This window comes from Erithacus rubecula (assembly GCF_903797595.1).
Source record: "Erithacus rubecula genome assembly, chromosome: 8".
NCBI classification, from domain to species: Eukaryota; Metazoa; Chordata; class Aves; order Passeriformes; family Muscicapidae; genus Erithacus; species Erithacus rubecula.
The window spans coordinates 35,070,295-35,317,227 of NC_136659.1; the positions used below are offsets into that span (position 1 = coordinate 35,070,295).

General features: G+C 42.3%; 4 protein-coding genes and 1 long non-coding RNA gene across 8 annotated transcripts; 3 read left to right on the forward strand and 2 right to left on the reverse strand.

Moving 5' to 3' along the window:
* Positions 1–24,689: 24,689 nt before the first annotated feature.
* Positions 24,690–72,045, forward strand: ACVR2A (activin A receptor type 2A). The gene is made up of 11 exons (XM_079310863.1): positions 24,690–26,418; positions 54,711–54,918; positions 56,681–56,790; positions 58,257–58,411; positions 66,715–66,858; positions 67,504–67,647; positions 68,405–68,550; positions 69,332–69,446; positions 69,656–69,794; positions 70,607–70,737; positions 71,183–72,045. Exons 1-11 carry the CDS (start codon positions 26,364–26,366, stop codon positions 71,375–71,377), a joined length of 1,542 nt encoding a protein of 513 aa, XP_079166989.1. The 5' UTR covers positions 24,690–26,363; the 3' UTR covers positions 71,378–72,045.
* A 2,137-nt stretch (positions 72,046–74,182) lies between these two features.
* On the reverse strand, positions 74,183–86,553 carry ORC4 (origin recognition complex subunit 4). Of its 2 annotated transcripts, none has more exons than XM_079311846.1 (14): positions 86,367–86,553; positions 85,185–85,256; positions 84,419–84,495; positions 83,062–83,152; positions 81,710–81,785; positions 81,297–81,382; positions 80,190–80,238; positions 79,560–79,711; positions 78,140–78,313; positions 77,716–77,802; positions 76,552–76,660; positions 76,119–76,214; positions 75,973–76,040; positions 74,183–74,899 (listed from the first exon to the last, which is right to left on the reverse strand). In XM_079311846.1, the coding sequence occupies exons 1-14, from the start codon at positions 86,433–86,435 to the stop codon at positions 74,711–74,713; spliced, it is 1,395 nt and encodes a 464-aa protein (XP_079167972.1). In that variant the 5' UTR covers positions 86,436–86,553; the 3' UTR covers positions 74,183–74,710. The 2 variants fall into 2 exon arrangements, with proteins under 2 accessions (XP_079167972.1, XP_079167971.1); XM_079311845.1 differs by having other exon boundaries at positions 86,358–86,519.
* A 217-nt stretch (positions 86,554–86,770) lies between these two features.
* MBD5 (methyl-CpG binding domain protein 5) lies at positions 86,771–188,783 on the forward strand. 3 transcript variants are annotated; one of them, XM_079310859.1, is made up of 15 exons: positions 86,771–87,206; positions 125,617–125,715; positions 144,774–144,911; positions 151,439–151,496; positions 158,365–158,619; positions 158,915–159,049; positions 162,577–162,679; positions 163,027–163,207; positions 165,347–167,455; positions 174,822–175,742; positions 176,903–177,144; positions 178,905–180,155; positions 184,168–184,241; positions 186,028–186,103; positions 188,188–188,783. In XM_079310859.1, the coding sequence occupies exons 6-15, from the start codon at positions 158,937–158,939 to the stop codon at positions 188,257–188,259; spliced, it is 5,142 nt and encodes a 1,713-aa protein (XP_079166985.1). In that variant the 5' UTR covers positions 86,771–87,206; positions 125,617–125,715; positions 144,774–144,911; positions 151,439–151,496; positions 158,365–158,619; positions 158,915–158,936; the 3' UTR covers positions 188,260–188,783. The 3 variants fall into 3 exon arrangements, with proteins under 3 accessions (XP_079166985.1, XP_079166986.1, XP_079166984.1); XM_079310860.1 differs by having other exon boundaries at positions 158,365–158,482; XM_079310858.1 differs by lacking the exons at positions 86,771–87,206; positions 125,617–125,715; positions 144,774–144,911 and adding an exon at positions 147,952–148,124 and having other exon boundaries at positions 158,365–159,049.
* Positions 188,784–192,224: 3,441 nt separating this feature from the next.
* On the reverse strand, positions 192,225–207,385 carry LOC306804757. The gene is made up of 2 exons (XR_013774994.1): positions 207,176–207,385; positions 192,225–192,444 (listed from the first exon to the last, which is right to left on the reverse strand). It is a non-coding gene; the product is annotated as an uncharacterized lncRNA (long non-coding RNA).
* Positions 207,386–208,850: 1,465 nt separating this feature from the next.
* EPC2 (enhancer of polycomb homolog 2) lies at positions 208,851–241,601 on the forward strand. The gene is made up of 14 exons (XM_079310862.1): positions 208,851–209,042; positions 220,661–220,820; positions 226,215–226,360; positions 228,504–228,710; positions 229,217–229,365; positions 229,573–229,705; positions 230,602–230,790; positions 231,024–231,113; positions 231,576–231,721; positions 231,824–232,167; positions 235,861–235,997; positions 237,517–237,676; positions 239,233–239,566; positions 240,589–241,601. Exons 1-14 carry the CDS (start codon positions 208,890–208,892, stop codon positions 240,659–240,661), a joined length of 2,421 nt encoding a protein of 806 aa, XP_079166988.1. The 5' UTR covers positions 208,851–208,889; the 3' UTR covers positions 240,662–241,601.
* Positions 241,602–246,933: the final 5,332 nt, after the last annotated feature.

The window sequence follows — 246,933 nt, forward strand, 5'->3', positions numbered from 1 at the left end:
CTATTTCTACTTGAGGCTCAGCTGGTTAGATCCTGACCTGGTGCAAAATAAAATAATTCACAGGATTTCTTTCCTGTGAACTTAGACAATTAAAAATATAACAAATTGTGCAGGCATTAATTCCATTGTTGATGATTAATTAATAAATGTTTTCTGCCACTCTTCATTCTTAGTCCAGCACTGGATTCTTCCCTAGAATGTCAGCAAGTCCCTGCTGCACCTTCTGATCCCCCAGAAAGCTAAAACTGTCGTGCAGGGTTTTCAGGATGCCTGCAGGGATCCTGGGCACACCAGCAGTGACTCCATAAGGACAGCCCAGCTTTAAAAAGAGCCTAAAGGAAATAGGAAACTGCAGCAAACCCCAAAAGGCTGCAATGATCTCACCCTGCATTTCAGGAGGCTCTGTAGTAGCAGGAAAGAGAATATTGGGACTATTTTGGCCCCAGCCATGCCTGGGGGTTGGTTTGCTGTCTGCAGGGAAATCTGGGCTGTGGGAATGGCTCTGGAGTGACCCAGTGCCACAAGAGCAGCTCCAGCCCTCAGTGGGCTCAGAGAGATGAGACAGGAGCAGGGGCAGCTCCCAAAACCTGACCTGGAGATCACTCAATGGGTGAGAGATCTCAGGAACAACTCCCAAAATGTCACCTGGAGATCACTCAATGGTTCAGAGATCTCACAGGAACAACTCCCAAAATGTCACCTGGAGATCACTGCAATGGTTCAGAGATCTCACAGGAACAACTCCCAAAATGTCACCTGGAGATCACTGCAATGGCTCAGAAACTTCACAGGAACAACTCCCAAAATGTCACCTGGAGATCACTGCAATGGCTCAGAAACTTCACAGGAACAACTCCCAAAATGTCACCTGGAGATTACTCAATGGTTCAGAGACTTCCCAGAAACAACTCCCAAAATGTCACCTGGAGATCACTGCAATGGTTCAGAGATCTCACAGGAACAACTCCCAAAATGGCACCTGGAGATCACTGCAATGGGTCAGAGACTTCACAGGAACAAGTCCCAAAATGTCACCTGGAGATCACTGCAATGGCTCAGAAACTTCACAGGAACAACTCCCAAAATGTCACCTGGAGATCACTGCAATGGCTCAGAAACTTCACAGGAACAACTCCCAAAATGTCACCTAGAAATCAGTGCAGTGGTTCAGAGATCTCACAGGAACAACTCCCAAAATGTCACCTGGAAATCACTGCAATGGCTCAGAGACTTCACAGGAACAACTCCCAAAATGTCACCTAGAAATCAGTGCAGTGGTTCAGAGATCTCACAGGAACAACTCCCAAAATGTCACCTGGAAATCACTGCAATGGCTCAGAGACTTCACAGGAACAACTCCCAAAATGTCACCTAGAAATCAGTGCAGTGGTTCAGAGATCTCACAGGAACAACTCCCAAAATGTCACCTGGAGATCACTGCAATGGTTCAGAGATTTCACAGGAGCAGCTCCCAAAATGTCACCTGGAGATCACTGCAATGGCTCAGAGATCTCACAGGAACAACTCCCAAAATGTCACCTGGAGATCACTCAATGGTTCAGAGATCTCACAGGAACAACTCCCAAAATGTCACCTGGAGATCACTCAATGGTTCAGAGATCTCACAGGAACAGCTCCCAAAATGTCACCTGGAGATCACTGCAATGGCTCAGAGATCTCACAGGAACAACTCCCAAAATGTCACCTGGAGATCACTCAATGGTTCAGAGATCTCACAGGAACAACTCCCAAAATGTCACCTGGAGATCACTGCAATGGCTCAGAGATCTCACAGGAACAACTCCCAAAATGTCACCTGGAGATCACTGCAATGGTTCAGAGATCTCACAGGAACAACTCCCAAAATGGCACCTGGAGATTACTGCAATGGTTCAGAGATCTCACAGGAACAACTCCCAAATGTCACCTGGAGATCATTGCAATGGGTGAGAGATCTCACAGGAACAACTCCCAAAATGTCACCTGGAGATCACTGCAATGGTTCAGAGATCTCACAGGAACAACTCCCAAAATGTCACCTGGAGATCACTGCAATGGTTCAGAGATCTCACAGGAACAACTCCCAAAATATGACCTGGAGATCACTGCAATGGTTCAGAGATCTCACAGGAACAACTCCCAAAATATGACCTGGAGATCACTCAATGGGTGAGAGATCTCACAGGAACAACTCCCAAAATGTCACCTGGAGATCACTGCAATGGTTCAGAGATCTCACAGGAACAACTCCCAAAATGTCACCTGGAGATTACTGCAATGGTTCAGAGATCTCACAGGAACAACTCCCAAAATGTCACCTGGAGATCACTCAATGGGTGAGAGATCTCACAGGAACAACTCCCAAAATGTCACCTGGAGATCACTCAATGGTTCAGAGATCTCACAGGAACAACTCCCAAAATGTCACCTGGAGATCACTGCAATGGCTCAGAGACTTCACAAGAACAACTCCCAACAATCTGACCTGGAAATCATTGCAATGGTTCAGAGATCTCACAGGAGCACCTCCAACAATCTGACCTGGTGATCACAGCCATGAAAGCACTGAAAGGTTAAAATCTGCAAGAAAGCAGCTCTGGCTGCAGTCCAGTCTGACTGCAGTTCCCATACACACCCATTTGTCATTTCAATACATCACCAGATAACATTTTTCACTGAATTCCTGCATTCTCCAGCCACATTTCAGTACAAAACCTGTGAAATGTTTAATTTGTAGCTGTGCTGGGAACTATTTAAGTGAGATTGGTGGAGCTGAATGGGGTGGAGACAGAAAAGAAACACCTCCATTGCTCTGTCAAGGTGAACCCCACTGGAATTCTGACTCAGGGGGGTCTAAACAGGAATCATGGAATGGTGAAGGTTGGGAAACACCTGGGAGATCAATCCAACCAGCACAGGGTCCATCACAATCCATGTCCTCAAGTGCCACATGCACATATTTTCTGAAAACTTCCAGGGATGGGGACTCCAGCACTTCCCTGAGCTGTTCCAATGTTTTACAACCCTTTCATTGAAGGAATTTTTTCCTAATATCAAATTTAAACCTTCCCTGATACAACTTGAGGCCATTTCCTCAATTGTTACCTTTGGAAAAATTTACTTTGGAAAAAAAATTGCTTTGGAAACACAAAACTGATGTTGTGGACTTAGATTTTCTTATATCCAAAGACAGCTCTTGACTTCATATTCTATTCTTCATATTGTATTCTTAACCCTTGTTTAATAATCCAGAATATTTATATTATTAAATAATAATTTGTAACAATCATGCTTACTTTCAGTGGTTCAAGGACATTTTTCTACTTAACTATTTGCATTCTGTATCTAATAATTATCAATGTTAGTGATCCTAAATACTTCACTAAAAAAATCTGGACAGAAATTGCATGGAAGAATTCATACTGAAGAGGCTGATTTTGGGCCCCAAAGCCCTTGCTCAGGAGAAAAAGTGCCACAGAGATTTTTATACTGCTACAAGTGTGTTTTTCTGATTTATAGTATTTAAGATGAGATATTGAAGTGTAAATTTTGATAATTCACTTGTCAGGTATGACAATATCTGCTGAAAAGTGATAAAAAGGGAGGGCAAAACTCTGATTTGTAAAGTACTACAGGGAGCAAACCTCCAAGGAGTGAACACTGCCAGCAGATGTAAAAGTTCCTGTGCTAAAATGTTTGGAAGTAACAAAAAACATGGACAGGCAGGAAAACTGAAATTCAGAACTTCCACTTCTGAATTTAAAATTGTATCAATAGACCTGGATAGATTATTCAGACACAGAAATCAAAAATCACTTAGCAGGGAATAGAATCTGCTACAACATTCCTGCAGTAGCCTTTGGAATTTTTTTCTCCATGGATCAAAAAACTTCTCATTTAAAGAGCTTCTGAGAAAGACAGTGGTCCACTTTTCTATTTATTTAAGTTTTAGAATAATGAGACTTAATTTCTTGCCTAGAAGCAAAGAAAGGGCATTTTTATGGCAAATCATTTGATGTAATTCTGTATGAAAAAGGCAGGTTTTTCACTGAATTGGGATTGGCAGCAAAAGCTGCAGTGTAAGCCCAGGGATATATCAAAACCTCTCCTCATAAGCAGGGATTTTAATCCTGATTTATAGGATTTCTTGAGTCACCAAACATTGATAATTTTTTTTTAACATCCCAAAACATAGAGAAGTCTTTTGAAATACGTGTGATAGAGTTTGTGGAAACAGCAAACACCAGTTCAGCCACCACCCTTAACCTACAAAACTCAAACACAAGAAAGAAATTAAGATATGAAGCAAATGTTTCTGTCAATCCATCCCCAGGATGGATCCTGAAGGATGTTAGTGTCAGCAACAGAAGTGCATAAGCCAACAGAAAAACATTAAATTTCCCACCAATTTTAAAGAAATGCTGGAAATGTTTATGTAATTATTAATAATCAGGGGTTGTAGAGAGCTCATGGATTGCTAAACTCTCACCAGCCAAGCAATGGCAGATTTCAGCATTAATGGATGGAGAGAATGGATTCCCCAGTAATTTCTAAGCAGAACCTCAGCTTGAGCTGTTTCCCAAATCTGCTCTCAGTGCCAAAAGGGGTGAACTTCAGCATCCCCAGAGGGAGTCAGAGTTTGATAATCAGGAAAACTCTTGGGATGAAAAGGACTGGACAAGTCATTCCCAGCACTAGGAGTGTTCCAGGGCAGGAATTGCATGGAAAAATCCCCCCTTAGTGAAAAAACAAAGGATGCCTGTGGAACATTTGGCTCCACATCCCAGCTCTCCCTCCACCTGTTATCTCTGTTATTTTTGGTAGCAGTGCTGGGGGAGTCCAGTTGAAGTGTGGATTTCACTGCTCAACCTGTTGGCAAATTCCATCAAGGGGGGTTTCTCCATGCCTGGTGTCAAGTGCAAGAAAATAAGAAAATCAGAGGTGTGAGACCCTGCCTTGGCATTCCCTCCCAGGACAATGTGGAACTGTGAGAAGGAAGGCTCAGGATGAATTCTGCAGTGTGTTTGTCTCTGATCTCTCCCAGTTCTGCTGCTGCTTTGGGGTCATTTCCCTTTAAAGTAGGCAAAGAATGGCTTAAAATGAAAATAAAACCCCTGAGCTGAAGACCAAGGTAGATTTTTTTGCACTGTGGACTGGCATCAACAAAATTGAATTTTTAACTGGTTCTAATGATGCCAGCAAAGGGAAACCATGAAGTGAATATGGCCTTGACAAAATCCCTGAGTGGGGCTGAATAATGTTCATCACCTCATTCTCCCAGCTCAGGGTGTCACCAGGGCCTGTAACACCTCCAGCTCCTGCAATCAGCCCTTTAGGATCTTCCTGAGCAGGAGTCTGTACCCTGAGCAGGGGTTTTGTGTGTGTTTTTAGGGTTTTTGTTTCACTTCAATAGCCACTGATGGTGATTTCCAAATCTATTCATGCTTTTGGCCTCAGCAATCTCCTGCAGCAGCGCATTCCCAAATTTCATTCCCTGCTATTTAAGAACACTCCACGTTTGCATACTGCCTGTTTCTTGTAGATGAAAAAGGATGAAAAATGATGTTCTGTGCACCTTTCTCACACTATTCATGAATTCAGAGGCTCCCTCCATAACTCTGCATTTCGTGTTCTCATCTCAGAGTGGAAAAATCCTAAAGAATTCAATCTCTCCTCACAGAGCAGTTGCTCCATAATTTTGATCACTGTGTGTGCTCACTGTGACATCTCAAGTTACTGTCTAAGCTTTGCAAGACCACAAGGCTGGTTTAAATAAATCACAGCTTTGCTGAAAATCAGAATCACAGTTAAAAAGAAAATTATAATCACAGCTAAGAACCTGATTAAAAGTTGTCTCTTTTATAAACACAGGGAAAAAGCAACCCTTACAATGACTAACAGCACTGTCATGATCTGTTGGTCCAAAGGTCTCTCTGTCATAGAAAAGTCTGTTATAAAAAGAATTTTTATGGTATAGAAAGTTATAAAAATATTCTCTCTCCCATGTGAGGAGGATGCTGCCCTTATCTGTAACTAGGGAAAAGCAGCAGCTGCAGACAGGTAAACTCTGAGCAGTGGGAGGGTACAAATTCCCAGTGGAGAAATAGCACAGGGAGCACATGGGGCAGTAAATCAACCCCTGGGCCTAAGGAGATCTCAGACAGGCAAAAAGCAGCAAGCTGGAACAGCTGTGCCCCAGGAAAAGCAGAACTAATGGATTTGCCACCTCCTGACTCCAGGGATCCCAGTACCTCTGGAGAGAACAGCAGGGCCAAGCAGGGAAATGGGGAATTGGCAATTGATTTGCTAAACAAGATACAAACATCCAAAATGCTGCTTCATTTCAGTGCTAAATGTGTTTTGCTCAGCAAGGAGAGTAGAGATGACTGAAATTAAGAGAACTCTGAACTGGGCTGTGTTTCACACAGGTTTCCCAGATCTGGCACTGACCATTCCCAGCAAAACCCACTGGATCTGCCTTTCCTCAACTTTTATTTACCCCAAGCCACAGAGTGCAGCTCAGAGAAATGGGATTGATCCCAGCTTGGACTTGATGCTCTGGGAGGTCTTTTCCAAGCTGGATGATTCTGTCAGGGCTGGAGAGGGCTGGAGTGTGGATCTGGCAGCCCAGCAGTGCCTGCCATGAGACATCCTCTGTTCCCAGGGGTGTCTGCAAAATAAAAATAGGATATATAGGGTATTCAGCATGGAGTTGGAAGGGCAGAGGTGCTGAGCAGAACAATCCCTACAGGAATGAGGAGATGAGCAGAACAATTCCTGCAGGAATGAGGAGATGAGCAGAACAATTCCTGCAGGAATGAGGAGATGAGCAGAACAATCCCTACAGGAATGAGGAGATGAGCAGAACAATCCCTACAGGAATGAGGAGATGAGCAGAACAATCCCTACAGGAATGAGGAGATGAGCAGAACAATTCCTGCAGGAATGAGGAGATGACCATGGCCAGTGCACGTCCTGCAGCACTCAGGGTAAATTCCACTGGAACTGTGCTGGGAGCAGATAAGGCTGAGAATTCAGATTGCACAAATACAGCCCATAATAAGATAAATTTGAGGTTCAGCTGACTTAAAAGATCACTGCTGGCTGGAGGTGTCTGCATTGCCACCTTTATTTTCCCTAAAGCCTGTCACAAACTCTCTGTCACACAACTCCCCTGGTAAATGGTGTCTGATCCATCCCTGTCACAAAGATCCAAGTTCTCTTATAATCAATAACTGCCAATATGTCAATAATTCAGTTTAACCTCAGCCATTTGACAGAACTGCATTAAAAAACTCTTATGTGAAGCTTTGTCATGAGTTTTTCAGTTGTTAATGTCTCCTTCTGTATAACTCAAGGCCAAAACTGCCTTTTTTTGTTGTTTTTGTTAAATTAGAATTTCTTTTCATTCCAAAGAAGATTTTTCTTGAAAAGCTGTTTGAGAAAGAAAAGCTTCCTCACAGTTAGAAAAAAAAAAATAAAATGGTGTTTTTAAATCAAGAGATGAAAGACTCAAAAATCCCTGAACAGTTCAAATTCACAAACTGAAGTAAACTTTGAAAATGCACAGAGGGATTTATTCCAGATTGCCACATATGTTAGAGGAAATTAAGATTTATTTATGATAATGAAATTAGTAAAAGAAATAATCAAGAAAAAAAAAAGGAACTAAACTAAATTTGCTGACATTTGACTAAGATCTATTTAAAGTGTTCTCACAGAAACCATCAAGTTTCAATCAATTTTATTGCAACTGTTCTCATGAAGGATGTTTGATGAGTGTAAATCCATTTAGACACCAGCATTATTTATTTTCATGTTGATCAAAACCAATATTCAGGATTTAACAAGTCTCCAAGATAGTAGAACCACTTAGGTAATAAAATTGATCATGAAAGTTTATTAATTTGCAGTTGTGATCAGGAAATGGGATTCAAATGAACCAGCTTAAATTAATTTCAAAATCTTCTCTTGCCCAACCATTAAATAAATTTTTAATGTGTCTAAAAGACTGTAAGTATTAAGATATGGTAAAAAAATTCAAGCTGAGCATTTCTGTCTACCAGCAGTACATATTTCAGAATTGAAATTTTCCTTTCCTCTTCTATTCACCCTTTTCAAGCAGAAATCACAGCTGAAAACAGCTGAGTCAAATATATTTTATTTGGTCTGTAATGAGCATTTTTAAATGCTTCCCTGACTGTTCCCAATAAATTACTTTGTAATTAGACCATTGAATTTGGAGTTGATTTGCCAATATCTGTGTGGATCACGGGACATGATGGTTTTTATCAGAATTGCCTGAGATCAGGAGCACAGCAGGTTTCTGTTGCTGTGGCTTCTGAATTCAGGTGGGGTGGAATCCTTAAATGTTATCAAAGCACTCCCAGTTTGCTTTGAAATCTAAGCAACCTAAAAATAGGCTGAAAGAGTTTCTGGAAGAAGGAAAGTGTGGAGTAAACCTATTTCAAAACAGAGTTTTCCCAGCAGAACAAATAATCTCCAAGGTAGGAGATGAGGGATGTGAGAAGGGGACATGTCATTTTAAAAAATCTTTATTTTATACTAAACAAGGTGTATTGCAAGAGTATATCTTTTATAAAAGACACAGGGATTAAAAATAATCAGTTCTGCCAATGTTAACCTATTTTTAAATTCTATTTACTTGCTGTGTGTGCTATCATTTTTTACTGGAAGTGGCTTAGAAAGATACATAACAAAAAATAGCATTATAATATTAAATTAGTAATTGATCAGCAGATACATGGGATTTTCTTCTCAGATTACCACAGATGCAGTTGTTCTACTGGATTTATTACAGGAAAGGTTGTGGGAACCCTGAGGTTCCAAAAGGCTCCCAGTGTGGGAAGTTCTGTGTCCCCATGTCCCAGAAGCTGCTGGCTGCAGCAGTTTTGTGCTTCCAAAGGATCCATTCTCAGTGGACATTGAGATGGCCCCATCCCATTAACTCCACTTGTTCTTCCTCATTTTTTGGGGTCAGGATGATCACTGTGCTTCCCAGGCAGTGCAATAGTCCCTTCCTAAATAATCCCACAGAGGCAGACAAGGAGAAGAGAAGCAGCATTAATGAGAAGGAGGTGAAATGAGTGGAATTAGCACAAAATAGTCCAAAATAGAAAAGCTCTAGACCACAAGATGAGACTTGTTTCATTAGCTATAAGTAGCACCATGTGTAGGAGCATATAAAGTGTGGCTACATTTCAAATATAAAAATATTACCATGAGGCTTCTCCCTCCCACTCTATTATACTCTCCAAGAGAAAAGAGAGTAGGTAGACAATGAAATTCTTAGTTCACTGCCAAGAATTCCAGTGCAAACAAATTATCAGGAGAATCAGGTAAGAATAATGATGTGATATTGATAGAGAAAGCAGGAGCTCTGTATAAATTAAAGTTTAAAATAAACTGCAGGAGTGACAGGAGGAAAAGGTAAAAAGGCAGCAGAGGAAAATCTCAGTGCTTTGACAGAGGGAAGGGATGGACACAGTGCAGGCTCTCTCCTCCTTGGATAACAGCAGCAGCAACACAAGCCTCTCCTCATGGAAAAAAAATCAAGGATTTCAGCAGAAAGTAGTTCCTGATTGCCAAAATTAGCCACTTGGAAAATAGACTCTATATTCTGTTCTCTGAGCAGAGAGGGTGACTGTGCTGTTTCAAAGTTTGGGATTGGAGCAGCTCAGTCCATTTCCCGTGGCTCCTGAGCTGAACACACCAGCAGAGGTATTTTTACCCTGCCTGGCTTACTTTCTTTCCCAAGGTTATCCAGTGTGAAGTGATCAGGGCTGAAATCCCAATTCTCCTCCTTGAGCAGTCTCAGGGATCGTTTCCACTGACCTACTTTTCCTCCTCCTGGATACTCCTGTGCTTCTCAGTGCCTTCCTCAGCTGGATGGGATTGAAATCTGCAGGGAATTCCCAGGAAATGCAGCCCCTCTCACCCACCAACATCTACTCATTCTGCTGGAAATATACCTAGGAAGAAACTTGATGCTTCCCACAAAGAGATAAAGGAATAGTCCAGGGAAATCTGCCAAATTATAAATTATGTGGTGATTTGTTTGGTCATAAATTCAAATTTCAGCAGTTCTCTGAATTTGTTAAAGCATTGGACAGAATCACATTGAATCCATTTAGTGCCAATTGGATCAAGAGACCCAAGGAAATCCAAAGAATCCTTGTTAAAAGTGAAAATAATTGCAAGAAAATAAAAAAAAATAAGTAAGAATGTGTTTATCAACACACTGAATGTGCTTCCACTTAAAGATGCTCCAAGATGAAAAGTCAAGCACTTGAATAAAAAACTTCACTCAAACTCCTGAAGATGTGAACAGAACTGATGTAAATGTTTTATATTATTTTCCCACTCAAAAAAAAAAAAAAAAAAAAAAAAAAAATCTGCCTGTAGAAATGCACTGGTTTTCAGCTCTACAGATGGTTTTTCATACAGAGAAAAGTAAAATTGGATTTAGCACTGGCCTTCATTCTTATCAAAAGGAATTATTGGAAGTGGAGCTGTACCATTAATGTGAATAATTCTTAAAGGAAAAAGGGGAAAATAAAAAAAAATTACTTTGTGTATATGTAATGTACAGATCTATATGTACATGAAATGAATCACATGCAAATTAAAGAAAAAATATACATTATAACCAGAGGAAAAAAATGTTCTAAAATTCTGATGACTTCAACACTTTACATACCTTAACATGACTATGTAGAAATTGGTAGCTCCAAAAACTAAAATTTCTGCTATTCAAAGAAGATCTGAACTATATTTCATAAAATCAGGAGGGTTTTTGTTAAGATTTCTTCCCTCTTTTATTTTGTATATGTTATTTTATTGTATATTGGGGCAGCATAACTGTTTCTCAAATAAAATAAACCAACAATGATTAAAATGCCTTAATCCCTTGTGTCAGCAGCCAAAGATATCAGTAATTTTGTTACAAATATCTTAGAACTCATGGAAATTAATGCTATAAAGAGTCTTCCTAAGCAGAGGCTGCAGAATAATAAAGTTACATAGATTTGTCAAAATGGATTCTTGAGCATTTACACTATAATTACCCTTTTCCAAATAAAAATGTACCATATTATTAATGGTTTACACCTCTGGCCTCCCATGCAATTAGCCAGCACTACAAGACTCCACAAGATTTATTTCACAGCCTCAGAAATTGGTTTTTGGGAGTGTCCTCACCCCACCCAGGGATGTTCAGGTGAAGTTTTCTCCCCCTCTGTGTCCGTGCCATGCTTTGTTTTGGAGGAGTTACACTTTTTGTGATTCTTTAAGCTCTTTACAGCTCCCTCATCTCATTTGCACTGCTGGAGATCTTTAAACCCACTCTCTTCATAGTTAAAAACAATGTAACAGGATTAGGCTGGGAGCCAAGGAAATCAACCCTGTGCCAACCAGGCTTGGAATTCTAATTAGTGCATCATTTGTATTAATTTGCCATTTTCCACCATAAGGACAATATTATCACTTCTGTGATTGTATCAGGGCTGGAATTATTGATCCCAGCAATGGATTGCAAGAGAGAAACCATAAAATGTAATTCTAACAGCACAGCTTGGGGGAGGTTATTCAGATAAAAATATATATTAATCTTAAAGTGCTTCATGGAAAAGTAAAAAGAAGAGATCCTTTGGCTTTTCTTGCCTTTAGCCAGAAGAATTTGATAAACACGAGTATGCACAAGGGTATTTATGTCCTAACCCAGTAAAAAGTTTTTTAGTGGGCTTGGAATTTGGCATTTGGTTTAATTTTCAAGTTTAAATTTCATACCATCATGAGAGACATAACAGTGAGACATTAAGCAAAGGAATTTTGAGGAAGAAGGAATTTTAGTAGAAGGATGTTATTTGGTGAGTGGTCTCACCAAAATCTAACAAGATATCAGCCAGAACAAGAAAAGAATAAATTTTAAACCCCAAACATATATTTTAATTGGAATTTGAATACCCTAATGAACTTACAAGATAATTCTGTGATTTAAATCACAGGTACTGAATCACTCTCTTGTATTGGAGAGTTTGAAAAGTATGCACTGAAAAAAGTACTAAAAATACACTTACAGCACTAATTCAACCAACTACAACCAGTGAAATTTAAATAACTTTCATATTTCAAAACATCAGTATTATCAATGCCTGGGTACCCTCACTGAAACTTTTTTTATTGTTTGCAAAATAAACTTAATATAAACACAGCAAAAGTAAATATGTTTATCCCATTCTATTTACCAGAGCAGGATCATATATGAACATGGATGTGAAAACACTTTTGGTGTATGTTCTAGCAGTTGTTTTGCTATGGAGATGATATTTTTATTTCCATATAAAGACAAACACAAAACTGAAATTATAAAATCCTTTGAAGTCCACTATCCTAGGAAAAAAAAAAAAAAAGCTAAACTTGAAAACTTCCATGAGATTATTAATTGTGCTTTGAGTGAGTGGGTGTAGAGTTCAAACCATATTTCTATGTGACAAAAAGTGGCTGAAAAAACAATTCAGTTTTTCATAGGATATCACAAAATTATTTCTCACCTGTGAGAATTTAAGAACTTTTCTTCTCTGTGACAGAGCAGGTTAAAAAAATTCATGCTAGGAAGATTTCCTATAAATTTCCTAATTTCCTAAAATTTCCTATAAAAATCAGCCATGAAAACATCATTGAATATTTGAAGAACTCATTTCTGGCCTATGTGCCCCACCATAGGATTTGGAGCATCCTTGTCTATGGAAAGTGTCCTTACCCCTGGTAGGGATTGGGATTGGGATTAGGATTAGTATTGGGATTGGGATTGGGATTAGGATTAGGATTCGGATTAGGATTAGGATTAGGATTAGGATTAGGATTAGGATTAGGATTAGGATTAGGATTGGGATTGGGATTGGGATTGGGATTGGGATTGGGATTGGGATTGGGATTGGGATTGGGATTGGGATTGGGACTGAGATTGGGACTGGGACTGGGACTGGGACTGGGACTGGGACTGGGACTGGGACTGGGACTGGGACTGGGACTGGGAGGGACTGGGACTGGAACTGGGACTGGGATTGGGTGGGATTGGGACTGGGACTGGGACTGGGACTGGGACTGGGACTGGGATTGGGTGGGATTGGGACTGGGACTGGGACTGGGACTGGGACTGGGACTGGGACTGGGTGGGATTGGGACTGGGACTGGGACTGGGATTGGGTGGGATTGGGTGGGACTGGAACTGGGACTGGGACTGGGTGGGATTGGGACTGGGACTGGGACTGGAACTGGGACTGGGACTGGGACTGGGACTGGGACTGGGACGGGATGAGCTTTGAGGTCTTTTTCTTTCCAGATTCCTGTGCAGAATTTCCCATGGTGGCAGCCAACTGGGAAATGCAGATGGGAACTTGTTGCTTTAGGTTTAAATCAAACTCAGCTGTAACAAAACCTTTTTCAAATATTTTTCAAGCCTTTCAGAATTGATAAAGCTCTGGTTGGTGTTTTGCAAGGCTCAGTTTCATTTAAGAAGTTAATTTCTATTTTGGAATACTCTGGAAGAAAACCATCTGAGAGGAACTTGATTCTCCCCAGAAGTTTCTTGCCTCTGCAGTTCTTGTGAACACTGAGCAGAGCAATCTTACATTTTAATGCCTTCAGAACTAGGAAAGTTCCTTCCCCAGGAAAATATGATTGATTGTTACAATGACAGTAATTGCATTTTAGTAAAAGTAACCATTATGGTAATTTTCCTCCAGAAAGAGACATTTAACTAACTTAAGTAACTTGTTACTTTTCAACACATTAACTTTGACAAATTTAACATTACAAACGTACAGAGTTCACAGCCACAACAACGTGCATCACTTAGGGAGTGTGCACACTTTTTATTTCTATATATCAAGCAGTGTTTCCAAATAGGAGATGCTAAAAAAACTCTGCATACATAACACAGCATTAATTAAACTGTTAAGAGCAGCTCTAGCACATCCAGTGCCAAGTCTCCTGTGGAAAAATTTTGCCTTCCAAGTAGCAAACTTCTACCAGAATTTCATTTCAGGGATGCTTCCCAAGCACCTCTTGAATCCCAGCCTCACCCCCAGAACTCTGCACTCCTGCATTTTCTCCAACCTGGCATTTGTAAATATTTCATGGCACTCAGATTGTAGCAACTAATTCAAAGTGTGGTTTCTGAGAATTGAGAAATCCATCAAAAAATAATTGAAGCACCCAGAGTTTGTTTCATACAACTTCACGAGTTAAAATAAAATAAAAAAATAAAAATGCTCTGCCTTTGCTTTAAAGATAATAATCATTACTTGTGCTTTAAAAGGATTCTAAACTGGAACTCAGTGAATTTCCATACTACTGAGCTTTTCTACACTAGAAAAGAACTGAAATTAATCTGGATTCAAATTTCATTTTCAAGAAATTTCCTTTAAATGGAAATATCAAAAATTTGAATTTCAAACCAATAGATTTAAAATTTTCAGTTCACTTTTCTAACTTCTTTGAAGGAACAGATTAAGTATTTAGCTGGGACAGTCAATGGGTTTACCTCCCTCTCATTTAAAGATCCCAGTAACATTTTTAAGGAAAATAACACAGATGCTACAAGATGGAGGAGAGACCAGAGAAAATTACAGTGTGTTAAGAAATAAAGAGAATATTAATCTGTATTATCTCAAAGTCTGCTGAACTGCTTTTTCAGCAGCAGCCTTCCAGATAATTTTAGAAAAACTCTCAATTTTTTTTTATTATTATTTTTTAACTTTCTTTGTTAACTTCTAAGAACTTAAACATATAAATTGGTCACTGAGTTTCTTGGCTCTTATAACCAAAAGCAATTCTTAGGTTGCAAGCTCCTCCTGAAAGAAAAGCCAGAACTCCTGAATAATCAGAATGGATTGGAAATTCACACAGTTCAAGGAATTTTAATTCCAGTGTTTTCAGGGTGTGGTGGAGTCCCCATCCCTGCAGGGAGTTAAGAGCTGTGTGGATGTGGCACTTGGGGACATGGGGCAGTGGTGGGCTCCATGACCTTGGAGAGTTATTCCAGCTTAAACAATTCTATGATTTTATAAGATTAAAGTCTTTCCACTCCTGTTGATCATCAGAATATTTGAGAAAACCTCAAAATTCTTTAGGTTGTTCCCAGCTGAAATGAAATCAGGGATAAGTCAGTGACTGCCACACGAGCAGCCAGAACCCAGGACACTCATTAGGAGCTGACTACCATCCCACCATGGAATTTTGTCAGATTATTTTTGTAACACAGTGTCCTAGTTACTGTTGAGAAGAGGAGGAAACTTCCAGTTTAGACAGAATTGGCAGTCGACCTCTATAATTAGTCCTTTATCTTTCCCATGTCTCCTAAATGACACGAGGCAAACTCCACACCTGAATTTTGCTTGGCAGGGTGCAGAGTTAATTCTGTAATATTAGCTAGGAAATGGAGGTGTCCTTGCAGGTGCACAGGTGATGCTTTACTCAGTACAACTCTGAATAATGTCTCTATCTTTGACCTAATGGTTAAAAAACCCCACAAACAAACCCATCAGCCAGGGCTGTAGAGTCACTTTTCCTGCCCATGCCCACAAACTGCCTGTTCCTTGCAAATAAAGTTTTGTTCTTCTGTGTCTAACAGCAAAATAAATGTAATTTGGGATGAGAAAACCTTTGTAAATCCTTGTAATCCAAGCATAAACCACTTGTGAAACTCAGAGATTATTTTAGCAGAGTTATAGAGAAAATGAGCTGCTTCAAGTGTCAGATTTTAACACTGACAAATCACCCAAGTCCTGTATTTTCCTTCCATTGTTTTGTTGCATAAATACTGACTGGAACTACCTAATATACAAAATATCTGCTGTGAGAGGATAGAAAAGTATTTCAGAGGGTGTGGGAACATGTTTTGCTCAGAGACAGTTTGGATCACAGAAGATACAACTTGATGTTTTTAAGAGAAAATTGGTTAAAGGCAGGCAGGTGATGGAAACAAAATTAGTCCAGGGTCACACCCTGGGTTGTTTCCAAGGTGTGCCTTGGGAGTCAGGGCATAAAAATATGAGCATTAATCCTCTTGTAGAATATCTGGCTGTTTAACAAGGAGCCACAATTTAAACTGCAATTCCTCAAGCCTTTTAAAAACCAGCTCTTGCAACAAAAAAGCAGCTGCTGGTTTTCTTCACACACTTGTTGTGGTCTCAGCCCCAGGAAGGTGCAGACCTTCAGGCCAGCATAAATATTGGAGAGGCTGGGGAGGAGGTGAACTCAGAAAGGAGTTTGGAGCTGATGGTTTTGGCTTCTTGGCTGGGCTGGTTTTAACCCAAATCAGCTCCCCAATCAATTAAATGTGCAGCTGCAAGAACATTTGTGCAGGGCAGGGCAGCATCTCTGGCTTATGCTGGCTTAAAGTGTTTGTGGAAGTGCAGCAGGAGTGTAACTGAAGAGCTGCTATAGTCTAACATTGCCAATAATCCACAAATGCCATTCCACAACACAGGAATAGTTAAAGCATATAAATGGCCTGGCCATGTGCTTGGCAGTGGGGCCTAACAGAGGAGAGCTTAGAAATTGCTGTAACAGCTTGAAAAGTGTCTGAGTTTTGAGGTAACTGCTTGTTCCAAGAGCAAGGACACAGCTCTGCTTCCCAGGCTGGTTCCTCACAGGCTGCTGGAGGAGAAATGTGCTGGGCAGAATGCACAGAGCAGCTCCTGGGAGGGAGCTGGGGCTGTCCTGGGCCATGTCCCATGTCCCATGTCCCATGTCTCCACCTCCCTCAGCCCATCCTCACTCTGCCTCTTGCCTTCTCTTCATCAGCCACTTGGAATCCTTTCTGCTTCAAATCCACATAAAGCCCCCAAAGCAGCAGAGAATCCAACTGAGGGAGCAGCAGAAGCAGAATCCATTTGGAAATGACACTCCCATTTTTCATTACTACTTTATTATAATATCAACACAAGCCATGGACACTCTGACTGCTGTTTTTGTATAATTTCACAAAAAACTGGACTGGACATGTGCAGATCCATATTTATTTTCTTAACCTGGAAGCTCAAGCTCAGTGCCTCAGTATATCCAATATTTTCTACTCTGTTTGGACACTTTCTCTTCATTTCTATATTGACATAGAAATCCTACCATAACTATTATTCCAAATGTTGAAGCTATTTATAATGGAAAATAATGTAATTACATTCTAGATAAATTTTTAAAAAACACATTCTCAAGTAGAATCTAATAATAATCAAGTAGTAATTAATAATAATCTGAACCAATAATATAGAGGAAAAATCACCTGTTAACCTATGACAGAGATTATATTATGTATTGTTCTCATCCCACTGAGTTTTTCCTCAGATAACAGCTTTTATAGATAACAGCATGCTAAGATTTTAAAATATTAGATTTTTAAAGGCAATTTCAATATTTAGAAGCTTGTTTGTTAAACATTTGGCAATAAATATTTAATGCAGACAGGATTATTCCAGATAATGCCAGGTAGTATGGATGGAACATCCAGCCACATCTTAGTGCTCCCTTCCAGCAGCACAAAACACACATGGCTCAGGCAACTCATATTTTAATGATAATATAGAAACCAATATAGATTGTTACCATAGATTGTAACAGGTCATTAAATAGAAATATTGATCAAAAAGGGAAAACCTACCTGTTCCCATTAAACTTGGCAAGGGATGTTGTCTGAACTTTCCCAAATCTGAAAACTCAGGAGGACCTGAGCAGTCAAACCTGGAGCATCCTTAGGGAAAAAAAAAAAAAAAAAAGGTCAAACTAAGCAGTGCCATGCACAATTCCAAAAGAAAACCTGATCTTTCAACCCAAATTGCAGCCAAGCAACTGTTCCAGAGGAATAAGCCTCCAAACCCATGGGAATGTCTCTCCTGGGAGCTGTTTAAGCTTCCTTAATGCTCTTAATCCACCTTGATATTGAACTGCCAGACACTCTGGCACCCACCTTCCCACTTCCAAATAGCTGCTCAAGTGCTGGAGCCTTTTTTTTCTCCTTCAGTGTAGATCCTGACAACTCTAGGACACAAATTAACCAAGTTTTCCCCAACTGTGCTCGTGGCCTTCCAGCTCTCTGCAAGTGAAAACTTCTGTGATCTTTGAGAAGAAACAAACCATGGTTTGATGCAGGTTAAAAACTCCAGTGTGTGTGTGTCCTTCAGTTTCCCTGTCTCTCCACATGAAACAAAAATACTTTTCCCCTTGCAGTTTCATGAAAGTTAATTAGTTGATATTACTAAAACTGGGTGCATGCACTGTGTATCACTACAAAATTAGAAGTACATTTTCATTGCTTAAAGAATTTCAAGGCAAAAAAAAAAAAAAAAAAAGGAGAAATGAAAATCAGAAGGTTGTTGCTGCGTACAAAAGTTTCTAAGCAAATGAAAAAAATAAAAAAAAAGTTAAATTTTGTTCATTTTAAAGCAGCCTGAACTGAAAAAAATTCTCACTCTAGGGAGGAAACAGAATTTTGCCATCTCGGATATTAACATTGTCCGTTGAATTGGAATTATTATAAAATAATCTGCAGATGAATTAACTCCAAAACTATTCAGCAGAAGAAGCTGGAGCAGGATTTAGCTCCCCAGTGGCCTGAACAATGGGTATTGTTCAGCAGGCTGGGATGCTCTGCTGGTTGCAGAAGAAAGATTCTGGGTTTGAATTTACAGGATTTAAAACCTCTGGAATGGCTCAGCCCATCCATCTTGTCAGAACACAATCACCAGAGAGAAATGTTCCAGCTGGATTGTCCTCATGAAAAAAAAAAAAAAAAAAAAAAAATAAAAAAAAAAAGGAGTGGGCAGCTATTAGGGGTTGCCTGAGAGATTTCCAAGCCTAGAAACTTGTCCTTGTGAAAATCTGAAATAGGTCAGATTTGGGAACCTTCCATATTATTTCCTCTGAAATCTGTAAAGTGCCAGATTTTCAGGAATTACAGCACTTGGGGAGAGGTATTATTTCTGTCACAGTGAACAGGAACAAAGGGGTGCCTGAGCTGCTGTTGGCAGGATTATTTTAATGCTACTTAAATTCTGTGCAGAAATTATGAAATCCCTAAAATCAGGGATTATGGGCTGCCACCAAAACACACTGACTTGGACCAATTCCCACCCATTGTCCCAGAGTCACACCTGTGACTTCATCAGGATTCCTGCTCCATTCCCACAGAACTGCCTCTAACAAAGGCTTCAGATAACAGCAGGAGCAGCAGCAGCTACATTTCTTTAAAGGGAATGGGCTTCAAATCATATTTTAATCATTTTCCTTTGCAGAAAGGCTTTATTAGCATAAAAGTGGAAGCAGGACAACTTTTTGGGCCATGCCATGTGTTTGCAAGGGTTAATTCTGCACTATAAATTATAAAATCCTTATCAGCTTGTCCATTACCATGAATCTTCACCTTCCATTTATAAAATTCCAAATGGTAAATTTTCTAATGGAATACTCATGGATTATTTGATATATACTTGGCTCCCTGTTACCATCCCTTTCTGAAACAGGTTAGTCACATTCTGAAACCTCAACTTGTGGGCATTTTGGCAAAACCAGTGACTAATATCTGAGTCCCAGTATCCTCTCATCCATCAGAACCATCCAGAATTCCACTTCCCATTATCATTTTATAACAACACTGCAGGAAACTTTATTATTATCTGTTGGACCAAAACCTGGCATTCTTCATTTGTCTTCCCCAGCTCTCATCTTCTCTGTGACTTCAAGCTGAACCAAAAAGTATTTCCAGGAGTATTCTCCTTACTGAGGTTTTAAATTATCAAAGTATCAGCCAGCTCTTCTGATCCCACCTTTCAGAAAGCTTCTAGGATATTTTGAATGACACCAAAAGTAATTAAAGCAATTCATGTATTTGTATTTCAAACCAACCGGAAGTCATATTGACACAATAATTCTAAAGAGCACACAACTGAATACTCTGAAGATCTGACAATCTCTCCACACTTGGCTACTTCACACTCCTACTTCTTATGACTATTTAATTACAAATTATTGGTCTAAAAGATTTAAATCTTCATCAACAAATATATGTATAAAGCCTTTCAAAGGCAGTGCAAAAGATCCTTAAAATCTGCTATCACTGTCAGGACGCTGTAGCAAAGAAACAACAAACACTTGTCACATATTTTAAGAATCCTTCAAAAATAACGTTGAAAACATGGCAATGTTGCAGAACTTTTGCATTCTGTGATGAACACAGAGTCACTTTATAACTGAGTATATAAATTATGGTGTATTCTGAGAAGGAAAATCTCAACATAGACCTGGAAAGCCTCATTTTCATAGCACAGACTTGGATTTTAGGAATTCAGCTTGGACTCTTCACAGCACTCACCAAAAAAAAAAAAAAAAAAAAAAAAAAAAAAAAAAAAAAAAAGGTTTTACAATACAAATGAGAACTAGAGAAAAATATCCAGGAAATGCCATTTTGCTGGGAAATATGGATGAAATCATAGCTGATAAATGACACAACAAGGTGGCCCTAAGAGACAAGGGAGTGTCTGAAAGGAACCAGAAGCTCCAGTGGGATGGGCTCTTCTGACAAGGTTCTGCAAATCCTAAAAAGAAACATCCCTGCCTCCTCCAGGAAAATAGGTCAGGTAGTTTGGAATCCCTGTTTTGAGGAAACAAAAGCCTGGATAATAGGTTAAAAAGTAAAAGCAAACATTGGTTTAATTGTAGCCTTTATGGAAACAACTTGAAGTTTGTATCAAAGTTAATTTCTGTAATATTTTGTATCTTTCTTTTTAAAATTGAGGTGGGGAAAAATCCCTACTGGTGTGGGGTCTACAGGCTCCAGGTGTGGGAATTTGTTACACAATCTCACTACAAAAACAACTTTACAGATCACATCCAGGCCAAATCACTGTCACTGCTCATGTCAATAAAATGATCCCACTTTAGCCCAGCACCAAAACAGGGCTGTGATTTCAGCCTGCATTTGAATTTGTGGGTTCAACAACTACATCTAAAATGTATAAGTTTGATTTAAAAGATTAAAGGAGAATATTTTGATGGTCACCTATATTGCCCCAACCCAAAAACATTGTAGAGGCAAGCTGTGGATTTCATTTCAATTCATCAGCAGCATTTTAAATGCTTATTAATTTCACATTCTCTCATGTTTTCAAGTTGTGCTACTCATATAACTGTAATAGTTTTGGACCAAAGCAAAAAGTGCAAAATAATTAATTATTTTGTAGGAATTTTATTATCTGTCCACAGAAAGAAAACTGAAAATTTGTATTAAAACTCTTTAGGAATATGATGAGTTTCACATAATTCATATATGAAAGTAAAAACACTTTAAGGCAGTTATTTACCTTTTCTAAAATGAAATAATTTAGGCTGTATTCCAGCACTTTTTTCCCAAAGGAAAGTGAGGCTGGCTGATAAAGAGGGCAACCCTAGGAGAGATTAATTTCTTACCATTTTGGTCCTTTTTTTTTTTATTTTTTCATTTTGTTATGTAAGGACAGTGTCTGAATGGGGTCTTCTCTTCCTCCAGAGTTTCAAAGGGGGAATGACTTAGACCACAAAGAAAGATGAAAGAGATAATGACAAGGATTCTCTCTGTTGGTGCCACTCCTGATATTATCAACCCTGTGGTTCTCATTTTGCATTCAGAAATGCTTCTCTAGGTGTTCTGAATGAGTTCTGCACAAAAACTCCTTTCCTACCACGTTGGGTTTTGTGTTGATTCACTGCTAAGAGTGGGAATAGCAAAGGCACAGCTGAAATCCTCAATTCTTAGCAGTGCTCCAGAGAGAAAAATGAGACATTGCTGGGTTTTAACTCTCCTCATTACTCCCTAGAAGGAAAAGTTATATTTGTGCTGCCTCTAGGCAATGCCCCATCCCACATGAACAAAAGACTGAAGCTAAGATCACATCCATTTCATCTCCTCCTGCTCTCCACAGATGCTTAAGTCCCTGACACTGTGTCTTCAGTGCTCATATGTCACAGTAAATGATTCATTAAAAATGCAGAGACAGATTGATCTTGGAAGGAGGGAAAAAAAAAAAAAAAAAAAAAAAAGAAGATCTGGAGTTTAAGGTGAAAGGGAAATAAAAATGAGGAGCCAAAAGGTGAAAAAGGGAAACACCCCCAAAATTCACATGAGAAAGACATTTAAAAATAAAGAGGAGACAGCAACTGTGATGACATTTAATGTGTCTGCTTGGGATAAAACTCATCCTTTTACTAGCAATAAAACAACAGCCTAGCCCAAAGCCCTTGAAGCATTTTGCATCAAGTACCTCATAAAAACAGTTGGCAATTTCTCCTAAGGTCTGTACAATATCTACACCAAACCACCTTTTTTTTTTTTTTGTAGTGTAATTAAATGGGAGCAAATCCCCAATATAGGGAGGGAGAACTCTCTGATCACCATCACCATCCCAATTCCCTGGCCATGCTCAAAAGTGGGAAGGGGAAGGCAGGAATGACTCTACTTGTGACTCCCATGGTGCTGATAAACAGGTGATTGACAAGAGTAACCCCAGAGAACGAGTGTGTTTGGAATATTTCCTGGATGGCCAGAAGGATTTGCTCTGCCAGAGGAATCCTGCAAGCAAAAACCAACCCCAGCCTGAGGATAATAAGCTCCTTGAGTAAGAGACATGACATCCATGCAAATTTCCTTATACAGGTGGCACATTTCTTCTATTTTTATAAAAAAAAAAACAATTGGTAAAATAGAAACATAGGACCGTAATTTACATTCTTTCAGCAAAAAAATAAACCAAACAATTTAATCAAATCCCTGCAATGGGAAGTACATATATAAATATATATATATTCACACACACACCTGCAATATTTTTAGCTATGATTTCCTACTCATGTGGCAACATGACCAGTGCTCTGAAGAAGCTGAGCCAAGTGAAAACACAACCTGCAGAACAGGTCACGTTTAAATATTCTGCTATTGAAGAATATTAAAAACTACAGATTAAGTAGGAGTGTTGTAACACTTAACATTAATTAATGCTTGTAAATCATTCTGAAATACTTGGATAAAAGATGGCATAAAAGGTGTTGCCACATGTCTTGATGCTTCTAGATGTGCACAAGCCCTGACATCTTATTTTGTGTTTGGGATGTTCCAAATCATAAAAAAATAAATGGTCACTGGATGGATTTAATGCTGGGAAGTGTTGGGACATGACAGAGAAACACAAAGGATGTCTGATTAAGGACTCAAGCAGACATTTCAATGTAAAAAAACTGAAATATATCAATTTCTTGGATCCTGGTGGGTCACCAGGTCTGGTTACTGATCTGTGAGTTAGAGCTTGGCAATGTTACTAAGCCTGTATATTTACAAAGGTGAAATATAGATAATTTTCCTTTCAGTCTAGTACCACCAACTATTCACATCCCCAAAAAAACCCCTTAGTCCATCCCACCAAACAGTTTGCAAAGGAATGTGGAATCACTTAATATCTATCTGGGGTTGGTTAACAGCATAACCAGTCCTCAGAGAACTTGATACTTGTTGCTTGTGCAATTAGAGGTGTTTCTAGAATACAGAAATTAAAGTCCAGCACTAAGGTGCTGTCCCACAAGGATCTCCAGATCTAAGAGCCATGTTGTCCTTTTTATTGAGAGACAAGAGATATATTTTATGGCATCCATTATTAAAAAAAAAAAAAAAAAAAAAGTGTAAGGAGCAAAGCCAATTAATTACCTGGACAGGACATGCTGGAGAGGTACAGGCAGATGTTAATGGTGCATCTCACCTGGAGCTGAGGCCATAAACACACTCCAGGTGCCTTCCAGCACCTCAGGGGAGCCCACCAGAAACACAGAGAGAGCATGGAGTGACAGGGCAATGGGAGAGGATTCAAGCTTAAAAGAGGGCAGGATTCAATTATATGGGAAACTGGGGAGGAATTGTTCCCTGTGAGGGTGGGGAGGCCCTGGCACAGGTGTCCAAGGAAGCTGTGGCTGTCCCCAGATCCATGGAAATATCCCAAGCCAGGCTGGATGGGGTTTGGAGCAGCCTGGGGCAGTGGAAGGTGTCCCTAACAAATGAGTTTTCATGTTCCATCCAACCGAAAGCAGTCTGTGACTCTGATTCTGTGCTGTAGCAGCAGCGAGGCTGCTGAGCACCGTGCCCACAGCAGAGATCACCACAGTAGCTCTCAGCTGCACTACCTGTAGGACATTTTCAGGGACGTTTTCAGGCTGGGCCGGGGATGAGGTGGAATACCAGGCCAACATTTGCCTCCCCAGCCTCACAGCACGGTGTTCACGTTACTGTGACCCCTCCCGGGCAGGTCCCACCGCGTGGCTGCCGGCAGTGCTTTGCCTCCATCAGCCGAGCCCGGGAGCACAGCACAGGCCCCCCAACACCTCGAAGGAGCCCCGCGAAGGTGAATGAGCGCCGCTGGGGGGGCCGGGGCGGAGCGGGGCGAGGGCGCCGGAGGGGCCGCGCCCTGAGGGGCGGGAAGGGCGGGCGGGAGCGCGCCCGTGAGGCGGCGCGCGCGGGCCGCGGGGGGCGGGGCCAGCGCGGGGGCGCGCGCTCCGCCCCGCCGCCGATAGGAGGGGCGAGCGGAGATGGGCGGGGCGAAGCGGTAAACTCCGCGTGGTGATTGGGTGGCGCGGCTGTCAATCCAGGGCGGCCGCCGCGGCCGTGGGGAAGGAGGGGGAGGCGGAGAGGAAACAAAAACAATCGCCCGGGCGCCGCCATCTTGGGCCGGTTCTCTACACGCCACACGGGTGAATGGGTAGATATGAGATTACCACGGGGGAGCAGCGGCAGCAGGGCACCGAGGGTTGTTCCGCGCTGCCAGCGACACTCGGCGGGCTCTAGGCACGGCCGCCGCCGCCCGGAGAGAATCCCCCGGCTCGGCCTTTTCGTCTCGCCAGCTCCTAAGCTGCACTGCTGGAGGGACAAAGTTGGGCTGAGCCGCGCTGCCTCCGCCGCCCGGGAGACCGGAGAGTTGAGCCGGGGTCAGAGTTAGGGGAGAGGGTGAGGAGGGGATCGCTCCCCGCTCCGCCGTGTGGGAGGCGCGGGGAGAAGGCTCTGCCTCCCCGCCCCTGCCGTCTCCTGCTGCTCGCTCCTAGGAGGAAAAGAAAAAGGAGGAGAAAAAAAAAAAAAAAAAAAAAAGAAAAGGCAAGAACTGGATTGAGCTCGGAGGGGTGGATTTTGTGGAGTCTCGGTGTGAGCAGCGGCGGGGCGGCCAGGAGGAGATGTGTCCGTGAGGATCCGTGAGGAGCCGGGCTCCATCCAGCCTCAGCGCCGCCGCCTCCCTTCCAAAGAAACCCAGCTCTCCTGGAAGCACGAGCAAGGATCTGCCACAAAGAATATACCACCCTCCTCCCCAGCGCCTGGATACTGCATTTTATTTTATTTTTTTTTTTAATTTTTTTTTTTTGTACCCCCTCCCCAGCCACTCTTGTGTGCTTGAATACCAAATATAGCCTCTTGCGGGGGGAGGGGATGGAAATCTCCTAGAAGAATTGGAAATCTTGCCGGGATTCGGGAGTGCTGGTGCTGGAGAAGGGCGGCGAAGAGGGGGGGATGCACTGCTCTCGCTGCCTGCCCAAGGACTAGAGATTTGCCTCTTCCCGGGGAGCCCGAAGGTTTGTTTGTTCCCAGACTGTTGTTTCCCTTTCCTGGGCTACGCTAAATCCCTCAGCATTTATTAAAGAAAACCCACGTGTAGCTGGTGGCTGGTTTTTAAGGTAGTTTTTCATCGACAAACTGACAAAAACTTCTCTTCGCCCCGAGCTTTGGAACTGGAATGGAGCTGCTTTTCTCCCAAACACTACACGGGGTGTGAAGGGGGGAGGCAGCACAAAAACATCGCCTTGGACTGATCCCGATCCGACCCCCCGAGCCTCGCACCCACGAGGGATGATCCTTCACGGCGCCTGATGTGGAAAACACTTGGAGACTCAGAGACTTCGTCGTGCTCAGCAGCTTAATCGTTGACTTATTTTGGTTTTGGTTTTTTTTTTGTTGTTTTGTTTTTTTTTAAAGTGGATTCGTAGCATTACTTTTATGAATTGAATTTTGCCACCGTTTGTACAGAAGCCAAATGACACGTGTGTTTTGAAACACGGTTCCAAATATATTTATCCCTCCCTCAACCCGGATTCTCTCCAGAAAGAGCCGCGGGGAGGTCATCAGTGTCTAAACAAACCTGATTTTTAGTGTTTTACGAACACTACTTGCTGCAGAAATGTTGCTATAAATTGCTTTATAAAGGTTCAGCAAGAAGGGAGATTTTTCCGGCTTGCAGGACCCAGAAAACTGGATACTTAAAGTCACTTAAATGTTTTAATAGCATTGGAAAATGGGAGCTGCTACTAAGTTGGCGTTCGCTGTTTTTCTTATCTCTTGTTCATCAGGTAAGTGAATGTTCCTGGATTTGCCACTTGAAACGGAGGGCTTTGGGGTCAGCACTTGAAAACTTGGGCTGGCTCTGTTTGAATGAGAAGAATTTTTTTTTTTTTTTTTTTTTTTTTTTTTTTTTTAGGTTGCAAATATTTGTGAATGGCAGCGACTGTAAAGGCAGGAGCTGCTTTCGTGTTTATTCTTAAAAATATATATAATGTGAGCACTTCAAACGCTCACAGCGCTTGGATTTCAGATCAATTGTGCGGAATAAATGTGGAGACATAACCACCTAGTGTCACATAAGTATCTTGGCAGCGCAGTTATGGGTGCTGGATGCTGGTTTTAAATAAGAATTACCCAGCTGAAATGCTCTTTCCTTCAGTTTGATCTCTCTTACCCCCTCACTATTCACTGGTGAATAGCGACCTTCGTTAATGCTTCATTAAATTAGAATAGGTGCCGCTCTGAGAGGCTGAGCTCGTTCTTTGGTGATAGCGAGGGGCGTGTGCGTGCAGAGATGTACCAACAGAATTGGGGTGAAAAGCCAGGCTTTCGGTTTCTAAAGAATAATTTGTAACCTTTCGTCTTTTGCTATTCACTACGTCGCTGCCTTGTAGTGCAGAAAAAAATAAATCGTCTGATTTTCTCTTTAAAACAGCAGAATTTGAGGTTCGAACGCCAGCTCTGAGTCCTGGGAAGCGAGCGGGGTGTCAGGACTTCCCCACGCTTCTCCAGGAGGAAAATTATGGCAGCAACCAGTGGTTGGGCAACTGTTGGTCCATTTGTGCTCGGAGCTCCATCAGTGTCACAAAAAAACCCCTCTCACGAGCTGTGTGAGGCTGTAACACGAGTTCCAAGCCAGCCTGGCACTCCGTGCCCGCTTTTGGAACGTGTCTTTAGTGCTCTGTGCAGGTTTTGAGCATCCTTGCAGGATGTGCAAAGCTACGCTTGTTTATCGGGCTAAAAGCTCCCAGACAAGTGCTCAACCTCCCCGTGTGACCGGGAGAAGGGAGTAATGAGATCCCTGTGAGGATGCCTTTGAAATTTCCAGCGTTAGGAGCGGGAGGATTTTGCTGAAGAGGCCGTTTTGCTGCGGTTAGTAAATGGCTAAGTCTCGTCTTGTGTCTGTAGTGCTATCGATCCGCGCTGTGTGCGCTAAATGTGCTGTGAAATGGCGAGCGCTGCCAGGGAGAAACCCAAAAACCCTGCCTGTGCTAACCGGGGAAACGGCACAGCGGCTTAAGGGCAGCCAGAAGCTTCTTCAGGAGGTTTAATTTTTATTCTTCTTCCGAAACAAAACACGATTTCTGACAGGTTTTGCCTTGCAGTAAAGATGTGTGTGTCGTCTTTTCCTAATGTCTGATTTTTCAGCTCGGCAGCGTTCCTCTTAATTCAGCAATATGTTTTGTAGGGAAACTTTTTTCCCCCCTCTCACTAACAGTTTCTGAAAGTCTTGTTGCCATCTGCTCTCCATGTCTGTCTCTCTTCCCCGTCCACCTCTAAGATCCTTTTGCCTAGAGCACAGAATAGTGGTTTTTATTGACATTACCTATCACACTTAATAGAAGAACAGCTTAACAATAAAGAACGTCTTTTCTTTAACATTTCTCGCCCGGGTTGTCCTTGGTAAGGTGAAAAGAATGTTTCTCTTGCCTGTGAAGAATTAATCTTGGCTAAATGAGCAGGAAACTGCCTGCAATCCGGGCTGCTTCTCATGTTAATGACATTGTTTTGGTGGTTATGCCAGTATTACACATTAAGTGTTCCGGTACTTAACAATTATTATACTATTTTCTACTCACATCAGGACTGCAGACGCTCTAAAATTTCAGGCAAGTCTAAAAATAAATAAGTTCAACATTAAACTGTTGGCTTTATGATCAGAACTACAAGATTATATAAGATTTTAAGCTTGAAGTGCAGGCGTTTTTATGAGTGGTGTTTCTTAACTGACTTATATCAGTGTAAAACCCTACCTGATGAATTGGTTCTAACATCATCATCACCACCAGAACTTTATTTTCCAATCTTTAGTGTGAAAATCAGTCTGCTCAGGTTCTGTATTTCAGAATATTGGCAATGGTTGAGAAAATCCTGGAGTTCAGGTGTGGAGATGCCTCTCTCTGGTGTGCAGCTCCAGCCCCTCACAGGCTGTTGCAGCGATTGGGGGTTTGGTTTGCTGTATTTGTTCATTTATTTTTAAATACAGCTATTTTCTGCAGATGTTTACATGGCCAATTAATACCGGGGTTCTTTTAATAGGTGAAAATGCTGTGGTTTTATTCTGCGTGGTGGGTGTGGAAGTGCTCTTTAGGTTCAAAGCGATTTATTTTATTATCTGTAAACTGCTCTATGAAATCCTGTAAATGTACTGCGAATGGACAGGAATTTCCAGTGAGTTTAATCATCTTTGTTAAGAGAGTGAAAATATTTCCCCATCTGACTAAGATATTTGAAAAAGAGCATCTGTGTTGTTATTAGGCTTTAAAATATTTGTAGATGCTTGGATAAAAGTGGGTGTAGGTTTGTACCCATCTGTAGGAACTCCAGAGGCTGAGATGAATTGATATTAACTAAACAAGAAAACAAAGTGCCCGGGTCAAGGTTCTCCATGTGCCCTCTAATATACTCCTTAGATAAACCTGTGTGCATGTTTGATTTCAGAAGGAGCAGAAGATCCTGAAGTAACAATAAAACACTTCAGAAGAAGCTTCCTGTGCCTCTGCTGTAGGTGAGGCAAGATTGTAGGAGAGCTTCACAAGCTAACTTGTGACTGAAACAGCTTGTTCATCAAAGAAGGCTCTTTTCAGATATTATCTGTGTGCTCCCCTCCCCCAGGGAAGTGTGCTTGTGTTCTGGTGTTTGTGTGATTGCTGAGCTACACTTCACAACATTTCAGCGACAGAGAATGGGCACTTTCATAATTTTCTGGGATTTTTGAAACATAGACCCCATGCAGCTGAAAGTGTGGGAGATGCTGAAGTAGTGGATTTTCTTCACCCATAATCTTAGTTTAAAATCTCATTGTTCTTTTTATTACTCATAAATTCCTCATTTCCCAACTCATCATCTCTTCTGAGATACCTGCTCTGCCTTTGGTACCTGGGTGGTCCCTCATCAAAGTAATTCTGCAGTCTCCTACAGGGAACAGGACCTGGGTTTTTTAGAACTGGAGCTAAAATCAAGCTAAAAATCACTTAAGCAAAAGGAATAGTATCAGAAAATTGCTGGTTCTCTCTATTCCTCCACATCATTCCCAAGCCACTCAGAAGGTCTTGAGTAATTTAGGTGAAGGTATTGGCATGTCAGAGATACCTTTGTAATTGAATTTTTACTGCATGGGGGATGTTTTATTCTCTGATTTTTAATTTATTATTCACTTGTCTCACAGCGATTATTATCAGAGAAATTATTTTTTAATTGTATCTTTGTCCCCCCCCCAAAAAAAAATCTATCAAGAACTGTAAAATCTGCTTTCCATGCTGTGACTTTAGAAGCTGGATGATTGGGTGTCCTGAAGGAATTGAGGGGTGACTTTTTCTTTGATTTTATTTGTATAATGTCTTTTTTTTTTTTCTTATCTTTTCATTATTAACTTAGTAACCCTTGAAAATCCTGTCACAGGTTTGGGAACGTTTGTGAAATTGTTTCTGCTGGTGTGTTCCCTGTAAATTGTCCATGACTGTGGTTGGACTCTAATCACTTTATTCACTTTATTGCAGGGCAATAAACCACTTCAGGATTAGTACTGCTTTTAAAGTAAAGATCCCTTTATTTTATCAGAGGGCAGAAGTTTTTATATTAAATGTATTACCACTGGGCACTCCTAATGTTGCTGTTGAGAGCAGGACTTGTTTCATTAAATTAACCTATTTAATAATTTTTTCAAACATAGTCTGAGTTATGGAGAGGCTGATGTTGTAAATTATTACAGCTCAAAAATCTGTTAACTATTTCTAAGTTAATCTGTTAATATTTAACAGTTACAAACCCTAAATCTTCAGGGCTCTGAGAAGAGCTGTAATTGTGCTAATGCAACATCAGAACATGTGAGAATCCTTGTGGTGGAATTCTGCTTTCCAAACATTTCCAGAGAGATGCTGCTCTCATGAGTTTATTTGTATCTCTACCCTTCACACACCAGGCTTTGCTGAAGGACAATCTTTTTTTTTTTTTTTTTTCTTTTTTTTTTTTAATACCATTCATTCTAGGGAAGGGGAAAAAATAACAGCACCTCAAACATTAACATTCCTTTTCTTCCAACCTTCTCCACGTGTAGTTTTTCCAGGCTGTAAAAAGAGAGAGGTTGACAAGGAATCTGATTGTGGAAGAGATTTTTTTGGTGTAGGAGAGATGCATTTCCACCACTTAATTAGCTGAAAGCAGCTTAATGCAAATACCTTCTTGAGCTGGTTGGTAGCATCCATGAGCTGTTAGCTCTCTGATGTTCCTGAAAATGAAAACTCTGTAAAAAGATCAAGAAAATTGCAGATTTTACAGCCAAGTTCTTGTGTGATGAAATCTTAATGTGTTTTTGTTGCCTTGGTGCTTAAAATTGGGCACATCTTATTTCCTGTTATTTCCATATGGGATTGAAGTGATATTGGATGCCAGTGACTTTATGTGGCATCTCTTGTCTTCTCTCCCTGCACTGTCTGTGTGGTGGTGGAGGGTTTTTTTTTTTTTTCTTAGAAACAGTTTGTGACTACTGTGCCAAACAGCAGAACATATTTAGGCTTAATCCCCCAGAAAATGAATATTTACTGCCATGTTGTTTACATTGCATATCTCTGGCCAGGAATCCCAAATGTACATTGGATACATCAAATCCTTCAGTTGTTGGTGCAAAGAGAGCAGGGAAGGGTTTTTCCATTGCATAATTATCATCATGGTTTCACAATAATTTAATTCTTGATGGGGGAAAGTCAACATTTATGGTTTTCTTCAGAATTTCCTACTTCAAGCTGTAACTGGAAAACAAGAAAAGCAGAAAAATCACTTACTAACTGGAGCCATAAATCTTTGGTGATGTGGTGAATGGTACTAGAAAAACCCTTGGAAAGGAGGGAAGCTTTTGTGGGAGCACTGCTTGTTCCTGCAGCTGGAGGAGGTGTTGGGATGGCATCAGCTCAGGCTGGGAGGTGGTGACAGCACCTCACCACAGCTGGCTGCAGAAAATTGGGCTTTTTCTCAAGTAGTTCAGTGGAAGAATGTGCCTCTCTTTCCCAGTTCCTGTTCCAGCTCTCCCAGATAAATTAATCCCATTTCCAGGCATTCAGTCAAAGGAGGATGAGTGAGATGGGAGCCTTTACCTCGGTGCTCTTGGACTTTGTGAGGTTTTCCTAATGAACTGTGCTGGGATTCCTTCATGGACAGAGTGAGCAAGGGACACACTTGCATTGTGCTGGTGCCAGCAGAGGTCTGAGCAGTGGCTGCATCACCCCAAATCCTGGTGCCAGCAGAGGTCTGAGCAGTGCCTGTCACCCCAAATCCTGGTGCCAGCAGAGGTTTGAGCAGTGGCTGTGTCACCCCAAATCCTGGTGCCAGCAGAGGTTTGAGCAGTGGCTGTGTCACCCCAAATCCTGGTGCCAGCAGAGGTTTGAGCAGTGGCTGTGTCACCCCAAATCCTGGTGCCAGCAGAGGTCTGAGCAGTGCCTGTCACCCCAAATCCTGGTGCCAGCAGAGGTTTGAGCAGTGCCTGTCACCCCAAATCCTGGTGCCAGCAGAGGTTTGAGCAGTGCCTGTCACCCCAAATCCTGGTGCCAGCAGAGGTCTGAGCAGTGCCTGTCACCCCAAATCCTGGTGCCAGCAGAGGTTTGAGCAGTGCCTGTCACCCCAAATCCTGGTGCCAGCAGAGGTCTGAGCAGTGGCTGTGTCACCCCAAATCCTGGTGCCAGCAGAGGTTTGAGCAGTGCCTGTCACCCCAAATCCTGGTGCCAGCAGAGGTTTGAGCAGTGGCTGTGTCACCCCAAATCCTGGTGCCAGCAGAGGTCTGAGCAGTGGCTGTGTCACCCCAAATCCTGGTGCCAGCAGAGGTTTGAGCAGTGCCTGTCACCCCAAATCCTGGTGCCAGCAGAGGTCTGAGCAGTGGCTGTGTCACCCCAAATCCTGGTGCCAGCAGAGGTTTGAGCAGTGCCTGTCACCCCAAATCCTGGTGCCAGCAGAGGTTTGAGCAGTGGCTGTGTCACCCCAAATCCTGGTGGCTTCACAGCAGCAACAGCAAGGCTTGTGGAGTTGCCAGCTCCGTGTTTTGTTGGGTTTAGAAGGGAAATTAAGTGTTTCCAAACTCTAAAAACACCTTGTGAAAGGCTCGGTAATTTTGTGTTCTGCTGGTGTTTCTGGTTGAAGTGGTGCAGGATAATGTGTTTCACTCAGGATGCAGGCAGTGCAACACTGTCATTAATTTCGGTGTTATTCTGGAGTTACTCACCACAGTGGCTGGTTGGGAACTATTAAACTGCACTGTTTGCCCTGATGGGATGTTGGGGACTGTTAGTTGGCAAGAAGGCTACAAGTTCTACAATTAATTTAAATATCACCTTTGGAGATTCCTGACTTTGTTAAAGCATAACTTCTTTTTTTTTTTAAGGATTTATATGGATATGTAATTAGGTGGTAATTTGATACAAAATATTGAAATGATAATTTAATTAAGAGCAAACCCCTATGTACTCTTAACTGTGATGGGCATGTAAGAAATGCCAAGATGCATTTCTCTGCTTTTATAACTCTTTAATTACATGAGGGTAACATTGTCTATAGTTAGTGAATAGATAATGAAGAAGAATGCTCTATCTTGGCCAAAAAGAATATTTCTCAGATTCTTTTGCTTTCTGAACTTTGAGATATTTATCTGCCTCATTAAAACTAAGAGAATTAAGATTGTATTTTGCACTTACAGCAAAATTGTGGATTGTAATTACAATACAATTTAGGCATTGCTGTCTGATCTGGTTTTTGCCTGAACGAGGCTGTTGTCACACTTGGGGGAGATTTCCACTTTCTCTAATGATGGCAGCAAACGAGTTAAGTTTTGCTGGTTTAATTCTGAACATTGACACCATTAAAGCTGATACCTGAGAAGTGACTAAAGGAGTTTAATCTGAAGGTTCTGTTAGAAAGTGTCTATAATTATTTTGAAAATGCTAAGAATCTGTATAGCTCAGAATTATGTTACTTTTTAAATAGCTTTAACTCTTTGTGTGTCTTTTATCTCTAAATGGGATGCATACAAGATAAAACATTTAATTTTTCTAACTACATCCATTCTTTTTGGAAATGCAGGAGGGAGACAGTACTCAAAAACATTTAGGATGTGATTTGTCTATTTTCTGAAAGATACCAAACTTTTTATGAGGGCAAAATGTGCAGCTTTTGTTTTGGTTCGGGATTTTAGTGTTTGTTTGCTTTGGGACTTTCTTGTTTGTTTGTTTGTTTTCTGGGAAAAAATAATGGAAACTGTTAAGGCAACCCAGTGATTGTTTTAAAATTCCTTTTGTATGTTTGACTGTAGATGTGAAGAATGTTTTCCAGGCGATCCTGGCTGGTCTCCTCTGCCTGTTTCTGGAATCCCCAGGGCAGTGAGGCTGCAGAGGGAACACAAACCCAGCTCAGCTCCCAGTGCTCCCAGTGTTGTAGCTGGTGCCAAGTGGTGTCTAATGAGATGACACAAAGCACGGTCTGAGGGCCAGTGCCAGGAGGCAGCACAGGCAGGGCTGAACCAGAATTCCTGCAGCTTCAGCACTTCAGCGTTCCCTCCTCTGCTGCCTGAGAGTGGAGTGTGTGCCATTAGTGTGCTGTGAAAACATTGGCATCATTTCCTGCCTTCAGCTCAGGCCCGTGTGAGACTGGGAGCTGTCCCACTTAGAGAACAGCCAAGCACAGCCCCCAGCAGCTGCTCTGGGAGCAGGGCAGCCTCTGTGCTCAGCCTGCCACCAGTGGCCCGAGGGCCAGGCAACAGTCCTTGGGCCAGCTGTGCTCTGAAGTGGAGATGGATCATTTTCTTCCTTCAGATTATCTGTTCCATATTTAAAGGTGATTCTTACTCAGATGAGCATTGGCAGTTTGGAGGCAGGCCCTGTGCAGTTGATTTCTGTAATCTGCTGCCTGCCTGGTTTTAATGTCACTTTTTAAATGTCACTTCATCACAACAGTTTTGTGTAGAAATGGCCATTTCCTCTTTGAAATGACTTTGGAGTGTGGTGCCCACCAAACCTGCAGGTTGTTCCCAGCAGAGCTGGCACCCATTCTAGCAGTCCCCACTTGTACTGGTGCACAGGGTGTGTCCCCAGGCTCAGGCAGCACCTTTGTCCTTGTGGAATTCCATGAAATTCCACGTGCCCATCCCTGGAGGCTGCTGGAGTGCCATCCCTGCCCCTGGCACTGTCTGCTGCCCTTGAGGGACCCTTGGTGCTCCTCATCCTCAGAGTGTTCCCTGCAGGAGCAGCTCTGTCCCATCCCAGGCTGCCTGTGCCTCCAGATCCCTTTGCTTGCTCACTCAGCTGATTTTAGTGGCTTCCAGCAGCTTGTGATTTACAGCTGGGTTTTATTTCTAACTGAAGCCTGACCTTATTTTTTCAGGTTGAGAGCTCTTATCTCACCTAGATAACACTAATCTCCATTCCTTAAATGTTGCCTAAAGATTGGAGTGGTCTTCATTCTCTCAGCTGGATTTTGAATATTTGGATTTCAGTATCAGCACATAAGTTGAAATTTGATCTGTTTTTAAAAGCTATTTTTAAATATGACCAATCATTTTATCAAGCCTTCTAGCATGAAAAACTGTTTCCTTCTAGGAATTTCCACATAAACAGGGAAGTGGTTTAATTTTGTTGTTGAGTTACAGTGTTGAGTGTACAAGACAAAATTAAACTTTGCAGTAACTGTTAAATTTAGAAATTTTTGCTGGTGTTTGTCAGTAGAGGGTACAGATAGTTCTCTTTAGCTCACAGCAATTACATGATGGAAGAGTTTTCTTTAAATATTTCTGTGTTTCAGGGTTGAAAAACATTTAGGCTGTGAAAGTTGCAAAATGTCACATACTTTTTATAAAGAATTAGGTTATTTATTTTTCATTTATTCATAAAGCTGCTTTACAAGTAGCATAGAAAAGACCACTGGTTAAATATTTTCATTTTAACTCTCTGACTTTAAATTTTGGAAAAGGGTTTTTTTCTGAGTTGTCCCTGGGGATAATTGAATTTTATTAAATTTAACACAAAGCCCGTCAAAAAAAAAAATCTGTAACAGCTTTGAAATTTTGTAACAGTTTGGTTACATTTTATTTAACTTCACTTTGTATCCTGGGACAGACCCCAACAAATTCAGGTTTATCTGACCTCACCCATTGGGGATGATAGAGATCAGAACTGAGCTCTTGATGAGTTTCTATGCACTAAAACCAAGCTGTGAAAGGTGATTCATTTGGGAGAAGGTGATTTCAAACCACAGGATGGTTTTGCTTCCATTCCTACCCCAAACTCTTTCTCTGAGAAACCACCCATAAAAACAGCATTTTCTGGTGAAAGTTTTGTTTTCCTGTTCAGCTGAAAAAGTTCTGAATCACATCCTTTGGGTCAGAGGCTTCCAGGGAAGGCAGGAGAGCACAGATCCCACTTTTTATTCCACTGAAAATGGAATGGATCCCTCCTGAAAAATCCTAATGCTCCAGTGTGCAGCTGGACTTTTCCAGGGACTTACAAGTATTCAGATGGATGGCAAATCAAGAAAAAATAATTTCTTAGAACCTTGTTTGCAAAAATATTTATCTGAATAATCCCAGAATTTTTCCTCTGAAAAAATTGGTGTTGGAAGCTCTTTCATTCAAAGTGAAGATGGGAGAGAGGAGGTAAATGATGAGTTCCAGGTTCTTCATGTGTAAGAGTAAAAAAAATGTGTGTTGTAATTTGGTTTTGATGAATTTGGGTTATTTACATGCTGACAAAGTGTGTTCTGGGGGAGCTTCTGTTGTCCAGCTGAACTCTTCTCCCCCCTCCATTCTGTCACAGAAATTCAGTAATGCAAAAATTTTAGAAGTAATCCCATAACATCCACGATTTTTAGTTGTTCCTCCAGCAGTTCAGCCAGCTTCACAAACCTGTGAATCACCTGCTTGTCCAAAAAGGCTGTTTTAGTTGCAGAGTATTTAAGAAAAATTGATGGGAGAAGAGTGAGAGTTCCTCTTTGTATCTGATCCTCACCCACATCCCCATTTTGTGCTGAAGTCACTCCTCACTCTGGGCTCAGCCTTTGTGGCTCTTGGGTTTGGGCTGGGCTGATCCAATCTGCTAAAGCAGCAGAAATGACTGGAAAAAACAGCACAGAGCTTTGTGCACTCAGGATCAAAGCAGGAGTTGGGTGGAAGATGAAGGAGCAAGGAAAGGGGTGGATGGAATAGGGGCTGGCAGGGAGGCTGCATTTCCTGGGAGGTGAATTACCCAGGGAAATAGCACAATTCATTATCCTATTTAATAACCTCCATCTTCTGAAAGAATTTGCTTCTCTTTTTCAGCTTTCTTCTGAGGATCTCAGTGCAGGGCTGTTGTCACAGGGTTTTTTTTTTTTCCTCTTCCCTTGCTTTTTAAATATCTTCATATCCTATTTTTCTCTAGGGGGCCTAGACTAGAACAGCAGAGGGGCCTGGCACAGGCTCCCAGAGAAGCTGTGGCTGCCCTTGGATCCCTGGAATTTTCCAAGGAAGGTTGGAACAACCTGGAATAGTGGAAGGTGTTCTGCCCATGGCAGGGGCATGGAATGAGCTTTAAATCCCTTCCAATTCAAACTGTTCTGTGATTCTGTCATTCCAAGGAATAGGTGATAAAATTCACTCTTATCTCACAGGTTCTTTGGTAACAATGAGGTGGGAACTAAATAAAAGATTCAGACTGACACAATCACACAATGGTTGATACAGTGGTCAGTGAAATCCATTTACATCCCAGGTTTAAGAAAACTGTTTGGAAAAACTATTTGCAACATAATCTTAGCAGCATCTAATTACTTGAATTTTAGCTGCAGATGTCCTTAGAAATTCGTTCTGAGCAGGTGGGCATAAAACTTTGTGCTAAAATCTGATCCAAGAAGAGAACAGACAGCACTAACAGGTCTGGAGATGATGAGGGGAGAATGTAAGGAATGTTCTTTATGTATAAAACCCTAACTGATAATGCCTGAATGTACTGAATCACAACACTTAACACAGCATCAGGAATCCCATTTACAAACAAGGGCTGATCTGGTGAATTTTGCATATCAGATAAACAGCCCTGGAGGAGATCCTGTCCAGGATCTGCTCTGAGATCTCAATCCCAGGAGAACCTTCCAGTTGCCAGGGGAATGTGTAAGAATCAGGGAACCTGTCAGGAGCTTGTCAGTCATGAATTGACAAAAGCCATAACTCAGGAATATCTTCCAGTCAGCAGGGCACGTTTCTGGGAGGAAAAGCTCTGGATGAGCTGGTGGTGCTGAGATTTCAGCTCTGAACCAAGTCTTTGGGCAGCACCTAAAGCCATCAGCCTTTTGTTCAGTGTGAATTCAGCCTCGGGCTTTGTTCAGGATTCCTGCTACAGTTAATTTTCCCTGAAATTCTACACGAGGGCAACTTCTGTGCTGAAATCCAAGCATGGGCACTGAAGTTTAGATCAATTGACCTCTGGTAGCAGTGTTCTGAAATGCTGCATAGAGCATGACTGGAAGTTAAATCAGTTTAAAAAACAGAGGAATCTTACCTGAGGTATTATCCCAACCATGGTCTCTCCCAGCTCAGCCTCCCTTGTAGGGAAGAGAGAAGCCAATGTTCCAAGGCCCAGGCTGCTATTTCCATCATCCTCTTCCTTTTTCAGTTAACTGTGGTATTCAAGTTGCTTTTTACTTAAAGCAAAATTTTTAAGCCCTTTTTTGAGGTGGTGGCTTCTGCTGAGGGACAGTGACAGTGACCTGCCACCTAAATATCCATTGGTTTCTTTTGTGCCCACCTTCCCTCCAGCAAGGCTGATCACTCTCAGGATCCACATCCTGGGAGTATAATGTTAAAGCTTTTCTATGGAATTCCAGTAGGTGCCTTTTGCTGGAGAGCACCTGTGTGGATTCCTTAAAAAAGTTACTGGTAATTGAAGCAGGTGGCCTCAGTCCTGGGAAGGGGTGACTGGATGGAGTCATCGAGTCTGGAAATGTCATGGCTGGGGACAGGAATTTGTGTGTGTGCTCTGTGTTCCCTTCTGAGGTGCTCAGGGCAACTCCACACTCTGCTCAGGAGTCCTGGATTTCTCCTGTGACTGTACAGGGAAGTGGGATACCAGAGTTCAGGGCATTCCTCACCTCGGTATCTCTGCATAAATAATGCTGTGGTTAAATAAACATCAGAAGAGGGGAAACTGAGGCAGCTGGCATGTTCCTCCACCTGAGCTGTGGGACACACTGCTGGCTAGATCCAGGGTGAAGTGTCAGGCTCTGGCTAGGTTGGGTTTTAGGGAAGGGAGCTCAGAAAATCCTGGGATTCCTCCTAACACCAGCCTGGTTCCTGATAGGACAGAACAAACCACTCCTAAGGGTGCTCCACCGAAAGTTGAGTCATTGTTGCTGTTTGGCCAGTGATTTACTAAATATCTCTTGCTGCGTTGGCTGTCTGGAGGTAATCATTGTCCTGGGGAAAAAACCAAACAACAAAAGCCAGCCAAGCAAACAACAAAAAAAAATCCTAATGAAAAAACCAGACAATTTTTCTTCTCCTTTGCAAAGGCAAATTCTCCTTATTGATCTTACTGATAGAACTGTTTGTGTTCACGTTCAAACACTCATTGACTACCTCAGGATAAACACCTGGAGCAGGCAAGACATGAGAATTCTCCCATACTTTTTTTTTTTCTTGTATTTGTGAAGCTTTGGTGTTCTTCTGGCCTGCCAGGAGGATTTATTGCTGAGTGAATTCCTCAGCTGTGACAAGAGGAACACCTGTTTCTGTGTGAGCACAAGCACTTCTCCATCAAACACAACATCTGGCAGTAGAAGCCCTTAAACTTGTTTTTATGACTACTCTGGGTAAGAGACTCCAAATACAACTTTGGAATTTCTCTGGAAAAAGTCAGCAATCCCTGTGACACCAGGGCTTCCTATCATAAGGAAAATAGAGCCATAAAAATATATCATCATTCTGTCCCTTAATACCTGAAAAGTCTTTATTTTGCTACTAATGAAATATTTTTTGGATGTTAATATTTCTCTGTCTCCAATAGCTAAGAATAAAGGTTCCATATGAGCACATATATAACTTAACTAAATATAAACAGCTTGAAATCTGCTGAGTTATTTTCTGTTCTAAAAATTCCCAGCATCAAACTTGAAGGATTTCCCTTTTAAGCATCATCCTGGTTTAGATCAGGTTGGGAATTGGAAGTGAATAACCCAGATACTCCATCCCAATCCATGCCAACATCCTATCTTTGTCTGATAACCATGGAAATGCATGTCAGGCTGATTTTGGGGCTGAGTACCTTGCTAACTTGTTTTTTCTTTTTGCTCAGCCTGCTGGCCAGCTGCTTCACATCAAATTCATCCAAATGATTGATGAAGGTACTTTAAACAGAAAAAGTATGTCTGCTAATGATGGGTAATTAAACTGTAGGACTCGGTGTTTCAGAACATGTGGAAATAAAAAAATGATCTCATAGATGGACAAATTCAGGGAGGAATAGTTTCTTCAGAGGTGATTAAACTTGGGTCTGGATGGAACTTCCAGATTAAATAATTTCTGATTGCTGAACGCTGCTGCCAAAAGCCTTGAGTTCACCCTACAGTTCACATTGTCTGATGCTTTCAAAATTCTCCTTAGAAGGACAATTCAGATTAAAACCATGCCAACCTTCTATTCGTGCTTTACAACACCTCACGCATTTGGCCACATTTATTTCCTCATCTCTTGCAAGCTGGCCACTCAGAATTTCCAGAGAGGCCATTGCAGCTTGTCCCTTGCCCTGGAGGTTCCCTGGAGTGTGCCTGGCTTTCTCTGGAAGGGAGGGTGGCATCAGCCCTGTGAGCCCGGGCAGAGTTCACTGGGCTCTGCTCACCGTCTGCTTTGCTGGAGTTAAACTGTAGCTGTGCTCGTCATTCCTGCTGCTTCCCTTTGCGTTGTCCTGGGGAGGGTCGGGCAGGGGTGAGGGAGGGGATCAGCCCCTCTGAGTGTGTGTGACCCATCCCAGGCTGGCTTCATGCTGGATTCTCTCCCCCTCAGCGAGCCTGCAGTGTCCCCTGCCAGCACATGGAGTGGCACGGGCTGCTCTGGGTGACTTTAGGCACTGCTATGGGCTGGTCCAAATCAGTGGCCTGGGCTCTTCTCATGTCTTGAGTCCTCTGCTTCTTCAGCAGCAGGGCTGCTTGAGCAGAATACATCCACATGAGTTTATGTCATTTCTGCTCCTTGTTCAAGTACAATTTTTTTATTTCTTCTGGTGTTAAGACTCTTGCATTGATAACTTGGAAGTTAAAATTCTGAATTTCTAGTTCCCACACCCTGGCCTGAAAAGTTTCATCTTTTTACTCAGTGCTGGCAAAAGAACTTGAATAATTGCTTTCTTAAGTCTTGCTTAACACAGGGTACTCCAGTCTGGTCTGATTTTCCAAAATGCTGTGAAATCCAAAATTCATCGTATTTAGTGGGTGTTATCCCATGGTAGATTCCATGAAGAGCTCCTTCCTTGCCTCTTACTCACCTGCCTCCACGTGCAGTGGGTGGAATGCTATTTTCAGGGAATCCTGCACATTGGAAGCAGCCACTTCACTTCTGGGGAATTCATGCTTATCAGAGAATGGCATTAATAGACAGAATTGTAGCTTAAATGTCTTTTTTGTAATCTTGCATGCAGCATATCTTAAAAATTGTCATTTTCCTCTCTCACTGATGTTCTGGTAATTTCCTGGGAGTGTTTTTAGAGACGTGATAGCAGATTACCTGTCTGGCAGGTCCCTCCCAAATAAACTAATGCAATATATCCACAGTCATCTTTGTCCTCTTATCTTTGAGAGGCAGGAGAGATTCACCCCATTGCCTCTGGGCACGGGGAGTACCTGTAGAAAAAGTGTTTAGGGAACCCTCTTGAGCCTTTTATTGCAGTGGAATTTGCAGTTTTAATCGTCAGACTTAAGGCTGTTACTTTGTCAAAGTGTCAAGAGGCTTTTAAATGGAGTAGCAGCATTCATGTTCTGGCTTTAAATGTGTTCTTGAAGAACAACAAGAAGGTCAAAATCATATCCTAAAGTGCCTTCCAGATTTCAGGTCACTAGATAACATTTTCTTAATTGTTATCTAAATTTAGAAGACAAATGATCTTGTAGTAGCAAGTGCAGTGCTTTTGCCCTAAAGCTTTTGTTTGTGGTGTTGTTTCCTTGTGTCACGTACACAAGGTTCCCTGATTCATCCATGGACTTTGGAATTCTGGTTTCCTCTGGAAGTTCATTGAGAGCTGTCAGAACCTGCCTTGTCTTTAAATAGCCACAGTGTTATTTCTCTTAGGCCATGTGGCTCATTCCATGAGATGAGATAATAAAAATTAAAGTTCATGCAGCTGGACTTGGGATTGAAACTAAATTTTATTTGCTTTTTTAAAAGCACCTGTCTATTTCTAGTTATTCTATCAAATTTACCTCATTAAAATTTTGCAGCCTTTTAAAATTTCCTGCTCTGCCTAAATACTTGTAATTTGTTTTAAGTTAAAAAACCGTGGTGGAATTGATCAGATAAGCAAATTGAACACTGGCCAGAAAATAGATTGCCTTGGTGTGGCTTTATGAGGTGCCCAGTTAAATAACAAAATAAAACCAAGAAAAATGAACTTAACTCATGGTATATGAGTATATATTTCTCCAAGCATTCCAATTTCCACAGGTGTAGGAGTCTCAGAAGGTGTGCAGAGTCTCCCTTTGTTAAACTGCTTTTTGTGGGAGGTTAAAGTTACATTAAAAAATAATAAAAAAAAAAAAAGTGTTGTCAGTAGGCCTAAAGATAGGAAATTCTTTAAATAGCTCAGGCAGATGAACTCCAGCACTCCAGGAACTGCAGAGCTTCAGGAGGATGCTGCTGCCTGTGCAGGAAGAATCAACCAGGTGCTTTTCCATGGAAATGCAGTGAAACCTCCACTGTTGAGTGTGGGATGAGTTACTGGGGCTTTGCTGCTGGAAAATCTCTGCTCTGCAGCTCAGAGTTGGAACAGCAAAGCCAACAGATTGGGGAGGATTTGGGAAAAAAGGAATTCAGGAATCATCTTTTTATCTATCAATTTATGGAGAGACTGAGGAATCTCAGTGTGTGTGGAGCCAGGAGCAGCAGGATGGTCGGTGCAAACAGAGGGGATCTGCAGCTGAAAGGTATCAGCAGAAATCCTAAAATTCCAAATTTTCTCTGAGTCCTGATGCAGGGGAGGCTGCACACTCTGTCTGTTCTGAACTGAGGAATTTATCACCGAGATTTTTGAATAAGACTCATAAATTTTGGATTTGCTGCTGCGTTTCATGAGCTCTCCTGTGGGATGTGGGGCTGCAGGAGAAGCTGAGCCCAGTGCAGAAATTCCCAGTTTTGTTCTTTGCCTCTGTGGCTTTACAATGGTGTCAATTTTCACAGCTGTTGCCTCAGGGTTGTAAGATGATGGATTTTTTTGTGAGTTTGTCTCTGCCAGGCTCTTGTCGAAGGGTAGATTGTATGAAAACCTTGGCAGAAGAGAAAACTTTAATGCAAGACACTTTTAATAAAATGAATGAAATGATTGCTAGTGAGTAAGCAAAATCTTAAGGGACAATGGACTAGAATATAAGAAAAATAAACCAAGGTAAACAAGGAATAAATTGCTTTTGTATCAAAAGATATGTATTATCACATAAATATTCCATATGTAGAGATGCACCATCTCTCCAATTTTTAATTCCTCTCTAAAATGTAGGAGCAAGATAAATTTTTTTATACAAAGAAAATTGAAAAGAAACTGATTATTTATATTCTCAAGTCATTTCCCAAAGCTAAAGAAAACTGTACAGAAAATCTTTCACTTTATTGCTGCCTACTGACTTATGGTCCGAAATGCAGAGGAGCAAAGCAGAACTTAATTCAATATTTTGAGAATTCCCACTCTATACCAGGGTGTAAAATAATTGTTACTGTTCACCAGCCTTCCTTACCAATACTTTATTCCATTCTTTGTCCAGAGAGCTCTCCAAGTGTATTTCAAATTACATCAGCTTATTTCAAAGTGAACAGAACAGCTTTGTAATCAGTGATAAATATCTAATTTAAAGATAATTAAAAATGCTTGTCACATAGAAGCATATGACTTTTAAGTAAAAGTTGTTTCTGCTTGCTTGGGAGGTGATAAGATTGTGGACTAAATGTGATTAATGTTCTTTGCAGATGTTGCTTTATATGCTTAGGCTTTCAAAGTAAAGCAGTCTAGACTGTCTGTCTGCATTCTCCTACTGCTTTGATCTTGATTAAAACTGGTTGTATTACATTTATCATCTTCCTTTCTCCAATGCCAGAAAGTCTCTTAACTGTTTTTTTTTTTTGTATCTGTATTTGTCTGTAGAGAAAGAGATTCAGTATCATCTCTAGCTGCTGGAAAAATCACACATTTGGATACGTTCAGCAAATGGCAAAAATGGGTATTTTGTATCTTGAAAGGCTTTAAAGAGTCCTTTGGGTTATTTCAGATGCAGCAAATGTGATTGCAAATGTTGAACTCGCAGGGAGGGAAGCAGGTGAGCCCTGAGTGGGTTTTTCCCCTGCTGCTGGATGCAGATCTGAGGGAAGGTGGAGGATGCTTTGATCCTGTGCTGCACTCAGCTGGATTTGTGGCAGCTCTGATACAGTGATCTGGAATATCCTCTGCTTTCTGCTCTAGCAAGATTTTTTCTTCCTGATTTCCACCCTCCCTCCTCTGGAGGATGGAGCTGGATTGCTTCAGGCTCTGGAAAAGGGTCAAAAGCTGCCAAGTACCCAAATGAAGCACATTTGATCAGCTCTGTGTGGCAGCAGTTTCTCAGATCTCTGTTTGGGTGTTGAGATGAGCAGCTCCTCATTTGTGTGCACCAAGTACAGCTGAAGGGATTTCTCCAAGATCTGAAATATTCACATTTGCTGTTTATTCCCTTATTTATTCCTCAAGATGGTTTAGGGTTGATTTGAGAAGTTCATGGTTTTTTATGGGGAAATTTGAAATGAAGATAAACCTTTTAATACTGATCAGTAAAACATTTTGGGTAGTTCCATTAAATATTAAAGTTGGATGGGGTTTGTTTTCTATTTCAGTTTTTGTTGGTGCCTCCACTGAGTGCTTTATCCCAGTCTGTTGGTTACAGTTTTGAAAATATTTGTAGCTTCTAGACCACAGTGGTGTCTCAAATCCAAATTTGGGAACAAGGCTCCATGAGCTCATCCAAAACACTAAACGATGGAGAAGTAACCAGACAATAAGTTAAATAATATTTAGCTGTCAAAAACCACTTGGAAATCCATTATAGGAGGCAATGAGTTGTGCATTGCTCTGTATTTGGTCATTATTTAATTTTTTTCCCCTGATCTTTATGAAATGCTAAAACTATTCTGGTTTTGTTGTGACTTAGCAGTGATGTGTGGTTTATTAAAATTTATTTTTCTTTAGTTCTGTAGCAAAAAAATAATATTTTTATGTTACAACAGGGTTATCATTCTGGAGATCTGTAATCTTGTCTGAATGTTGATGCAGCAATGGGGGGAAAATGAATTAAAAAAAAAATATTTGAATGCAAGTCTCAGCCAGCAGATCTGGATTGCTCCTGCTTCAAAAGCATCACCCAGTACAGAACTGAGGGACTGGTTGAACTGGAGTTACTGTTCTAAATATAGATCCTGGTGTGGTTGGGATCTGTGCAGGGCCTCCTGAGAGTCAGTTCCTAACAGAATTCCTGTAAATGATCTGAATATTCCCAATCAGCACCTTGGAAAGTTAACACTGCAGTTTTGGTGCAAGGTTTTTGTAGTAAATGGATTTTTTAGGCTTTTTTGCAAAGTGAAATGAAGCAAAAATGAAAAACAAAAAAAAAAAGAAGCTGATTTGAACACTTGAAGGCAGATTTTTCATTGAAGTACAAGCTATAAACTGAAATAGTTTGGGGTTATTGTGCTGTGTCAGGTGTGGGCTGTAGAATTGGGGTGTTTTACCAAAATTCAAATATCCAGTAGCACTTTTTAGTGTGATTTTGGATACTCTTCCTAACAAACAGTGATGTTCCTGTTGACTTGCAATCCCCCAAGCTTGTGGGAATGGTTCCTAAATGAGATTTAATTTGATTTATTAATTTTTAAATCTTTAGATGCTTAAAACCTTTAAAACATGTCTTAATTTTTCATAGAGATAATTCCAGCATTAACCCTGAGTCTCTAAAAGGTATTTTTGTGCTGTTAAATAAGATGGTGTAGATTGACATCAAATTTGTTGTTACTCATACAGAACCAGAAATAAGAATATTTTGGCCTTTTTTTTCCTAGTTGAATTTTTTTCTTGAATTACTTGATGTTGGTAGGATATATATATATATATATATATATATATATGTATGTGTGTGTGTATTTAAATCCTCCAAATTTGTATTTTAAGGAATTGGAAGATCATTTACAGGTTGCTAGAATTGAACTGCAGTTGTTTCTAATAAGGTATTTCTTTAAGAAAAACACCAAACATGGAAATATAAACCATTTCTAAGTGCTTTAGGCAGGTAAGAGAAATAAACCCTACTGTCCTGGATTATTTTTGTATTGGTTTGATTGCCATGTTAGATCAGGGCTGATTTATTTAAAGCAGCTGTTGCAGGAGTGGCTGCATTTAATGTTTTAATAAATGTGCTGGGTGGCCAATATGTTGCATATTTTTAAAGTCCCTATTACAGAGTTCTGCTCTGAAAAGAATTTTAAAATTATAATTTTAAATTGCTCCCCTCTCCAGTCAGTTGGTGTTAAAGCTCTGATAAGAAATGCAAGAAAAGTTAAGTTTCAGTATGTATTATGCTGACTTTAATAACCTCCTTTTGATCTTGAAATGCTTCTTTTTTTGGATTTGTTCTTTTGGGTGTCCATCCTGCTTTTCTGGATACAATTAGTAATAACATTTTTAAAAAGAGGATGAGTGGATAGCAAAATCAGCTTCATGAGAATCCATAAAAATTAGGAAAAATGAACAGAAAATATTTTTTTATTGAGGTGGATGAGGAAGTTGTTTTGTTGTTCCATTGCTGTTTTCTTCTTCTCAATCTTAAATAAATGATGGTTTTTTTATAGTTTACTGGTCACTTATATCCAAATTTGTTCTCTGTGAAAATAGAGACTAAAATAGTAAAAACAGTGACTTTTAGTGAAATCTGTCAGTTCTCCCTTCCTGAGGGAAAGCTCACTTGGAGTGGCTTTGGAGCATGGAAAGGTGATAATGGGGGTTCAAATGATGAGTATTTCAATTAAGAGTGAAAACATTTACTTAATGAAGACTCCATAAGGCAGCTGGACTCTGGATTTCCCTTAACCCATTGAAAACAAATCCAGGAGAAGAAACTTGAGTAAAAAAAAAATTCTTTGTTCTCTTTTCTTCCCTCAGTGGATCTGCTCCTTGAGGCTGAGCAGATCCTGTCTTTGGAGCTGGGACCTGGCACAGCTGCCTTTGGAGAGGATGTGCTGGCCTCTCAACAGGGCTTCTGTCTGTAAACATGGCTGTTTCAAGCTCTAGAAATGGGATTTTTTTTCACTTAATCTTCAGATTACAGTCTGGCACAGGGAGCAAAATGAGGCAGCCTGAGAGGGGACAAAGAGAAAATCCATTTCAAGTGACAGCCACTTTAGCTGGAGGTAAAGAGGCAGTTCTGCTGGATTCTTAAATATCATCAACACTGATTGCAGAGCATGAAGACACAAATTTTAAAACTCCTTCTGTGTAGACAAGGTTTGGAATTTGATCTCAACAGGACTGGACAGTAGAAATGGAATTAAACAGCAAAGTTTGAGGTTATGTAGATGTTTTGCTCTAGGAAGAGAGTTCAGCAGTCACAAACATATTAGCATTTCTGTGCTGATAGGTATTAACTCAGATGTGTGATGCTGCAGCCTGACATTTATTTTAGGTTTAGTGGCTGAAGGAAGGAATTACTTCCACTCCTTTGTGCCAGTTCAGCTGTTTGAGGCTGCACAGCTCAGTGGGATTTTTGATTGTGCTACAGCTCCAAAATGCTTTTCAGGCTGGCCTCTTGCATCAGAGCAGACACCACGAGCTGCCAGTGTCATCCTGCAGTGATGCAGCTGATCCCAAAATGCTTCTGCAGGACTATTTCCTAGCAAACAAACCCACCCCAAAAATCCTTGGGAATGGCTGAAGTCCTGGCTGGAGTTCTGGCCAAGTGTGTGAGCAGGATGAATTTGGGAAGTCCTGCTGGGATGAGGTGTGGAAATGAAAATACAAAACCTCAGGATCATGGGTTATGTGGGATCAAGACTGAAGCTCAGTGTGATGATTCTCCATAAATAAATTGGAGAATTGGAAGAGGGAGGGGTAAGGAAGGTTTTCCAGCTCAGTGGAGTAGGAACATTTAAAGGTTTGAATTTTTCAGTGCTGGGTTCTGCCTTTTCCCCTGCACTTATCCTGTTTGCCTGCAGCTCCCAGGTAATCCCTCTGTGTGTTTACACAAATTGGGACCTGTCTCTCCTCCTTTTAGCTGCCATCTGGACAAGGGCAGCTGGAGCTTGTCTGGATGTGCACTGACCATCCAGCTCCAGCCCATGAGCTCAGCACTTGGGAATTCTGCTGGGCTGGCTTGAAGGAAAAAGATACATCTGATGCTTTAAAAATTAAAAAAAAAACAAAACCAAAAACCAAACAACAAAACTGGTTGTAAGTATATTTAGGCTGAGGCTTTGGTTGTAACCACAGAAAAAAAAAAAAAGGAGAAGTATAGCAATGGCTAAAGAATTGGGATGTAAATAAGAAGCTTGATCAGCACATGTAGGAGAACTGGGTGGTGTTTTTGCTTGCAATAGCACCGAGTGGGACACGACACCCACAGAGAGATTTGTTGGAGAGCTGAGTTGAAGGCAGAATCACACTGGTCCTGTTGTCTTTTAAATAGTTACATAAGGTCCTGTAAGACAGAAAAAGAAGTGGGGGTTGGATATATCATGTGGAGGAAACATCAAATGTGGAGTTGGATGCTTGCCTCTTAGATGTCTTGACTGTGTTTTTGTTTGACTTGGTGTGTGGTTCTGTTTGCTTTGCAGTCAAACTGTTACATTTGCATTGTGCTTGACTGATTTGGGAGCCAAAAGGTAGAATAATTTCTTGTAATTAACCTGAATTAACTCTTCTGTGCATGTTTTTGAGGGGTCAGGAAGAAGTCTGTGAAGAGGAGGCTCCTTATTTGTCCTTAAAAATGCAGGTGAAATATTGACACTGGTGGTATTGTGTGACACAAACAGTACAGGAGTAGGGTTGGAGAAAATGTCATTTCTTGATCCTCTCTTGCAGCCTAACCAGAGAAGGAAATTTGAAGACAGCTAAATTGACAGCTAAAATGAAGCTTTCCCAATGCTCTTTAATGAAGTGATTAATATGTGCAAATTTCCCATCTCCATGAGGCTGCAGGAATTTCAACCCTCCATTGAAGAAAATTCTAAATGTTTCATATCTTATAATTGGGAACTTCTCAGGAAGTTTTGTAGCTCAGAGAAGAACCTCCACAAACACCAACCCCAAAAAAAAGATAATTTTGATCCAAAATCCATTGGGATTCCCAGCTGGGTGTTACTGTAACTGGGTGTTACTGCAGGATTCCTCTGGCTTTGGGATTCTCAGCCCAGAGGAACAGCTCTGACAGGTATCTGAGATCATTCCAGGGAAACTCCCTGGCAGGTCCCAAAATAGAAATGCTGCTGGTTGCCACCACCAGCATGAGACTCATCCCTGAGAACGATTCATAATTCCTGATCCAGCCTGCATGTCCTTAGGTGGTTTATTTAGGTGCTTAATTGGTGCCTTTAATGCTGAAGGGCCTCTTTTTTTATTTAATAACAGCATTCCAAGACTCCATGTGGAAATGGTGTCACTCCCCTGTGCAATGGGAGAGAATCCCTGGGCAGCTGCTTCCCAGAGCCAGGAGTAGGTGGATAATCAGGATAATCAGGGTGCAGCAGAACCCCAGTTTGTAGGTTTTAATGTCAAAAAATTAATTGAGGTTTCTCCTTATTGTTCTTTGTGTTTGGGGTTTTGCACTGTGGAGAGGAGGAAATCCAAATTGGGAACTGGGTATTTCTAGCATGCCTGTTTGGCCTTATTTTATTTTTTTCCAGCATCTAAATCTTGTAGAATTTAAACTTTTCAGTTTTGAGCCCTGTGTTACCAATATTGGAATATTTTATAGTGCCAGGAAGGAGACATTTGCCCAACAATGACTAAAAGCCACCAGCACCTGAGGAGAATGCAGCCCTAAGGCTGTGCCTCAAATCTAACAATTTCCAGGATCTTTTGAGCTTTTTTTCTCCTCCAAAAATCACCAGGCAGTGTCAGGGAGGTGTTTGTGCTGTGTGCTGCTCACACCTCCCAGTGACAGCAGTGACATGTTTGAACTTGAAAACATCAGCCTGTGTTTTACTGTGTTCCCTTGAAGTCAGGGAGTGTGAAAAATAACACTTAACTCCAAGTCTCTGGAGATTCCCATAGGATGACAATCTTTAGCTCTTAGTGGCATTGGAATTTCTACCTAAAGAACAGAGATGGCCTTTGACACTTTTTCTCCATTTTCTGCCACGTGTTTTTGCTCTGGAAGGATTCTGGAAAAGTTGGGCACCAGAGATCTGGGGGTTTTCCCACTTCCTGAAATTTGGGCTTAAATAAGGTATTTGGAAGTACAAGGCAGAAAATGGAAGTTCTCTACAAAATCCCATTTCAGTATTATTAATTTCTTCTATCAATGGTACAAACTGCTGGGAGGGACTGAAGGAACACATTGGAAAAATAATTCCAGCTTTTTTTTTCCTTCAGCAAGAGCACCATGGATATATAACCAAGATATATCCATAAATGTAAAATAACATCATCAAGTGGTTAGAGCAGCTGATTTATTTTCCATACTGTAAGTCCAGAAGACTCAGAGTAAAAAAAAAAAAAAAGGTGTTTTTTTTGTTAGTGTCCACCAAGCAAAGCAGGGGCTTGCAAGGGTTTTTTTTTTACAATGCAGATATTATTCCTCTCACCTTCCCCCTCTTCACTCTCAGTTCTCTTCCCTGTTTTTAGGTGACATCATCCTCCCTATTTCCACTCTTCTGTAATGCCTTTGGGTTGATCACCCTTCAGTTTTCCAGCACTGGATTCTTCTCTTCTTCTTTTTCAGAAGTGTTATCTCAGCTACAAAATTTCATACTTCCATGGCAGGCTCATCCCTACAAATTTTTCATTTTGAAAAGGTGTGAACTGCAAAAAAATCGAAATATTTTCCAAGTATATGATGAGATATCTTAGCAAATGCACATTTCCTATTGTTCCCCCCATTATAATCCTGGAGAAAAATGCAGCTCTTGCCATACAAAACTACACTAAAGCTTACCAAGTTTACTCCTGCTCAAGGTGCAAACTCTTTTATTTTTAAAGACTATTTTAGAAAAAGAAAGCAGCTTTCTGGAGCATCAGGTTAATCTTTCAATTTGGAATATTCACAGGGCAGGGTGGCAGCAGTGCAGGTGATTTGTTATTTCACTGCCTTGTTTATCTTTTTTTGCAGTTCTTGCCTTGCCTGAGTTAATTGCTGCTCTGTTTGGATTTAATGAATGTACTTTGGCTCAGCTCATCTGAAGTACAGTCCTTGTTTGACCTGGGAGCATTGAGAACAGTGATAATAGGACTAATATTAGTCTAAAATCAACAAAATAAGTTTGGGGACATCGTGGCATGTAAAAGGAGGACAGAATCCTTTCTCTTGGAACTCAGTTTGCTTTATTAGGTTGGAAATAACTTCTTTCTTCTTCCTTTGAGAAACACTCCCCTGGGTGTTATCAGAAAAAATAGAGAATGATAAAATCCTGCTTCCTGCTTGCAGGAACATCAAAGCTGGGCTTTTTCAGTCTATATTTGTAGTCTGTTCTTAGATATATTTGTAGGGCTAGAAAGTGTTTGAGATCACTGTGGAAACAAATAGAATAACACATATGGGCAAGTACTTGAAAAAGGTACCTGTGCAGCAACTGAAGGTTTTTTACCCAAGTTATTTCTATTTATGCTGCATTTTCTGTTCTTTTCTGCTCCTCCAGAACAGTGTGTTACAATTCTGATATTGTGGTGAATGGGCCATTCTATCTAGAAGTTACTCAGTCCCTGTGGTGCTTCTCTGCTCTGCTGCTTTATTCTAATAAACTGCTCCATTTCTTGTATTTCAGTACTTAAAGAGTTCAAATTCATCTTAAATATAACCAAATTTAAGTAACCTTTCTGCTACAGGCAGAGGTATCTGCCAGACTGAACCTCACCCTTTAGTTCTTTTATATATTGTAAGTTTTCTAGGGAATAGCAAAAAAAAAAAAAAAAAAAGTCTCCTTGGCACCATCAAACTAATCTTTGTAGGCTTTTCATCAATTTTCATGACTTCAGCTTAAAAATGTTGTTACATTTCATAAAGCAGTGAGAGATCACAGATTGAGTTCCCTTTGCCCTTTGTGTCTTTACATGGTGTCACCAACTAATCATGCAGCAAAAGCAGGATTTGGGAATGAGGCTAGGACGTGGGAAGTGTTGAAGTCTTCCCTGGAAAAGGAGGGAGATGATCATTATCACATCTCAGACAAAACCATTCCTGCATTGCAGACCATGGGCTTGTGTTGTTCAGTTTTAGTGTAGTGGATAAAGCTGGATTATCAACTCCCAGGAGTTTCTGGCCTTTTTTTTGTCTCTGTAAGAGACAATTCCTTTTCCATCCAGCACTTTTTCCCAGTGATCACTTCCTGAATTCCACATTAGTCCTTAGGAGCTGTGCATTGTTTGCCCCTTTTTATTCTAAAAATTGGTATATTTTTTCATTTTTAAAATATATTCTAATATTTTTTCATTTCTGATTGAAAAATGGCAGCCAGTGCTTCCAGCTCCTCCTGAGGTGAGCTTTTCCAGGCTGCACATGTACTCTCTAATGGAATTGCTCCCAATTCCACTGTTTCCTGTACTGAGAGTGCTTCAGAAGTTCAAATGTTGTTCCCTCAGTGCAGCTTTTGTGGATGGGCAGGAATGTGAGTGGTAGAGCAGCACTGGGATGGAAATACACAGATATCCAGTGAGATCTGGCTTAATGTGCCCAAACTAAACTCTATTCTGGATTTAATTGCTCTCTCAATGTGCTTTCCCCCCAAGTTTTCAGACCTCATGAGCCACCCATAGGACACTGCTGGAGTTTGGCTCATGGCTTCTTTCAGCAGCACCATTTTGCTTTTTAAGATTCAGGAATTGGTTTCTGAGGACCTGGCAGTTGCATGTGCACTCAGAATGGGTACAGGAGTTCCTTTGGAACTGGCTCTACCTAATAAATTCATTTTGTTGTAAATGCCAGCTGCCCTTCTCCCCTGGGAGCTCCATCCCTGTGGAGGGGGTGGCAGAGCTGGTTGGGAGCAGATGGGCTCAGGGCTCTGCCTTCTGTATGTGGTTCCCCTTCTCCTCTTGCTTTTCTCCCACCATGTTCCTGCTTTTCTGCTTTGAAGGATTAATCCAGAATTGTCCAGGTCTGTCCAAGCCTGGGTCAGTCTGGCCAGACCTATTGCAGGTGCCTGTTCAGGTGAGAAGCCCCAGCCAGATCCAAGGTCATTAAACCAACAGAAACTGCTGCCAGTCACTGAGTGGATTAAAAAACAGATGGATAAGAAAACCTGACTATAAAGAAGACAGGAATAAGGAGAATATTTATGCAAAGTTAGTTTTACTGCAGTTCCTGAATTTTATAAAATTCAGCTTGTCTGTGGTCCTTCAAAGCTGAGCTTGGCAGGAGAGAAAAGCAATGGCACGTGTGAGAGAAATCCAGGACTTCTGCTTTATTGCACTGACAGAACCAAATTGTTCAATCTGTTGCCTCATCTGTTTCTTGCCATAGCTGAGAGTTGTAAAGGTCAGGCCATGGCAGCACAAGGAATATAATGGTTCCCAGGCTGCCCCTCACAGCGTTCCCAGCTGGCTCCTGCCCCTCTCCCATTGATCCACCAGCTCCTGCCTATTTTGGGAATGCTTCACAGGCAGAATTTTGGGAAGGAGCAAGGTGGGATGCTCAGGATGGGCTCAGCTCTGGCTCCTGTGCTGCTCTCCCAGAGGTGGGAATAATCCTCATTCTCTGGGGAATCTGCAGGAATGGCTGCTGGGTCAGTATGGGTAAGGGGGGTAGTGAGTGATGCAAATAAATACATAAAAAACTGCTGTGGGGAACCTTTTCTAGTCTGCTCTGCAGTGTAATGTCTAAAAAATACTGAATGTATAGATAAATATAGGCAAAGACCTTTGGCATCCTCTGCTTCTCCAGCTCCTCGAGCTCCCTCTCTGCTTTCCCATGGTTCTAATGCATGTTAAACGGTGGAGCTTCCATGGGGATTAATCTGGGCAGTGTCTGACAAGTGAAAAAACAGAAATCAAAGGCACTTCTTATTCCCTTCCTGTCTTTTGTTAACAGTCTTGCTTCTCAAAGACCCTTCACCTTTGCAGGAGCCAGGCTGGTATTTTATATCCCATTAACTCAGAAGTTCTCTGCACCAGAATCCCAGAAAGGTTTCCTAGATCACTAAATGATCATTAGGTCACTAAATGATATTTAAGGTCTTTTCCAACCCACACCATTCTGGGATTCACTCTTGCCCCTAAACACTTCCTGGCTTTTTGGGAGTTTCTGAGATGAACTCTCTGCTCTTTTGGCCCCTAGAACAAGATAAGAAGCACAAATGCCTTTTGGTGAATTTTCCTGGCTAAATCTCCTGGTTTGGCGAATATTTTAATTAAATCTTCACTGCTCAGCATTCTAAATTTTCTCTGCTATTGCTATTCATGGAGAAGTATTGCCATGACTTGTTCTTCATTTTTGCAAATCTTGCTAAGTTATGCAAGTCACTGTTTGACTTCACAGAAGATCTTTGTTTTCTGTTTCAACACTTGGAATGCTGTTGAACTTTAGGTGTTTTCTCCCTTTATTAAAAAGAGGGGAGACAGAGCCCATCGGTACAAGCAGTAAATGATATTTTTATACAGCCAGCATTTATTCACATACCTAATCCTGCAGAATTCCATTTAACTGTGCTTCCCATCCCTGCCAGGTGCCATCCTGGGCAGATCAGAAACACAGGAGTGCATCTACTACAACGCTAACTGGGAGAAGGATAAAACCAACCGCAGTGGGATCGAGCCCTGCTATGGTGACAAAGACAAAAGGAGACACTGCTTTGCTACCTGGAAGAATATTTCTGGATCCATTGAAATTGTGAAGCAAGGCTGCTGGCTGGATGACATCAATTGTTATGACAGGTGAGTTTTCCTAGGAATTTTTGAAATTGATTTGTCATTGTAAACTCTTTTGCCTCTCCATAATTTCTATGTCATCCCTTCCACAACCACGGCTTGATACAAGTGAGTCTGTGAATAACTATCTTATTTTTAGATGCTTGCTTGTATTTAGGGACCAGATTCCATGTCTGTTTGCAGAATAACATGCTTTACCTTCTTAAAAACACCCAGGTGTTTCATTTCTTCTTTTTTAGTCCATAAATAATAAATCCTGTAGTGCCTTGTTATTGCCAAACAGTGCAAATAAAATCATTGCTACCAGGATGCAAAGTTCTCTCGTTGATTTTTCCAAAGTCTTTAGAGTTGGAAAGTCAGCACTTTGTGTCTGCAATTTACCAGATCATGGAAGTATTTTGGCAGTTTATTAATAAGCTCAATGGCAGCTCTAAGAATGTTATAAATTTCCAGTTATTTTGTTGATAACAGATGGAGCCCACGAGCAGTAACAGCAGGACTAGGGGTTTGTTAGATGCTGACTGAATAAAGGTCGTGACTCTCTTAAGCAATGGTGTTGCAGTTTTTTAAATACTCCACTGGGTTTTATTGGCCCAAAACATTTATTATTTGGGAAGGCAGAGAATTAAGAAATAGATCCTGAGTGGATCATCATTTAAAAGTATTTAGGAATTATTTTAGCAATATTTTACAGCAGTTTTCCTTTGTTTTCTTAAAAGTTGAATTTTTAGAAGAAAGCCTTGCCATCCTTTCTCCCAAATCAAGTTGCCCCCCACCCCAGGATGTTTTTTGCTTTAATGACAGTTTAAAGCTCTGTCCCACAATCTAAAAAAAAAATCCTAAAATCATGAGATTAAATTCTTTCTTGAGCAAAGAAAAGAAATAGGAAGAAGAAATCAACTGCAGGGAAGGAGTTGGAAACTGAGTAACTGTAAGTCCTCATTAAGTAACTTGTGCTAATGACACACAGTGCTGTGTTTGTCCAGAGCAGCCCAAATCTTATCTCTGCAGCATGGGATGGTTTTGCTGCTCTGGGAGCTGTGGGGGTGACTCAAACAGCAGCAGATTCAGGACATCAAAGGGAAAATGTTCCTGGAAGTCACAGGGCAGGGTGACAGCAAGACTGGCTCTAGGGAATAACCCTGAGTTTTGAAGATGAGCCCAAAACCTCCTTGACAATCTTCAGCTGTGTTTAAAATCCTTCAGTGTTTCTTCAGCCTTTTCCAGTTCTGCTGTCAGGTTGGCTCCTGGTTGCTGCTTTTTCTTTCCTGATGGGAATAGTTTCAGCTTATTTGTTAGCAGAAGATTAATAGGAAAGCCATTCCTGCAGTTAATTCAGGGAATGAAATAAGCCCCGTCCCTGAGCATAATGTAGGCAGAGGAGATTGTAGAAATTTTATCATTTCTTTCTACAAGTATAATAAAACTTTAAAATTCTCCTTACTTATCTCCAGTCTTGTTTGATCACTTGCTTGTCCTGTTTAAATCTGGCTTGTGAACTGCTGCTCAATGTCCTGCTGGTGCTTTTCTTTAACTTCATCTTAAAAATGACAAAAGTATGTTTCTGTTTTAATAAAATTTCCTTGCAATATAAAATATCAAAATGTAATTTATTTCATAATGTTTAGCTATTATTTTGAATCACGCATTACACAATTGACTGAACAAAGTTCACTTTGGAGATTTAAAAGATGGGCACATCTTTCTTTTGGAACAAAGACCACCCCCAGCTGGAGATAAATAAACTTTTTGCTCTTGTCTCCTGCAGGAATGATTGCATAGAGAAGAAGGACAGCCCTGAGGTGTTTTTCTGTTGCTGTGAGGGCAACATGTGCAACGAGCGCTTCTTCTACTTCCCAGAGATGGAGGTCACGCAGCGTGAGTTCCTCCTGACAGGGATCTCCCACCTGCTGCTTGCTCAGGACATCAGCATTTCCCAAAAGTCCTGCCCTGCCTCTCCTGCCAGAGCTCTGAGCATCCCCAAAATCTTCAGAATTTTATGATCCAAACCCTTGGAATTCTGGCCGTGAAAACCTGGCGATTGCAAGCTTTGCACTATCAGAGTTTCAGCCTGAAAATTCTGGGAATTTTGGGAATTTCAGCCCCAAAATCGTGGGAATTTTAAGATCCAAACCTTGGGAATTCCTGCCCCAAAATCCCAGGAATTCTGGCTCCAAAAACCTGGAAATTTTGGCCTCAAAATTCTGGAATACTCAGCCCTGATCCCTGCAATGCAAATTTGTTTATTCCACATAGGTGCTTTCCTGTAAAATCAATAAAATGTACTTCAGCTCTTTCCAAGGGTGTGAAGGAAGGATAATCTAAAACAATTGCCTGGTTTAAGATACAGAAGTCACTGTCAAATCTTAATTATATGGTTAAACTCCTGTAAGGTTGTAAATTGTTGGGCTAAAAGGCTTCTCATCCCTGTATCCCTGTGCCAGTCTGAGAATGCTCCTTTTCTTTAAAAAATCCTTTTTATCCACCTGGACCTTTTGAATTTCTCTATAAGTGGACACAGTAACCTCTAAAAAGGGGGAAAAATTTTCCTCCCAGATCACAGGATCCTTGTGGGTTCTTCCATCTCAGCTTATTGGCCAGACTTAACAAATAATTATTTTTAAAAAACACCACCTAAAAGGTGATTTGATTTTTCTTGCCTATCTTCTTTCAGTCAGGAATCTGCTGGGAAACCAAATGATGTTAATAACTGAGCTGAAAACAGCAAATGTCTCATGCACCAAATAGCCAGAGGAGGTTGTTTATGAAATGAAAGAACATTTTCTGAGAGATTAAAATAGCCTTTGTTGACCCAGGAGATATTGTTGTCATTTTTGTCAGTGATGCTGCTAAGGCAATAATTGACATTCTCCTGAGCCCTCTCTTGCCCCAGGGGGCTGTGGCTGCCTTGGGAGCAGCTCCTGCCTCTGCAGAGCCTTTTTTAGGGTCATGTGGAAGTGGCTTCACCTGGAGAACTCCTCCTTCCAGCCCAGCACAGAAGTGCTGCAGGTTGTGCTAAATCTCTGTATTGATTGGTTTTCATTCATTGGGTGAGCAATTCTTGCAATGCCCTGGGAATACAAACACCCCTTGGCCCCTGTAGGCTGCTGGGGGTTAAAGGCCCAGAATTCCACCGTGCTGAAGTGTGAATCTGGGATGTGAGCTATTCCCATTGCTTTCCAAAGTGCTGCCTTTTAACCAGGTGTTAGTTTGTGCTGGCTAATCAGGCACTGGCAGCCTGCTGTGATGATGGCAGGAGCTGTTAGAAAATCAGGCTGCTGCACATTTCAAACACTGCCTGCTTTTGTTCCTTAAAAGCTGTGTCCTTTTCTTTCTGCCTTCAGCAACTTCCAATCCTGTTACACCGAAGCCACCTCTGTTCAACACCTTGCTCTACTCCCTGGTGCCTATCATGGGGATTGCAGTGATTGTGTTCTTCTCCTTCTGGATGTACAGACACCACAAGCTGGCCTATCCTCCCGTGCTTGTTCCCACCCAGGTGAGTCCCTGCTGCAGCATTTGGGGTTTTTTAAGGGCCAAACCACTCCTGAGGGGGATCTGTCTCATGGCTGGTCTCTGTTGCCCTCCTGATTTCAAGGTCCTAATGCTTGCTTTCCCCTAAAGCAGAGAATTAAGCTTTACTTAAACAGCCTTGTTAATTATTCTTTGATGAATATATCAGCAACTACTTCATGTTTTTATGCATCTGTTTGTTTGGGAGGAGAAAAACTGAACACAGAGGGCAAAGACACAGTGAAGGGGTGCTGAGGGCTGAGCTGTAATGCTTAGCTGGAAACAAAAAGAAAGTTGCCAATTCATCTTGGCCCTTTGAGGTTTCAGAAAATAACAGCTAAGAGAGGATGAGCTGTTTTTAAGGAAGCCTGGAACTGGGATACAGCTGCAGTTATGGGGAATGTTAAGAAAATCTTCAAGCTCAAGTCCAGGGCATAGCTCAGCTCATGGATTGTGATTCTTGTCATCTTTTTCCTTGTGTATTTTCTGTTTTGTCTTGGAACGTTTCAGTTTTAGGGGTGTTTGTGATTTATTTCCAAAGGGTGAGGTTGTGGGCTCCACACTTGAGATGTGCATCCAAACAAACCTCCTGGGGCTCTTGTGTGTGGGATTCCTGCTGTTGGGAGGTTCCAGCTGATCCTGGAGCTGGAATTGGTGCTAATTCCTCTTCCTTCAGTTAGTTAATCCAGCTTTTCTGGAAAGAGCTAAAACAGGAAATTCTAGAGACCAAAGCAGCAAAGATGAAGAAAATGTGGTTGTGGAAATGAAGAGAGAAATGATTTGGATTTTTTGCAGTAGGAATTAACTTGAGCTTCTAACTCAGTGCAGTGACCACAGCACATGACCTGTCCTACAGTGATGCTATTTGTGATGAACATGAAAACTCTAGTTATTTTGGGTAGGATTGCCAAGGACTGATCTCTGTGCTCTGTGCTCCAGCTCCTGGGATATTTCCAGTGCTGCTGCTTGACTCAGGGGTGCTGCAGGAAGCAGGATTGCCTGGGGTTGATAACTCCAGTGTTTTGGTTTCAGTTTTGCAGTAATAGATAAGAGGAATTTGGGGAGAGGCAGTGGCCATATGTTGTTGCCAAATGAAAAGAACATAATTTAGAGGAAAAAAGTCTGTTTGCTGTCCTTGCAGAGAGGATTGCAGCTCCTCAGACTCCCTGCAATCTGTCAGCATAATTAGTTCATCCAGCTCCCATTTTATGCATTTGGGACTTTACATCAACCCAGTGGTCTTTGCTGGGAGATCAAATTCATAACTGCTAATTGTGGGGATAATTCCAGCCTGGGATTGTCTTCCTAAAGAAATTAAGTCATGGGTAAAGCCACAGAAAAGCAAGTGAATGTTAAATACATGTGGAGTATCAAGAGCTTGAATTCTGATTCTCCCTCTTTTGCTGCAGTCTCTTCCTTGCATGGGCTGTGTTTGGGGCAGGATGGGTAACTAAGTTTTTAATAAATAGGATAATCAGCTGTTGTGTTCATGCTCAGATTGTATCTTTGGGATAAATGTACCTTGCTGCTTGTGGGGCAACAACATTTTCCTATCTTGTGGTGAACAGACATTAAGGCTCATGTGGAAAGTCAGGAAAAGCCACTTCTGCCTGAAAAACTACCCAGAATTATTATGTAAATCCAATGTATAAACACTCTCCCTTATGCAGCAGAGCAGTGGTTCCCACTTGAAATTTGATTACAGCTGGTTGGAACAGGAGACAGGGGAAGCAGGAAGGGAGGGAAAGTATTGGGAACTTTATAACAACAAATAAACTCTGAAATATCTGTGCAATTAATCTGTTAATAGTATATTTAATAATTGGGCCATGAGTGGAGTTTGTAGGCAAATGGATTTGGTTTAAATCTTTGTGTAGCAGTGGTGGAATGGACAGCAGGAAAACCAGGAATTGCTCCATGTGAGATCCAGATAAAGGATCTCCCTTTTTCCTTGGTTTATTCCCAATGGGAATACAGAGCTGCTGCCCTGGGGCCAAACTTCAGGAAAAAAAAGAAAAGATGGATGAGGAATAAGCAATGAAAAATGAGAAATTGTGATAAGTAAAAGATTAGAGAGCAAAGGGGAAAGAAATAGTCTGCAATATTTTAAAAGGAAAAAAGCAAGAAATACATAGTAAGAAATGTTTGAACCTGTAACAAGACACAAAGGACAATTAATCTTGGCTTGTTTGTGCTGTGCCTCACTGCTGTGTGGGGAACTATCCAGTGAAAGCTGTCAAATTCCATCAAATCTGTCAATTCTGTGCTCTCCAATGAGTTATTAACAAACCCATGTTTGCTGAATGCATCTGTGTGTATGGAAAACACTTAAGAACTGTTCTGTCTCCTTATTTCTATTTGATTTAGCAAACATAAATTCACCATCTGATAAAATTCATCAAAAAAATCATATTGGTATTTTAAATATTTGCATGTGAATCAGGTGTTCACATTTTCCCCCATTTTGGTCTTCCAAAAGCCACATATTTTTTTTTGTTGTTGTTACAGATATTTTAATAGAAACATTTCAACACTGGGAAAACACAAGGGAGAGGTGGTTTTTTTCAAGGATTGAATCCAAACCTGGGAAGATTAATGGCTACTTGAAAAACACACCCAGGGAGAAGCCAGGTGCTTATAGGAAATGGGAAAGGAGATTGGAAAGTTACTGCAAATCAGAACCCTTGAATGTGCAGGGAGTGGTGAGGAGCTTGAAATTCAAGCTCTTTTTTTTTTTCCCCTTATAGAATCCAAGTTAAAATCTGTAACAGAGGGGAAAATTTGTGTGAAAACACCCAAAGTGCAGCTTTTACAGATCAGAAAATGGTTGTGGGTAGCCCAAATTTTGGGAAAACCCCACAGTGCTTAGGTTTTTATTGGTCTAATTGGTTACAAATATTCTAACAGAGCCATTGGGGTTGGTTTTCAGGCAGCATAAACAGCAGTGAGTGTGTTTATGTACATTTGTGTGGGTGACAGGGTTTTTGAGGGGGGGTTAACTGCTCCCAGTTTTTATTTATCAGAGTTAATTCCTGACAAAAATCTCAGATTTGCATTTCTTTTGTAGCCTGGTACCCTTAAACTGCTGCCTCTTGGATTTCTGCTGGGAGCCTGAGGTGATGCTCTGTGGGCTGAAGGGGAGGACATTGGTTTATAATCCAGAGGTGTTAATGAGCATAAATACATCTTTGTAAAGTTGGTGTGTGGAATTTATCAGTGTTTGGGAGAAGCTGATCCCTCCAGGGAGGAGTGAGAGGTTTGGGAGAGGGCTCATTTCTCAGAGTTTCATTTTTGCAGTTCCTCATTATGGTCAGAGCACAAAGGTTGAATTCATACATATTTCTGCTTATTGCTGAGGAATTTCCATAGTTCTCTGGAGCTGGAGAACTTTAACAATGAATATTCCTGAGGGAAAAAAAGACTTTCAGCCTCTTGGTCTGGACTTTGCTCTGCTCTGGAGCTGCCTTGCCAATGGAGGAGGAGATTCTGGTGGATCCCAATGCTTCTGTTACAGGTTTATAGCTCCATTCTCCCAATGAATCCTCCTGGATTAATTATTGATATTAATCTGGTATTAATTATTTGGAGAAAGGGAATTGTGTGGAGGCAGAGGGGAGAAGGGAATGGCAGCTGAAGGCAGAGCCTTGAATTCCCTCTCTTCCAACATCCATCCCATCCAGGTGTAAAGGACAAAGGAGATGGCTCAGGTGAAAGTCACAGAATCTTGGAATAGTTTGGGTTGGACAGAAACTCAAAACTCATCCCAGCCATGGCAGGGACACGTTCCACTGTTCCAGGCTGGCTGCTCCAGCCTGGCCTTGAGCACTCCCAGGGATCAGGGCAGCCCCAGCTGCTCTGGGAATGCTGTGCAGTGCTCCCAGTGCAAAGTGCAGGAGGAGGAGCAGCTTTATCCATGACCATCCTGGGTTTTGTTCCATGGTCTGTGAACTCCTCCTGGGCTGTTTGGAGGAATGTTTAGTGTGTGATTTCTCTGTGGCAGCAGCTGCTGGGTGCAGTGTTTGAGCTGCCCCTCTCTTTGTGGAGGTATTGATCAGGGTGGGAGCTGGAGCCCAGATCCACAGGGCTGTTCATTGATCATGGCCCATTCCAGCCAGGCCACTGGGACTGGGACTGGGACTGGGACTGGGATTGGGACTGGGACTGGGATTGGGATTGGAACTGGGATTGGGATTGGGATTGGGACTGGAATTGGAATTGGGACTGGAATTGGGATTGGAATTTGGACTGGGATTGGAGCTGGAACTGGAATTGGAATTGGGACTGGAATTGGGTTTGGAATTGGAACTGGAATTGGAATTGGGACTGGAATTGGGATTGGAATTTGGACTGGGATTGGAGCTGGAACTGGAATTGGGATTCCGCTGGTGCGGCGCTGCCCCCTGGCGGGCAGCGGGAGCACTGCAGGGAATTTCGCCTTTGGAAGTTCCCTGTGTTTGTGCTCTGCTTGTAGCAACAGGGCTCTGTACACCTGCAATGGGCGTTTCTCGATGTCAGCATAAAATAACTCAGTTAATTTTCTATATCATAATCCTGTTTTCCCCATTTTCCTTTACTAACAATGCTGGATTTCTTTGCTGTTTTAAATGATGTGTTTCTGGTACAGGAAAGTTGTGCTGTCCCTGTGAATATTCCTGTCATTAACTCACAAATAATTGACTTTGTCTCCTCTAAGCTGTTTTTACATCCCATTCCTGGTGTAAATAGTAATTTCTCTTGCCTGTGTTTTTTCCCTCTCTGCAAGCACGCCTTTCACATAATGATTGAGGTAAGAGGATGTTTGTTCCTGGCTCTGGGGCTTGCTGGGGATGTGGGAGACATTGTTTGCTCTGAGTTGTGATTTCTCAGGATTTTGGATGAGCATTTTGTCACTGTGGTTTAAAAATGCAGCTTTAACCTGTGGTTCATGGCTGTCCTGGAATTCCCTGGAGTTCCTGAGAGGGGTGGGGTCAGGATGTGCAGTTTGGGATTGATCTGGAGCACAGGGACACAGCCAAGGGGGATCCATCACCCCAGGGGAGGCAAAGGGGGTCCCACCCCCTGTGCCCTGCCCTGGGGTCTCCATTCTCATCTCCCACCTGGGAAAATTCCAGTGCAGCTGTGGGGTCTCCTGTGTGCTGCAGGAACTCACAAAAATGGATCATCTAGAGAAAAAAAAATACTCCCTCACCCATCAGTCTCTTCATTTTTCCCACTGACCAGGATTTATTTTTATTTGTATTCAACTCCAGGTCATTGTCACCTTTTAATTCACAAATAGGGTCATTCCTGCTCAGCTTTTCAATGGAATATTGAAAACAGGAAGATTTGAGATGTAATAAAAATGCTCAATTTTTGTTCTGTTTTCATCATTAAAGTTCTCTAATTAATACCTGAAATGCTTGGAAATGCAGTTCAGAAGAAAATCCAATGGTTTAAATGTATTAAAATTTTAAATATTTAAATATTTTCCTGACTGTGCCAACATAAAGAGTTCCCAGAGTTCCTTGGATCTCTGTTCCATGTTTGGCTTCCTTATCCCAGGCAGGGATGCAGGGTCCTGCCTCTAAGGAGCTGCTTTTAATAGATTTGAGTTCCACAATTGCAGAGCTGCTCTCTGATCTCAAGCCCCATTTTTGAGGACACTTAAGGAACCCCATTCCTGGAAGTCTCCCTTCCTTAAGGAATATTTTCCTGATATAATTCAGACTGAGGAAAAGGGAATTGGATTTTTGGACAGCTGGGAAATCTGGGAGCCCAGTTTATCCCCCTGCCATCCCTGCTGGCATTCTGGCCTCAGCAGCACAGAGATCAGTCCCAAAATCACCAGGAATAACAGAGTCTCTGGAACTTTAAACAATTTTTCTTGGAGCAGAGCAAGTTGGAAATGTTTCCATGTAAAAATCATCCCTGGAGCTGCAGAGTTTGGAGTCAGATTTTAACCAATGTGAAAGGAATAGAAAAAATCAGGGAGAGAAAAAAAAAAAAAAAAAAAAAAAGGAAAACTTTTCTTTCCAGTTGTGTTAACAGCAGGAATTCTGCTGGAAAGGCCCTGGCAGGTGCTGGGAATGTGGTGGGGAGAGCCAGGGATTTCTAGGAAATAGGGAATTTAGTTTAATGGGGAATTAGGAAAGCACCAGGTTTCACTTCCAGCTCTTGGCAGAGATGCTGGAACTGGGTTCAGCAAATCTTGGAGGTTTTTGATTTTCCTGGTGGTTGGGGAAGAATTCAGGCACCAAGTGCTTCCAAATCCCAGCAGTTTATGGAGGAGGGTGTGGGAAAGAAGGGGAATCCAACCACCAGAGCAAAGGGGGATTTGGGTTATTTCCCACAAATTTCTCTGCTTCAGACCAGGCAGGAGGTTCTGAACTTGAACAGTTCATTAAATCAGGGTTGGCTTTGGGGGATAAATTTGAGCATCTTGTTCCCACTTCCTCTTCTAAGAACAACAAAGTGGATTTACAAATATTTATTTGGTACACTTTGTGTTTTACAAATTGAGGGCACTGCTTTCCCTGGTGCCTGGAATATTCCAAGAGGGCTCTGGCATGGAATGAAAGGCACCAAGGGAGGGAAATCTTTGCTCTCAGTTTTGGATTTCTGTGCTGCAAATGTTGATGTCACAACTTCAAGTGCCTGTCACTGTCACATTGACAAAAGGATTTCCTCCTTTTTGGGGACAGTGTTGCAGTGTGCCTCTAATTTGAATTTCAAATGCTATTTATTCTTCTTCTAGTCATTAATTTGTGCAATGAGGTTACTCTGCTCTGAATCTTTCTCTGAAACTTGTTCTTTTTAATTTATTTGTTGTTGGATAAGAAAGCAGAGAGTAGGTGTTTATTCCTGCACTGAAACTACTCAGGACTTGTATTGTCAGCACTTGTCTGCATTCTCCCCATAGTAAAGGGCTCCTAACCCCACAGTTTGTCCCAAAATGTGTCTTTAAGCTGCACAGGATTTTATGGTTTAGATGGAAATAATGTGTAATTCTATTGAAGAAGCAACACCTTTGGTAGTTTTCATTCTCTTGAAAATCTTTACAGGGGCTCTTTGGGGAAAATAGAGAAAAAAAGGGGTGTTTTGGAGGGTTTTTTTTAAGCTTTGGGGTTTGTTGTAGGGGTTTTAATAGAGGGACAAGCTAATCCCACCTGGAGGGAAAGGGCCAGCCCAGAAGGAAGCAGAGCTTTGGCAATAAAATTGAGAATCTGCTTGTTCTGTTCAGAGGATGTGATACAGCAAAATAGAAAATGCAGGGTGTGCAATAAACTGCTGCTCCCCTTTGCCAGGAAGGGAAATGGTCCCAGGCTGCAGTGTGGGGTTGGGGATATGGAAATGGGGTTATGGCTCCTGCCCTGTGAGAGCCCATCTCACCTCCTGCAGGACAGGACCAGGTCACCTCTGCAGATTTCAGGATCTCACTGGCAAAGCTGGGAGCAGGGCAGGGGGAGCTGATCCCCAGGATCTGCAGGGCTCAGGGCTCCCACACTTCAGATAAACACAGAAACCTTCAGAGCATCCAAGGGGCTGACTGCAGTTCCAGCTCTTAAAAGTGTAACAAGTAAAGCTTGATTATCTTTGTTCCTTAATTTCTGCTGTGCTTTCCCACCTGGTTACAATATTCCTTAATTTTTGCTGAGCTTCCTTCCCACCTGATTAGACTAATCCTTCATTTCTGCTGTGCTTTCCCACCTGGTCACATTATTCCTTAATTTTTGCTATGTTTTCCCACCGATTCAATTATTTCTTAATTTCTGCTGTGTTTTCCCACCTGTTTACATTGTTCCTTCATTTCTGCCTTACATTCCCATCTGATCATGTTATTCCTTAATTTCTGCTGTGCTTTCCCACCTAGTCAAATTACTTCTTAATTTCTGCTGTGCTTTTTCTCTTGATCATGTTATTCCCTAATTTCTGCTGTGCTTTTTCTCCTGATCATGTTATTCCCTAATTCCTGCTGTGCTTTCTTTCCTGATCCTGTTATTCCTTCACTTCTGCTGTGCTTTCCCAGCTGGTCACATCCTGCCTTGGTCCCTGCTGTGCTTTCCCAGCTGCTTATCCAGGTGTTTCCCATCCCTGTGATGCTCCCAGTGGCTCATCCCTTCTAGCACATCTCACCATTTCCCATCCTGTGAAGGGATTTGTGCCTGGATGTTTGGGAATTGCTGCTGTGGGGTTTGGCTGGGTGGTCCCAGGCTCTCCCCATTTACAATCCTTTATCTGTAGTGCTGTCAGGGGTGATGTGAATTCATGTCATTAACAACAGCATTAATTAATGGTCTCTCTTGATTGCAGGATCCTGGGCCTCCCCCACCATCTCCCTTGATGGGTCTGAAGCCACTGCAGCTGCTGGAGATCAAAGCCAGGGGGAGATTTGGGTGTGTGTGGAAAGCTCAGCTGCTCAATGAATATGTTGCAGTCAAGATATTCCCCATCCAGGTGAGCAGAACTGGGGCTCCTGGCTTGTGCCTCACATTAAAGCAGCTTTTCTTGGCCCAATAATTCTGTCAGTCCAAGTGGAAGTGGCCTCGAGGTGTAAAAGATGCAGGAAGAGTTTTAGTGATTGTAAATAAGTATTTTCTGCAGTAAACACATCACTGAAGCATAAACCTGTGAAATGTGGGTTTCTAGTCCTAAAAGTATTCAGCATCTGTAGTTTTAAGCTGCTCTTACCCACCTCTTGACCAGTGAATAATCAAATTAAATTGTTCTTAGAAGGAATGTCCTGAAATGCAAAGCCTGGAGTGATTGTTCCAATTAACCATGCCTCAATTAAGTGCCATAACACTCATTGCCCAGCAAGTGCCCTCACAGAGCTGTGACTTGCATTAAATGAGTTGAAGAACTGTGAGAGCACAGAGTGATGCTGGATGGTGATGCTGGGATGGCTTTTACATTGATTAAAGCACCCCCTGCTACTCGAGGTGCAGGAATTTGTTCCCTCTCAGCCATCCAGGCTCTGCCTTGCAGAATAAACACTGCAGAATTTCACGAGAAATTCCACAAAATGACAGCAACAAACTCCCCCTCAGGGCTGCTCCCCTAGTATCCCATTTTGGGTGGATAACTGGGGTGTGCTTGCAGGACAAGCAGTCGTGGCAGAACGAGTATGAGATCTACAGCCTGCCCGGGATGAAGCACGACAACATCCTGCAGTTCATCGGCGCCGAGAAGCGCGGCTCCAGCATCGACGTGGACCTGTGGCTCATCACAGCCTTCCACGAGAAGGTGGGCTGCCCTCCCTGGGCTGGGGCACAGCCCCCCAGCACAGGGACACACCTGTGCACCTGAGGCTGCAGGGGAGGAAAATTGAAAGCAGCTCGCTTTTCACCAGATGTGAATTCACTGCAGTTCATTTTCGGACAGCTCGCTTTTCACCAGATGTGAATTCACTGCAGTTCATTTTCGGACAGCTCGCTTTTGACCAGATGTGAATTCACTGCAGTTCATTCTCAGACAGCTGAGATAGTTGTCATCTGATTTTAGTGAAGGAGTTGTTTTAGGGAGCAAACAAAAATTAATTCTACCTTTCTTTTTTGGCTTTTTTAGAATATAATATCCCCAATCTAAACCTGTCTAAAATATATAACCTCCCATCTTGCAGAGATTTTTGGGGAGTTATTTTTGGTTCAGTCGTTGGTTGATAATAATAAAAATGAAGTGACACAGATCAATTCTATTGTGACAGCAAAAGGAAGAAACACAAATACAATTAAGAATATAATAAGAATAATAATACAATTGAGAATGTAATTAAGTTGAGTTTTATGTTGAATATTGATCTCTTTAGGTTTATTTAGAGAGTTTCACTCTGTTCAGTGTTTCACTCTGGAACTGTGGTGTTGAATGATTTAATCTCTGTCTGTTCAGAGTATTTCACTCAAAGTGCAGTTGTTCCATAAGGAAGGACAGCCAGAGCTCCTGCAGATGCAGGTTCTCTTTCCTGGCTGGTGAGGCTGATCTGGGTGTGCCTGTTGTGCTGCAGGGCTCCCTGACAGATTTCCTCAAGGCCAACGTGGTGTCGTGGAACGAGCTGTGCCACATTGCCCAGACCATGGCGCGGGGCCTGGCCTACCTGCACGAGGACATCCCGGGGCTCAAGGATGGCCACAAGCCAGCCATCTCCCACAGGTACAGCCAGCCCTGCCTGGCCCCTGCACTGCTCCTGCAGCTCTCAGGAGCCTCCCAGGCACATTTCCCATTCTTTTGTTTCCTGCTCTTTAAACAAAGTTGCAGTCGCTGCACACACGGATTGCAGCGTTTTTGTTCCATCTCTGTATTCCTCTTGCATCATCCATATCCCTGTGTCCCTACATTCCTACACCCCTGTACCCCTAGAATCCTATATTCCTATATCCCTACATTCCTGTATCCCTGTATTCCTATATCCCTACATCCCTGTGTCCCTACATTCCTATATCCTTGTATCCCTACATTCCTATATCCCTACATTCCTGTATCCCTACATTCCTATATCCTTCTATCCCTACATTCCTGTATTCCTGTATTATCCCTACATCCCTGTATCCCTGTATCCCTACATCCCTGTATCCCTGTATCCCTACATTCCTATATCCCTGTATCCCTACATCCCTATATCCCTGTATCCCTACATCCCTATATTCCTATATCCCTATATTCCATCATACATCTGTATTTATTTTAAAAGCAAGCACAAAATTACAGTTCCAATTACTGCCTCATTTATTCCCATCAAAGTCTGCAAGGGCACTCCAAAGTTTTATCATTATTATTTTGTTGGTTAACTTACCTATTTCTTTATCATTTTTTGCCTTTCATACCATGATGTTCCTTGTTTTATGCTGTTCTTTTTTTTTTTTTTTCTTAGGGTTTTATCTGTGTTTCACATTCTAGATCTCTAATTTGTGGGTTTTTTTCTTAAACTTAAAAGGGACATCAAAAGCAAGAACGTGCTGCTGAAAAACAACCTCACAGCTTGTATTGCTGATTTTGGTCTGGCTTTAAAGTTTGAGGCTGGGAAGTCTGCAGGAGATACCCATGGACAGGTAAGTCCTGAGTAATCTCCAGCACTGATCCAGCTGTTACTGGATGTGAATGGGAATTCCCCCCAGGCTCAGTGCATGGCCTATCTCCCCTTTTATCCCAACTGCACCATTTGGATTATAATACCTTATTAATTATTGAATTACTGTTCAGCAGGCCAGTGCTGGGGTTGACTGTGGGCACAAATGAGGGTGTTTTGGTGGCCTTGCAGGTGGGCACCCGCAGGTACATGGCTCCAGAGGTGCTGGAAGGGGCCATCAACTTCCAAAGGGACGCGTTCCTGAGGATAGACATGTACGCCATGGGCCTGGTGCTCTGGGAACTGGCCTCGCGCTGCACGGCCGCCGACGGTGAGCAGCTGCTGGGGACAGGGGACACTGGGACTGGGGACACTGGGACATGGGACTGGGGACACTGGGATACACCTGGGACACACCTGGTGCTCTGGGAACTGGCCTCGCGCTGCACGGCCGCCGACGGTGAGCAGCTGCTGGGGACAGGGGACAGGGGACACTGGGACAGGGGACACTGGGATACACCTGGGATACACCTGGGACACACCTGGTGCTCTGGGAACTGGCCTCGCGCTGCACGGCCGCCGATGGTGAGCAGCTGCTGGGGACAGGGGACACTGGGACATGGGACAGGGGACACTGGGATACACCTGGGACACCTGGGATAGGGGACATGGGACACTGGGATACACCTGGGCACCTGGGACATGGGGCACTGGGACAGGGGGCACTGGGATACACCTGGGACACCTGGGATAGGGGGCACCTGCGATACACCTGGGACACACCTGGGACATACCTGGGACATCTGCCACATGGGGGGCCAGTTATAGCAGGGGGGGCACTGGAGAGGGTGAGGAATGTGCTGATGGGAGCACCTAGGACAGGGGGGTGTCCCAGCTGTAGCAGGGGTGGAACTGAGGATGGTGAGGGACATCCTGCTGGGAGGTGTCCCAGCCTGGGCAGGGGTGGAACTGAGGATGGTGAGGGACATCCTGCTGGGAGCACCCTGGGATAGTAGGAAGTGCCCCAGCTCATGGCAGGGCTGGCTGTAAATCCCTTCCAATCCAAACCTCACTGTCATTGATTGTGGCCCCCATTCCCAACCCCTTTCCCAAGGGTTGGTTTAACTGGTGTTCCCTCTGCAGGCCCCGTGGATGAGTACATGCTGCCTTTTGAGGAGGAGATTGGCCAGCACCCCTCCCTGGAGGACATGCAGGAGGTCGTGGTGCACAAAAAGAAGAGGCCTGTCCTAAGGGAGTGTTGGCAGAAACATTCTGTAAGTGTCACCCAAGCTACTGCTGCAGGATTTGAGTCCCACATTCTGCCCATGCTGTGTTCTGTCCATCACCCTGGGGCTTGGGAGGGATTTCATAATTCCAGTAGGAGTTAAATGGGCTGGAAATGTTCCTCACCTTACACTGCTCATTCTTCAGTGTTAGCAAGTGAGTGATGTTTTTGTGGTTTTTGGTGGAAGAAGAGATCCTGGAGTTACTTTTCAGTGGGTTCCATTTGGTGCTGAGGGATTCACCTTTCTAAAACTCAGTGAGGCTCCAGCACGCAGGGAAGGATTTGCCCCCGTTGTTGAACAGAAAGCAGAGCTGAGGCCCCACAGGACACTGCAGCCCCAGGTGCTGTGGGACACAAAGGTTCCCAGTGCCAGGTGTCCCTCAGCTGCCACTTCTGTCCCCTCCTGGTGGTGATGTTGTGCCTGCTGTCCCCAGGGCATGGCCATGCTGTGCGAGACCATCGAGGAGTGCTGGGATCACGATGCCGAGGCGCGGCTGTCGGCCGGCTGCGTGGAGGAGAGGATCATCCAGATGCAAAAACTCACTAACATTATAACAACAGAGGACATCGTGACTGTGGTCACAATGGTGACAAACGTTGACTTTCCTCCCAAAGAATCCAGTCTATGATAGTTGCACTGGTCATGGAAGTGACCACAGGACTCTTCACTGGAGCTGCTACAGCGCACGGACTGCTGGCGTCGGCGCCGCTCCGGGGGCGGGAACGGACGGTAAGTCTCTCTGGAGCCTCACCAAGGGGTGTTTGTCCTTTGTTTTCCTCCTGCTCCTCCTCGTGGATCCATGAGACTTCCTGCATTCCCTGCTTACACCTGAAGGACGTGACTGAGAACCCCTCACGTGCTGATAAGGAACTTGCAATGAAGAATCCGGACCTGAACGGGCTAATGAGCATTTTAAACACTGACATCCGATTTCTTAATCCCTGTCAGAAGAGACTAATTCCTTTAAATGAACTACTGTTATTTTTTTTAAAATCAAAAAACATTTCATTTCAGATTTAAAAACAACAAAGAAAAAAAAAAAAAAGGGTAACTTGTTTTTATTGCATTCGTTGTTGTTTATAAAATGACTATTGTAATGCGACTACGACACAGCTTGTGAATGTTCCGTGTGCTGCTGTTCCGTGTACAGAAACAAGAGTAATCAATGGGATAGAGCAAAGAGGCTTCCAAGTATTACTTAACCTCCCTCAACCAGGTATACCTCAGTTCCACCTCGCTAAATTATGATTGACAACACTAATTGGAATAATAAACCGCTCCGTGTTTTGTAAATGATGTATTCCCAATTCCCTGTGTTATTTAAGAAGGGGAAAGCTTCGTGCCCCCAGGAAGTGGCCATTCCTAGAGCCGTGTTTTTAGCCTTTTCTTGTACTCGCTTGTTGTGTATAAAAAAGAAAAAGTGCTGTTTATTGAAAGAAAATTTCCTTCCTCTTTTAGTTGAAAGCTTTTCCCTCCGTTTCCCAGAGTATCTCATCCATTTATTTAACTGAATACTATTTAGGTTTGCTGTGTCTGAGGAATATTTGAAACCTTAAGCATGACTTTCTTTTTTTTTTTTTTTTTTTTCATTTTCTCTGAGCTGTGACACTGGAAAGCTCTGAATTCTTGTTGTTTTTTTGAACAAGAGTCTTTTTCCTATTTATGTTCCCTGTCCCGGGCAGTGGGGGCTGTGTCACTGTTCCAGGGTCACCTCAGGAAGATCAGTTCCCCCATTCCTCACCCTCTGCTTGCAGATTTGCAGCTTCACTCCAAGCTCGGTGCCATCGCAGGGGGGTGCAGCTCACTGCCTGTGAGCCACACACAAAGTTCCACCTGCAGATTCCAGATCCCAAATGTTACAAATTTCAGGGATTACCCAGTTCTGCTCACGATATGCAACGACCATTCCGAGGTAACAAAAACTCATAAAAATCGAGGAAAAACATGGAAATGGCTTCACAACTCCAGCACTGGAGTTCAGGATGTCAAGCCTTCTGCTGGAATTGCAGTGACTGGTAGCTGGGTGCCAAAGTGCTTCTCCCAAATCCTGTCCCACTGCATTGATTGGATCCTTCACACCAAATTCCAAGGAAAACAAATGTAACCCCCAGGAGTGCAGTGCCAGCAGCGGCCCGTGGTGTGCTGTGTGTCCTTGTCTCCTTGTGTCCTCTCCAGTGTCTCTGGAAAGCAGCAGGTGGGAGCTGCTGAAGGCTGGCTGGAACCCACATCTGGGAACAGGGGATGTGATGGATAAAGCAGAGCCAGCTCTGGGCAGGGAGGGAGGAAGGGCTGATGTTCCACTGCCTGAGGATCCCAGTTCAAGGGGCCCTTGGGAAAGAAATCTGGAGTGTGGGGTCCTTTTGGCTGGACACTTCCCTTTGGCTTTCATTTCTGCTCCACTTGATTAAACTTCACACAGAGCAGGGCTGGAGTTCTGAATGAATCCCACCCTGTCCTTCTCCAGGGGCACCTCGGGGCCTCTGACCCTGCCAGGCTGATTCCATTCCGTGCTGTTGGAGATCTGATGCCAAAACTGAAGCTGTGTCCAAGTCCCTGCTGTGTGTGCCCCTCCCCTTGGAGCTGCTCCTGCCTTTGGGATATCCCTGCTCAGTTCCTGCTCACTCCCTGGGATTTCCCAGCATCATGTAGCGTCCCTGAGGAGAGGCTGCTCCTCCCAGAGCTCTGGAGTGGGTCAGAACCATCTCCCCGAGCTGCCTCAGGGCCTTGGCAGTGAATTCCTGCTTTGGGGAATGTGCCAGGGAGGATTCTGGCAGCGTCCCTGCCTGGCCTCACCAGGTGTGGTTTTTAAGTGAGGGTGACAAGTTCCTGTCCCAAGTCCTCCCAGCTGCTGGAGGGGGTTGAAGCAGTGCTGGAATGGCCCAGGAGCACAGGGGTGCAGCTCTCACTCCTCAGTGTAACCAGTGCTGACACGTGTCCTGCTCCCATCAGCATCCACACAATCAGGCAGGTCACCCCTCTCCTCTTTTCCAGCTTTTTTTAACCTTTTTTAAGGCGTTGCTGTTGATCAGGAACACTTGGTACAAAACACAGGAAGCTGCAATGCACATCCCTGGGCAAAACGACTCCAGTAGCATCCTTGATGGAACATCTGTTACCTCAGATACTCAACCAGCAGGACTGCTTTGCTTTCTCCCTCCCTTGGTTTTTTTCAGTCCATCTCCTCTTTGTTACCTCTCGAGTTTGGTGAGCAATTACTTTGACTTTCCTCTTTGTATTTGTCAGTGTTTTGGGCACAGGTTGTTGTACTACTGTCAAAAGGCACTTGCTGCTTTTCTGCAAGTGCCAAAAAAATCCAACCAACCCCCCCTCGCCCTCAATAAAGTGATTGTTAAATATTGTACAAATACAAATGTATACTCTGCCCTCTTCCCCAGCGGGAAAATAAAAAAATGTGACTACTCTGACTTGCAAATGCTTCTTTGAAAACTTTATTTTAAACTCACGGGGATGGTCCTACAGCAGTTCTTGAGCCAGAATCTTGAGTTTTGCTACAAAAATCAGTTATGGAAACATGTTACCTTGTACTTGGCACAAAGTAGCCCGTGCAAACTGAAGCCGGTTGGATTGAACCTCATGAAGTAAATTAGGTTGTGATTAAAGATTTAATTGGGTAAATTTTCCATGTCAAGTCAGATTTGAGATGGAAAAGTGCAGTGTGAGCTTTGAGCTGATGGGGCTGTAGAAGGGAACCAGGAGAGCAAAGGCTGAGCAGATGCAGAGCCCTCAGCCAGAGGGACAAACTGCAGAGCTTGGACTTCAAGAGATAACAGCGAGAGCAGGAGTTGGCACTGAGCTAAAAGCACCTGGGGCAGTGAGGGAGGCACAGTCCTGGCTGCTGGAAGGGAGCAGCAGCACCGTCCCCATGAGGAAATCCCACACGGATCAGCAAAGCAAGCTGCTGCAGAACCTCTCTGAGGGCGAGCAGTGGCTCCTGTGGGGCTCAGAGCCAGCTGAGGGAGGAGGCTGCCCACTGCTTGACATCGGTGGGGCAGTTGGGGTAGAGCTGCAGCGCCTCCATGATCTGCCTGCTGTCCAGCAGCAGCCGCAGCAGCAGGAACTCGCGCTGCGCCCGCGCCCACGGCCGCTCCAGCGGCTGCACCAGCTCCAGCTGCAGCAGGTGCTCAAAGGCCTGCAGGGACAGAGGGAACTGCAGCCTGCCCACAGAGCACCCAGAGACCCACAGAGCACCCACTGAGCACCCACTGCACCCCACAGAGACCCACAGACCCACAGAGCACCCAGAGACCCACAGAGCACCCACTGAGCACCCACTGCACCCCACAGAGCACCCAGAGACCCACAGAGCACCCACTGAGCACCCACTGCACCCCACAGAGATCCACAGAGCACCCACAGAGCACCCACAGAGCACCCACAGAGCACCCCACAGAGCACCCCACAGAGCACCCCACAGAGCACCCCACAGAGCACCCACAGAGCACCCCACAGAGACCCACAGAGCACCCAGAGACCCACTGAGACCCACAGAGACCCACAGAGCACCCAGAGACCCACAGAGACCCACTGCACCCCACAGAGCACCCACAGAGACCCACAGAGCACCCACAGAGCACCCACTGCGCCCCACAGAGCACCCACTGCGCCCCACAGAGCACCCAGAGACCCACAGAGACCCACAGAGCACCCAGAGACCCACAGAGCACCCACTGAGCACCCACTGAGCACCCAGAGACCCACAGAGACCCACAGAGCACCCAGAGACCCACAGAGCACCCACAGAGCACCCACTGAGACCCACTGCACCCCACAGAGCACCCAGAGACCCACAGAGCACCCAGAGACCCACAGAGCACCCACAGAGCACCCACTGCACCCCACAGAGCACCCAGAGACCCACAGAGACCCACTGCGCCCCACAGAGACCCACAGAGCACCCACAGAGACCCACTGCACCCCACAGAGCACCCAGAGACCCACAGAGACCCACTGCGCCCCACAGAGACCCACAGAGCACCCACAGAGACCCACTGCACCCCACAGAGCACCCACAGAGCACCACAGAGCACCCCACAGAGCACCCCACAGAGCACCCCGAGACCCACTGCGCCCCACAGAGAACCACAGAGACCCACAGAGAACCCACTCCCCTTCTAGGAGTTCTAGCTCTCCCTCCCAATCTGCACTCTGGGACTAAACCCTAAATGTTTTACAGCTAAAAACAAAAATGCACTTCATGCTCACCTTCATGACAACTGGCTTCTCAAAGTTGTACATGGAATGTGCCTTCCTCTGGATGAACTTCTGGAATTCTGTACCAGGAGGAGGAAAAGGGCAGTGAGAAGGAAGGGAGTGGTGTGGGGGTTGCAGAGCTCAGGCATTGCTCTCACCATTGTAAACCATCTGGAAGTTGAATGGTTCTCCATCATAGACCTCATTCAGGTGCTTCATGGCTATGATGAGGCAGATTTCCAGCACAGACAAACCTGCAGGCAAAGACAAGAATCCCAAGCATTACCCTTGAGCACATCCCAAACACAGGCAGTTCACCCACTCTGTGCACTCCTCTATTTTTATATGCTCTGGGCCCCACCCACTGGTGTTCTGTACCTTTATTATACAAAGAAATTCCAGAACTGGATAAGAGAAAATTTGCTTGCTGTGTATTTGCAGCAGCAATATTCAGGAATGGGCAGTTCCCACCAAAAGCAGGAAGGATCTAAGCTGGCACTGTTGTAGCCCCAGGCAGTGTGAGCTCAGAGCAGGCTCCCTGCACAGCATCCTTCCCCTGCAGGAGCAGCTCTGGGAGAAGAGGAGCTTTACCATGGACAATGTTTGCCTTGGAGTCGGTGCTGTGCTGCCTGCTGGCCTCCTGCAGGTCTGCAGCTGTGAGCAGGGGGTGGTGCACAGTCACTGCACTGCCAGCCAGCATCTGCAACAGAGACACAGCTCACTCCCAGCTCCTCACCCTCCTGGCCAGGAGCTCCCAATTCCCAATATCCATCCCTGCCCTCTGGCAGTGGGAGCCATTCCCTTCATCCCTTGTCCCCTGACCCTCTCCAGCTCTCCTGGAGACACTTTAGACACTGGAAGTGCCCCAAGGTCTCCTCAAAACTTTCTCCACAGTCTGTCCAGGAACTCCTTCCTCATCCCTGCAGAATCTGTATTAATGTGTTTTTTCTGGGAAGCTGACTTTGAGAACAAAAGGGCTCTTTGCAAAGGAAGAGCTCAGCCCATGCTGCAGAAAGCTGAGGGGAAGTTGAGCCCCAGCTGTGGCTGCCATCAGCTCCTTTCCTGGCCTCCCTGCAGCCCCAGGTCAGCTCTGAGTGCCCTGCACCAGGAATCATCTGGATCCTCTAACCAGCACTCCCAAGAAAAGGGCTCTGCTCAGGCTCTGATGGTGCCTCTGAGCCCTGCAGGGAGGAGCTGTGGGCTCTGGAGCCAGCCCAGGGGCAGGTACAGGCAGGGGGCTTCTCACACTCACACAAGCACAGGGATATTTCAGGATTGTTAAATAAGTGTTATTTATCCTCTGTATAAGTGTCAGTGTGTTTATATGAGCTGTGTTCAAAAGGAGAATTGGGTAGGCAGCTTAAATTTAAAACAGACCCTCCAAGAGAGCTGCAGCTGCTGTGTGGTGATGGGAGGAAGTTCAAGTAGAAAAAATAGGTTTCAGTATCAGCAGATGTCAGGATTCACCAGGAACCAAAAAGAGTCTCAGAAAGGAAAAAAATAGTTTCAAAGGGTTTCACCTACAGTTTTGGTTTATAAATGGAGAAAGTTCAATAGGAAAAGCTCAGGCCCATCTGCACTGAACAGTCCATCCTCACAACAGGAGCCAGCCCCAGCCTGACACAGCCTGCAAGGAGCAGCAGTGGCACAAGGCTGATCAATGATGTTTGAGGCAAGCTGAGCTGAATGGCCTGAGAGCAGGAGAGCTGCTCCCTCAGCTGCAGGCCAGCAGGTGACTGTGAGCCCCAGACTCACCAGGAGCAGCTGCAGCGAGCGCAGGTCTTTGCTGTGCTGGAAGAGCTGCTGCAGCACGTCCTGCACAGCCTTATCCTCTGCCAGGAGCTGCAACAACAACAAAGAGACATTTTCAATCATTTCATACTCACCTGCAAAACTAACAGCTCAATAATTCTTTGGAAGAGCTCACACTTATCAATGTAATTTTGATGTCCAACCTCAGCTTTCTGGTTTTTATCTGAGACAATTTTACCTCCAGATTTCAATAAGCAAAGATTCTCTATAATAATTTAAATTTTCCCACACTCAGCCAGTGAAAGGAAATGCCAAACTTAGGTAAAAGCTTCACACTTTTACTGGTAAAGTGTATAAAGTAAACCAGTTTTACACTGTTCTCACTTTAGATTTTTTCCTAAAATCAAGTATAAAATGTTTTAAATACCTGAACATTATTATTCCACTTTTGTGCAAAAGGTTCATCAGGAAATTCAGCAGGAAGAGAAAGCTGTTTCTTAAAAATCTTGATGTACTGTTTAAAATCAAAGGAATTCATCAAATAGATCTGCCTGTGGGAAAACCTTGACTTTACTCTCTTCTCCAAGAGCTCCAGGATATCCTAGAAAGGAAAAAAAAAAGGAAAAACATAATTAAAAAGCAGATGAATTTGGTGTTTTCTTCACTACAGCACAGACAAATCACTGAAGTGTGCTGAAAAAAGAAAGAATTATTGAATTCTCAAGGCTTAAAAATGTTGTAACATAAGTTAAATGCTCCACCAAGCCCTTTGCTGCTGATTTTAATTGATGTGCCTTGCAATGGCACCAAGCATCCCAGCCCACGTGATGCTCCACATCACACAGGATCATCTGTTGCTAGGAAACCCAGCACCATTTCTCCATAGATTATGGAAATATTTCAGCTACTTAAGGCTGAATCAAACCCTGCAGCCTGTCAGGGCTCTGGACAAGTTGTGTGGTCACACTGGGGCTGGCAGCTGACAGCCCACGTGCTTTTTGTCAGCCTGGGAGAATACAGCTTCAAAATCCCAAAAAAGAGCCAAAAAAAAACCTCTCAGAAACAGCAGCTGTCAGTTCTGGAGACACTTCCTTAGTTAAACTCAGAATGGGATAAAGGGTTCTAAATAATGGGTGAGGAGCACACCAGGCTCAGGACAGTGATGATGCAAAAGGAAAGATTGTAATTTATTAAATCAGCAATTAACTTTTCTATTAACTTGTGGAAATTTGCCCAGCTGGGTATCACCTAATCCCAGTCAAACTGAGATTCAGGCTCTGATAAGAGATCTGAATTATTCTTCCTGTTACAACCCAACTATCTTCAGCACCAACAGTTCAGTGTGAAAACAGGATCAGTTCTATCAAGTTCCCATAGTGTTCCCCAGAATGATTTACACACAAACTGCCCACAATTCAACATAATGTCATTGGAAAATCACAGAAAATTGAACAGGGATCCTAAACCCATTTTATAGCAAAAGTGAAGTGGTTACTTAAAAAAAGAGATTTAAACATGTCCTTGCCATCTGCCAACCAAGAAATTCAGGAGCCCCTCCAAAGAGTGAATATTGAATTCACACAGTCTGATATTGAATGGGTGTCCTTGGGAATGTTGGTTTGCTCCTTTAGCAGTGAAACTGAAAGCTTTGGGCATCTTCAACTTGCTCTCAGCACAAATTAGTTGCTTTATTTTTTTCATCCCCCTTCCCAATTCAAAAGTTAGGAAAATGGGTAATTGAGAAAAGTCTCTTAGGAAATTAAATTCCAGGGAAGGAGTTATTCCAACTAAGACAAAAGTCACTCTAAACCAGCTACAAGTTTGAATGAGGCAATGGCATTTCTTACCTGCCTACAGGTGAGTCCAATCACTGTCACTGGGGTCTGAGCAGACTGGGAGATGTCAAACAGGTTGTAGAGCAGGGTCTGATTCTTGTGGTGGACAAACAAATCAAATTCATCCAGGACAAACAAAATTGGGCAGCTGCTGGTTCTGTTTCCTGAGGGAAATTTGGAGAGTTAGCATTAAACTTCTATTGTTACAGCTTTCTTTAATGATGGGGTTATAAAAATGCAGATTTTCTTTCAGTTCTCACTAAGCCCCCCTTTCCTATAGGTGCAACAGCAAAAAGGAAAATATATGGAAAAACTGAGAAGGTTTTGTAGTGTTGTGCCAAGCAGCATTTCTGGCTACAAGGACAGACAGACTTGGCAAATTTTGTTTTAAAAACAGGATTTTTAATAGCAACAATCTGGAAAAAATAATCTGTCCTTCACCATGCAAGCCTTTACAGTACATATATATATATATATATATATATATATACTGTATGTAGTAATCAGTATTAACTATTTTTTATATTATTTGTAACCATGACACATTCTGGGTTAAGATTCTTCATTCCACCTGTAGAAGAGCAAACTCCACTTTTCAGTCAGGTGACCCAGAGTCTCAAAACAGGGTTTTTTAGTGTTTACCTTTCCTCAGAGCTTCAAGGAGGAAGGCAAGGTTTTCAGCAAAACTGCCCTAGACAGAGAATAAAGGAGTTTCAGAATGGATTTGCAGTGTCATTCTCAGAATTAACTACAGCAAATTCACACATGAAATAGAGGCCATTTCCTCCCAAAACCATGTTTTCAAAAATATCCCATGCTGTATAATCAAACTCCTCAGGACAAGAAAAATGACAGATAACTATATTCATCCATTTTTTTTTTCCAGTCTGAAATCCCCAAACTGGCAAAAATTAGTGATCAGGAGAATACCTGCAATCAGCTAAATTCCCAAGCAGCTCTGTCCATCCTGAAATAGCTGTTGCATCCTCATTTCCCAGCCACACACATGGAAAAAGTGCCACTTAATGTGTTCCACTGAGAAGGAGCAGGATGCAGAGTTTAACTGAACTTTATTGAATAGATGGAAGCATCAAACACTTCTGAAAAAAGCACCCTGTTCCTGTTACACAAATTCCCCCACTCTGCAGCACTGCAGGTGTGAGGTGAGAAATAATGAACTGAAGAACACAAGCCCTATCAAAGGGGGCAGAAAAGCCAATTTAACCTCTGGGTGTGAGTTACAGAAAATGAGGGAAATTTATTTTCAAGCATTTGGGTTACTCTGCTGTCTTCAGTATTAATGTAAATCTGTTTATCTGTGGGAAAAGGGAAATAGCAGCAAATATTTTAATAGAAATATCATGGAAAATGAGAGCTCTACATAGCCTGGATAGACTTCCTTCTTGGATATCCAAAAAAAGATTGATAATATATTAAAGATTCTGCTTTTTGGTTAGTTAATTTGCTAATTCTTCATTTTGAAATGTTAAAAACAACATTTCCAAATTCCCCACCCCTCAGAACAAAGTTTCTTTGGAACACTTCAGTTTGTTTCAAGAAGGGGCTTGCTAAGAGAGATTTCCCTTTTTCCCTGCTGCAAGGCACAGGTTGATGTATTTTTAATTAATAATAAAGGTGCTCAATCAGCAAAGGGAACCTGAGCACTTGTGTGGAACTGCTGGCAGTCTCAGCCCACAAAGCCCCAGTTTCCCAGGAAAGGGCTTTTGAGGGGGAGGTGAAGTTACTCACAAAAACTTTGTCCCCAACCACATTTTCCAGCTGCAGCTGCCTGGTGATCTCCTTCAGGGCCACTTTGTCATTTGTCTGCAGAAGCCCTGAAAGAAAAGGATTCTCCATGAGGAACTGGCAAAAATCCTTCACTCCCACAGGAAACTTAACCAGCAGCTTCTTCCCCTCTCCAGCCTTACAAAGCTTTGCCTTTTTTAAAGTTAGGCTGGGCAGGAGTTCTCTTTAATTCTGTCACTAAGAGCACAGAAGTCTCCTCCATATAAAGGATACAAAGAGAAGCACTTTGGAGCTCACAGACAAACATGTCCATAATTTAGGCTGGACTAAATGGCTGAAAGACAGAATTTTACTCAGTACATACAAAATACAGAACTGAATATAACAGAACCCTGGATCAATGATGTTTTACTTGCCATTCAGATGGACTTCCAAGAGGTTCTCTCTCACTTGTTCCATTTCCCTGAGATCTTTTAAGACGTGATTTAATAACTAGGAAAGAAAAAATACAGAATTTCTGTGAGAAGATTAATTTTTTAACAGCAAGGAAAGTGAGATTACAGATATTATAGAATAAGAAAGGGGGTGTGAGGTTTCATTGGGGAACATGCTTGAGTAATTTCCAGACTAAAATACTAAAATGACAACTTTGCATTCACCAGGATGACTGTGGCAATCACATTTGTTCATTCTGCTGAACTGGGAGGGAAAAGAAAATAACTCTGGTATTTCAGTCACTTATTTTTTGGGGTATTATCTGGGGCTTTTGCCTTAATCAAAAAGCTTTATGAATTTGAGATGTGAGAGAGTTGGTGCCATATTCAGCTTCATGGCTTCTTTAGATGATGTAGAAAGAAACTCTCTGCCTTAAATCTTAAAAGAAACTCTGCTTATTCTTTCCTTCTGGAAGACAAAACTAACACTGCACCAACTACACCAACTGCTGCTTATAAAACTCCCAAATTTGCTGTCCATCAAGAACTTGTTACTCATAAAAGCCAAAAGGAACTTGTAATAAAATATCTGTAAGTAGTAGAAATGTTAAATTTAAAAATTAAAAGACTATTATTTGCTTTGGTTTCTTCAGAGGCAGATTTGTAGCTCCTACCTATGTGCAAGTATAAATATATAAATATACACACACAATTTTCTTTACTTTACAGCATGTTTCAATTGATGTATAAAAAGGAAACAATTCATTCTGCATAGCTGATTTTGCTAACTTATATTCTGTCTATATTTCTGGATGAAAACATAAATTTTCATGACATCATTTAATGCAAACATCAAAGACCTGAATGTTTGACTAATGCTGAAGTATTACACACTTAACTGAGAGGTCATCTCTTTATGTGCCTCAGCTAAGGGGAATTCCCTTAAATTACAAAACCTACAAAAACTTACAAACCATAACCACCAAACAATACCCTGCTCCATGGCAGTTCAATATTCCTGACCATTCCCTGCATGCACACAGCTAGGGAGAAACCCATCCCTCAGCCTACTCCTTTTTTAGAGCTTTTTTTACAGTGAAGGCCCAGAAACAGGTTAATGAAAGAGTAATCAGAATAGTTCTGATTTGGTTCAGAATTGCAACGCCAAGTGCTAGGAAGAGATTTCTCCACGCTGCTCCCGAACAGAATTAGCCCCAGCAAGTGGTGGAATGTTTAGAATTTCTGTGCAAAGCATCAGCAGCTGTGTCTGTCCAGCAGCTGCAGAGGGTGCAGAGCAGGGGGGCTGTGCTGGAGCCCCCAGGGGCTGCTCCTACCGTGCTTTTCCCGGAGCCGCGGGGGCCGATCACGAGGGCGGAATTGCTCTCCCCGTGCACCGTGGTTCTTCTCAGCAGCTCCAGCAAATGTCTGCCTTGGAAACAGAAAAAGGCTCAAAAGCTCAGAGCTGACAGCGTTCCCCAAATCAAGGGGAAATTCAAAGAATAAAACTCAACCCACTTCAGCTTGATGAGAGCCAATGCTCAGGGCATGCAAAATGTAATACAATAAAGTACAGAGGGCTCAGTGATCAGAGCTCTGAAAATGCTTTAAAATATTAAAACATGCAGAAGTTGAGAGTATCACTAATTCATCAATTCTCTGCTGTGAAAGGACAGACTGCAATAATCATTTCTTTCTTTAAGAAATAGATTGCTTGCTCTAAATTACCTGCAGATGGACTCATCACCCCAGTTAAAGTCCTTAGAGCAACCACTGACACCTCCAATTCCCAAGTGTTTACACATCAATAATAATGTGGAATATGGAATCCTGACATCCTGCTAATGCTTCTGAAGGGTGGGAGTCCTCATGGAGCAGCTGGGGTTTGTTCATTTTTTGAGAGCCAAGCCCAGCCAAGAGCTCTGATACATTTTGGGAAGGAAAAAAAAAATCAGAGCTGGGGAGTGTTTCCCTCCAGGAGAATTCACTGCCAGTGAACACTGAGTAGAACACTGCCTGTAAATTCCTCTTGTATTGGAAACTTGTGCTCACATCAGGTGATTGCACTTACATAGTCAGTCTTGGAAAAATTAATTGTTTAAAAGGAGTTCTTTAAATACCTGTTTGTTATCTGCAGAATTTGACCTGCATCTGTATTGTCCCAATAAGTCCCTTCCTCCTAACCCTAAATTCCACATCTGGATGGCTCCAGAAGTAGGTTTAAATATGGGCCTCTACTTCAACAAACATGAATGCTGCCACAGAAATTTTGAGTTCTAACACTGTTCACCAACAAACAGGAAAAAATCTGAAGTAAAAATAAAGTATCACAGCAAGGGAATTTAACTTCTTGCTTTGCCAGGATATTACACAGTCTTAGAACATGCACTGGAAATATCTTTCAATCTCAAAAACAAAAGTGCTTCATGAATGAGAGATGTGAAACAAGGACAAGAAATCCAAAACTCAGAGTCTGACAAAACCAGAAGGGAACAGTTGTACAAAAACTCTTAAAATCTGAGGCAAGGAATTTTTAGAAGCATTGGGCTGGAAGTCATTTAAAGCTGTACCACTTAATAAAAGAGAGAATCAAAGTTCTGCCTTCACCAGATTATTTTAATACTGCAGTTAAATTATACTATAATTTATATATACTATAAATGATGTATAAATTATATAATACTGCTCACTGACCTGTACTGCTGCTCCATCCCAAAGAGTTTTCCAGCAGTACAATTGTGACAGAATCTCTCACGTAAGATTTTTTGCACCTATGGATCAAACACAGGACAGGAAAAAAATGTTTGGGGCTTCAAACATCAGAATTTACCAATAATGTAACTACAGCAATAAAATAACAGTAAATTAGGCACTATTCTACAATACATAAAACTTTAATGGCATCAATGATAGAGGTCTTGAAAGGAAAAATAAAGATGCAGGAGGCAGAATATTGTTGTAATATTACATAAAGGAGAAAAGCAATTAGAGGAGATTAAAATATGTAAGAAATCACTGACCCAGAAGTAATTCCTTGCAGGATGCATTGTGGTTTTAACCAGGAACTTTGGGAAAACAGGAGAGTAAAGGTTAAAAAAACCAAACAAACTAAAAACAGATTTGGCAGCTGCTGTCCTGGTGCTAAAAAAAGTCATCTGGGTTCTGATTCACACTACAAACTGGAAGATAAAAAACCCTAAATGGATAAAAATAGATTTATGCACATCTGTTGCCACAAACAAGACCATCCTTTCAGTTTTTCACTACATTATTACTGCAGCAGGTGAGAAAGTGAAAGAAATACAACTGGAAAAAGCCATTTACAGCCCTCATAATTGTATCCAGTATTTGTCCAAGTCTTTGAAACTGGTCTTGGAAAAAAAAACCAAAAACATGAATGGCAGAGGATGGAAAAGCTCCATAACTTGAAAACAAAGTAATGAATAAAGATATTACTGACCTGGGAAATGCACTCAGCACTTTCTGCACTGCTCTCCTTCAGCTTACGCTTGCTCATTGCTGAAGGTTTCATCTTTGGAGGAGAAAAGATAAATGTTTTATTAAATAGCATCACTTTCCAAACAATCCTAGTGAGAAACTGGACTTGGATGTTGGTCATTTTTAATGACTGAAACAAACATTTATTCTTAATTAATAAAGATGCAACAGACCATCTTCCTAGTGAAAAAGAACCAAAAGACTGGAAGCATTTTAAATTTATTTCTGATAACATTAAACCCACTTTTACACACATCTCCTAAACAGCACTGGCTTTAGGATGCTTCACAGAGTTTAAAATAAAATACTGATGTTCCTGCAGATGAAACAAGCTACAAGCACACATTACAACACAACAATGAAGTTTTTACAGGAATAAGTGGCCATCCTTGTTTATAATGTGCAGCTTATTGCAATAACCACAGCAACTCTCTAGATAAGCTCTGAAGGGGACTAGAAGGGGTCCTAAGGGGATTGGGGGTCTCTGAGGAGATTTAGGTAGATCCAGAAGGGGTTTGAGGGGAAACCTGAAGGGATTGGGGGATCATGATAGGATTGAGAAGTTTGAGTGGGTTCTGAGGGAGATTCAAGAGAGCCTGAGGGAATTAGGGGGATCTAAGGGAGGCTCTGAGAGGAATTTGGGGGAGATTTAAAGGTCTTGAGGAAGACATGAAGGGTTTGGGGGTGGTCCTGAGGGATTGGGAATTTACAGGGCTAGGAGGGTCTGGGAATGCTCTGAAAAGGAATGGGGGGGAGGGGAGTGTCCATGAGGGAGCAGGGGAAGGGGAGTGGGAATGGGGAAGGTGGGGGTCTGAGGGGTTTGAATTTTCGGGGCCGTGACGACCCTGGTGAGGGAAGGGAGAGGTCCCAAAGAGCTTGGGAGGGTCCTGAGGGGCTGGGGCGGGTTTTGGGAGAACCCATGAGGAAATGGGGGAAGACCCTATAGGGCTTGAAGGGTCCTAGGGGTGTTTTTCATCCCACCTCCCCTCACGCCGTTTTCCCGCTTCTTCTCCATCACCTGAGGGGTGGCCGCTCGCACGCTGCCCTCAGCCCTCGCCTCAGCCTCGCACGGCACCGAGACCCCTCCCCGGCAGCCATCCACCCCCTCCCACACCGACCCCCCAGCGCCCGTCACCCTCCTCACAGGCTGCATCCGCGGCTCCCTCAGAGATGCCGCAGCCCGAGCAGATGAAGGGCGGGCGGGGGGGCGCATCCTGGACTGGGGGTTAAATCTCCGCCGCCGCCCTCACGGCGCTGCCCTCACGGCGCTTTCCCGCCTCTCTTCCCTCACCTGAGGGCGGGTCCCGCCCCCCCCGAGCGCGCGCGCTCCCACCGGCCCCCGCGCGCGCCGCCCCCTCACGTCACCGCGCGCTCCCCCCTCCCTGTCCCGTCACTTCCTCCCCGTCCATTTCCCTCCCTCCCTCCCTCTTCCTTCCCCCTCATCCACTTCCTTCCTCCCAGTCCCGGATCCGTTTCCGGGAGCGGCGCGCGCGGCGCTGTGGGAAGTCGTCGTCCCCCGTCCCCCCCCCCCCCCCCGTTTCCCCCCCCCCTTCCTCCCCGCGGCCTCCCGAGCTCCCCCGGGGCGCATGCGCGGTGGCGGCCGCCGCTGCTGCCTCCCCTCCTCTTCCTCCTCCTCCTCCTCCTCCTCCTCCTTCTTCTCCTCCTCCTCCTCCTCCTCCTTCCCGACAGCGGCGGCGGCGATGAGGAGGAGCGCGGGGGGGGGCGGCGGCGGGACGGCCGGTTGTTCGCGCCGCTGAAGGGACACGAAGCAGCGCCGCGCCGAGGCGGGGGCGGGGGGCCCCGAGTCGCTGCCCCCCCCGCAGCCCCGCCGGGGAGTTTCTTCCACATCCCCCCCAAAACACACCGAGACCCCCCCCCCGTCCCTCGGGGGCGGCCCCGCGGAGCGCCGCTCCCTCCTCCTCCTCCCCCTTTATTACCCTTTGTGTGCGTCTCCGCCTTCCTCCCTGCGCCCGGGGGCCCTGAGGTGAGTGCGGGGGGAGCGGCGGGGCGGGGGGGGGGTTTGTTTACCCCGTGTTTACCCCCTGTTTACCCCGGGGGGGCACCGCCTGTCACTCCGGGCCCCTTGCCGGCGCCCCCCCGGCCCAGCTTTGTTGTCGGGGGATGCTCGGGGATGCTGCTCTGGGCCCCTCCGGAGCGGCAGGGGAAGGGGGCGATGGTGGCGGGGGCGCCGGCCAAAGTTCGGGGTGGTGCGGTGGGTGCTGAGCCCCGGCCGAGTCCCCAAAGTCTTGTTTTCCTGCCGTAACAGGGTTGCCCCCCAGCTTCCAGGCCGTTGTTTGACTTATTGTTTGAGTTATTAAACCCCTGCCGTGGTGAAGGTACAAAGACCACTTGTACAAAGACCCTTTCCCGAGCTGAACTTCCAGGGATAGGCAGTGCAAGAGCTGGACTTGGTGTTTGCAGGGTTGGGATGTGGTTTGGTAGCAGCCCCTGGTTATCGGTGGTGCCCGGCTATATTTGGGCAATGGTTTGTTCAAATCTATATGTCGGGATGTGTTTTTCCATGGTTTTCTGCTGGGAAGGCCAAGTGTCTCCATCCCTGCTCACGGTGTTGGTCAGGTGCTGCTGGTGGGCTGACCTGACCGTGTTTTCTGCTGGTTCATGTGTTAAAACGTCTGAAATAGGTTAAAATGGAATGGCTTTAAATGTCAGACTAAATTCTGGACTCGAGGAAACGTTGGGAGAAGCCTTCTAGATGTTTGCAAGGATCCAGAAGTAAGAGTTGGGGCATTAACACCGAGTTGAAATGAGTCCCCTTACACGAGTAGGATGTTTATATAGAAATTGCTGTTGTCTGATTATTTCTGGAGCTTAATTATGTCCTCTGTAATTTCTGAAAGACGGTCAGAGCGCTTTGGTTTATTTTTTTTTTTTTGGTTTATTAAGTGCTATGGAGTAGGCCATGAGTGTGTGTTCCAGAGGGGCATCCCAGTTAATCCCAGTTAAATGGTGGTCAGCAGAGAGTGTGTGTCATCTGTGCCTCATGCTGAAGGATGCCCACAAGAAAGAGCTCTCCTGACATGCTGGGCTATCTCCCATTTCTAATTTGTACACACGTGTCTGGTGTGAAGCAGCAATTTTGGGATGGGGCTGGGAAGAGTTTGTGAGAGCCATAATTTGATGGGGTGGAAGGAATAGGAGAAAACCAGATAACTTGGCAATGTTGTGATGGAGAATTGGAGGTAGCAGCCATAACTGTAGTTCTTTCTAACAGTTTGCTGCTAGTTTTCTTTTTGCTTGTGATAACTTTGGGTTTAAACCTGTGGGGGAAAAACCTCAATGGTGACAATCCCCCAAATCAGCAGATCTGTGTCTGAGCACCCACAATTTAAACATGTGACTCTCCTCTTAGTTTACTACAGGTAGGAGTTGGACAGGCAAAGCCTGTCCAAGAGTAAAGGACATAATTTCATTCTTTTATTTCATGACAGTGCTGCTTTTCTCAACCTGAGATCCCATGGATTTGCTTTCCTCTGTAGATGGAAGCCTGTAGTGGCTGCAGAATTACATTCCCTGTGTGTGTAGAGCTGCAGCTCTTCCCCCAACTTCCATGGCCTACAGTGATGTGATACATTAATTATTACAGGGATTTAACCATCTCCTTGTGCTTCAGTCCTTCAAGTAGCTATGGTTTGGTTTAATATGGTTACACTGTAAAACTGAGCAGGGTTCTGAAGCTGGGCAGAACAGTTTTGGGTTTTTTCTTGCTTTAAATCCTGGAGATAAAACGACTGATAAACCTTCATTTCCACAGGCCTCCAGTCCTGCAGCTGGGTCTGTGCTGGAGGGAGAGCTGTGGCATTGGGGTGGGAAGGAAGCACTGCTGGCACTGGGATTCTGGGTGGTAATTCCTGCATTTCTGCAGGCTTAGCACAAAAGGGTCTCGGGCTAATTTGGGGCTTCTGGCTGCTGTCACAACCTTCCAAGAACTGAAGGAATTGAATCTTTCAACCTGTGCTAGGAAAGATTGTGATTTATCAAGGGCTGTAACTAAAAGGCAACACAGTTTCCTTTTATTTGGGTTCATATGCTCTTTCTGCTTCAATTATCAATATATTTACAGGTGCTAATTGCTTTTAGAAAAACTTTGCGTGGATTTTCCAATTCTTTATCTTTGGGGACAGAATTAATAATTATTTTGCTGTATTCTGAGTCAGTGGCTTCCTGGGCTCTGAGGGCAGATAGTTTGGAATTAGCAAGGACTGCGCTGAACATAAAGATGCTGTTTCGGGCCTGACTTTAACAATGTTTCTGTGAAATTTGCTACTGTACCTTCCTTTGTGGCCGGATGAGTTGGTCTCTATTTGGATTAGGGAGGCGGATGTTTGAGGAGAAGCTTTATGATGCAATACCTTCAATAATTGAACTTTTCTTGTACAACTTGCACTCCTTTGGGTCTTTGGCTGTGGAGGGATCAGTGTTTCTCCTTGTTGAAAAGCACTGGAGATCCTGGCATCAGTCACAGTCCAAGATGGAATGCTTTGGGTTTCAGCTGGGTTATTTAATTTGCTATGTCAGTGGATTTATTTTCTTTTTTTCTACTGTTCCTCATGGCTGTTCCTTCTCTGTGGAGGATCAGTGGCTGGAGTGGTGTGAGTGCACCATGAGTTTGTGGCTCCCTGTGGATGTTCCCTGTGGAAAGCAGCAGCCAGGTGGGAGGCCCCTCGTGCCCATCTGGAGCCCCACTAATGTCCCAGTGGCTCTCTATGGACTTAAGAGGCCACGTGCACAAAGCAGTTCATGGCCAGGGACACCAATTTTTCAAGTGGCTGAGCTTCCTTTGCAAAAATCCCATCAAATTTTTGGAAGAGTGGGGAATTCTGTTGTTCTTTCAGGCTTGTTGGGTTGTCTGAGGGTTTAGTTTTGTTTGGTTGTCCCTGTGTTGGTTCTTGTTCTCAGTAGAAATCAGAATTACCATTGATTAAAAAGAACATTAAAAGATACAGGATACATTTATTTCCTTTTTAATGTTCTTATGTCATTAAGGACCTGCTTATTCTTTTAAAGAGTTGCTTGAACATTGGAAACCACAGGCTCTCATTGGCTTTTCTTTGTATTTATTTTTGGAACTATGAGGTGGAATAATACTGCTCAATCAGTTCCAAATGGGCCTGCACAGGAACCAAGGCTGGTATTAGGGATGAAATTTTGGAAGCTCATTGGAAAAAGCTTTCAGGATGCTTTAATTTTTCTTTGTGTATCTGGAGCTAAACGAAGAGGGAATAAAACAAAATGCAGCAGTTAAGAAACTGAGAAGTGCTGACTCCTTCCCTCTCTTGAATTCCAAGTTCTTTATTATAGCAATTCCTATTTTCTTGATGAATCGTCTAGAAAGGAGTTCAGACTTGCTACTATTTTTAAATCAAGGTAAAATTTGTCAAAATCACTTGGACTACAACATTCCAAAGTGCACGAGCACACATGCAAATGAGTTTAGCTGCACACACAAACACACATTGATAAAGGAGCATCTCCAAGAAGTGTAAAAACCCCAATCATTGGAACTTTGCAGTGCTGCTGGAAGGTCCCTGTGGCTCCCAGGATGTGCATTGGGAGCCCCCCAGCTCCAGGCTCTGGTGCTGTGTCCCAGCAATCAGTGAATCCCTGCCATGGCTATTCATAGAGCTTTGTCAAATGAGTTGTTCATCTGGGTTTATCTGCAGCCTGACAGGTGTTGCCAGCCCCAAAATCTCCCCTGCCTCCCATCCTTGCCATGGCAATGACTAAGGAACAAATCCTGCACTGGGAGCTGGAGATGCCCAAGATATTTCATACAAGATTTTTTTTTTTTTTTCCTGAAATATTCTGTTTAAATATGCTTAAAAATGAAACTTACAAATTATTATAAACCTTTATTCTTTCATTTATTACTCTGGTTAAATTCAATGTGCTGTTTATTTTATATATTTTTATTTTCCAGAAAATGTTTTAAAGTAAGCAAGCAATATTTTAATTCTTATCCTGCCACAATATCTGATAACCAAAACCTGTAGAAGCAATATATTAATTCATTACTCTGCTATAAGGTAAAATTGAGGCTTGGAATAAAAAAAAAATATATTGTCATAATTTTTGCTTAGTCTACAATTTCAGTGACATTAAAGGCAGAATTATTTTGATGTCTGAGTAATCTGAAATGTAAAAAATATGAGGGTCCTTCATTTGCAGCATCAGTGGCCTCACTCAGGAAAATTCCTAAATGAGGGAAGCAGAACAGTTGTCAATTGTTTGCACAACAAATCCTGCTGGATCAAATGGTGATATTCCCAACATTTAGATCAAGGAAGGCAGGAGATAAATGTTGCCTTGTACCCCAGTGCCAAATGAAACAAACACAGCCTAAGTTAGGAGAAAATTTGGCCAGCTAGAACCTGGGCCTACATATCATAAATACAGATAGTCAGAATTTTCCATTCATGCTGCCTGATGGTTGGAAAAACATGGAAATTCAATTTTGCTTGGCCAATTTTAGACTTGATTTTTAAGCTCTGGAAGATGGTTGCCAACCTGTTATTTAGGATTATCTGTTGTGATAAATGAAAGAATATGTGAAACATTTGGGTTTGTCTTGATCCTTTAAGCTTTTACCTGTCTACTTCATGTATATATACATATATAATGCATATCTCATGTATATGTAAATATATATATATGGATATATAGGTGACTAGGCCCACTAGAATGAGTACAAATTTCATGTATTTTGGTTACACTGAAGCTGTAGCATTGAACATTATAAACATAGCCTTATATTTTTGGCTGTGTTTGTCCTTAATCTATTTAATTTAATTTAATTTTTTTACTTTAGAGACTGATGCGATGAAGCTTTATGTATCTATTTAATTTTTTTTTTTATATAAGCACACTGTCAATTTAAGGAGATAAATTTTATTTGTTTTAACTGTGTGTAGATGAGAAGCACAAAAAAATATTTTGCTGGATCCTCTCATCCAAACTCTAGATAAGAAGAATTTTTTTTTAGTATCTGCTATTTTTGGAAGAAAACACTGCAAAAGTGAACAAATGAGATCATTGATTCAAGAAACAAAGTAGTCAGGAATTTGTGAGCTGGTTTTTTTAGAACAGAACTTCCTTTTGTGTTTTAGGGGTTGGGGGCAGGAGAGGGATAGTTGTTCCCTCGTAATCTTTATGGGGAAGAGGCTTGGATCAGATTTCAGAGGTGATGTGTTGGCACAGACTGGTGATGCAATGTGGTGTTGTCTTCTTGTTCCTGAGATGGCAAATATTGCAAATTTTTCTGGCTTTTTAGGTGTTTCTGGAAGGCTCATCCCATGTTTCTCAAAGAGTAACTCCCTTTGAAAACTTAATCATTTTCCTGAGGAAATATGAATTTTCCCCATTGATACTCTGCTGGGAAAGTTTTGGTTTTTCAAGATGCTGTTTAAAATTACTTCTCCTCCTAGTGCATTGCTGGGTTAGGGAGTGCAGTGGAAGGGTTTGTTTGTGCTGATGGCTCAGAGCCCCTGGGCATGGGCAAACCTCAGTCAGAGCTGAACCTTCTCTTGCCTCAATAGGGCAGGGAGCTGCAGAAAGCATCAAAACCAAGCAGAGAACTGTGATTCCCCCCAAAAAATTCCTTCCACTGCTTCCTTTCAGCTTCAGAACTTGGAAAGACTGGCATCTGTGTTTGGGACTGTGTCTCTTCAAGGTTTTCAGTGGAAGTTTTCTCCTAAATGTCAGAGCTGCCAGCAAAATCCTTCTACCACAGCCCTTGTGTTGTCCAAACTTGGAAGCACCATTGGCTTTTCCCTGAATTTCACAAAATTTCATTCATTTGTCACAGCTGAGAGCTGTGAAATCCTACCTGCTCAGAGTAGCAAGAATGGACAAAAAGAAAACCTAAACCCAAAAATCCCATGTAATACTTAAAACTTGAGAATGATGTTTGAGTTTAAGGACGTGTCCTTAAAAATCTGTGAGTTGTTGGAGCCTTTTAAAAGGCACGTGGTTCCCCTTGAAGTTGCCTGGGTGTTATTAAGTAATAAAGCAGGGCTGTGTCTGTGGGCCAGCTGAAGCAAACCATATCTGGGCTGGAGGCTATTGGTTCCTCACCTCTGTTTTAAAATTAGTCCAATCATTTGCAGTGTGATTCATTTCTAAAAATGTCTTGTCCATCTGTGCAGGGTGCCCTGGCTGGAGCCTTGCAGTGCTGCTGGGGATTTGCTAAAAGTTGTGTTACTCCCAGGACATCTTGTATCTCACTTTTCTTTGATAAATATGTTCATTCAGGCATGAAGTTGGGTATTGAAAAGTGTGGTGTGGGTGATTTTAATTTTTGGAAGTGTCTATCCAATGTTTCTACTCTTGAGACTCTACTAGTGAAAGTGTAGATATGAAATCTTCATGGGGAAAAATAAATGTAATAATAATATTAGTCTATTCTGTTTTCACTGCTAAAATATTTATCAGTTTCTTAGATGCTGGATCAAGCCCTAAAACTGAATTTTTCCTGAGTTGTAACTTCACAAAGGTCTTGGGGAACCAAACTTGTAACAAAGTAATGCTCCCCCCAAAGTTGGGCAGCTCTTTCATCACCTGCTCTGAGGATTCCACCTGGAGCTTTCTTCCCAGAATTCTGGGGATTTCTGGGCTTTTCCCCATCCTGCTTTCCCTAAAAACTTCACTGTTCTGAATCAATCCTTAATCATCTTTTGGAACTCAAGTCCTTTGATGGAAGAGTCCTGCTAAAGATCTTGGACATATGAGGAGGTAGAATTTAGGAGCATGTCACTGGAACTTAAAAATAAACAGAAAATCCAGACAATATTTTTTTTATTTTCATTTTTATGTTAAAGAAACTTGTGTGCCAGTAAAAGTATTCCCATGTAGAAGAGCAGCATCATTTTTCTTAAATAATAATTATCAGACTAATAGCTGTTACTTTGTCAGAGAATGAATATATAAACTTTGGAGAGCTCATTGTTACATTTTTGTCATTTTCAAAAAAATAAAATCAAAAATAATTGATCAACTTTCTCCAGGTATTGATCTGTGCTAAATAAAACTAAGTTAATTCTATTCAGGTTTTTTTTGATGTTATGGATTTGATACAACAGCCTGAGACACACTTATCCCATAGATGAACAGTTGGAAGTATATTATTCTCATTTTTAATGTTATTACAGTCAAAAAACAGTAAAAAACTCTTAATATTCAGCTTTTGCTAATTATTGCAAATAATTATAATTCTTTATTGATGGTATATATAAGTCTGTAATGGTTCTGTGCAATTATAAAAAAAATGAGATGCTTTTTAGTTTGTGTTTTGGTAGGTAGTCAAATGCATTTCTAATACAGGAAGATGTTCAGTACAGTGGTGTTGAATGTAAACTGAATTACTGCTGAAGGTGAACTTTAAATTGAGGATATTTTAAGGCATCTCCAGTTTGTTGTATTGAAAGCAAGCTCTTTATAGAGGTTTTTATTTCATGTCCCAGTGTTGGGAATTGGTTGTCCTGTGCTCCAGAGGTCTTCACAGGCAGGTGGGATATTAGGATTAGGTTCTGTGAACCTGGATATTCATCAAAAATTCCTAAATAATTACTGAGGGTTTTTTTTAATCTCTGTTAATCCAGTCCAGTGTAATCCGTAATTATCCATCCTCAGTTTGCAGGGACTCTCCTGTTGTTTGCTCTTGCTTTACTCACCTACTTTATTGTGCCCCAATAGACATTCCTGCCAAGTTACTAACCCTGACTTGCTCTGGCAATTGTCTGGTGCTCAACTGCATGTTTTTGGGGCAGTGAGTTGGTCACCCCACAAAAAAAACCCATCAAACTTCAGGGAGTGCATCCACCAGGATGAAATATTTTGATTTTTGTGCACAGGATGGTGAAGCTGTTTCAGGGGAGCTGCAAGGTGCAGCCTGTGGATAAACCCTTGCTGCTGTTCTCTGTGGTTTTTGGGGCTGGGGGAGGGGATTTGGCTCTCAGGATTGGAGCTGAGAGCTGCTGGAGAGGCCCTGGGGGTGGCAGGAGGAAGGAAAGCAGTGGGGAAACGTTCAGAAGAGGCAGAGGATGGGCACAGGGGATGTGGGTGGCAGCAGGGAGGGAAGGGCATGGAGGCAAAGCTGGTGTTTGGGGGAGAGTTGGTGCAGAGGTAGTCAGGGCTGTAATGAGAATTAGGGGAATCTGAGCAGCAGGGTGTGTAAAAATTGCTTGCCATGATCAGAGAACCATGGAGTGGTTTGGGTTGGAAGGGAGCTTAGAGCTCATCCCATTCCATGTCAGGGACACCTTCCACTATCCCAGGCTGCTTTAAGTCTCATCCTTGTCTTTGTCTTGGACACTTCCAGGGATCCAGGGACAGCCACAGCTTCTCTGGGCACCCTGTGCCAGGGCCTCCCCACTCTCACAGGCAAGAGTTTATTCCCAAAATCCCATCCATCCCTGCCCTCTGGCAGTGTCCCATTCCCTGTATCCTGTCCCTCCATCCCTTGTTCCCAGCCCCTCTCCAGCTCTCCTGGAGCCCCTTTAGGCCCTGAGCTCTCCCTGGATCCTTCTCCTCTCCAAGTGAACATTCCCAGCTCTCCCAGCCTGGCTCCACCCCTGGGGTCCACAATGTGTTGGGAAGGGGAGCTGGTGATGGGAAACCCACCCAGCAGCCTCCCTGAAACCACAAGTATCAAGAATATTTTCACACAGTATCAACCAGAAAGTGCTGCTTAATCACAGCCTTTACATCCAGCAGCCTCAGAATGATTTGAAAAGGGAAGTAAACAGGCCTGTGAGTGTATAAATAATCCCATAATATTGCCACTGTTGCTGTCTCAACTTGGAAGAGCTGGAGTTGCAGCAGCCCTGCTGCTCTCCCATCAGGACCTGTCAGTGCTGCAGAAGGGCTTTAAAACCTTGGAGGACTTTGGGTTTCCACGAGGGAAGTGTCCAGGCAGTTCAATCCATGTCTGGGGTTCTCCTTTGTGGTGATCCAGTTCTGCTCTGTGCTGCCTCCAGCTCTCCTGGACCCCCACCCACCCCTGGCTGAGCCCTCCTGGACCCCCACCCATGGGTGAGCTCTGCCAGGGAAGGATCCCAAAGTGCACAGGGTGCCTGGACCCCCACCCCTGGCTGAGCTCTCCTGGACCCCCACCCACCCCTGGCTGAGCTCTCCTGGACCCCCACCCACCCCTGGCTGAGCCCTCCTGGACCCCCACCCACCCCTGGCTGAGCTCTCCTGGACCCCCACCCACCCCTGGCTGAGCCCTCCTGGACCCCCACCCATGGGTGAGCCCTCCTGGACCCCCACCCATGGGTGAGCTCTGCCAGGGAAGTTTCCCTCTCTGCACAGGGTGCCTGGAATGCTGGGCATGCCTTGCCTGCCTTGTGTTTACTTTGACTTTATTCTCCTTGCCTGTCCCCTGAGTAAACAATCCTAATCCAGTGCTGCACATCCAAGGCAGCTCTGCTGGGGCTTGCTGAACCTCCCTGCATTTTTGTGCCATCAAACACATATTCCTAGGCAGGGAAAACCACTGATTTAGATGGATTATTCCAATCCAACATCATGCAAGCAAAATCAAAAAATAGTTTGACTACCTAATGATTCAGAAATGCAGACGTGTTGCCAAAAATTTTAGCATTTGTGAGCTTTACACTTGAGCAAATGCATTCTGGTAGAGAATTGAACTTCTTTATTTTAACTCTTATCTGTGGAGTTTTAAGACTTAGGAATTTATTCCACCAAAAAAAAAAAAAAAAAAAAGAAAGAAACATAATTTCTAATCATAAAAAATATGAAAATTAGTCTTTAAATTTCTTGTATCTTCCTCTTTTTTTTTTTTTGGAATAAGTATTTCTAAACTTATATATACATGGACAAACATTTTTCCTTTAAAGACAACCAGAAAAGTTTCTTCTTTTTTTAAGCAGGAGCTCTAATATGATTTAGCATTTTCTGCTTTGAGAGAATGGGTTGAAGCAAGGCTTTAATGAAATAAATTCAGTGTAGCTTAGTGAGGAAAGGGGGTTTCTCTTGAATAACTCAGTTTCTTTTGAATGCTTAAGTATTTCAATAAAAACAGGAACCAAATTTTTGGAGGAACCTCAGCAGAAGAAGGAGCCAGATGTGTTGATTTTGTAAACATTAAACAATTTGCATTCTAAGAATTATTCTCTGATCCCTTTGAATTCAAGGAATGACTAAATTATTTTATGTCTCTTTATTGGTGTTTTTCTGTGCATTTGTCAATTATAACCAGAGCCTTGATACTACTCTAATGTATAAAATACCAGGAACAATATGGGATTTTAATTTTTTGTCACTGTCTTCTGTTAAAATTATTTTGGATCTAATAGAGGGGGATAATTTTATAGAGTTCCATAAAGAATAAAAAAAAATGAAGTGGTAATTTAGGATGAGCAGACCTCTTATCAGTGCAGAAACTTGAATTTTGAATATAATTGCTATTGGATAATGTAAAGTCGAAGTACTGAGACTATTATATGGTTATCTGGAGCTAACTAAAAACTAATTAATTTAAATTTTTTTTCCAATTCTACCTGAAAAAAAACCCAAAACCCAAAGCTGTCCCAAAATATTTTTCTTTTTTCTTCAAATTACCACAACTGTACAACATTGTTTCAAATAAATATTCTCCTGTAGTTCTGCCACAAGCAAGAAAAAGGGATTTATTCAATCAGCTGAAATTAAATTATCTTCAAATGAGCAGTGAGTTACTTATGCCTTTTCCCTGTCTGATGAAAAATATGTTAATATTTGTTATAATTTATAAACCAGTTTTGAGAGGATTTGGGGTTTTATTTAGATTTTTATTTAGTAATACACAAGTCAGTTGAGTCTTTGACATCAGGCAGAGGGAGGGACTTGAACCAAGTGAAATTACCTGTTCTGCATGGAATTGGTCTCTCAGAATCTTGCTTGGTACAAGTTTTACTCCTTACTGTAAAATTTAAAAAGCAAATTGAATTGTTTTGGATAAAAATGAGGAAAATAAATAATTCCTGCCACATTCTAGCATAAAGTATTAAATGGGAAATACAGGGAATTATTTCATGTTTCAAAGTGCTGGTTTTGTTTTCATTCATAGCCAGGGAGCTTTATGTTACTTTTACATGATTTTTACTGTATTTTACTTTTTATTGTAGAAAACTGATATATCCTTTAATTTTGAAAATATTTTTAGTATTATTTCCTGTAATTTGCTTCTGCCATAAATAATATCAAATATTCATAACATAGCTTAAGTACAAAAAGTTTTAATGAATGTCTGGGCAGAGTGCTGTGTGTTTCTGGAGAGAAATCTCTTTGGTTTTAGGGGAGCAATTCCTTTTTCTGTGTGTTTTGTGGGATTTTGGGGGTGATTGGGGCTGCTGCCTCTCCCAGAGGTCAGCTGCTGTTTCCTAGTGGAGTGCAGCATATTTTTCTGTGTGCAGTGAAAAAAAAAAAAAAGTTTTATGACCTGAGCAAAACACTTTCCCCATTTCTTTAGAGACTTTTAGTGTCCAAAAGCTTTTCATAAATACAGCTATAGAATACCTAAGGCTATTCAATTCATCTTCTCAAGGGCAAAGGATTTTTTTTTTTTTTCTTTCTTTTTCCTTTTTTGATTAAATTTTTTGGAGAAAGGAAGCTGTCAGAACAGACTTTATAGTTTTGCCTTTGTTGAATTGACACTCTATAAAATTTTATTTTAGCAGATTCGATACTAGAGGGAAGCAAACTATAGACTCCAAGTAGGGCAGAGAAGAAAGTTGCAGGTTATTAAATCTTTTCAAGGAGAAAAGGAAGTAGTTCAGTGTGCTCACACAGGTTCCTGTGTCAGCAATTGGGAAACCTGGCTGAGATTATCTCCAGCCAGCAGCAGGTTAAGGAGAACAAGGTGGGAAGGGGACACTGGACTTGCAGCATGAAGGAAATTGAGATATTTAACCTGATTTTGGGGTTGCTTTAGATCTAGTTTTACTCTGCAGCCCTTGAGCTGCAGTGGCAGAGAGTTTGGAGCACTCAGGTTAAAAAGGGGATTTCAGTGTGTTGAAATAGACATCTTCATAGAATTGTTAAATATTTTAGAATGAGTGTATCGTTAAGGAAAAATAACAGCAACACAGCAGATAAATGGGAGTAATTTAATATTTAACACATGGCTTGGGTTTTGGGGGAGGGAGGGTCCCCACCCATCCTGCCCTCCATGAGCATCCATGAAGGTTTTGTTGGGAGCTGTCTCCTCTCCTAAGGAGCTGGGCAGCATCAATGGGATTGTTTTGGGGTCACTTGTCCCCAGGTGTGTGCCATGCTGTGCCAGGTGAGTTGGGCATTCCCAGCAGGACCCCTGGGCTGTGCTGCCATCCCAGTGCCTCTGGAACATTCTGGGCTGTGCAGCCAGGTGAGCCATGGAGCCTCAGAGCTGGTGTGTCCCTGCCAGTTGGGACTTGTGAGAGACACTCCTGTGTCATTCCCACAGAAAATTGCTTCTTGTTTTAGGGGACTGGCCTGGCTGGTGCTGGATACAGCTGTGGGAATGAGGGCAAATCAGAGAGAAAATCCTAGAGAAATTTTTGTCAAGTTAGTCCTACATGGGGCTTCACTGGGAGAATTGCACTTGTCCTGTGTCTAGCCAGGACAATGAGAAATATTCCAGCAGGCTGACAGCAGGTGAACATTATCCAGACTGCAGCAGTTTGGGAGTCAGACCTTCTGTTTTGGGAAGTTGTCATTTCTGCAGTCATGGAGACGCTCATTAGACATCTCACATTCAATATGCAGCTTATTGAGCACTTGGCTGAGAAATGATGAGCAGAACAATTGGATCTAGAGGGAAAGCTGCCTTTGCAGAGGATGGGCTTCCTTGGCTTGATCATGCACATGTTTCAATTTTTTTAATTAGATAGTGCTGGACAGAGACACTTTTCTGATGGGATGGGGTAGGGTCATACATTTGTTTTGTATGAAGATCTAGAATGAGCAAACCCAGTGTAACCTCTGAGGAAGTTTATTTTTTTATATGTTGTTACTAGAAACCCTGAGACTCTTCAATAATCAGGTGAGATAGGTGCAGTTCTCTGATTCTTCTTCCAAAAGTTAAAATGACTTTGCATTAAAAAAGAAATAAATAACAAAGCATTAAATGACCCAGAAGTACATGGGATAACATTCTGGTTTCTTGTCCAAAGTGAAAAGAAAAAATTGATGTAAAATTGTGCCCTTGGACACATTCTACTAAGGGTCTAAAATAGTCAGTTTTTGTATGCTGAGACTTCCACAAAATTCTTATATTCTACAGCTTTCCTAGCACAGATAAAAGGGCCTAGATCAATGATATAATTTACCAATTTAGATGTTAGTTTCTATTTTTAAGTAAGTGATATCTAATATTTGGTAGGGGGTTGGGAGCATCTTCTGAAGAAACATTTCTCTCTGACCATTTTGGATTCTAAGGCCAGAATAAATATGGAAGAGCAGACCAAATTTACAAAATATCAGTCTGAGCACAACAAAAGGATTGGGGCTTCTTTCCTTTGAGGTGGTTTGTTTTTGTCTTTTTTATCTCCTAACTGAAAAATACTTCAGTTCTTCCCCACCCCCAAGTGAAAGAAGAATTGGAGAGAGCAGCAGAAAAGGTGAAAAGCCCCAAGCAGCAGAGGAGGCCATAAAGGGTTTGTTGTGTGGTACACAGGTTGTTAATGCTGTTAATGATTGAGCTGTTTATGGGGGATTACAAAGGGGTAGGAAACGACTCTGCTCAGGAATTCCACTGAATCCCAGAGACACCAACAAAAATTGAGCAGGATGCTGGACTGGGACTGGGCTTAGCCAGCAGAAGCTCCCCAGAGCTGCTGAGGAGCACAAACACAAGTGGCTGCAGGGTCACCCTGCTTTCAGTGAGGCACTGGAAGTGTCCCCCCGGGCCAGAGGGACACCAAAGAGTCTGTGGCACTATTGAGTTACCAGCCTGGTAGGGTTACAGGAGCTGGGAGTTCACAGAAATATGCTGTCATACTTGCTAGACCTGTACATCGAGTTTGGGGGTTGGGCATTTTGTTTGGTTTTGTTGTTTTTCTTTTTTTTTTTCTTTTTTTTTTTTTTTTTCTTAGGGGGTTTTAATATATGCAAACTTCCTAAAACTCACTGATAGTTGGATATTTGGGTTTTGCCCTGCTGGGTGTCCATTTTAGGTGTTAATGGTCAAGAGCATAGTTTTACTACTGGTTTTATGAATGCTTTGGACATCCAGCTTGTTCTCTCAGAAGTGTAATATTATGGTCTATAAACTGGAAGGCCCTTCTCTTATATTCCCACATCATAATCAAGTTTCCAGCAGCTCTGCTTCTCTTCTGCTTGTGTTTCAGGCTCAGTGGCTGGGATTCTGTGTCCCCATGGGTGGTGACCTTAGGGAGGGCTCTGAGGAGTGCTGAGACTTGCCCTGTGTTGTGCTGTTGTTGCAGTCTGAAATCATCCTAGTCACAAACCTATCGTGCACAATCACCAGGTCTATATTTAGAAATCCAGGAGGAACCTTTCAAACTCCTGGTAGTAGAGATGGGAAGAGGAGGAGTAGCCAGACTTGTCATTTCCCTGCAAAAGAGGCTCCTCAGTTTCTAGGAATGTTTCTGGTGGTGTTGAGTGATTTGATCAGCCTCTAGCTGTGTTTGCAGTAAAAAAATGCATATTTTTGATGTTTCTCCCAAAGCCATAGACTTGTCTTTACCCTTACTAGTTCTTGAGCACATTATGATGATTGTTATAGATGGTGCAAAGTGGTGAAAATGCTCCTTTGAGCAGTGCCAGGTTTTAGCATTGCAGGTTTCAGGGAATTCTGAGCAGAGAGAAAAGCTGGAACATCCTGGCCATTGTAGTACTCTAACATATCAAATTACACACACACACCCCCCCATTTGTGCAAAAATCATTAATCCAAACCACGTGTTTGTTGTGCACTGTTTTATTTCACCTATTGATGATACCAGGTCTGGGGTGAGACATCTCTGAGAGTGAAACTCCAAATGGGAGTCCAACCACGAGCCATGGATCAGGCTGGCACCATTTGCATGAATTTGCAAAATCCATCAGCTGCCAATCAAACTGCATTTCTGGCTGGAAGTTTATTGGTGTAGGAACCCAAGGCAGTGGCTGCTGCAGCAATTTGAGCTGCTGTGGTTGGGAAGGAAACTCCCAATCCTTCCTGCAACGAGCTGTGACAGTGTTTGGGGTGCTCCCTGCTCCTGGCATGCTGTCTGCTGGCTCTTCATAACCTATGAAATACAGAGTGCAAGGATACAGGGGTGAATCCAGCAGTTTGGGATAAATGTTGCTGTCTTGGGGATCTTCTCACAAGCCTTTCAAAATTGGATGTAAAATGTTGCATTAAAGCTTGGCAGGCAAAAATGTGTCACTTTGCCATGAAAGTTTGGGCTCATCTGTGAAGGGGATTTTGGAGAAATAATACTGATCATTCCACTTCCTCCAGAGCAAGCAGAAATGTGCTGCTAAAAACTGGTGAATTTTTGTTGTTGTTTTGGACACAGGGGAGAAGGGGCAGTAGATGTGTCTGAATTCTCTCTGGAGCATTTCATAGTATCATTTAGGAGTTTTTCATCATACAGTTGTGTTCTGCAAAAGTCACAGGATCCATACTCATAAATAATTTGTGCTTTTTGTGAACTGCTCTCCTTTAGAGCCTGCTCTGTTCAGCAGCAAGTGCAGAATGGAAGCTCACATGATGCACGTGGGTTTAGCAGTTGATGAGCAGCTAATTAAGAGGCTGCTCTGGACCTGTGGAAATCAGACCTTAGGCCACCCTCAACATCTCCTGGACTCCCAGGATGGATCTGGAGAGAGTCTCCCATTTGTCCCAATCAAGGAATGAGTGGTAGTATCACGTTTTCTATTTTATGTGTGGATATTTACAGACAGATTATTCATCTCTGCCTTTTTCTCCCCAGTACAGGAAGTTTTGCTGGCATTTAAGTAGCTTGTCTCATTTTGAAATTTTTTTTCCTTCTAAAACCCAAAGCTTTTCACTGCAAAAGAAACCTAAGGGAAAAGTTCTCTGAAACCAGGATGTGTGTGCAGAATGATGGCTTGGTGTCCACCCACAGATTAAAACATTCCTGCCAAGGGTAGCTCTGTTCAGATACAGCAAAATAGTTGTGTGGGGATTGTAAGTGGTAGAAAGTTGCTGCAGCCTGTTCTGAGAAGGTATGGAAGAGAAAAAAAATCTGACTTTAGTTTAGAACTTAAGTTAGAAAGCAGTGAGAAGTAGGATGGAAATCCTCCAGCCTGTTGAGGCATTTATTGCCCAGGATACAGATTTATGTTACTCCCTTTAAGAAGCTCTGCAGGGCTTTGTGTCTGAAGTTCTGTACCTGTTGCAAGTTTTTGATGTTCTGCTAAAGGCTGAAGTGGGTTCTCTTGTAAATTCATGGGTGAAGCAGGCTGAGCTCTCCTTGTCACTTCCTGTGTGTGTCAAGCCTGGCAGAGGTGTTGGGAAAATCCTCTCCACCTGCATGTTGGGAATTGCAGGCAGCTGCAGCTGGGCTGGGCTCCAGCTGGGAGAGGAGCAGGGCTCAGGTCAGGGGAGGTGATTGTCACCCTGTGCTCAGCTCAGGTGAGACCCCAGCTCCAGAACTGGCCCTGGATCCAGCTCAGGAACCACCTGGAGCTGCTGCAGAGAGTCCAGAGACTTTTTCCATCCTGGGTGCTCCCAGGATCCTGTGCATTTCCTTGCCCTTACTTGTGCAGGTGTCACAGGGCTGGGATGCTGCCACCTCCTCCCTCCCTTTGCCAGCAAAGCCCAGGTGCAAAAATGGCACAGTTTTTTTTTTTAAGGTTGGTGAACACCTGTGAACACCTCCAGTCACAAATCAATAATTGCCTGGCAAGATCTGTTTGGATTCTACCAAGATTTTTTCAGTCACCAGTTGTGTGTTCCTTGCTCTGTAACACAGAAAATCGAATTTCTCACAAACCCCCAACAATTTGGGAAGGAAACAGATGCCACAGGTGTATCTGGAAGCTGAGTTTGTAAACCCAGAGAAGTTTTGTGCCAGAACCTTTTCTGAAACTCAAGGTGTGGCAGCTGCTTTCTATTATCTGGTGTGCCTGATTCGAAACCATCACCACACTATTAATTAAAGAGCTGGAAAGGAGGTGGTTGGTATCATGCTGTAGTCCCTTTGGAAGCTGGAAAAGTGCCATGGATGCAGACTTGAGTCAGTACAGCTGAGGTGGAGATCAGAATCCCTGAGCAGGATGCTCTTGGCTCTGCAGAGATGTCTCTAATGGGCACAGGGGCTCATTTTGGGGTTCTCCATTAAGATGACAGAAGGGGTAAACTGGGAGAGCTTTGTCCCAGTGATGTCTTCAGGAACAATGAAGTTTGCCTTTTGATTTTTCTATCCTTCCTTATCTTTCCCTCTCCTTGCCTTTTCTGGCCCAGACAATTTAATACTTTAAGGAAAGGGCTTCAGCATTTTGGCATTCCTTAAAGACACAATCCATCAGTGGGAAATGGCACTTAGCTGTGGGATCATTGCTGAGGATGGGAGAGAAGAAGAAAATGAAAAAGCTGCCAGTCACTTTCTGCTTTTTCATGGAGAGCAGAGCCAGATCTCCAAAGGAAATGGGAAGAGAGGAGCTCTGAGCCTTTAGGAGACTGATGTCTTCAGCTGAGTGCTCAGGGGGCTCTGCAAGCTCAGCAATCCCCCTCTCTGGGGACTCTGCTGGTTGCTGCAGTCACTGGGAGCAGGGATTCCTCCAGCTGGGGCCTGGGAGTGTGCCTGGAGCAGAGTGAGCTACAAAAAGCCCCAAAGTGCAGAGGGACAGGCTGGGACACGCTGGAGCCACTACTCTGTGCTGGGAGAGGGAATCTGGGGCATGTCTGTCTGTCTGTCTGTCTGTCCATCCCTCCCAATCCAGCCTTGGCTCAGCCAGCCACACCTGAGAAGGGGATTTCCTCCCCTCTCCCACCCCAAAGCAGGGACAGTGTGTGATCAGAGGAAAAAACTCTTGTGCTGCTTTGGTATCCCAGGAGGGATTTGTTGCTGTGACTCCTCCTGAGCTTGGCAAGTTAGAGAAGCAGCACTTCCCTGGGTTTAGGAACTGGGAAATGAGCCTGGATGCTGTGTTCATCAAATATTTAATTACAGCATGTCAATGATGCCATTACCTGAGCATAGGTGAGTGGCTGAAAGCCTGAGCTGGGCTCTTTAAATGGCCCAGGATCCTCCTATCCCTGCCTGGCCTCCTCCCCACTGCAATTCCCAGGCAATTTCTCATGCCCACGTGTCTAATCCACTGTAATTCCAGACTATGGTCATTATGTCCTAAAAAGAGAAAACATTTTAAGTCCAAAATAACCAAGGTTTACTGAAGTCATTCATATTCACAGTGGCAAATATCCAAACATCTTTCTTTTTGCCTACTTCCTTTCCCATCCTCCAGCCTGCATGGGTTCTTTTCCTTAAAGAAAATAAACTTTCACTTGTAGATCTCAATTCATTTTATTGCTGTAGATCTCAAAATAGGAAGGAAAAAGACCTTCAGGTGAAAATCAGAATTTAAAAGCAAACTCTGTCCTGGCTGGGACATTAGTGGTATCTTCAGTTTTAAATATGTAAATTTATTTATTTTTATCCTGCTGAAGCTGCTTCACAGTGGCAGTGTCAGAGTGGTGCTTTATACCTGAAGAGGGTTTTTTGTGTGTGGAATTCCTGGAGCTGTGAGATATGTTGTAATCAGACAGGAATTTGGGAAATGTATAGGTCTTTCAGGAATGCATAGCTCATGTTGTCATCATTTTTCAGCTCTCCACCATCCAAACTTTGCTTCAGTTAATGCAAGCCAGATGGGTTATTGCTATTTTATACACTAATATTTGTATTTAGGGTTTTTTAATGATCTTTGCTAATACTGCTGAGGCGTATGAATTATATAATCATGATTAAGGAATATTTTATATTTTTTTTTTTTACTTCAGTTGTTTTGTTTGTTTCTCAGTGCTGGCTATGGATCAGGTGTGGCAGAGATTTGATTATTTTACATTTCACTAGGGGGAAAAAAAAGGTTGCTTAAAGATAGATTTTCTGGTTTGCTTTGGGAGAAAGAAACAGAGTGGTTTATACAAATGCAATAAATAAATAAATAACTCTGGAAAGAAAAAAAAAAAAACCCTGCATGTGAGTACAATGCTGCAGGAAACATGAGACAGCAGAAAACCAGCCTTCCTTGCAGAAATACTTGATCAGGCATTCTTCTCCCCTGAAGTGAAATTCAGATTAATAATGGTGACAGTTGTCAACTTCAAACCACCATCAGTTTTATAAGCTCAATTACAATCTATTTTCTTTGTAGATAATAATTTCAGATAAATATGGCTAAAAGGGAGCCTGAGCTGAGGAGACAAAGCAATTAAATCCCACATTAATTTGTTTACCAGTGTCACAGGGAATAAATCGACTGTAAGTTTCCATAAATTATCTGGAGAGAGTTTTTGTGGAATTCTGGAGAGGGGGAATGTGGATTCTTTGCTGGAGTCACGTGCTTAATTAGACATTATGTAAATGATACTTTACATGACAAAAATAATCTTGGCTGAGTTCTGTGCTGATGCCAGGGCTGCCTTGGCCATGGAAAGGTAAAAAATGGGAGGAGGGAAGCAGACACAAGTGGGCAGGAGCTCTGTGAGCAGGATTTCAACACCAGCATTCTTTTTAAAACACTCTTTTTAAAAAACACTGCCACTCCAGCCCCATCCATGCTCAGTGCATTTTAGCTTGAAAAGATCCATTTTTGAACTCTTTTGGTTTTAAAGGTAACCTTTCAAATGTGTGCCAGAGCAGCCTGGAATTTCCAGGATCACAAACAGATTCAGTGCTTCTGCCTCAAACCTCCCTGGATGGCAAAGCAGCAGCAGAAAAAAAAAAAAAAAAACAAACAAAAGTTGGTTTTTTGGGGTTGATTTTTCTTTTTTTTTTTTTTTGTTTTCTTGTTTTATTTTTTTTAATGATTTCAAAGCTGCATCTATTGCTGCATCCTCATAGTACTTAAGAGGCAAAGAAAAAAAAATCTGTCATTTGCCAAGTGGCAGCTGAGAGAGATTAAATAACTTGCTCAAGTCAGTGTCAGAGTTGGGATTAGAAATCTCTTCCTGCTGTGGTCTCTGAAAATAAGATTATGTTACTTCTGCCCTGAATTATGGTCAAATAAAAGAGATTTTAGAGCTTTCTGTGGTAGGCATGTCCCTTTGCCATTTGTCATGTCTGGGTAATAAATAGGAATTTGTAGATTTATTTAGTGGGAATTTTGAAATGGATTCAGGGGGGTAGCAGGATTATCCCTCTGCTGGTTTGTGGGTTCATCAGATTTTCAGTTCACAGATGAAATGTTAAATTCACCATGTGAAATTACCTGGTCAGAGCTAAAAGTACAAACAGGGATTGGTCTGATAAAGGGCAGGGGGGATTAAGATTTTAAGCAATAATTAATCACCATAATTATTCACATCATTGTATTCATGAGAGGAATTAACAGCAAAAAATAATAAGGGAAACTCTTGCTGCTCTTTGGCATTTTTGTGCTACAAATAGAGTAAGGAGGGACAATTCAGGAGAATTTTTAATGACTGGGATCTAAATCTAAGGGAAAGAGTTTCAAAGCAGAATGATTTTCATGGTTGTCACCATGCTGTCTAAATAATGCCAGGTATCAACAGAGTATGAAAAAAAAAAATTAGTCTCAAATAAGATTTAGTATCTCCAGAAATTAATGTTTCAATGAAAACTTCTTTGATGCTCAGGGTACTGAATTAAACTGATATTTTTATTTTACCATCTTTTAAATTTTGGTCTTTGAGTAAAAGTCAGTTGTATTTAAATGTGTATAACTCAGTTAAAAAGATGAAAATGAGCAGTCTCAAAGTACAGGTTTGTCAAAAAAAGGGGTCCAAATATCCCTTTACTTTTCCAATGGACAGAGAATTGGTGATTTTTTTTTGTGGACTTTCAGTTTGTCAGAAGAGTGAAGAACTTGAGTCTGCCCAGATTTGAGAGCAGTGCTAATTGTTACCTTACAGGAGATAATAAAACATAGCTAGGCTTTAAAAAGGGAAAAAAACACACATTTTTCTGCTCCTTCTTCAAATCTTCAGAGTCAGCTCATCCTTTACAAATATTTGTGTTTCCTCTCTGGACAGATAACTATAAATGCATTCTTATCTTGGTGTGAAAACAGCTTTTCTCTAAAAAAAAAAAAAAAAAAAATCAAAATTTTGCCATCAGAATCTTCAGTGTCTGCACCTCACCTGAAGGGCTCTGGATCCCTGACACATCTCCAGGACTTTTTGGGAGTTGTGGAGCCTTTGGAGAAGAATGGAAGTTCTTTCTCTGTTTTTTTTTTATTATTTACAAACAGCTTCTCCTTTCTTTTTGGTGCTTCCTGATGTCCCAGTGGGCAAGAGGGAGAGATAACACTGCAAATCCCTTCATGGCAGAAGAACAAAATCAGGATGATTGAGGTTGGAAAAACCCTCTCAGACCATCGAGTCCTGCCACAGCCACCAAGTGCCACATCCACGGGGACTCCCCCAGCAGCCAGAGCAGCTCGCAGGGGAGTTTTTCGCCATTCCCCCCCTGCATCCCTTGGCCGTGGGTGGATGTGGCAGGACTCGATGGTTGCCTCAGGAAAAGCTGTTTGTTAAGGAGGTGTTGGGATGGCGGGGGAGCGTGTGGGGGAAGCTCCAGCGCTGCCCCTGCTCCCTCCCGGAGCCGCGGGGATCGTTCCTCTTGGAGAGGGTGGGAATGGCAGCAGCAAAGGGTTCGCGCTGGTGTCGCTATCCGTGAAATTTCAGCCGTGTAAATGATGTCTGACTCACTCACAAGGATTCAAAGTCAGCTTTTAAAAGACACTTTTTGAAGTTTTCAGTGTTGCAGACCCACGGTTGAGGCAAAGAGCAGAACATGAGAGCAATAAACAGAAGATCAGCAGGCTCGGAGCTTTCTTGGCAGTTGTATAACTCCCAATATAAATTTGCATTCCTTTATTTTGTTTTGCTTTTAAGTGGCCTTTGCATGATATCTTTACTTTTCCCATTTATAATGAGGAAAAAATTGACTGCTATCAGAGCTGAGACATGCCAAAAAGGGTAGGAGCTTATCACTTGTGAACTTGCAGAATGATTTTCTGTCATACTCGGTGTGTATCACAGGAGTTCATCATTGCAAGTATCGAAAATGTCACAGGAGAAATTTCATGTTTGATTTTGTAATTAGAGAAGTTCCAACATGATTTGTTTGGGGTTTGTTGGGGCGGATTTTTTTTTTTTTTAGATGAAAGGAAGACAAGGCTCAGCTCTACGTGCAGTGCCTTGACATGAACAGTTCAGATTTGTCTTCCAGCTCTGTGTAGTGAATTGTCTAAGTCATGGAGTTATTGTAGAATCATGGAATGGTTTGGGTTGGAAGGGGTCATCTTACAGGGACATCTTCCACTGTCCCAGGCTGCTCCAACCCTGTCCAGCCTGCCCTTGAACACTCCAGGAACGTGCCAGCCCCATCCATCCCTGCACTTTATCAGTGTCCTGTCCCTCCATCCTCCCCAGCTCTCCTGAAGCCCCTTCAAGGGTCTCTGAGCTCAGCCTGGATCCTTCCCTTCTCCAGGGGAGCATTCCCAGCTCTCCCAGCCTGAGCAGAGCCCTGTCCCCCCATGGCAGTATTGCCATGCTCCAGCCTGTCCTGACCCCTGGGTGCCCCTGGGTGCCAGGTGGCCCCTGGCCATGGGGCACAGCCCTGGCCAGCCTGTGCCAGCCCCTTGCTGCCTTCTGGCAGCCCCAGGAGCCTTTTGGTGGCACAGGAGCAGCTGGGAGCAGAAAGGGCCCCTGCCTTGCCTGGGGCCATATGGTTTATAGGGACAGGGGGATGCTGCTGGGCTGGCAGCTGGTGGCAGCTCAGGGATTAAATGCAGAACAGAGCTTTCACTGAATTCTCTGGGAAACAACATTAAGGAAAACATGCTTGAGCCTTAAAAGTGCCTGACCTGCCCAGATTGCACTCAGAGCATAGAGAGAGAAATGCTCATTTCAACTTAACGCTACCTTGAAGAATTTCACTGCTGTATTTAAGAATTCTAATGCCACGTTTAAGGATTTTCATTCCATATTTAAGGATTTTCATTCCATATTTAAGGATTTTAATGCAACATTTTAGGATTTTAATGCCATCTTCAAGATTTTTTTTTTTTCCAGCACCCTAAGTTCTTCTCTATCACAGCATTCAGGACTTTGGTAAAGATGGCCTGTTCTTGTTGTGTGTTATATTTTTAGGGTATAAAAATATACTTACTTTTAAAAAAAGGAAGAAGTAAGAATATCCTGAACTTCTATGTGTTTATATTCAGCGAGTTGAATTGGTAAAAAAAACTATTTTTTTCCTGATTTAAGAAATAAAACTATTACAGGTAAAAATGCATAGTAGAAAATGTTAGACAATTAAGTGTGTAGCCCAAATAGTTATTTTTGTAGTTCTATTTATCACTGATGATAAAGCAACATTAAAAATGGAGTTCTTTCCCTTTAATTTTTAGGCCACTCATTTTTCTTTTTAATTGGGCAGCTCTAAAAGGAATGTGAGAATATAGTATGGGAAATTGAAATAGGATCTTATTTAGATTGAGTAGCATTGGAACAGCCCTCAGAATTTAGAAAGCTTTTTCTTCCCCCTCTATTTAAGGGATAGATGTATAAGTCAACATTCCCTAAAAAACCCCATCAGTTCTTCATGGAGGAGCAATTGTGGGACCAATACCAATTTAAGGCATCTGCAGGTGTGTGAGATGGATCTCAAGTCTGAAACCAGAAAAGTTTTTCCTATTCTTGAAATTCTCAACCAATAGGATGGAATAAAACAAATATTAAAGAGGAAGAGGAACAAAACACAGCCCAGTGGCATTCAGATTGTTTAAGTTGTAGAGATCCCACCCATTTCTGTGATGTGGTCAATAGTTGTGGAACATTAATTGAGTGATGGGTGTTGATTTTTTACCTCCTCATTGCCCTACAGGGAGTCAAGGATTGTTGTTGGGAAGATGCTGCTACAACCCAAAGTCAACTGCAGAGACAGCAGCAAAAATAATGTGCCAAAAATGATGTGCAGTCACTGGCCCTTCTTATATTGAATTTTTCTTCCAGTGTCTCCCCAGCAAGCTTAGGCAAATTAAAATGGGGCATTTTCCAGGACTCCTTGATGATTTAATCCAACCTGTTGGGATACACCTTCACAGAATGAGGATCCAGCCCAGTCAGCACTCAGCAGGCCAAGAGAGATTTAGCCTACAGATATCACCTCAGTTCTGCTGCTCCACTGTCTGCTAAAAGTAATTAAAACACTCAGTGCTAGAAGAAAAATCTGTGATTAAAATCCTAGGGCTTCATCCAGCCATGTCCAAGGCAGAACCACTCATGTTCTCCCAGTGCCTCCTATAAAACCACATTAATTTGGGAGCAGGGAGTTCTGGGCAGTGGTTGAGTTTTGACCCATAGTATTGTGATGGGATAATTTTAGCTTCATCCTTTCCTAGATAAAAAATAAACCTTGAGAATTTGAGGGAGGCTGCTCTGGTTCATAGAGTTGAATGATTTTAATTGTGATTTAATATCAAAATAAACGGTACATGATGCATCTGCATGAATATTTTTATTTTTAGAGACATGAATCAGTGTTTGGTGTCTAAAATCAATGTGCCCTTAATTCCTCACATAGGATAATATTTGAAAAGTGGCAAAGTTAGAGAATGTTGGAGCAATCTCATAAAAGGTTGGTCTGTGCTTCCAAGGAACAAGAGGGAAGGGCCTCAGGTTGTTCCAGAGGAAGTTTAGGTTGGATATTCAGGAAAATTCCTTTATGAAAAAGGTTGGCACAGGCTGTCCAGAATTCCCCATCCCTGGATTTAAAATCCATGTGGATTTTAAATTTATGGGGCAGTGGTGGCAGTGGTTGCACTCAATGATCTTAAAGCTCTTTTCCAACCTGAATGATTCTGGGATTTTATGGACATTTTGGGTATCTAAATTCTGATGGCTTTGTCCATACTTTTAAAAAGTTATATAAACTCACAAAGCAAACAAACCAACCCAACCCTTTCACTGTCAACTTTTGTATTCCAAACATTTGTATTTGAAAGTTAAACTGAATATTGTGTTCATGGAATTGAAGATGTGGTGGTGCAGAACAGAGAATGTCCAGAGCAGCATCATGAAAACCAACACAGTTCCTCACAGTAGCTTTTGAAATTAATTCCTGCAGAATGGAAATAATGTCTTGCCAACCACAAATGGTTTGCTAAATTTCAAATATTTACTTAGAAGAAATGCAAGTTAATTCATTCAATTTTTTCATTGATTAAAGTCAAGAATTCTTGTACACCTAAAGCATTTTTAGATTAAATTTTGAATTCTGTAATTTAATAAGCTTTAGACACCAAGTAATTCCCCATATTACATTATTTTTGCTGTTGGGTTACAATATGCTGGTATAAATGAGTATATTCTGATGTTTGCAGGTGTGAGAGGTTGCATTTAAATAAGGTACCATTTAAATCAAGTCCATCTGCACTGGCTGTAGATTGGCCTCCTCTCCTTTTATTTTTCCCTCCACAAGTAAGTGAAATTTCTGATATTGTTCACACTCCTTATAAACTCTCCAGCAAATAAGGAATATTTGCTGAACATTACTATTACTAGTCTTGATTACTTTTTTGATGAAAATTTTCATATTTTTCTAAACAACTGCAGACTTGAGCTGGCAATTCAGGGATTCTCAGGTAGTTTTGTGCAGGGAGAGGTGGTGGAAAGGCAGAGGAAGTTGTTCTTTGTCATCTCTTGGAGTTCTCCTTAAAGAAACTCCTGCTCCTTCCTGTGTGATTATTTTTATTCTTTTTTTTCCATGGGGGTTTGTCCCTGGAGCTCATGGTTTGAAATTTCTTTGGGTCTTCTGAAGAACAATTCTGAATTTTTAGCAGTTGATGAAGGACTGCTCCCTGCTCTGGATTTAGGGAATGTTTGCATTTTTCCTGGTGTTTCCTTTCTTGCAGCCTTTTGCAGAACTGCTTTGCTCACTTTGCTACAATTTCTTATTAAAAGCCCATTTTAAGAACCTACCTTTAGTCTCTGAACCTTTTCTAAATATCCTAAATAGTTACTTTGTCTAGATTTGTAACTCATTTGTGTTCCTACTCTCTACTCCATCTCACTGCTAGAAAATTTTTTGTTACCTCTCTGTCACTTTTTTCCTCATTTATTAAATGTTATATATTCACTTTTTGCCCAAAGTCTTGCCAGTGAACACACCTTGAATTTTTTTCATTTTTTTAACCTATTTTTTGGTATATCAGATAATACCAATATATAAATATTGTCTATATTTCCATTATTTGCTTTCTTATTTACAAGTTCAAGCACAAATTCACAATCCACATATTCACATATTTTAAGCAACTATAAGATCTATCACCATTCAAAATAGTAAATAATGCAATTATCATGTCCCCATAATTGCCCTAAAAGTTGTAGCAATAATTTTTTTGTCATCTTTAGACTTTGTGGACTCTAATTTATGTGGACACCAGACCTTACCTTAGTGTTCACTACTCATGGTCATTTTAAATGTTCATAAAAAGGGAGTTTCTTTTCCCAAATGCAGGATCCTGGAAATATTAAGTTTAAAATAGTCCTTGTGGGACCTAAACTTTGTGTTGACTTTTCTCTTTTGTGTTTTGGATTTGTTTTTTTTTGGTTTTTTTTTGATCTTCCTTAAAGGCTTTTGGAGTTTAACTGAGGACATTGTCCAGAATTTAAAATTTAATAGTTCCAATACACAGAGGTTAAAATTGGTGACTCCATCCCAAATCATACTTTGAGTGAAGCTTTGCACGAGAATGGTTTTGCCATAAATACTTTACTTGAATCGAATATTTTTTTTACACTTTGCACTTATACAATTTTAAAATTTAAATTGAAAATCACGTTCTGTTTGTTCCTCAGTTTTAGTGAGAGCTCAATGCCTGTTTGCTCCCAATTCCATGGAAGGAAATAAATGCTGTCTGTGCAGGAGTAGGGATGGAGCACATTTCAGCTTTCCCACCTGTGGCACAGCTGGGTCAGTGAGAGATGATGAAAGAAGATCAAATCAGTTTGGACAGGAGAACTCAAAGTGCAGGAGGTCAGCAGGTTCCTCATGTGAGGAATTGTTACCAGGCTAAAATGGGGGAGTTGTGCTTTTAGTTTATAAGAGTCTTGTTAACATAAAATAAGAAAATAAGGGATGATCAGGAGAACTCAGATCAAAGGGGAAGATTAGTGTGATATTATTTGGGGGATGAAGAAATTTCAGGAGCCCAAACTCTTAGAGAGAAGAAAAGGATTTGGGACAGAGCAAAGCTTGAAGAGGAAGGTGGGGGGGAGAAAAGTCATAAAAATAAATTAATAAGAATTTGAATTTTAAGATAAAAATCTGTCTCATGTTGTTGGGTTTTGTGTCTGGCACCTCCCACTATCCCAAGTTGCTCCAGGGATGGGAAATCCACAACCCCTCTGAGCAAGTCACTGTCCTTGAGACACTGAGGAAATACCTGGTGGAAATAATTGGGAATGAATCCTGGAGTGGGTTCAGTGCATGCTGGGATGTGGAAGGAGGCAGAGGAGAGATTTCCATCCTGCTGCTATTTTAGACTCCCTTGTTTTCCATGGGGAATTCCCATTCAGCACAGAACAGTGCCATTCTGCTGGAGTAATTCAGTGAATCTTTGTGATAGGATCTTGTGTTAGAAACTTGGTGAATTGTAGAAAATACTCCAAGAATTAACCAGCTCAGCAAAGCTTTCAAAAATAAATGAGAGAAAAGGGGAATTGTGCAGGTAGCACAAAGTTAATCCAGGAAGCAACTTTGCCTTCTAACCACATTAAACCCAAAGATTATGATGATTAAATTCTAACTTTGTTTATACTAAGTGATAGAATCCCTAAGAAATCCATGGAATCTGTGCCTTTTCCTAGCAGAAAGCAGTGACTCAACAACAAACTGACACTGTGACCTCAGCTGCCTAAAAGGACCCAACTTGCTTTGAAAAATATTTCTTTATGTTAGAAAAGAAAGGAAAATCTTGCTGAGGTATTCAGATCTGTTGGCAGCATCTCTTGCTCCTACACTAGGCAGAATTCAGAATATCTCAGACCTTGACAACCAAGGAATGAAAAGTTATGGGACAAGAAAATCCAGATTTAAATCTTTCCCTGCTGAGCTGGCAATCTGACTGAAAATTGTTTGCATGCTAAGGTGGAGTTGCTGTGAGTAGTGGAAGGAGCAGTTGAAATGTCTGAATGAAGCTGTTGATTGGGTTGGATTTAAGGAGATTTATTAAACTTTCCCTGTTCACCTCATGGACAGTCTTTCTGCATGTTTATGTTTCATTTCCATGGTAAATGGGGCCCATTTTCTATCAGAAAGATAAATGTGAAATAGAGATGTGGGTTTAGTGATTCTCAGAGTACACAGCTGGTTGTCATCCAGGGAGGGGCAATCACAAAAGTGCATTTCTTCCTGGAGGGTATGGAAAAGGCAGAGAAAAACATGTCCTGGGGGAACACAGGGAGAGCCTGGACACAGCTTGGGAAAAAGGAGATTCCAGTTAGGTACAAGGAAAATGAAAACTCTGCTTGTGTGAGTGCTGGGGAGGGACAAGGTGCAGGGCAGGAACAGGAGTGAATGTGAAAATGCAGAAATCTGGGATCAGTTCCTGATCACTCATAAAGTTACATTTACTCCCTGCTAATTATTTTTTTCTTCATCTAACCATTGGATTTCTTGACATCACACTGGTTTTGAATGGCAGGATTATCAGCAAACACATAAATATTTATCTTGGTTGATTTGCTATAAAACCATATCATTCTGTATTAACTTTACACAGCAAAAAAAATTTAGATTTTCTGTGAAGAAGATTTTGGTATGAGATTTTTGTCCTGCTAATACCCAGTATATATTTTCATATTTGATTATTTAGTGTGTATTCCTACTTGCATTATTTGCTGTACAGGTTACCAAAATCAGAGATTTCAGGAAATACTTGGGGTTTTTATTACAATTTCAGTACCAGGGGCTCATAGATCACAAATATCCCATTTTAGGAGCTCAGTGCAATGCCCTGGAAGGGATGTAACTGGTTTATGACTTATGGCCATGTCTGCATGGACACTCACTCCAAGGGATTCCAGCCACATGATTTAGGATTCCTACTTCAGGGCTAAAATGCTGCTTTGCCTTATTTATCAAAGACACCAGGATGTGCCTTTGTCTGGTCTGCTAAGGAATAATGGCATGGGAAGAGGAAGAGAGGGGAATTGCAGGACAAGGCTTAACAGCCTCTATGGATCTGAAATTGTAAACAGGGGAGGATAACAGGGAAATGCTCAGGCTGGAGTGGGGAATTGGAGCTGGAAATGAAGAGTGAAATGGAGAAAGAGATTAAGCCTAAATGTCATGGAGGAGTATTCAGCAACACTCGTGGCTTTTTAGGCTTTTTAGATGATTCTTCCAAAGAAAGCAAGGGAAAAAACAGTTTTGGGACAAAGGCCTTTCTTTTTTTTTTTTAATTTGCTTTTTCATTTTTTTCCTGTTTCTTTCCTTCAGCTTAACCACTCCATGTAAAAGAATCTCATCTGGGTATACAGAAGAATGCCTGACATTTTTGAGGCATGGCTGTGGATCTCAGCATCCCTGGGATTGCTGTGGTGATGCCACAGAACTTCCATAGGGTCCTGCAGGGAATCTTGAGCCCATCCCATTCCATGGGCACCTTCCCCTAGCCCAGATTGCTCCAAGCCCTGTCCAGCCTGGCCTGGGACACTTCCCCACCCTCCCAGGGATGGATTTGTTTTCCATAGTAAAGAATTCTCCATGGTAAAGAATTCTATTTATAGCGAAGAATTCTTTTTTTTGTCGTAAAGAAATTCTTTCACTGACTTCAGTGGGACTTTTTCAGAGAGATCGGGGTAGTTCAGGACTTTATTTTAGATAAGTTGAAAAATATAAGAGTACAAATTGGGTTGAGATGAAGAGAGGAAGATTTTTTTTTATGAGTGTTTTGCTTTTTTGGTTTGTTTTTAATGCCTGTAAATGCTGTTGCTTTATTTACCATGAGAAAGACCTGGATGACAATTCCAGCAGCAGTGTGGACTATTTAATTTGAGATTAGAATCATTCTGTAGGAGCAAGAAGAGATTTATGGGTGGCAAAGAAACCACCCAAATTGAAACTTTAAAATGGGCCAAACAGGTGAAAGTTTTGAACAATATCATTATTTTGACATGGATACTCCTTGGCTAAGCTTTTGATGTCTTTCCTTGAAAACTTTCAGTATTATCTCTGGTGGCATAAAATTCTTGCAGATCAAAATTAATTTGGTGGTTTAAATTGATGAGTTAAACTGGCAGCACCTCCCTGTAAAGGATAATTTGATTTTTTTTCCAGCAGCCAAACTGTTGGACAGAGTTCTGCCCACTTCCTCTTGCCCATTCATTCCCTCTCCACATGAAGGTTTTCTCCTCTTTTTGTGGTGGTGTCTCTGTGGGTTAAAAAAATGGAGCAGATAAAACAGATTCTGGTGTGTTTTTATTGGGAGGGATGATTTTGATGGGTTCTACAAAATCTCCTCCAGTAAGTTTTGGAGGGAATTGTTTGTTTTACTTGCACCTTTGTATTTTTTCTTTCCCCCCCCATTTATATTTCCAATCTCCTACTTATCCCAAACAACCATTAGAAACTAAAAAATCTTTTAAAACGTGAAAAACTTCGAAGAAACTTTTAAATTTTAACCACAATTTTGTCCTTGGGCTCCAACTCCCCAAGAGGTTTTATGGCATCTCAGGCACTCCAAATTTCCTTTCCTTGGAGAGCAGCCTGCCTCATCCATGAATTCCATAACCCAGCACTTACCCAAGCAGCTTTTCCACAATTAGGCTGGAAAAAATCAAATCCTGCTCCATCAGGATCCTGCAACCAGCACTGGTGCTTCCTCCTGGTGACAGAAATGGGGATGTGCCCATTGGGACTCTGCAGGGAAGTGGCTGGAAAAATGAACAAGGTTGTTTTCTCCTCCAAAAAAAAAAAAATAATAATAATTCCAAAGCTCATTTCAGCCAGTCAGGAAGGGAATTCTGCTGCTGGTTTGATTGTCCACGTGGCTGCTGTGGAGATGTCTCAGGTGATTGTGGTGCCTCTCTGAGGCAGTTTCCCTGGAAGGTTTTCTTTTTACTGAAGATAAGATGGAAATAGTAATGATGGAGACAAAACTGATAAGGGCAGGAATATCAGAAGGAATGGCAGAGTAAAGGCAGAGCTGTGACTGAATGTGCTTTAAACAGGGATTTGTGCCAGTGGGAATCCTTGTGGCTTCCTGAGTTTTGGAAAACACAGGTTGCTGAAAAAAAATAAATTATGAAGTCCACCCAGAATCATGTTTGTCCTTATTTTAATAAAAAATAAAGAGGGGTAAAAAAACTATTAAGACTTTTTTCTTTAATGTGCCTGAGCCCTCTGCTTTTCCAGCAGGCAGCACAGTGAGCTGTGAGGAAATAGGATTTTATCTTCTATTTCACAAGGAAGGAATATGGGCACGGCTTCAAATAAATTTGCTATTAAGAAAAAAGTCCATTATTACATTTAAGGAGTGTTCTGAAGTTTCCAGGAGTGATTTGCAGGGGCTGATCTGTATGAGCTGCACACACAGCTGAAAAGGGAGATAAATTCCTTTCTGTTAGTAACACAATCATCTCTCAAGGTATTTTTTATTAAATTAGATTGGTCTAACTAAAGTGCTCCTGATGTCATTTGTGGATGCTCCTAAATCATCAGCTAAAGAGCAGCTGATCTAAGTTTGGCCAAAGAAAGAAATGAAGTTTTAGAAGATTATATTCCTTATTCCAATCAATCAGAATTTGATACTTGTGTACAGGATTGTTTTAAAAGCATTGTAATTATGGCAGTGCTATAAATCTTATGTTAATGGAGAAAGAAAAAATATGAAATGTGACCCATACTTGAAACCTAAATATTCAGTGGATGTTCCTTATGGAATGAGAGTGAAGGGAAAAAAGGTGGAGTAATAAGTCTGTGTGAATGTAGGCCTGGAAAAGTGGGATACATGGATTAAAAACATTTTAATTTTGCATAAAGTCTTTTCCTAGATTTCAGTTTGATGCTGAACATGCCCTGCTATATAAAGAAGTATTCCTCTGTTAAATCTTGGGGGATTTGGAGGCACTTATGAATTAATTTGTTTCCAGGAGTTCCATTAAAAGAGAAATCCTTTGTAAAACTGTAGGTGTTAAAATACAGACCAAAAAAACATTTCTTGGTCTGGGAAATTAGACACAGTTCTTAGCTGAATATTGAAATTAAAGTGCAAAAAAGACCCCTGAAACCTGTTAATTATTACTTTCAGATTTCAAAGAAATATTTTTCTAGAGTTACTTTCAGGTTTCTTCCCTTAAAAATAAACAAGATATTTGTGATTTCATGAAAATCCTTCCATTGAAACCAAAAGTTATTGTTTAAATACTGATAGCAGTTAAATAAATTAAAATATCCAGGAGAGGAGGGCCCAATGCAGACCCAGGACAGCCCCAACCATGGCAGTGGCCAAACCCAGGCAGAAACTGCCTGAACTGTGATGTAAAACTCTGCATTTTGTGCTGAATAATTACAATTCAGTGAAAATAACAGGAAAATACTGTTGAATGGAAATTGTCATAAGATCAGCCAATTAACACAATTTCTCTGTTGCATTTGATTGCCTTTTCTGTCCTTGGAAGAAGCCAGAAAATAAACCAAGAGATGTATCTGAAGAGATGCATTTTTTTCCTTTTGGCTTGGTAACCACAGATTGATACATTCATAAATTTACAACATTTTGGGCTTCTGAATGTTTCTAATTTCATTTTGGAGGAGAGGAATATTTCTTCAAACAACTGAGGCTCAACACTGCACCATTTTTCCCCTTTTTGAAAGGAAGTCTCTGAAGAGATGTCAGTGTTTTATCTGCAGTGAAGTGTCCTCTTTTCAGGTTTTGATTCCATGTCATCATTTCTGGTACCCAGTGTTTGAAAGCACAGGAGCATTAATTATTTTATAATAGTAAATGTCAGCGTGCAGTTGTCTCAAAACCCACCAAAAATAGAACTTTTAGCCCAACTTGCAGGTTTTAAACACCAGCACTGCTAGGAAATAACCATCCAGAAATGAAAGCTTTGTATCCACAGTTGTCTAATTCATCCCCTTCAGTTTTTTAGCTCCAAGTTTAGAAAAATGGGAGTGTGGCATCAGTTGCCTGTGCAGATTTGTTACAGACACAGGCTGCCCTGGAGGCAGCAAATGCTGTCAGGGTGACAGCCACTGCCACAAACCAGAGGGGAATATTTTTGGAACCATCCAAACAGCAGAGGAAGAACATCCTGTTATAAACACACTGATACTTGCATGGCTGGAAAAATATTATTCTCTTTTTCATCCTCAAACACCAAAAAAATAAACAAGAGGGTGTGTGCTCACCCTTCCATTCATTTTTCTGGGTTTCACAAGTTTGGGGAGAGCCCTGGTTCTTCACAGGCTTGGAAGCTGACAGGAATTTTGTGTTTCCCTTCCTAGCAGGGATTTGAGGAGGTCACTAAAACTCACTGTGCCACCAGGGTTTTGTGGGAGGGAAGCAAAGCTCTGTCACCTCCACGTGACTCAGGAAGAGAATTCCCTTGGGAGGGTATTTTTGGATACAGGAGGTGTTTGGGTGCATGACAGTGGAGATGCAAAGGGTTGTCTTTTATACCTGGAATTATAAAAGGCCAAAATCCTTTTTTTTTCTTTTTTTTTTTTTTTTTTTCCTTTTTTTTTTTTGAGGTTGTTGAATTTGCTGCTGCATCACCTGAGAGGAGAGTGACGTGTGAGTGGTCACTTGGTTATTTTAATGAGTGCAGAGAGCACTTGGGTGAAATATGAGTAAATCTCATTACTCTGACAGTGGTTGCCTGACTACAAAGAAAGTTTATATTTAGTAAACTACTCACTCCTGTGACCTAGTTTGCTGGGGATGATAATTTTCTTGGAGTGGCTCTGAGCTTGCTTTTCCCTGTTCAATTTCCATGAATGAGGGATTCTTCCCATCTCTGCATTTCTGGGCTGCTCAGAGCAAGGAAGACTCTTGGAATTTGATTCAGTCCATGGATTTTTTCCCAACATCCCATCCATCCCTTGTCCCCAGTCCCTCTCCAGCTCTCCTGGAGCCTTTTTAGGAACTGGAAAGGGCTCTGGGATTTCCCTGGATCTTTCCCTTCTCCAGCTGAACATTCCCAAATTTCCCACCCCATGGCTTCTCCTGTGCTCTGTTACTCTGTTCAGCTTTAAAGACAGATTAGATGCTAAAAAAGTATTTAGAGGTAATCCAGAAAGGAAGAAAATGGAGATATTTGTGTTTGGAAGATAAATGGGATTTTTTTCTAATGGAGTTTGTGTCTTGTTGAGGGCTGGGAGATTTATTTTTCTCAGAAATATTTTGATTCTCAGAAATTTTGGTAGCGCTGGGATTTTTGCCTGTAGTAAAAAAGAAAGTTATCTGTTGTTTGTATACACAGAAAAAAACACATATTTTATTCTATGTACTTATAATACTTAAATAAAATATGTGGGCTGGATTTAAATATGAATATGTAGAGTTAAGTATCTGATCCAGAATGCAGCACAGCACCCCCAAAATTGCCCAGAATACCATTAAATTTGTACAATTAGTGAGGCTCTCCTACTTTTAGTTAAACTATCTTGCTGTTTTCTAATGGTAATTAGAAAATTCTGTTCTTTGGGTGTCAGTAAAATGTTAAATAACAGTTAAAAGCAGGATGGAATTCTTCCTTAGGACAATCTTGGAGTAGACTCATCTGTCATGTGATCTCATTAGTCCTTGCTCGCTCATCTCTGACAAAAACAATCTGACCTGCTTTATTTATTTCTCACTTCAAACTATTAATTTACAAGAAAGATTGAGGCAGCCTTTTCAGCATTATTGTGGAATAAAAAAAATGGAAAACACTGGTGTTTTCCTCCTCCTCCTTCTCCAGAGGTAGCTTTTGGAACTGAGCTGGATCATGGTGGGGGTTCTGAGCTCAGAGGAGAATCCAGCCCTGCTCCTTCCTGCTCTGCATCCCTCAGGTGTGAAAATAGTGTTTTTTCAATCTGCTGCTCCTTTGCATTTCCCACTACAAAAAAAAACAAAAAAAAAAAAAGGAAATATTTTCCTAACTCTGTGTGCAGATATTGTGTTATGCATCGAAAATTTCTGCTGTTTCCTGGGTGCATTTATCTTGCTGTGGAATAATTTTCATGTGTCTGGAAGGATTTTTTCTCACAAACAAGAAAAACACCTCCCAGAGGCAACAGCTGATGGAAATTTCAGAGGCTTTGGAGTGTTTCTGTGGTGGTGCATCCCAAATATTCCCTTACCTAACAGAAAATGATGTGAGATTTTGCACCTGTCTGAGCTGATGGGTTTCTTTTCATCCCTAAACATCTCTAGGAAGCTCAGGCATGTTTGTCACCCATGAGATTGAAGAATTAGCATTGAATTGTGGAATGGATTGGGTTGGAAAGGGCTTTAAAACCCATCCAGTGCCACCCTTGCCATGGGTAGGGACACTTTCCACCATCCCAGGTTGCTCCAAACCCTGACCAGCCTGGCCTTGGGCACTGCCAGGGATCCAGGGGCAGCCACAGCTTTTCTGGGAATTCCATCCCAGGGCCTCCCAACCAGGAATTTCTAAATTAATTTTGATTTACTAATGAATTTTTGAACATTTAATCATTCTTGTCACGTATTCAGGCAGTTCAGCTTCTTCAAAGTTGTTGCATAGGAATAAATTAACAAAAACTTATAGAGGAAGTTTCATATCTCAAAAGATACTAAATGTTGAGTTGTATCTAAAGAAATGTTTTGTCCCCAGTCCAGGAAGAAATTTCAAAAAAAAAGAAATCAAAACAGATTCTTCCATTTGAGCAGAGACATATGTTTGGTGGGTTGGCACCAGACTAGGATGCAGAATCCTGTAGAACCAACTCTTCATATTCTGGGATATTTAGAGGAACAACATTCAAAATAAGGTGCTGGAGAATATAAGGAAAAGAGAAACATTTTCAAAAGAAGACTGAAGGGCAGCACAAAGGAATTCCAGGCACTCCTGGGCTGTGGTGACCAGGAAAGGGTGTTCAGGATCCACAGAGAGATTTTTTGGATGGGGCTTGGAGCAACCTGGGACAGTGGAAAGTGTCTTGACTCTGCATGAGCTTTTAAACCATCCTGGAATTCTGTGGAACTCTGTCTTTATTTCTGTATGAAATCTTAGAGGAGTCAACACTGTAAATCATAAAAACCATTTAATTTTATCAATAAATTCCCATTAATTGGTCGTAGTGACTCATTCTGGTCTTAGGGTGATGATCATAAAAATCACATGGAGAAAAAAATGAAACACTTGGGTGCCATTCAGCAAAATTAACAGGTCCCAAGAAATTCAGCAGATTCCCTTGAAAGATGTGGTTAAACACAGAAGAAATTTCTTCCCAGTGCTGTGATGCTCCAAGCCCTTGGAGAAGGCTTAGAGGTTTTGAGAACAAAATTAATGATACCCTTACAATTATTGCAGTTGTTCTGTTTGAGAGTGATGATTAAATCCGATCAGAAATAACATCTGCAGTGGGAGCAGAGTTTAAATTTCTGGATTGTGGCTGTGCAGTTCACAAAGAAAATAGAAAATATCATCTATTAACACAAAAGGCAACGTGAGAATGATTTACTTGTCAGGCAGGAAAAAAAAAAAAAATACAGATCTTTTCATGGAACTGAAAAAAATCTGGGGAGATTAAGAACTGAATGGCAAGTTTGAAGCACAGTTGATAGAAAACCTCAACAGCAAATTATGTGAACAAAGTCACTTTAAGGGACAACTCAGAAGCACTTTGGAGACTCCAAACAAGATGTGTTTAAAGTGGCACAATGAAATATCACATTATCATCCCAGAGCTTCTCCACATCATGTGTTCTTCATTTAAAATCCCATTTTTCACTCCAATTCTCAACCCATTTCCCAGTTTTCAGCAGATGAGCTTTCCTCTTTGGAGCTACAGCTCCAAACTTCTGTGCTGAACCCATTGGGCTGGTCAGTGATGTCAAATCTTTTGCACCTCTTGTTTCCCAGAAACTTCCATGACTTCCTTGAGCCTTCCATTATGAAAAAAAAAAAAAATTCCATTCCTCTCCTGCCCTTCAACCCCATATCTGGAAATTCCCCACCAATCTGTCAAGGCAGCATCACCTCCAGCAGCTTTTTTGGGATTTCCCTGGATGATTTTGGGTCTGGAGTGTTTTCCCTACACTGATCCATCCATTGTCAGCTGGGCAGGCCTGGAGGTGCAGGACACACAGTTGGTATGAGAAAGAAAGGGAAAAGAATTGTGGGCAGTTTAATTTCATAGTCTGATGTGAGTTATGTCCTCTCTGAGGATTTTGCATTTTTGGAAGCTCTAGAAAGAGGAGAGTGTCCATGTAGATATAATAGATAGATATAGATATATAGATAAATATAGATATAGATATAGATTTAGATATGATAGATATAATATAGATATTCAATAACTTGCTGGTTGGTAGGAGAAGTTGGATTAAAATGTGTTTTTTCTCAGGTGATAAAAGTCAGGGGAGTTTTCCTTTTGCTTACACTTGGATTCCTCCATGGTCTTAGAAAGTCTAAACCAAATAGAATTGACTGAATAAAAAAGAAAAACAGTTTACAAGACAAAAACTTCTGGGCCTGATGAGTTTTCTAGTGATTTAATTTTTTATATTTATCTTTCCATAGCTACAGTGCTGAGATGTGAAAGCAGCACTAACAAATTATGCTCTAGGGTTACATTGTTGAATAATTGTATTTTTTAAAAGCATAACTGGCATTTATAGTGACCTTGTCTTAAAGTTACCTTTAATTTCAGTCTAGGGAGGTGGTTTAACTTTATATAATCTACTAGTGCTTATGATATGTCACATTTCAATACTAATTTGTAATTTTATTTAATTGAACTTTTAACTCACGGGATCCTTGCTGTTGTTGTTTTGAATTCCCCAAGTTAGGTGTATTTTTAAATATACTAATGCAAAGTAATTATCATATTCCTCTAGCAAATCAATCCCTTCCCATCTAGTGACTGTTTATTTTTTAACAGCACCTCCTAAATTCATCTATTTCATGCAATTGTGCCTTTTTAATGAATAAATCCATCAGAGTTTAGCTCTCCTGGCTGATTTTCTGCTCTGCTGTGGTTCTGCAGATCCTTGGTGACGATGGTGGTGGCTGGAGGCAGCACTGTTGAAGATTTTATCATTTACAGACAAGATCTCTGAAATCTGTTTTCCTTCAGACAGCAAAGGTAACTCAAATAATCCACATTATGCATTTGTCTCAATGTAATAAGTTCTGTTTTGACTTCCAAAATTGAACAGCAGCTGAAGTTTGGAAGTCTGACCACTCTGCCAACTTTAAACCTTTTTTAATGTTTATTTATTCTGAAGTGAAAAATAATAAATATCCATGGAAAGAGCTCAATTTCTTCTCCTCCTTTTAGTTACAGGAATATCCTTAGCTTGTCTTTTTTTTCCCTGCACTTAATGTTTTTCTTTATTCTTCTTTTCTCAAGAGTATTTTGACCTGCAGATCAGTTACAATATTTTTGTGGTACTGATGAGAACCAGCATTAAAAATCTAGAAAGTAATTGAGGAATGGGGCTTATGCTCAAAAAGACAAAAATCAGGTGAAAAAAGGGTAAAACACTGATAAATCTGTTAAAAATTTCTATAGAATTTTAGAAGTATGATTTCTTTAAATTAAATACTGAAAGCACAAATCTGATGTGTCCTGTGCCATTTATTTTCTTTGCTTGTATTATTTATTATCAACAAATGTGAGGATATTCAGGAGAGTTTTGTTTATGAATAATTTTTTTCTGTTTCTGTATAACACCATAGGTAATATGGGACCTTTTTTTTTTTTTTTTTTTTCTATTATGGAAATAGAGCTAATTTTCCCACTCATTATCTGCTGTTAATTTAATGTGTGGCAATATCTGAAATTTAGTGCTGATTATGGCAGTAGATTTTTGGTTAGCAGTACAGCTCATCTATGAGCAAACCAATTAAGACATCATTTCAGAATATAATTGAGCTCCTAATGGGGCACTTGAATTCACTGGGAATTTACATATTTGCTTTTCTTTGCTTTAGCAAAGAGAGGTCCAAAATGAGGCTGCAGCTTCAGTTTTGAACTTCTGGAGGCACCAACTCGAGCTGAGGCTTTTCAAAGTGAAGCTTGTAAAATGCTTTTGACTAAAAGCATGGATAAATTCAGGGATAAGCTCCTTAATTCTCAAATTTGAACTTTAGATGGCTCTTAGGAGGTGGGAATTTGAGGAATACAACCTCTGCTGTTTTTAGGATGCTGAGTTCCAGGTGATGCTCTGATACAGCACAGTTAAAAGTGATTTAAATACAAAGTTTGTTCAGTGTTTGTAATTAACTTTCTTCTATTAGTCAAATCAGAATCTGTTGGAAAAGGGCTAATTCTGCAAATCTTTCTAATACATATATAATATATACATATATGTAATCTCTATTTCAAGCAGGATCAAGAGAGAATTCTTGCAAGTGTCTTTTTAGCCCACACAAATAAAGTGTCTCATTTATGGAGTCTTTGAAAATGAAAGGAAAAAAATGAAGGCAGTTCTCTTTCTTTTTCATTTTGCCTTAGTTTGGGGATTTTTTTGACCCTCAGAAGGAAGATTTTTCCATTTAGAAGACAAACAGAGCTGAGAGAGGTTATTTATACCTCTGCCTTATTGAGGGGTTGGGTTTGTTTTGTTGTCACTCTTCCCTTCCAGGGTAGACCTTTGCATATGTTTTTATTTGTTCTAAAATAGGAATCTACACCATTTGGAAAACCAAATGTTTTGGGGGAATAATTATCAAAGTCTGTGTTTGGGTTCCAAAAAAACCTTTTTGCTATGTGAAAAACTAGGGCAGGGAAAGTGGTTTTCTCTGTAAGGTTCATGTTGTACTGGTTATTTCCTGAAAGTTTTAATATGTACATGTGGATAAACCTCAGGATGCTCCAATGAAATCCAAGAAAACATTTAGTTCTCATTCTCAGCATCTTAACTTGTATTTTGTACTCTTTTTTTTTTTTTTTTTTCCCTCACTAAAGTGCTCACAGCTGTGCAGGTATTGCAGCCCCTGCTGCTGTTCCATTTGATCTATTTTTAAAAGCAGGGGCTCTCTGGATGGAATCCACATTCCTGTGTAGTCCAATACTCCCAAACCTTCCTGACCCTGCCTCACCCACTCAGAGCTCCTGCATTATCTTTAATTACATGATACCATTGCTATTTTCCTCCATAGGAAACCCTTCCATTAAATAGATGGAATTTAACCAGCAATCCACTGCCTTTAATTGTTCAATCCTTCCTTCCTCAGTAATGTTCAGGCCTTTCCCTGCTGATGGAATTCACTATTTGCTTTTGTGATTTCTCACCCCTTTTACCAACAGGTTTTGGGGAATCCCACATTGGTTTGGGTTGGAAGGGACATGAAAATTCATCCAGGTCTGTGGCAGAACTTCCACTATCCCAGAATATTCCAAACCTTCTCCAGCCTGGCCTTGGGCACTTCCAGGGATCAGGGGCAGCCACAGCTGCTCTGGGAATTCCAGCCCAGCCAGGAATTCCCAATTCCCAATATCCCAATATCCATCCCTGCCCTCTGGCAGTGGAATCATTCCCTGTGTCCTGTCCCTCCATCCCTTGGCCAAATTCCCTCTCCAGCTCTCCTGGAAACTTGGGTCTGCACACCCAAGTTTGGGTTTTGGGGTTTTTGGGTTGGTTTCCCAGCTCTGTCATTCCAAGGTTTGGGTTTTGGGGCTCCCAGCTCTGTCATTCCAAGGTTTGGGTTTTGGGGTTCCCAGTTCTACCATTCCCAAGCTTTGGGTTTTGGGGTTCCCAGCTCTGTCATTCCAAGGTTTGGGTTTTGGGGCTCCCAGCTCTGTCATTCCAAGGTTTGGGTTTTGGGGTTTCCAGTTCTGTCATTCCCAAGGTTTGGGTTTTTGGATTGGTTTCCCAGCTCTGCCATCCCAAGGTTTGGGTTTTTGGGTTGGTTTCCCAGCTCTGTCATTCCCAAGGTTTGGGGTTTTGGGGTTCCCAGTTCTACCATTCCCAAGCTTTGGGTTTTGGGGTTCCCAGCTCTGCCATCCCAAGGTTTGGGTTTTGGGGTTCCCAGTTCTGCCATCCCAAGGTTTGAGTTTTTGGGTTGGTTTCCCAGCTCTGCCATCCCAAGGTTTGGGTTTTGGGGCTCCCAGCTCTGTCATTCCCAAGGTTTGGGGTTTTGGGTTGGTTTCCCAGCTCTGCCATCCCAAGGTTTGGGTTTTTTTGGTTGGGGTTATCCTAAGGCACACAGGGAGCAGAAATTGGTTCCAGCAATTTTCTCCTCAGCCTATTTTTCCTGAATTGTCATTATAAGCCAGGAGCCTGCTTGCCTTTTCTGAAGGCCTGATGTTTTTCTGAGAACAATCAATTTTCTGTCTAGCTCTGTCTTCTTTCCATATGAAAGGCTTGGAGTTTTATGAAATCCCAAGGTACTCTCTCTAACACAAGGTATAAATGAATTCTACCTTCTTAAATTTAATAAAAGGAGACCTACTTCATTTGAATATTTTTTCCCAAAGAAATTATTTAAAGGATTTGGGTTAAAAAAAAAAAAAAAGACATTTTCCTAATGTTGCTCTTTAATATCACAACTTTTAGGAGCATTTTAGAGCCAAATTTTCAAAGTACATTTGAAATGTAATAGATTTGATAAGTTGTTCTCTGCCTGAGCAGAATTTTTTGTAACACTTCTGCCAAGTTTTTGCACAGAGCAAGAAGTTTGTTTTCCCTGATCCCAGTTTCTCTTCCAGCTGCTCTTTCTGAAACTGAATTATGGGCTGGCATTTTGAATTCTTCCTTACACAGATATTGTAAATAAAACCAACTACAAAGGCTTTTCATTTTGAAAAATTGGAGCAGCAGGCACCCTGAACAAAAGGAAATGTTCTCAACATTTCTTTTATTGTAACCAAGTTAATCAAGCTCAGGGATTTAGTTGTAATTTCCCAGTTAAATGTTTAAGTAATGCAAAACTTTTTAATCCTGCAGTGCCTCTCTCTTTAAAATTCATAACAAAATAGCAAAATTGTTACAGTCAGTTTTTTAATAGTTAATTTTTCTTAGCGAAGCCAAAGATTGGCTTCCTACAACCCCTTCAGACCTTCAGAAATTTTGAGGTTCTTGGGATTTCTCCAGAAAATGTTGAGGGTTTGGATTATTTCAGCCTGTGGTATTAGAAAATGTTATATATCCTTAAGTTTTCCTGAAATATCACAAGAACTTTCTGTGAAGTAAAAGTCATATTTTTTTTGCTGAAAGAGCTGCTGGTTTAAAATAACAAATAAGAGCTCCTGTCATTATTTATTAATTATAAATAATACTTAAAAGAAGAATATATAGTGTAGTACTTAGGATAAAAGAAATTATTCTTTTCTGTTGAAACACCAAACTCAGATCATTAATTTTTGTTTCAATAACTCTTTCATTAAAACAAAAGGAAGATCAATGGCAGCAAATTTAAAATACAGCTGTTAATGAAAACCTAATAAAAGTTGATTTTTTACATGAAGGTGGCCTGAAAGGTTGTGAAGGGATTTTTTTTTAAATTTTGTGCTTCAATTTTGTTTTCCCCTTCCTATCAATTCACATCCTTGGAGGGCCATGTCATGGTGAAAAATGCATTGAAATGTTAAAGGAAGGATTTTCATTTTTGAGATTCTCAATTGGCTTTTTCCTAGAAGGGTCCCAGCCCAGGGAAATGCTTTAAATAAAAACCAGAGGATACTTTTAAAATCAAACACACCAAATTTCTGAAGAGCTTCTCTTCCTCACCAAACCTGTGGTGATGCTCCAGAGCTGAACACAAACAGGGTTATTTGTATTTTTTACCACATTCCTGAAAAATATTCCTGGGAGGTAAAAGTTCTCACCAAGGTGGGTCAGTTTGGAGCACTTCAAAGGATTCATCCCTTTTCTTTCAGGTTTCATCACAGAATTTTGGAATCTTTTGGGGTGGGAAAGACTTTTGAGGTCACACAGTGACCATTAACCCACCCTCAGTTTATTAGTGCCATCCTGAGAGTGGGGGCAAAAGCAGCTGGATTTAGGAAAACAAAAAAAATTAATTAAAATTTCTGTTTAAAAACTCATCAGAAGTTAAAATATCTCCTTTTTTGATCAGTCCTTAATCCAGGAACTAAAAATGTTTGGCACACAGATCCAGTGAATTTTCCATGGGAGCAGAATCTCTTTGAGGTGCTCATTGTTTAGATGTTAGTAACCAAAATGTTCTTGTTTCTGTATCACATAAATGGGAGTGTTCACTGGTCAGTCTTGGTGTGATTTGATAATAAATAGTTAATGGGAAAGTAACTCCAGCAGTGAATTCTTGTTTAATTCCTGTCCCAACAAGGGAACAGCAAAACCTGGCCACAGGTGCCCCTTCAATAAAAGGCAACAGAGGAAAATAATAAATATTATAGGTATTATAATGTATATTTAATAGTTCTGACATCATTTTTTAATGCTGCTAATTTTTATTTGGAAGTTTCATGCCTTTTTTTTTTTTTTTTTTAATTTCCTTCAGTTTTCTTTTTATCTGCAGCACCATTTCAGCATTTGAGTGGCACTTGTAGGGGACAGATCCTGCAGGCAAATGAGCAGGTGACAGGAGGCACAATGGCACTCAGGAACAGTCTGACACGTGGGTGTTCCAACTGCAGGATCCTCTTTGTGTTCCATGAAGTTCTCATGGAGCAGCTTTCAGTAGAAATTGTATTCTCAGAGTGTAGAATTCAATATATCCCCATCACACCCAGCCTTCAGCTGGGCTTCTTTACACCATTCCTGCTATCATTCTGCTTTTTAAAACCACCTGAAAGGAAAAAAGCTGAGTGAACTGCCTCTGAGTGTTGTACCAAAGTGATTTGCACATTCCTTGATCAGGTTAATGTTTATTCACTTGGTTGTGATCCTTGGAAAACAGTTATTGGGAGCTGGGGATGGGAGAGGAAGAGCTTTGTTCCTGCAAAGGGCACTTCAGAACTCACTGGAAACTGGAAAACTTTTATTTTCCAATGAAGCAAGTTAGCAAATCACTGATTCAGGTGATGCTACTTAAAAATGAAGCCATGTTATTATTATTATTTGGGTGGTTTTTGCATCTGTATAATACAGGAGTACTATGAAGGCTGTGGGTAGCCCTGTTTTGTAATATCCAGCTCTTTTACAGTGTCTCCTCTTGGAAAGGATTGTGAGGGTTTAAAGGTGAGCCACTGAGCACCAGGATATAAAATCTGAAGGTTCCTACCAAATGTTTTTCCATAATTCCATTGAGTTTTGTCTTTCTTAGTACTCAAAAGGATTTTTTCTAATGCTTTTTCAGTGGAAATTTTGATTATGAACTAGTCCATACATAAAACTGGTTTTTCTGGTTTGTCTTAAATTGCATTTCCTTGATGATCTAAAATCTAAAATACATTTCAAGCTTTTAAAAATAGACCCACAGAAAAGGACAAGTCCTTGCTTTGACACAGATGTTTCTGCAGCAGGGCCAGTGCCCTCAGATTATCACGATGGTCCCATCTAAACATATTGAAAATACAAAATTACACATTCTCCATGAATAGTTTTGATTTGGGCTGCAGGAATGTGGAGCTGAAATTCCAGTTAAAGATGGTTTGTCATTCTGAAGGAGCAGCCTGGCTGCAGCTGCAGGGACAGGGATAAGGACACACTGATGAGCCTGCAGCAGGAGGTGGCAATGACACACCTGGAAAAACAGACCCTGGGAGCCAGAGGTGCATTTGGGTGCTTTTGTGAAGATGGGAGTGTGGCTGATCCATCAGAAAATGCTTTCAAACCAGGAATGTTTGTTGGGAAAGCTGGAGTGAGGCTGGGAGTGGGACCCTCCCTGGGCATGGTGTGTGGTTGTGTGTGACATCTCTGGGGATGATCCCTCCAGGATTTCATTTCCTGCCCCACACTGGTCCTGTTTCCTTTCCAGGTATCCAGGGCAGAGTAAGGAAGAGCTCTGGGGTGACTTTCCAGGATCTAAAAAGGGCTCCAGGAGAGCTGGAGTGGGGACAGGGGATGGAGAGACAGGACACAGGGAATGGCTTCACTGCCAGAGGGCAGGGATGGATATTGGGAACTGGGAATTCCTGACCAGGATCCAAACCAGGGGCAGCATCCAAACCAGGAGCAGGATCCAAACCAGGGGCAGGATCCAAACTAGGAGCTCATCTAAATCAGGAGCTCATCCAAATCAGGACCAGGATCCAAACCAGGACCAGGATCCAAACCAGGACCAGGTTCTGAATCAGGAGCAGGATCCCTCCATGGTTGTGTTCCCACAGCCCAAATGATCCCAGCCCCCATTCCAGGGAAAACACAGGATTTATTTTGGTCAAAACTTTACATTTTGGAAGGTGATTATTCCAGCTGGAGAGCTGCTGGAAGCACAGGGACATTTTGTGTCTGCTCTCCTGGGTGTGGGGAGGATTTCTGGAGAGGGGATTTGGATAAAGACTTGGAGGACACAGGGAATGGTTTCCACTGCCAGAGACAGGGATGGATATTGGGATATTGGGAATTTCTGGCTGGGATGGAATTCCCAGAGGAGCTGTGGCTGCCCCAGGATCCCTGGCAGTGTCCCAGGCCAGATTAAACAGTGTTTGAGCAGCCTGGGGTGGTGGAAAGTGTCCCTGCCATAGCAGGGATGGGAATGGATGAGTTTCCAAGCCCATTCCTACTGGAATTGTGTGAATTTAAGAAGCCACAGGCCAGGAGAGAGCCCAGGGACTGTTCCCAGCCTTCCTGCAGCTCCCAGGCTATCACCTTTCCCAGCCCCTGGTCACAGCTCCTGATCATGTTTCAGAGCCTGGCACTGGCACTGGGCTCACCACAGCACCTAGAAAACTGTTCCCATATTAATTTCCCAAAATAGGAACAAATTTTATATAAAATTACTCCTCTACCTCTTGTCTGGATGATCTTAGAAATCTTTTCCATCTTTAACCATTCTGTGATCTGGACTGAGATATAGAAAATCTCTCAGTGTTTTATATATACTAAAGAACTGTATTTTTATTTTGTTACTGTTGCAGTCCATTATTCCTTGTGCACCTCCCTCGGCTGTGCTCGTGCTTCAGCCTTTCCTTGCATTTCCTGCTAAAAGGAAAAACGATGGCAGCTGGGGAAAGTTTGTGCAAAGCAATTGTGTGGAAATGATCTGCCAAGCAGGAGCTGAGGAGCAGAGCCCAGTGTCCTCCTGCTCTGCCTCTGTGGCACAAATTTGTAAAGTGCTGCATTTGTAGCTGCACTCCTGATGTGCCTTGTTTTTTTTATCCCCTCAATTACTGATAGACACAATGTGGTAGATTTTAAACAGAGATTTTTTTTCAGAGGCTGGAATGTTTGTTAAGGTTAGGGCTTGTGCTGTCCCAAATAAATAAACAGCAAATTGTGAGGGGGATAAAATGGCATTGCTGTGTCTCCAGGTACAGAGTGACAAAATTCCAGCATGGTCTGTCCTCTCCCATTGTGCAGAGATTCTGCAGGAAGAGCTAAAACCATAAGTGATTTTTGGGTTCAGGTCAGGGGGATTACATTTCTGGCTGGAAGGAAAGAAGGGTCTGGCTTCCTCCTCTGTGATCAATCCCTAAATCCAGAGGGATGTAAGAAGCTGAAAGCAGTTTAGCCCCTCAACTTGAGAAATGGGATGAAGGGAAGGGGGACAAGGAGAGGTTCAGGGATTACAGACCCTTCCTTGTTGGAGTAGCAGGGCTGTGCTCCTTAAATTTCAGCTTAGATTCAAGTTCATGGAATATTTACAATAATGGGAAGTATTCACTGAAAAGGGAGGGGAAAAAATCCCAAACCACAATATACAAAAGATCTGCTGGACTGACACACCAGTGAATTATTTGTTTAGGTGGAAATAGAAATTTATAAAATATGAATCTAGGATTGAACTGTGTGTTCTAGCAGTGAACTAAATGTGATTTAGTGATGATGAAAAGATGATTTTAAAGCAGACAGATAGAGGGTTGTCCACCTGGAATTGCTGAATCCTGAGTCCTGACTCTTGATGGCAGAGCTGAAAAACCATTTCAGTTACATGCCCAAATCAGAGAATCACAAACACAGCTCTGTAATGACTGAATTTCATTGTTCTATTCCTGAATTCCAGTGTTCTATTCCTGAATTTCAGTGTTCTATTCCTGAATTCCAGTGTTCCATTCCTGCATTCTGGAAAGGCCTTTTATTCCAAATACCTGACCCTTCTGCTTTTCAAACATTTAGGTAACTCTGCATCAGGTTTTGCAAGATAAGCTCTAGGACAGAGATTCCAAACCAGTTAAATTTCTTCTGACCTGTCCTTGAACTCATGTAGAAACACTGTCAGTGCTGAAGCCATCCCTGTTGTTCATTTCCATGATCCTGTAGCTCCAATAAAATGTAAAAAAGAAAAATTTTGGAGGAATATTGAAAATATTTCTGATGAGATTTTGTTGTGAAGGTCTAGATAAAATAAACATGAATTCTTCCATCAGTAGGTCTTGCTATAACATCTGCAACTTGCTGATTTAAGTTTAATAAATAACTAAATTCAGGGTTTGGCTAACACAAGTGAGTGGTGGGACAGCCTGTGGCACATCTGGATTTGTCCAAATGGATCTTGAGTTTGTCCTTGTCCACAGCAGCTCAAGGCCTGACAGTCAAAGAAAACAGAATATTTCTGAAAGTTCAGAACACTGACTTGATGCCTTTCAAGTCTAGAAAGCAAAATAATACAATAAACCAAAAACCTGATCTGTGCTTCTAAAGAAAATAAATAGCTGAAAACCTGCAACACCTTCAAGGCACCCTTTGAACATTAGAAAAACTTTTTATTTTATCTCCTTTTCACTCAAAGGAGTGGTCTTGGTGTGGTTTTAGATGCAGAGATTGGTGATCTCCAAGGCCTGGCTGCTTTTCCCTTTGACATTTCCTAAGCACCTAATAAAGCATGGGAGAGCCTGCTGGCTGCCTAATTAGGGTGATTGAATTTTTTAACAGCTTTCAAAAGTGTCACATGTGGTACCTCTGGATGGATTCTGACAGGAGTACAAGACTGAAAGCCTTTGGCCAGTTCTTTGTAGCAACCAAACTGTCTCTTCAGAATCTCTGGGAATTCCATCCCAACCCATCCTCACCCTCCCAGGAAGATTCCAAGTCTCCTCACAGGTGTTTATCCAGGAGGAGTCATCCCTGAGGGAATCAGTCTGGAAAACTCCTACTCCTTAGGTGGTTAAAACCACCAGGATTTGCAATATTTCAGAGAACACTTCCAGAAAAAAAAATTAGTAGCTGATAATTTCACAATTAGCATTCCAGAAAGCTCCTTGGGATCTCTTGGAATGCACCTGAGCAGCATTATCACTTTTTGCCTAAAAAATAGAAGGATGTGTTCAATTGTATTGTTGTTATACCAAAAATAAATGAGATTCCTGATCCTTTTTTTCCCTCCCAAAGAACAAAAACTAAGCTTAGATTTCCTGGCACTTTATTAAATTTAAAGAGAGGAGAGAAGACACATTGGCCCTGTTAGACTTTTCAGTGGTTTGAGAAAGGAAAAAGTCACTTTTGAATGGAAAGAGAAAATGAGCCTTGCTGTGTGTGAGTGCTGGAAGCCCAACAGTTAAAAATCCAAGAAATCTTGTACTACTGCAAATCCTGCTCAGTTAAAGGGAACGTGGCAATTCTAAATCATCTGTCCCAGGAAATCAACACTGGTTTGAAATGTGTACAAACTGAAAACAGTCTATGCCAGAACTCCTTGTGCTAGTGCCAGCTAAAAGCAAGAAAGAAAAGGGGGGAAAAAATCAAATTGATGGGTTTCAAAGCTGATAATTGTGCTTGAGTGCTGTGGCTGTAAATCACTGAGTGGCTTTTCCTTGGATACAGCAGTCACTGCATGTAAATGTACACATGTTGCTTTTGCAATGTACAAAATACCTGAAATCCTCCATTCCAGTGATTAAAATCCAACCTGATGCAACATTTCAGCATTTGCCTTAACCTGAGATGATTCCATGAATGTCAAATACCAGAATGCTGAGGCAAATCAAAATTCATGCACAACATGATGGCAGAATGTGTGACCTTAACTTCAGAGCAGCACATTGTGTTAAATTATCTTGCTGTAGTTCCAAAAAGCTTCATGGATTAAGTTTTTTAGGGTGTTACTCTTGAAGAGTGGGAAATTTTTTCAAACAATTTTCAATTCTGTGTGAAGAGACTTTTCAGTTTGGCTCAGCTTCTCCAAATTCATCACTCAAGTCCCTGCCTGTGTCTGCAATCATTTTGGGCAGAGAAAATCATTGCTCTGGAGGTGTGTTGGGTCTGTTCTTCAGGATGAATCCCCACCCCTGGTCACATCCATGGCCCTTCCCAAATCATCTCCTGTTGCTGATCACACAAAAAAAAAAATAAAATTGAAAGTAAATGTTAAAACAAGATTCTGTTCCTCTTTATTGCTTTTGTGTCTTCAGTATTCAGAAAGAGCAGCTGGAAAATGTGCTACAGAAATGGATTTTTATCAAATTTACTGGCAGAATTTATCCAGAGGTACAGAAATTGTACAGAATTACACAGAAATTAGTGGAATCACAGGATGGTTTGGGTTGGGAGAACCTTAAAGCTCATCTCAATCCACCTCTCCCACTATCCCAGGCTGCTCCAAGCCCTGTCCAGCCTGGCCTTGGGCACTTCCAGGGATCTGGGCACAGCCACAGCCTCTCTGCCCACCCTCCCTGCCAAGAATTCCTTCCTACATTTTTTTATATTTGCAGCTTTGAGACTTTTTTTTTTTTTTTTTTTTTTTTGCAAATAACAAGCTGCCTATCAGGGTGTGGTTGCAACAAATGTAGAGCTTGTTGTGGGTTTGGGGTTTGGACCAAGACAATTAATTCAATTAATAAAGCAGAAGGGATGTTTATGCTGTCACATTAATTCTGCCACAAAATGACTTGGTTACATCAAGTGAGGAGAAACACTGATATAAAATATTTTGGTAAATAGATACAATGGTAGCCCTTGATGATAATTTGAAGAATATGAGAGTACAGAATTATTTCTGTATTTATTGGGTTTTTTTTATTTTCTGTATTTAATGTTTCTTTGGACAAATAAACCCAAGGTCTATTAGGGAAAATTCTTGGTTTCAGCTGCTCATTTTTATCTGCTGCCTCAAATACTTGAAGGTGCTGAACAAACTTTTTTTTTGTGTGTTGCACCCTCCTGTGTTCACCATCATGTGCTCAGTTGGGCTGACCTGCAGCACTAAATTATTTGGTGTGTCCATTTAAGACATTTTCATGTCTTAAATTTGAACTTACACCACTTTGTAGTGAAGCCCTAGTATGCAAAATGAGCATCTGCCTGCAGGAGTAAATTCTTAATTCTGGTGGTTTAGCAGAGGACATGTTTATTGTTCAGAAAATAAATAATTCAGGAGCTTGTATCTGCCTTGTGTTGACTCTTTGTAACCCTACTTGAGATTTATTAATTGAGTCCTTCCACTTAGTGCTAGTTAACTGTTACCTGCAAGGACCTGAGTTGAAGAAATACCTGGGCACTGTTATTTAAAGCTGCTAATGCAGAATGTTTTAAAAAAATATTATTAGTATCATTATTATCATTATTATTATATGACATATCTATTATGAGGCTGCTCAAAGCTTTGGATGGTGCCACAGTGCAGGAAACTCAAGTGATGTAAAATCTGTTCACTGATGATGTTAGAGCTCCAGATCTCAGTTCATGGAAAATTAAAGATGCTCTTATTGATTTTCAAGCTATCTTGATATTAGGGAAAAATATTGAATAATCAAGGAATAATTCTTTTTGCCCACTAAATGTTTCCATCTGTTTTCTGCAACTGAGCTGGAGCTAAAATAGGCGTTTTCTGTGCTCTGGTGCCATTTACAGACTGGCTTCATTTTGTCTTTATGTTCAAAACCCTATTTTGTTGGCATTCTGTAAGACTTTGGCTGCTCAAATGAAGGTCCTGTTCCTCACACTTGTTGATCACCTTCATCCAAAGAGAGGGTAAAAGTAGAATTCCAGTTTGAGATTATTTTAAGTTTGTTTAGGTTTGGTTGCCACATTTGCACATTTCACACATGTCCACAAAACAGGTTGAAGTTTTCTCCAGTGGCATCCCTTGGAAAGTGCTTTTAAAATCCAACCAAGTTCTTTGTGTGTGGAATTACTTTCACCCTTGAGCTCTTTGAAGGGGATGGGACCATTCAGATCCTTTAAATTTGGCTTGGTTTGGATCAGCTCAAAAAAATAGAGCCCAAAAAATACTGAAAATCAGAGGCTGATGGGGGGGGGGGGGGGGGGGGGGGGGGGGGGGGGGGGGGGGGGGAAGCTCACAGGGGTTTTAAGGGAGGGAGGAAGTTTCTGGGTGGAGCCATGTCCAGACATTGCATTTCTGTTTTCCTGGTGTGGAACACAGATCCCAATATTGATCCCAGCACAGATCCCAATATTGATCCCAACACAGATCCCAATATTGATCCCAGCACAGATCCCAATATTGATCCCAACACAGATCCCAATATTGATCCCAACACAGATCCCAGTGCAGATCCCAACACAGATCCCAGCACAGATCCCAACACAGATCCCAGCACAGATCCCAGTGCAGATCCCAGTACAGATCCCAGCACAGATCCCAGTGCAGATCCCAACACAGATCCCAGTGCAGATCCCAGCACAGATCCCAGCACAGATCCCAACACAGATCCCAATATTGATCCCAACACAGATCCCAGCACAGATCCCAATATTGATCCCAACACAGATCCCAACACAGATCCCAACACAGATCCCAATATTGATCCCAACACAGATCCCAGCACAGATCCCAATATTGATCCCAACACAGATCCCAGTACAGATCCCAGTGCAGATCCCAGCACAGATCCCAACACAGATCCCAGTGCAGATCCCAACACAGATCCCAGCACAGATCCCAATATTGATCCCAACACAGATCCCAGCACAGATCCCAGTACAGATCCCAATATTGATCCCAACACAGATCCCAGTACAGATCCCAGCACAGATCCCAGTACAGATCCCAGCACAGATCCCAGTGCAGATCCCAGTACAGATCCCAGCACAGATCCCAGTGCAGATCCCAACCCAGATCCCAGTGCAGATCCCAACACAGATCCCAACCCAGATCCCAACACAGATCCCAGTGCAGATCCCAGCACAGATCCCAGTGCAGATCCTAATACAGATCCCAGTGCAGATCCCAACACAGATCCCAGTACAGATCCCAGTGCAGATCCCAGCACAGATCCCAACACAGATCCCAACACAGATCCCAATATTGATCCCAACACAGATCCCAGCACAGATCCCAATATTGATCCCAACACAGATCCCAACACAGATCCCAATATTGATCCCAACACAGATCCCAGCACAGATCCCAATATTGATCCCAACACAGATCCCAGTACAGATCCCAGTGCAGATCCCAGCACAGATCTCAACACAGATCCCAGTGCAGATCCCAACACAGATCCCAACACAGATCCCAGCACAGATCCCAATATTGATCCCAACACAGATCCCAGCACAGATCCCAGTGCAGATCCCAACACAGATCCCAGCACAGATCCCAGCACAGATCCCAACACAGATCCCAGTACAGATCCCAGTGCAGATCCCAGCACAGATCCCAGTGCAGATCCCAACACAGATTCCAGTGCAGATCCTAATACAGATTCCAACACAGATCCCAGTGCAGATCCTCTCTCAGCTCACTGTTGGTGCTGGAGCTCTTGGATGGAGCAGCAATCTTCTCATCTCCCATCTTCCCATTGCCATCAATTCCAATCTGATGCAATTCTGGAGGAATTTCAGATTTTTCTCCCTGCCAGACCTTTGAATTAGGGAAGTTTGCAAGTACAGGAGAGGAAACAAAAGCTTCAGGGGTCAGAAACTTCATCTTTTATTATGCCTGAAGCCAGAAAGTGTGAAAAACAGGCTGAGAATGAAGGAACTGGGACACTTTAATTGTGGTTTCTGTGAAGGAAGAAGAATTCAGTCATTAAATTGACATTTTTCCATTCACTGTTCTTAGAGCCATACAAAATTACACTTATATTTTCATTATTGAATTAATATTATTTATTCTATTCTATTATTTATTATATTAGAATTAATATAGCTTAATTCTTAAGCTAACTTAAAGCAATTAACATTTTTCAGTTTCTTGTGTATTAGAAATTTCTTTAACTTGAAAGGGTTTATTTTTTTTTGGTCACAGAGAAAACTTCATATGAAATCATGAAATAAAAAAGCAAATTTAGGTTTAACCAAGTCTATTGAGTGCTACTGAAAGTCTTGTTCTTGGATCCTTCTTCTCTGCTGATGTGAAAATCCTTCAATTTATACTTGTGTCTTTAAAAATCTGGAATTTAGTAATTCCTGTTAATTTGCTGTCAAACACTTTGACACCTTTAAATCCTTGTTTTTACTGTTTTTCCCCAGTGACATTTGGTGCATTTGTCATTAATAATATTTAATATTTCTCTTGGCTCTTAGTGCTGTTATGATACATATTTCTAAAAATCAGGGGAATATTTAATTATTTTATCCCATTTACTTAGAAATACCTTAAAAACAGACTTTACAAAATCTCTCAAAGCTTTCTGGAAACTCATTTAATCTTAAGCTAAATTTTTATAGAATTTTGAACCCTATTCCTGAATAAATAAAATGGATATTTTTTAAAATGATCAAACAGATTGAAATAGTAGGGCATTTTTATATAAATATAGACTCAGGAGTGATCCAATGTGAATTCTATTAAACTCAGTGGGAAATCATCCATTAACCTGAGCAAGAATAGAATCAGAATTCCAGAAACTGAATTCTGCTTTAGGAACCCTGTGCCTGGGGATTATTCAAATACCTTCCTGATGCTTTTATCAATGAATTGGACAATTAGTTGTGCTAATTAGCAGCATCACTTGGAAAGAGGAAGTGGAGTGACAATGAGAGAGGCAGCCCAGAGCAGGCAGGGATGGAACTGGCATGAAATTCCTTCTCTGTACAAATTCATTTTGAGTTTTTTCAGCCTTTTAGGATAATTTCAGTTTTGAGCCTGAGTCTGCTGGAATTTCCTCTCTGCTCCCATAGCAGCATCTGCCCTGCAAGAGAGTTTAAAATAATCAAGATTTGCCAGTTATGGAGATTAGTGCCAAGAATTTTTAAATAAGAAGTAACACAGTTTAGCTAAGTTTATGTTATTTTCTTTGGGGAGGATTTAATTTTAAACAATGGCATAATGTCATGTCTAAAAGAAGACACTTTATTATGTGATGATAAAGTGTCATGAGGCAAAAATATAAACTGTTGGTGTGCTTGCTGCATGAAATTTCTTCTCTCCTAATGAGTTTGGGGTTTTGGGATAAGAGATTCCTCTGGAATTTCAGGTTTCCTTTTCATCTCCTGGTGCTGTGGGTTTGTTTATCCAGGTATTGGTAGAGTTGTGGAGAAATGGAAAAAAATCTGGTCTTGGGGTCAACACAAATATATTTACATGAAATAATCTGAGTCAGGAGATAGAAATTGAGATTTTCTGGTGGGTTGAGTAAATTTTGCCTGTGGAGGAAGTTGCAGGAGCAGCTGGACAGGCAAAAGAGTGGACACTGGGGTGGGAGACAAATGGGACAATTGTTTCCTGTTTATTTTATTTTATTTTATTTTATTTTATTTTATTTTATTTTATTTTATTTTATTTTGTTTTGTTTTATTTTATTTTGTTTTATTTTATTTTATTTGTGTTTGTTTTACCAAATGTCTTCATTTTTTGGGGGATATTTATATTTTATGTGATAAGGCTGAGATAGAGACACCTAAAGAGAAAACCTGAGCATCCTGGCCATGGGACTGGATGGGATTTAATGTCCCTTCCAACCCAAACATTCTGGGGTTCTGTGATTTAAAAAATCCATTATTTTGAAGTATGGAGTAGTAACAACTAAATTTTTTACTAACTCTTTCTTTTGTAGCTTTAGCAACATTTGTTTAGAAGTGGGAGAAAAGACAAATTGGCATTATACAGACCTCAAACTGTTTATTTTCTCATCTCTCATCAGTTTCTCAGTTATCTCTATATTAAATTAAAGATCAGTGAAGGAGAAAAGTTGATTACATTTCCATTGTGAGCCAGAAAACAGCAATGCTGGTACACCAGGTATGCAAAGGGGCTGAGGGAAACAAATCAAGTTTTCAAAGTGCTGTGTTACAGATGAATGAAAATAATTTGTAAATTATTCATCAGATTTAATTCTAAGATGTTTTGAGAAAACCAAAAGAAATTGGGACATGTGATTGTTGGAGAGACTTTTATTCTCCAGATTTTACAGGTTTAAATCTTGAGTGTGAACTTTATCAAAGTCCAAACTGCAGCCAGAGGTATCAACTACTCAGGATTTATAGGATTGAAATACTGACTAAACTGATGGCTGATTTTTAACTCTTGAAATTAAAACTTTTTTTTTATTTCCTGTAATTGGACACCAAAAAAAAATAGATAATATCCCTTCCCACACCTGATGTGCTCAAAGCAGCAACCACTCAAATGACAGCATTGCCAAACCTCTGAAAAATGTTCCTTATATCACAATATAAAGTCAATATGTTGGTAACTCAGCTTTATATATATCACATACACATATAGAAATGTATCAGTGTGTTGTATTTATAAGGATGTATCACATAATTTAAGGAAATGTGATAGTTTGTTGACCTCCCAGCTGATGTCTGAATTAACTTGCAGAAGGACCTGCCTGCTTTTGGGTATTTCACATTTTTCACGTGGCCCATGGTGTTGTTAGGCAGTTACAGCTCATTTTGGAAGTTTTGTTCATCTGGCCAACTTGTGGTACAAAAGCCCAGGGAAAGGCCATATGTTCTGCAAAGGTAGCCTTGGAAGGTGGGGTAGCTGCTGCTGCTTTTTTCTTCTGCCATCTGTTCTCCTTTAAATTCATTTTCTCCAGATCTCCTGTCTAGCAAATACTCAGATAATAGATGGGAATTCTGATCACTATGGAAGCAAGATTATTGTTTCCAACAATAGTCAGATTATTCAGACATTTCCCTTGCTCTTTGGTGTTCTAACAGTTAAAATTTAGAATTAGGAAGCTGTAAATAGATAAACATCCCTTTTATTTAAACAACAAATACACTGAGATGCTGCCATGAACACAGAAGAGATTTTCAGCACTGCTGGCTTTAGAAATAAAATGAGCAAAAAAATCCTGGATTTCTCCAAGTGGCTGCTGCTCTTTCCACTTGGAGTTTCTCATTCCTGTGCCTGTGCCACCCCTTGCTGCTCCAGCCCAAGCATTCCTGCAGCCACAGGGATTAGGGAAGATCTGGGTTAAGACTAATCCAGCAGAAATGCACAAATCTGGCCTGATCCAGGAGGACACAGCCTTGGGAGCAGAGGGATGAGTTGTGCCCTGTGACAGGAATTCCCTCAAACTCCAGGAAAATGGAGCAATAAGGATAAAATGTGGTGTCACCAGAATTTTCAGGCTTTGTGCTGAGGAGACAGCAGAGCCCTGATTTAAGTCAGGCCTTCAGGATTGAGGCTGAATTTGGGGAAATCTGAAAATCCTGTGAGCCCTGTGCTTAGTCCAAGCATAATAATGTGTATTTTCACCCCCTTTTTATCCTGGTTATGGGAATAAAATTAAATAAAAGGCCATGCTTACACCAAGGTCATGATTTGCCATCACATATTCAAGTCACAAAATCCTCCTTGGTTTAGGGGGAAAATCTACAAGGCATTTAGGGGGAAAAAAAAAAGTTTGCATGTTTATAACCTACTTTCAATGGTTCTAAACGACTTTGGGGGGTTTGATATTAATTTATAGAAATGTCCATGTGTGTGAGTGCCTATAAAAAGAGATGTGTATATAAATAAGCAAAACTGGGCGTCTCTTTTGCTATTTTAGTTCTCTGAAGTTTTGTGGTGGATGCTCTCAAGAATATCTCACTTTCAAATCCTTTTCTCCATTCTCCAGCTGTGTGGGCTCTTGTTTTTACAGCTTGAAATTCTCTTCCAAGTGTAAAGCACAGGCAGACCTGGAGCCCACCTGGCCTGGAAGGAATTCAGGCTCTCTGTGCATGGACACAAAGATCCTTGCAGAGGAAATTCAGGAATAATTTGCCTTTCTGCAAATCTCCCTTTAGTACAAGATGTCTTTTGTTGCAGGAAGAAGAGGCTTTATTGCAACAAAACAGGCAAAAACCCACAAAGACTTGAAGAAACAGCACTTCTCTTAATTCTTCCCAAAATTCTGAGAACCACCAAATCCTAAAGGATTCCACCCATCAGTCTTCCTGATTTCAGGTAGGTGAATTTTCTTTTCTTCTCTTTCTGAGTATTCCCATTCCCTGGAAGTGTCCAAGGTGTTGGGAGTATATAAAGAGTATTTCAAGAAATTAAAATATATTAAGACACATAAATATTAAATGAAAGTGTAAGTAAATAAAAATATAATTTAAGTCCCTTAAAAAAGTAAAAAGCCTGTTTTAAAATTCAGCAACTTAGCCCTGAACATAATGAAAACATAGCAAAACATTGCTTATATTTCTAAAAAAACCAAATAAAACTATTTACATAAATAAATAAAACTATATATGGAAGTTATATGTGAAAACTGACACTGCTTTAGTACTTTAAAAATTCAATTCTGATAGGTGCAGAAAAATACTTTAAATTTGAATTTTTAGCTGATTTCATGATTTATAAATAAAAAATTCTTGTATTAAGGTAAGAAAACACATACAGAAAAAAAAAGAAAAAAAAAAAAGTTAAAAGGAAGAAGAAAAAATAAGAATAAAGCTACAAATGCTGTTGTAACTTCTGCTCAGGACTCTATGCCAAAAAAAACCCAAAGCCAGGTTGGACAGGGCTTGGTGGTGGGAGGGTGGGAATGGTGGATTTAAGGTCCCTTCCCACCCAAACCAGTCTGGGAATCTCTGATTTCTCTGAAATGAAAGACAGTTCAATTAATAAATATAATTTTGTGTGATTTTTTTTTTTCCCTTAACAGAAGAAAAATAACAATTACTGTAAAGAAAATCAGACAGAACTGGATGCTCCCAAACAAAAGCTGCTGCTGTTATTTTCCAGCATGGAGCTCCTGGCTTTAATTTGGAATTAACTGGTTTGCAGGAGAGGTTTTCAGTTATGCCACAGAGTAAATAAGAAAAATAACCTGAGAAACAGCCAATAATCAAGTTGTTTGATTTAGAAGAAATGCATTTAAAACCCAGCTGAAGTAAAAAGAGAACTGGCTGACTGCCACCCTCTTTTTTACTCATTTGTGACAGCACACAATTAAAAAGTTCAGTTTGTTGCTCTTACTGGAATAACAATTTTTGGTACTTTTCATGTTTGCTCATAAAAAGTAGCTTTAATTTTAGATCCTCCAAATACTGTAGTTGTAAGAATATTGTTTGTATCTGGAGAGATTAGATGGGGACAGGATTTTTTTAATCTGTTAGCCCAGACTTGTTATGTAAATAGGAAGCTCACAAAGGAAGGAGACAGCAAAAAACTCTGAAAAAAACAGATGTGCCTCCCCCAGAGATCAAGTCACCACTGCAATCCTGCAACTTTTTGGGAAGTTTCATGTTAGGGATATGCATGGAATTTAAAAAAGCCCTAAATTCTAAAGTCACTGTGTGACTCCATTTCCATACACTCAGCAGAGATAATTTTATCATTCATTTATTGTTGCTGTTTAATTTTGATAAATTCAAGATCAGATTATTCATTTAAATGAATTCCTATGATGCTTTGCTGTTGATTTCTTGAGGCCTTTAGAGGAATCTCCTTTCCCTGCTCCTCCTCCAGTCCTTAGCACTGACATTGTGACCCAGATTTTCAGGTTTTATTCTTGGGCTCTTTCTTCCATCTATTGGAATTGTTTCCAGTAAATTGGAGTTTTACAATGGTTGCTGTGATTAGCATTCTGTGCTCATGGGGAATTCTTCATAAAAATGTCTCTGATCAATATCTTTCAATGTGCTTAAGCATTAATATATAATTATATGAAGAATGTTACATCCATAGTGGAATTATGATCTAAAATACATTGTTATGCAAATTCTTTAGTGGTTGGTTATACCATCTTTCTATCTGTTTTTGTTACTGTGAAGATAAATTATAATTATATTAATAACTTGCATAAAATGGTCATATTTGAAATACTCCCATTCAGTAATATCTGTATATTCAATAATATCTGTGGACTGACTGTTCCTTGTTAATGCTTGGTATTAAAACCAGGTAAATCCTCTACAGAGACTAAACATTGAAGTTTTCTAGTGCTCAGTGCTTAAAAAAATCTAAATATTTATCTATAATTTATGGGGTGTCATTTATAAAGTCATATTGATTGGGGAAGGACTTTACAGAGTTAATAATTTTTATTTTAAATAGTTTGCATGTGAAAAAAAGAAATTCCTGAAAGGCTTTGCCAGGTTGGTAAGTGCAGTTGGAGACAGCCAAGAGTCATTAATGCCCATTTTTACAAAATGCTGGGCCCTGATTTTGCACTTAAATTGGGAAGATCCATTGAAAACTCAGTTAAATTGGGGACACTGATGAAATCAGTGAAGCCAAACTGCAGATTTTGCTTCTAAACTTCACCAAGATATTTCAATAATCACAGGACATGCTGTATTTGATTTCACAGCCAGTGCACTTTGTGACTTTTATTGTTATACCCTATTTATTTGTCTCATCTGAAATTTTTCATTCCCATTTTCTGTTAGGATTTATTGTGCCAGGAGAAGGTTTTAACAACAGCCCAGACCTTGGTAAATGGCTGTGATTTGAAAAATCAGAACTAATTCTTTCCATTTTCTGAAGGATTCCAAAATCATTGAAGTTGCATTTGGTTTGAATGGAAGATTTATTTGGGGAAAAAAGGACAGAAATGGCTCAGGAGCTGGCAAAGTTAGGGAATAATGATCCAATGCCAGGTTGGATCAACCTGGACTAGTGGAATCTGCTGATTTCAGGGTCCTTCCATCCCAAACCATCTGGGATTCCATGATCCAGCAGCTTCTCTTTCATCTGGGGATTCACCAGTGTCCTGTACCTGACACTCATTTGTAGCTCATCATTTATGGCTCATCATTTATGGCTCATCTTTTGCAGCATCACAGCTCCAAAATTCAGCTTTTTGTTTTCAGCTGGAGGGTTTTGGTGTGGATCAGTGCAAACTTCAGTTCCATCAAAGCCATTCCTCAGAAAGAAATCTTATTTTGTTTTTGCTACCAAGTAACTGTGTAGGGAGTGACAAAGCCATCAAGAGAAGTGGAATGGAAGCCTTTGTTTTAATTGAAATGCTGGTTGTCTCAGCAGATGTGAGTTGCTCAGATGAGGGGTGGAGGGAGGCAAGGAGCCAGCCCCAATGGACATAGCCCATCATCCAAAGCACCACAGGAGACTGTCTAAAGCAAAGCTCAAAGTGCAGCAGCAATTCTAAAAAAAAACCCTAAAAGATCCCCAAGATAACTTGAAGCAAGACCATGAGAAGCAATGTAGGTGAGTATTCTGAATCAGTGCATTTATTGAGCTGGGAAACTTCTGATTTTTTTTTTTTTTTTTTAATTTTAGTAGTTTTACTGCAGCAGCAAAATTTTAAGGTAAAATATTTGAGGCAACATTTAAAAAAACAAACAGAAGATCAGGCATCTTCAACTTTTGGTGAAGTAGGAAAGTAAAAAGTTCAGCAGTTTGGTGGAAGGTGGACAGTGCACCCAAACATGGATTTTTTTATAAGAGAACAAAGAATGAAACTTTCCTGACCTCAACTGAAGAGATTGTATCCAGCACAGCATTTTAATGGGGAAAAAAAGCCACCATTTTGTGCTGCTGTGATTCAGATGGAGCATTAGTCATAATTGGGAGTAATATATTTTGACATAAATCAAACAATAGAACTCCAGTTCTCTGTTGGAAAATCTACAGCACCATTCCTGCCCTGGATGATGTTGGAGTAGCAAAGTGGAGCTGCCTGAGATGGAGCCAGACCTCTCCAGCACAATATCAAATCAAATGCTCTTATTCTTCTAGATTTTCCTCATGAAAATACAAGGTTACAGCATGTCAACAACCAGCAGATGGGGAAAAGGAACGTCCCAGGAAGCTCAAAGAACACACTTGGAAACAGAGCTATAAATACCAGGCTAATTCCATAGCTTTAAGATTTCTCCAAAGCTTTTTTAAATCCCTCCAGAAAAGGCTGAAGAGATCCCTAATCTGAAGTGGCCCAGTTGAAGGAATGTGTGTGTTTTTATTTTTAAATGAAGTTACATCTACAGTAGTGTTGGGCACCTTAGTGAGTCACTGGAGTGGCTGTGCAATATTTGTTGGATCAAAATAACGATTTTAAACACATTTTCATTTTTATCAGGACTTTTTTATTCAGAAGAAATGTGGAATTCTGTCTGATCCCCTCAGAACTGGTGTGTGCAACATTCCCACAGAATCACAACTCAATTGGAATCCTGTTTTTTGAGAGCTGTCCCTGATTAGGGAGAGCTGACACAAGAGCTCCCAAAATTCCTTGGTGGGATTTGATGTCAATCTCTTCTTCCTTGGCACAGGATTCCCAAAGAAGTTGGGGATTCCTCATCCCTGGAAGTGTCCCAGGCCAGGTTGGAGGAACCTGGGAGAGTGGAAGGTGTCCCTGCCCCATGGCAGGGGGTGGCTGGGATGAGCTTTAGGGTCCCTCCAACCATTTGGGGATTCTCCTTCCACTGGAATCTCTTCATTCCTTAAAAAAATCCCAGATTTTCTTGGTGTGTCTTTGCTGGTGCTGAGATCAAAGGCAGGAGGTGTTTTACAATACTGGACCTACCCTTATAATTTACAAAACAATATTATACAAATAATATTAAAACCATTAAAATATTTATTCTTTGTTTTTAAATAAATTTCATGTCTATTGATTAATTTTTAATAAATAAATGTCATTTAAATTGATATTAACCAGAAGAATGCAAAGCAGAACAACCAGCCCATGGCAGATTTAGAAATCAGGGCTCTTAAAGAACAGCTGAAAGGGTTTGGTTTGTTTATTGTAGAAAAAAGGGATGTAGGATGGGCAGAAAAAAGAGATAAGAGGGTTTTATCAAAGCAGTGGTGGGGGTTGCTCTGTAGATTTTAAAAAAAATAAATAAACTAAAAAGCAAATTCAGCTTGCACCAAGTGTAATTTAGGAGAGGTGGAAAGAAAAAACAGGCCAGGGGTTTTTTGTTTTACCTCATATCTGACTGCAAATATGGATGGAAAACTGGGATATTTTACCTATCACTGTCAGGAAACTTTTAAAAACACACAAAGAAGGAGCTTCCAGAGAAAATGTCAGTAATTTTCACCTTCCCCACTGGCCATTGGCTGAGATCCCTCTTTGTTCCCATCCTCAGTTTAATTCTTAATTTTGGGATTAAATTTCTCTCATTTCCCTGCAAACCTTTTCCATTCCTGGGAGCACCTTTCAGTTAAAGGTGTGCACTAAAAATGACCCAAAGCACCTTTATTTTCTGAAAGAAAATGCTTTGAAAAGCTCTTCTTTCAGACAGAGTGAAATCTGGGTTCAGCAGCCTGTGGAATTTGGCTGAGTCCAGGAGCTGGTGCAGAGGAACATGAGAAATAAATACCTGCAGCACAAATGTTAAATATGTGGTGCTGAAGAATTGCCCACATTTTCCCCAATAATTCACTTTTTTTTGGAGCAGAACATCCTCAATATCTGCATTAGGCAATTCCAGAGCTGTTTTTTGGGGCACTTTCAGAGAATAAAAAGCTGTTGGAGTTGTAAGTTAAAATATATGTTGTCCTTCAGCTGGGATGGAAGCAGTGCATTTTCCAGGCTCTTATCTTTTTTGGAGCTTTGTTCCTCAACTCTTGGATGTGCTGCATCCTTAAAGAGCCACATGGTTTTAATTTCTTACTCTCATTTTTTTTTTTCCCCCTGCTTTGATGAGTTGGTGAAATTCTCTTATGCTTGTCAAGCTTGAGTGTGATTCTCCCTTTTGTTTAGCTCCTTCTCAAGAGAATCAAACTTTTTCTGTCTGCTTTGGGGGTATTTCCTAAACAGGAAAAACAAATTTTTCAGAGTAAAGACAGGGATACCTGGCAGAGCTGAGCATCACCACCAGGTACCACCTTTGTGCATTCAAAATGAATTTTTAAATGAATTTGTTGTGTTTGGATGGCAAATCCCCTCCAAGGAATGTTTTATCACAAAGCAGGGAATGTTTTATGCTAAAATCAACTGTTTCATTTTCCAGGAGCCAGGCTCCTACTCCTCACACTTCATTGGCCAAGGAAATTTATAATTTATCCTTATTAAGGTGATGGTGTGAACACATCTGATCATTTTTATGTAAGAATTCATTCCCAGAACACACAGACACCAACTTGGAGGCACTTTGCTCCTTTTAGTGGCCTAAAAATACCTTAGTGAAGGGGTTGGGACAGCCAGATATTCCTGAAACACAAAATTTTATTTTAAAATGGGGAGGGGGGTATAAAGGTAAGAATTTTGATCATCTGTGTTATCAGAATTCAGGTTAAATGGAGCAAGGCTGATCTTGTAAAAAGAAATCATACATTGGCAGTTTCTTAAATATTAGATTCTTTTTTCCATGCTGTGATGTTTGATAGAAATAAAATGTGTACAAAACAAGAAGTGGGAATAGTTATTTCATCATTTATCCTAAGAAACATTTCTAAGTGTTTATAAATATGAGGAAATAATTAAGAGTCATTTAATATTGGAATCTTAACCTCCTAAGTGGAGTGTGTTGGTCACTATTACTTATTTTCTGTTTTAACTGATTATTTTCCAGCTTGGAGTGAACAAGATGAACAGACCCACCTTCAATCTAATGCTTAATGAGGAAAAAGGTCAGGATTTTTTTAATTTTCATTTCAATCCCTTGCCCCACTTAATTAATACATTAACAATTACTTTATATGGGCCTTACTGGTTTTAAAGCTTTTAAATAACAAAACAAAAGGTGTTGTTTTAATGGCAGGGTGAGCAAGAATATTTTTAAATCCAGTGGTGAATTCAGGAAAGAGCTGACTCAGAGCAGTGTGAGTAGAAAAAGGGGCTGGGGAAGGAAAGGTCATGTATACAAATCTTCATTGAGATTGATTTCAAAATGATGAAACTCATAACTAATAAATCTCTGCTACAGCAAGAAGGAAACATTTGGCATTTAAAAGGATTAAAACCAGTTTTTTTAAAAAATATCCTTGAACTTTTGCATCTTTCTTTTTTTTTAAGAAAACAGAGAAAACTCTCTCAAATAAAACAGTGGGGCCAAATTCTCCAAATACTTCCACATTCAATTAGTAAGTAATTATCTGCTAATGGAGAGATTAATCAGATTTGTAGCATCCCAGAGGCAATCCAGACTCTCCAATATTATTCCATTTATGCCAGATAAGGCAGGAGGGTTTGCATTGAGGTGTCTGAAGAGCTGATTTTTATTGTTCTCATCTATTTTTTTAATACCTTAAGTGTGTTTTCATCAGGGAAATTGCTGAGCAGAGCTACCTAATTCAATAAACAGTTGGAAAAGGGGCACTTGGAGAAAAAATTCCAAGGGTTTAAAAATAGTACAGCCACGTGATTATGGCACAAAAGCATAATTTATGGGTTTAATTTGCAATCTTGCTACAGTTCTGACATTCTCCTGCACAGGAGATCAGGCTGAATAATTCAAATTATTGAAATATTGCTCCATCCTCAGCTTCAGGTGTGTGGTACAAAAGGAGGTTGATATTGTTTATTGGAAAGATGGGAGGATGGGTTTCATTTCTGCCATTTATTGCTTCATTTTTGGTGTCAAAATTAATGGAGATCTGGGGCTTTTTCAAAAATTGTTATTCCAGCATTCAGAGCCTTTCCCCAGATTTTCAGGAATCTTATATTTTTTCCTGTTTTTTAATTGTTTGGTTAAAATCTAATTGATTTAGCATGATCAGTTTTTGAAATCTTTTTTTCCTTTTAAATTAAATCAAATCTTTATTTTCCCAAATTTCCATTCTCCTGGTAACCTCTAAATTAGTAATGTACAGCAGAACTGAACATTTATACAAATAATTATTTCTTCCTCAATTTCTGCATCTGCTTATTAGATATTTTCAGAACATTCTCTATCAAAGATTCCTGAAATTCATATAATCATTATAAAAGCATTGCAGAACAATGCTGAATAATATCAGCTTTTTGGAAGCCTGAAACATGAGAATTGAAAGAAAATTCCTCATTTCTTTATCCAAATTCCCCTGAAATCAAGTGGATGTGAATTTTCTCCATTTCTCATTAACAGGTTGCTCAGTAATATTCCATTTAATAATATTCCCTAGGAAAGGTTTGGATAACAGTGACATCATTCTTAGCTGATTTCTGGTGTACACCAAATATTAACCTTAATTTTGATAAAATCTGAGTGCTGCCATCATGCTGGCACAAAAATGATCTGTGTCACATGCACAATTCTGAGCTGTTCCCCTTGAAAAGGAAAAAAATCCACAGGGTGGAAAACCTGGAAGAGCATCCTGAGTGTCCAACATGGGGTGAAAATAATAAATATATTGTTAAATTATAAATAAATATTAATCAATCCATAGTGAACAGTCAGGGATGAGAATTAAAAATAAAATAATTTTCTTTCCTGCCTTTTTTTTTGGCTTTTTTTTTGTGCAAAGCCTTTCAGAGATCTCTGTATTTTGGGAGGGACTTTGTCCATTCTTTCACTGCCAGTAACATCCTCAGCTGCTCCCAACTTTGGGAATTGCACAGAAAAATGGGTTAAAAGTGAGAAGATTTTAGGGATTGGTTCTATCCAAAAACACTGCTTTAAAAAAAAAATCCATCTCCTTCCCAGCTCATTACCATGGATGACTTTATTGGCACAATTAAATCTCCAAAACTAAGAATACTCTGATTTTTCCCTGGTGGGAAGGATATCAGATTTATATCTGATTAATTAACAGCACCCTGATCCAAAATTCTCCAGGGAAAGGGATTTCTGTGCCATGCCCCTAAATGATCAGCTGGGTTCCCTGAGCATCAATCAATTTTTCTCCATGAAAATCATTTTCATGTTGTTTTATTAGTGGAAGTTCCTGCTTAGAAGTGGCTTGGGAAAATAAATTCCTGCTGGGAAAACAGGCTGGGAACATCCAGAGGTTGAGAGCAGGGACAGGGGTCTGGAATCCTCCTGGATTTTTGTTATTTATGGCTGAATTGATCCAAATGATTGTCAGGGAATCATCCAAAAATCATCTTTGTCACCAGCCCGGAGCACTGAGTGCTGCATCCAGGTGTTCCTTGGACACTTCCAGGGGATTCTTTGATGGAGAGGTTAAATTCCAATCCTAAAAAATTCCACAGCATCAAGAGTGGTGTAAAATAAGAGAATATAAACCTTGTTACAGATGTAAAACTGCTTTAAAATTTGAAATAACTCAATATCAGAGCTGGTTGGGTGGTGTGCAGTGAGCTGGCACTGGGGCAATTAAAAATGTTCATTTGCATTAAGTTATTCAGAGCAATTTTTCTGTTTGTGGCAAAATATTCTTAATACTTTGTATTTCCAAGTGAGATCTGTTTTCAGGAGTATATATTGTGTTTATCATGAGTAAATCATGAGTAAATCATGAGTAATTCATGGAGAGCTGAGCCATGGCCCTGGACTCCACCCCAAGGAAAAGAATCCTGAAGGATTCAAGGTTTCCTTCCTACTTCAGGCACTTTTGTTTGTTGAATCACTGGCCTAAAAATAGTCCCTCATAAAGAATTCACCACTGATCTAATTAGTCAGGAAAATGCTGCTTTTCAAACTGGGCAAGCATTCCCAAAAAAATGATGCAACTTTTGTATCTAATTAGATGATACAGGAGAATCCTGGCTAATTGCTTTGATAGACTTAAACAGATTAATAATGTGCAAGTGGTAACTAAATAAAAACTCCTTTTCAGTGAGTGCTTGGGAAGTGATGCTTTTTAAGAAGCTAAAATTTTATTTTATTAGTTCTGAAACCCCATGATTTGAGAGCATTTCTCATTTTGGAGGTTTTTCAATGCTAGAAAAGAAAGCCTCAAAAATGAGATTGTAATTTGGATCTCTAAGCAGTTTTTGGTGTTTTTCCTAAATTTCTGCAAGGTTTTATATCCAAAATGTGGCCATTCCGTAGGTTGGAGCTGGGATTTGTTCCTCAGAGAGCCAGGCTGGGATTGTGGAGCCACTTTGTGATCCATGGAATTGTTGGGCACCTCAAAGTTCATGTAAGAAAAAAAAAAATAATGGAGCTTCAAAAGTGTTTGGAGGACAAGGGAGATATTTAGGTTATATTTGAATAGGAAAAAATTCATTACTCAGAGGTTTGGAGCAACCTGGGATAGTGGAAGGTCTCCCTGGGGGTGGAATAAAATGAGCTTTAAGGTCTTTCCAACCCAAACCATTCCATGTTTTGCAATATCAACCTGTCAAAATTTGTCTTAATTGGCTCAACTGTCACTTACTAATAAAATAAATATTATTCATATCATATGTAACATATTGGAATCCAGACAATTAATATCTAATTTAAATTTCTTTTTACATCCTATCGAGTTCTCTATTTTTCCCACTTGACTCAAAAATTGTGAAAGTAAATATTAACAGCTGAGTGTGCAAAGAGGCTGCCTGAAATCCAACATTTCAAAAAAAAAAAGGGAGAGAGTCCCATTAAAAATTGAAACCACACTTCCAGCAGATGAAAATTAAGGAGAAATTTTCCATGCAGGGAAGGGGTCGAGGGGGCTCAAGGGGGGAGGGAATTCTGTGTAGCTCTGCATAGTTCTCCAGTGAAATATTTTGAAGGATATCATAATGAAACTGGACTGCAAAACAAATTTAAACATCATGTGCTGGCACAGGGCAAAAAGGAGTCCCTGGTTTGGATGTGGGAAGTTGTGAGATAACAGGAGATTGCTGAGGGGAGGGATTTATTCCATGGCTGATGGAAATCAGGCCTTTGGATTCCTTCCAGTGTCCAGAACACTTTGGGTTTGCTCCAAAATCCAACTTCTTTGCATCCCAGTCCAAAATACTTCAGGGAGTGCTTGGATGGGGAAGGGGCAGATGGTGCATCAGGGGATGGGGGCTCTGCACTCATGGAACCCCCAAATCCCTGAGGTGGGAAAACCCTCCAGGACCATGGAGTCCCTCCCAGCTGTGCCCCATCCCACCCTGTCCCCATCCCAGAGCTCTGGTGCCACCTCCAGCAGTTCCTGGCACACTCCAGGGATGGGGATCCAAACCTCCCTGGATATTATTTCCAATCTCTGACCCCCCTTTCCATGGGGAAATTCCTGCTGGTTCCACCCTGCCCTCCCCTGGCACATTCCCTCATATAAATCTCTGCAGCTTTGAGTTGTGTGTTGTTATTAAATTAATTAAATCAAATAACAACCCAGGGATTTTTCATGTGTGGCTCACAATGGATTTTCATGGAAATGTGGATGGGGGCACCTCTCACCTGTTCCATTTGTGCCTATAGAGACATGCAGAGGGTACTGGGGTTTCACTTTGTGTAAATCAGATGGAGCTGTGCTGGATTTTAGGGAAAAAACATCTCACTTCCATGAGCATTTCCTATAAAACAGGGATTCTGTGTGCACTGGGAATTCCCAGGCAGCCTTTGCCCTGTTTCCAGGATCTCAGCACACCCAGGCACCTCAGGGTGTCCTCCCAGCACTGACAATTGCACTGAAAAGTCACATTTGGGAATTGGGAATAGCTCTTTATGTACCTGGAGGAGAACAGAATTTAGAACCATGGAATTCCAGCATGGAAAAAAAAAAGTTACTGTGAGGTGTCTCTTGCAAAAAATAAGCAATTGCTGGATATTATTTGCTCATAGTGGCCCTAAATAGCAACATGAGCCACAGCAGGGCTGGGCTGAGACATGAGCAACTTCCCCTGCACCAAGTGCTCCCAGTATTTGATAAATCCTCTGATTTTATTGAATTACAGAAGGTTAATTCTCAATTAATTCAGAACAACAGGGAACTTTTTTTTTACCTGTGTTACCCTTGCATGGGACCTACAGTAAAAATGCCACTGCAGCTTCCAGCAATAAGGTGAATTCTGCCCTGCTTTTGATGAAACCTCATCTGCTCCCTCCTTAATCAGGATAAAACCACTCAAACCCCCAAATTTCTGAACTGAAAACCTGAGTGAGCCCTGAACTGCTGCCAAGAGCTCTCCAAATCCTATTTCTGTGTTGCAGCCTGAGAGATTAAAGGGTGGATTGTTTGGTAGGAGACATGGCAAGGTGTCTGTGGGACATCCCCTGTGACCTTTGTGGGGCAGGAGCTCTCCAGACCCCCCATCCCTTCCCCACTTTGGGCTGGCCAAGGATTGCATCCCCTTGGAATGCTGGGGAAAGTGGAACCAACCCATTCCAGGAACCTTCATCCTGCAGAAAATCCCAAATCACACACTCATTAAGGTTGGGAAAAGCCTCCAGGATCACAGATTCCAACCTTTGGCCAATTCTCTGGTTTTGAGATTGCAGCCCCTCTCTCAAGGGGGTCTGTCCTACCTGCTCCTTTTATCCACAACCTTCTTGGAAATACCCTGGTGAGGTTTTTGGTTTTTGCTTTTTGGAGCATTTGGAACTTTACATTTCTAAGCAGCACTTCTAAAGGGAATGTTCTGCATGAGGGTACTTAAGGGAACATTTTCCAGGACTATATTTATGCCTCTGTAGTCTTCCTTTAGTGGTCTTGAAGGAAGGAGCTGTTATTACTGTTAAATATAGATGTAATGTGGTGTTATTGCAGAAATGTCTTTATGTTCCATTTCTGGCTTTAAGAAAAAAAAAAAAAACCTTTTCTTATTAAAATCAGTCAGGTCTATAACATTATGTTTAAACATGTTGGCATAATGTTAGTGTTGGGGATAAGGCAGGATTGACACCAGATTCCAAATAAAAAATAAAATCTCCTAATGATGTTACTACAGCAGTCATTATGCCACACTATATTTGAATTTTGGTTTTTTTTCTGGTATATTTACTATTTAAATCCCATATTCCACATTTGTCTCACCTTAATAAAATATCCAGTCTCAAGTGCTAAGTCTCACCTGGTCAGCTTGAAAAAACTATTTTGGGGGGAATGACACAACTTCTATCATGAGAGGAAATCTCTGAGGGGAATTATTCCTGAGGATATTCAGATTGTTTCAAAGGTATTCAGAGATCAGTCACTGCTGCTGGCTTTTCCCTTTTTATTACCCAATTTTTTGGCGAGATGATTATTTTAATTCAATCGAAATACAGGAGGTTTGCATTTTTATGGATATTATCAAAGCCTAGAAGCAGCTTCCTTCACATAAAATCCATTCAGTTTTCTAAACAATTTTTAAAGGGCATTAATTTAGTCATCTGCTGATAGTTCTGAACATATGTGAAAATATTCAGTGAAAAGATGCATCCCTGAATTCACCCAAACTCCACATCAACTATGTAACAGCAGTTGCTCTCCTGTAGCTTTTAAGATGCAGCTCAATTGCATCCACATATAAATAGAAAATGCTGGCAGGATTCTGTTTGCTCTGAGCCTTATTTTGATGGTTCCATTGACATTTGAAATTTTGATTTGAAGCTCTGGAAATGGCTGCAGCTGTAAACACCTCCCTGAGTTCCTGCACTGGGCTGAAAGGCTGCAGAGAGTGGCTCACATGGTTTCCCACATCTGTATTTTTCAGGCTGGTTGGTTGGAACCAAGGAGTCAGCAAAGAAACTCAAGAAGACAACTTGGATCATGACCAGAAGATAAAAAGAAAACAAAAAGAATGTGGCATATAAAGGGTGTAATACCTGGAGGTATTGGATCTGACTCATGTTTGTAAAAATGAGAAGAGCTTTCACAAAACACAAGTTATCTTAGACAGTCATCAAGCTTGGAGCCATCATGCTGTTGAACTAGAAATTCTCCTTTTCCCCATTCTCCTTTCTGACAGGTAACAAAGGATTGGTGAATTATGATTTTCCCAAGTTGGAAGCACTAATTTTTATCTATATAGTTCATCCTTATGAATATATAAGGAGTTAAACATTGCATATTTAATGTGGATTATAATGGGAAAGTGACTCATTAACCAAAATGGCCACTTTTAAGGACTTGGTTTCAAACTGAGCTGGAGCCTCCCGATGCACTTTGTAGGATTTGGGGCAAGCTGTGCTGCAGGGCCTGCTCTGGGAGGCCAGGATGACATGTAGTAAAAGGATATCACCTTCCTGTTGATATCTCTGAAGACTCCTAAGCAGAAACAGGAAAATGAATGGTGGGAAGGAGTGTGACGGAGGGGACACGGATGGAGGGCCACCAGCAGTGCAAGTTCCCGTTGGTTGGCAGAGGAGGGTGGACCAAAGTGGAGTTCTCTACATCAGGTAAGGTCACCTCAGGGGCTGGGCTGGGCTTAGCTGGAGTTTGGGCAGGGAATTGCTGCCTCAGCTGGGGTCTGGTGCTCAGAAACGTCAAGGAATTGTTCCTCAAGCAGGATTGAGGAGCTGAAGGATTTAGGGGGATACTGGGGTGGAATTCCTGCTGGGAGGGTGGGGAGGGGCTGGGGTGGGGTTCCCAAAGGAGCTCAGGCTGCACTTGGATCCCTGGAAGTGTCCCAGGCCAGGCTGGACATTGAAGTTTGGAGCAACCTGGGATAGTGGGAGGTGTCCCTGAGCAGGGATTGCAACTGGATGAGCTTTAAATCCCAACACAAACCATTCTATGATTTTGTGACTCTTTTCAAAGTAAATTTAAGTCCTGTGACTACTCAATAGCTCCCAACCCATTGTTTTATGCCATGTTCACTATCACTAATGTTCTCCATCTTTTATGGATCCCTCACATTTCTCATGTGGGAAAAAACCCAAGAACAAAAAGCTAAATCCTAAGTTTCAGCTTATTTTATTTGTTTGTTTTCTTAGCTTATTGGCTTTTTCTTTGCTTCACCCTGGAATGGTCACAAAGAAATGCATTGAAATTGCTATGAAATAAATATATTCAGACAAAGAGAGCCTAAATTAAATGTTACTGGAAAAAAGATCAAAGTTAGCTTTATAAAATGTGGGGACATTGGGTTGGCATCACACAAGTCTATGTGATTTTCAGGCAGTTATTTGCTTAAATTTCTTCCACTGTCCTGTGATTAAAATAACCACTTCTCACATTTTATGTATTACCAATACAAAAGTCTTTAATGAGCCAGAGCACACTCCAATTTTACACTAAACTGCCATAAAGGATCAGATGCATTCCAGGATTTCTTGTTTGTGTTCTCCATTAGCAGAGTCCATGTCAGTGATACCCATGGCAAAAAGAACCCACCCTGCCCTTTATTTCTCACTGGAGCTGTAACTCACTGCTTAGATGTAATTCAGGTTAGATCTTACAGATCACTGGGAAAGGAAAAATTGTGGATTAGGGTTTTTTCCCCCAATAATCTCTATATCCAGACATCAGGAAAATAATGCTTTGATATTTTTGTGTACCTGATGATCCCACCAGCCTTTAAACTTTCCCCCAGCCCTAACAAGTTTTACTGAACAACTTTGGTGAAACTCAATCCTGCCCTCTTCCCAAGTTTCCCAATGTATTTTTTTATTCTTTGGGGAACTTTCTGGTATTTTTATGTACCTGATGATCCCACTCCACTTTTAAACTTCATATCCCCCAGCATACAACACCTTTGGGGAAGCTCATGTTATTCCTGCCTTCTTCCCAAGCTTCCCAATGTATTTTTTTATTCTTTGGGGAATTTTCTGGTTGCCTTCTCTGAGCTGTTCTGATGAAGCAAAGTGTTTTACCCTCCTGTGTGGTGCAAGGCATAGGGCAGGTGTTGGTTGGAAGTCCAATAATCCAATCTGCTGCCTGCCATGGAGCATCCCCAGGGCTCTGAGGGCAGCTGAACCCTCCAGGATTGAGTTTCCACAACCTCCTCCCTGCCCTGCCAGCATGCACAGCCTTCATGGAGGCAAGGAAAGGTCAGACAATATTGACTCCACAGCTATCCCAGGGAAAATGAGTGGATATATTAAGATCTGACATGATTCAAGTGGAATAGATGATCCCAGCTGAATAAAGACTCTGTGGTTGTGCCTCCTTGGGAAGCACAGACACTTTCCTGTCAGCTGTCAGCAGTTGCTTTGGATTAAATCAAGATTCAATCCATTCATTAACTGGTTTTCATTACCTGGTGGAAGCGTTGAGTTGACTCTCAGGGCTTTTCTTAACAAAACAGAGCTGCTAAGTGGGGCCTAAATCATCCCTGGAAGTGTCCAGGGTTAGGCTGGGATGGTGGAAGGGCTGGAATCAGCTGAACTTCAGATTGGTCCCACCCCAAACCAGGCTGGAATTCCATGATTTTGTGGCAGTTCTTACCAAGGAAGCTGTGGATTTTCCTTTTTGTTACAGAAGGGTCAATAAGTTTGTGCACACACAAGAGACTTTGCAGTTACAGCTCTGCCCAAGATCCAGGCAGAAACAGGAAAAAAATGTCCCTTTTTAAAATGTAGTTTTATGGATAAATAACCCTGCATGTGTGTGCAGGAGGAATGTTGGATCCCACATCCCACAGATTGAGTGGATTGACCTTCCTTTCCACTCACTGATTGTCAGCACACTCCTTTTTATTCCAGGATCTCCTGGAGCCTGCACTGGTTATGTGTGCCCAGGCAAACAGCACACCAAGGTTATTTAAAATCACTTTTTTCTAAAAATATCCCAGGAAAAGTAGCCTTTTTTAGCCAATGCAAATAAAACAGCATCCTCACTCCAGAGCATATTCCCAGAAATGCCTTTTAATAGGAGATTTTAAGGATCACAGAAAGTGTCTGGAGAGATTTTGGGGGTAGATGGGATGGTCCAGAGCAAATGTCAGTCTGGGATTCTCCCTTGGGAAGCTCTTACATCCTCTGGTGAGAAGTCTGTGATCAGGACAGGTGGGAACATCCAAAGGGATCAGCCAGGATCCTACTTTAATTAAAATAAATAAAAGTAAAGAGCAGTTTCCCCCTGCTCCCCAAGGATTTCAGACAGGGAAGGTTTGACTCCTGACCAGTCACCAGACCTGTACCTTTATTTTTAGATTGCTCTTTCATCTTCCTCACCCTCCAAACTGTCACAGCTCCACAGATTCAACCTGAGCACTTCTCCCAAAAATAACTATTTCAGGGCATGGCTGGCAAAGAAATTACTAATTTAAACTGTCAGCAGAGCTTTAAATGTCACTTGCAGATGTTGCTTTAGATGGGGCTCAGTTCTCATGCAGGGTGAGGTGTTTATGTGTTGGATTCTAGAAACCAAAGTTTGTCATAGCTTGGAATTCTGAGTCAGGAGTGTTTTGGTGATCCAAGCTCTTCCACTTGAGCTGTTTTTGTTTGAATTAGGGCTATTTACAGCTGCCATTAATAACCAGTGTTTTATTCCAGATAAACAGTTCAGCTGGCCCAGCAATAAAGAGCAATCTGCAAGTTACAGGCTGGGGACACAAGGACTTTTTTTTTTGGTTTTTTTTCATCTTATGAATTAGTGATTTTGTCGTAACAGAGTTCCCAGTGCCCTATTTTGGGATGTGGAGATAATGATTTTCTGGTGGGAGTTGGAGAAATCTGAGTGCAGTTTATCAGGAGCTCACTGGCCTGGCTCCTTGGTGTAATATTTCTTACTTTCAGTGAGAAGGTCAAAATTTTAGCTGAATGAAATCAAACATTGTGCAACAAAGAGACCCAGCTGCAAGAGTTTTGTTTTCTCTAAAATATGTTTGGGGTTTTTTTTTTAATGTATCTCAATTCTTGAGTAAAACCAAGAAGTGCTATGAGAAAAAAATACGAAATATGACTTTACACACTGTCCTTGTGAGCAGATACAATCCTGACCTATCCAAGAGCTCCTATTCATCATTTCTGTTCCTTTGCAGTCCCAGTGGGTCTTTATTATCCTGTTTGGAGCAGGTGAAGACTTACTTGCTGACTGATGGAACGTGCAAGTGTGGCCTAGAATGTCCTCTTGTTCTTCCCAAGGTAAAGCACAGCATCATTTGGGATCTAGGTGCAAGAATATTTATGAGCTACCCATGCTGGTGACTCAAACCCTGTTCAGATCATCTCTAAAATAAGTGGTGTCCACCCAAAGTTTGGCCTTAAAATACAAAATTCAGCTCCCCTCTGCCTTAGCCCCTCTTGGAGAGGATCTGACTCAATTAGTAGAAATATATTCATTTTTTATTTGTTGTTTCCAAGCATCCTGTCAAGGAATCTCTTGGGCAGTATAGGAACAGTCAGGAACAGAAGACAATTCCTCTATGAAACTCCTAATTTATGTGAATTTGGTGACTTTGCTGTAATCATGAAACCATTTTCACTGCCAGGTGTTTAATTTTGATCCTGGAGCTGCTGTGAAGCAGAGAACTGCTGAAGATGTTAAAGCGGACGAAGATGTCACCAAACTATGCATTCACAAAAGGAAAATTATTGCTGTGGCTACACTTCATAAAAGCATGGAAGCACCACATCCTTCACTGGTTCTAACTAGTCCTGGTGGTGGAACAAGTGAGTAAAATGAAATCATGCAGAATCATGTCATAATCTGATTTTTTTTATATGTAATTACTATGCAAAACCACCCCGAAAATCTGGCTAGGAGTGTAAAAATAAGCAGATTGAAGGAATAAATAAAGGGAATAATCAGAGATGGAGGGAGATAGAAAATGAGTCTGAAAGCAGGTCAGCCCAGACTAAGAGCATGATTTTCTTGGAAAAGATATCAGATTGTTCTAGACAAAGAAAATACATTAGCTCTCATCTTTTGGAACTGTAGTAATATGTCTGATATTCTGTCACATGGGAAATTAGAGGAGCAGAATCAAGTGATTATGAAGGGATTAGGATGTGGCTAAGGACTTGGCTAAATGGGAAATTGTATTGTAAAGGAGAATAGACAGCAAGAGGAGATCTCCACTGTCATTTCTCAAGGATTATTTTTGGCCACCAACCTGGATTAGCATTTTAATTATCCCCATCAATAAAAAAAAAAAAAAAAAAAAAAAAGAGGAAATTTGTTGGTAGCTGAAGTTGGCAGGTATTCTCCAAACAAAAGATGAAAACATTGTAAAACCAGGGGAGCTCCCTGAGATCTGGAATGAAAGCAAAGTTAGCACTGAAACAGCTCCAGACCCAGAAATCCATCCAAAATCAGGGACTTTGTGAGGAACAGAAGAGAATTACAAATTCTCTGAAGAGAATTACAAATCCCAGTGGGCAGGACAAAGGAGGGAAGGGGCTGAGTTTGTATTTCTGCATCTCCTGGGAAAAGGCCTGAGAACTCTCATTGCTGTGAGAGCACCTGGCCAATGGCTCTGCCCACTTCAAAGTGGAAAAATTATAAGAAAACTAAGAAATAATAAATTTTAGAAAAGTTACAATGCTAAGAGGAGCCCATGCTGTTCATAGTACTGATGTGCTCCTGCGTTTTCATGTTGAAATTTAGGATTAAAAACATATCTCAAATTTTTTTTTCAGTGCAATTTCCCAAGTTTCTTTGCATTTCCCTGCCTATTTTTTTTCAATGAGATGTATTTAAATTATATTCCTGTTTTCAAAAAATCAGCAACATGCAGTAATTTATATATTTATGTGCTCTTATTTTTCTGTCAGTCAAAATTTTTTGCATAAGCAAAGATGAAAATTCCCCAATAAACCCCCTTGTAAGCAAAATTTTTGCACATTTATATGTGACCATTTGCTTATTTCCAGCACTCAAGGTGAGGCCTCTCATAATTATTTTATTTTGCAGTTCAGCCTTCAATTTTATCCCCTAAAGGAGACTTTGGTTGTATTTTGGGACAGGGGAAATGTTTGTTTGTCCAATATTGCAGCAAATAGGATGAAGTCAGGATTGTCAGTGCCATCTGAGCAGGCTGAAGGAAAGATGAGTAGAGGAATTTCAAGGCACCTCTGAATTCATTTGAAGACAGAGTTTTTAGCTCCCAATTCCAGTTGGATTTTGCACATCCAGAGGCTGCATGCCAAGCACTCTGAGCTGAATTGCACATTCCCAGAGCAGCAAAACTGGCAGAAAATCCCCCAGACTTGGAGCTGCTCGTGCTTCCAGTCTGGAAGTAAAACATTGGGAAAAAAATCTTTTTAAATAAAGATGGAAAGTGGTCTTGTGTCTGTTGGAAGGTGTAGCCTCAAAAATGGGATTTACAGGGAATTTTTCCATCATGTGCAAATACCCCCAAGGCTTTTATCCTGAAAACAAACAGAAAGCATTTGGGGTCCCTCAGCAGGGACAGTATTTGGGACAGGACCTTTTCTGTGGGAAAAGAGTCTCAATCCTTGGGCTTTGTTCCTCCTGTCCTCAATAGATGGTGCCAGAGGCTCCTTTTCCTGCCACAGCCATCCTGCTCCTCCTGCCACAGGGGGGATCCTGGAGATGCAGGAGGCTGGAGGGGTGCTGGGAAAGGCAAAAGGCAAGGAGAAAGGTTGAAAATAATCCATATTTCCGTGGGATATGGAATTACAGCTGTGTAGCTGGGGACAGGCACCACTCAGCAGTGACTGAGGGTTTCTTTCTGCTGAAGCAAAAGTTCAGCCAAAGGCTCCCTGAGCTTTTGGGGATATTTTCACCTGCTGAAACGTGGGGTGCTGGGTTTCCAAGCAGTAACTGTGCTGTGTTTGCCATGGCAGGTGCAACGCCGGTAGTTCCCACTCGAGCAGCAACCCCGAGGTCGGTGAGGAATAAATCACATGAAGGAATTACAAATTCTGTGATGCCGGAATGTAAGACTCCTTTCAAGTTGATGATGGGGGCATCTAATGCCATGGGTAGGCTTTATGTGCAAGAAATGGCTGGAAGCCAGCAAGCAGAGCTCCACCCTGCCTATCCCAGGCAGAGATTGGGGAGCAGTGAGCTGGGGCAGAAGTCTCCGTACCGCGGCAGCCACGGGGGGATGCCCAGCCCGGCCTCCTCGGGGTCCCAGATCTACGGGGATGGCTCCATCTCCCCCAGGACTGACCCTCTGGGGAGCCCCGATGTCTTCACCAGGAACAATCCCAGTTTCCATGGAGCACCCAACTCCAGTCCCATCCACATGAGCAGGACGCCTCTGTCCCCGCCGTCGGTCATGCTCCACGGCTCTCCCATACAGTCATCCTGTGCAATGGCTGGAAGGACTAACATACCTCTGTCCCCCACCCTGACCACCAAGAGCCCAGTCATGAAAAAACCCCTGTGTAACTTTTCAGCTGGTATGGAAATACCACGAGCAATGTTCCACCATAAACCCCCCCAAGGCCCTCCCCCGCCTCCTCCACCTCCTTCCTGCGCTCTTCAGAAAAAGCCATTGCCATCCGAGAAGGATCCTCTTGGCATCCTGGACCCCATTCCCAGCAAACCGGCCAACCAGAACCCCGTGATCATCAACCCCACCACTTTCCACTCCAGTGTCCACTCTCAGGTACCCGTGATGAATGTAAGCATGCCCCCGGCCGTGGTGCCCCTGCCCAGCAACCTGCCCCTGCCCACCGTCAAACCCGCCCACGTCAACCACGGCGCTCACCTCCAAAGGGTTCAGCACTCGGCTGCCACCTCCCTGTCCCCGTCGCCGGTGACGTCCCCCGTTCACATGCTGGCACCCGCCATCGCCAGGATGGAGGCTTCTCCCCAAAGATCGCGCTCTTCTTCCACCTCCTCCGACCACGGCAACTTCCTGCTGCCTCCCGTAGGGCCACAGGCGGCCTGCAGCGGGATCAAAGTCCCTCCCAGGTCCCCGAGGTCAACCATAGGGTCACCGAGGCCATCCATGCCATCCAGCCCTTCCACCAAGCACGATGGACTCAGTCAGTACAAGGACATCCCTAACCCGTTAATTGCTGGAATGAGTAACGTGTTAAATCCTCCAAACAATTCCGCTTTTCCCGCTGCGTCGGCCGGGAGCGGTTCCTTGAAGAGTCAGCCTGGTTTGCTGGGAATGCCTTTAAATCAGATCTTGAACCAGCACAACGCTGCCTCTTTTCCAGCAAGCAGTTTACTCTCAGCAGCAGCCAAAGCACAGCTAGCAAATCAAAATAAACTTGCTGGTACCAACAATAGCAGCAGTAGCAATTCTGGAGCCGTTGCCAGCGGCGGCAGCACCGAAGGACACAGCACTTTAAATCCCATGTTCCCTCCTGCTGCCAACGTGCTCCTCCCCACCACGGAGGGGCAGAGCGGCCGGGCAGCACTGAGAGATAAACTGATGTCTCAGCAAAAGGATCCTCTGAGGAAAAGGAAGCAGCCGACCACCACGGTGCTGAGCTTGCTGAGACAGTCTCAGTTGGACAGCTCTGGGCTTCCCAAAGGCGCCTCTGATTTGATAAGAAAGCCCAGCCCAAGCTCCTTCCCCATCAGCTCCATGTCGCAGCTCCTGCAGTCCATGAGCTGCCAGAGCTCCCACGGCAGCAGCAATAGTTCCTCGGGCTGCGGGGGCTCCAGCAGCGCCCTGCCCTGCCCCGGCCCCCAGCTGCAGCTGGCAGAGCCCCCCCTGGGCCCCGGCAGCGTGGCGCCCCCGGGGCTGCCCTGCCCCAACCCCAGCCCCAGCTTCGGCCCCGGCGCCGCCCCGGCCCCCTCCAACCACCTGGCAGGGCTGCTCAACCAGATGCAGGCCAGCGGGGGCTGTGGGATGCTCCCCCAGGCAGGAATGGCCTTGGGGAACTCCTTCCACCCCAGCCCAGGCCAGGCCAGGCTCCAGGCACCCTCCACGCCCGGGATCCCCAGCAGCATGGGCAGCAGCTGCAGCCAGAGCAGCCCTGAAGCAGGTACGTGGCTCCCCAGGGGCTTCTCCAGCCTTGCAAATCCCTGGGGGATGGTTTGAATGGTTCTTGTTAAACTTGGGTTTATCCCGGTGAGAAGGGCACCTGAAAGTCACATGCTCAAAAATAAAACAGAAAGGAAAAAGGCAAAACAGTGGTAAACTAAAACATTCCTCCCTTTTTCTGGATGAAACCATCCTTCCTGTGACAACTCTTGCCTCTGCTAACTTGCACACACCCTCCATGAATAAAATCCAAAAACTTCTGGCCATTCCCACACCTCTTCTGTCACTTCTTCAAATAAATTGGAGTTTCTTTGCAGCCTGCTCCAAGCCCAGAAGGTTGTGGTTCACCTGGTCCAGGTGATGCACGAGTTCTTTCCTGCTGGAGTTAAAGAGGTGGTGTCAGAGATTGGAGATGCTGGGAGTACCCAAAATGTACAAAACAACCTTTTCAGGGCCAGCAGGAGGGAATGCCAAGCCTGTGTTTGCTTTTATTGAGGTAATTTTACTAAGGTGGTGATTAAATGGTTGAGTAAACAATTGGAGGAGTGTAGGGAGAGATTTTCTGGTCCATCAGGGAAGATCTGGAGAGGAAATGGGTTTGCTGCTGTTGCCATCTCTGGGAGGTTTAAGAGAGAAAGGAATCAACTCAAAAATGTGAATTTTATTGACTATTGCTGGTTGAACAAAGTATTAGAAGCTGGTAGTGGTGCAAATTTCTGAAGTGGGATGAAAACTCAGCTCTCACCAAAGTGTTCAGGTGGTCTCTCCTTAACCCACCCTGCTCTGCATTCTCAGCTTCCTCCTTTGAAATGGAATGGAATTCTAGAAAAGCTGAATTACAGTCAAATACTGTTCTGCTGTTACTCTGGTTACTTCCTGATGACTCTTAAGGGTTTCTCCCCATCCCAGGGATGAAAAAGTTTTATTTTTCCTTGCCTGGAGTGGTCACAAGCAGCAGCTCTCAGCCCTTGCTGGGCTCTTCTGCCCTGTCCTGCTGACACAGGGGCATTTCCTGATGCAGCTTCTGAGACTTGGCACTCTGTGCACTGAACAAAGATCTGGCATTGCCTTGGGAATTCACTTCCCTGTCCCACAGAGCACAGCACACAGCCCCTGGGGCAGGAACCCCTTGCTTCCCACCTTCCCTGGGGGTTCCACCTCTCCCTGAGCTTCCTGTGTTAATCAGAGCCTGTGCTTGTAATTCAGCTCCAAGCTGAATTTCCCCCCAAAAATACAAATGCAACAGAACAAATGAGTCAAACCCTGAAGAAAGGTTCCAGCATCAACAGGTTCTCATCCCTGTAGGGACAGGAATAGGGGATATCCCCACCTGGGGACTCTGTTCTGGCATAGAATTACAAAGCTATAGAATTACAAAGCCTCAAGTGACTCTTTTTTCCTTATCAAAAAAAGGTAATTCTGTGTAGGCAGAAGCTGGAAAGGTGGGAAATGTTCCATTCTCTGCTGCTGAAGTTGTTCCTTTAGTTTGGTGCTTGCAGGATGCACAGCCTGCATTTAGTTATTTATTGAATATCCATGGTAAAGCCTGGAGAATGTTTTCTTCTCTGAGGTGAAGTCTCAGGTTGTGATATATTTTTATTATTCCCTGAAATTCTGCCTGAACCTTCAGTGAGCTCTTGCTGAGCCCTCAGCAACTCAGGGCTGAGGTTTAATCCAGATGTTGTGAAGCTCCAGAAATGGGAATTCTGGATTTCCAGCAGAATGGGAATGTTCTTTCCATGAAGTTCATGTGAAATGTTGAGTGTTTTGTATTAACAATAATTTTTTTTTTAAATAAAAGTGAGCTGCCAGCCTGCATCCAGCTCTGTAACAAAACTGGGAAGAGGAATATTGGGATTTTTCCTCTGTTACTTTTGGGGATGGAGCTGGTGAAAGCCCCTGTACACTGAATTTTCAAGAGCAGTTCAGCTGTGGAAAATGTAAAAGGAACCTCTCGTGTTCATATTTCAGTTTGTGGCTTGTTTTTTCCCCTTTGTTTTGAAGTATTTTAATTGCTAAATCTGTTTTCTGTGTCTGTGCCAGCAATTCAGAACAGCTACTCCTCAGAAATAGCTCCTGAGAGAAAAAATCCTGTGAATCCCCACAATTAGCTGGTTATTGCCTAAGCTTTTAATTATATTTTAACCACATGGACCAAGTTTGTTATTCCAGCTCTTGTTTTCTTCTTCCACAGATAATATCTTTAATTCCCCGGTAATTTTCAGGGTGTGTGTGGTGGAATTTGTTCTTTTTGTAGGATGGAACTGTACTGATTGTAGGTTTTTATTTATTTTATTTTGTTTTATTTTATTTATTTACCTTTTTCTTGCTGTTAACATGTGTTTCATGGGGTAGAAAATCTGTGTTTGAGTCTTGAACATCCAACATCCAAATCCTGCTAAGAAGGCAACAGTCATAAATAATGGGATGGATGGAAATGAGTGGAAATATTTGGGAATAAAAGTTCTGGACTGCTGATAAGGGAAATTAAGGGAACCTCAGTAACCACAACAATTAAAGAGGATCAGTGGTATCAAATATTAACATTATATTACAGGAGAAATTCTGGGTCTAGGAGTTAAGAAGTGACAAAAAAATAGGCAGATTTGTCAAAAAAAGGCTGTAATTCCTTCCCTGGAATGGGAATTTTTCCTGGTGAAATGCACAGAATAGAAACAGTAAAATATAATTAAATAGGGAGGAGCACAACACCAATGACTGAGGGTGAGGAGAGGAATTTGTTTGGGAAATTGGGAATGGAACATGGTTTTGGAAAACAAAACCCCCAAAAAAAGAGGTTTAGGAGGCTTTGATTTAATCACCTCAGTGAAAACACAAATTAAACCAAAGAAGTCTGGATTTGCTTCCCAAAATTACTTTATATATCTTAAAATCACAAAATCAAAATAACATTTTGGACTCTAGGGTCAGAAGAGCATCTGACAACTTTTTGGGACTTCTTGTGCCTGAGAAAAAAATTTCTGATTAAACTGGAATCACTCCTAGACAGGATGGCAAGAACCTTCTAATAAAATAAATTTAAATATCCCTTTGATTTGGAGTTCATAGAAATATCCACAGGGACTTTTCCCTGTTTGAGAGAGATTTTAAGGGATCAGTGTTGCTTAAATTTCCAGGGGTTTTTTTTCCCATTCTTATTTCTAAATAATAACTTACTATTATTTAATAAATTATTATTTAGAATAATTGTTTCCCTTCCCTGTTTTGGAGGAAAGTGATTTTTTTTTCTATTCAGGTAAGAACGCTGAAGAATAAGGAAAATGTTCCTTGGACACAGTTTGGGGTTTTCTGGAGTTGTTTTACCTCTTAAAATTTGAATTTGCCAACAATTGACACCTTTCAGTTAACCAGGCCCTTACCTGGTTGATGATTTTATATTGATAAAAGTCAGGGAGTTTGTGAAAAAAAAAAATAACAAATTAATGTAAAACCATGAGTCTTATTAAAGATATTATTATGTAGAAAAAACTGAATTAATTCCATGGGATTTCCCACACATATTTAGCTCTGAAAGTGGAACCAGTGGGCAGCTCCAGCTTTTACTAGAGGGAGGATTATTGAAGGAAATCATGCTTTATATTGAATTTTTAGCTTCCCAAATTCCCAGTCTTGTGTTTTCCTTCATTTGCAATGCATCTGCCACAGCTGTGAGTGGGGAGAGAGGAGAGCAAGTGAGAAAATCCTCAATTCTGCTCCTGCTCTCATGTGCTGTTGTCTTGACAGTTTTTCTGCTCTTCTTTCTGCTGGCAGCTGAGCACATCACAACAGTTTCCTCCAAGTCATTTTTAAGCCAGAAATCACAGGAGATGGGCAGGGAGAAGAGCCAAGAAGTTCAGGCAGGTATTAAAATTCTAAAAATGAAATTTTAAAAAAACCCCTAATTTTATTAAATTTTAAAAATACTGATTTTATTGACATTTTAAAAGCCTAATTTTATGGATTTCTGTCATCCTATAAATAGTTCTGGCATTTTTGCCTTTCCCCTGAAATTTTAGGGGCCAAGATTTCAGTTTTGTTGTAAAAAAAAACCAAACAAACCCTGTGATCATGGAATCAAGGAGTGCTGCATACAAGGATTTGAACTGGTTCTGATGGGGATATTTGATTTATTGGCCCATTTTTGGTGATTTCTGTGCTGTCTCAGGGCAGGATCTCAATAAGGAATGACAAGTTTGTGCTTAACTGCTGAATTCTGCTTTCTTTGGGATTGGAAGCAGTATAATAAAGGAGATATCAGATAAAGATCTTCAATATTTTCCATTCCAGGAAGAAAAGGGGGAATATAATTGTCAAAATGTGTAACTCCTGGTTGCAGGTGTGCAGGTGAGGGATGGAATAGGGAGTCCCAGCAGGAACTCATTGTCTGGGATTTAGGGACCCTGAGGTTGTGTTTTCCATCAGCAATTTCCCATCAGCAGGGGCTGGAACTGGATGGGATTTAATTCCCCAACCCATTCTGGGATTCTCTGAAAAGCAAGGACTGAGAAAGTGGAATTGATACCATTTATTTGTGCTCAGTTCTAAAAATGTTTTGGGTGTTAATGGCTAATGAGCAATTCTGCACTTTGACTTTTCTCAGTGTTTCACACACCTATTTTAGTGACTTTTTTTTTTCCCCACAAATTCAAACACTTTGTTTTTAAGACTATTTAAATACTGGGATGTGTAATGAAGAGTCTCTCAAAGGGAAAAGAGTTGTAAAATAGTACTTAAAATATTCTTTTCTAATTAATACACTCCAAGTGCAATCCTTTTGGAAAATATATCTATGGTTAGGAAGAACAATTCTGGGATATTAATGATTAATATCTTCCACTCTGATTCTTTATTTTAAGTGAATGTTCTCAAACACAAACTGATTGCATAATACCCATTTATTTTATTGTCTCTGCTTAAGAACACCTTTAAAAAAAGAAGCACAACTAAAATCCACACAGGAAAATGAACCTGCTCTGAAAAGAAAGTAGAATTAAAAATGCTCATAAATAAAATCAGCAATCATTTTAAAAACTTATATGCTGTTTATTTACTTCTTTGACCCTCTAAGAGAACAACAGCTCTGCTTTTTCTGCATTCTGGGTTTTTCTTCTTTTCACTGTGTTGCACAGTTTTCATTTTTCTCAGCAAGTGGCAGAAGAACCTTTGGCAGAGTCTGGGCTTGGCTTGGGCTTTTAATCTTCATCTTTTTCATTCTGATTAGTAAGGATTGTTCATTACTGAGCTCACACGTGCTTGGCTTCCCTGGATCCAAAATAACCACATTTTTGTGGAAATAGGAATTAAAGTTGGGATTTCCCTTTGGTGTTCTGCTCCTGTTTGTATTTCTCATCCAAAACCTCCCAAGTGTCATCATGAGAGTGGTCACAGAAAACCCTTGGGTGGGGGAGGTTTGGGATTTTGGGGTTTTGGATTTTTTGGGATGTTTTCATCATTCTGTCCCTTGGTCTGGGGCCAGACATTGGGAAGCTCTCACAGCTCCATATTCCAGTGAAAGTTACTTTGCATGGAATGTTCTCACCTGGAATATTGATTTCTTGGGATGATATTTTTTTTCTTGGGATGGGATTTTCATCTCTGGTTCCACAGAGAAATTTCTCCCCAGCTGCAGGTGTAGATTCTGTAAATCCACCAGTCCAGTTTTCCAGCCCAGTTCCTGCTGTGCCACACTGGACAGAGGCTGAGGGGGAATATTTATTTGTGTTTTATTTTCCTGCTGAATTCTGGCTGCTCATCCCCTCTCTGACCCCAATTTCTCCAGTCTGGATTGAAATAAGAACAGATTTTCTCCCTCCTGTTCAATATCCATCAAGACTTTTTTTTTCCCTCAGGAGCAATTAATTAATTACTTAATTAATCTGGAGAAAGGTGTTGAATGAGCTTTGGATCTCTCAGAAGCTGGGGGTGAGAAAACAGAGCAATTTCTCCCCAAAACCTGGCCCCAGTTTTCCAACTTTGAGATTTGCTGCACAGCAAATCCTCTTCCATGGGACCATTTACCTGAACAGCATGGAAAACAGGAACAGGAATAAATTCCAGACAGAGATGAGGTCCACTGGAAAATACCCAAACTAGATTTGATACTCAGGAGAGCTCTCCAGAATAATTTCCTCATGCCTGAATTAAAAATTTCTCTATGTGCTCCTTGACACATCCAAGGGGGAGTGGTACAGCTGATTCTTCCATTGGGAATTTCTTAAATCAAAGGTTGGTCTTTGGGATTTTCCATAGTTTTTAAATCCTTGGGGCATTAGTTCTAAATATTGATTTTATTTTTTAAAATAAATAAATAAAATTTGCTTCTTGTGAATAAGAAGGTTTTTTACCCACTCACCCAGAGTAGGATTTCCTCATTGCACTTTGCTCTCAACTCACCTTTTGTTACTTTATTATTTAATTTCTGCTCTGAAACGTGCTGATGACAGTGGGAGAGAGGGCTGAGATTTCTTCTCTTGAGTTCAGGACAGTGCAAAATGTTCTGTGTTCATTTTGTATCTTTTGGAGTTGTCACAACATTACAGCACCTAGAAAATGGTAATTTTAGTTAAAAATGATGTAAAAGTTTGACTCAGTTCTTCTCAGTTGAGTGTGCTGGCAAATTCTTTTTTAAGAAGTATTTGTTCAGAAAAATGGGAATTGATATTTAGTGATCATTGATGCCTTTCAGTCTCTCATCCTAAGAACTGTATGAGTGACCACTGTCAATTCTAAACAACCTTAAGTAAAAAAATAATAATCATTTCTATTTCAGCTTGGCTGAAGGGGTATAAAGATACCCAAATAAACATTTTTACCCTTTCTTTGTTGCCTTCTCATGGTAAATTTACCCTGTTGCCTTTTCCTTCCAAGTGATGGATTTTAGACAACCCCAGTTTACATTTTTGTCTTACAAATTGTGAATTCTTGCTGACCTGGAACAATCTCATCATACCATGGGTATTTTTTTAAACTCAGGACTCCAAAACAATGCCTTCAGTAATAAAAATTTAAAATCCAAAACCCCACCAAGTGAATGAGTTAAAACTGGAAGTGGATCATGGACTCAGTCTTTCACCCATCATTCCTGGTGGTTAATTCCAGCCTGGTCCATGACTAACTATTAAGTCAAAGCTGGTTTTGGGTTTATGCTGGTGAAAATCTGTGGTTATATGTGAATTAACTGCTGTTATAACCCCTGTCCAAGAGCTTTAAGGGGGTAGAGGTGCACAGTGCCATGATCTGCAGTGGGGTGTGGCACAGAGTGCCTGGAGCATCTCCTGGCAGATCCATGGCAGATGTGTCCCAGCCCCTTTTCCCTGTGCCGTGTGTCCCGACTGTCACTGCTGACATTGCTGCTTTTCCCATTGCAGGGGCTCTGGGCCCGTCGGCGTCCATCGCCATCGCAGGCTCCAGCCAGGCTGCCATCACCAAGACCACATCAGTGCTGCAGGACGGTGTCATTGTCACCACTGCAGCTGGGACCGCTCTGCAGCAGGGCCAGCTGCCCGCGGGGGGCGAGTTCCCCTTCTCTGCCCACGAACACTCGCTCCACTTCCCGCAGAGCAGCTCTTCCAACAGCACCCTGCCGCATCCTCTGAACCAGAGCCTGCTCAGCTCCCTGCCTCTCTCTCTGCCGCTCAATCAGCAGCATCTCCTCAACCAGAATCTCTTAAACATCCTCCAGCCTTCGGCAGGAGAAGGCAAGTCCGAGGTGAACCTCAACCCTTTGGGTTTTCTGAACCCGAATGTCAGCGCTGCTTTGGCGTTCCTCTCGGGCGACGTGGACGGGCAGGTGCTGCAGCCCGTGCACTTCCAGCTGCTGGCAGCCCTGCTGCAGAACCAGGCCCAGGCGGCTGCCATGCTCCCCGTGCCGTCCTTCAACCTCACCATCTCCGAGCTGCTGCAGCAGCAGCAGCAGAACCCCCCCGCTGCCCCCGAGCCCCCCGAGCCGCTGCTGCCCGCCCCCGTGCCCGCCTTCGGGGGCTCCGAGCCCTCCAACCCGCTGCTGCTGCCCGCCGCCCCCGCCGCCCCCGCGCTGATGGCGCTCGCCCCGCAGCTGCTGGGGGGCGTGCTGGCCTCGGGCAGCCACCCCGAGGTGGCCATCGCCACCTCCTCTCAGGCCACCGCCACCACCACCACCACCTCCTCGGCCGTGGCCGCGCTCTCGGTCTCGGTGTCCATGGCGGAGACGCTCCTCAACATCTCCAGCGCCGCGCCGGGACCGCCCAAACTCAGCAACAGCTCGGTGGTGCCACAGCTGCTGAACCCTCTGCTGGGCACAGGCCTGCTGGGTGAGTGCAGCTTCTTGCGGATCCAACCCTGGGGCAGTTCAGATTTTATTGTTGTCTTTTTTTTATTATTATTATTATTTTTGTGTTGTTGCAGCTCGTTCGCTGATTGTTCTTGTGAGGAGTTTGAGTGGCGTTCTGCTTTTATTCCTCAGTGTTTGATATTGATCTTGGGGATTATTCATTCTGCCACCTAGACCTACTAAATCCACCTGAAAGTTGTGTGAGCAAGTGGGTTAATTTCATTTTTCAAGGAGCATCCCTGGGTCAGATCTGGCTGCACAGAGTTAGTGGGAGTAACTGTGCCGGACATGACAAACCAACATCCCGAAACAAGTGGTGAAAAACCCCTTAAATACAAAGTTCTTCCCTCCTGGGTGATGATTTTCCAGTTATTTTAACCAAAAACTTATGATAGAGTAGGTACTCCTCCGTTTGTAATTCTGATCCTGATGATAATTCCTATTCTCATCTCTTCCTGATGAGAATTAAATAATAATTAAATAATATCTCACCCTGACCTAAATGGCTGCAGTGAACTCACCCTACTTGGCATTTTCCCTACAAAATACATCTCACAGGGATCTCTCAAATGGAAATTTTAAGTAAAACAAAACACAAGATTTTAATTTTAAAAGAGAAACAAACTAGAAAATGGATGTAACTTAAGCTTTATTATTTCATAAAGTCAGGTTTGACAGTGTGTTTATTTTTTTTAGAGCTGAAATGTTCATGTAAAGTGAAATTTTCATGTAATAGAAAACATTAATTCAACTTTTGCTCTAGAAAGTAAAAAAAGAATTGTTTAGAGTGTTGTGTGACATGGCTGAGCCAAAAAGCCTTTTCTCCTTCACAGCTGGTGAAAGACTCATTTTGTTTGGGGTTTAAATTATTTTTCTCTCTCTCTCTCCCCTCCTCATCCCCCTCACCACCCCAACACTATTTCAGTGAGATTCCAGGGCTGGAATTCCACAGAAGCTCCTCCTGCCACCCCTGGCTGTTCCAGGAGTCCTGTGACACAAAAAACGTGAGAGTGGAGAACTAGAGACCATTCCTAGAGGATGGAGGGGAGCAGGGCTGTTCTTCCAGAGTTTTTCCTGGCAGTCAGTGGAACTGGAGTGCAGGGAATTGCTGAGTGGTGTTTGCCTGTGCTTGCCTTGCAGGGGAAATGTCATCTCTGAACACTACTCTGAACAACCATCAGCTCAGCCATCTGCAGTCACTCCTCAACAACAATCAGATGTTTCCTTCAAATCAGCAGCAGCAGCAACAGCAGCAGCAGCAGCAGCAGCAGCAGCACCTTCTCCAGGGCTACCAGAACGTGCAGGGCTTTCAAGGCCAGCCCCAAATTCCTGGCCCAGCCAACAACCCAAACCCCATGGCATGTCTGTTCCAGAATTTCCAGGTAGAAAACAAAATTCATTCAATATTCAAGCAAATGTGCAGCTCTCAGGAAGTAAAATTCCATCCTCCAGAGTTTGGGTTTCTTTGCTGATTAGGACAAAATTATTTATATAATTACATGTATGCTGTAGATAATACATTCTTTCAGTAGCTGATGGATTTTGCAAATCAGGAACATTTGTTGTTGAAATTTTATCCCTTTCTCTTTAGGAATTGGGTTTAGTTGTTTTGAAAAGAGTTATGCTGCATGTATTGAAAGAAGTTCCTCTATCTGCTCACAATCACTATAGAATTTTAACAAACCTCTTTTCCATTGCACAGAAATAATCTTAAATTCCTGTTTTGCCCATTCTGATAATTCAGCAGTGAGAAATAAATACTGACAGCACTTTGCAGTAATGAGGAACTTAATAAATTGTTATAAGTGACTTTGTGCACCAGTCCTCTTGTATTCCCACTGAAATGGGATGGAAAAGCTGTAATGGGGATTGTGCAGCCTGGAAAAACAGGGATTGGAGTGACTAAACAATGACAAACTGGGCAAAAATGGAATTTCCCTGCTGTCCTCATTATTCCTAATTCCAAATATTCCTAATGCAGGTTGGGTATCAACAGAGCAAAAACAGGTGACAAACCCAGGGATTTGTTGTTCCTCAGTATTGCTGCAGAAGTGCAGGTGTGAGGAGGGGAATGCAGAGGGGTCAGGCACTGCTTTCACCCTTCCAGGAGGAAAAAAGGAGCTGGAAAATCTCAGTTCTCTGACTGTTCCCTTCTCCTGTAGGAATTTTGGTGGCTTTAGCCCAGTATTTCTTTGTGTCACATTTCCAGTGATACAAATAATCACAGTGAGTAGTTTAAAGGGCTTTTGGAATATTTTTCCTGTGGTTTTTACAGTTTTTGTTGCAGTGCTCTTGTTGACATCATGTTCCCTGCCTGTGGATGTGACAAGGAGTAGGAAAAGCTCAGGTGGAATCTGGAGGTGCCAGTTTGCTGTGGCAGGGCCTGGCTTAGAGCACAGGGATGTGGAATATTGGAGTCCATGAGATCCCATGGGAAAGGGGAAAATGGGAATGTGGACCAATTCCAAAAGCACAGTGATGGCATTCAGGAGCTGACAAGGACAGGAGCAATGTTGGGGTTGGGAAGGAAAGAAAGGGAATAATTGAGAGCAGAACTCAGAGGTTGAAGAAGGGAATGCACCCTTGTGGCAACTTCCAGAGTCCAGAAGGGCTGCAGGAGGCTGGAGAGGGACTGGGGAGACAGGACAAGGAGGGATGGGTGAGGGATAGCTTCAAGCTGAAAGAGAGACAATTTAGATGGGATATTGGGCAAGAATTGTTCTTTGTGAGGCTGGTGAGGCCCTGGCACAGGTGCCCAGAGCAGCTGTGGCTGCCCCTGGATCCCTGGAATGTCCCTGGCCAGGCTGGACAGGGCTGGGAGCAGCTGGGACAGTGGGAGGTGTCCCTGCCATGGCAGGGGGTGGCACTGGGTGGGCTTTAGGTCCCTTCCCACCCAAACCATCCTGTGTCTCTGTACCAGAAATACTGACCTTGGTCAAGTTGTTTAGGACTTGAGAGAAAACAGGAGCCTGCTGACACAAAGTCTGGGACAGTTTTGTTTTCCTCTAAATCAGGCTTTTAATTCTCTCTCTACCTTGCTCAGCATGAAAACTTGTACCTGGTGTATAACCAAAAGAAATGTGCTGCTGAAATCCCCTGGAGTTAGAGCAGCAGTTCCCATCTTCTGCTCTCCTTTCCCCAGGTGAGGATGCAGGATGACGCCGCCGCCCTCAACAAGAGAATGATCCCGCAGATGGGGATGGCGCCGGTTGCCGAGAGCTCCAACCCCGCCCTGCCTCCCTTCCCGGAGCCTCCCTGCGAGCTGCAGCAGAGAGCAGAGCCAGCCCTGGCCCCGCAGAGAGCAGAGCCGGCCCTGGCCCCGCAGAGAGCAGAGCCGGCCCTGGCCCCGCAGAGAGCAGAGCCGGCCCTGGCCCCGCAGCCCAAGCAGAACCCCAGCCCCGACGCCTCGGTGGACGCCATCTACAAGGCGGTGGTGGACGCCGCCAGCAAGGGCGTGCCGGTGGTGATCAGCACGGCCGGCTCCAGCTGCGCGCAGCCCAGCCCCCTCCCCGCCCTGAGTGCCATGAGTGCCTTCACAGCCTCCATCGGCGACCCCCTGGGCCTGGGCCTCGCCCCCAACCCGCCCGGCGCCCCCCTCGAGGGCCGTGCCCGCGGCGGCCGCGGCGCGCGGGGCCCCAAGGGCGCCGAGCGCGGCAAGGCCGAGGCCGACGGCTACGAGTGTTACAAAGCAGCCACCTGTAACACGCCCAAGAAGCAGTGGGAAGGGGAGCAGAGCCCCGCGGGGGAGATGGGCAGGTGGAAATGCGAGGAGTTCCTGGAGCACCCGGCCCATCTCCACGGCAGCCCGTGCCACGAGAGGCCCAACAACGTGTCGGCGCTGCCGCTGCTGCAGGGGGAGCAGCACCAGGCCCTGCTGGCCCAGCGGAACTGTCAGAGCGAGAAAACGCTGGAGGAGAATTTCAGGTATAACAATTACAAAAGAACTATGATGAGTTTCAAGGAAAGACTGGAGAACACTGTGGAACGATGTGCACACATCAACGGGAACCGCCCGCAGCCCAACAGGGCCTTCGGGGAGTTGCTCAACACTTCCAAACAAGACCTGATCCTGGAAGAGCAATCTCCCAGCTCCTCCAATAGCTTGGAGAGTTCCTTAGTGAAAGACTACATCCATTACAATGGAGATTTTAATGCCAAAAGCATTAACGGCTGCGTGCCCAGCCCCTCGGATGCTAAGAGCATCAGCAGCGAGGAGGATCTGCGGAACCCCGAGTCGCCCTCGTCCCACGAGCTCATCCACTACAGGCCGAGGACGTTTAACGTGGGCGACTTGGTCTGGGGCCAGATCAAAGGACTGACCTCCTGGCCTGGCAAACTTGGCAGAGAAGAAGAGGTTCACAATTCCTGCCAACAGAACGCTGAGGAGGGGAAGGTATATTTATATCTCTGTCCACATCTCTCTCTCTTCCGCCTCGCCGGCACGCGGGGCAAAATTTTGTCTTCTTTATTTTGTCTCTTCTTTTAAGGCTTTTTTTTTTGGTAGCTTGTAGAGCTGAATTTCCCCTTAATTTCCTGCCAGGGCTATGAGGCAGGTTAGATTTGGGTTTTGCTAAATGGTTTTTTGGTGTTAACAAAAAGTGGTTGTCGCTCACGTGGCGTGTTCTGACAAATTCCCGGCCGTGTCCAAAGCGTCTGAAACGGAAATACCTGAAAGTGTTGAAACTGCAGAAATGAGAAGTGGCCTAATCAGATGGAGGAATCTTTAATGAGTGTAGTCTTGCTGATTGACACACACTTCTCACAGGAAATGCACACACATTTCCAACTCTAAAGGAGGTTTTGATCATCATTTAGTAATAAGGGAAGTGTGCCAGTTTGCTCTTTCATACTAAAATTCTTTTTTTGTGTCAACAAATCATGTGCTTGTTGGGGAATATAGAGGAAATGCAAGGAGTTATTGGTTATTTTATTATGGAAAATATTCCCAAATCTGGTCTCTACTGCTTGTCTAACATTTTATCTTTGTAGTTTTTATAAAATGCTGCACCTCTTCCACCTATAAATATTAAAAATTTTAAAAATGCATAAGCAGAAAGGGGAGACTTAAGGAAACAGGGGTTTGTCAGTGACACAAAGAAATCAAATTACTTAAAACTGAGGAGAATGGGTTGAACCAAAGCATTTTTTTCCCTAAAATTCAGCCAAGAGCAGATACCCAGAGAAGAGAAGGGACAAGAAGCTCAAACCATCCCACCCCTGCCATGGCCAGGGACACCTCCCACTGTCCCAGGCTTCTCCAGCCTGGCTTTGGACACTTCAGGGATCCAGGGGCAGCCTCAGCTTCTCTGGGAATTCCATCCCAGTCCCTCCCCACTGGAGCTGTAAGCCCTGGATGCTGTTGAGCCACTGTGGGTTCACCCCCAGAGCAGAATTTCAGTCTCCCTTGGCAGGTGAGAGTGCTGAATATTCCAGAGCTTTCTGTGGTTTAACCCATCCCAGAGCTCATCCCTGAGGAGGCAAAGATCCCTGAGTTAAAGTCAGGCAGTGGAGGCACAGGAGGAGATCACAAACATCTGGGGTGAAACAAATCTGGAAGAATTCCATGTTCAGTATCCCTGTCTGTGTGAGTCAGAAACACAGGAACAACATTCCCATTCCCAGTGTGCTTTTATGGGTTAACTTCAGAATCTGTGTGTTCAAATCTCTGTGAATGTTTAATACAATTGAAGGGTTTGTTTTCCAGAACTTTTGTAAAGAGGGGAATTTTCTTACCTGCATTCCTGAGCAATTTGCTGTTTCCTCCCTAACCTGTGGATCCCAGAATGTGCTGTTGGTTTTGTGCAAATCTCCTTTACTGTGGTGGGGTTTCTGTGCATTGTATGGGAATTGTGGGGTGTTCCATCCTGTGGCACCCATTTTATTGGATACTGAAGCACAAAAACCAGGGAAGCAGATCCTTGGAATGCTCACAGCAAGGTGGAGACCAGCCCAAACTCTCCATGAGGAATTCCCACATCATGGATCACCTCTGGCATCAGGCCACCTTTAATTAATCAATCATTTTTAATTAAAATACGGAAGAAATGTGTTTAATTCCTTCATCAAGAAGTGCAGAGTGAACAGCCATTCCAAAGGGCAGCAGTGGAGGGTGGAAGGTGGAATACACAGGGAAAAACCCACACCAAACCAGAAGAAATCACCTGGAAAACCACAAGGAAACACCTTTGAAAACCACAAAGAAATAACCTTGAAAACCAGGAGTTCTTCAGAAGTTTTACACCAGTCCCTGGTGGGAGTGACCTGCAGCACTTGGGAAAATTCCTTTTTCTCTGGAGCTTCCTGAAAACATCTTGTAAATTCTTTGTGTAACCAAATGTGACCCTCCTGTGTTACATTAATTTGCTGTTGGGATTTGTACATTCTCTGGTCTTTAGATTATTTCTTATTTGATTTTTTTTGTTTCCATTTAAAAAAACTTTGGGCATTCAGGTATTTAATGGAATATTGGATCTGTTTGGAGAATCCAGGCAGGAGAAGGAGGAATATTACACTTCCTTTATTTGGTTTTTGGCTACTGGAAATTAGAGGAGCCCAGGGAAGAGCAACAGGAAGAAAAGAAGCAAGTCTGATTCTAATCCCAAACCAGAGGAGTTGTACCTCATTAAGGAATTAATTTGATTATTACCCACCTTGCTTATTATTCATCACCCACAGGTTTTGTGGGAGCTTTTCATGGTGAATTTTAACATGGAAATCCTGGGCTGGTTAAACTGGGCTGGTTAAACTGGGATTTTCTGGTTCTGCAGGTAAAACAGGAGGATTCCTCCCATCTGTGTGTGTGATTTGGTGTTCACTGGCCTGGTGTTGATATTGATGATTATTAATTATTATTTCTGTTGGAGTTGCTTTTCATACCCTGTTTTGTAGCAATTTGATATTTCTTCCCAAAAAAATTCCAAGTGGTTTTTTTTTTTAATGTGTAGCCATCACAAAATGCCAATAATTTATTTCTTTTTTTTTTTTTTTTTTTTTTGCTTTAAAGATCCTTTGTTTCCCAAACATGTTATTAATTCTTAAGAACATTTATTTACATTGAACTTTGCAATTTCTCTCCTGACAGCTCTTGGCAGTTTGTTCTTTAGATACACATTTCTGTCATGGATAGGGATCATTCCTTTTTTTTCTCATGTTTGTCTTTAGAAAAGCTGCCCAAATTTCTTCTGAATTTGTATTCTTACAAAATCCAATGAGGGGAGTGGTTATTAGCAGTATTTGGATCAAAACTGAGCAGGTTTTAAGGAAAAAACTACCATTTGTGACATAATTTAATTTATTTCATGAAAATTGAGATCTCAGCTCCCCAGGTGCAGATTTCTCCATTAATGACTCCTGGAAGTGCCTGGATCAGCACATTCCCAATTTCTTTAGCACAGGTGTGACTTCAAGGCATTGAAATTTGATCTAAATGTGTAATTTTGGGCCTTATTTTGAGAATTTTGGCAACTGCTCACTCATTACCTCTACCTTGTCGTGTCCATATGTCAGATCTGTGCTGAATATAAATTATTTAGGAATGGGAATGCTGAATTTGGAGGGAATTTGCATTCTCACTTCATTTCTAGGTTGTGTAAAGGCACACACTCAATAAATTTCTATTTATGTAAAATGTCAAGTAAGGTGTAGCAAAGAAACAGGAACTGAACCATTTATTTTCTTTAGGTAGATGTGCTCTAAATATCTGATTTTGTTGTTTTTTTACCAGCAGGAATGACTGAGCCAGATCAAAATAGTAGAGTGAAGTGGCTTCATGTTTTGAGATGCAAATGATGAAATTATAGAGATGTTATCATTAATTTTCTGCTTTTATTTACACTGGGATTTACTGTTGCCCACACAGTGTTTGAAAATGCTTAAATTTAAATTATTCAAGATTTAAATTCCCAGTTCTCTTGAGCACATGCCCAAATTAATCTCTGATCGATGAAGAAAAATTAAAAATAATGAAAATAACTGATTTTAATACAAATAAATAAGCTGGATAAAGCTCTGGTGAAGACTCCTGGATTCAGAAAGTGAATCAGGATTTCCTTCTGGAATGGGAATGAATTTGGCCTTGCCATGAGTTGAACAGAGACCTGGAATTCCTCACCCAGAAACTTGGGTGTCAAAATGGGATCATCAGTGCCAGGCACTCAGGATTCCAGGTGTAAATTCCACCAGCACACCAAGAAAAGTGTTTAAAAGATTCTTTTCTTCACTTTTGTTGCCATGAATGTCCCGGATTTGTGTTTCTGTGCGAAATCCCAATAAAGGGTAAATGTGGGAGGGGTGGGGAGCTCCTGGTGTTGTTCCTGCCCTGCTGGAGGGGGATCCCAGGGCTGGCAGTGCAGGAAGGGTGGGATTTGCTGCTGTGGGTAACAAGTTTGGTGTCCATCCCTTCCCAGGTGGAGCCAGAGAAGCTGAAGACACTAACGGAGGGGCTGGAGGCGTTCAGCCGCGCCAGGAAAAGGAACAGGAAGTGAGTCCATCCTGCTTCCCTCTGAACACAACAGCTCCCCTCCTCTGCTGCCAGTGTGGGCAAAACACCTGTCCTGGCTTGGGAGAAAGGCAGGAGCCCCTGTTTGAAATGGAGAATATAAACCCCTTCCCTTCAAATTATTATAAATTTGAAATTAAGGGGCTCTCAGGCAAAGACAAGGGAATTAGGAATAACAGTTCTATACTAGGAAATTAAAATAGAAATGCAGCATTACACAGAACAATCCCAACCCTGCCAGAGTCAGAATCCAAGCTGGCACAGTCAGTCAGTCAGGGTGGTGGCACAGTCCCATTCCATGGTGCTGCATCCTCCTGCAGGGGCAGATGTGGCTCAGCTGGAGCAGTGCTCCTGGAGAAGGTGCAGTTTCCTCTGAAGCTCCAGGGATGATGTGGAAGGGTCTGGTTTTCCTCTGGGATCCAGTGGGAAAGGTGCTCTGCTGTTCCAAATCTCAGTTTTTCTCTGGGTAGGAAAGGCTTGGCTCCTGCCCTGGCTGGAGCATCTCCCAGTGGGATGATGGAATTTTATCAGCCATGCACTGGGACTCACTGGCCATGAACAGGAGATATCTCCTGGAGGGAGGATGGGCTGTGGGAAGATAAAGATGATTGCCCAGCTGGTTTAAAGATGCCCATGAGCAGATAATGTGTGCCAGGAGATCAGGGGCACTGCCACACCCAGTTTGTAACAATGGCCCATTAGCAGGAGATATCTCCCACAGGGATCAGGGTCACTGCCCCTCCTGGTTTAACAGATGGTGGTAGGATACAGACTTTTGGGCACATCCTGTATTGCAGCCTAAGACATCAGCCAAACCCAGGGGTTCATTCCTTGCAATTCCTCATGTTGCAATCTGGTGTGTTTTGGGTGCATCTCCTCTGTAAAATATCCCACTTGTGGGAGCTACAGCAAAAAAAGTCATTGCATCAAAACTATGCTGACCAAAGCACAGTTTGTAAGCAGACCTGACCTCCTCCCCTCTCCCCATGGCAGCTGAGCACAGGTTTATTCTGAGAAATTCCCTTTGTTCCCACTGCTGAGAAGTGTTGCAGGATTTGTGGGTGAGCTCTGGGTCACACCTGTGTCAGCTGCTGGGGTTTACCCAACTTCCACCTTTTAGTGACAAATACCAGCAGAGAAAAACTGTGAAACAGCAAATATTGGGACATGAAGCACTAGAATAGGCAAAAAGAGGAAAAATACTAATTATTTTTGGGGGAAAAAAAACCCCTCTGGACATCTTTATAAGGGTTTTTATAGGAGGTGTCTCTGTGAGGGACAGGTGTCATCACCTTCCCTCTTTGCAGACATGGTTCACCTCATCCTCCTCCTCATCCTCCCATTTCCTCATCTCCAAAGCAGGACCTGTGGGAAAAGAAGGAACAAACAGACCCCATGGAATTGTCACTGTGCAGTGAAAGGTGCTTGGAGCAGCCATGGCCTGGGGTAATTTGGGGTTGGAAGAAGGAAACCTTCACCCCACCTCTCCCTCACCTGTGGGGTGCTGCCACGAAACTGGGAATAGTTGAGATAATGAATGCAGTTTATTGAAAGTTAGAAGGATATTTAACTTTTCTTCCATGATCCCAACACAAACCTTTTCTTCCCATAATAATTTTACAGGTCTGATCTTCCTCCTCGTGCTCCCAACCTGGGAGGCTCCAGGGTCAGAACATTCCCAATGAATTCATTTGTTTGTTATTCACTTTTTTTCAAGTTTTCTTTCTGTCCATTAGAATTACTGATGGTTTCCATCTTTTCTCCCTAGAAGTGGAAAGCTAAATAACCATTTAGAAGCTGCTATACACGAGGCCATGAGTGAACTAGACAAAATGTCTGGGAATGTAAGTTCCTTTTCCTTGGGAATATTCTCTTTTTCCATGTTTGCATGTGTGTCCCTTGGAGGGAGCCTTGGTTTGGGGTGGCTTTCTAACAAATTCTGGTTTTATTTTCTGAAATCATGAGGAATTTTCAATATTTCCCCTGCATTAAAAACTGTTTGCAAATGTCTGATGGTTGAGAAAAATGGGAAAAGTTGTAGGATTTTAGGTGCATTGAAAATGTTGTTATTATTTTGACAAAAGAGATTTAAATGTCCAGTCTGATAATTATTGGATGAATTCCAGTCCTGCCCATATTCAATGGGGTTCCTCTGCTAATGAAACAAAATCAGGGTCATTTATTTCTCAGCTGGAGTAGCAAAGTATTGAAACCACATTTGAAAGCATTTTTCTTTTGAGTGCAAAACTCTTGGAATTCAGTTTTCCCCATGAGAAATGAAAGATATTGTCATGAAAAGTAAGTTTAAAAGAAAAAAAAAATATTTCTAATATCACACCCAAAAGTGATTTTTCCATTTAATTATACTGTTAGGATGTAATTCCAGTATCTTTTCAATAACAAGTTTGGTTTATAAAATATCCTCATTTTTATTTCTAAAACTTGGTTGTAATTTCATTGCAGCCCACTTAAAAATAAAAAACAAATCTATCACAGCACATGTAACCTCCCACATCTTCTATTTGGTCAATAGTTATTCAAATGATTAATTATAAAATGTTTGAACACAGGGAAAAACCAGGTTTTTTGCTGATATTCAGTGCTCAGGACTAAAGAGATGCAGGTTTGGAAGTTACAACAACACTTTGGGGAGCTTCTGTATAAAAAAGGAAATATATTTATATTTATTTATATATTTGAAGAACTGGAGGCTTGGAGCTGAATATAGACCCAACAAGAAATACTTTAAAAATGATTCAGTAGCTTTTAAGTTACAAGCCAACCAAATCTTTTGTTGAAACTGAATTTTACAAACTGAGTTTTGAGCTTTGATTTAAAGCAGCATTTTTTTGAAAGGACAAGGAAAGCAAGGGGTGATTGTTGGTCTGTAACAAATAAATTTGGGATGGGTGTTTGGGCTGGCCTGTCCTGCTGCCACCTCTTCCCACCCATAAATCCATGATTTTAATTGATAAAAATATTGATTTTTTTTTTTTAATTGATAAAGGAATATCTAAAGCTGCTTGCTCTGGGCATTGGGAGCAGCAGAAAGTTTCCACTTCAGGGGAAGTGCTGGGAATTTGCTGAGAGAAACTTTGCCTCTCAAATCCAGCCAGCATTAGCTCAGAATTGAATGTTTCCTTTTAAACACCAAGAGTTTCCTGAACATCCCTCATTCCTTAATAAAAGCCCTGAGCTCCCCAATTTTCCCTGTTAGCAGCATTTTCTCACCATCTTCTCCCCACATTTTATCACTGGTCACTGCAGTGCATGAAAGTTTGTCACTGAATTTGCCATTATTGCACTTTGGGATCAGTCCCTGATTAGGGGTTTTAGTCCCTGATTTTATGGGGTCTCAGTCCCTTGATTAGGGGGTCTCAGTCCCTGATTTTAGGGGGTTTCAGTCCCTGATTAGGGGGTCTCAGTCCCTGATTTTATGGGGTCTCAGTCCCTTGATTAGGGGGTCTCAGTCCCTGATTTTAGGGGGTCTCAGTCCCTGATTTTATGGGGTCTCAGTCCCTGATTTGGGGGTCTCAGTCCCTGATTTGGGGGTCTCAGTCCCTGATTTTAGGGGATCTCAGTCCCTGATTTTATGAGGTCTCAGTCCCTGTTTAGGGGGTCTCAGTCCCTGATTTGGGGGTCTCAGTCCCTGATTTTATGGGGTCTCAGTCCCTGATTTGGGGGTCTCAGTCTCTGATGTTCTGGTTGTTTCCCAGCCACAGCAGCTGCTGTCTCTCTCCAGGGTTTGGGATGCACAGGTCATGGACTCAGCCTTTCCCCCCAGTTTCTCACAGCTGTGGAAATCCCTTTATTGTGTGTAGGTGTGAAATGCTGAGAGCTGGTTCCTGACAGCCCCTCGAGCCCTCCTGCAGCTCCCTGACCCTCTGACCACTCTCCTTTGCTAACTTGTGAATATACTTATTTTTAGGTCCACCAAATCCCGCAGGGAGACAGACAAGTGAAGCCTCCAAAACTCAAGAGGAGGAAGATCTCTAGATAACATTGAATGTTTTTGTTACTGGTCCAGTCCTTATCACAGTGAACGTGCACATGATCTATCTGTAGGTGTGGCTCTGTCAGGATTTCTGTGGAGACAGCTGCTGCCATCACAGGGCACCACGAGGAGCAGTGGTACCACATTTGGGATGATTAGGAGGGATAGAGGTTGCTGGATAAGCCAATCAGAAATCTTGAAAGGTTGCAGTAACAATGTCAGATGATTACTGAATCTTTTTTTTTTTTTTCTATAATACTAAAAATTGTGATTATAAGAAATAGTCCAAATGTTTCTGAGAAATTTTCATTGTGTATATAGATAATACAGAATTTCATGGTGATATCTGAACTGTAAATATTGTACAATATTGTCATGTACAAGCGTACCTAATGCACACTTTATCTTTTATTGTACAAAAAATAGTGTACAAAATTCTTTGGTTTCTATTGAGTACACATACAAGAGACTACCAGTGTAAAGTGATAAATAAAAATACAGCCTAAATGCTTTTATATGATAATGTAAAAGATGCTGTTTTTGTATTTAACAGCAGAGAGAAGGCATGATTATGTAATACCTTAATTATGACATCCACTTCACACCACTGAGTGTTCATTGCTCTGTCTGTTTGGAATGAGCCTTGCCTGGAAGTGCTGTACTCCAGTTCAGGCCTTTAGGAGAGCACAGCAGATTCCCAGCTCTGATGGGATGTGGGATCACAGCTCCAATTAACAGTTCAAAGGCTGCAACCCCGTTGAGTTTTTATTTACTTAGCTTTGAACGTAGAACGCTGTAGATTGGATTAAAAAGGACAAAAAAACCAAAAAAAAAAGGAAAAAAAAAAGAGTAGAGGGACTATTTTAGTCAGCCATTTCTGTAGGAGAAGTTTCATAGCCACCTGAGGAACTAAAGAGTCGATACCCCTGTAACTTGAGCCCCTCCAACCACCCCCTAGATTAATTAGCTCAATTATCTAACGTCATTAACACGGTGTTTCCTCGGAAGGGGGCAGAGGCCCTGCTCTCAGGAGTGATCAGGACTGATTGCTGTTGGTTACCTTTGGTTTGGCAGTAGGATGAAAGGGCAAAAAAAGCAATTCCAGGATCCATCTCTCAGTATTAAAACAGAAAAAAAAAAAGTTAAGGGTGGCTTACAAAACTATTAGCAACAGTAATTTTTATCAGTATTATGTAACATATCAGATTTATTTTATTTAAAAAGAATTATTTATACCATTAACAGATTCTTATATATATTAATGTGGCTGAAATGCGCAGGTTAAATCTATTAACCAAATTATTTATGTTATATTAAGTGAGAAATGTGAAACATATGTAGAAAAAAAAAAAATTAATACACTACAGATTTAAAAGTCTAAAGCTATGAGCCATTATAAAATTAACGAACGGAAGTGTAGCACAACATTCTTTCCATTTGATTTCATGTTTCTTTTCCACTCGGCCGTGCTGATGGTGAGGGAAGCCCGTGAGGCTTCCCAGAGTGGCTGCAGCTCGCCATGCCCAGCCCCAGCTGGGCTTTGCTCCAGCTCTGGCACCAGCACTTACCTCACATTTCCTCTCCCTGAGTCCCGCCTGTCGCTCTCTGGGTAAGGACTGGCCGTGATCAGCACCCCGGGCAGCGCCGGGACCGGCGAGCCCCAGGATCCTGAGATCCTGAGGATCCCGAGGATACCAAGGGTCCTGGCAATCCCAAAGATCCTGAGATCCCAAGGCTACCAAGGATTGTGAACATCCCAAGGATCCTGAGGATAAAAGGATCCCAAGGATCCCGAAGATCCCAAGGATCCTGAGGATAAAAGGATCCCAAGGATCCCGAAGATCCCAAGGATCCTGAGGATAAATGGATCCCAAGGATCCCGAAGATCCCAAGGATCCTGAGGATACCAAGGGCCCTGAATATTCCAAGGATCCCGAGGATCCTGAAGATCCCAAGGATCTCAAGGATCCCAATGATCTCAAGGATCCCAAGGGCTGTGGCTCCTCTCCTCTTGCTGAGCCCATTCCACATGCCCCAGGCTGGCGGGCTTGGTGCTCAGTGCCCAGTGCTCAGTGCCCAGTGCCCGGCTCTCGGTGCCCCGTGCCCAGCTCTCGGTGCCCAGCTCTCGGTGCCCGGCTCTCAGTGCCCGGCTCTCAGTGCCCGGCTCTCGGTGCCCGGCTCTCAGTGCCCGGTGCCCGGCTCTCAGTGCCCGGCTCTCGGTGCCCGGCTCTCAGTGCCCGGTGCCCGGCTCTCAGTGCCCAGTGCCTGGCTCTCAGTGCCCAGTGCTCTGTGCCCGGCTCTCGGTGCCCCGTGCCCGGCTCTCAGTGCCCAGTGCCCAGTGCTCTGTGCCCGGCTCTCGGTGCCCGGCTCTCGGTGCCCAGTGCCTGGCTCTCAGTGCCCGGCTCTCAGTGCTCGGTGCCCAGCTCTCGGTGCCCGGTGCCCAGTGCCCGGCTCTCGGTGCCCAGTGCCCGGCTCTCGGTGCCCAGTGCCTGGCTCTCAGTGCCCGGCTCTCAGTGCTCGGTGCCCAGCTCTCGGTGCCTGGTGCCCAGTGCCCGGCTCTCGGTGCCCAGTGCCCGGCTCTCGGTGCCCGGCTCTCAGTGCTCAGTGCCCGGCTCTCAGTGCCCGGTGCCCGGCTCTCAGTGCCCGGCTCTCAGTGCCTGGCTTTCGGTGCCCGGCTCTCAGTGCCCGGCTCTCAGTGCCCGGCTCTCGGTGCCCGGCTCTCGGTGCCCGGCTTTCAGTGCCCGGCTCTCAGTGCCCGGCTCTCGGTGCCCAGCTCTCGGTGCCCGGCTCTCGGTGCCCGGCTTTCAGTGCCCGGCTTTCAGTGCCCGGCTCTCAGTGCCCGGCTCTCGGTGCCCGGCTCTCGGTGCCCGGCTCTCAGTGCCCGGCTCTCGGTGCCCGGCTCTCGGTGCCCGGCTCTCGGTGCCCAGTGCTCAGTGCCCAGTGCTCAGTGCCCGGTGCCTGGCTCTCGGTGCCCGGCTCTCGGTGCTCAGCTCTCAGTGCCCGGCTCTCAGTGCCCAGTGCTCAGTGCCCAGTGCTCAGTGCCTGGCTTTCGGTGCCCGGCTGCAGCTCCCTCGGGGCTCCGGGGCCGGGCAGGGTCCCTGCGGAGCCCCTTCCTCGGGCAGGTCCATTTGTGTCTCCGTCCTCCCCTCCGAGCTCTGCCGGGTTCCCGTTTTTCCGCCCCGTCCCGGCGCGTGGGCGAGCCCTGGAGCCCCTGTCCCCCGGGATTCCCTTTCTCCTCCCTCCGCTCGGTGCCCCAGAGCTGAGTTTTGTCTCCTTTGGCCCCCAGGTCTGTGCTCCCTCCTCACTGTTTTACTTTACATCCCTAAGATTATGTAAAGTATCCTCGTGCACTTGATTTCCTCGGTTAATAATGGCATTGATGTGGGTGCTAGGAATAGTTTGTTTCAGTCCATACCAATTTTTTTTTTTTTTCTCTTTTAGAGTTTTTATGGTTTCATGTAAGCAGTTAATGTAAATATTGTGAGCATTACAGGTCATGCAGTGTTGTAACATTTTAAGAAATGTTGCACCGACTTTACGATTAAAAAAACTGGTCACTCATACTTGAATTTTGCCCATAGAGCCATTTCTTTCTCTTTGCATTAAAGCATAATCTACTTTTTTGATGGAGGCCCAACCCTTCTTTCTACCTTATTATTTTTTGTTTAATAAATCTCTATTTTTTCTAATAGAAGACTTAAAAATGAAAATTAAAAAAAAAAAAATACTTTTTGCCTACTTTCTAATTTAAGAGAAAATTCCTATATTTAAAAGGTGGAGAAAAAAATAATAAAAAAATAAAAAAACCACACAAAAAAAAAGTACACTCCATTGTGGAAAGTGGAACACCACTGGATTTGTCATTAACATGGCACAATCACCCCAAAGTGGCTGAGTACAGCGAGCCCACGACGCCGATCGGGACCTCGGTAGATTTAGGGAACGCCGTGATTCCTTGAGGATGTAAAGTGTTGCATATTCTTGTCTATTTATTTATTTATTTATTATGCTTTCTTTTGCTTAAGTGGGTGACAATGTGGTTGAGTCATTCGGATGACATTCAAATTAAAGGAAATATTCCTCTTTCTATTATGGTGCGTTGTGTGAACGCCACGGACGGAACGAAACGAAAATATTTTCATTTCTTTCGATGGATTTTCTTCGTATTTTCAACTTTCTGGCTGGTATCAGCTGTAAAACAAAAAAATAATATCCACATAGTTTAAAAATAATTTTAAAAAAGAAAAAAAAAAATAAACCCACCCCACCTCTGATGTCCCAGGTCTGTTATCCTCACAGTCTAAGGTTTTTAGAGGTTAAGAGGAACTTCAAATTCTAAGGTCTTTCCGAAATCATCTTTGCAGAAGGTTTATAAGTCATGTGATATCCTTTTGGAGTCCCTGAGTTTGATGGTCTAGAGATATTAGAGGGCTCGTGGTGGACTGAATTACCTTAGGACTGAATTACCTTTCTTAGCTACAGTTTGTATTTTGCTATGTAGGGTTGTAATGTGAGAATTCCAGAAGAGCCGTAGCATAAAAGTGCTTTTCTATTTTTTAAAAAAACCCATTCTAGTCTTACTAAGAATTAGAGAATTTTTTTAATATCAGTTTTGTAATTTTTGATAAAGTTGTCAATATTATGATTAAATCACCAGAAAAAACAGTTCCTGTGCTGTTCTCTTCGGGGCAGGGACTTTGTCTTCCGACGGATTATGGGATGCCCACTCTTAAACGGGGCCACGGGCACCGCTGTCGAATTAAAATAGCAACCCACAGCTGTGAGGCTGAGTTCAATCCAAGAGAGCCAAGAGAGTTCCCAGTTGAGCCTGCAGATCCCAGTGCCTGTCCCTGCTTTGTGCACTCCAGGGAGGCCACGGCAACACCTCCCCCCGGTAAGTTCAGGGAGCTGCAGAGCCAGGATCTGATCACACCAGCCAGGATCACATCCCACCAGCCAGGATCTGATCCCAGCAGCCAGGATCTGATCCCAGCAGCCAGGATCTGATCCCACCAGCCAGGATCTGATCCCAGCAGCCAGGATCTGATCCCACCAGCCAGGATCTGATCCCAGCAGCCAGGATCTGATCCCAGCAGCCAGGATCTGAACCCAGCAGCCAGGATCTGATCCCAGCAGCCAGGATCACATCACACCAGCAGCCAGGATCTGATCACACCAGCCAGGATCTGATCACACCAGCCAGGATCACATCACACCAGCCAGGATCTGATCACACCAGCCAGGATCTGATCCCAGCAGCCAGGATCTGATCCCAGCAGCCAGGATCACATCACACCAGCCAGGATCTGATCCCAGCAGCCAGGATCTGATCCCAGCAGCCAGGATCTGATCACACCAGCCAGGATCTGATCCCAGCAGCCAGGATCTGATCACACCAGCCAGGATCTGATCACACCAGAGAGGATCTGATCCCAGCAGCCAGGATCACATCCCAGCAGCCAGGATCTGATCACACCAGCCAGGATCTGATCACACCAGCCAGGATCACATCCCAGCAGCCAGGATCTGATCACACCAGCCAGGATCTGATCACACCAGCCAGGATCTGATCCCAGCAGCCAGGATCTGATCCCACCAGCCAGGATCTGATCCCAGCAGCCAGGATCTGATCCCAGCAGCCAGGATCTGATCACACCAGCCAGGATCACATCACACCAGCCAGGATCTGATCCCAGCAGCCAGGATCTGATCCCAGCAGCCAGGATCACATCACACCAGCCAGGATCACATCACACCAGCCAGGATCACATCACACCAGCCAGGATCTGATCACACCAGCCAGGATCACATCACACCAGCCAGGATCACATCACACCAGCCAGGATCTGATCACAGCAGAGAGGATCTGATCCCAGCAGCCAGGATCTGATCACACCAGCCAGGATCACATCACACCAGCCAGGATCACATCACACCAGCCAGGATCTGATCCCAGCAGCCAGGATCTGATCACAGCAGCCAGGATCTGATCCCTCCAGCCAGGATCTGATCACAGCAGCCAGGATCTGATCACACCAGCCAGGATCTGATCCCAGCAGCCAGGATCTGATCCCAGCAGCCAGGATCTGATCCCAGCAGCCAGGATCTGATCCCTCCAGCCAGGATCTGATCACAGCAGCCAGGATCTGATCCCAGCAGCCAGGATCTGATCCCAGCAGCCAGGATCTGATCCCAGCAGCCAGGATCACATCACACCAGCCAGGATCACATCACACCAGCCAGGATCTGATCACACCAGCCAGGATCTGATCCCAGCAGCCAGGATCTGATCCCAGCAGCCAGGATCACATCACACCAGCCAGGATCTGATCCCAGCAGCCAGGATCTGATCCCAGCAGCCAGGATCTGATCACACCAGCCAGGATCTGATCCCAGCAGCCAGGATCTGATCACACCAGCCAGGATCACATCCCAGCAGCCAGGATCACATCCCAGCAGCCAGGATCTGATCCCACCAGCCAGGATCTGATCACACCAGCCAGGATCTGATCACACCAGCCAGGATCTGATCCCAGGCATTCCCACCCCTCAGCCAGCAGCTCCACCTCCAGGGCCAGCATTGCCCCCAAAGCCCTGCCTGTGCTGCAGGAATCCCACCCACCAAACCCATCCTTCAGTTCCATACTCAGCGTTCACACCAGGGTCCAGTCAGTGATGGAAAAGCACTTGGAAGCTCGAAAACTAAAAAAAATCCTACAAAAAATGAATTGCTGTATCCCCAGGTCACCAGCCTGGGAGCTGTAGGGATTTTCAAGCCTCACCAAGCATTCCTGCCCTGCTCCTGGTGTCAGGTCATCCTGGTGATCCCAAGGATAAAGAGCAATCCCATACTCTTGTATTCCTCAAACATTGCTCAGACTCACAGTGGGGTTGGTGGTGATGCCATAAATGCTGCCTGAGTGCTCAACTCCCAGAAATTCCCACCAGCCTGGTGTGATCCTGCCTTCCCACCTCTCCTGGGATGGTGACACTTTGTATTGGCTTTGCATCTGTGAGCTCAGACCCCTCATTTCCCTCTGCCAGATCTTAGCTGTGAACACTTGAAAGCAATTTTTTGTTGTTCTGTTTAAAAAAAATAATAATTAAAAAATCAAAAATTTTATTTGGAGCCCTTCCTGTGAAAGAAGATCCTGGAGAGATTCCAACTCCCACGTTTTTACCTGCTGCAAGATAAGGATTTGTCTGGAATTGAGTGTCATCCCAAAGGGAGATAAGGGGTAGGATTTAGAACTGGGGAAAAAAAACTTCTATTTAGAGCAGCACTGTCTGGAAAATCCTGCTTTGGGAAAGATCTGGGAAGTGGGAAAGGTTTTCACTTATTGGATGAAGGGAAGGAAGAGCAGGAGAACCTCATGAATTCCTGTGTGAAATCCCAGGGAAGCACAGGTTGAAGAGTTCCAAAATTCCAGGCAGGAATTGATGCCAGTGAGTGACCCTGGGGTGGTGAACCAGGTACAAGTGGGATGGGCAGCAAAGGCTTTTCCAGCCACATCCACATCCCTGCTGCAGGTAAGTGCAAAGTCCTTCACTGATAATTCCCTAAATACCTGAGGAATGAATTCTTTGGGTCACAAAACCACAGAATTTCCACCCAGGTGACTGGGAGGGCTGCAGGCTCTGTACTTTCCAGGCACCAAACACAATCCTAGGACAGACATTTTCCTCATCCCACTTGAGAAGTTTCTGTCTCATCAAACCACAGTCATTTGAGGCCTGTTTGAAGGAGAAGCAATTCCAAACTCCCAGCAGAAACAGAGCTCGTTTTCACTTCCAGCAAAATAAGTTCTTGCTTCTCTCGATTTTTTTTTTCTCTAGAGAGAGAAAAAGTCATAAAAAAAATAACAAAGTTTTGGGGGTTGTCAGTATCTGTTCTCAGTCATGGGATTGAGCTCTCTGCTTCTGAGGAAAAAGAAGATTTATATCTAAAAAATAAAACTTTTCCCTTCTCCTCCTTCTCCTTCTCCTTCTCCTTCTCCTTTCCCTCATTTGTTTAATTGGGACCAAAAGGAGAATCTGTAGCTTCCAGACTTGGCCTTAAAAGTTTCATGAACCAAAATAACAAACAGGAGATAACAAATGGGGTGTTGGGAAGGAATAAACCTTTGTCATTTACAACTTGGTTATAATGGTACAAAATAGACAACAAAGTGTTAGACAGTAAATAAATAAAAACAATATAATTTTTAAAAATATATTTTTAAAAATTGGGACAAATTTAAGATTAATGGAAGTACAAGTGTGGTTTTTGCCATCCTAAAATCAGCAAGGGGTCAATGACTTTTATGGAATTGCCCATGAATTCTTGTTTTAGCAGCCACTTTGACAAGTTTCTGTCCAGATGTTGAATCCAGGTGTGGCTCCCAGCACCTTTTCTCCTGGGATCAGGAGTGTCCTCAGTGCACCCACACAAAGAGTGAGGTGGAAGGGGTTTGTCCTAAGTGAGGCATGGAAACATGTCCAAGGCACATGTGATCCTGGTTAAAATACTTGGGATGCCTGTGGGGGAACAAGGCTGAAGCCTGGTAATGGTGCAGATCAAATCTGTGACAGCAAGGAGTCCTCACCAGGGCAGATTTAAGCCAGGTTTAGCTAAAAACAGAGTCAAGCTTTGGGAGTTACAACAAAATATCTGCAGCTGCTGGAACTGATTGGCTTTGCTGAGAGCAGAGCTGATATCACTGAGGAATAAAAGAAAGGCAACAAAGCCAGCAAGCAGCAAATGATGAATTATTCAATGCAAATGTCAACTTTTAGCAGTGACTGTGGTTGTAAATCTTTTTTTGCAAGGGCTGAGAGTTGCCATTAAGCAACTCCACATGATGCTACATCTGTCGGATTTCTATCATTTTATTTTTATGGATGCTGGGGAATATATTGGGAATTTTCACCTTCAGATTTTATTAACATCATTTCCCCAACCTCTGTCGTCCTCTGATTTCGTGTTTGCTTGGTTTTTCTGGCAAGGCTTAAATCCATGCCCACTTCAGGAACATCCCAAGCTGTGAGTCTTCAAATGAAAATCGGCTTTTGTGAAGAAATTTTAATTTTTCCGTGTTTTGAACCCGAGTTGAATTCCTTGGGAAGATGGGGAATGGTGAGGGAAGAGTGAGAAGTGTGAGTGCTGGGGGATTCCTATCACATCCATATCATCAATCTGTCCAAGGATTTCTATAGCTCCCATTATCCCCAGTGCCTTCAGGATAAGAAGCTGAGAACAATTGCCCATTGTCAGTTTATGAAGGAACTTTTTCATCTTGCTTCCCCTAAGACTCGATTCTTAATTAAGTAAATTAAAATTAATTACAGAATGTGTACAACAAGATGTTATCAGGGCTGTGCCCTGAGCTGGGCTCTGTGTCCTGTGTCACAGGGAGGGATGGAGGGGACACAGGGAATGGCTCCAGACTGAGGAGCAGATGGGATATTGGGGAGGAATTGCTGGCTGGAATTGGGGAGGGTGGGGACAGCTGGCTCAGGGTGCCCAGAGCAGCTGTGGCTGCCCCTGGATCCCTGGCAGAGTCCCAGGGAGTGTCCCTGCCATGTCCCCATCACCTGGGCTGGGCCTCAGCCCAGTGAAAACTCTCTGTACATTTAAGGTCAGGCTCTGTGGGAGGTTAAAAACACCTTCCAGACCTGAGGCTGAAAGAGTTTCATTAGTTAAATGATAATATTAAGCAATTCCTAAATATCCAAAGCACATTTCCTAACAAACCCCAAAGCACCTCTGCATATTTTGTAATGATTTCTCGTGCTTTGTTACCAGAGCTCTGAGCTGAGCCACATTCCAAAGGATAGGAATGCTGCACTTCCATTCTTCAGTTTCCAGTTGCCATTAGATATTGACAGGGATCCTCTTATTAACCTGATAAGGATGACTTCAGCATCTCATAAAATCATGGATTAAACAGCAAGAGTGAGTGAAGTGTATCCCAAGGATCATTGGACCTGCAGCAAAATGAGCACGATTATTTACTGAATGGAAGTGGAATAGATTATTGATTTGGATCCTAAAACTTTCAAGAGATGAACATCTCAGAGATGTCAAGTGTTTTCAGAAGAGCAAATGATGTTGTTCCATGAGCTGGTCAGAGCAAGGAGTGAGGCCAAGGAGGGACCATTCCCACCTTGGGAAAGGGGAGAAGAAAAGATGGATTTTGTGCCCATAGCCAGGGAAAGCAGGGTTATCCCTTCATCCCAGACATCAGGGGGGCCCCTGAGTGCAGCATTCAGCTGATCCCAATGGACAACATTCAGTGTCTTCCCAAATGTGATTAATGGTGTGTTACAGAGCTCAGAATAATGGGATGGACTTCAGTTATCAGGTCCATGCAGTGGTTCATGGGATTTTTTAATGATCCTTAAAAGATGGAATGAGGCTGCTTAAAAATTTCCCTCAGTCAGAGACCTCCTAATTTCTAACTCTTCATCCTCAAACAAGTTTATTACTAATTCTTTCTTCAATAAAACCAAGCCCTGGTCAGGCAGAAGTTCATGTTTTCTTCTTGTTTCTGGAACAAAGAAAGTAAAATGGCTCAAAGTTTCTTCTTCTCAGCAGAAGGAAAGTTAAAAAGCAATGTTGTTTTCAATCAGCTGCTGCTGGTGCTGCAGAAGAGCATCAAGACCCATGAAATCAGGTAAATAACCATGAATTGAAAGTTTTCTCATCTCAGAAATTGCTGGTTTTAGCTCCAGTTGCACGATCTCTCTTTTTGTTTGAATTCCAAGAGAACTCTTCCTTCAGCCCTGCAGACAATTGCACCTATTCAACTTCAGGGAGAGTTCAGAAGCACGGGGGTGTTTGGGAGCTTTTCTGGAGCATCTCCTCAGCACAGTGTGAGAAGCACAGCCTGATCTCCAAACAAACCCAGCTAAATTTACTCTGCTCCCACCCACCCTGGCCAGGACTCCTGCCACAGTTCCCTGCTCACAAGTCTGGGTCAGGGCTTAAATGCTCCATGAAAATTGGATTGCTATTCCACAAAGGCTTCCAAAGACTTGGGAAATTCATTTCTCCCTTCAATCTCACTGCTCTGCTTTTCCCAATTTCTCCAGTGTCAGGATGTGACCCTGCTTGTTTTCTGCATCGCTGAGGCTAAAATGTTAAATGCTAAAATGTTTTGTTCAAACCCAAAAATTCCAGCCCCAAAATATTGGTGCAAGGGGAAGCCTCAGCCAGTGCCACCAAGCAGAGCAGTGAATAATCCTTGGAAGTTTTTAAGCTCCATCAGAGCATATTTGACTTTTCCTCCTGTTGCTCTGATTGGGATATCACCCCACAGCAGCAGCTGTTTCCTGATTTCCACCCTCAGTGCTGGTTTTCATCTGCTCTGAGAGTTGTTCAGCTGTCCCCCTGGATGTGTGATCACTGCTCCCTCTCCAGCCAGCAATCACATCCCTTTCCTCTTCCTCTCCCTCTCCCTCTCCTCTCCCATGATTGTTTCTCCAATATTTGGTCATTTGGCAGCTCTTGGGTGTCAGATTGGGGGATTTGTTACCCCTGGTGTCTGAGGAGGAGCAGTTGCATTTCTCAGTAGTCTCAGCAAGATGTGGCTGTTTCTCCCCTAAATACCTTTAATTTAGATCATCTGAGCCCTACTTGCAGCTTGTGCTGCTGCTGGAATCAAGTGAAGTGTGTAGATGTTTGCTGGTTGTTTCCAGTTAATCAGATTAGATTCTATTTTCACAATGTTTATATTAAAGAACTAGAATTAGTATGTGGCACTGGATTTCAAAATAAAAGATATTGATATAAAAGAAGCTAAAATTAATGCTGCTGTACAAGAAGACACATCAGGTCCTGTGCCCAGGGTTTGTGGCCTGGGGAGCAATGGCTGGATGGGGATTGACTTCCCTCTGTATTTCCAGCTCCTGCAGGATTCTGCCTCTCACAAAAGATTCCACTCAATTTGTGCAAGGAAGAATCACAGAATCCCAGGATCCCTGAGGCTGGAGATCTCCAAGATTCAGTCCAACCTGTGACTGATCCCCACCTTGCCAACTAACAAGACAACCTGGTGTCATTTTCCATTTCTCCTCTTTGTTTACTTGTAAATTCACAGCTAAATCCTCTTTATAGTGGAAGATCCTAATTATCTTCACTTATATAAACTATTAGAGAAGGGTAGGATGTCCTAAGGTGGTAGGATCTACAAATCCACAGAGGATTTCCTGGTCAATAAAAGAAAGAAAATTAAAGAACTATCTGGTTTTTTCATCTTTCAGCATGCAAATGTTGCAGTTCTGAATATCATGATTAAAATATTGCCTAAATCCCTCTTCTAATTTCTAGAGGACCTCACATCTGGCAGCAACTTGCTAACAATTATAGAACATTCTGAAAAAAAATGAAAGTCTGTCAAATCTTCATCTTCTGCTAGGATGGGGCTTTGCAGAACTCTGCTGTAACAGACTGAGTTATGTTTTCTTGGAGCAAGTAATTGCCTTCATGTCTCATAATATGAACCAGTGCAAATGAAGTTCCTCCCCTGGATCCAGAGGCAGCTCACATTTATATCCCAATAAGCTCCTAATATTGAAGAAATGTGTCAGATTCCAGCTCTCTCAATCATTGTTCTTCAAGAATATTTGCACACGTTGCCATCTCTGTCAGTTTAGACAATTTTTTTTTTTTTTTTTTTTGCAATTTTACAAAATAATTTCCCTCCCTGGGTCTCTGCACAGGCTCTGCTGATTGAGCTCAGCAAGTGGCACTTTTGGGCTGCTTATTTCTTCTCAGCAAATCAGGCTGGGCAGGAGTTTCACAGAAAATGAGCTTTGTTTTAAGAAAGTTCATTGTTCCTGCAGCCCTGCTCCCTTTGATTTCAGACAAACAGACACTCCCTGCTTTGCTGGGATCCATGAGTGAGGGGATATATTGGGAAGTGGTGTGGGTTTGAAGTGGGATTTGCTTTGATATTTCTGTGCAAATCCATGTGATGGCTCACTGACTCATACAGCTGAAAATAGGTGGTGATATCAAGCCCAGAATTCTTTACAGATTTTTTTTCCCCCCCCTTTTCTTGCTTAGCTAGCTGCTCTTCTAAAAAATTCAGGTCATTATTCAAATCTGTGTTTAGATTAAAACTCCAGATAGAATCACTCTTACTCACTGATGAATCACACTGGAGCAAATTTTGGTCCTACTGAACTCACTCTGTGTTGCCTTAGTCATAAGTTTGTTTGGCAAATCACATGTCATGCTCAAATTAAGCCCTTGCTTAAATAAGATACTTTTAAAATACATTTGGTAAGTTTGCACATAAGATTTATTTAGATAAGATTTCTATTGCAAACTTGTCAAAGCAAAACCAGAGAATGAAAAATTCTGTTAATTCTGCATTAAAACATGAATTGATGTTGGCAGCAACAAAACTAAAGGGATTGCTGGACATACATGAAATTAAACTTGTTTTCTGAAGTCTGTTTCTGAATTAATTGGAAATGTTGGCTTTTGGGAGGCTTTGGGATAGCAAACTCCCCCTGGATGTGGTGATGTCACCACAGCCTCTTCTCTGCCACTGCCGACACCAACTTGACCTTTCCCAGTGATTTTTTTTTTACATTGCTTGATTCCTATGCCAATACCAAATTTGCCCTGAATCTTTTAAAGTGACACCACATGGCTTTTTACATTAACAGGGCCATTTTTCCCTGAATGAGGATAACAGGGATTTCCTGAAATTACAATTTAAAAGCTAAACACAAAATAGGCAATGTAAGTAAAACTGTTTCCAGAACTTTTCATGGGTCTCAGGTGATGTGAGGTCACTGTTGGTTTATTACAAGTGGAGTTTGGATAATCCAGACAGGTTGGGATTGCAGCTCCTCCCAGATTTATGGATCATTTTCCTCAAAAGGATTAACCTGCAACTTCAGGAAGAGCTCACAAAATATCTGTGTGTTTAAAATAGAGAGAATCGTGCAAAGAAATCAATTAACAACCAACTCCCAAATACCTGGGGGAAAATGGGAATGGATTCATTTGGGCTGCTTGCAAACCTACCTATTGAAATGGCTTTTTTCTTTTTTCAATTGAAGAATGAAGCTCTGATGCAATTTTGCTATTATATAATGGCATTATTTCCCACTCCTTTATTTCTCCTTTGTTTCCAAGAATGATTAATTAGTGACACAACTCAGAAACATTTCCAAACCCAGCCATTCTTTTGTCCTGGAAGATTTTTTTTTCCCTATACCTGGAGTAGCCAGAAGCACCAAAGTCCTTTTTTGTAATCTCATAGGATTATTGAGGATTTCAGGGTTGGAAATTCCCATCACACCTGTGACATTCCCTGATTTTCCTATGGGATGCCTGTGCAGGTTCCACAGAAATGGTCCCAGGTGGTTTGGGCACCCCTCAAGTTCTCTTTGAAGCTTCAGCAGCTCCTGCTCCTCTCTGCATTGGCTCTCCCAAAAATCCTGCCTCTTCCCAAGGAGCTGAGAACCACAAATATTCCACAAATATTCCAGAATCATGCAATCAATTGGATTGGAAATACCTCTGAGATCACTGAGTCCAGCACCATCACATCCAGTCTTTCCTTAACACCTCCAGGGATGGGGTCTCCAAACCTCCCTGGGCAGCCCCTTCCAATGTCCAATCATCCTTTCTCTGGAGAAATTCCTCCTCATCTCCACTTAATCCTCTCCTGGCACAGCTTAAAATTTTGTCCTCTCATCCTGTCACTACCTTGAGTAATCCATGATTTTCATTTTCAAGCTTCCAGGGCTCACATGTGAAAATGATTTGAAGGAATGACCATTCCCTCGCTTTCACCAGTGTCCTCTTGCCCTGTCTGCTCCACCCCGTGGCCACATTTCAGTTCCCACTGAATTTTCTTCCTTTTTTTCCTTAGTGAAGTTCAGAGGGATTTTAGCAGCAGCTCCTGCTCTGTCCATGCTCTGGTCTGGGACACAAGAACACACAATTCCAGGGGTGGGGCAGCCCCAGCTTCCCTGGGGAATCAGTGTGTGCCTCCCCAGCCTCTCAGGGAACAATTCCCCCCAGTATTCCTCCAATTCCTGCCCTCTGGAAGTGGGAATTGATATAATTTTCTTCAAAAACCCTTTGACAAGGAAATCCAGCAAAGTGAAGCTTGAATACATCTTTAAATCTGATTGCATCTTTAAATGTTGATTGCATAACAGCTCCAAACTTCCTTTTGTTATTACAACTGTGTGCACAGAGCACTGCAAGCATTGCCCCACTCCTCACTGCCAAGGAAACACTTTCATTTTCCTTTTGACTCTTCTTGCAGCCCAGCAAATATTTGTGTTTCTTGATGCAAGGTTGCTGAGAGATGCTGGTTTAGCTGTGAAGGCTTTCAGCCCCATTTTGCAGGAAAATTGGGGAAGGGACACTGCTCCCATAAAAGTGACAAGAAGTTTCCCTCTGATTTGCATCACAGAGAAATGTAAAATTTTCCTTTCTAGGGAGACATCCCCTGACTCCACTTGGCACCAGAAATATGGGACAGGGAATTTCTTGCAGGAGCAAGACCTGGGTTATTTCTGCACAGCAGGAAATGGTTCTCACAATGGTTCTACCCCAGCTGGGGAGATTTTTGGGGTTTTGGGGGTTTTCTCTGCATGGAACTTTAAACATTCCCACTCCAGATCAGCACAAAGCAATCAACCTCAGAGCAAGGTGGGCAGGGAAAATGGGAAAATGTTGCCACTGTGAATCAGAAAGAAAAAAATGTTATATCCAGGCCATTAATCCAGAAGACAGAGGGAGTTTATTGGTTTTTTGGGGGAGCTTTTAGGGGTTTTATTTTTATAAAAGGTACACTTGGTGTATTTCCTAATTTCTTGCTTTCACCTAGTGGAAGGTGTTGCAGCCCATGGAATGAGGTTGGAATTAGATGAACTTTAGGGTCCCTTCCAACCCAAACCATCCTGGGATTCTGTGATTTTATGATTTTACAGTTGCCTGAAAAAATTATTCTACTTTTATCACTGCTACTATTCTACTTCTACCCACTTCTACCCTTGTGCTGAAATCCAGCAGAACTACAGAGCTCTGAGGAGAAAAGGGAATTTCTCTTACTTCTAGGACAAAGTTTTTCAGTCCCCTTTATGGCAAGCACTTCACTATGGCTCCTGAAATCTGACTAAAAATAAAAGCAGTTTTCAATGCTCCATGACTCTTCCTTTATTGATAATTTAAGTTGCAGCATGGGGGTTGCTTTGATTTTTTTTTACACAGGCTGGGGAGCTCCCAGCTCCTCAAAATACTCTGATTAAAAAACATTTTTTAAAAAGATTAAATAATTTTCTTGTGTTTGCCTTCTGAAGTATGAGATTTTGGGATAAATTTGCATACATTTGTAAACTTGGTTTCCATGATTTTTTTTAGCTATGATTTTTAAGTAACAATTGAGTAAGTCTCTCTACTCTTATTTTCCAAAGTTAAAGGGCATAAATACCATCCTTATTATGTACTGATTTTAACAACACTTTTCTAATTCCAGTCACAATTGTTATTTTCTTCACCTTGCAAAGTTTTCTTTTCCCTGGAGGTAAAACCCCAGATTTCTGTGAGTTTGAGCTGCACTCCTGCAGGTGCCCATTGGTTTTATTTGATAATTCCAAGCCAAACTCCTCTGGTTTCATATCTACATTCTTGTTAACTCACTTGTTGAACTGGGTTGTAAAAGAGCCCAGTCAAGAGTAGATTTATCTTTTGAGTCAGAATCCAAGATTTTATACCACAGGAAACAGCTGCAGCAGGTTCCTTTAAAGAACTCCTGATGCCTGTGGTAACCTCCACACACAAAGCACAATTCCCTTTCATTTTAAACCTATTTCTTGACACAAATAGTTTTGATATAAAACTCTCAAACAGGGAGCTTCCTGCTGCTTTTCATCATTGTCCCTTCCTGCTATAATTTGGGGAATCTGCTATTTTCATAGCTGCCCTTTCATTTCGTTTTATTTGGTGCTGGGTTTGAGATTTTAACTCCGTTTTCAACTTTTATAATTTTCATTCAGAGCTTTCAATCTCCCAGGAAGCTGCTCCATGCTCGATTTCAGGGTTTGCCTGATAGGTTTGGGTGACCTTCGAGGGGGAAATGCACAGGCTGCCAGTTCCCCAAACCCTTGGAATAATTGGAAATAGAAATGGATGGGAATGATACATTAACTCTGAGCATTAGGCACTAAGCATGCTTGCTGGCTACTTTGATCAAGCTCTTTTTTTTTTTTTTTTTTCCTGACAAAACCCCCTTTGAAATGAATAGGACAGAGGTTCCTTTCACTTCAATCAGAGTTCTCAGACACAGGGAGAAAGAAGGACTTCATAACCTTTAAAAAGACTCCCCTCGTCCATTCATGGATCTCCTGGAAAGCTCAGCACTCTCCCTTGTGCTGGAGTTACAGCCCCTGGATACTCTCAGCCTCCCTTCTAGTGAGGATTTGCTTAAACATGAGCTGTAAAGAGCTGGAATCTGGGATTTACAGCAGCAGGAGCAGTGTCAGCAGGGCTTTCCTGCTTGCAGCTCCTCAGCCTGTACCTGGAATGTTGCAGAAGATGATTCTTAGTGCACTTCATAACTTGGTTATTTGTGGGTATTTACAGTCAAGTCATCAGCACCCTAAAAATTCCAGTTCTCTTTTAACACCTGGAATGAAGGTTTGGGACAAGCACCGTGCCTTGGCAGGGTCATTATCACTTCTGGAATCTCTGTTTCTCCACTCCCTGAGTTTTTTTATTTTAATACTTTTTGTACTTAGTGGGTAACAATACACAGAGTAAAGTAGTGCATGCTCCTGCTGGATTAGGTTGCCATAATGTACACTGAGATAATCATCCATAAGTGATGCTTCTGCTTGGAGAAGATTAATGCAGTGAGATATGAAGTATTAGGAAAAAAAAAAAAAAACAAACACAAAAACCAAACCAACAAATAAACAGGATAAATTTGCAAAAGAGAAACACCCCAGCATTGAGGCAGCTATGGTGAGAACAAGGATTCTTTGTGTTAAATGGAGAAGCAGAAGCAAAAGCAAGGATGTGATAAAGCCCCTGAGCCTATATAGCTCTGATATTTCCACTGATATATATGTTTAAATAAAATGTGAGGATTTTTGGTCATTCCACTGTTCAAATATGAAGATGAGTCAGAATTCAGCTATTGAACAAATAATTTTGTTTGAGACATTGTTTCCTTGATTTGTGCATGAAAAGTAAATTATTTGATCTACAGGTGAGTTACAGCTCTTTTTTTTTTTTTTTTTTTTTTTTTTTACAGCTACAGTTCTTCAGAAAACCTGTAATATTTTAGAAAATATCAGATTATGTGCTTAAAAGATGGATGGTTCTGTCTAAAAACTAAACTAATGCAAGCTGAAACTTTAGTTCTGCCCATGTTCAGCTCTGAGCAATGGCTTTTTTGACTACATAAAAACTCCTTCTGTACCCTACAGGGCATCATTTAAAAAAATTGCATTGCTTGTAGAAATAAAATAATGGGATGAGTTTAGGACTAAGAGCCACCTGGAGGGTAAACATGTTTCATTTTTGTACTTTTTAAAAAATGTAACTATTGAAGAAGAGCAGAACATGCACACAAAGGGAGAAGGTTGTTATTATCTATTGTTCAGCTGTGCTGACTGAAAGGGGAAAAGTCTTCCAGCAGTGTGTAAAATGCTGTTTCTTGCAGAAGCAGGAGGAGCAGAGTCGTGGTGTCTTTAACTGCTGGAGGAGGAGCTGCCTGTTCCTGTCACAGGGATGTCACCCCTGCACTCCCCAGGTGGTGGCACCCAGAGTTTCCTATCTTGCAAAATAAAAATACTCTAATTATAAACAAATTTTAAGTGCAGTCTATCACTATCAGTTTTGTTCTCTGTTTCTTTTCTCCTATTTTCAAAGTTTCATTTGCTCTCATGACTGGACACTCACCTGATGCTTCCATAGCAGTAGTTGATAAAATTTCCAGATCTCTTTCCCAAGCTAATTTGGGTCTGTGGCTGATGAACACCATGTTCTTGCTGCTTCTTTTGCCCTCCTGTGTATTCCTGTACTTGTTTCATCTTCCCTCTCTCTCTCTGGCTGACACAATTCTTTATTCTTCATTTTGTTAATCATGTGTTTGTCACAAACAGCAGTTGTATTTGCCAAACCACATAAATAAAGGACACAACAGGTAACTAAAAATAAAAGGCAATTCAGAGACTGAATCTATTTTTTTTCTAATTTGAAAAAATGGAAATTAGGTACAGCTGACACAGTAATCCAAACAGGGAAGTTTTGAATAAGAATTTCAGTTTATTTCAGAAGGTGATACTGACAGCCCTGTGAGAGCTCTAAGAGAATCAGGTCTCAGGCCATTAAAATAAAATGGAAGTGAGGAGATATTTGAGGTACTAAGAGTCTTTGATGAAGGTTTTTGCAGACTAATGTCAACTCATGCAGAAAACTCTGGATGGGCAGAGGACTGAGGCTCTGTCAGGTGAGAATTTGGGATTACTAAATTCCAAATTGCAGGACATTGTACTTGGTGGAAAGAGTGATGAAGGAGTTTATTAAACTACAACATGAGGAGTTCCTCCTCAGCAGGGGGAAGAATTCTCATGAGGGTGGCAGAGGATGGGAACAGGTTCCCAGGGAGAGCTTGGAGTCTCCAGAGTCATTCCAACCATAAATATTCTGTGATTCTGTTAAAAAAAAATAAAATACTTGTTCAGGAACAAGCTTGCGTCTGAAATGTTGGTTTGTGTCCCAACCCTTGTGACATTTTCATGGCTTTAAGCCCACATTGATCAAGACACTGAGGAGATAAATCCGCTGGTTCGTTCAGAGTGGGGACACTGGGGGAGGACATTGTGGGGACACTGTGGGGACACTGTGGGAGAATATTGTGGGGACACTGTGGGGACACGGCAGGGACAATATGGGACACACTGGGGACACTGTGGGGAAAACGGAGGGGACTTTGTGAGGACATTCAGGAGACGGTGGGGACCCAGCCGGGACACTGTGGGGATCATAGCGGGGAGACATTGGGACACTGTGGGGACAATATAGGGACACTGTGGAGAGACCGTAGGGGCAGGGCAGGGAGACAGCGGGGACACTGTGGGCACACTGTTAGTGCATTGCAGGGACACTTTGGGCTCGAGGAGGGGACACAGCAGGGACACTGCGGGGACACTCTGAACACCCGGCGGGGACACTGCGGGGACACTCTGGGCACCCGGCGGGGACACTGCGGGGACACCGCCGGCTCGCTCCGCGCCCGCCGCGCTCCGCTCCCGCCGCCCCCCTCAGGCTCCCTGAGGCTCCCTCAGCCTCCCGCCCTCGGCTGCGCGCGCAGCGCCGCTCCCGCCGCGCGGGCTGCCGGGAGGGCCGAGCGGCTGTGGTTAATGTCCGCCATGTTTGCCATGGCGCAGGGAGCGGAGCGAGCGAGCCCGGCGCGGATCTAGGGCTGCGGGGCGTGCGCTGCGGGCTACGGGCGGCCCCGCCGGGAGCTGCGCCGGGGCGGCGGGACCCTCCATGGTGGCGCGGGCGCGGCGCGGGAGCGGCTGGGAGGCGGCGGCGAGGCCGCACTGAAGCCCCCCCCCCCCCCCCCCCCCCCGCCCGCCCGGCCCCGGGGTGTTATTGTGAGGGGGAGACAATGAGCAAACTCTCCTTCCGCGCCCGGGCGCTAGACGCCGCCAAACCGCTGCCCATCTACCGCGGCAAGGACATGCCCGACCTCAACGACTGCGTCTCCATCAACCGGGCCGTGCCGCAGATGCCCACGGGGATGGAGAAGGAGGAAGAATCGGTAAGGCAGCGCGGCGCAGGGGGGCACCATTGTTACAGGCACCCCCCGCACGGGGAAACCGGCCGCCGGTATTCACCAAGCGCGCTACGCTCGCTCCGCCGCGGGGCGCGCGGGGCGCTGCGCAAACGGCGCAGCGTAAGCCGCGGTCCGGCGCCGCGAGCGGGCCCTGCCGCCGTCCGCCATCTTCTGCTGCGCGTCCCGGGCGCGGGTGAGCGGGGGGGGCTCGGCGTGAGGCGGCGGGACGGGCCGGGCCGGGACGGGCCGGCCGGCGGCAGCGCGGAGCGGGGTGCGCTGCCGGAGCGGCGCGGTGTCAGAGCGGCGGAGCGCGGGGCGCGCTGCCGGAGCGGCTCGGGATGTCAGAGCGGCGGAGCGGAGAGTGCTCCAGGTGTCAGTTCGGGTTGTCAGTTCAGGATGCCGCAGCCAGCTCGCGGTGTCCGAGCTCGCTGTGTCGGGGCTCGGGCTGTGCCGGTGCGCGGTGCTCGGGGTGCCGGAGCAGCCCAGGCGCTGCAGCGGGCTCTGTTTGCCGGCTCAGGGTGCTCGGCGCGTTGTGGACTGAAGCTGATACTACTGCTGCCAAGCGTGTTGTGAGTGGCTGTCAAGTCGCTCGGGCTGGAGCTGGGGAGGTGGCGGCGGTGTGAAAGTGCAGCGTGCTGTGCTGTGCCGCTCCACGGGGAGCGAGCTTGTCCCCGTCCCTGCGCTCTGCCCGGCCGCAGCTCCGTGTCGCGCTTGGAGCTGCTGTCAGTCCCCGCGCACATGTGGGGCTGAGGGCACAGCCACACGCTGTGCACATGTGAGGCTCCCGAAACGCAGCTCTGGCTCGGTGTGGGACAGTGGCTCTGTCGCTGCAGCCCCCCCGGTGCTCGGGGTTATTTTACACCGATGCTTTCGCGCATCGCATGGCAGAGGCGGCAGCCGGACGCGGTGCGCGAAGCGTTGGAGCTTTAATGTTATTTCCGAATCACACATGTGGTGCGTGTTCTGCTCGTAGTGTTAAAGGGTGGAAAAGCTTTTGTCCGCTGAGGTGAATCTAAGTTTCTGGGGTTTTTGGCGAGCAGCAGGACAGCTTTGAAAAGGCTTGCCCGCAGTTGTGGTATGCTCCGAACGTACTGCTTTGTCTCGCTGATCTTCAGGCACTTTTCTGTGAGAGTAAGGTTTATTTTGTGCTCCTGGGAGTTGTGTAAGCGCAGACAGAGGCTGTCGCCTGATGTGTCTGCACTTGCAGAGCCGATAGTAAATGCACCCTCCAGAATTTCCTCAATGAATCCGTGTCTCCGCCTCAGCCGAACCTCTGTGCCTGTGGATTGGCTTTTCCGAGGTTGCAGCTGTCAAAGGAGGCTCCGTGCTTTCCTCCTCGCTTTTTCTCACCTGACTGATGGTATTGAAAGGAATCCTCTGTCGTTTCATGGTGGGCTTCTGTTTTTATAATTTACTGTGTATAATACACTGTGCTCAAAACTTCAGGAATTCCCCAAGAGTAACTCTGCTAGAAGCTGGGATTGTAGTTGAAAGGAACAACACTGGGGTACTAATGAAGCAATTTTGGAGCCTAATTTGGTTTTCTCAACCTCGAAGGTCTATCTTGTAGTGCTGTGTTTGCATTTAATATTTAAATTAATTCTTTTGAAATGCTGTTATTTTGATAAATCATGTTTAAAATAAAGTTGTTAATGGAATATTGTTGTAAGAGTTCAAGCAAACAAGCTGCTTAAATGATTGAGAAGATTAGATTTATACTTCAATAAAACTACTTTAGCGTTGTCCTAAAAAGTTGTTTTGCTGTGAGAGTGAGGTTTGTTTTCTCTGCCCTGACATGTGGCTCTGTTTGATATATTATGTAATAGTCCCAAAATGAAATGACTGAAGCAATATATAAACATAGTGCAAGATGCATCAGCCAGGCAAGATTATAAACTGCTATTCTTAGATTGTTCAGATTATTGCCATGTGGTGATGGTTTCATTCATGGCTTGTCCTTCTCCCGGTGTAGCACAGATAATTCTTAATTATGTTTGTTTTTTTTTTTTTTTAATGATATGAAAACCCTTCTAGGAACAGCCTTGGTGGCACCAGGAAGGTGTTGTAGCTCAGTGTGTCATGGGGTCAGACAGCACCTTCCGGGATATATCCCACTGGAAATCATCATTATTTCCAGATTTGCAGGATTTAAAATGCTGGAGTGATGCATCTGCCCTGTTCTTCACAACCCAGCCTCGCTGGTGCAGGCATGGGATGTAATTAGTTGGTGATTGATTTTTTTGTACGTACAAAAGTGCAGATTTTGGTCCATTTATTCGTGATGAATATTCTGGAACTGTTTCTGTATGAGTATCTCAGAGATTCATATCCACTCGCAGCATTTCACAAATCAGCAGCTCATTTCTCTCACTTGGAGATTCCAGCTGTGAAAGAATTAGATTTCTCTTCTGTAACATGTTTATGTTACAAATGTTTATAATTTACTCTAAATTAAACCTGAGGAAGAAAATTGTGTGGGTTTGTTTTTAAACTCACACGAGAGAGTTGAGCAGAAGCAGGAAGGTGTCCTTTTGGGAGTTCAGAAACTGAGCAGGGACACTTGGGTTTTGTTTTGGTTTGGTTTTTTCTGATGAGTAAGACTTGTATTTCCTAATGCTAATGAATTGTTTTGACTGGAAAGGGAGAAAGTTGCAGAATAGATAAGCCCTGGTTTTGTTTCTTACCACATTACCGTGTTTTTATTTGAATACCTATTACTGGAGATGGCAGATTGCAGGCGGTGAGGTGAAATGCTGCTCGGTAATGAGGCACATTGACTCGGAAAGCTCCGGGAAGTGAATTTAGCAAGCTGAAAATGCGGTGGTAATGGGTGACGCCGGGATTGCCCGGTCCGAGCTGCCTGAGCCTCCATCGCAATCCTCGTTTGAACATTCCCTCATTTACACCTCAGCCTGCCCGGCATCGCGGCCCGAGGGGACACAGCAAAAGCAGCAATGGCAGCTTAAGGACGTGGTTTGGCACCGCAGAACGCTGACACCGTGCCCGTGGGAAGGGACTTTCCTTCCTTCGAACCCTTCAGGGATCACCCCAGCATTAAATACAACACTCAGCTCTGATGATTTCGACTGGAAGTATTTAACTTGATATTTATTTTTTTTTTAGTTCTTAGTTCATTCAGTTTTTAACACTGTGACTTGAAGTGCTCATCATCGGGTTTTGAGGTGTCCTGGTGATGCTCCTGGAACAGCTTTTTTATTCTCCTTTCAAGGCAGGAAGCTTTTAGCTTTGCACAAATCCTGGTTTTCCTGTTAAACTATATCAGCAAAAATATCCATAATGAATATTTCCCTCTGATACAGAGAAACTGGGAGAGTTTCTAATGTGTGAGGATTTACTTAAGCTGCTGAAGTACCTACCTGGTGCTGTCTGATGCACTTAGGTCTGGGTTTAAAAACACAAATACTCATAAATCACTCCCCACATGGACAGAACCTGCTCTTAACTGGATGTTTGTGTGTGGGCTGTGCATTCATAACCTGTGGTTGAACCCTCAAAGTTCCTTACAAACGAGAGGCTTTGTAGAACAAAGAAACCCAGACAGCAGTGAGTAAAACAGCAGGTCAACAGAGGATAACTTCAGCTCCAACCATGCAAATACTCTGTAAAACAGAAATCCCTCTGAAAGAGGGATGGGAATCGAAGTGAGAAACTCCAAGGATTGCATTTCCATGCCAAACCAGGTGAAATCAACACAGCCTGCTTCACTTAGGAAAGAAATTGAGATTATTTGGCTAAAATCAGCTGGGTTATCTGCTGGGAAAATAGAATTCCCAGTCTAAGTTATTCCTCAGTTAAGAGTTAAGCACCTGCATTTATTTACTTATGTGGGGAATATTTGGAGACTGCTGAGATTACTGAGGTATGTTTGGCATTAGGCAGCAAAATGCTGGCTTGTGATTTTTTTTATTCACAGAATTGTGAACCTCAATTTTGTCTGAGCTCTTTCCCTGCCTTGATCTCCTGCACTTTTCTCCCCCTTTGCAGTCCCACTGCCTCGTGCACTGATGTCCCTCCCAAGTGCACATTCCAATTCCATTTTTCATTATTTCCATTTTCAGCTCGGATCTTTCTCCTTGCTGTGCTGTCACCTGCAGAATCTCTGATACTGGTAAATCTGAATTAACCCCGAGCTCTTCAGCTGAGGAGCTTTGCATTCCATTTGTTGTGGCTGAAGTTAAACACGACCAACACCAAATTTCCTCCAGATATTTAGCCCACTCATTTTCCCTATTTTTTTTTTTCCTTAGAAATCTCTGGAATCTCATTGGATTTTGGGGCCATTTTTGGTTTTTCAGTGCAGATGTTAGGAGTTTTTCTGGCCATTTTTTTTGTGCAATTTCTGGGCGATTTTTGCTTTCTCAATGCAAATTTTGAGGTACTTTTCTGGGTTTTTTTTTAGTCTGAAATAATCCTGGATTTTTCCCAATAATGCCTGGAATTTTGACAAGTTTGGGGTGTTCCAGTGCAGATGTTAGGACCATTTCTGGTCGTTTTCATATCGATTTTTAGGGGATTTTTGCATCTCTTAGTGTGAATTTTAAATTCTTTTTCTCATGTGTTAGACTGGATTTTTCCTGATGCTTTTCCCAGCGATCTTTGGGATTTTGGCAGAGTTTAGGTGTTTCACCACGGATTACAGGAGCTATTTTCCCTGCAATTTTAGGACTTGTTGAATCATTTAAAGCCGCATTATCTTTGGGATATTTCACCCGTTCATTTCCTCAGTCTTTTACTTTGAAATCCCTGCAATCTCCCTGGATTTTTGGAACCCTCTTATGTTTTTTAGTGCCGATATTAGATCTCCACCTCACAACGTGATAAGTTTTATCAGCAAACCTGCCACAAGTGCTTGGGACTGATCTCCGAGTTTGCTTTTAAGGTAGAGGGGACATTCAGCTTTTTGGGGTTTTGCTAAAAGGTGATGACATCTCACCACCCTTCCCTTGAGGATAGAGATGGGGCTGGAGAAGCGTTGTCATGCCGAGTTGAGCTGGTTCAGCCTTATCTTTTGTGGGTCATTGAGATAAAGCTGAGTTTTGGCTGCCCCTGGCTCTGCAGCACAATGCGAGCTGCTAATTGAGTCACACCTCGGCTCATTATGCAGCAACTTTCCCTGCTGGGAAGGTTCCTCTGCTGGAGGTGGCACTCCATGACAAAAGCTTAGGAGAGGCTTGGCTGATCTCTGGCATGGCTCAAACACAGCCAGCAGGCTTTTCTTTTCCTGAATTTTTAGGCAAATCTTGGAAAGAAATAGCTCGGGCTTCCTTGGATTTACAGAGTGCCAGATTTCACTGCTTGGCAGAACTGAGCGGGAAGCAGCTTGGTACAATTTCTGTTTTGACTGAAATGTCCTGCTTGAACAATTTGGATCAACAGACATTAAATCTGCTCCTAGTAACCTGTGTTCTTAATTGTTTTCTTATAAAAAACATCATTTTGATTGGTGCTAGTTGTTCAGAAGGCTATTTGTAATTTATTTTGCCTTGTTTATGCCCATAGTATATTTATCATTTTAACACTTCAATTTTCAAAACGAATTTAATATTTACATAAACCTTGGGTGTCCTAAAAGCCAGTGATGGTGAAGATCAATTGTAGAACTGAAGTTTCTATAACAAGTAGAGAGGAATGGAACTAGAACTGAATTTCTGTATAGGGAAGGGTGTGAGAAGTAGGAAAAATAATTTTGTCAGACTAAAAGTATGCTCAGTATAGACTGTCATAATTTTGAAAGTAATGTTGACTAGTTCTGAGTCAAAGAAATAAAGTATCTGAGAATATACTTTGATTTTTTGATGCATTTTGCAAATTCCTATTTCTTCATGTGTAATAATCACAATATAGTGGGGCTGAAGGTGCTGGATTAAAACACTCTCCCTGTCCAGGGCAGGTGAAGTGCAGCAAATGTCAGGCAGCAGAAATTTACAGCAAAAAACTCGAGTTCTTAATTCCCCTGATTTCCTTGGTGCAATTCTAAATGTGATTAACACATTTACACCTCTGGTCTCTCAAGTCTGGGTGCTCAGCACCTCCCCATTGGCAGATCTGTTCTCTCTAAGATGTTTTTGTGGCATTTTCAGGTAATTACTCAGGCATTTACTCAGCTTCACTTGTGGGACTCTCCCCAGTCAGTGAAATGCCATTTTTCCATCAGTTTTCCATATCAGTAAACTCCTTTTTTGCTCCTGTCCCCTGGAGGACATCCCCACAGCAATTCTCAACCAGCAGAAACACTTCCTCCCCCCTTTCTCTGGTTGTTTTCTCTTGTTTCCATTGGAATTTCTAATTAGTTTTTCTCAGCTTTGTGCCATTTCTCTGGCTGCAGCTCACACTTGGTGCATCTCAGACCAGTCTGTGTTGTGTAAAACAAACTGTTTTACTTTGAAACATCCCGGTGATGTTGGATTCCCTGTGCCAGACTTGGATGTAAACAAACCACTCTGTAGTGCTATCCAGAGATTGGGTAATTAAGGGAGACACTGATACTGCAGAAAGTAAAAAAAAAAAAAAATTATTTCTGTTTCTTGAGTTAAAAGTATTTGGTTTGAAATGGAATTTTGTAGTTAATTTTTAATAATTTTGATTCTATCGTTTTGGCAATGAAAACACTATTTGTTTAAAAACTCTGTAAACCCAAATTTCTGCTGTAGGTTCATGCCCTTCAGTTAAAGAAAATTAATTCTGGGCTGAGGTGAAATGCAGAGGAGCAGGGAGCTCCTGTCAGCTCCTGCTGGAGAGTTTCCAGCTCTCCCTCCCTGCCTCTGGCTCCTTGACTGGGATAATCAAGATATTAATGGAATAATTTATTACCATGTGTGTGATACCACTGTATCCCAAGGAGCTTTTTGGACTACATATTACATTATTTGTAAAGATATTGTCATAAAATAAGTAAGCTTTTTCAAAAGGATTTTTTTAATAATTCATTTTTATAACAAGAATTTGATTTTTAATAATTGGTTTATATTCATGTTTTGATACAGTGGGAATTGTGTAAATAATTGTAGCTTTCAAATAGAGAGTTTTGGTTGTTTTGGGATTTTTGACATTTCATAGACAGTGACAGTTGTGTGTCCATATGTTCACAAATAGTGAATAATCATTATTTACAGGGATGAGAGATTGCTCATGCTCTCACACATCACTGCTGTCCCACTCAGGGTGATATTTGGGATATCTCCCAGTTGCTTCATGTCCAATTTGACATGAAATGGTTGAAATGGCATTGTTTCCTTTTTTTGAATTAAAGTTATTTAGAGAAATGTTGACTCCCTGAGTCAGTAAGAGCAGCCAACCCTTAGTACATTTTTTTTGGCTGCAGTCACAATTCAGCAGCCTGAAAGGCAAATGTGGGGCAGGTGGTTCTTGTGATTATTTATTTATTTTTTTTTTAATAAAGAGTGGGGGATATCATGTTGGAAAAACTTGATATGGCCAAAAGTGAAACTGAGAAGTGGTTCCACAATTCTTTTCCTCTTGTGTATCTTTTTTCTTGTGGGTTTTCTCCAACTTCCTTCCACTGAGTTTGGAAATTCCTTAAGGAAACTGAGTTGTCATTTGAAAGCTTTGGTTTGCTTGTGTTGATTTCCACTCAATATTTGGATTTTTATGGTGCCCTGCATGACTTGATAATTAATCCAATGTTTTAAGGGGACACCCTGTGCAAGAGCAAACAGCTCTGATCCCTGACTGAATTAAGTCTCTATCAAATCAGAAAAATTCATGTTACCAACTTAGCTGAATGTGTGGGGTTGAAAGGGTTAACTGCACAAGAAAACAAAAGCTGGTGCTCGAGTTTACACTTCAGCTCTTGGGAATCTTCTCTAAAAAAAGTGTCTGTGCACAGAGGGAGGAGATGGCAGGGAGGCTTCTGACCAAATTAGCTGCTGAGCTTCCTGACACTGGTTTTTTTCTGGGAGTGCTGTCAGGAGGTGTTACTCACTGTGCTCCAGGCTGTGCAAGATGAGTCTGCACATTTCCAGCTACAGCTCTGTACTTTTAGCTTCTGAATCTCTGTGTTAAAGATCAAAATGCCTTTTTTTAAAACTTTCCCAATTCAAATATAATGGTAAACTAGTGAAATATTTAGAGTTTAGTACAGTTTGCTTTGCTATAATTCTGTTCTTGGGGCAGGTGGATTGGAACACTGACTCCAGGTTGGTGTAGAAATAGCTGATTTTGAGTAGGAAAAGCTGTTGATAAATTCACTTTTCCATCCTGCTTGTACAGAGAGCAGTGAAACAACCTAAAGAGGTGGAGCTTTGCTTGTATGGTGCAGTTTTAAGAAATGAAGAAAGGTAAAGATATCAAAGCTTTAGGATTGAATTTGTCTAAGGGTTTATATCCAATATGGAATTACTCACTGGAGTTTGATAATTTAAGATGAACTTTTCATGGTGTTCAGCCATGGGCATCTCCAGCCATACTCAACTAAAAAACTGGCAGTTATTTAAAGTTTGATAATCTCTGTTTCTCAGAGATTACTTGAGGGTGGCAACAGGGGATTTAAAGATTAAGGAAAACCCAGCCTGGCCTGTAGGGTCCAAGTGCTCTGGTTTTTGGGATAAAAGGGAGTAGGAGCAGTGGGGAACATCCCTGCTGATGGCAGGGGGCTGGAATGAGGATTTCAACCCAAACCTTTCCATGATTCCATGATACTGGTGAAAAATATGTAAAAAGTACCATTCAGTATTGATCACTGCTCCCCTTAAAGCTTAACAAAAATAACTTCAGGCTAATAGGATCAATACCTGTTGATTTATTCTTGTTTGACTCTTTAGTAGTGAAGAAACTCCCAGACAGAAAGTTGAGGGAGAATCTGAAATCTGTGGGGTTTCAGGGATGAAGGGAATGACAGTGAGGGTTCCTTGCTCTCAGCTGGGTTTGGAGCCTGGCTCTGAATGCCTGCAACCAAAACTGAATATTTTAGGTACCAGGATTGCAGGAATTTTAGGGGTATTTCCCTCCTGAGGAAAGAGGGAAGGAAGGATTGTCTCAGAAAGGAATCAGAGAGCAGCTCTGGTTTAATGTGTAAATGTGTTCAGGCAGCAGTGTTACACACACTAAACATTTACATCTCTCTAATGCTCTTGGTTGAAAAAATAGCCCAGTCTAAGCTGTGTTTGTTTGAAATTTTGTCTTCACTCTGGAGAGAAAGGTCTGGATGTGCTTTTTAAGGAATTAATGGGTAATCACTCTTTGTCAGGGGCTCCTTTTTATTCCCATGGCAGCACCTTCTGTTTGCTGTCATCACTGGTTCTCTAATGCTCCTTTATTTTGGGTAAGACCTTTGGGTCTGCCTTACTGCAGAACAAAGTGGGAGCTTAAAATACTGAGTGTCTTTCAAAACCATAAGAAAAAAGTGAAAACTAGACCAAAAGTTGTATTGGTAATAAATCTATCTGTAAAAACACTTCTTCAAGTTTAATAAATCCATTTAATTAGCCTGGCTTTTGTCTAAAAATCTCGTTTAAATAAAATTGTTTCAGGAATTAAAGTTTAAATTTTCCTGTACTTGATGCTCAGCAGAAAGACTTGAGGTTTTCCTCCCTTAATTTTAAAATTTACACAGCTTATCTGTCTGTTTTTTTGGAGCTCTGCTGTTTGAGGAGTGCCAGCAGCAGTGCTGAAAGCTGAAATGTCTGTTTGAAAGCTGTGTTCTGCTCCGAGGCTTTTTCTAGTGAAATGAGTACTCACACCTATTGTCAGCCTTCCTCGGGAGCTCTGTGTGTGCTCACTGCAGCGTTCCAGCACTGAAAACCTGAATTACTCACCTGAATTAGCCTTGAATGGGCTGCAGCACCAAAAGGTGCTGTGAATTTTGGACAGATCGAGCCCTTCCTTCCAGCAGTTCTGTCGGTACACAGCTCCAGGGACAGCAGTTGAAAGCAGCCCAGTAATGAAACCATTTTTGTGTAGTTGAATTACTCAGCACTGCCAAGCTCTCCAAGCCACGTTTTAATGGTGAAATGACAGATTTACTCAGCGTGGAGTAACTCATTGGATTGCATGCTTGTCTTAATTCTAACAGCACTCACTTGGGAGCCTGATTGATTTAATGTTGCTTCATCTGCTGCAGGAGATTCCCAGAGCTGCTCTGATTTTGCAGGAATTGCATTATTTGTGTTTCTGTAAATCTTAACAATTAAAAGGAGATCGTTTATTAAATACCATTTACATACTTTAAAAGGGTTTTCTTTCACTCCTCCTTTTTTAAAATCCCATCCTGTAGCATTAAAGAGGAGGAAATCTTGTTCTTGAGAGAATTTCCAAGTGGGTAGCAGCGTGTGTGAGTGCCAGACTGTGTGCCAGGCTGCAGTGCCAGCCAGGCTCTGGAATGCTGGCACCTTCCCCTTGCTGCTGTTGGTCCTGGTCTCCTGGGAGTGTGAGCCGTGGGGAGGGGCACCTAGAAAGCCAAGGGGAGGAACATAGAGCAGCAAATTAATTTTTTTTTTGGTGTGTATGTTTTTTTTCCTGCTCAAACAAGTGCTTTTCCCAGCAGTGGGTGTGTAGGAGTGGCTGGGGGCCACCTGCAGCCCTTGGAACAGGCAAAGTAAGATCCCATGGATCTGTGACAGAGCTGAGCTTGGATTGCCAGTTGGTGTTCTGCTCATCCTCCCTCTCCTCAAATCTGGGAAACTTTGGGGAAGAACAGTAAAAGCAGAATGAAATCTTCACCCATGTTTCACCAGGTTCATCTGCTGAGAGGCTGCACTTTGCTTGGTTATATTGAATTTGGAGAACTTTGTGTTTCACTTTTCCCGAGGGCTGTGTGGTCTGAGATGTGTCCTGGTGAGGAATGTCACTCCCCTGCACACACAGAAGGCAGCCTAGTCTGTGCCTTAGCCTGAGACAATTTTTAGTAGTTTAAATTTTAACATGAAAAGTGTTTCAAGAGGGAAGTTACAGCTTAACTCTGACTTGCAACAGTAGATGGTTGTCACCGAGTTCACTAATAAATTAGCCAATAAAATTATTTGGGAAAAAAAAAAAATCTTTGTTTTACATTTATTGTGATCTCTCTTTCAACTGAAGTGGTTCTGTGGAATTTGTGACTTTTGTCCCATAAGAATAAAATGAAGTGATACCTGTTTGGGGAGTCCTTGCTTTTCAGGTGTTATTCTGTGAGAACTGATCTTCCTGTTGCTCTTAACTTGCTAAACTTCTAAAAGCAGCCAGTAAGGATTGCTGGGTAGACAAGAATGATGAAATTTGCTGTTCTTTTGACTTTAAAGGCCTGATCTTGCATACATTTTCTTTCTGACAGGTTTGGGTGGGTTTGCCTTTCCCCAGCCCTGACTTTCTGCTGAGGTTGAATGTGATTTTCCCAGTCTGGTGGAAGGTGTGGGCTGTGTCTGAACAAAGGGTTTTCTTCATCTGTTTGTAGTTTTAAGATTCCCATCAGTTAGGAACCCTAAAAGATGGAGAACACATCCTGGTAACAAGCATCCTGCTTATTCTAAAACCCAGCAAAGCCTCCACTCTGTTATCCTGTAGGAAAACAGTGGCAGAAAAGACTGATTGTCTTTACATGCACTTTGTACACTGATACTTAAATCACCTCTCCCATTTTCCCCTTGCAGGAACATCATTTGCAACGGGCAATCTCAGCACAGCAAGTTTTCAGAGAAAAGAAGGAGAGCATGGTCATCCCAGTCCCTGAAGCAGAGAGCAATGTCAACTACTACAATCGTTTGTACAAAGGAGAGTTCAAGCAACCAAAGCAGTTCATCCACATCCAACGTGAGTTACAGCATTGCAGGGCTGTGCTGTCTGCTCAACTCCTCCTTGTTTAACCTGAGTCACCTTTGGATTGAGGTCAGACTGGTCAGGAAATCCATGTGTAGATGTAAATTCCAGTGTCTTCTCAAGTTCTGGAAGAGTTGACAGTTGCTGGTTTGTTTTTGCCTCTGTCCATGTGCTGAGTCTCATCCTGGCTCTTGGGCTTCCAGTGTTCTTGATCCAGCCTTACTTCTTGTGGTTTTTTAATTTCTAGTCCTGAGAAGGAATAACTGAAACTTCCTTGCTGCCTCCTGGTTGCTGACAGGGAAAGGTTGTCTTGCTCACCTTGAACTCCAAAGTTCTCTAGAAGTGCAGATCCATAAACCAGAAGAGTTTTTGTGGTGAAATCAGCCTTTGTCCTGCTGCTGACAATGGAGTTCTGGCAGGGCAGCTGTGCTGCTGCAGGGTTCAGGCTGTTCTGGGTAACACTCACTTCTCTCTCAGTTTGGCTAAAACTGAAGAATTCCATTTCAGCAGGGAACTCTGAGTTTATTTTGTAGATAAAACGAAATATTCTCCATAAGATTAGCTTATGCCTTACAAGATCTCATTAATCTAAACTTGTGGGCTCTGGATTAATTTTGTCACTTCTTTTGGTTGCTATTCTGTTGACAAGTGACACTTTTACAGTTCAGTTGTTCCTTGGCACACAATTCATGTTTGTCCTTTGCAGGATGTGGTTCAGGGGGTTATTTGGTCACTTGGATTCCTCCCAGGACTTACCTTTGTAGCAAAACCTTTGACTCAATTATTGCACCATTTCCCCTCAGCATGGTAAAGTGTCCAATTTTTTCCATTTATTTACAAAATAGGAGATTTTGAAAATAATGTTCTCAGGGTGATGCAATAGAGACCATAGAGGTGATGGGGAAAAATCAACTTAAGGGAATTATTTCTCTCCTTAATAAAAGAAATAAATTTGGAACAAGTCAGACTGAGTGAACTAAAACTGAGCTGCTGAGGGAGGAATGTATTTTATTCTGTTCTTTGTTGGACATTGCCAGAAACACTGTGAATACTGTTAATAAACATGTCTGAAATGTTAAGTATATTATGCCAAAATTTTCTTTGTCTTGTTGAGACTCACAGTCTTTCTGGACAGAATTACAGAAGGTATTTGAGCTGAAGATAAATATCAGATACTGCTCCAAGATAATTTTTCCCACATTCTGGATGGAGTAGGTGTGATACAAGGCAGCTTTATGCTACATAAACTGCTTAGAAATTCTGTTTTACTGCTTAAAGCACAAATTGCAGCAATACCCACTTTGGCCAGGGAAATTATATAAACTGATGGAGAATGCCAGGAGAGCACATAGTATAATCCATACTTACTGGTGGGTATTTCTGGCAAATTATGTTTTACTGGGATTCTGGTAGCCTAAGATTTTAATATTTTTTACATTCATTTGTTTAGATCAGTGGTTCCAAGCAGAGAAAAGTTAATTTCTTTGTAAAGCCTGCAGTTTGTGAATAAGCAAGGTTCCAGGTACCAACACAGGTGATACTCAGCTGAATGTAAAGAAAAAACCTTGAACTATTCTAATTATTCTAGCATTATTCATAATTTTCCAAGGATATTTGTAACATCAATAACATGGAGATACCTTCTAGGTTATTGATAATTAACACAGAGATTAAGTTGGTAAATTTAGACTTAAATTAGAGGTTGGGGGATGGAAAACAAGTGTCCCCTCACAGAAACAATGAAACAATGTTCTTTAAGTGGGGAGTGAACTCCAGTCATCCTTAAAAGGGACGTTTTGCAGAAAGTTTCTCTTTGATTTTTTGGTCGGGTGAGCCTCTGTATTATCAGTTTGCTGCTTGGCTCAGAGGGTGGCAGGGTTTGCTGGGGAGGGAAGGCACTGGCAGCTCTGGTTTCAGTGGGAACTGGTGCCTGTGAGTGTGGAACCACAGCCTCAATTTACTTAGCTCAAGGAATGAGTTAATTTGGCTAAATTAAACCCACTTCAGTGTAACTTCACTGAGAAACAAATTGCATTTGTGTGAGTTGGTATAAACTCAGTTCCTGGGGGAGCTCAGTAAACAAAAAAGCAAATCCCTCTGGCAGGTACAGCTGGGAGTGGGTGGAGTGGCAGGGGTGGGACCTGGGATTGTGTTTGCAACAGTGAGCAAGTCCTGAGCATTACTGGAGAAAGTTCCCAGTGGGGTCACTGGGATCACTGGGATTGTGTTTGCAACAGTGAGCAAGTCCTGAGCATTCCTGGAGAAAGTTCCCAGTGGGGTCACTGGGATCACTGGGATTGTGTTTGCAACAGGGAGCAAATCCTGAGCATTCCTGGAGAAACTTCCCAGTGGGGTCACTGGGATCACTGGGATTGTGTTTGCAACAGTGAGCAAATCCTGAGCATTCCTGGAGAAACTTCCCAGTGGGGTCACTGGGATCACTGGGATTGTGTTTGCAACAGTGAGCAAATCCTGAGCATTCCTGGAGAAACTTCCCAGTGGGATCACTGGGATCACTGGGATTGTGTTTGCAACAGTGAGCAAGTCCTGAGCATTCCTGGAGAAACTTCCCAGTGGGATCACTGGGATCACTGGGATTGTGTTTGCAACAGTGAGCAAGTCCTGAGCATTCCTGGAGAAAGTTCCCAGTGGGGTCACTGGGGGCTGTCTGACAGTGGCCTGTAGAAATGCAGGTGTTCTGGAGCAGAGACTGGATTGATGCTGAGTCAGGAGTGTCCCAGGATTTAGCAGGGGGTGTCCATGTGGGCTGGAACACAGGGCTGGTTCTCCTGCAGGGGCAGGGAGTGATGGATGGTTCCATCCATGGCACATAAACACCTGGGGCTTGTGGTGGCTCTGGGAGCCAGGGAGCTGCCACACTGCAGGCCAGCTCCAGGGTGAAAAATGGCTTTTTCTGGAGCAGTTTCAGTTCACTCAGTGCTTGGGGAAAGAAGGAAACTGGTAATTAAGGATGTTGCTGGAAGTGTGTTTTGAGGAGTGGGAAATGAACATCCATGGGTGTCCCAGTGCTGGGATAAGCCAGCTTTGGGTTGACAAATTCCAAAGGAGTTTTCCCTGAGCCCTCACACCTCCCCAGGCTGCTGAGAGTTCTTGGCCATCCTGGCTGCACTGAAGCAGGAGCTGCTTCCATCCCTTCAGTGCCATTAACCTGCACCCCCCCTTGCAAACCTGCACTGATAAATGCAGGTCACAACAAACAGAACATTGCTGGTGACAGAAGAGCATGAAAAGGGGGATGTGTGACAAGGACTGCTGCTGTTCTCACAGGAATGATAGGGGTTGTGTAAGAAAATGAGACTGGGTTTGATGTGTGGTGATCCTATTGGATTCCTTTTATCTTATCTTGAATATTTATCAAAATAGTGAGCACCTGCTCCAAGCTGAGGTGCAGCATGGGGTCACTGGGGGTGCTGGGAATATCCTGCCTTCCCTCCTGGAGACCCAGCACTAACATCCACAGTGTGTTCCTGAGGGTCACTGCTGTTCTGAGATACTTTTTGGTGGAATGGTTGGGCTTTTTCTTGGTTTTTTTTCTTGATCCTGGTTTTATTCTGGAAGATGGATGATTCAAGACCTTTTAGTGACTGTTCCCATTGTGGAAATGAAGGGAAGGTTTTTGGCACTGCTCACAATTTACAGGTGAACAACAACATCATCACATCTGCCCTGTCACAGAACCTCCTGCTCACTGAAATTCTGCCTTGGAAAAACTGTCCAGGAGGGATTATTGAATTATCTACTGACAGACAATAGGCTGACATCTTTCCTGATGTGAGACCAACATCTGCCTGAGGGCAAACAAGCTTTTTGTGGACTTGAATGATTTTCAGCCCACATGTGAGCAGTGATCTGCTGGAGAGGCAGATGTGATGCTGAAAGCTGCAGTTGAAGTCTCTTGCACAGTTAATTGTTGGAGAGCTCTTGGTCACATGCCCAGTGACAGTGTCTTAAATAAACTTGCCATGCAGCTTGTATTACTGAATTAATATTGCCAGCAGTTCTTGACACATGGTTACAGCCTGGTATTAATTTCTCCTCTAATAAATTGTTCCAGTGTGTGGCAGGTCAGAGAACTCTTCTGGCCACTGCTGTTGTCACAGTTGGGCAGTGTCTCCTCTGAGAGGTACCAGCTTGAGCTGAAGATGCTGAGGAGCTGCTTTTTAGCCCTTCCCAGCTGCATCTGCCTGAGTTTCTGTGCCTGAATAAAGAAATGCATAAATAAGAACTGGTGGTGGTTTATTTATTGTTCATTTATTGCACTGGGTCACAGAGAGAGTGGTCTTGGGCAAGGCTGAGAAGTGGAAGGACACTGCTGACCACCTGCCTGTGGGATTTATTTTAAAGACTTTTTTTTGAGTTTTCTTTTGCTCCTGGCATTCCAAGTTTCTGGTTTAAGGTGTTCTCAGAGCACACAGGGCAGCTCAGTAGCAGAGGTTTTTAAATTAGCACTTGGTGTAGCCACAAGTGGAGATAAGATAGTGCTGTTTGTTTATTAAGAATAGAAAATATTTCATCAGGACTATTAACTGCTGTTATTCCAGTGCTGATTGAATTACTGGGAGTGTTGTGCCTGATGTGTCACCCCTTCAGGGTTTTATTAGGTGTACAATTAATGTTTCTATTAACAGTTCTTACTGTCATATGCAATTTACTCCTATTTGTTGTAAAATTTTATTTCTGCTGTGTTACCTGAATGAGAACTTCCTTCTGCTTTTGGTGGGGCTAATAACTTTGTCAAGTATGGAAACTAATTAGCACAATTAGTAATAAAGACATGAGCTTTGCTGAGAAGTTGAGAACTGAGAGAGCCTGCAGGAATTGTCAGGCTCTACAACCACAGCTGAGGTGGTTTTGGAGCAGTGACAATTCCCACAGGATTGGTGTAGGATTTCTGCAGCTACATAAAACAAGAAAAAGTTTAGTCTGTTAAATATTTGAGCACTTTAGGTTTGGTGTACTGTTTAAAAATGGGCAACAGAAATTATATTGGAATTTCAGTGTAAAAAATATTGCTTTTGATGGGAAATTATTTTGATTCTTATTATCTTACCATGATATTCTGGAGGAGCTGTGTTATATCAGCACATATCAGTTATATCAAGCATCTTTGTTCTTATTTTGCAAAGATACATTAAAATTTCTATGCCCCTTCAAGTTACTTAAAATGAAACTTTTTGGATTCCATTCACATTGGAAGTTGGAGACAAGCAACTTCTAGCTGTGTGTTACATGGGGAAACTTTTTAGCATAAAAAAAGTGTTCTGGCAGAGAATGCTGGTCTGGAATTTTCTCAGTTTTGTTTTTCTGATTGCAGATGTGTGTCCAGAGTGTGTCACTTACCCAGCATTTCAATTTCTTGTGTTCCAGCCTTTAATCTGGACAATGAACAGCCAGATTATGATATGGACTCTGAGGATGAGACCCTACTGAACAGGCTGAACAGGAAGATGGAAATCAAGCCACTGCAGTTTGAAATAATGGTTGACAGACTGGAAAAAGCCAGTTCTAGTCAGGTATGGTGTAAAGAAATCACTGAGAGGTTTTGATTTCCTGGGGGGTGATTCTGGGTGGGTGCTTGGTTTTATTTCCTGCTCACAGGAGAAGTGTGTTTGTATGAGTGTGCAGAAGCACAGAAATCACCTTGCTGTCTCCTGTGTCAGTATTGGTAATTTCAGATAAAACAACTGGGAAAGGAGCTTTTGGGGTTGCAGACATTGATTTTAAATTTTAATTCCTGACCACAGTGTGTTAGGGACACACAGCTTGTTTTACCACAGTGGGTATGGTATTAGCTTGTGATGATCATTAGATGTAGAAATGGCTGTAAACCTAAGAGAATCCAAATTTTTTTACACTTGTTTCTGCTGGACATGGACTTTGGCTGGTTTTTGAGGGTTAGAAGCACAGACAGTGAATTAACCTTGTACCAGTGTTAAATCAGGTCCTGAGATGTTGCAGAAGGGTCTTACAGCCCAAAATATTCACTCCAGAGCTACACCTGAGAGATCAGTTTGTGCAAGTCAGGTTTGAAACAGGTGGAGTTATTTCCAGTGAGATGAGGCTTTGTGGGAGTGAAAATCCATTGTGGCATCCATGGCTCTGCCTCAATTCCTTAACCTGATTTAGTTCAGTGCTCTCTGTTAAAAGGCAAAAATATTGTATTTTTCTCCATCTTAGAGCAACTTCAGAAAGGCAGAGATTTCTTACTATGCTAAAAAATGTGAATGAAGGGAAAAAGAGGGAATACAGTGGATGATACTTGCTGAATGTGTTCTTGGGTTTGTTGGAGCTTTGATAAAGACAATCCTCTTCTGGCTTCCAGTTCCAGTTTTTTTAAAAATCAAGTGTTATAAGAATACAGGTTTTTCTGTGTAGCTACAAGCAGCTCTTGCAGGTTTTTGAAGCCTGGAAGTTTGAGTGGGGTTTGTGTGCTGCCTCCCAGCTCCCAGTTTACATGCCTTAACCCTGCAATATTAAAGGATGTTGTTGGGAATTCCTTCCCTGCCCAGGAGGAGTCCCAGCCTTTCCTCTTGGCTGTTGTGATTTAAAGAATCTGTAAGCAAACACAAACACACAGGCTCAGCTTCACTCTCCCAGCTGTGCACTCCAGGAAGAATTGATTTCTTTTTTTATAAGAAATATGTTAATGGGAAGAAAAGAGCAAAAAACAAAACTAAAATTACTTTTAAGCAATGTTTGTTCCTTTTTAGAAAAAGCAGTTTAGTGTGTTCTAATTCTACCATAGATTGCAAAGGTTTTATTCTGCTCTGCCTGGAATTAACACTTGCAGAGTAGCCATGGTTACACTTAGGATTTCCTTAATTTTCCACAATGTGTTGTTTCCTTTTTTTGTTTCTCCTAATGTAGAGACAAGATTCAAGTTTGGCACATTGTAAAAGTGCAAATCAAGTTGTTCAGTTGATATTTTTCAAATTATGGGGCAGATGAAGTGCTGCCTGACTTCTTAAGTAGTACTAGAGGTACTGTTTTCTTTTTATTTAATGAATGGGTTGAAGATTATATGAGCCTGTTATGTGCTATTTAGAGATACTTTTGCATTTATTTAGAGTCTGATTTCCATGTAAAAAGCTCAACCTAGATTTAATTTTTATCTTTAAATGACCTGTGTAGAACTACCACATACTGAAATAACTTAGCAAAGAAGTGAACAACTTTGTGTCTCCAGGCTGGAATAAACAGGAATGGGCATTGTTGTGTTCTATCACAGGGAAATAATTAAGAATTAAATTCACTTCTAGGGGAATCAATGTTAATGTGCAATTCTTTGCAGTTGAACAAAAGTTAACCAATAAGAAACATTTATTTTTTTTTTTTTAGGAAAAAATAGTCAGATTAAAGTGATTCCCAAATCATGACCTGCAGACTGTAGTAAGTTCTTTAAAGCCTGTGCTTACAATTTTTTCCAAGTGTATTCAGATTTAATGAGAAATTGATGGAGTTCTATGATGAACTCCTAAACCACTGGATGAAAAGATGCTGCTGGTTCAGTAGAATCAGGAACTCCATCAATATTTTTTCACCCCTTTACTATGATGCTGAAAACTAAAACTTTCTCCAGGAAGTGCCCAACTGGTGTGAGTGTGTGGTGATGGCCACAGCCCATGCCAAGTGCAGCTTTTGCCTGTTGCCCTGCAGCTGGTGACCCTTCAGGAGGCCAAGCTGCTGCTGAACGAGGACGATTACCTGATCAAGGCTGTCTATGATTACTGGGTGAGGAAGCGCAAGAACTGCCGGGGGCCCTCGCTCATCCCCCAGATCAAGCAGGAGAAGAGGGATGGCTCCACCAACAACGACCCCTACGTGGCCTTCCGCAGGAGAACTGAGAAGATGCAGACCAGAAAGGTGACTTGGCACACTCTGGGTTTGCAATTTTATACTTCTGCTTTGGGAGGGATTATTTGGATCCCCGTCTGGTTTTTTTTTTGAGCTGAAGTTCAAGGCGGTGAGGCCACAAAAATCTGTTGGGTTGGAAGCTTTCTGTGGGAAAAAAATTTTTCAGTTTTTGTGTTTGTAGCATGGACTGATTTAAATCTGTAATCAGCATTTTGCTTTGTACACATGCACAGCCTTACTGTGGGTGGGATCAAGGTAGGCTTGAATTCCTTGTTCTGACAAATTTCCACTGGGTTGATCTGGGAAATGGCTGAAAAATTCTTCTCAGTTTACTCTTAAAACTGGGTTTGTTTGCTTTTTGTGGCTTTGTTTGCCAAGTAGGATCTGCTTTAGGAAAAGCTGCTTTGGAGTGTCTTCCTGAGCCTCGTTTGCAGCAGCATTATATAACTTTATTTTTGCAGTTTGTGCCTCGTGGCTTTTGCTTTTGACTAAAAATTTGTTTCATCCCTCAACAGAATCGAAAGAACGATGAAGCATCTTATGAGAAGATGTTGAAATTAAGGAGGGAGTTTAGCAGAGCCATAACAATTTTAGAGATGATTAAGAGGAGAGAGAAAACAAAACGGGAGCTGTTGCATTTAACATTGGAAGTTGTGGAGAAAAGGTAAAATTCCAGATTATAAACCCCAAAGTTTTAAATTTTCAATAAATGAAGATTTGAAGTCATCTGTTATATGTTTATGGTGCTATAATAAATTCAGAAACTAAAAGAGAAAGGGTTTGTGTGGACAGTTGGAAGACACTGGTTTGTGTCTTTCAGACATTTCCCAGTGGTAAAGCAGTCCTATAATTTTAATCTTATTTTTTTCAGGTACCATTTGGGTGATTATGGAGGTGAAATCCTCAATGAAGTGAAGCTGAACAGACCTGAAAAAGAGATGGGCACAACTCCATCATCTCTCCATAATGGGAACCACCACAAAGTTCAAGAATGTAAAATTAAGGTAAGATTATTTTTTTTTCCTTTGGGATCATCACCTTTGGATATACATTGATCCTGAAGAAATATACTTCTCTCTGAAGAAATAACCTGAAATATTAAAGAGTTAAAATGCTTGGGGGTGAGGCTGAGAGTTGAAGACCTGTAGAAATTTGTATTTAGCACCTGCGACACCTAGTGGTGCCAGAATTCCATCCAAAGCCTGGCATGCCTGTTCTCCAGGAATTTTGGCATTCCTGTTTCTCCTCTGGTTCCCAAGCTGAGCTCTTGGAATTAGTTTCAGTCATGCTGTTATTGATGGGTGTTAATTCAGGGTAAATTTAAACACTTCTTAAAACTGCACTGATGCTTCTCTTTCAAATGGAGAATTTTGCAAGTGAAATAATCTTTTCAAATGGGAGCTTTGAAGTTTAATAACATTTGTGTTCAAGTGGGCAGTTCAATATCGATGGAATTGCTCACTGCAGAGGGTTTATGTGAGAAAAATCTTAAATAGCCAACCCAAATGCCATCACATCTGTTCAAAAGTGTCAGCTCTGTGAGAAACAGGAAACAAATTAAATTGTTTCTTTTGAACATGTCCGAGCAGTTCAGAAAATTGAAAGTGCCAGGGAAAAATGAGATGTCAGAAAATAATTGGAAGAGGAATTTCAGTGACAACATACTGAGTGTAGTGCAGAGTGAGCAGCCTCTCAGGCAGTCACATGGCTTGAGAGCTCTCTGATCATTAATAAATATCTCCAAAAACAATCAGGGGAAAAGTTCTGGGGTTTAGTGTGTTCAGGAAATTTTGCATGATGTGTTTCAAATACCCACAGAGCCTTTGGAAGACAAGCTTGAAGTGCTGAAGTTTCCTCCTGTTGTAGTTTTTAGAATTTTCTGTTTGTTTTTCCCAAGCAGCATCCTCACCACTCCTCTCTGAAGGAGGAGGTGGCTGATGTTGTCAGGCAGAAGAAGAAGTACCTGAAGAAGCCCAAGCTGGAGTGTGTGGTGACCCCTCAGCCCCTGGCTGAGCCCTTGCCTGTGCTCAGCAAGAGTGACATCAAGCAGTATGACTTCCACAGCTCTGATGAGGATGAGTTCCCACAGGTAAGCACCCAAATCTCAGTGTGCACGAGGCAGAGGTTCCACTCAGCTGCCATTTCACCAGCCTGCCTCTTCCCAACTCTGAATAGATTGAAAAGCTCCTTGTATACACTGAGTTTTCCATCCAAGCTGTGCTTTGCTGTATAAACATGGCAGTTCATGTTACATAAACACAAAGTTTTATAATAAATACAGTGATGTGGCAGCTGGGAGAATGATGTTGTTTTCTGGTCTAGGTACCCTCACCAGTGTCAGAAGCAGAAGAAGAAAATGATCCTGATGGACCTTGTGCTTTCAGGAGAAGAGCAGGATGCCAGTATTATGCTGTAAGGATATGCAGTGTTTTGCTGTGCTGTTTGGTTTAGTGGTGGTTCCTTTAAATTTAGCTTGGCACAGTGCTAATGTTGGAGTTCTGTTCCCACTCTCACCACCAAAGCTTTGATGCTTTGTCCAAAGACAGTTGCAGGAACATCCCCTTTTGTGCTCAGCTCTGAAGGGTCCAAGCTGAACTTCCCACTTCCTTGAAATTTATCCTGCTTTCCTTTTCCCTTATGCCTGTCAATTAATTCCTTTGCTAAAAGATGTTGAGTCGACTGAAAACTTCAATTTTCATTTTCTCCTTTGCTGTTAGAAGCAGAGCATTTAACAGCTAAATGTTAAGAGTTTACTTTTTAACTGCTGAAGCTGTTATTGGTTAACTGAACATAAAGCACATGTTGTGTCCTGGAGCCTGTGCATGATAACCATAGCACCCTTTGAGTATAAAATTACCTTTTCTTTCTTCCCAGCCTCGTTTGGACCAAACGAATTCTTCGTCCGAAAGCCCAGAATTGGCAGAATTGGACAAACTGAGGTTCAGGCATTGCCTTACAACCCTCACAATCCCAAGGAGATGTATAGGATTTGCAAGGAGGAGGATTGGCAGGGGTGGAAGGTACAGTTGGGTTATTTTTTTAATTCTTCATCCCCTTTCCAAGGATAAAAGAATTAAGAAGAGATGATGAACCTAATGATTTTCCTCCTCCTCTTGCCTCAGGGTTATCATGGACCGAATATCCACAGAACACGATCCTGTCTTGAGGCAGATTGACCCAGAAATGTTGAACAGTTTCTCAAGCTCTTCCCAGACTTTAGACTTTTCTTCTAATTTTTCACGGACCAATGCTTCCAATAAACATTGTGAAAACAGACTGTCCCTTCCTGAAATCCTAAGCAATATCAGATCATGTCGACTGCAGTGTTTCCAGCCCAGGCTACTCAATCTCCAGGACAGTGATAGTGAAGAATGTACCTCAAGGAAAGCAGGGCAGACTGTGAATAATAAAAGAGTCTCTGCAGCATCTGTAGCTTTATTGAACACCAGCAAGAATGGCATATCAGGTAGGCAAGGATTTGACTCCTTCTGGGATTTAAAATGCTGAATTTTGGGGGTTTTCTTTGTGACTGGAATGATGAGATCTTCAGCACTTCACCTGGACTACAACATGACTGTTTCATATTTCTGAGACACACAGAAACTTCCCACAAACACTTCTTCCTCCTGCTTTGCTTCCATTAGAATTTGAAATGCTGGATTCAAACATTATTCAAAGCAGGGATTTTGCCCATATGAAGAATTGTTGAGGTCTAATTAACTCTTAATGGCACTAATTGGTCTAACCTTGTTTAAGGATAGAAGAATGCTCATTGTGAATGCAAAACAAATCTGGTGGTTTCTTGGGGAGGGTGGGTGTGGCTCATTTTTGTTGGCAGTTTTCATTTTTGACTCAAGTTTAGGAAGTTCCTAAGTGCCCTGAGCTGGCATGAAAAAGTCTGGAAATGGTAAAAATGTTGATAGTGGAAGCATCCAGTGATGAGAAACTTGCTTTAAACTTCAATTGAGCAGTGCTTGAATTTTGCATCACTTTCTCCATGACCTAGAGTTGTAATGGCTCAAATTTTACCACTGTCATTTTTTTATAATCATAAGGGAGTGATAATGATGTGATTCTCTAAAAATCTGAAAAATTTGAGATCCAGCAAATGAAATCTTCTACAATAGCAAACACCTGAGCATATCCCTGCTCCACCCTGTAAAGCAGGATAATTAAATATAGAACAGACTGACCCTGAGTTCCATCATCTCTGTGGTTATGGAATGCTTCTTCTCTCTCAAAGTTCCAGGAATGGGTATTTATTCTCCAATAATGCATCTCTAGAATTCCTGGGTACTATGAAATTGTTCTGATAGAGGCACAGAATATTTATCCCAGCCCAAATCTTCCCCAGCTCCTCAGTATGGTCACTGTAACCTTTAGATTGTTCTTTGCCATGAAAAGATTGGCACAGGAGCTTTTCCTGCTGCATGAAAAAAACCAGATCAAATGCATTATATTTTATAAAATCATTATTTTTTAAAAGAATCTGAAGGCCTGAGGAATCCCAGCTGGGGCAGAAAGGGGCAGTTCAGTGTGATGGGATTATTGATAAACACCAAGAGCTGGTAAAAAAACAGCTGCAAAATGAATAAAACCAAATCTGATGGATTGAAGCCACTTTTTGGAGGAATAGTAATAAACTTATGGTATAATTTTAGAAATCATCTGAGGAGTACATTTAAATGAAATGGAAATCCCTCAGTAGTTGAAGTAAATCATGCATGGAATTTATGGCTGGGGAGGACCTCTTTTGTCACAGATTTAAATTACAAACCAGATCCTGCAATTCTGGAACAGGATCAGACACAACAGATAACAGAATTCTTCCCCAAGTAACTGAACTAGCAAGAGGCACTGCAGTTGGATTTTTCTCACTAGCAAATAGGGAATAAATTTTAAAAGGACTGGTCAGAGTCTTGTTGTGCATTAAATGAGCACAGGCACTGCCACTGCATTTATTAAAGTCATTCTCTTTGGGAAGTAATTGTTGAAATCAGTTAATTTTACAGCTGATTTGATATTCCCTCCAGAGGAAACTGTGACAGTACTTAAACTGATTATTTTTGTTTTTATTATTTTATTTTAGAGAGAACTGGGAGTTCCTTTAATTTTTAAAAATTTTTTTTTGGTGCACAAGAATATTTCAAATTGCCTCTGTGTTTTATTTTTCCCTGTATTAATAAAGCAACTCTGGTATTTCCTCAAATGCATTTTACAAACAGATTTTTTTATTTTAAAAGTCTGTGACTAGACTTTTCACAATACCTGATGAATTCATGAATCAAGAACCAATTTTTGGAGCTGAATTATTCTCTTGCTCATGTTATAAGCACTGCAAATGGGAAGAGCCTGTCCCTAGAGAGAGGACAACTGCACATGATGCTGTTCCCAGCTGAAGGGTTTTGTTTATGAAACAAACTTTTACTTTTTAGAGATTTCTTTTCCCCAGCCTTAAAACCTTCCAAGGAGAGAGGAGAAGGAAAAGCTGAAGTGATTTTTTTTTTTTTTTTCCCCTGTTGTGGTCAGTTTTTCAGCCCAGTCAGGCTCTGATAAAATAAAAACCTCCTGAAGCTGCAGAGCTCTTAACCCTGACCTCAGAGACTGCCTTGGGACATGGCCAAAATTTGCTTTTTTTTTCCTCCATGACCCTCCAGGTGTTTAATTTGGCAGAAGGAAATGATATTTAATGTGCTAATGAACATCTGCTGGTTTATAACAACATGAACAGCTGAGCTCAGCCTGGCCACTGGATAAATATCTGAAATTCAGGCTAAGGGAATATTGAATTCTGAATTACCTTCCCTGCATCCTGCAATAGAGTATTCCATGACTTTGTGCTCTGTGACAAACTGGGAAGGACAAGAGATTGAAAATATGAAATCTCACCTTCTTCCTCAACAGCTTTTTATAAAACAAACCACATTTTCTGGGATTTGTTACCTCAGAACTTAAAAATAGAAATATCTGTAGTATTCCATAATGCTGTTCTTGGCCCTGGTGCCTCCAGCAGTGCCATGTGTTTGTGAGGGAAGCACATTGAGCTGATTTAACTTGGAATTAAATTCTAGGTAAGAATCTGCAAGAGGAACAGAGTAAAGCTAAATGCAAAATAAACTTAGATTAGAAATTATGATATTGCTGGAGTTTGAGGAGTAATTTTTAAGTAAATGGGTTTTTTAGTGCTCTCCTGACATGGTTGGCACCTGCTTTAATAATTAGCAGTGCAGAAGAAGTTTTAGTTCTAATTTCTAAGCACTCCTAATTCTGGTTTGTCTTCCCAATGGAATTTCATGACAACACTGAGTACTAAAAAATGGTAAATGGAAGAGGGAAACCCTGCAAAAAGGAAAACTCTGTAGCTCAGTGATATTCCTGAGAATCCAGGTGTTTGAGGTGCAGCACAGCTTCAGGCTTGGAAAAATAGAGTTGAGGATAAAGTGTTGAAATATGTTCATGGGAATCTTTGAAAAGTGAATTCTCTCTTTATTTGCTCCTCAGAGAATTCAGTTCTTGGGCTTTAGCATGAAACCCCTGTCAGGCTTTTCATCTTCAGGGGAAAAATATTAAAATCAGCTTTTCTAACTTCACTCCTTTGGGCCTGTGAGATTACTGGGGTGGCATTAACCTGATTCTCAAAAATAAACTTATTGTGGCACACCTAAACTCCTTCTGCATTTCAAACAATAACTGGCAGAGGAAATCTCCCATGGCAGGTGTGTGCTCAGAGTCCTTTCTGCTGATGGGAAAGGGGCTGTAGGAAGGGAAATTATCCAGGAATCCTCTCCCAGTGTTCACTGAGAGAAGTCACCCAGCTCAGCCCAGGCTACTTTGTCCTCACTCTGATTTTTAGGCTGTGCTTCCTTCCTCAAAGCCAGGAAAATCACTTCTCTTAAGCTTTTGCCTAAAGCTACTGGGGATAAAACCACCAAAGCCAGGAAAGGCTTAAAAGCAATGAAAGCTCTGAATTCTTTTGTTACAAATTGATTCCATGAAAGAACACAACAAACAAACACAGCTTGACCTCTCCTTTACATAATCTGTGAAGATTTTAGGTGCATCTGACATGATTTCTGTCCTCTTCAGCCACCTGTTAGCCAGACTCTGCCTTTTCCACCTGTGTGCTGTGTGTAACTGGGGGCTCCTTTCTCTCCCTTAGTCACAGGGGGGATCACAGAGGAGCAGTTCCAGACACACCAACAGCAGTTAGTGCAGATGCAGAGGCAGCAGCTGGCCCAGCTGCAGCAGAAGCAGCAATCTCAGCATTCCTCCCAGCAGCCACATCTGAAAGCACAGGTACTGCTCCTACCCTGCATGTCCTGACACCTCCTGCTCATCTCTCTCCACCAAATGTCACACCCCAGCAAATGTGGGACATGGTAGAAGGAGTTTAAAACACTTTGCTCAGGGGTTTTTGTAATAAATTGGCTGCATTTTATAAGTTGAGTAAGAGACTTTGGGGGTGATTGTGTTACCTGTATCCACAGAATTACCAGTGTAAAATCAGTGTGTGCACTCAGCTCTCCTGTTTTCACTGGTTTTGTCCTCCTGTCTCTAAGTGCTCTGAAGAGACTTTATTAAAATTACCTTCTGAGGTAATCTGTTCTGAACTAAAAATTGGTACCTCTGCATAGAAAAAGAGAGCTTTGCATATTAGCACATTCTGCCTTCTGAAAGAATCCCATTTTTCCTCTGGAGTCCCTTGCCATGGAAAGATGTTTTTCCATTGCACTTAGTTTTCTGTTAGCTTCTTCCCAATAAAATATAAAAGCTGTTGCTGCTGTCTATTACAGGAAAATGTATATTACTTTGAGCATTTTAAATCTAATTGCTTGTGCTGGTTGTCCCCTTCCCCTCAGTGTTTTCTACTTCAATTAATCAGAGATTCTGTGTTGGCAGATACTGATAACATTTTTTTGTAAGTGTAAAGTCACAATGCCAAAATATTTAAACAAAACAAATGAATTTTGGACCTTTAAAACACTTCAAGCTTCTGTGCAAAGTCATTTTCTTAGTTAATATAAATTGAAATTGCAGAATTAATGTTCTTTCCAGTAAGAATGATGAGTCTTTCCAGTAGAAACTGGACTAGCAGAGTGGGGTTCCAGAATGTGCTGGGCAGTTATTCTGTGGCACAAGTCACAGAATGGAGGTACCACAAATGCTGGACATCCCTGAGATCTGCAGCTGCAGAGCATTTGCTGCCTGGAGACAAAACAGAGAGGGTTTAAGCCATGATTGGTTTCTTAGAGGAATAACCAAACTTAGGGAATTCTGTGTGGTTTGGGTTGGAAGGGACCTTAAGGCCTGTCCAGTTCTTGCAGGGACACCTTCCACCATCCCAGGCTGCTCCAAACCCTGTCCAGCCTGGCCTTGGGTACTTCCAGGGGCAGCCACAGCTGCTCTGGGAATTCCAGCCCAGCCAAATAGTATCCCAATATCCATCCCTGCCCTCTGGCAGTGTCCCATTCCCTGTATCCTGTCCCTCCATCCCTTGTCCCCAGCCCCTCTCCAGCTCTCCTGGAGCCCCTTCAGGCCCAGAACCTTCCCCTCTCCAGGCTGAACAGCACACAACCAAAGTGAAGTGCTGAGAACTGGCCTGGCTGCTTTGGGCAGCACTTGTTTAATCTTCATTTGGACACTGATTTCCAGCTTCTCATCACTGCTGACACAGAAATATTCAGATTTGTGGTGCATTAAGTCACGTGTACAAGCTGTATTTATTTATTTCCTTTACTTGTGCCCTGTAGCAGTGCTAAGGTGTATTTTACCTTCTACTTGGATGATTGAGAGCCACCTTTTGCTGTTCCTGCAGGGCTCCAGCACCTCTGACTGCATGTCCAAAACCCTGGATTCAGCCAGTGCCCACTTTGCTGCCTCTGCAGTGGTCAGTGCCCCGGCCCCCGGGCGCAGCGAGGGAGCCAAGGAGCAGAACACCAGCCACAACAATATCAATGGTGTTGTCCAGCCTTCAGGTGAGGAGTCCTCTGAGCTGAGAACATCAGCTGCTCTCAATTGCCAACTGAGCTTATTGCTGATTTCTAAAATATTAGTAAAGAACAACCAAAAAAAAATCTCCCGGTTGTGATTGTTGTAAATATTCTTCTCTGTAGTACTTTGGAGCAGTGGTTTGAATCATGGAACATCCTGAGTTGGAAGGGACCCACAAGGATGATCAGAGTCCAGCAGAAAGGGTTTAGGCATGGTTGTTTTCTTGGAGGAAAACAGCACAGCACAGCCCCAAGAATCCCACCCTGTGCCTGAGAGCCTTGTTCAATACATGTTAAAATGGGCATAAAACCACCAAGTGCTCTTTACCTTGGAAGAGCATGATTTGCTTTTCCTTTGGTAGTCTTTATCTTCTAATAGTCTGTTCTGATCAAAAACCTAAGTGACAGCATTTTAAAACCAATGTGAGTGTGTAATGAAAGAATAAATCAACTGCTTAAAACATTTAAGTACTTTGAGAAGGAAATGGAAAAGTTGATTCATTATTTGGTTGTTACCTCACTTGAATATTCAGCCAAGAATGTACTAACCAACCTTTACTGGCAATTCTTCTGACATCACTGTAAGCCTCAGGTTTCACTGCATTTAGGATTTGTCCCAAAAAGTGCAGCCATGGGCACTCAGTGCCCCCTCCCAGCCCTCCTGTGGTGCTGCTTGTGCTGGTGCTGTCTCCACAATGCCAAGAGGCAAATGGGATTTGGGCTGCCAAGACAAAGAAGAGGCTTTTAAAGTAATTTGTTGTTTTAGCAGCTAATGGTGTGATTAGTTTTATAGACCTTCTGCCAGGCTGGGTTAATGATAATATGAAATGAATAGAGGGAGAAAAAACATGACTGAATAAAATCAATAAACTGGAGCAGTTCCAGCAAAGAGAGGGAGATCTGTGTGTAATTCTCTGAGCTCATATCCAAGAGGAGAGTGCTTTGAGGGTGGAGGATCAGGCACATGGTGAGGCCTTGGAGTGGCTCCCTGGAACAGAAGCTAGACAAGATTAGAATAAAAGTGGGTACACTTCTTTTTACCTTCAATAAGTACACCTTGGGCAGCCAAGGCCTCCCAGGGACTGCCCCCAAAATGGACAAGGGTCAGGAGTTTTTCAGATCATTAAAAGTTTGGTCCATTTGCATGTCAGGGGTTAATCCTCCAATTACAGCTTTAGGTTATGAAATCATATACCCCCAGTTTGCTCTCCCCCAGCTCACTTTTGTTTATATTTTTTGAGGCCTGAGACAGTCAGATCTCCTTGAGTTTCAGGCCTAGAGGGATTGTTCTGTCTGAATAAAAGACTATGGAGTTTTAGAGTTATACACTAAAGCAGCACAGGATCTGAAAAATATAAAAGCTAAATCCTGAGGCATCAATGGGAGTGCTCCATGCTTCAACTTCTGAATTTTTCCATTTTGTGAATCTGTAAAATATGGGCATTAATGACTTACACACTCAAAGGTTAATCTTTGTCTTTTCATCTAAGAAACATCACCTCATTAACACCCCCCCTCCCACCGTTTATTCTACATAACAGGAACCTCCAGAACTTTGTACTCCACCAACATGGCTTTATCATCCAGCCCAGGGATCTCAACTGTACAGCTTGTAAGGACAGTTGGCCACAGCACCACAAACCACTTAATCCCAGCCTTGTGCACGAGCAGCCCCCAGCCCCTGCCCATGAACAATTCCTGCCTGCCCAGCGCCGTGCACCTCAACAGCGTCAGCGTCGTGTCCCCGGTCAACGTCCACATCAACGCACGGACTTCAGCGCCCTCGCCCACTGCCTTAAAACTTGCCACAGTGGCTGCCAGCATGGACAGAGTGCCAAAGGTGACTCCCAGCAGTGCCATCAGCAGTATAGCAAGGTGAGTGGGGACAGGGATCTCCCAAGCAGATCCCGCTGGTGGTTGGAATTGAGGGGTTGTTGGGGGTTGGAGTTGTTGGAGTTGGAATCTGCCCTCGCCTCACTGAGTGTCACCTCAGCACTGCCTCACCTCCCTGGGCAGTTCAGTGCTTGACAGCCCTCCATGGAGGAATCTTCCTGATGTCCCACCTGCCCATCCACAGCTCTGCACTAGAGGGAATCTGTCCCACCTCAGCACCTTCAGCGTGGCCATGGCAAACCACAAGAGCTGATTGTTGCAAATTAACCCCTCAAATAACTCACCCTGCCTTTAGGCATCAGTAGTTTCCACCAACTTCTACTAGATTTGAATTTTAATCATTTTATTTGTCCCTTTCCATGCAGCATTTTCAGGTAGATTCTGTCAAACTCTTCTCATGTTCCCCCTAAATCATTGTGTACCAGTATTGTGAGGTACAGGCTGGCACATGTATTTGTATGTGTTATATATTTATGTAAAACACAAACCAGAAAAGTGCCTTGATCTTGAATCATAATTCATTAATTGTTTAGGTAGGAAATAATCTTTAAAATCATCAAGTCCAACCATTAAGGTATTTATTATCATTAAACAGAAGCACTGTTACTTAGGAAATGCCTAGATGATGTGACAGCAGCTTTGCAGTTGGCAATTTTTCTGAAAATGGCAATATTTGAGCTTTATTTGAAGTCTCTTCTGGATTATATGGTGTTCCAAAAGACAAAATCATGTTTGTGAATTGGTAAAATAAAAAATGGGTGTCAGTAAATGAATAAAAAAAAAAGTGCTAAAGCAGAATGGGCAGGGAATTAACAGCAATACTTGGTGCATTATAACTCAATGCTGAGCTATCATATCTTTGTTCAGAAAACTTTTAGGAATTAATCCCTAATTGTTGAATTCCAGTATTTACTTCCAAATAAGATTTGCAGTGTGTGTGCAACTAAGAAAGGAACGAGTGAAGCTGTGTGAGGAAATGTGACTGTGGATTCCCTCCCTTGCAGAGAGAACCACGAGCCAGAGCGGCTGGGGTTGAACGGCATCGCAGAGACCACAGTGGCCATGGAGGTGACATAACCCCAGGCAGTGTCCCAGCTGTGCTGTGCCCTGGGGCAGCAGACACAGCACCCTGTGGCTGCCACAGAACTCACCCACACCTGAATGGACTCGCGTTATATCGTGTATTAAGTCGATATATAATGTAAATTTTGTAAAATCGGGAAAATCACTACCTTGTAAAATAGTTTATTTGTATCATCAATATTATTTCTGTTACTTGAATAGTAGATATTCATCATCATGCTTTTGCACTTGAATTTGCAACTGAATGGATTAAAAAAAAAAAAAATAATTCTTTAATGGGATCATGAGCATGACATGGGATCCTGCATCACTTGTTTAAACTATTTATTTTGCCATGTTTACATTTTGTATCTTGTACAAATAAATGCAACTTTGTGTCTAAAAAAAAAAAAGTTAAAGATTCATAGCTAGGAAACAAAATTCTTGTAATTTTTTTCTAAAGGAAATGTAAAGTTTTCACTTGGTTCATTTTGTTTCACAATTTGACTAGATGGACTTTTTGGTAAATACTTTAGTGGCATTTCACTGTCAAATATGAAGTTCAAGGCAAAATAGTATTTTCTATTACTGTGCAGGGGAAAGGGATGGATCGATACATGCAAATTTAATGTAGTAACTCACTTTTCCATATATTTTGAATGTATATTTCTATTTATAATACCAGTTTATAAAAAATAATTACACAGGAGAGGAAAAAAAAAATAAATAAAAAATAAACCGACTAGGAAAATTATGCATCTGCCACATCTCCAAATGTGCAGATCTAAAAAAAAAAAATTTCACCTTGATGCCATTTTATCCCAAGACTGCTTATTTTAACCAGCTTTCCAACTGTACCACAAACCACCACATGAAAGGATATTTTACCAGGTATGTATTGCATTCTATATCATTGCAATAACTCATTATTGGATGTCTAGCTATCGAGCCATCCCAGGTGGTGGGGGGGAGGGAGGGAAGGGGATGGGGAGGGAGGGTTGTGGCAAGATTGTCTTTTCAATTTTTGGAGAGTTTTCCTGTGGCTCCAAGGCAAGTAACGGGTTGGAAAAAGTCTGACTGTAAACGTTGGACACCTTGGTAGTGTAGTGTTTTAGTGACTTTTTTTATACGGTTCTTGTACATTAGATACGTGTAGTGGTGTTTCCGAATGTTTGTTTATGCACTAGTTCAGACAACTTTCCCTGTTACTTGTTCTTGATAAGTGAAAACTGCAGGGAAATAAAAATACATATCAAAAGCTGGCCATGGTGCATATGTGGTTCTTTCAGTGTGCAAGCAGGGACTGGGATCCTTTCTTGGATCATCAGCACTTGTTTCCAGATGAGCTGGTGATGCTGTGCCAGGGGAGGGGTGGGCTGGCACCTGGCAGAATGGGGAGTAGTCAGAGGGGCTTGCCCTGCCAGAGAAATGGGATTTCTGCTGGCTTGTTCTCCCCATTTGGATGTTGCTGTGTTATAAATCCCAGGCTCACTGAGGTTGGAAGGAACGTGGAGATGTTGTTTAGTCCAGCCCAACCTCCCAGGAGAATTTTACCTATGCCGTGCAGTCATTGTAATTTCCATCTTAGCTTTCTATATGAAGAACTGTTTTTAATCCAAGCTGTGTTAAAACCTGTTTTGTCTTGCATTGTGCTAGTTAAAAGTCCTGGCAGCTAAAAACACTTGCAGAGCTTCAAATCTCAGAGCTCAGATGTCTGAAATTACCTGTTTTTTCCTTAACTGGTGCTCTATTTTTATTCCATGTGATGTCTGCAGGGAGAGGTGAGAATAGATTATTCCTATTGGAGCTCACAGCTCTGCCTTGGTCAGGTGAGGGGTGGTGGCAGTTTTGGGGGGCACCTGTGGCCTCACTGGGGTTGCTGCTCCCTAAAAATTCCCTTTTATCTCATCTTTCCAGGCTTTCTGTAGAACCGGGCTCCTTGCAGGGAATGGCTGATAGTCTGAAGTATAAAAGAATTTGTTTTTTGAAAGAATTGTTGAAAATCCATGTCTGTAAAAGAAAAAAATTATTGTCCTTGATATCTAGGAATAACCTTGCTTCACTGCCATCCCCAAAACCCTTTGGAGGCTTAATGAAAATGGGAAGTAATTTCCTCTGCAGATTGAAAGCTGTACACTTAGCATGGGCTCTTCTCACTACAAAGATCATTTCCAGTGGATCATTTTCAGAGAAAATTGGCCAGAAGATGTCTCTGAGATTGCTGTGTGTCTCTGATTTCGTGTAGTCTAATCCTCATCTAATTACTTAAAAAACCTTTAGCTGGAGCTTCAAACTTTTAATGGATTCTGGGAAAATGTGAGGTGCAGAGAAGGATTCCATAAACTCCCAAGGCTCTGCTGGTAAGTGCCAGATGGGGAATGGCTTTCATTTAAAGGATTAGTGCTGATGAAACCTTCTGGGAAGCAGAACTGGAATAATCATTGCAGAATTTCTGTGTGCCTCGAGTGCAGGAAAAGGGGATGAGTGGTGGATGGTGCTGCAGGCCATGGAAATCTTCATTAAAACAAGAAAAAAAGAGAGAAAGGGGAAGGACTAGTGCTGTAAAATCCTTTGTCCAGCTGGGAATGCCACTGAGGTGGTTTTGTGCTTTTTAACCATGTTGAGGTTATGATGTTGTTCAGTTTGAATTCCCTTATTTGTGCATCTCTGCAGCAGGATTGGAACAGGAATTTCTGTTCTGGTGTGCATTGGGAATATTTTTCAGGTAAGAGTGTGGAATTCTGGTTTATATCCAGCAATTTGTGCTGGACTTCACGTGCAGAGTTTTAAATGTCAGGAACTAGAAGATGCTGGTTCTTTCTCTGATAAGATTTGTATTTATTTATGGATTGAGGGGAGTTTTGCTGCGTGTTCAATTGTCATCCCAACAGGCTCCCTGGATTTGCCTGCAGATAAGCTCACTTCCCATTTCTGCTGCTTTGAGGGGTTTGCCACACTCACACTTTAATTGGGAAGACTGGGAATTACCTTGGTAAATTAAAGCTTGCAAAGTGTTGCTTGGGAAAGAAGGAAGATGAGGGAGAGAGAGTTTTTCCTGAGTTAATTAATTTAATTGAGTTAATCAATCTATATTTAGTAACTCAAAAAGATAAGAAGGTAGCTGAAAAAGGACTAAAATCTGAGAACTAACAGGGAGTAACTGATGTAACCCCAATCACTTTTGGGATCCCTGAATGGGATTTGTGTTGAAAGGGACCTTAAAACTCATCTTTGCTACAGACAGGGACCCCTTCCACTCTCCCAGGCTGCTCCAAGCCCTGTCCTGCCTGGCCTTGGATCCAGGGACAGCCACATCTTCTCAGGGAGTGTGAAATCCCCTCTGCAAGTGACACCAGAAGGTGGCATCAGCTGCCTGCGCTGTGCTCAGCTCCTGCATTCCCCACGGAGCTCCTGCCTCCAGCTTATTCGGGATTTTTAGTGCTTTCCTCCCCACTCCGTGTTTTTATGGTTGCTTTATCATTTCCTATCATGTAAATACAACAGGTTTTTGTTGGTTTGGTTTTTTTTTTTTTTCGAGTTGCAACCCTTTTATTTAGGTGATTTATTAACTCAAATGTAAAGATGGTAACTTGGAAATAATGTTTTGTGTACTCACTAATGAACTGAAACGTTTTGCTGTTTTATACAGTGGTAAAATCGATTTGTTTATTTTGAGCAAACCCGTGTTTTTTTTTTTTCAGGTGGGTTAGCACGAAATATATGACTGTGCATAACGTGAATAATTTATACAGAGCTTGAGATTTATGTGTGTACTTAACATTTTTTTTTTTTTTAAGTAAGCATATATTGAAGTGTCTTGCAAATGAGAAACAATTCCTGCCAGCACAGCCCAAACACTTTCTCATGGAGTATTTTTGGAGAGCCAGTGCTCCATTTCCACATCCAGACTTCTGAGAAAGGAACCCCTGTGCTCCTGATCCCAAAAAATCCTCGCCTGTCTGTTCCAAGGAGATGCTGAGGCTGGGATAATCATGCTGGGAGTGTCACTATTGCAGATCCTGTTCGTTTTGCTGTGGAATTCTTTCTCCACCTGGCCAATGTTTCCATAGCCCAGTCCCTCTGAGCTGTGGATGTGTCTCTGTGCCTTTGATGATCCCTGGGGATGCAGATCAGATCATTTCTGACCTCAGTCCCTCCTGGCTGCCCCCTCAGCACTTCCCAGCTCATTTTTGCCAACTCTCCAGCCTGCCTTTATTTATTTTATTCCTGCTAAACCCTTTTATGCTCTGCATTCCCTGCTGCACTCTCAGCGTCTGCCGGTGTCGGTGGGACATTAACTACGGGTGACATTTAAAACTGCTTTTTGTCACGATCATCCCACCCTTTGGATCCCTGCTGGGGGAAATCCTTTAGCACCCCTTTCCCCTGAGCCACATCTGGGCTCTGGTGACACAAAAATCTCAAATTGCTGCTGCTGAGCCGCGGGATCAATGGGACGAGCACTAACTGCCCCTGGCAGCACCCCTGGCTGCTCCTGGCACGGAATTGTTCAGCGCAGCAGAAATTCAACCTTGCTGCTTCTTCCTGCAGCCAGAAGCTGGGAAAGGAAGCCATGGAAACGCTGTTGTCACCTTTGTCCCCTCCTTGATTTCCTGCAGGCTCCACACCTTGGCTGTGCTGGTGGCTCCCCTGCAGAGAAATGGAATTTTGTTATTCCCTTATGATCCCGCTTCTCAAGAAGGGGATTTGTTATTCCTTTATTATTCGTTGTTCTGGTATCTTGAGGTATTTATGAACTGAGGTTGGCTCAGCTGGGGAATTTCTCCAGGAAAAATCAGAACTTGCTGTTAAATCATATCTGATCTGCCAGGGTGAGCGAAACTGAGAGTGGGAAAGTGGAAAAACATCCAGGTCCTCTTGGTTTTGTTTTTGTGGTGCTGGCAGCAATTTCCAAATGTTCAAGTATAAGCAAACTCAGAAAAATTTGTATCTAAGTGGATTTCTTGTAAGTGTACAGCTGAAAAATGACATGGTTTGAGAGGTGAAAGAAATGAATGAAGGTGAAAATAATGAAGTATTTAAGCTCTGTTTTTCTGTGTTTTCATGTTTTTATAAAGCAGGTTCCCACCAAACTGTCCATCCCACCTTCAGACACCCAGCCCAGCCTGGAGCTGCTGATCACTCCCAAATCTGCCAGAAAATTCATGTTCCTACCAGGCTGCTTCACCTAATCTGGTAATAAGTAGTAAAAAATAGCAGCAGCTGGGTGACAATTCAGTATTGTCTGCACTCCAGACAATGTCACATTGTTTGTGACAACACTGCTGAGAAAAGATGGCTCTCTGCATTCTTCCTGATGGCAGATTATACCTGCTCTAATAGAAAAATCGAGTTTTGCTTATCTCACTCCAAAATGAGCTCTCCATAATGGAGGAAAATAAGGATTAATTCATCCCAAGTCTTGTCTTTTATGACTAAGCCCCTATTTGTCATGACTAACAAATTTGCTATTCAGGGTAAAAGCTTGAAACATAAGAGAAATAAAAGGGATAATTGGTAATCCAGGGGAATAAATCCCTTTATGTAATAATGACTTATCACATGCTGCACATTGCTAATTCTTCCCCATGGAATTGCTTTTAAGAAGGGTGTGAGAGTCTTTGTTGCCTCAGGTAATGACTGGAAGAAAGAGAGATTTTCATCAAAGTGCTGCAGGATTGTCCAGCTGAGGGTAATGGAATAAAACTTGTGGAAAACAGGACCAGGAGTTGCTGGAGCCTGGGCCATGTCTACAAATTGAAAAAAAAAAAACCCAGAATCTGCATCCAGAAAACATCATGGACGTTTGGATTCTTCTTGAAGCAGGAGATTCCTGTAGGAAGAAACTGATGGAGGAGGAGGAGCCTTCCTGTGGTGTTTCAGATTGTTTCAAATCATGTGAATGCAGGGAAATAAATGAGGCAGGAGGGAGAGTTGCAGGTGATTTTAGCAGGTAAGGAAGGAGCATTTTTAGGGAAGGAGGACGAGGACGGCACCCCTGGAGAGGAGGAGCAGGCTCCAGACGCTGCTGATTCACCATCGTGACAAAACTTCTTGTAAATTGAGCAAGGTCAAAGCGTCGCCCAGGGGCATCATTGCTGCTGCTTTTCCTCGCAGGAACGAGGCATGGAGTGATATTCCAGGCAAAAAAAAAAAAAAAAAAAAATCCTTTAACCTGGTTAAAGATCCAGTTGTGTCAAAGGGAGAAAGGTGCCAAGGGAGATGCTTTTCCTCGCAGGAATGAGACACGGAGTGATATTCCAGGAAGAAATATCCTTTAACATGGT

Bases quoted from the DNA above. Each gene is read 5' to 3' on its own strand.
- ACVR2A (XM_079310863.1), top strand. From the start codon at position 26,364: ATGGGAGCTGCTACTAAGTTGGCGTTCGCTGTTTTTCTTATCTCTTGT. The intron at 56,791-58,256 runs GTGAGTTCCTCC...TTCTGCCTTCAG, and splicing joins AGAGATGGAGGTCACGCAGC to CAACTTCCAATCCTGTTACA. The intron at 68,551-69,331 runs GTACAGCCAGCC...TAAACTTAAAAG, and splicing joins AAGCCAGCCATCTCCCACAG to GGACATCAAAAGCAAGAACG.
- ORC4 (XM_079311845.1), bottom strand. From the start codon at position 86,435: ATGCGCCCCCCCGCCCGCCCTTCATCTGCTCGGGCTGCGGCATCTCTG. The intron at 85,257-86,357 runs GTGACGGGCGCT...TCTCCTCCAAAG, and splicing joins GGATGCAGCCTGTGAGGAGG to ATGAAACCTTCAGCAATGAG. The intron at 81,383-81,709 runs GCAAGTAAAACA...CTTTTCTTTCAG, and splicing joins CTTGGAAGTCCATCTGAATG to GGCTTCTGCAGACAAATGAC.
- MBD5 (XM_079310859.1), top strand. From the start codon at position 158,937: ATGAATGGTGGGAAGGAGTGTGACGGAGGGGACACGGATGGAGGGCCA. The intron at 167,456-174,821 runs GTACGTGGCTCC...TTCCCATTGCAG, and splicing joins CCAGAGCAGCCCTGAAGCAG to GGGCTCTGGGCCCGTCGGCG. The intron at 184,242-186,027 runs GTGAGTCCATCC...TTTTCTCCCTAG, and splicing joins GCCAGGAAAAGGAACAGGAA to AAGTGGAAAGCTAAATAACC.
- EPC2 (XM_079310862.1), top strand. From the start codon at position 208,890: ATGAGCAAACTCTCCTTCCGCGCCCGGGCGCTAGACGCCGCCAAACCG. The intron at 209,043-220,660 runs GTAAGGCAGCGC...TTCCCCTTGCAG, and splicing joins TGGAGAAGGAGGAAGAATCG to GAACATCATTTGCAACGGGC. The intron at 226,361-228,503 runs GTATGGTGTAAA...GTTGCCCTGCAG, and splicing joins AAAAAGCCAGTTCTAGTCAG to CTGGTGACCCTTCAGGAGGC.